Source organism: Microcebus murinus, chromosome 27 (genome assembly GCF_040939455.1).
Source record: "Microcebus murinus isolate Inina chromosome 27, M.murinus_Inina_mat1.0, whole genome shotgun sequence".
Taxonomy (NCBI): domain Eukaryota; kingdom Metazoa; phylum Chordata; class Mammalia; order Primates; family Cheirogaleidae; genus Microcebus; species Microcebus murinus.
This window is the reverse complement of record NC_134130.1, coordinates 14,898,859-15,187,216: the sequence shown is the minus strand read 5'-3', so window position 1 is coordinate 15,187,216 and position 288,358 is coordinate 14,898,859. Positions and strand designations below refer to the sequence as shown.

General features: G+C 44.1%; 2 protein-coding genes, 1 long non-coding RNA gene, 1 other non-coding gene and 1 pseudogene across 6 annotated transcripts; 3 read left to right on the top strand and 2 right to left on the bottom strand.

Moving 5' to 3' along the window:
• Positions 1–8,447: 8,447 nt before the first annotated feature.
• On the top strand, positions 8,448–78,605 carry EGF (epidermal growth factor). The gene is made up of 23 exons (XM_012766193.3): positions 8,448–9,052; positions 18,853–19,052; positions 21,469–21,650; positions 22,071–22,298; positions 23,078–23,280; positions 30,172–30,294; positions 33,723–33,845; positions 34,756–34,881; positions 36,022–36,158; positions 38,939–39,087; positions 46,248–46,352; positions 48,236–48,459; positions 52,609–52,776; positions 53,413–53,562; positions 56,604–56,720; positions 58,978–59,094; positions 59,801–59,926; positions 63,582–63,704; positions 64,981–65,125; positions 69,380–69,541; positions 72,921–73,038; positions 75,814–75,919; positions 77,541–78,605. Exons 1-23 carry the CDS (start codon positions 8,926–8,928, stop codon positions 77,744–77,746), a joined length of 3,465 nt encoding a protein of 1,154 aa, XP_012621647.3. The 5' UTR covers positions 8,448–8,925; the 3' UTR covers positions 77,747–78,605.
• A 26,993-nt stretch (positions 78,606–105,598) lies between these two features.
• ELOVL6 (ELOVL fatty acid elongase 6) lies at positions 105,599–211,331 on the bottom strand. Of its 3 annotated transcripts, XM_012766192.3 has the most exons (5): positions 211,093–211,331; positions 210,824–210,944; positions 131,271–131,402; positions 114,682–114,833; positions 105,599–108,900 (listed from the first exon to the last, which is right to left on the bottom strand). In XM_012766192.3, exons 2-5 carry the CDS (start codon positions 210,910–210,912, stop codon positions 108,476–108,478), a joined length of 798 nt encoding a protein of 265 aa, XP_012621646.1. In that variant the 5' UTR covers positions 210,913–210,944; positions 211,093–211,331; the 3' UTR covers positions 105,599–108,475. The 3 variants fall into 3 exon arrangements, with proteins under 3 accessions (XP_012621646.1, XP_075854459.1, XP_075854460.1); XM_075998344.1 differs by lacking the exon at positions 211,093–211,331 and having other exon boundaries at positions 210,824–211,086; XM_075998345.1 differs by lacking the exons at positions 210,824–210,944; positions 211,093–211,331 and adding an exon at positions 208,990–209,111.
• Positions 162,932–163,037, bottom strand: LOC142864958 (U6 spliceosomal RNA). Its single transcript, XR_012915251.1, has one exon. It is a non-coding gene; the product is annotated as a U6 spliceosomal RNA (small nuclear RNA).
• Positions 209,650–210,973, top strand: LOC142864866 (uncharacterized). Its single transcript, XR_012915179.1, has 2 exons — positions 209,650–209,983; positions 210,633–210,973. It is a non-coding gene; the product is annotated as an uncharacterized LOC142864866 (long non-coding RNA).
• A 70,711-nt stretch (positions 211,332–282,042) lies between the features above and the next one.
• Positions 282,043–283,873, top strand: LOC142864842 (metallothionein-1G pseudogene; annotated as a pseudogene).
• The last annotated feature ends 4,485 nt before the right edge of the window (positions 283,874–288,358 follow it).

The window sequence follows — 288,358 nt, the reverse complement described above, 5'->3', positions numbered from 1 at the left end:
GAGTGAGATTACATGGGCAACGCCTATGAATATTTTTATGGCTCTACAGTGTGTTGCCAAATTGCTTGCTGAGCGAGCTATACCAAACACAAGTCAGATTTTAAAGGTCAGATTTATTTTGATACAAGATGAACATATATGTTCTATTAAACTTACCACTTATCAACTTACTTCGTGATCTCCTGCATTTGAGGAGATTAAGAATGAAGATTACAACTGGTTCTCAAACTTCCTGGGAACAATATAATTTTCCTCTTAATAAATCAAGCAGTCAGATTCTGATATATAGTTTAAAAAATACTGTACACAAAAGGTTTCATCTGCACAATGCCAGAGTTGCATGATTTTGTTATTCTTGGTTTAGCAGCTGTATCTCATGAAAGGGCTAAAATGAATGCCTGAACACACTCAAGGAAATTGGAGCCCTGGTGATCTAAGAGCAAATGGATCCCTTCCATGACATGGATTTAAATCAGGTGAGCTATGGCAGGATCTGAGATCCACTGTTTTTAAAATGACCCCAGGATGTGTTTTAGTCTCAGTGAAAGTGGCTAAATCCCTTACTTTTTCTCTCTTAATGTCTTTGTGTAGAATTTGGAATAACACCATTTATTGGTTTTTTTTTTTTTGAGACAGAGTCTCACTCTGTTGCCCAGGCTAGAGTGAGTGCCGTGGCGTCAGCCTACCTCACAGCAACCTCAAACTCCTGGGCTCAGGCGATCCTCCTGTCTCAGCCTCCTGAGTAGCTGGGACTACAGGCATGTGCCACTATGCCCGGCTAATTTTTTTTAGTATATATATTTTTAGTTGTCCAATTAATTTCTTTCTATTTTTTAGTAGAGACAGGGTCTTGCTCAGGCTGGTTTTGAACTCCCGACCTTGAGCAATCCACCCGCCTCGGCCTCCCAGAGTGCTAGGATTACAGGCGTGAGCCACCTCGCCCGGCCCATTTATTGGTTTTTAATAATGTCTTTGTGTAGAATTTGGAATAACACCATTTATTGGTTATTCCACAAAAAAGACACTCACCAGCATTCATTCTTGGGGTTGTTTTCTCACATTCATATTTGCTTTCCTTGTCTCGAGCACCGATTTAAACTTCCTTGACTATCAGGACATCTATTTATTTAATTTAGTAGCTGCCTCTTTTTCATATTATCTCCAGGCACATCTCTACGGATCACTGAAGGAGAGGACTTCATTTCTCAAGGAGCACAAACTATGGCATTCGCCAGCAGCCAGAGAGACCTTGCAGGTGGAATTTTAATTGTAGTGGAGACATCAAAGAAGTTGGCAAAAAACATGGAAGAACAGATGGGAACATCCACATTTTCCTGGTGGTTTCAGGACAGGTATGGGGGACGGGCACTCTCCTTAGCATTGTTAGTGAAATAAAAGTAGCCCTGGAGAGTGTGGCCTAGGCTTGTCCTCTAGCGACAGCTGTGAGGCTTCAGGCAGGATCTTTAACTTTCCTAAACTCACATTTACCTTCTGAAAATGAGGTTAATGCCTATGTTCGTCAAGGCTGGAGTGACCCTTTTCTTCCTGAATCTTCTTCCTGGTGGTGGGCCCTGAAGGATGGTAAATGAAGGTGGCCTATGTTTGAAAGAACATATGCTTTTCATCCATATGAAAACCAGATATGCTTTTCACCCTGTCATTTTTTATTTTACCTCTGGTATTGTGGGGGAAATATTAGACTTTGGACTCAACTAAGCAAACTTCAGATATAATAAAGTATTTAACAAGGTAGAAAGACAAAAGGCCCGTATACAAAATTCAATTTTATTTCTATAAAGGATCAGTAAAAACTTGGAAAATAAACTTAATTGAAGTAATTTGTAAGAGCATTCAAAAAACATTAAAAAATAAATTTAACAAAAGATGTTCCAAGCTTTAGATTAACATTCAACAACATTGATAAGAGAAGTTAAAAAAGACCTATATAAGTGGGGAAATATAATATGTCCATAGATTGGGAGACCCAATATTCTTAAGATGTCAGGTCTTCCCAAATTGAACTATAATTTCAGTGACATCCCAATCAAGACCCAAAAAGAAATTTTTGGTAAAAATTGCCAAGCTAATTCTAAAATGTATATAGAAACCAAAGAACCAAGAATAGCCAAAAATGTCTTGAAAAAGATAACAAAGTTGGAGGATATACCCTCACAGATTTTAAGACTTACCATAAAGCAACAGTCATCAAGACAATGTGGGATTGGAATAAGGACAAAAAAATAAAATAAAATAAAAAAGAATCAAGTCAACAAACAGATCCAAACATAGATGATCAAATGATTTTTATTTATTTATTTATTTATTTATTTATTTTTTTTTTTGGTTTTTTTTTTGAGACAGAGTCTCACTTTGTTGCCCAGGCTAGAGTGAGTGCCGTGGCGTCAGCCTGGCTCACAGCAACCTCAATCTCCGGGGCTCAGCGATCCTACTGCCTCAGTCTCCCGAGTAGCTGGGACTACAGGCATGCGCCACCATGCCCGGCTAATTTTTTCTATATATATTTTTAGTTGGTCAATTAATTTATTTCTATTTTTGGTAGAGACGGGGTCTCGCTCAGGCTGGTTTCGAACTCCTGACCTTGAGCAATCCTCCCGCCTAGGCCTCCCAAAGTGCTAGGATTACAGGCATGAGCCACCACGCCCGGCCAAATGATTTTTAAATAAGCTTCAATAAGGTTATCTATCTGGAGAAAAATAAACTTATATTCCAATTTCATATAACATGTGACACAAAAATTAATTAAAATGAATCACAAACCCAAACATAAAAGTTAAAACTCTAAAAGTACCTAGAAAAAAAATACATTATCTTTGAGATCTTATGGTAGGAAATGATTTATTAGAAAGAATACACAAAAATATGCTAACCACAAAAGAAAAAACTTGATAAATTGGACTTCATCAAAATTAAAATCTTCTAGTTGCCAAGAGACACTATTAAGAAAATGAACAGACAAGACACAGACTGGGAAAAAATACTTATAATACATAGATTTGATAAAGAATTGGAATCTAGACTATAAGGAAATTTTCCAAATCAATAAAAAGTCAATCCAGGCCGGGCGTGGTGGCTCACGCCTGTAATCCTAGCACTTTGGGAGGCCGAGGCGGGAGGATTGCTCAAGGTCAGGAGTTTGAAACCAGCCTGAGCGAGACCCCGTCTCTACCAAAAATAGAAATAAATTAATTGACCAACTAAAAATATATATACAAAAAATTAGCCGGGCATGGTGGCGCATGCCTGTAGCCCCAGCTACTCGGGAGGCTGAGGCAGTAGGATCGCTGAGCCCCGGAGATTGAGGTTGCTGTGAGCCAGGCTGACGCCACGGCACTCACTCTAGCCTGGGCAACAAAGTGAGACTCTGTCTCCAAAAAATAAATAAATAAATAAATAAATAAATAAATAAATAAAAAGTCAATCCAATAAAAAAATGGGTACAAGATTTGAACAGATGTCTCATAAAAGAGGATGCATGAATGATCCATTAACATATGAAAAGATGGTCAACACCATTAGCCATTAAGAAAAGGCAAATTGAAATTCCAGTTTGATATGTCATACATACAAAAATGATTAGAATTAGAAAGTCTGACAACAGCAGGCCGGGCGCAGTGGCTCACGCCTGTAATCCTAGCACTCTGGGAGGCCGAGGTGGGAGGATCACTCAAGGTCAGAAGTTCAAAACCAGCCTGAGTGAGACCCTGTCTCTACTAAAAATACAAATAAATTAATTGGCCAACTAAAAATATATAGAAAAAATTATCTGGGCATGGTGGCACATGCCTATAGTCCCAGCTTCTCGGGAGGCTGAGGCAGGAGGATCGCTGGAGCCCAGGAGTTTGAGGTTGCTGTGAGCTAGGCTGACGCCATGGCACTCCAGCCCCAGCAACAGAGAGAGACTCTGTCTCCAAAAAAAAAAAAAAAGAAAGTCTGACAACACCAAATGTGGGTGAGGATGTGCAACAACTGGAACTCACATATATTGCTAGTGAGAGTATAAAATGAAGCAGCCACTGTGGAAAAAATGTTTGGCAGTTTCTTATCAAGTTAAACATACACCTACCCTATGAACTAGCAATTAGGTATTAACTGAAGAGAAATGAAAACATTCATTGAGCCAAACCTGGAAATGATCCAAAAGTCCATCAAAAAGAGAATGGATAAACAAATTGTGTTATTATATTCATTTAAAAGAATACTTCCCAGCAGTGAAAAAGAATGAAGTACTGATATGTACAACCTAGATGAATCTCAAAAACTTTACATTAAACAGCAGAAGCTAGATACAAGATTGAACGTACTGCATGATTGCATTTATATAAAGTTCAAGAACAGACAAAACTAATCTATGATGAAAGAAATAGGAACGATGGTCGCCTATGAGTGAGTTTCACTGGAAAGAATACAAAGGAAAATTTGAAGACAAAGGAGATGTTCTGTATCTTGGTCAAGGTGTTGGTTACGTGTGTGTATATATAATACATTATCAGAACTCATCTGATTGTACACTTAAGATCTATTCACTTTATGTAAATGTTACTTTAATAAAAATGAAAAATGAATGCATGTCAATAAGAAGTCAGGCTGGGGAAACCACATGAAAGCAACTTAATTTATTTTGTTTCTCTGGTATTTGACATTTTAAAAATATGTATGTTACTTGCTCAAATATTTTCTCTTCACCATCTATTTTATACATCTTTCCAGATTTGAGTGGCAAACCATGATTATCTTCACCTAAATAATTTCTGGGTTTGGAGGTAGAAAAGGGGAACGAGGATACCGATTTGCAGTTTTATAGATATAATCAGAGCAAACGAAGAGCTGCGAATAATGGTTTGCATTTTCATTAGTTCTAGCAAGTAGTGTTTAATTACATGCAGTTCACAGCACATTTAGTTGTCTTGTCAATCCTTCACATGTTTCACCTTTGATAGTACTGCACTTCCTATAGATACAGCAGAATTGAAGGTGAAGGGAAAGATTGTATTGGGAATGATAGAAAAGTCAGAGTTCTTTCCCTAAACCTTGACATTTTTAGAAATTAAAATACCTGGGAGAATGGTGAGGAGGCATGCTGAGATTATGTAAATAAATGCAATGCAGTTTAAAATGACATATTTCTTTTTTAGACTTAAATCTTAGTGCTCCTTTATAGAGTTATAAATTATATATTGTGGATTGTTATACCCTTCCTTTTTATCCACTCAGTTTCTGGAAGTTCGTTTCTTCTTCTGGGTCTGAGAAACCTTTGTAGGTAACTGGGGTGGACTTAGCCGAAAAATGAAACACGGGCAGGATTTTTTTTTTACTTATTGTTTACCAAGTGCCTTAAAAAATCTGTTATCATTAGGTAGCAACATGGCATTATTTAATCTGTGGTTTTTTTGGTGGACATAAGTTTCCAGTGCATTTAGGTAAATGCCAGGGAACATAATTACCCTTCTTTTCAATAAAACTTTTATATCTGGTGTCCATATCTTGATAAATTGTCATTTGTCCCTCATAGCTAACCCCTGTGCCTGTGCCCCTCCCAATTTCTTTCCCTTAATGCAATTTAAGTATCTGCCACATATGAGTCACACAGAATGCCAGACACGTGTCAACCACTGTCCGCAAAACGAGAAAGGGTTTTCAATTCTTGTAGGAGCTTCCCTGATATACGGAGGCTCTTTGACAGAGGCGGTCCATGAAACACCTGTGCACCAAGTCTACAGGTGAACGTTCGGTGCTACTAGTGACTGCTACCCGAACGTAAGGCCTTGTCACTGGAGCCTGCTATCACATCCACATGTGTAGCACCAGTTTTGCTTTTCCTTTGACGATGCCCCAATCTGTTTATTCCAGAAAGAGACACCGTCTAAGGGGGAGAGAACGATGACTTCAGACTTCATAGCCTCCTTAAATGAGTGTGATCTTTGGAAAATTACTCAGCCCTTTTGATCTTCAGGGTCCTCATTGGTAATAATATCCACCTTGCTGGGTAGCGTTGAGGACTAGGGGCGGGTCAGTAGAGCCTACGTGCCTGGCTCGCAGGAGGCATCTGTCCCTGGCGTGGTCGTAGTCGTGGTTCCTAAGAGCTGTTCAGAACGGCCAGTATGTAACCCAGAGGAATAAGGTTTTTGTGTTTCAATGGGGACATTTTATCTGAAAAGTTCGAATGGTGACCAGCACACACCAGTGTGTGTCCCTGCAGCCGCCCTTCTCCTGCCACTGCCGTCCACTCGCACTCAAAAGCACCCAGAGCTTTCTCCACTGATGTCTGAGCCATTTGGGGCCCCTAGCGATGTGAGAAACGAATAAGCAGTAGTTTGTCCATTCCTGTAGCACATCCCATTGTCATCACGGTCCGTGCCCATCTCAGGCTCCCTAATTGCTCCGCAAAGCTTCGTTCAGGGCCGCGCCAGTCCGCAGAGCTCGTTACAACCCCTCTTCCCTGACACCCAGGACACTTGGCAGCCGGCCATGCATTAGCTCATGCTCACATACTCTTCTTTGTCGTTGCTCTTAATCAACCTCGGCAAGCTCTCGAAGGGAAGGACCACGACTTCGGTCTCTTGTACTCCGTGCAGTGCCCTATAGCTGCTTAATTAATTGATGAATTAGTTCGTTTTGACTCGATTCCAGAAACTAGGACATATTTGGCAGCCCAAACCCATAAAGGTATAATGGATTTCTTGTCTACTTTGAAATAAAGAGGATGCTCATTTGCCCAGGAAAGGTTCAGTGTTATGCAGAAGTAAGAATATGGATTATTAAATATCTCTGGAAACCCTTTCTGGTTGGGTAGCTGTGTGCTAGGGTTTTGCTCCCTGGGCAACCGGAGCTGCGTGGGGTGGGCCGGGATTGCCGCTCAGCGTGGGCCATCGGTTGCGGCACCCGCTACGCCTCTGTTGACTCCATCGTCTCCTGGGGCCCAAGCTGACCCAATGACAGCAGTAGCTCAGGGGACACATAATTAGGAGAAAAATCCTTTTTACAACCAAAAGTAACATAAGGGGTTCCGGATTCAAACAGAACAGAATTGCGGATGATTCCGTCTCTGTGTCCCTCCCGTCGTCTCCTCTCTCTCCACTAGCACGCTCGCGGCTCCGTGTCCCCTGCCCCTCCCTGCCGCCGCCCGTGTTTTGCTGGAGGAGAAGCTGGGTCACAAAGGCAGTAACCGAATAGCGCAGGTTATCTGCAGGGCACTCATGAGCCCTGCGTGTCAGCGGGCCTAGAAAGCCAAGGAATATTCCCTGCATCCGCCCACCTGACTCCCCTCGCCTCCCCGCCGCCCAGCTGTGTTTCCCCTGGGAGGGTGGGCGCTGCCCGGCAGAGGCTGGCTGAAGTCAGGGAAGTCCTGGCTTAGCTGTTCTAGAAGAGTGACCTCGTCTTTGAAGAATAATCCAGGACATAACTAAATACGAGTAAAAGGCCTACAGTTGCTCTGTTCTCCTCTGTAATGGGTATTCGCTGGCATGGTGGTTATTTTTGTGACTATTGCTTTATCTGCATTTTGACGAGCACTTGAAACACTACCTCAGGGCAACTTAAATGAAAGTCTGTTTTCCAGGATGGAGTAAACTGGCAGAAATTTCCGTTGTTCATCAAATCTGGTGTAAATCGTTTTGCCTGAGCTGGACATTTCTGGGCCCTGGGTGTGCTCTTGGAGAAATAACCGCCGTTGCCCCAGGGAGAAAGTGGTCAAGACAGCGAGCCGAGATGTCAGGCTCTCATTGTGACAGCCTGGACTGTCCGAGAAGGAACAGCATTCAGCTGTGCTGCTTCCCAGCTTTTTTGCACTATTCGCTTATTTTTTCCAGCACGGCTCTATAACAACAACCCGCTCCTTTCCCCGCACCCCTGGCCCCTCGTGCCGTTTTATCATGCTCATGCTGAAAGAAAAGTGTCTGTGCAGACTGTATCTCTTCATTTGGCTTCAGGGATTTCCCTTTGATTTGGAAAGAATTTTTCAAATTCCGCTATAAAATATACAGGAGAGAGAGAGAAAAAAAAGGTGAAGCTCCAGGAATGTGCACTGGCGTTGACATTTCTGTCAAATAATGAGCCGAAGGTGAATTATCTTTAGTATCGCTTATGTGAGTGATCAATGATTATAAATCCAAATTACCAGCAGTGATGTTCACCATGGATTTGGACCACCTGGTGCACTTTTGTCTCTCCATCCTCCGAGATGGCAAAGCATGGCTAGTGTCCAGCAGGTTCCTCCAAGACACCCCCAGCCCCTCCGCGGCGTCCTAACTGCGCTGTCCGTTCTGCTGGAATATTTATGGTGCCTAGCGGGTTATCTCCTCTTTGGCAGCCGGCCCTGCCTTCCTGTCCAGAGGAATGGCCCACACTCGCCTCTGCAGACAGAGGCTCACTCGAGTGTCACTAACGGAGAGGAGGTGGAGCCCACAGAGCTTTAAAAAGGAAAGGGAGTCATTCCACTTTTCAAAAAGAGAAACTGTGTTTGGGGAGGAATCATTCGTATCTGCATATTTCTTCCTTCAGCCTCATCCAAAGGTTGTGGCTGGAACTTTCCACCAGTTCTTTCCCTTCCTTTCTTTTTCTCTCTAAGCCTTTGCCTGGCTGTGCCTGTCACAGTGAAGTCGCCTGCAGGCCTCCAGAGCCAGAGCGGGGCTGCTAAACCCTGTGAAATTTGTCATAAGGGTGTCAGGTATTTCTTAACTGGCTTCCAGAAACAACCGAGATAAAGAAATCTATCCTGCAGGTCCCTTGTAGGCTGCACTCAGAAGCCCTGGGAGTGCCAGGAGGAGCTGGAGGCGGCCGCACAGCCCGGAGGCAGAGACGCCCCAGGGCCGGGGCCAGCCTAGCGGCTGCGGCCCAGACGCGCCTTGCCTGGGCGCTGCCAGAGCAGGACCAGGTCAGTTTCCAGTGAAAGCTCAGCCCGGCTCGGTCATGCTGCTCTTACTGACCCTTCTGCTGCCGGTGGTCTGTGAATTCAGTTTTGTTAGCCTGTCAGCACTGCAGCCCTGGAACTGTCTGGAAGCTCCCCCGGCTGGCGAGGCGAATTCCACCTGCCTGGGTGAGTAACCGGTGAAAGGTGTCCACAGCCCCCGGGGACTGCCTCAGACACCTGTTCCTGCCGCCTTGTATACTCCAACATTTTTTTTTCTGATGTGACTTGGGGTGTGTATATTTGCTTAATTTTTGTTTTCTGATGCATGTGTATGTTCTTACTGGCCATTAGAGCTCATCTGCTACCAGCCGTGAAAATCCTCTCAAACTGCTCTGTGTGTGAGTGACCATGTCTCATTTTAAACTAGCTGAGTATTGCTTTTCCCGGAAGCCTCAGTTTTTATTCTGACATGAGGAGTAACTAACACTTAGTTGAACAGCTTTATATTGGAAATTAGGGAAACAGATAGTTTTTTGTTTGTTTATTGGAAACTGTCTCTAAGCCATAAAGAAAAAAAAAATCTTTGCTTCAGAGAACTTCATGTAAGAATTCAGAAGTTGCTAACAATAAGTGAAAAAGGGAAAGGGACTTGTGAACAAAGGTAATTATGAAAATTAACCTAAGTTTCAAGACCTCCTTTCCTTTCTTCCCACGCTGGCTGTCTCTCAAGCTCTGACACAACTCCAGTTCTTCAGTAACAGGTGCGTGGTAACTGAGAGCAGCTGAGAAATGACAACGGATAAATAAGCCACATCCCTCTCATATTAAATGGGGTTTTAACCAAGGGGAAATGGGAATTTCACTGAATGCAAACTACAATCCTGCCAAAGGATCTTGCCTGAAAAACATTCTCTCTCTCCCTGTGAACTCGTGTCTTTAATCCCTGGGTGGGTCTGCAAACTGCTGCTCAGACCAGGCAGCCATTTCCATCTGCCTGAGGGTTTGAGCAGCCCTGACCTTCCCTTCCTACCACCTTGCCCTTTTGAGATAGGGTCTGGCTCCCCAAAAGAGGTAGATCAGGGGAACACAGTAAAGTCTCCGGAAGAGAAACCTCTGGAAGACAGTACAGGACAGTTTGAATAAAGAGAACAGAACTGAGCCCAGCTGCCAATGCTGGGTTGCCGTCTTGGCTCTCCCATTAAGGAAGTTCTGAACAAGGAAATCGGGTGTTCTTGCTCAGAATCTAGGACGCTGTTACCAGGCGCTGCTCATTGTAACAGGTGAGCGGAACCCTAGGGCATTTGCCAGAAGGACTGAATTCTAATTATCTGTTTCCAGCACCTAGTACGTTTTCACTTTCATAGTATGTACTCAGTAAATTCTTGCTGAATGAATGAGTCTTTCCCTGACGTGCTAAGCACATAGTCCTAGAGAATAGCAAAAAAAGAGAAAAAAGGGATGACAAAGAGGACCCGTGAACCTCTTGCTGAGCTGTTGGAGACAGAAGTAAAAGCTTGTGAACATAGTGAAATCAAGTGGACTGGAGCCTCTCCGGGTGGGAGAATTTTCCCTGGAGTAGGTGGCCAGCGTGTAGGGCTGGGCACCGCTATCAGCTTGGCGGGTGAGGGGGAGGGTGAGGGCCAGTCAGGCAGCCAGTGGCTTGGAAAGAGGAGCCCAGGTTGCTGAAGCACAACCCCAGAGAGGAAAGAGATTACAGAAATGAACGTTCAGGAGTGCCTTTGGGGCCCGGAACAGCCTCGTTCCTGCCAGACAGCAAGCCTAGGCCTCGCGTTCCTGGCCACTCTTGCTGGGGCTCAGAAGGGCCTTCGCAGAGGCAGGCTGCAGCCAGCAGCGTGCGGCCCAGGACAGAGCCAGCGAGCAGGGAGGCTGTGTCACAGAGTGGAAGGGACACAGGTTTTAGAAGCAACGAACCTCATCTCAAACCCACACTACCTATCTGTTGGGTTATCTCAGGATGTCGCTGGGAAATAACACCCCTCCTGTTAGGGTTGCTATGGAGATCACATGATGACACCCGAAATGCAGCAAGCACAGCGGTTAGCAGAGTGTGCTTAACACGGGTCCTCTTGGGCTCTGCATCTTGGCTACAGCTCTTTGATCAAGTCATGCCACGAGACGCCTTATTTGCGACATGTCACAGACCCCGTGGGGTGTGGAATGTCTGGATGCCACTCTGTGCCTCTTTGCCTCTTTGCTCCCTGTTTCTTGCAAGTCACTGGTTTAAATTCCGAACTTTACACTCCTTGTCTCATGTTAGCTGATAACCGCCGGGGTCACCCTCTGCGAGCCTCCGCGTTTCAGAGGATAGCATTTCTTTCTCCTCTTTAAATAGATATGGTGCCATCATCTATTTCCCCCCTATTTAAATTCCACTTGCCTTATTTCCTGCCCGTGGCATCGAGGCAGACCACCTTCTGGCCCAGCAGGAAGAATGCTTTGTGGCCTAACAAGATTCAGGCACCCCGGTGCAAGGCTGTCACTCGTGTGACTGCTAGCCACATGAACCAAGTGACAGCAACACAGAATGTGGTTTTCTTTCCATTCCCCTCTGCCTCCCTTTCTAAATTGCCTGTATTTTCTTAGCGTCTTTCTGAGCTAGCAGGTGAGGACAGCAGAAAGAAAACTGCTGGCAAGTGGCTTCTGAACTTTCCAGCCTGTTTACCCTGGAGGACAAATATCAGGTGAAAAAGGAACTGTTCCTGTTTGACGTCTGTGCCTGCGTTACGCACAAGAACTTTCTCGGTAAATAAAGGGCGAGGAAGAAGGCTAGCCTCAGAGAGGCGGCTGCAGGAGCGATCCCGGGCAGCACTAAGTTAGTCAACAGGGTAGAGCGCTTTGAACAGAAACAGCGAAATCACTGATTTCAGCACCGGCTAAGGCTTGGTCAGCTTCCCAGTCATGTGCGAACCAGAGTAATTCCCAGATCAGAATCTTGTTTGTTTTTGCAGCTAGAGTTATGCTAAAGTTTTTTAAAAATCAAACTGCACAGAAATTACAGAAATGATCTTTTATATACAACACGTAAACGGAAACCATCCCCTAAATATCCAGTGGTTTTGGTCTTCGAGCGGTGGTGGAGCTTAGTGGTCAAGAACATGAATCTTGGAGACCCATGCCCCGCCTGGGTTCAAATTCCACTTCTGCTGCTTGTGAGCCATGTGTCTCATTTTCCTGACTGTAAAATAAGGACAATACGCCCTCTTCCTAGATTGGTGTCAGAACTGTGTCGAATTCATTTTCAGGCCGGCTGCAGGACAGAATCACCAATGGTGCCCAGGTTACCGCCCCAGGCAATCCGGCTCCGGCTCCTCTGCTCGTGGACTCCAGCCCTCATTTTTAAAAATGCTTTCTTGGTTCTAACTGGCAGCCTGGGTTTCGAACTACTAAGTTAATGTGTAAACCACACAAACAGGGCCTGGTATATCATAAGCACTCGACGAGCCTCAGCTTCTATTAATATTTTTATTGTTAAAATTATTTTTATTGGTGATAATATTTAACAGTATTTTCTAAATGTGGCATCGTTTCTCCTATAATCATCGAACATTTTTTTTCACATGGAAAAATACCATATTAAAAAGCCCAGTGATAGTTTTACAGTATTGAAAACTGTACTCAAAATAATTATATAACTCTTATTTTTGTAATCAAGAGAAATATTTATTAAAATTCAAGAACACATCAACTTGATTTGAGCGAGTGTCCTTGGAGAACTGTGGCTCTGCTGTCTGTCTTTCTATTATACCAACCGATTTTTAAAAATTCCATTCAGTGCAAATTAAACCTGTTAGATTTCTTATCAGTAGTAAAGGCACAATATTTAAGACTATGTTTACAAAACGTAATAATAAAAAGTCAGAAGCCTCTCTTGAGGTTTCTTACAATATAGCAAAAGAGAAAAAGCCTCCGACTGTTGACAAAGCAATTGTTCCTCCTACTTCCTGTGATAGTAAAATATTGCTAAAATAATCCATGGGAAACCACAAACAACAAATTAAAATGTGTTCCCTTGTCAGCAAATATTGTGGAGAACTGCCCAGAAAGCAGTGCTGGAAATTTGGTGAAATAAGCACTAAAAAATTGCACAGTTGAGTGAAAGTAAAGGTGTTTCTGGCCAGGCGTGGTGGCTCACGCCTGTAATCCTAGCACTCTGGGAGGCCGAGGTGGGAGGATCGCTCAAGGTCAGGAGTTCGAAACCAGCCTGAGCAAGAGCAAGACCCTGTCTTTACTAAAAATAGAAAGAAATTAACTGGACAACTAAAATACATAGAAAAAATTATCCAGGCATGGTGGCACATGCCTGTAGTCTCAGCTACTCGGGAGGCTGAGGCAGGAGGATTGCTTGAGCCTAGGAGTTTGAGGTTGCTGTGAGCCAGGCTGAGGCCACGGCACTCTAGCCAGGGCAACAGAGTGAGACTCTGTCTCAAAAACAAAACAAAACAAAAAACAAATTTAAAAAAAGGTGTTTCTAATATATCTTAGCTTATAGTATTTTCTAGAAACTAATAGCCAACATTTGCTGAGAACTCACTGTGTCAGGCAAGATTCTAAGCACTTCATGTGAATTAATTTATTTATTCTTTATAATAATCCCATAAGAGACTAGCATCTGCATTTTATTTATTTATTTAGAGACAGAGTCTCACTCTGTCACCGGGGCTAGAGTACAGTGGTGTCATTATAGCTCATTGCAACCTCAAACTCCTGGGCGCAAGTCATCCTCCTGACTCAGCTTCCCAAGTAGCTAGGACTACAGGCGTGTGCTACCACACCCAGCTAATTTTTCTATGTTTTGTAGAGATGGGGGTCTCACTCTTGCTCAGGCTGGTCTCAAACACCTGGCCTCAAGCGATCCTCCTGCCTCAGACTCCCCAAATGCTAGGATTATAGGCATGAGCCACCGTGCCCAGCACCCATTTTATTTTTTGAAGATAAAGAAACCAAGGCACAGAGAGGCTAACTAATGAGCTGAAGGTCACATAGCTTATAGCGTTGTTGCCAATAAGCAGCCAATATAAGTATACTTTTTCCAGGGCCAGTAATCTTAGCCACTCTCGTATACACTTCTGTTTCATGAATGAAATGCCCAGAGAACTAGAATTCTTTTTCAAGAGCCAATACAAGAAAAATGCAGCAGAGAAGAAATTTTCTCCATGAAAAACTCTCAGAAGTCAAAAATCACTTCTTTACATACTTTATGAAAAAAATGGCATAGTGTACTGAGCGACGGCAGCACATTTACCGGGACAGCGACGAGAAAGGACTCTGGGCTGAGGTCACGGAGGGCTGCAGCGCGGCTCTCCACTGCTTCCCGGAGGCGTCCGGCCCGGGCGCTGGCGCTGGGCCTGCTCACGCTGGGACGTCACTGGCGTGGTCCCTCCCCGCGGCTGGGCTAGTCTCTTAATAATGGCACGGGACGGGGAGTGACCACGGGAATGTTTGTCCTGCGGGCTTTCCACAAAGTATCTTGAAAGAAAGCTCTTAAGAGAACAATCAAATGTTACGTGTTATTCTTTTTTAAAAAGGACGTTTTAAGATTTCCGTTTTCTGTGTGATTACAGATAGATGAGTAAAGGCCCGGCAGTGAGCCCTGCAGCTCAAGTGTGGGTGCAGCTGGGGGGCTGGGAGCTGTTCTCTGCTCTAGACGACACATTTCTACCGCTCCTTAGGGTCTGGGGTGGCAATCTTCATTCACGTTTTTCAGGAAGCAAAATGAGCCTTGGAACATTCTTTACAGAATTAAGACCTAAATCCAAATCTCCTGGCTCCCCTTTCTGGGTGTATTATTTCTGAAGCGCCTGGCTTCTCTCTCTCCCCTGGCCTGAATTTTTACATTAGTGAATCAGTTGAGAAGAAAGCTGTGATTGCCCCAAAGGTAAATCTGTCCTTGTGAGTGGCATGGTCTTTTGGAGTGAAATGAAACCCTCTGCACGTCATTAAACCCAAGATACCAATGAAGTCAGCGCCCCGAGACGAGAGTTTACAGGGGAGCCGCGTGAGGAGGCGTCAGGCCCCGTCACTCTGGGGCTCGTTCTCTGCCCATGGTGCCTTTGAATCTTGAGGGTCCGGCAGCTCTTTCCGCTGTCTCAGACTCAGAGCAAGGAAGCCGTGGCGGGGAGGGCAGGTGGCAGGTTGGCCTGTGAGGAGACCAGGATTTCTTGTCGATCTGGTTGTGGTTATCATGTATGTGGCTGAGTAGCTCTCAGGAGCTTTTGTCCCCAAGGCCTGAGAAGAAGACAATTTGTCTCCTTACTTAGCAAGCCACTCCCACGGACGCCCTGCCGTGAAGAACTTCTTGTGTTGTGAAATGTTCTGTTTCTGCCGCCCACTGTCAATCAAAGCCTGGTTTTTCTGACTGACTTCCTGGGCCTTGGAGGCCCAGTTCTTTGTAGTCACCAACCAAAGCCTTTACATGCCCCCGACATTCTGGACTCCTTTCTAATTCCCGAAGAGCCCCTATTAATCCCTAGGTTGAAAAGGCGGAGGTGCCCATTGATTTGCTGTGACCTCTTTGCTGTCTCTGGGTTTGTGTTGCTCAGAGATGATGTTCCATTTTCCACGTGCTTCCCTCTTACTGAACCGCACTCCAAACAAACGCGGTAGGTTTTGACATGGGAAAGCTTTAGCTGTTCAAACACGCACACCTGCTGCTGACATTGAAACCCACAGCTTGTGCCACACACCGATGCTGGCAGAGTCCTTGACAGGTCTGAGAAAACACCGCCTTATTTATCATTTTCAGTGGCAGAACAGAATAATGACTGTTTCACCAAGCCTAATTCTCGGAGTGTTTCATTTTCTTTTAAATTGTATTCTATTTCATTTCTACAAATACAGCGTTGGCCCTGGCTTGCATGAGATGATGCTGACGGTGCAGGAAAGTGAACAGTGTTTGGAGAGAAGCAGAATTAGAAAGGGTCACACAATGAAGATCGTAATGTCTTGACATCCGACAACCCAGGCCAGGGCAGGGAAGAGCTGGAGGGCACTGGACTGGGAGGACAGTACCTGGGTTCCAATTCCAACTCCACCTCCAGCTAGTGGTGGGACTTTGGGAAACATCATTGAATTTCCTCTTTCTAACTAGATCCATGTTTTCCAGGTTCACCGAGATAAGAGAACCACCCAGAGTGTCTTCAGAAACCAGATTTGTAGCCCTCAGCCCAGACATACTGAATTATGGGACTCTAAAGGGCAGGGATATGCAACACACACACACACACACACACTACCCTGTGTGATTCTTTTGAACAAACAATTTGGGGAAACACTGAATTAGGAAATGTCCAGAGTCTTCCAGTTCTAACATGCTATGATTTGCCCATGAATGGGCAAAATCTGAACATCAAATATATAATTATTCATATTTTGACTTAGTATTTTTATAATTATTCTATATTTGTTTTTTGAGAAGTTAATGCTATGATTTGGTTGTGTTTTTTTTTTTTTTTTTTTTTTTTGAGACAGAGTCTCACTTTGTTGTCCAGGCTAGAGTGAGTGCCGTGGCGTCAGCCTAGCTCACAGCAACCTCAAACTCCTGGGCTTGAGTTATCCTTCTGCCTCAGCCCCCCGAGTAGCTGGGACTACAGGCATGCGCCACCATGCCCGGCTCATTTTTTATATATATATCAGTTGGCCAATTAATTTCTTTTCTATTTATAGTAGAGACGGGGTCTCACTCTTGCTCAGGCTGGTTTTGAACTCCTGACCTCGAGCAATCCGCCCGCCTCGGCCTCCCAAGAGCTAGGATTACAGGCGTGAGCCACAGCGCCCGGCCTGGTTGTGTTTTTTTTTGAGACAGAGTCTCACTCTGTTGCCTGGGTTTGGGTGCCGTGGCATCAGCCTAGCTCATAGAATAAGCTCTTCTTTTATGAATATGATAGATCTATTAGTCTCTATGGATTTGTTCATACTGGTAAAAGCCAAGACAAATAAACAAAACACAATTATTTCTTCATTAATGTGTTGACTTATTCAAAATTTTTGACTACCTATTATGCACAAAGAATTGCACTATGTTCTCGGATAAGGAATATTAAAATGTTTAGAGTGCCTTTCCTTTTTCCTTTTTTAAAGGTGGAAACCTATTTAGTAATACTTTGAAATAGATAAAATGTTCTATTGATCTCCCCACATGTATCAATATATTAGAAAATTAATAATATGTGCTAGACACATTTATTCAGTTTATAGGGCGTGCGCCATACGCATATCAAAGAGGACTCCTGGCAAAATCCACAGGCCTGTAGCAATCTGTGGCGCATGAATTAGTAGCTACGGGTTTGGTGCCTTTTCCGAGTGTCTTCCTTTTCTCCACGGTTCACTGCTCTGTCAGAGGCGAGTTATACCCGCGTTCCAGCCCTGGGGTTCAAGTCCAAACAGTCGTACAACCTGTGTGTGAGATCTGGACCGTGGGAACAAGCAATGGCCAGTGATATATGTGCATCCTCCACAATTAATCAAATACTTTCACATTTATAATTTCCTTTCCTTTCCTCCGTAACCCTCTGATGAAGGCAGAGGGGCCTGGAGACGTCCGGAGAGGCTGGCGCCGGGCTGGAGCACGGGCCCTGCGGCTGCAGCTGGCGCAGCGGGCCGGGGGCAGAGGGCGGCGCCCTCACGGAGGTGAGGGAAGAGTGAGGCGAGCTAACTCCCCTAGCCGTCCATGCCGGCACCGCCTCAAACTCATGATCTCACAGTTCTCCCTGCCGCTCGTATGGTTATTCCAGCATATTCTCTAACGTGGAGCTAATGTTTTCTGAGTCTAGAATATAATCTCTGAGTAAGAGGATGCTAACCCATCATTTTGTTTACTCCCTAAAAACAATAAACACCTCTGTTAAGTCCCACTGAGGTCGTCAGGGTCAATGTCAGAGCAGAATCCAGCATGCCCAGCAGGGAAGCGAGAATGCGTTAGAATTCCCTTCGGGTTCCCTTCTCATCCAGGGATTCCATCGTCTTCTACAGGCAGGGTGGCCAGAGCCTCCTCGCCCTTGGTCAGCAGAGAGCAAGGAAACCAATTTGACTGCAGGGAGTGAAACCCTGTCCTGGAGTCCCCTGGCACCAAAGGCAGGCTCTGAATGGTGGCTGCCAGTCATTAGGACTGAGGTTTCCCAAGAAGGGATCAGGTTCCCAAGCAGATGTGGAGTACTGGGGTGTCAGAGTGGGCAGGTGGCCATCTGCGGAACAGGAATCAGCTCCAGCTACAGGGTTAGGGTTCCACACAAAGCCCTACGGGAACTAGGAAATCCAGTGAGGCCCACTGCCCAGATTTAGCAAATAAAAATGCAGAGCTCGCAGTTTCATTTGAATTTCAGGTATATGGAGAATAACTTTTTAGTGGGAGTGTGGCCCACGCAATACATATGGAATTCAAATTTAGCCGGGAATCCTGCATTTTATGTGGCAAAGCCAACAGGGTCTAAATATTTCAGAGCTTTCGGCATTTTAATTTTTCCTGCTTTCACATAAGACCTCCCTTTAGCTTTCAGCATCTTTGACGTCATCCCCCTGAAGGCTCCGGTCATAGGTAAGGCTACAGAGGGAGAAGTCCATTTCCAAGACGATAATATCCGTAATTTCAGTTCCAATTTATATAATTAAAATTTACATCCACATACATCCTTTCCATAATATGGGAGTGAGGGGTTTCTTTTTGAACATTAAAAGGTATTTTATAGGTAAGAGTAAAAAGCACCTTTCTCTTTAAATAGTTCACATTTCATAATTTGGCAATGCTCGTTTCTTATAATCAGTTTGTGGAGAAGATAATTTATAAAATTGATTGTGAACCTCTCCAGAAACTCTTTATTGTCTATACAATTGACTTGATTTCAAACATAAAACCAGGAATTAAATATTATTTCTGCTTATATTAGCTGTCATGGAGAAGTTTTTTTTTTTCTTTTCCTTTATTAGAAAAAGGATTGAAAAATATACAGTTTGTTTTCTTTCTTTCTGCTCAGGTCCTGTACCCTTCTTAATTTTCTCCCATGGAAACAGCATCTTTAGGATTAACTTGGAAGGAACAAATCATGAGCAATTGGTGGTGGATGCTGGTGCCTCAGTGATCATGGACTTTCATTACAACGAGGAAAGAATCTATTGGGTGGATTTAGAAAAACAACTTTTGCAAAGAGTTTTTCTGAATGGGTCAAGGCAAGAGGTAAAGTACCATTAGCCCTGGTATTCAAGGGATTTTTGTACAGGCTGACAAATGTAATATATTGAATTCTTTTTTTTGAGACAGGGTCTCACTTTGTTGCCCAGGCTAGAGTGAGTGCCATGGCATCAGCCTAGCTCACAGCAACCTCAAACTCCTGGGCTCAAGCAATCTTTCTGCCTGAGACGACAGGCATGCGCCAACATGCCTGGCTAATTTTTTCTATATATATTAATTGGCCAATTAATATCTTTCTATTTATAGTAGAGACAGGGTCTCGCTCTTGCTCAGGCTGGTTTTGAACTCCTGACCTCAAGCAATCCGCCCGCCTCGGCCTCCCAGAGTGCTAGGATTACAGGCGGGAGCCACCGCCCGACCTATTGAATTCTTATCACATAGATACATGAAAGTTACATTATGGTTCAAATGTAAGTCTTCATTTATCTGCACTTGTGGTAATATATTATGGAATAGGCCCATAATATATTGTTATATTAGAAGTCCCCAAGGGAGAGAGTGCAGATATAAATGTATTATAATTTTGAAGATATGTAAGTTTATTAGGTCAGATCACTATTTTATGCTTAAGACAGATTATTTGCATGATTAGTTTTTGATATTTGCCTGATACCCCAGTAGTTCTCAGCTGGGGGAGGGGGGAGTGATTTTTGTCCCCTCAGGGGACATGTGGCAATTTCTAGAAAGAGTTTTGGTTGTCACAGTGGGCAGAGTACGAGGGTGGAGATACCACTGGCATCTGGTGGGCAGAGGCCAGGGACGCTGCTAAACACCTTTCCATAGGCAGGGCAGCACCATAATAAAGAATGATCCAGCCCCAAATGCCTATCGTGCTGAGACTGAGAAACCCTTTTTTATCCATATAAAATCTCTGTTATGGGTTTTGTCACCTGACATGTAGGAAGAAGAATGTTTTTCTTTTTATTCTCAAGGTGTTTGCTCTCTAGAAAAAAAAAAAAACAAAGCAGACGACAGATGTAAAGTATTTTACGTCAAGTTGATACAAAAGATTCTTAATCTCTCTTTTTAGCTGGTAGAATGCCTAAATGAGTCCCAGGAGGAATGTTCTTTCAAATCTTTGGAGATGGATTACAAAGAGCACGTGACTAGAAAAACTTCAAGCATTTATTCCCAACACAAAGTACCCACTGTATTTTTTTTTTATTCAAAACTTTCTCCTTCCAATTATTCTTAAAAGCTTCAATTAGGTGCTAATCTGTTTTATCAGGTCTCTAATACTTGCTAATCTCACTTTTAACAAGGATGGCTACTCATTCCTCTCCAGCCTCCTGGTAAATTGCAAAATCTTGAGTCTAAGAATCTGGAGAGTTTCTTGTCACGAAACAAGAAAAACTGCAAATAGTTATGAATTTATGTCAAGTCATTAGGAAAGGATTGGCCTAATGCCCCAAATTTCACCATTAATATTCTTTTGGGTTAAACATTGTTTGTAAAGGACAACTGTTAAAACACAAACAATTTACCTGGGTGAGCTACTTTATGAATCTATTAGCGGTTGATGAAACAGGTTGGCTAGATTTCTTTGCGTGAGATGCAGGAATAGCACAGACTCATGAGATTTGCCATCTCAGCCCAACCCCAAGGTCAGGAGTGACACGTGGGCAGCTGGAAATCTGCCACAGCGGGAATGTTTACACCGTGGAAATCTGCAACTGTACAAACCAACACTTCTGCCCGCCTTGCAACCTCCATCCCCTAAGAAGACCAGTTTACCTGCCCAGAGCTGGAGTTGGGAGATAAGGAAGGTTTTTGTTTGGTGGCTTTTATCATAAGAGAGCAGGGAACACAGTTGTAGGTGCATACAGAGAAGCCCTGCTACTCTGGCCAGGGCACGAGGGTACAAATGACTGCAGAGAGGATGGAGGAGAAGGGGCCAGAAGAAGGGAGGCCCTACCGAGAAACTCACCACCTTCGTGGCTTTATGCTCAAACTCTAAGGGAATCTTGCCCGAATTTGGCAAAGCTTGGAATTGAGATGAGTTGAGGATCTGGAAAATTCCATTCCCAAATGGAATTGAATAAACTATCTTTAAGGCAGCATCGAAATTCCACTCTTGCTACAGTTGAAATTATTAATATATTATTATTTTAATTAATAAGAATGTGTGAGGCATTAATACGTTATGCCTAATTTCAATAGCGTATAGGATAATTTTCATTTTCAAAGCTGTGAGATAAATACTATGGCCAGAAATATTTACTCGTGGGGTGGGGTTGGGGGTGAGGGTTAATATTTCTGTATCAAAACAAAGGCACTGTATCTGTGACTATTTTAGCAATTAAATAATTTTGGGAATGTGTAAAAATGACATATAACAATAAAAATAATTTTGCTGCGAATGAGGAAATATTAATAACAATTTTGAAATTTGATTTTGCAGAGAGTGTGCCATATAGAGAAAAATGTTTCTGGAATGGCAATAAATTGGATAAATGAAGAAGTTATTTGGTCACATCAACAGGAAGGAATCATTACAGTAACAGATATGAAAGGAAATAATTCCCATGTTCTTTTAAGTGCCTTAAAATATCCTGCAAATATAGCAGTTGATCCAGTAGCAAGGTAAATTCCACTGTATTCAGACATCGAAATGCATTTCAAAATCTAAAGCAGACGCATAGAATCCTTACATTTTGAACTCAAAGGGACCTTCTCCTTAAGACAAAGGCCCTCTTTTACAGCACCCAAATCCCATTTTCAATAGGACAGTTGCCTGGATTCGAACTGAGCCAGGCTGCCCCCACAAACACTCCTAACTGCCACGGGTTTTCTGCTATAGAAGCACAATTCTCCTAACTTGACATCACATGTGATTTCCACAATGGGGCAATGCATACTGGTTGAATCGAATTTTCTTTCAAAATAGTCCAACTCGTCCCGCGCAGGCGTGCGGGGCTGCTGGCACACCGGGAGAGTGGCCATCCAAAGTGCGTGACTACACGCACGTTCCGTCACGGATCTGCGTGACGTGTTTGCCCTCAGGTTGATATTCTGGTCGTCGGGGCGGGCCGGCAGCCTTCACAGAGCAGACCTCGGCGGGGTGGAAGTGAAGACCCTGCTGGAGACGTCACAGCCCGTGACAGCCATGGCGCTGGATGTGCCCGCCAAGCGGCTCTTTTGGATCCAGCAGGGCAGAGAAGGCAGCGGTTCGCGTATCTGTTCCTGCGATTACGACGGAGGTTCTGTCCAGCTTAGCAAATATCAAACACAGTAAGTTTTGCTTTTGGCATAAGATGAAACAATTATCGTTTGAAGTTTGTGAGATAAATTAACTTTCCCTTTGTCACCTGAACTCGTGCGGTGGGTCAGCAACTAGATTGTGGAGTCCGAAAGACTTTGAGTTCAAGTTGCCAGATTTACTATTTATTGGTGGAATGACTGTGGGGAGGTTACATAACTTCTTTCATCCTCAGTTTCCTTTAACGTGAAGATGATCATAGTAGCCGCGTATTGGGACCGTTGTGCAAAGTACATAAATGCAAATAAAAATAATCAACAGGCTATTTGGCATATAATAAGTTCTCACATGTTGGCCAGAGTTATCCTTTTTGGAGTTACTGTGTCAGATGTTTTGTGAAGCACCTGTCTTTTGTTAGATTTGCTAACAAATCTAACACCAGCAACTTGATCTTGCCAGCTTGTGGCAAGAGCAGAAATGAGTCAAGTGTGAAATTGATATACCTGGAAACCCATTCTTATCCTGTTTTTATTTCCTCCTCCATCTTCATCACCCTTATATGATGAGTAAGAGAATAATGAGACAATAGGTCTGGAGGTAGAAATTATATGCTATTAGTTCAGATTCTGATGACAACAAATAAAACTGTAAACTTAATATGCTTTTCTAGCCCTAAATGAGAAACAAGGGGAAAGATAAGGGATTAAAATTCGAACAATACATTGAAATGAAGTGACATTTTAATAAGCCAAGGAACAAATGTCCTGCCATTTCTTGCCCTCCACCCCGCCCCCATCGGTTGCTTTTTTAGGCACAATGTGTTTGCAATGTCCCTTTTTGGTGACCGTATCTTCTATTCAACACGGAAAACGAAGATAATTTGGACAGCCAACAAACACACTGGGAAAGACGTGGTTCGAATTAGCCTCGATCCATCATCGGTACCACCTGGTGAGCTTAAAGTCGTGCATCCGCTGGTACAGCCCACGGCCAAGGACGAAGCTCAGGAGTCCGGTGAGTCACCTCTGACCTCCCGCGGGGCCTGGCACAGGGTCCCCAGCCATATACTTGCTCCAGTCAGACACTAACAGTCTGTGGGGGGAAAAATAATTTTTTCTTCAGTCCTCATAAGTTCTTATTTGGAATGAACCCCGGTAACAAAAGACAGATAAACAAGAGAAAAACAGCTAGAAATTTATTCCCATGCACATTTCATAGATACCTGGGAGACACCTAGGAAATGAGTAGCTCTCAAAGAGGTGGCCTTCAATTCCAGCCTATATGGCATGCTCAACAAAGAACAGTAGAGTCTTAGAGAAGGGACAAGACAAAGGAAAAGGACTTGGAGTTTTTACTGGCAGCAACTTGGGGGAAGGCAGATCAATGGCCGATACAGGCCAATGAATAAAGCTGGTTAGTGTGGAGACTTTGGTGCCCTGGCCAGGCCAGAAGGGTCTAAAATTGTCTTCAGAACTTTTGTTCTCCCTGGTAGAGGGGGGAGGCTGGATACCTTTGGTCTTTGTAAATTTATGTCCTGCTTTTAGGCAATTAGAGGAAGGGCAGAGAGCTTTCCTGCCTCTGCTGCTTCTGAACCATTCAGCTCGACAACCCTTCATATTTAGAGGGGCACATTCTGGTCTCCTACAAGGTCATCCTTAATTTCTCTCCAGAGAATTTCCCCAATCACATGGCACCTGCCATGCTTTGCCATAATTGTGTTTTCTTAAATCCCTTGGTCCTGGCAGGACAGGGAGTACCCCCTTCTATTGTCTTCCTAATGCCCAGAGGACTTTTATGAACAGGAATTGAAAGAACAAAAGAAAAAAAAAATCCTTTTGCACTCTCTCCCCTAAATAATATCACAAGGAACAAGTTTTAAAGATATACACGATCTAAGTGCCTATTGCCTTTCTGACTCATACAAGTCCCATATTTATTGAGTGTGTACAAAATTGTATGCTCTTGGCTTTCCTTCCATTATCTCACTTCATCTTCACAACAACTGTATGAATTAGGTGTGATAATGAGTATCATTTTATAGATTAAAAATCTGAGGTTTGGAGATGTCACAATAGCTTGTCCAAGATCTGTGGTGGAACTGGGATTTGAACCCCAGTAGACTGATAGCACACTGCCTCCTCAACTAGACTCTCCCCCGCGGTTAGCTGTCATTTCATACTTTAGATGTGCCTGGTTTGTGTTGGGAAAACCTGTTTAAGTCAGCATGTCATTGTCTATCTATGGCCCCCTGGTGGGTAAATGCTTCCTTCTTCAGAGATCATGGGACCAAACCTTCTTTCTTTCTCTCTCTCTTTTTTTATTTTTCCAATTTCAGAAACTCAGAAAATCTTTTTCTCTCACTTCTCCCTGGCCGTCTGAAAACAGACTCCCGTTTTTGTTGGCACGATTAAACATATTAGCTAGCTCCCCTGGCTGTCTTGATGCCTGTACTATTATACGAATCTCAGAGCCAGTGTGGGAACTTCTTTGTACACAATGTTAATGAGAATATTTCAAGCTCCACTTCTGGAGGTTTTGCAACTAGTTTATGGCTCACAGACATTACTTTGTAAAAAGTCCAAATATTTTTGCTTTTTTCCCTGTATTCTTTAAATGTAGATTGCAGTTTTAAGCTCATAAGAGAGTTTCAAAAGCATATTCTTTGGGAAATAAAGGGTATCTCTGACCAACACTGTGTAAGATGTGTTCATTTTATGCACAAAAAATATTATTGAATTTAATTCTCTGAGTTCATGAAGGGTAATTGCCTCCACCTGGAAATATACTTGTTTCTGGAAGTAATTAGTATAGCTAAAACTGCCAAGGTGGGGTTCTGATTCATTTTGATTATTTCATTGCTGGAGTGTCTGCTGTAAATCCTTGGTTATTTGGAAACCTCTGGAAAAGAATCATCCTAGAGAGATCAATATTTTTTCGTATAATTTTGGATTGTCGGTTTAAACACACAAAGCTCTGTTATTTTTCATAGAAATCTTAGCAAGATAGATATTTCTCCAACATCATTCATAGTTATTGATGTTTTCTTAGCGACCAGAGTCACATTTACAGAGATGCGTGCCACTGGAGCAAGCGTAGGATTGATCTGGGGCAAAGCTGGTTTTATGACATAGGTTTGCCCTGCCACCAAATGGCTTCCATTTGCAATGCCTTCTAAACACGTGGGACTGCTCTCTTTCATTCTTGCGTCTTCTTTCTTGCTATGGCTCTCACATCCTGCTGATCTCCATGTGCATGGCTGTGGCCTCTGTTTATTTTCTAAGCTGAGGCTTTTTCTTGCCATCTGTTTGTTCAGGAAACCAGATCATCAGTCCTGTAAAATTTCCTGCTTTCTGGATTCCCATGGTGTCATTTAACATGTTTCTCTACCCTCTGTATTTCCTACAAACTGGTGGTTTAGGCCTAGAAGACTGATCAGAGTCAGATTTTTTATAAGAATGCTGCATTAGCCTGTTGAATAATAATTTTAGAAGCTATTGATTGTCATTGCCCAGAGCCATATTTTTATTAGAGGTTCAGAGTGATGACATTTTAATTCTATCATTGCTTTTGCATTTGTTAGCTGGAATTCTTACATAAATAATGTTTTCCACATCAGATATATGATTTCCCTGAGGAGGAACTTTTATAGAAAAGGTAAATCCAATGTTTGATCCTATTCCTTAATTTACCTGTTTTCAGAATAAATAGTGTCTTAGTATCCTGTTGTTGATAGTGATAGTCCGAAATGTGAATTTGAGGCTCTGTCTGGGCTCAGCAAAAAGGAACACTGGAATCGTTTAGTCACTCCTGCCACTAGGGAATGCAGGTGGGGGCAGTGGTGATGGTGGGAGTGGAGAATGTACATCCGGTATTTTCCATCTTTGTGCCACGGGCCAGCCAAACTGTCAGAGCAGGAATAAATGAAGCAAGACTGAGTCGACTGAGGGGCTCTTCCGAGAGTAAAAAGCATTTATTTTTTAACTTCTTAGAGGCTGTTGGTTTGTTTACTTTCTGATTTTTAAAAGAGTTCAGATGGATAAGGATGCCGAGTAGCTGAGTTCTGCCCAGGTGATTTCTCATTATGATGATTAGCAATTCCAAGAGCACAAAATGCCCATTACTGCATGTTCTTCCTTGTACGGCCATTAACGGATGAGGATACATTTCTGTACTGTGCAGTTTGAGAAGTTGTTTGAGCAAGTTGAAGCAGTCATTTTTTGAGAGCTTACTAATGGGAAAGACGATAAACAAAGGAAACAAAAATATAACTGTGAGTCTTTATAGAATTTTCACAAAACCCACTATTATATTTTATACATTTATATATGTACACACACAAGTACTTATACTTGCACACACATAAGTGTACAAACACACAGAGTTTTATGTACATGGTAAAGAGAGAGGGTCTACAATCAGAAGGCTTGGGGCGGAGTGGTAGTTCTATGCGCAGTTCTATTATTCCCTATGCGATCCTTGACAAGGCAGTATTTCCTAATCTGTAAAAGTAGAAGATGACACTTGCTTTGCATAGCTCAGGGCTTGCTGTGAAAATTAAATATGATAATATGTATGCTTTATAAAGTGCTATTCCAGTCTTTTATTATGCGTGAGATATTGGGGATTGCTGAATAGTTACAAGTGAATGGGTTTGAATAGAAGAGACCAGAAAGGCTTTGCTGACAAGGTGAGTCTACACAGAACTTGAGTTAGAAAAAGAAGATGTGTTCAGGGGAGAAAAGCAGGGTAGGGAATCCCATGTGCATTGTTTCAGAACTGGGCCAGGGTAAAGCTATAGATTCACACGGCCGTAGCAAAGCTCACGAGTGCCTGTGTGTTGTTCAGGCAGTTACTGAAGGCGCAGTTGGTGGATATTTAAACTCCACGATTAGGAGCTTTAATTGATCTTAGAGGTAATTAAGCCCCACTGCTCAGCTCTGAGGTCAGCAGCAGCAGTCTGAGTGTGAGCTTTGGCCTATTCGAAGCCAAAGAACAGCAGAAGATTAAGGAGATTAAACAAAAATATAACCCTCAATCCTCTGTGTTTTGCCACTTCCTAAAATGACCTTTTAAAGTGTTTAGTGTCTGGATTCAGGTCACATCATCAGCACCACCAAGCAGAGAATCATGATTACTTTCCTGTCCATGTTCATTATTGAAGAGTAATGTATATTATTAGTAAGTACCATGAAAGCCATCAACAGCATGGTATAGTGGAAACAGTACTAGGCTGGCATGTGACAATCTGAGTTCTAACGCCAAGGTCGACTGGAAATTCAAGGAAAAAACAAGGAAGTTAGGTTGCAGGTGACCTAAGTTAGGTTGCAGGTTGCAAGTTTTTGCGTGTGTATTGCAGGCGTTTGCTTTTCTATGATTGTAAAAGCACCACAGCAGGTGCTATTGGGATTATAAATGTGCACATGCCTTATCCTCAGCTCATTAATTAATGGAAAAATTAATGGAAAAAAAGATGCAGGTACACAACTGACGGTGACAATGGTGACGATAATGATAAGAACACACGTAAGTCCAGGTGATAGGCAGTAGAAAAGTATGGGGAAGGAAAGAGAGATAGCAGTGGATCTCGCTTTCTCCATTAGTTTGATTCTGTTAGCAAATTATAAGCGGTGATGAAGCTTGGAGCTTTTTTATGTCTTCAACGGATATTTCACTCTCAGAATTTATGTGCTGCTCTTGCTGACAGTCACAGTGAAAAAGCTCCTAAGCAGGTCCAGTCTTTGCAGCCTAAGGAAGGGCATCCCCAGCTAATTAGGGCCTGTCCCGAGAGCTAGTGCAGAAGCAAGGCCTTAGAGAAGCTAAGGGCCGGAGGGCGGGAGGGTGTGGGGCGACAGCCCAGGCCTGCCGGCGTCTTGCGGGGAGATACAACTTCTGAGGGCGCCGCACGCCCTCCGCCAAAGCACGTCCCCGCCGCAAACAACCACCCCCTTCTCTTCAGAGCAGAAACCTGCCCAGCTCAAGGAAGGATGCGGCCCGGGCCGGCGAGGCCCCCGGGCTGGGCAGTGCGCGTGCGCGGACGGGTTCGCCGCGAGCCCCGACGGTCTGTCGTGCGAAGGTGAGAGGGCGGCGGCTGTGGCGGCCGGGCGCGCTGGGGCTGGGTAGTGCGCGTGCGCGGATGGGTTCGCCGCGAGCCCCGACGGGCTGTAGTGCGAAGGTGAGAGGGCGGCGGCTGTGGCGGCCGGGCGCGCTGGGGCTGGGTAGTGCGCGTGCGCGGACGGGTTCGCCGCGAGCCCCGACGGTCTGTCGTGCGAAGGTGAGAGGGAGGCGGCTGTGGCGGCCGGGCGCGCTGGGGCTGGGCAGTGCGCGTGCGCGGACGGGTTCGCCGCGAGCCCCGACGGGCTGTCGTGCGAAGGTGAGAGGGAGGCGGCGGCGGCGCGCTGGGGCTGGGCAGTGCGCGTGCGCGGACGGGTTCGCCGCGAGCCCCGACGGGCTGTCGTGCGAAGGTGAGAGGGAGGCGGCGGCGGCGCGCTGGGGCTGGGCAGTGCGCGTGCGCGGACGGGTTCGCCGCGAGCCCCGACGGGCTGTCGTGCGAAGGTGAGAGGGCGGCGACGGCGGCGCGCTGGGGCTGGGCAGTGCGCGTGCGCGGACGGGTTCGCCGCGAGCCCCGACGGGCTGTCGTGCGAAGGTGAGAGGGCGGCGGCGGCGGCGGCGCGCTGGGGCCGCGGGCTCGGCTTCACAGACCACCCTGGGCCCGAGCGGGAAACCAGCTTCGAGGCCACCCGCTCCTTTCCCCCAGAAAAGCATTTTAACTTTTTTCTTGTGTTTTTATGGCCTTTATGGACACTTTCCGGTCTTTCTGTCTTGTGTTTCCAGATCAAACACCGCAGAGGCGGCTCGGGCATTGCTCTAGGGCCGGGATTCCCTGAATGGGCTATACCCGCGCCTGGGTGCATTTGCATCTGCGAGCAAAATTTCAGTGCATGCAATTTTTTTAAAGGCGGTGGTTCCAGAGCTAGCATAAGATTCTCAGGCGGGCGCGGTGGCTCACGCCTGTTATCCTAGCTCTCTGGGAGGCCGAGGCGGGAGGATCGCTCAAGGTCAGGAGTTCGAAACCAGCCTGAGCAAGAGCGAGACCCCGTCTCTACTAAAAATAGAAAGAAATTAATTGGCCAACTAAAAAATACATAGAAAACATTAGCCGGGCATGGTGGCGCATGCCTGTAGTCCCAGCTACTCGGGAGGCTGAGGCAGGAGGATCGCTTGAGCCCAAGAGTTTGAGGTTGCTGTGAGCTAGGCTGACGCCACGGCACTCACCCTAGCCTGGGCAACAGAGTGAGACTCTGTCTCAAAAAAAAAAAAAAAAAGATTCTCAAAGAGTGTGTGACTCTAACATCTCATCTCATAAAAGTCTGGTAGGACCCTTGGGAAACTGTGAACCAGGCTGGTTATCTAGGGCTCCTCCTGTTTTGAGGTTCTAGGCCCAGTTTGATGAACCCAGGAGGAACACTGTGTCCTTGCTGCTGGGAGGCGCAGAGCAGCGATTTAGTGACGCAGAGTCCGATGGGCACGGCACAGTCTGTGCCAGGAGTCGGGGTGAGACGTCAGGTCACTCTCAAAGGGCGAGAAGCAGAGTAGGACATGTCCTCAGCCTTTGGAGTCCCTGACTCAAACGGCATGTTACAGCCTTTCAAGGGAAGCAGCCCCACTTGTTCTCCAAGGCAATTCTTATACCTGTATTTGAAAGTATGAGCTGTGACAGAGTGGAAGTCATGATCATTGAAGTGGCTTCTTTCATCCTTGCTAGAACTGGAAGGCCAGTCTCCCCATGGTCGGTCACAGCATGTGGAAGTGTGAGACACCCTGCTTTGTGTGGACGCATCAGCGACATCCCAGTTTATTAATGCTTTCAAAGACAACCGTGTGTGTTTTTCTGTTGTCATGGTGCAGATGTCAACGAATGCGCCTTTTGGAACCACGGCTGCACTCTGGGGTGTGAGAACACCGCCGGCTCCTATTACTGCACGTGCCCTGTGGGATTCGTTCTGCTTCCCGACGGGAAACGGTGCCATCGTAAGTCACAGGAACAGGATTCGTTGTATTATTTTTCTTCATTTTCAATAATGTCTCCAAGGTGGCTGCGATCTGGGTTCATGGTCCTCAATCAGCAGTGCACACCAGATTAACCTCGGAGTTTTGGTTTGCTTTTTAAAACATGGATGACTGGACTCTGCTCCAGACCTATTAAATCAAACCTCCAGGATCGGGAAATAAATCTATTTATTTTCCTGTTTCTTTATCTATACTATTATATATATCTTATATTATGCCTAATTATCATCTATATTGTATTCTATTGTATATCTCTAAGGGATAAACATGTAAAAACATAATCATATCTAAAAAAGTTAACTATAATTCCTTACTATCATTTAATAGCCTGCCAGTTTTCAGGTATAACCACAATACCTTTATCATAGGTTAAAAAATTAACAATAATTCCTTAATAACATTAAAAATCTAGTTAGTTTTAGGTGGGCAGGGAGGTGGAAAAAAAATTTAAAAAAAAATCTAGTTAGTTTTCAAATTTATCCTATTATCCTCAGAAGTTCTTTTAAACAGTTGGTTTAAGTATCCAGACAAGCCCCATGTGTTGTATTAACTTGATACACCTATTTTATTTTATTTTATTTTTTTTGAGACAGAGTCTCACTCTGTTGCCCTGGCTAGAGTGAGTGCCATGGCGTCAGCCTAGCTCACAGCAACCTCAAACTCTTGGGCTCAAGCAATCCTCCTGCCTCAGCCTCCCGAGTAGCTGGGACTACAGGCATGTGCCACCATGCCCGGCTAATTTTTTCTGTATGTATTACTTGGCCAATTAATTTCTTCCTATTTATAGTAGAGACAGGGTCTCACTCTTGCTCAGGCTGGTTTCGAACTCCTGACCTCGAGCAATCCACCTGCCTCCGCCTCCCAGAGTGCTAGGATTACAGGCGTGAGCCACCGCGCCTGGCCTGATACACCTATTTTATATTCTATAGATTCCCCCTTTTTTCCTCTTGAGAATATTTGTTGAAGAAACTATGGGGTTTTTTTCCTGAAGAGTTTCTCACTTCCTGGATTTTGCTAACCACACTTCTGTCATGTTCCTGCCATTTTTGCAAACTTAGAACTACAGGCTTAATCAGATTCAGCTCTGACATTTTTGGCAAGAACACTTCATAGATGTGTTTGTACTTCCGTCAGGAGTCACAAAACGGTTGTTCCTTTCTGTGGTGTTAGAATTGATCAGCGTGTTCACTTACTTATAAAGTTCCCCAGTAGTCTTTCAGGCTGGTGGTAGCAGCCATGAGTCATCCATCTCCTAGATCCATTATTTCATCAAGAATTTCAAATGGTGATATTCTAGTTCTGATATTTCTTTTTAATTATTAAGTGGAATGCCTATATAAAGAGAACTTTCTCTCATTAACTATTTAGTTACCTCAAGATACAATTCTTGCAGTTAAGGCAAGGTAAATGCTGGGTTTTTGTTTTTATTTACTTATATTTAGAATAAAGGGTTGGTTCCTTGATGCCTCTCAAAGGTGGCCAATGAGTGCTTTTTTTAAAAATATTAAATGTTATGAACCCATGGATTTTAAACTTTTCTTAATGTTTCAACCCATCACAGTTGTTATCCTTACTGATGAGCAAATCATCTCTTTGGCCAGTGAGAGTCTCTTCAGTTAGGTTTCTGACCCCAGAAGTCTTTGATAGTTTCCCTGTTATTATACTTGATAGGAGATATTTGTACTTTTCATATTCTTGTATATTTTGTATTCTAGACCTGGAATCAACAGTTTCTCAAGGAGCACTGCTTCCTTTTAATGAGAAATTGTATTTAGAAAACACAATCTGCTACTGTGTTAGTCATTGCTTTAAGGCCTTTTTAAGTATTAAAGCTGGGAATACGCATTTATTAAAAAGAGAAAATATATTATGAATTTGTGTGTATATTGCCGATTCAAATTTAGGATCACATATTAAGATCTCTTCTGGTAGATTTCTTATTGAAGCTACCGTGTTTCCCCAAAAATAAGACAGGATCTTATATTTATTTTTCCTCAAGAAGACACCCTAGGGCTTCTTTTCAGGGGATGTGTTATTTTTTTTAAGTACAGTATAACAATCTACATTGATTCAAATATAGTGAAGTCGTCTTCTTCTGGAACATCATCATAACTTTCCAAACCCCAAATTCCATCCTGAATTTCTTGCGACTCTATTTCCTTTAGAACCACTGGCCCCAATCTCTCATGTCGAGCAATAGAACTCTCACAGGGCAGATGAGAAGGGCTGCTCGTCTTCTTTACTGCTCCGTAACGAATTGCATGGGTTGTGCAGATAAGCTGTGTAGCCATGCCCATCACTTATTTTCAGGGTAGGGCTTATATTGTGCAAATGCTTAGAAATCCTGCTAGGGCTTGTTTTATGGGTAGGTCTTATTTTCGGGGAAAAACGGTACTAGTGTAGCTAAGTACAAATGGATGTTTAAAATCCTGTGTATTATCTGGTCCTGTTTCAAAGATGACGGGGAATGGTCTACTCTGTGCTTATGAAACAGGCATATGAAATGGATGAATGACAATTAATTTCTTGGAAATTATCTGCTATCTTTTTGCCTGTCTATGAAACTTGCCCTTTTCCTAGTATCACAAGGTTTGCCTGTTGGCAAATACACAAAAGTGAATGATGTTAATGACAGGGGCCACTGTGTGCCAAGGCATAACACATATAATCTCATCTGACTTTCACAACTTCTGGAACGTTTATGGTACATGTTTCACCTTTAAATCTTTACTTTAGTTGGAATTTATTTTGATGTATGGGGTAGGGATTTAACTTTTCCCCCAAATCATTACTTTGTTATTTCTCTTCCATTTATTGACTGATCTTTCACATGCTCACTGACTTAAAATAACATCCAACACAGTACAATTCTTACGTGTACTCAAGTCTTCCAAAATAAGCTTTCTATCCTGTTCTATTACCCTCTGTCTATTCCTGCACCTGTTCCCCACTATTTTAATGATTGCACCTTTATCATACATTTTTGTATTTGTTCAGAGCCTCTCATTCTCTTCCTATACCTAACCACGCTCACGAAACGTCCTTAGTTTTTCTCACACATGTAATTTGTTTTCCAGATGAACTTGAGAATCACGGGTCAAGTTTCATTGAAAATATTTTGGAATTTTGGTGACTAATAACTTTAAAACTCTTATTTGATATAAAAGAAACTCAGAGGGAACTAGAGTCATTTTCCAAAATCGAAGGTCTGTCTTTAAGTTTCCTAGATCTGAATTTTTTTCTTTATTTGTATATCTCAAGCATTTCGTAAATGTTTGATCTTTATTTAACCTAGTATTTTTAGGATAGCATTTTTTATTAGCAACTGATTGTAATAAATGTTCCCAGACTTGATTTAACACTAATTTTTTACATTGTTCTTCATTAAGAATATGTTTCCTGTCCGGGCAATGTATCTGAATGTAGCCACGGTTGTGTTATGACATCAGATGGTCCCATGTGTTTCTGTCCTGAAGGCTCAGTGCTTGAGACAGATGGAAAAACGTGTAGTGGTAAGTTTGCTTACCTTTTGTTTCTTTGAAAAGATACATTTTCTAAGTGACACATAAAAATCGATCTTATTGCCAAAGGAAAATAGATTTTCCAATATTATACCTTGAAAGATACTTATCTTTCAGAAAAGTATATTTGAGGAAAAGAAACAAAAAAGATACTTGTCCAACAGATTGGCATAGAGCTTTAGATTGAGTTTTTTGGTTTTGTTTTGTTTTGAAGACAGCATAGTGCAGTGGTTATGGGCAAGGACTTTGAAGTTATGCAGCCCTGAGGTGGCATCGCCAGTTACTGGCAGCTTGGACTTGGGTCTAGTTACTTCCCCTCTCTTAGTTTCCATTTCTGCGTCTGCAGAGGGACTGATGCTTGCCCCCTGGATTACATGAGACGGCAGAAACAGAATGCTTTGCTTGTTCCTTGCACCTAATGAACACCTCTCTACTTTTATCTGCAGAGACTTAAGCATATAACTGGATATCACTCAAGATTAGCAAAAGAGTTTTATGTGGCTTTTTGATCTTTTAATAAAGAAAGCAAAAGAAGTCAAAAATGTAAGAGAGGAAAAAAATGTATTACTCTCTAGGAAGAGTTAGACCAGCTGCCAAACTCACCAAATGTATCTTTTATTCCACCCAGCTGCCAGTGTGCTTGTTCTTGAACTCACTGGCAGAACAAGAGGACAGGGACCACTGGAATGTGAAGGATTAACATCCAAGATGTTGGGTTAGAAGGAGGAGGGTGCCGTGACATTTTGCCTTTAATTTCTGAAAAATAACCTTGATTATAGCAGTAGAGATGATTGTATATGGTTTTGAAAATCAACATGTGGTTGGCTTATTCCAACACTTTGACGAGGAATTGTTATATTTTGAATGACAGAGCATCTTTACCAAGCAAATGTTTTTGTAGGCTGTTCATCACCTGATAATGGCGGGTGTGGCCAGCTCTGCATCCCTCTCAGCCCGGTGTCCTGGGAATGTGGTTGCCTTCCTGGGTATGGTCTACAACTGGATAAAAAAAGCTGTGAAGCTTCAGGTGAGTGCTGCTGTTGTCTGAAAGTGTGTCCCTTGCAAAAAGATTGCATGAAAACAACATTTCATTTAGAAAGATGGAAACTTGAATTGCTTTTGGCCTCTGGATAGAAAATCTGATTTTGTATTTTGAGAAATGCAAAACAAATCACATTGCAAATATGAATGATATAAATAACAACAACATTAATGATCATGTTTTTGAGAAATATTTCTAGGGTATTAATAATTAGCATGCACCAAAGATTTGCCATAATGTCAAGTATGGTATTGTCAGCATTTGAGAAAGTCATGACCAGAATGGTCTCAGAACACTTTATTGTTAAGAGATGCTTAATAAATAATTGTTGATTGATTTGATCTTCATCTCTCTGTTGAATATAAGAATCATAATACTTTTATAAATTTTGTCCTTTTCATATCCAAATTTAACATGAAGTTTGTATGCTTCGGCTGTTTTTTCATCTTCTGATATCACAGCTCTTTTTCCTTCAACCTTGTAAATCCAGCCTTGTAAATCTGGATTTATACCAAATTGATTTAGTCTTTTTTAAAAGTTCCTTTTGCTTAGCCTTATGCTGGGATAGCATGATGATGATTGCATGAGCTTGCCCTACAGAGACTTCAAGGCTGTTAATTTCTCAGGGCCTTAGTTAATAGAGCATAATCTTAGTCCTGAAAATTGTCAGGGGTCTTGTTATTAACTCAAATAATAAAAATTCCTCCCTTTCAGAAGTGCCCAGGCCAGGGAAGTTTTTTATCAGACGTGAATGTATACAATCTGTATAATCTGCTAATATTAATATTTTAGTACGTGTGAATCGGGGAGATGTACCGCCCTAAGACTTGCAGCGCTTAGCTGTGGTGTTGGTCATCTAATGCTAGCTCTTTCTATAAGAAATTTGCTTTTACAAGCAGCCATCTAGAGAGGGAAGATTCCAGTGATGAAATTCTGGCAATACGTCACTTTATGGAAGAGGAAGTCTTCCTGCCTGTCTTTTCCTGTGATGCAGTGGTGGGAAATTAAGAAAACAAGTACTGCAGAAATCGCAGAAGAGGGTGCAATGACAGGGAAGCGTCGGAAGTGCCTCTTGGGTTCTAAGGCAGATTTTAAATGTAGTCTTATTTGAAATTTGGTTGACAGGACCTCAACCATTTTTGCTGTTTGCCAATTCGCAAGACATTCGACACATGCATTTTGATGGAACAGATTATAGAACCCTGCTCGGCCAGCAGATGGGAATGGTCTTTGCCCTGGATCATGACCCTGTGGAGAATAAGGTATAGTTTTGCTACTCGAACAGATGTGGATGTGCTTTAAGGACAGAGTAGAGGATTTTATCCTAACAGATGACCTGGCCTACCTGAAAATCCTCTGCTAAGCTCCAAACGATTAGGCACAGAACAAGTTAAATATACACATAGGAGCCTCATCCAAGAAATTTTAAGGACTTTCCTGCCACCATAACCCGACCCTGGTCCTTGCTGTGATTCAGCCATTTTATCGGGATGATGGTGCCAGATCTTCAGTTTAGCTTCCTCTGTGGCAATGAGAGTGGGCGACTAGCACAGTGACGTGTGTGCAGGAGCTCCGAGACAGATTTTTGATGATTTGCTGGTAATAGTTGGAGAGTTTGGGGTTGGGACGTAGGAAGTAAGGGTTAGTCATCTGCATTTAATATGTGTCATTGAGGAAGGGATTCAGTGACCTCTTAACCATGACAATCAGGGCACGTAAGTGTTAAGGCTCCAAGTGGGAATGGCAGTCTACCTCGTAACAGTATTTACATAATAGTTTTACATAAGATTTTTTTGTATGTAATTTATAATTTCTAAATTATCAGCCCAATCAGCTGGCCATTGGTCTTTAATTTCTTAGCAGTATTTGTGCTAGGTTGGAATGTGCTGGAATATGCTTGAAATGATGGTGCAGTGTCCTTTGGAGACTAGTCACCCACTGATGATAAAGTTATATAGCTGTTAATCTCCTTCCATAATTATTTAACTATTACCACATGGTGCATTATGCCTAGAATTTTAAACTTTGTGCTTTTGTTTTTCACTGATTTGAAGCAGTCTGGGAATGGCCAAAAGAGACAGAGTGAAGCAAATTGATTCTGGGCTTAATAGGTGTGCATTGATAGCCAAATACAATTACTTTTGCAAGCTAATGTTTTGCAATTAAACACTAGCAAACAATTTTTCTTTCTTTTCCCTGAACTGAATCTATATGGCTCCATAGAACAATTACATTAGCAGAATAAAATAATGAATAGAAAACAATCAGTCCAAGATTAATTTATTACCAAACTAGTTTTTTTCCTGCACAGTCCATATTTTCACAGTGAGGTGTATAAGGAGATTTAGAATGAATTTAAGTTAGGTGGCTATTTTTCATTTCTCTGATCAGTATTCTCATTTTCTTGCTATTCAAACTGTGGTCTTTGAACCAGCAGCAAAACCTCACCTGGAGCTTGTTGGAGCCGCAGGCTCTCGGGCTGCACCCCTGACCACCGCCCCCGAGTCTGTAGCTTCACAAGATTCAGGTGGTTCACATGCACATTAGAGCTTGAGAAGCACAGCCACAGTGGAGCATTTTTAAATATAAGTACCAATATCTGTATTTATGAAAGATAATCTTTTCTGTTCTATCTAGAAAGAGGAATAACCCATTATTTAATGACTTACCACTTTTTGAATACTGATTGATTCTAGGTGTAGGTACATATATGTACTCAGAGTTGAAATTCAGCAATGCTATCATTAAATTGTCAGCTGAACCATAGCATTTTTCAACTCTCATGAAATTCTTGTACCTCTTTGATAGGCTGCATACTAGACTGAAAAAGAACTTTATGCCTGCAAGGTATGCTCTGTTAAACAACATGGATGCATTAAAGTGAAATTGTAGTCATGCATTGATAGTAGTGTATTGGGCAATTTCATCATTATGTGAACATCATAGAGTGCACTTACTCAAGCCTAGGTGGTCTAGCCTACTACACACCTAGGCTATAAGGTGTAGCCTGTTGCTCCTAGGCTACAAACCTGTACAGCACGTTACTGTATCGAGTATTATTGGCAGTTGTAACACAATGTTGAGTATTTGTGTAGCTAAACAGAGAAAAGCAATAGTAAAAATACAGTATAAAAGATTTTTTAAAAAATGTATACCTGTTTATGGCACTTACCATGAATGGAGCTTGCAGGACTGGAAGTTGGTCTGGGTGGGCGAGTGAGTGGTGAGTGAGTGTGACGTCCTCGCACCTTACTATACACTGCTGGAGGCTTTATAAACACTGTACACTTAGACGACACTAAATTCATTTTTTAAAAAAGTTATAGTGCTATGATGTTATGAAGACTGTGGTGTCACTAGGCAATAGGGGTTTTTCAGCTGTTACAGTTTTCTGGGACCGGTATTGAATATGCACTCCATCAACTGAAGGTCAGGAAGCCTCATACGGCACGTGACTATATAAGGTTAGAGATGAAAGGAACCTTAGCAAATATCTAGTATAACTTCCTCATGTTTACAGTTGAGAGAACTGAGGTTAAACAATTCAGTCAAGGCAATTTAGCAAATAAGTGGCAAAACTGGGAGAGGGACCCATGCCTCCCGACTTGTAGTGAAATGGAGTGCTTTGGACCGAGCAGTAGAAGATGCAGCCCAGCTTGTCGCCTTCATTAAACTGCAAATCATTGCTCCCTTTCAGAAGCCACTAAGGTTCATGCACAATGGCACACTGACCAATGATCAGAGATTGATAAATTAACAGACAGGGCTAAAGATTTATGTATGCATATCATGTAACCGACTGAGCTTGTCTTTTTATCTCCATTTACCACTGAGGAAACATATTCTAAGACATTAAGTAACTTGTTTAAGGTTCCACATATGTGGGAAGCAACATAGTTGGAGAGTAGTTGTAGGTGTCGTTATCTCCAAAGCCAGACTCTACGATGACACTTTGCAGCCTAAAGGTTTGCTAGCCCCATTTGTGAATATTCCACATTAGTCTTTTGAAACAAGTCAGAAATGCCTGTGTTCTCTTCTGTAGATGTACTTTGCCCATACAGCCCTGAAGTGGATAGAGAGGGCTAATCTGGATGGTTCCCAGCGAGAGAGGCTCATTGAGGAAGCGGTAGGTGTTCCAGAAGGTCTTGCCGTGGACTGGATCGGCCGCAGGCTCTACTGGACAGACAGAGGGTATGTTTCCTGCTTTAGTGCGGAGCTGCGTGGGATGGGAGTGAGGGGATAGGTAATAGTGCCGGCTTCATCCTCCACTTTGAACACAGATAAATATTGCTGGCACTTGGCTGGGATTGGGGGAAAGAGGCCCCCACTGCTGTCCCTATGTCCCCTCTCCCCTATGCCCTCCCCGCCCCAAGCAGGGCACTGCTCCTTTCATCACGGTTGGATGTATATCCACGGGAGGGCTTTGAGAATGAAGAAAGTAGCATGTGTTTTTGTAGTTGAGGTTGCTGTTAACAGAGAACCCCAAGCCTGCCTGAAGAGCACCTGCCATGGATATGAGGCCCTCGCCCAGGTCACGTGGGAGATGGGCTTGCCTTAGCTGGGGAGATGAGGCCCATTTCTCCAGCAAAAACTTAATACCTATGCTTGGTGTAAATATCAGTACAAAAAATATTATAAGGCCACACATAAATGCTACATGGAGGGTATATACTCCCCAAGGGGCAAGGATCAGCTAGCCCAGCCCCAAACCCTCCCCTTATGAGTGAGAAATGTAAGGCGCAGAGAGGTTAGGTGTGTTATTCAAGATTACACAGCATGCGAGGGACATGTCTGGGACTAGAATCCCGGCACTAGCTCTCTGTTAAGCAAGCGCGAGGGAGACAGGAGAGTGTGTGCGGTGGAAGAACTTTCCAGTTGGTGGGAAGCTGCAGAGCCAGAGTGGGTTCCACCTGCCCTTAGGGCTGAACCCCAGAACAGAAGGGGGTGGGGGTCGGGTGGCGGATAGGGCAAGAGGGAGGAGGACAGACGAGGTGGATCCCTAATGTGTGCCCGGGAGAGCCGGCCTTCTGCCCCAGCACTGCCGGAGGCGACACTGCCCATGGTCCCTCTCGGGACAGCACCAGGGGTGCGGGGCCTTGTCTCAGAGCAGCTGAAAGCCCGAAAGGGGAATGGTGGCCGTCCTGGACATCCAGTCCCCGCGAGCCGGCTCAGCGAGAGGGGGGAATGACTGCCTCCGGAGAGCAGCTCCTGCACAGAGGGAGAAGTGCCGGGACTGGGTTTGCGAGCTGGGGGCTTTTACACCCCAAGATCTCTTTGAATCTGCAAAACCCGTGGGAAACAAGCAGGTTTTCCACAGTGAGCCCGGCGAGCATTAGGATGTGCACTTATCAGTAAGATGGCCCTCTGTATCCACGGTGAGCGTATTGTCTCGAGTTCACTCTTTCATTCATTGATTTGTTCGTCTAACCCTACCGTCACCTCTTTATTATTTGGGTGTGTGTTTACGGAATGACTGCAGGGCCCAGGCACTGTGCTAAGGGCTTTAGACTCATGACACCATTAAATCCCCAAACAGTAAGTTTTCCTATCTCTGGTGTAAAGATTTACAAAATGATCATCACAGAGGTGATATAACTCTCCTAAGGTCTGGAATTGGAACTGGGGCGCGACCTTTCCAAAGCTTCTGTCCCTGAGATTCTCGGGCAGACTCTGCCTCCCGGCCAGAGTGGATTTAGCTCCTGCTTGCCCCAGACGTGGGACAAATGAAAACCGACTTCAGTGGTAGCGCTTATAAAACTCATAACAACGGCCTCCTCTGTTTGAGCTGACGTGAAAGAGTATTTTAAACATCAGCTGAGCGTAACAGCAGAGCCGTCCTCGGCTGCTCTCGAGAGTGAAAGCATTGCGGGCGCAGCAGGTGTCGGCCGCTCTGCGCTCTCCGGCCCTCAGCCGTCGGTCGCCGGGTCTTGTCATGTTCCCACGTTCACACGACACGGCTGACGGTGACACAGCTTGCTTAAGAGCACGCGGCACCTGCCACGGAGGTGACACCTTCAGGAGAGTAAGGACCCGCCTCCCCGCAGAGTCAGAGCCCAGAGCCTCTAGTTCCTTGACTTGAGCGATGACAAGCCCTTCCTAAGTCTTCTCCCCTCTAGGGTGGCTGCTAAAAGGAAAACCCTTCATTTGTCTGGAAATGAGAGGTTTGGAGTTTTAAAACCTCAGTATTACCTAGAAATTGGACTTAAACAACGGGAGATTCTAATCTCTTGATATTAGGCTGCGAAGTGACGCTTCGCTAATTCAAAGAGCCAAAATGGGGTGGATGCTTAACAGTCCACACTGGCCTGGGAAAGGCAGGTTCGAGTTAACATCTAACTGTTCGAAGGAAGCTAATTGATAATTCCACAGCTATTAGTTAGTGTTACAGAATCCTGATTGCTAAAGTCAATTGCCTAGCCAAAAAAAAAAAAAATCAAGAGAGTAAAAGTATATTATAAGATATCTGCTTACTGTGGGGCACGGTGACAACGCCATTACAAGATGGCGCCGATTTCCGGTGGCCCGCCTGTAGTAAACAAGTTCAGCGCATGCGCAGAGTAAGTCCTGGCCTGTTCTATAAGTATGCATATGAAGGATCTTAGCTTGGCCTATCAGTAATAACCCTCGCGCGCTTTTAACCTATCCCCATCACTTCCCCCCTTCCTTAGAGTATATAAGTGTGTGAGAGCTTGTGCTCAGGGTCTTCCGCATCATGTAAGTCTAAAGGGAACCCCATTAAAGCACTGTCAGAAGAACTCCAGTTGCCGCGTCTTCCTTGCTGGCGAGGCGGGCGCGACAAGTGGTGCCGAAACCCGGGACTTGAAACAACTTTGAGGCACCAGCGGGAGACGACCTCGATAGAGGTAGAGTTCAGAACTGACGCGTGGGACGGAACCGAATTCGGACCTTTGCTGACCAAGGCAGGCGTGAGAGCGGGAGCGGGAGCGGGAGCGGGAGCGGGAGCGGGAGCGGGAGCGGGAGCGGGAGCGGGAGCGGGAGCGGGAGCGGGAGCGGGAGTCAGAGCGCCGGAGCGAGAGTCAGAGCAAAGAAGAAAAGGGAGAGAAAGAAGAAAAGGGAGAGAAAGAAGAAAAGGGAGAGAAAGAAGAAAAGGGAGAGAAAGAAATGTAAAATCTGAAGAAATTAAAGATACTGCTATTCAAACAATAGATTTAGTTTCTCAAGAGACTGGAGAAAATGAGGCAGATATTCAGGCAGTTGATAGTGAAGTTGGACTTAAAAAGGAAGACAGCCAAGAGAAATTGGGAAAAGATGACAAAATTCAAAAAGATGTGATTAGCGATACAAGTAATGTGGTAGGAATAAATGAAGCGGTAGATGTTGTTCAGCTGAGGATACTCAGAGTAATGATAGGGAGGAGCCAGACCAAAACAAGTCAGCGGGAGCTCGTTTATCAGGCCCCACGTTGGACACGCAGAGTAGTAAACTGGAGGGAAATAGATCCTTCTCCTTGAAGGGGACTTTGTGTTTTGTGTGGGGTTAACGGAAGCTGCACGGACTTGGCCCCCCTGTCCATTGGTGGCTGGGGGTATGGCAGGGAATGCTAGTTTCGCATGGAATCTTAGCGACTCTTTTGAAGGTTCTGTGAGGGTGATTGCGGGAGGGCGAAACTCGACCTTTGCCCCTACACCTGTCTGTGTTTGGCCCCCGTTTATCTGGGTGGTATCCGCGGAAAAACCCTCTGGTACACATGTGAACTGTTCCTCTAATACGTGCCATTATACATTGTGTTAGAATGCCACGTCTCACCCCTCTGCCATTGTTACCCGCTTGCCTAGATACATTCCTGTTTCTGTTAAAGCTCCTAGCTCTATGACTCTGTTTCGGTCTTGCAGCCACGGCTGTCTTGCTGCTTGCTGCGGCTGGCGGCGGGCTGTGGGCCATCTGTAGGCTGCAGGCCTAGAGACAGAGGGACCATGTGGTATTGGCACAGGCATTTGCTGCGCTTGAACTGGGACAGCCTACACAGGTGTGGTTGACCATGCTAAAAGGTTAGCCTAGTTTTGGGTTGCACCCGCTCCTACCCCCGGGTATTTTGGCAGACATGGCCTTTGCACTCTGAGGGATTTCTCCCATTGCACCAGATAAGGCATGTCTCCTATCCCACAGCCAGCCTTTGCACACCTCCGAGTTTTGCTCATTGCACGAGGTAAGGTGGTTGCTGGTGAAAGTGAGGCTCTGCAACCTTGATCGCACGGTCGAAGGACGGTGCTGAACGGTTGCTCAGCTCTCATTAAATTAATAAAACAGGGGGAGATGTGGGGCGCGGTGACAACGCCATTACAAGATGGCGCCGATTTCCGGTGGCCCGCCTGTAGTAAACAAGTTCAGCGCATGCGCAGAGTAAGTCCTGGCCTGTTCTATAAGTATGCATATGAAGGATCTTAGCTTGGCCTATCAGTAATAACCCTCGCGCGCTTTTAACCTATCCCCATCACTTCCCTCCTTCCTTAGAGTATATAAGTGTGTGAGAGCTTGTGCTCAGGGTCTTCCGCATCATGTAAGTCTAAAGGGAACCCCATTAAAGCACTGTCAGAAGAACTCCAGTTGCCGCGTCTTCCTTGCTGGCGAGGCGGGCGCGACAGCTTACTTATTCTTTTGAGGTAACAAAAACTACTATAAGGTAAAAATAACTCTTCTAGGGTCTTGGTGGATAAGTCTGATGCCGGTAGTGGCGTGGGTTTTCCTTTTGGAGGAGCCCGCAAACGCAGCCATCCCTGCGATCTCACTGCGGCACTGGGGTTTGAGAGTCGCTTTCTGGCTGACTCAGAGGAGCAGAGTTAATTAGGTGGACACCTTGGGCAGCTTTGAAAGTGAATCCCAGCCATCCTGCCTGGAGACCGCTCTGCAGTCGGGAGCTGACGTGGGTCTCCCTTCTCACCACCCAACTCCTGCTCCAAACAGTCAGAATTTAGAGTTGATGCAACAATGAGATTGGAAGTGACAGTTCTCTCTCCCCTGGTCACAAGCAAGTGGCCTCAGAGTTCCTTCCCTCCCACCAAGAGGCTCGGTGGCAGTTGTGTCTGGGTGGGGACAGAATTTGGCACATTGAGTTCAAAAACATCTCCCACCCAGCAGCACGCTTCCTACCACCACTGCAGCTGCCGGCAAGACCATCGTTTAGAAGCGGCGCTGCAGTAGAAAAGGTTTCAGCTTATCCACGGCCTCATTCGCACCACGGCCCTGCCCCAGCACAGGCTCCGAGCTGCCTCTGCCTTTGCGCTTGTCCTGCGTGTAGCCCGAGGGTGCGTGTGAAAGCCCCGTCCCCACCTGGTGGCTGCAAAGTAGACTTGAGGAGGCCCCTGGAGGTCTCCTTAGCACTCTGCCTGATGGGAGCCGAGGATGGTCCTGCTCTGTTCCTGGGCAGGCCGGTTCAGATAGACATTGCCCACCAGAGCAAGGCGGGCCCTTAGCAGATGTTTGTTGAATGAATTAAAGATGGTTATATTTTCTAGTTTGCACTTGGGCGCTGTGTGGGGGAAGGGAGGATCTCAGCCCTACTGGTGCCCGAGTCCTGCCTGCCCAGGAAGCTGCTCTGAAGCCCAGTGGTGTCACAGAGCCACATTTAGTGTTTGAATCCATCAGTTTTCTCGATGCCCACTGCTACCCTCCCTCTCAGCACTGTCATCTCTTGCCCGCCTGCCCTCTCCACATGTGAGCCACAGCAAACTTTCCCAAGTGAGATGACGGCTGTCCCATATTCTTTAGGTCTCGGGACATTAGGATTTTGTACACGCGCTTTCCTCTGCTTGGGGTGCTCCTGCCCCTGCCCCCCACCTGGCCTGGCCACCACCTTCTCATCTGGGTTCATATTATTGTCCCAGGAACCCTTCTCTGACCCCTGCTGGGTGGGGCTGCCACCCGCTCCCCTCCCCCCAGTTATTCTTTGCAGCCTTGTCCTTAGCACTTCCCTTCCCTGCTGTGTTGCGATCCCCTCCCTCCCTCCCCTCCTCCCCACCCTCCCCCTGTTCCCACCTGCCTCCCTTCTCCCCTCCCTCTTCCCCCTCCTTCCAGTTGAACTTTGAGCTCTATGATGACGGGGAGGAGAGCGTTTTTGTTTCCTGTTGTGTTCCATTGCTTACATCAATCTCCAGCAGCAGTAGGTAAATATTTGACAAACAAATAGAAAAATTAGGAAATAAGAATTTTCTTATTTTTATAAGAATTTTGGCCAGATTTCAAAGGGATATTTTTTTAAATGTAAAGATTAGGCCATTCTCAGGCTAGTGTTGCTGGGGATAAAAAAAAAAGAGAGAGAGATTAGGCTGTACATGGTGGTTCACGCCTGTAATCTTAGCACTCTGGGAGGCCAAGGTGGGAGGATCCCTTGAGGCCAGAGCTTTGAGACCAGCCTAGGCAACCTAATGAGACCAGGTCTCTAAAAAAAAAATTAAAAAAATTAGCCAGGCACGATGGCACACCTGTAGTCCCTGCTACTTGGGAGGCAAGGCAGGAGGATCACTTGAGCCCAGGAGTTCAAGGTTGCAGTGAGCTATGATGGCACCACTGCACTCTAGCCTGGGCAACCGAGCAAGACCCTATCTCAGAAAAAAAAAAGTAAAGATTAGCAAATAATATTTCAGTACAATCAGCCCTCTGTATCTGCAAGTTCTGCATCCTTGGATTCAACCAACCTCAAATTGAAAATATTAAAAAAATTAAAAATAAGATAAATAAGAAATAATGCAGTAAAACCACTATCTGCATGGCATTTACATTGTATTAGGTATTATAAGTAATCTACAGATGATCTAAAGTATATGGGGGGACATGCACCAGTCATATGCAAATGCTACAGTGTTTTACATGAGGGACTTGGGCCTCGGCAGATTTTGGTGTCATAGGGTGTTCTGGAACGAGTTTTCCACAGATACCCAGGGCAACTGTACTCTCTTGCCGGAGAATCATATGGAAGAAACTTGAAGCTAGCATACATTTCTACGTGCTGTCCTTGTGCGAGTGTGTCTCCCTCCTCCCCATGATCCGAGCCCAAAGCTGATACCTCCCCTGCCTCCAGCTTCAAGCAGGAGGTGGGAGGTTGTGAAGAGAATGTACCTGCCTGGCTCCTGACACTGTCTCTTCTTACCTTATCCTGTCGCTGTGTATTTTAATTGCCTGGGATAAATATTGGGATGCTAATTAAAAGATTGCATTTTAAAAAATTAAATGTGTGTGCTTGTTGGTGCTGTAATACTGTATCTGCGTGCGTGTGAACGCACAGGGGAGGTGGTTTGGAAAGCCTGTCTTTGTATTCCAGGAACAGGGAAAAGGAATATTTTTGCTTAAAAAGTAAAGTTGCTATGACAAACCTCTTTATATTACATACATTTTAGGAAATCTCTCATTGAAGGGAGTGATTTAAATGGAAAACATCGAGAAATAATCATTAAGGAGAACATCTCTCAGCCTCGAGGAGTTGCTGTTCATCCGGTGGTCAAGTAGGTATTTGTGAAGATAAGGCACCTTTTGGCAGAGGCCACGTGACAGTTCCTGCCCGATGTGCTAGTGTCCAAATCTGTCTTAAGACTTCAGGTGTTCAGTGGAATCAGAAACCAAGAGAATCCATGAGATTTGTTCAAATCTTCAGAAACGACATGGCTAGCATGAATTCCTCTTCTTTTTAATGTCCTTTGATTTTCTTTTATTGTTAATATGTCCTTTTATTTTAAGCAAATTAAATTTTTTTGAAAAAAGTAATGGGCTGTAATTCATTAACTGATTAGAATTAAATCCATAAATCTACTTTCTTTAAAAATCTTCATTGTTGTTTTTTGAGGAGGAAAGGATATTTGGATTGTATGACTTATGAATTCTATTTAGAAAAATCCTAAGATGACTTTAAGTGACAGGTTATTCCTAGATTTTGGACAAGAGAAAATAGAAACTATGAAAGATTAAAAGTCTGTCCCATTAATTGTGAATTAATGACCTGGGTTAAAGGTTATAATTAAGGAAAATAAAGGATTCTTCCTACTTGTTAGAAAGCCAAGACAAAAACCAAGACTATTTTATTCACAATGGAAATTTCACGCTGGCCTGTGGGAGATAATATATTGGCAGTGACTGATAATTGGTTTGGAGCCACCCAAGTGACGTAACTATCTCTAAACAGACCAGTAAAAAATATTGAGACATATTGACTTCAAAAAAAATATGCCCAAGCACCTGATTTTAAGGGACTTAAAATTAACTGAATTAATGGAGTATATTGTATAAAACCGGATAAGAGAAAACTATCTTCTTCCCTTTACATTGTAGTTTTACACATGTAGTTTTACGTATGCTAACAAGAATGGGCTAGGATTCTATTGCATTTTGAAGCACAAACACTAATTTAAGAATATTCAGCTTTCTCTTTGGCCAGGTGAGATGGCTTACTCCTACAGTCCTAGCACTTTGGGAGGCTGAAGTGGGAGGACTGCTTGAGGCCAGGAGTCCAAGACCAACCTGGGCACCATATACAAACTCCACTTCTATTAAAAAAATAAGCTGGGCATAGTGTCACACGCCTGTAGTCTGAGCTACTGGGGAGGCTGAGGCAGAAGGATTGCTTGAGCCCAGGACTTTAAGGTTGCTGTGAGCTACAATGATGCCGCTGTACTCTCACCTGGGCAATAGAGTTAGACCCTGTCTCAAAAAATCAAAACGAAACAAAACAATGTTCATGTATCACACTTTCAATTAGTCATATTCTGCAATATTGATTGATTGATTGATTGAGACAGAGTCTCACTCTGTTGCCGAGGCTAGAGTGCTGTGGCGTCAGCTTAGCTCACAGCAACCTCAGACTCCTGGGCTCAAGCAATCCTCCTGCCTCAGCCTCCTGAGTAGCTGGGACTACAGGCATGCGCCACCATGCCTGGCTAATTCTTTATATATATATTTTTTAGTTGGCCAATTAATTTATTTCTATTTTTAGTAGAGATGGGGTCTTGCTCTTGCTCAGGCTGGTTTCGAACTCCTGACCTTGAGTGATCCTCCTGCCTCGGCCTCCCAGAGTGCTAGGATTACAGGTATGAGCCACTGCACCTGGCTCCAGCCCAATTTTTAAAACTAATTTCTTTTTTATCTAATGATCTGAGCCTTAATTCAGCATTTATTGTCCAAGCTGCTTTACATATAGACAAGATGATTGTTCTGCTTTTGAAAATTATTTGTCCAATATACAGTGCTCTATTTTCTCCTTCTGTATTCCTTAGGGTATACTTTAGTATACACTTTAGTATATCCTGCAGTGGTTTATATTGATGTTTTCAATGATGAAAGGATGGAAGAATCTTTTCATGCAGGTATTATTTGTTGTGTGCTTTCTTGATTAAAGGAGATTATTCTGGACTGATATGGGGATTAATCCACGAATTGAAAGTTCTTCCCTTCAAGGCTTTGGCCGAGTGATCATAGCCAGCTCTGATCTGCTGGAGCCCAGTGGAATAACGATCGACTTCTTAACTGACAAGTTGTACTGGTGCGATGCCAAGCAGTCTGTGATTGAAATGGCCAATCTGGATGGTTCAGAACGCCACAAACTTGCCCAGAACGATGTAGGTGAGGCTTTGGGCAGGGCGATTTCTTCATTTTGACTGAGCACTGATGAATGTTAAATACTAATTGTATTTAAACACACAACACACACACACACACCCTTAACCATATAGTGAAAAAGGAATAGAGACAGACAGACTTCTCCATGGAATCATGAGCAAAAAGGATTACTATTGGAATATTGGGTAAAAAACTGTTGTATAATCATTTCTCTTTTTCAAGATTTTCTAAAATGAGAATGAAAATATTAAAATTTTCTAAATTTCTTTAGGAATAAGAACTTGGTTAGCTATTCTCATTTCTTATGTTCTAGAAAATGTCTTTCACAGCAGTGAGAACATCACTTTTAGGCATTAAGGAATCTCAATTGATAACATGTGAAAAGATTAATAAATGTTATTTATTAATTGTTTTTAACAATTAAAACAATTGTTTTATAATTGTTTTTCCCTATTGTATTTTCAGATTTTGCATGGGTTGTTATGTGTTTTCATAACTATCTTTAAAACATTGTAGCCTATGCTGTTAGAAGTACATATGACTATAATAAGCATTGCGTAATTCATTTTGACTCAGGAAATCTGCAAAGACAGTATTTGAACTGGGCCATGTGATAAATAGGTGGTGATGAAAAGTTATAAGGCTACAAAAATTGGTCTTTACATGTTAGTACTGCCAGGGTATGTTGTCTGGACTTAATTCTGAATTTAGCAGGGAGCCATTGAATGTTCTTGAGCTTCAAACATGTTTGATAAGATTGGTATCTCAGGAAAGCCAGTTAGGCAAACTGTAAAGGTTGGCTTGGAATTTGGAGAGAAGGAAATCTGTTAGGAAGCTATACGGTGGTTGTCCAAGCAACAGTTAATGAAGGCTTGAGATAGAACATTGTCATTTAAAAGTGGAATGGAGGATTAGGGTATTGAAAATCATTGTGGATGATAAATTGAGAGGATTTAGGCCGGGCGAGGTGGCTCACGCCTGTAATCCTAGCTGTCTGGGAGGCCGAGGCGGGCGGATTGCTCCAGGTCAGGAGTTCAAAACCAGCCTGAGCAAGAGCAAGACCCCATCTCTACTATAAATAGAAAGAAATTAATTGGCCAACTGATATATATATAAAATTAGCCGGGCATGGTGGCACATGCCTGTAGTCCCAGCTACTCGGGAGGCTGAGGCAGTAGGATCGCTTGAGCCCAGGAGTTTGAGGTTGCTGTGAGCTAGACTGACGCCACGGCACTCACTCTAGCCTGGACAACAAAGCAAGACTCTGTCTCAAAAAAAAAAAAAAAAAAAAAAAATTGAGAGGATTTGGTAACAGATTGGACATAGAAATGAGAACTAAGGAAGTGTTGAAGATGGACTGGAGATTTAGAAACTGGTTAGGAAGATGAAAAATGTGGTCTCTCTTGCTTAGGAAGAAGCTACCAAACGAATGGTCTGTATAAGACATTTGTTTTGCCTTTTCTGTTTGGTTTTAGAGGTAATGAATCTCTAAATTTCTATTGTACATAGAATAGATTAAGATAAGTATAATTTTAAAATTTATATATTTCTATGATTCTGTAAAAATGAAAGATACACTTCACAATAAATGATAAGCATATCCATTCATGCACTAAATGGAAATGCAGTATAGAGTAAACAAATGTGATTTCTGTGAAGTTAGAGAGTCCAGTGGGGGAGTCACACATTATGAAAAAAAATACATCACCCAAATAAATGTAAAATTGTAGCTTTGACATAAGAGGGTAGAAAGGGATTGGGAAAGTCTTAACCAGAATGGAAAATACCATATTCTAAACCAAAAAGCATAGCAGATATTTTGTGAATAATTTGTATTGCTACTATAATCTATGACTAATGCAACTTCCTATTGAAGGCCATGATCAAATCATTTTATAGTAAATTATCTAAATAACCATTCCCATCATTACAGTGCCACCTGCTGGTATATCTGTGGTGGCTTCTCTGCCAGTTCAGGATTTTTAAGGTAAAGAGAGAGTGGATGCTATGTGCTGTCACCCAGAAATGATAAGTGTGAGGTAATGCATTTGTTGATTGACTAGATTTAACCATTCCACAATGTATGTATACTTCAAAACATCATGTTGTATATGACAAAGACACATAATGTTATCTGTCAGTTTAAATATATATATTAAAAAGACTGAAGGAATTCTTAATTCAAGATGCAATTAATTGTGGCTCTTCTATAAACAAGAAATAAGGAAGATTATGTCTAGTGTCAGACATTTGTGTGCTAAAACACTGTAGCTAATTCTCACATGTGCTCCAACATGGATGAACCCTTTAGAACATTATGCCAAGCGAAACAAGCCTGTCAAAAAAGACAAGTCCTGTACAATTCCACTTACTTGAGGTATCTAAAATAGTCAGAGTCATAGGAAAAGAAAGCAGAATGGTAGTTGCCAGAGGTTGAGGGGAGGAGGAAATGGGAAATTGTTTAATGAGTTCAGAGTTTCAATTTTGCAAGACGAAATGTTCTGGAGGTTGGTTGCATGACACTGGATAAATGTATTTACCACTACTTAACCATACACTTAGAAATGGTTAAGATGATAAATTTCGTGTTATGCTTTTTTTCCCACCACAATAAAAAGAACTTTAGCTATGCAAAAAATTCCGTTGCTGTATTTATGCCTTTAATTTTGGACAGAAGGCTAGAGACTGAAATGAATCTTAATAACCCTGGTCAGTAATGATGTGTGGAGATTTGTCACCAGGACAGGTCATTTGAGTGTGTGCCAGTAGGGGGCGATACTCATTCTAATCCATCACATCCATTGCTCATTTTTTTTTTGAGACAGAGTCTGGCTTTGTTGCTCAGGCTAGAGTGAGTGTCATGCCGTCAGCCTAGCTCACAGCAACCTCAAACTCCTGGACTCAAGTGATCCTTCTGCCTCAGCCTCCCGAGTAGCTGGGACTACAGGCATGCGCCACCATGCCCGGCTAATTTTTTCTATATATATTAGTTGGCCAATTAATTTCTTTCTATTTATAGTAGAGACGGGGTCTCACTCTTGCTCAGGCTGGTTTCGAACTCCTGACCTTGAGCAATCTGCCCGCCTCGGCCTCCCAGAGTGCTAGGATTACAGGCATGAGCCACCACGCCCGGCCACATCCATTGCTCATTTGCAAACAGATTGGCTTGTGGGAGCATGAGCAGACATGGTGGAAGCTTCCAAACTTGGGCCTCCTTAGCTTTAGTCTTGAACCTCTTGAGAATATAGCATATTAAGACATTTCCTTGTTTATTATCATAAATATTTAATACCTCATCAGAGCAGTTCAAGTGGCGTGAAGAGGTGGGTTTGGTTGAGGTGGGCTCAGTAGGAGCCATGAAAATGGAGGCAGCAGATAATAAATGACTCTTTTTCAAAAAACTTCGCTAAAAAGGGAAGGAAAGAGACACAGAGAAGCTAGAGTGTTAAGGTAGTGAAGAAATGGAGATGGGAGAGAGGATGGGGACAGCCTGGGGGCAGAATGCAGAGGGAAGGAGTGGGAGAAGTGGGTGACTGTTTCCGGTCCAGGTCCTGGAGAAGAAGAGAAAGGTGCCACCAGGGACACAGGTCCATGGACGAATATTAAATAAGCAGAGAGAGAGGAAAGGAGGTAGGGACTAATGCAGAGACATGAGCTGGTGATGATCGGAATTTGGGAGACTTATTCAATGACCCCAAATTTAAAAAAAAAAAAAAAAATCCTACAACAGCCTGTGCATTTGGTCTACTGTTGATTACTGCCATTCCAAAGACAAGGAGCCTAAGTCTAAGAGCAGTAAAATAACTTACTCAGTTTTAGTCTATAAATAGTGACAGATGTAGTGAGCCCAGAAATCTCCCACCTTGTCCTCTTCTAGTGCCACCGTCTGCTCACATTCTCCTACTCTCCACATGCTGGGTGATGATGGGCTTTGCCCTGACCTCATACCACCAGGCCCCCATTCCAGAACTCGGTTCCCTCATCACGTGGGCTCTCCTTGAGGCGAGCGTAGGTCAATGGCGTGTACCCTGCTGAGCCGCTGTAGTAAAGAATTGACGTAGTGTAGTGCAGCGTGTAAGTTTCAAGCCTTGTTCTTTTGTGAATAGTCACAAAGACCATGAAGGTGTATTAATGGCTTTGAGTTGTTTTCAGGTCACCCATTTGCCATAGCTGTGTTCGGAGATCATGTGTGGTTCTCGGATTGGGCCATGCCATCGGTAATAAGGTTGAACAAGAGGACTGGCCAAAACAGGGTACGTCTCCGCGGCAGCATGCTGAAGCCCTCATCACTGGTTGTGGTTCATCCACTGGCAAAACCAGGTACGCTGGAGGTGTTACACAGTCTTTCCTTGGCTGGGATCTGTGACCTTTTTAATTTTTTTACTGGCAGGCTGGGGGGGGGGGCGCAGGGGGAATTTGCTGTTTTCCCTAATCTGTGTAGATGTTAAGCTTTTGTAAGATAAGGACTTTGTTTAAACTAAGACAATCTGGTAGTTTGGTAACTTAGGCTCTATGCCAATTTGGTAATTTGGGTTTTCTCCCACCAATTTCATCTCTTCTTTTCCTGAACAGTTTTTACTTACCTGCCACATTTCAAAGACATTTAGGTTACAGGCACTAAGGGCAGGCAATTTAGATACGCCATCCCCAAGAGTGCCAGCGAGTGAGTCTCAGCCAGGTGTACGCAGATTGTCCTGTGGCAGTCTGATTAGATTGTGAGTCAGGCAATAGGAATTGCAGCTGAGCAAAAGTACTGCCCAGACTCAATAAGTGCTTGTAAGGTAATAACAGTCTGGGTTTGTCTTAGAACCAGGGGCTCTTCTGAAATAGCTCTTGATACACCCTCTGTTAAGATACGGTGAGTTTCCCTCCCCAGAAGTTGTGGGCTGTGATTTGCATTGGTGGCTTCCTTTTCATCTGCAACCTATCTGTGAATCTGCCTTTTTTCTCTGCTAGGAGCAGATCCCTGCTTGCATCAGAACGGAGGCTGCGAACAGATTTGCGAAGCGAGGTTTGGAACTGCTTGGTGTTCATGCCGTGAAGGTTTTATGAAGGCCCCAGATGGGAAAATGTGTCTGGCTCTGAACGGCCATCAGATACCAGCAGGTAATATGATAAGTTATGTAGCAAATTATCTGACCTTGGCTCAGGAATAGCTTTATATCCATCCCTGTGCTTTTGCTGATTTTTAATATTTTATATTATTCAAAGCTTCTCTGTTTTTAGGAATGCTGAGAGTTTGTTTTCCTCTGATGAGTTTATTACAGATTACCTTTAGTTGGGTGGGGTGGGGCCAGGCTTAGAAATAAATGCCAGAAGTTTATCACGTCACAAAAATATTTGGAGATAATTTTTTTAGAAGTGATATGTTCTCAATTTTAGAGGTAGTTATATACAATCTCATCCCTTACAACATGAAAAGTCTTAATTTGGAAAGTAAAGTCCTTTGTAAAAAATAACTTTTGGATGTCAAACAACTCTGAAAAATCCAACTTGGGGAAGGCTTGTGATCCACTTTTTTACAAACTAAATATGACTTTGAGGAAGAGAAAAGAAGAGTGAGCCAAGGGTCATGTGTAATCAGTGGGCCTGATTTGCTCCCTTGAATGCGTACCCAAATAATTGAGGCATGTGTGGATTTATCTCCTGATTTCTTTCTACCAAAAGTATACCACAGATGAGTTAAATTTTATTAAAATGTTTTATTTTATAGTTTATACTTATCTGGTAGGCATGCTATAATATGTTAGGTGACAGACAACAAATAAATGGATCGATCTATGCATGGACAGAATTGGATATTTTGAATTTTCAGAATTAATTGTTACCTTAGGTCAATAGTTTCCCAAGCATGTTAGTCTCAGGACCCCTATATAGTCTTATAAGTTATTGAGAACTCTAAAGAGTTTTCATGTGGTTTATACCTATTAATATTTGTGATATTAAAACTTAAAAACAAAATATTTGTTTATTTAGAGACAGAGTTTCACTCTGTTGCCCAGCTAGAGTGAGTGCCGTGGTGTCAGCCTAGCTCACAGCAACCTCAAACTCCTGAGCTCAAGCAATCCTCCTGCCTCAGCCTCCCAAGTAGCTGGGACTATAAGCATGCGCCACCATGCCTGGCTAATTTTTTATATATATATATTTTTAGTTGGCCAATAAATTTCTTTTTATTTTTTTTAGTAGAGACGGGATCTCGCTCTTGCTCAGGCTGGTCTCGAACTCCTGAGCTCAAATGATCCAACCACCTTGGCCTTGGCCTCCCAGAGTGCTAAGATTACAGGCGTGAGCCACCACGCTGGGCCAAAACAAAACTTTTAAAATGTCTGTTAAAATTATAGTAATATCTGGGTGCAGTGACTCATGCAGGAGGATTGCTTGAAGCCAGGAGTTCAAGACCAGCATGGGTAACATAGTAAAACCTCAACTCTACAAAAAATTAAAAAATTAGCCAGGCATAGTGGCCTAAACCTATAGTCCCAGCTACTTAGAAGGCTGAACTGGGAAGATCACTTGGACCCAGGAGTTGGAGGTTACAGTGAGCTGTGATCATGCCACTGCACTCCAGCCTGGGTGACAGAGTGAGACCTTGTCTCAAAAATAAACAAATAAAAATAAACAACAATTATGACAAATCCATTATCTATTAACATAACACAATTTTTAATAAAAATAACTGAAATAAGTAGTTTTCCAAAGCAAAGAATAGGTAGTGGGCAGAGTCGCATTGTTTTACATTTATATCTTTAATGTCTGGCTTAGTAGAGGGAAGCTGGGTTGTCATATCTACTTGCATCTTAAATCTGTCATGTGTTGTTTTGGTCAAAGTCTATAAAGAGAATCTATTTTTCTGCAAGAAAAAAACCAAACAACCCAGGAACTCTGGCCTCACACATACATAGGGATGGAAAAGGGAGAATTATTTAATAGCCTTTGAGTTGTCTTTTTTGGGTATTGCTTTTTGGATACTATGCCAGAAACTCCTAGACAGACAGTAGTTTCCTAAAGCTTACTTGCTTGTGGAATCTGACCTTGGCAACAGATACTGCCAGTTGTTCTCCTTGAAGTAATAGGCTCACTTCATTTTTGAGAAAATATCTGCCAAATACCCCATCTCCATAGCACAGTTCTTCAGTCATTTTTTCAAGTAAAAATCATGTTCCATGAAAGAAGAGGCAAGTTTCAACTCGCAATTCAAAAATCACTGAAGTGCTTCTCCCGCAGATAACCACGATACCTTCAATGTGCACTGACCGTGTTTCTGTGTATTTTCCATTTCATTAAACTACCTATTAAAAAACCATGTAGTCAATGCGAGAAGTTTAAAAATTATTAATTCTTATTGCTTTATCATGATCTTCTTGTGAAACTGATTTTTTGTTGTTGTTGTTGAAGAGCATAGTTGCTGGTAGAGTTTGCTGTCACTGCCTTGGTGACAGCAAGCTGCTATGGCACCAGCAGTGGTACCCACCTTTGCTTTTGCCGTCAGGCTATGAATGTGAACACAGTGAAAAGAGGCAAATAACATCACAGTATTATTTCAAAAAGAATTTCAACCTATAGTGCTGGGGAGTGGGAGCCCAGGGCTCTGTGGAATACAGTTTAGAGCACTGCTCTCTTCGAGAACCCATGTCTCCCATGTTCTGGGAGTGGAAGGGGGAGGGTGCCTGGATCTTACACCTGTATTAAATCATGGTCTGTTTATGCCCTTTCATACCTTAAAATGCAGGTGGAGTCAGGCTTTCCCACAATAAGTGGGAAAGCAGCCTAAAGGAGGAGGGTGTATGGGAGACAAGTTGGGGAGAGCATCTCACTCTTTTGTCCTTGCCTAATGCTGGGCTATGATTATGAGCTGATTATGTTTATAAGGATTTTGGTATTTTACTCTTGATTTTTGCCAATCCTAAAAGAGTCCTTTCTTCCCCTCCGGCTCCCTGCCCCTGAGGCCGTCAAGTGCACTGGGTGAAAATGAGCAGTTGTGGGATATTGGGGTGAGGTTTTCTAAGTCATCAAAACCAGTTTCCCTAAATCCTCTTACTGTAAGAATGAGTGAACTCACAACCAATGAACAGCCATAAATATAAATTAAATCAAACTTTCCTGGAAACAGAAAAGCTAAATTAATTGCATCTGTTGACCTTCACCAGGTGGCGTAGCTGATATACGCAACCAAGTAACACCACCGGACACCTCCAAGACTAGAGTGTCGGAAGACGACATTACGGAAGTTCAGGACACGCTGGTTGTGGAGATCATGGTGTCAGGTACGAATGACTGGTTCTCCGATACAGCTTTGCTTCCAACAATTTCCATTCTACCAATGAGAAAGTTCTGGATTCTCTCTCTGACTTAATGTTGGCTAAATCTACAGAAGGCTAATGAAGCCAACCCTGGACAGGCCCTTCTTCTCTCCCGAATGGCGAGCCTGAGACGGAGGGCTCTGTATTAGACTGGACACGAGCTGCACATGTTGACTCTTTGGACTCAGTATTCTTTTAAGAACTATAAATTGGAAACAAAGGTGAAAAACAGGGCAGAACAGATTCGTGTGCCTTCCTCCACACCTAGTATTCTCGGTATGTGGCCCATCTGGCTGGACTTCATTAGCATGAAAAGTTGATAGTAATTGATAAGCAAATATAGGTCGGTTGCTTTGACGGCAGCAGACAGTCCATGAACAACAAATATTAGAATTCTTTTCTTCTGTTGTGCACATTTATCACCAAATACCAAATAAGTTTTTCAGTGTGTAACCACTTTAGGGAACCTAAGTCTTTTATGTTATATTCACTCCTGAGGCCAGGGGGTTTCAAACTGGGCTTAGCTCAGCTCTGCAAACCCCACCCCTGTACTCAAGGTCACTGCCTTTAATTTTGAAACATTTTATTTATTTATATTACTGAGTAACATTTTATTTTAACAAAACATCTGTGGCTAAAAAAAATAAAATAAAATAAAAGCTCAAAAAAAAAAAGCCCAAAACTTGAAAACTTCATTTTACTGACAAGGCCTGCTGCTGGGATCTCTTCTAGTGTGATAAGGTAGCTCTTACTCAGATTGTCATGGTATCTTTCTTCTTTATCCCCTTATTTAAATATGTGTAATATTTTAAAATTCTTGATCAAAGGATTTTTTTAAAATCACCTTTTCTTCTAGTCCTTACAACCATTGTGGGGAGTTGTCACCCACGTTTTAGAGAGGAGGAATGTGAGCACGGGCACTCCCTCCAGAGCTGGTCTGTAACAGGAAGAACCTTGGCTCCAGCCCATCCCTCCTACAACTGCATAACCATTGTTCTACCGTATGCACAGCTCCCTGGGGGTTTGCAAATTACCAGATAAACCCTGAATCCAATTCTAATTTAAGATAATTCTGCAAATGATTTTAAATGTCTTGGGTCATTGGAGACTGTCCACTCTACACGCTGAGCAGATTTTTCATTTGAGAGCTAGTCTTCCACATAAGTCCTGAACCAGATGAATAATTGACTTAGTCTGAACTTATCTGGGAGTCCTGAGTGATGGGAGGTGACCAAGCAAACGTGAAAGGTATGTGTTCCCACAAGAGGAATCTTCTCGCTCAAATAGCTGAGCAAGTCAAATGCAATGACCCAATGTCTGAGTTCACATGGCACCTGAATCCTGCTTAGATCATTTAACCTTCTTTAATTTATGGACAAGTTTGGAAAACTTCTTTTATCTCTTCTTTACTCAGATGAGCAAACTTACCAGTGAATAGACAGATGAGGGTTTATATTTGACTGTGGTATGTCAGATCCCCTCAACTCCAAAAAAAATGTGTCGGGGCTGGCATTTAGAGAATGATGACATACATAAGTAGTTAAAGCAAGGGCTCAACATGAAACTCTGTTCCCTGGGGCATTTGCATTTCAATGGAGTATGAAATGAAATAATCCATTTACAGCATTAACTTGTACGGTTCATGACTTTGTAAAAAGTGCCCCGAGCTTTGCAAGTCACTGCATAAATCTTAATAATAAATACACATTGTGACAAACGTATGCTGTTATATATGATATTAGTAAATTGACAATAAATTTTGTTATGATTGAATCTCCTTGCCGTGTTGGTGCACAGATCTAGTAGGTACATATCAGTCTTTGGGGGATAAGACTAGGATTGGCTCCATTTGTATGTCAAATGGTTGGGAATTTTCAAATAGGCAATAAACCTTTTGAAATATGAATCTATTTGCTTCTAGTAACTTTATTGTTCAAATTTGCAAATGCTTTTAAAAAATTATATGTAAGTTCACACAGGGCTCTTTGAATACCAGGTAGTTCTTTAAAATTCATTAAGAGCATGTAAACAGAAACACACGGCATATGGATCTTCTCATGTAGATACAGCTGATAGTTCAGCAGAGTATTTCTGTTTGGAGGTTGACCTGTCTCAGAACTTGGGAAAGGGAGTGCGGGACTGTTCTGTGGAATCCAAAACGTTAGAATCCATTTTCTTCTCTAAGGCCTGGAAGTAATCGCGCGGTTCTCCCTGTTTGCAGATCGAGACGCGTGCGCGCCCGCGGGGTGCAGCGCGCATGCCTGGTGCGTCTCCGAGGGCGAGGGCGCCGAGTGTCGCTGTCTGGAAGGCTTTGCCGGGGATGGAGAGCTGTGCTCCGGTAAGACGAAGGCCAGTCCACACATTTAGACAGTAGCGAACCAGAAACATCTGGCTGCTCTTACGGACTCAAAACCTCTAGAAGGATTTATGTAATGATCAGCAGGTTTGAATAAGTTATTTCATGTTAGCTTAAAATACGGATGACTTGCATAGGAAATATGAGACATAAATATATTTACTTATAAACATAATACACTGAATTTATAGTAAGATTATACAATATATGCAGTTGACATTAAGGGGAAGAATTTATAATTAGCTTCAGAAGCATGCCTTTGAATTCAATTCAAATTTATGAATTCACTAATTCCAATAAAAACAAAACTCACCCCTGACTCCTCAAAGCTTAGGTCCTAAGTTTAGTCAAATAAATAGATTGTGATGGGTAGGTTCCTATTTTTTATCGATAGCCTCAAAATGATAAGTTATCGATTATTACTGGGAAGAAAGATCTCAGTCCTTATGGTCTTGCAGTCAGGCACAAAGTGGTTTATTTGCACACACTGAGCTAATCAGGTGCGAATGCTATAAAAGCTGATTCCAGAGTGAACTTTGCATCCGAGATGCAGGGTTTGCGTTTCGTTTGCAAACAGTGCCTGCACATTGCTGCATGATCGCACACAAGACGCTGCTGCTTCTGTCCTGCTGTTCCCGTTTATACCAGGATTGCCCAGATATTTCACCAGTCGTGATTTTGCCCACAGATATAGACGAGTGTGAGCTGGGTGTCCCGGTGTGCCCTCCCGCCGCCTCCAGGTGCATCAACACTAAAGGCAGCTACGTCTGCAGGTGTTTGGAAGGCTACCAAGGAGATGGGCTTCACTGTCTCGGTAAGAGTGCGCGCGCCCAGGAAGGAGGGTGTGGGCAGGCCTTGGAAGCCAGGAAGCACTGCGGGTGTGGTGGGCCGAGAGAAGACAGGGTGTGATTGGGGTGACACACGTGTGCGGCCTGTTCAAACCGGCCTATTTCTGTTCCTGGTGAAAGTCAAGTGTGTGCCCTTGCACTCTGACTGCGGTGGTCAGCTCCAAGCCCCTCCTCTGCTGCCCGCCTCATTCTGTCTCTGGGGTTTCAGGGACACCAGTGTCAATACTCCAGTCCTTGAGCTGTGGGGGGAGGGGGGGCAGACAGCGTTTCTTTGCTTCTGAATCTGGCAAGTGAATTGTGGCGAATGCTACAGCCAGTGCGGGTTTGCCGGCAGGGACTGCTGGGCGCGGTCTGCAGGAGGGCTCCTCAGCTGGTGGGTCTGGGTAAGTTCAGTCGCCGGAAAGTCAGGGCAGCGACATTTGGATACAAGCGAAGAATGCTGAGAACCTCCTGCAGGAACACCATCCTCTGCCCAGGGCTGGGTGTGGCGAGTTGGTTGGAGAGCTCCAGTCACGGGCGTCTCGTGTCCTCCCAGGTGTCAGTAGCGCCACCGTGCAAGTGAAGACCCGCCTGAAGCCACCCAACGCCTAGAGAAGTGGTTATCTGAAGTTGTACGTGGCTTTAAGAGCTCCCTTTCAGTATTTTCTTTTCCTTCTTCTGAAAGCATTAAAATCCTTTCCTAGTGAGGAAGAAACTCAAATGATCCTGCCATCGCCCACATTTAAGGTTAAAGATGAAATATCCATCATAACGATCAGTTTTCTGGATCTGGTTGATTTAAATCAGACCTTTATCAGATTAGTTTCGTGGAGGCCGCAGACACCCATCAACGCTCTTTTGAGCACATACTTGGCTGTCGGTCAGGAAAATGTCACTGCTCCAATTAAGCAGACTCATAGGTAATTTTGACAAACAGACTTCATATTTAATTTCCTTTGAAGAGACAGGAAGGTATCCTTTCTTGGGTGTTTAAACTCGTTAGACTCTGGATTCTCACTGTGTTAGTAAATCACCTTCTTCCAGTACCGAGCATGCCGCAGGGTGGCATGACCCTACCTGCCTGGTTGACGCGGAGTCCTCAGGCCTCGTGGAAGCTTGTTCCTGTCCTCTCTTAGTCTCTCTCCCTCTGCCTCTCTGCCTCCCTCTTCCCCTCTCTTCCTGCATGTATTTGTAGATATGATACTTCGAACCATGCCTGGCACATAAGTGCGATATAAAAGTGTCGTCGTTATTATTACTCAGAGTGGTTGTGTCGCTTGGTCAAGTGTACATCTTTTTTTTACTTCTTGGAAAAGCTCTCTTTCCCTTAAGGTGCTAGTTTATTGCAATTATAATGGGAAGTTTGTTAAAAAAAAAAAAAAAAAGAGAGAGAGAGAGTCAGTACACCTGCCTGGTTGGCACGGAGTCCGCAGGCGCCTGCGGTCGGGATGGTAACTCAGTGTGGTGCGTGTTTCATCGGCCCCTCTAGGGGTGCAGAGGCACGGCTCGGGGAACTGTGGGGGCCACGCCGGTCCTCGTTTGCAAGGAGAGGACCGCATGGCTGTGAAAAGTGGTGAAGAGAAGTTCTTTTTGCTCGTCTTATCTGGGGGTGGAGAGCAGCCTGGCTGAGCACCAAGTGCGGGCCGCATGTGGGGGAAGATCAGACACGGAGGCTGCTCAGGTGGTGTGTGCTGTCACAGAACACCGCAGGTGCTGGGTGGCTTGGACAACAGAGATTCATTTTCTCACAGCTCTGGGGGCCTGCGGCCCAGACTGAGGTGCTGGCTGGTTTGGTTTCTCTTCCTTGCAGATGGCCGCCTTGACCTTGTGTTTGCACCTAGCCTTTCCTCTGTGGGGACGGGGACGAGGGGACGGGGAGAGGAGGACAGGGAGAGGGCATAGCAAGGGTGTGCGCACTCTGGTGCCTCTTCCTCTTCTTTTAAGGACACAAACCCTATTGGATTAGGGCCTTACCCTTATGACTCCATTTAACCTTAGCTACCTCCTGATAGACCCTAACCCCAAGCACAGTGACGTTGTGAGTTAGGGCTTCAGCATGTGAATGTGAGAGGGTACGATTCAGTCTGCAACGGGTAGGTTGGGTCACATTTGTGGAAGACTAAAATCTGAGGATCAGGTTTTATTGGGGTTTTAACTTTTCTCTAAGACAGAGCTGTCCTAAATTTTCTAGTCACCACATTACAAAAAAAAAAAGGGCCGGGGTGGCTCACGCCTGTAATCCTAGCACTCTGGGAGGCCGAGGCGGGAGGATCGCTCAAGGTCAGGAGTTCAGGACCAGTTTGAGCAAGAGCGAGACCCCGTCTCTACTAAAAATAGAAAGAAATTAATTGGCCAACTAAAATATATAGAAAAAAATTAGCCAGGCATGGTGGCACATGCCTGTAGTCCCAGCTACGTGGGAGGCTGAGGCAGGAGGATCGCTTGAGCCCAGGCATTTGAGGTTGCTGTGAGCTAGGCAGACACCACGGCACTCACTCTAGCCCAGGCAATAGAGGGAGACTCTGTCACAAAAAAGAAAAAAAAAAAAGAGAGGTGAAATTAATTTAATAATATATTTTGATTTATTCTATATCCAAAATGTGAACATTTTAATATATAATCAATAGAAAAATAGAGATTTTTATATTCTTTTTCCAAGTAGCTGGGACTACAGGCATGCACTACTATGCCTGGCTAATCTTTTTCTATATATTTTAGCCAATTAATTTCTTTCTATTTTTTAGTAGAAATGGGGTCTCACTCTTGCTCAGGCTGGTTTCAAACTCCTGACCTTGAGTGATCCATCTGCCTCGACCTTCCAGAGTACTAGGATTATAGGTGTGAGCCACCATGCCTGGCCTTATATTCTTTTTTATTTTGGTATTAAGTCTTTAACATCTGGTGTGTGTTTTGTGCTTGTAGCACAGCTCAGTGTGGACTAGATTCGTTTCAGGTGCTCAAGACCCACTTGGCAACGGCTGCCATATTGGATGGCACAGCTCTGGGCAACAGAAGCCACAGATTTATCCTCATTGCAGGGCAGGGAGAATTCTCTGGCTGTGGTGTTTAGGTTTGGAGTGGAAGAAACATGAGATCCAGGAACGCAGTAAGGCTGTTCCTCTGGCAGTGATGTAAAATCAAGAGGAGGAAGGAACCCAAATGGTAGGGTGGTAGTAGCTGAGAAAGAAAAAGGTGGGTAGTTGGGAAAGAAAGGATGACTTATTTAGGTAGTTCATATTTATGTCCAAAAAGCAAGACCATTGTATTTGATATAACACATATGTCCATGCTGGGTGCCTATTCGAAAAAGATAAGTGTGAATCTTTAGGGTCTGAACTTCTGAATGTTTGCCTAAAGGTGATTAACTACTCTCCAACTGTGGGAAGTCTCCTTTCCTTCCAAGTAGGAGGAAACTTCCAGCTTAGAACACCCGCGTGGGCACGCAGCAAGGGACCCAGTGCATCTCTCTGTCCTGCGTTCATGATGGTCTCCTTAGACCTAAACGTGCGCCGGGCTCTGAGAACATGCCCCCGGCCAGAAGCTGAAGATGCTCCCCTTCCAGAGTGCTGGACCTTCCAATTGAATAACGCACTCTTCCTCTGCACCCCGCTTTTCTCTTCCCTACTCTGACTTTTCTCACAGACGTGGACGAGTGCCAGCTGGGGACGCACGGCTGCGGAGAAAATGCCACCTGCACAAACACAGAGGGAGGCCACACCTGCACGTGCGCCGGCCTCCCGTCCGCACCTGGACTGGCCTGTCCCGGTAGGTGGGTGGGCGGTCCTCGTCCAAGGGGAGGGTTCAGGGAAACTCTGCACCCCCATGTTTTTGTGTTAGAGATTCTAGAAAAAGTCACTCAGTTCTACCAGTCAGGAAAGCCAGCTCTCCAGCCGGGAATGATGCTGGCTTGAGAATTTGAAATGGTCCAAGTTTTCTTCATTCAACAGCATCTCGAACAAATCGCTTTTTATTACTCACAATTTAATAAAGGTGGGAACACAAGTGTTTAGTTGCTTTCTGGGGCTGCTGGATACATTTTGCAGGGCTAGGCAGGTCAGTGAGGATGTCTGGACTCAGCATTTTAAATCGCTCTCAAGGATTTTAAAACGTTAAAAAGTCAGTATTTCTTTATCTGAATTAGAACTTCGGCTCTCTTCTCTTTCTTTTGAAAAGTTCATAGTGGTTAACTCCTGTTTCCTGAGCCTTCTCGCCGTAATGGCAGTATTATCCCCCCGTCAGCCCCCAGAGGGGAGCTGGCCTCACCTGGAAACCAGGTCGGCCATTCCTGTCACCGTCAGCTGTTTGCCTCTTAGCTCTGCAGGCGGAAAACCTCCTAAGAGAGAAAAATTCTGTGCTTACCTAGTCTCTTTTTTTACACACATTATCTTTCTCCAATAATTTGCTCTTCTTAAAGATGTTGAAAAACTGTTCATATTTATATAGTCAGCTACACACCCTGATATTTTCCTTTTGAGGAGCAGTGAGCCTTTCAATAAAAGAGATGTCACTGCTTTGGGTCATATTTCCGTTAGGCTCATATTTCCTCCCTGTCACTGTCCCTACAATCTTGTCTTTGAGGGCTGCCTGAAAGTTAAATATTAACAGAGTTTAGAAGAAAGCATCCTGTGGGGGAAGTGTCTGAGACTCCCAGGATATTGCAGGCGTCGGACTGCATACTGGTGGGGAGTTTTTAAGCCACGAAGAGATAGATACCAGTTGCTCTACGAGACCTAAAGCTAGCTGTCATGTCACGTGGTTAGCCAGCGATGACAGATTTGTTTTTGTAGTGAGGTCAGAGACTCTGAATTCACGTGGTGGTTTAGGGTCGGCCCGTCTCTTCCCTGCCTCCAGCACGCTTTCCATCAGACAACACTGAGCCTAAGGTACGTTCACCTTGGAAAGTGAAGCTGTTGTCGCTGCTGGTCGTTCGACTGTCACTAGAAGACATTACAAACTGTTCACAGAAACTAGTTCCTGATATTCATACCTGAAAGACCCTAACCACTTCAGAAAATAAAAGGAATGTCTTGGATTCTTCTAGACTCTACTCCACCCTCTGACCTCAGGGAAGATGGCCACCCTCCCGTCAGAAATAGCTACCCAGGGTGTCCCGCGTCCCACGACGGGTACTGCCTGCACGGTGGCGTGTGCATGTACGTTGAGGCGGTGGACAGCTACGCGTGCAAGTGAGTCGCCTGTCTCTCGGTGGCGCGGGGCTGTGCTAGCGCAGTGCAGAACTTCCAGCTCATGTGCCACATTGACACTGAGGATGCTGTTCTGCCATTAGTTGTTTTCTAGGAAAATATAAATATGTACATATAAACTGTGTGTGTGCACGTACTGCACCCCCTTTGTGTATCGCGCCTGCCCCACCCCCACCCCCAGTGGCAACTGTAAATCTAAGGAATTGGTGGTTTTCCCTTTGACTTCAATAATTTGATGTTACTACTAGTCTAGTCTAGGAATTAAATTTCTCATCCTGGGAGAATAAAATTTAGATTTGTGAGAGACGTCCTTAAAATGTTGGTTTATTTTCTGCCAGATATGCTGTAGGTTATGTGTGGGCATCCGTGATGCGTTTCTGGGTCCACCAAAGTGATGTCTGTGTTCACAGGATTTCTTGCCAGTGTCCAAAAATATTTTTTTCAAAACTTTTTTTGATTTTTTTCAAAATATATATTTTTCTTCACTTTTCTAATATAAAAATAGTTGATTTTTATATTTTTGTCATTTGGGGATGGTTGCTGAATGCTTGAGCTGCTGGTCTGTGCTCCTTCTTGTCCCCATGAGTGTTTGACAGTGGTGAAGTGTCAATGTGGAAAGGAGATTTGAGGAAGTCCCAAAGCTGTGCTGTTCCCACTTGTGCCCACTCGGAAAGCCCTTCCCAGGAGCCTTCCACAAAACACAAACTCACAAAAGCTGATTCTGCATCAGCTTTTACTTTCAATTAATTTCATATTTGCAAGGCAATAGGAGGAAACTGATAGCAAAAAATAAATAGGTCTTCCAGGGTTAGACTCCTAACTCGATAATGTTTTCTATACCTGAGGGAGATATTCTGATCCTCACAAATTGGTACTGTGTGCTTAAAGGCTTTTATGATTTTAGCAGTAATAATGAGCAGAAATAGAGGCTACATTACTAGAAGAATAGGCTACCTTCCCTGGCAAAGTATCAATATGTCATAACAAAAATAGTGGAAAGTGCTCATGAATACTAGTAAAAATGACTTAGTTCTAGTAGAATTCTGTTTTCATGTTCATATTTACATGTTATAATTTTATAACTTAAAATAAATCCAGTACTTACAATAGTTATCCTTGATTTTAATATTAAAAATCAAATTGTTTTTGCCTGTTTGTTGTTTCTAACCACCCCAAATAATGAAATTGCAAAAACAAATGTCCTAGTTTATTAGGTCATGGTTGATTTCCTCCATGATACTTTAACTTTAGATTATAAAAATCATCATAATAATATAAAGGGCAGTACAGGGTTACTTATTGCATTTAGTACAATATTTTCATTTGGATCTGATAGCACCAATTCATTAAATGATTGATGAACTCTTTAGCACACTGCTTTTCTTTCTCTCATTAAATCCTGATGAAAATATCGTATTTCCCTGATAATGTTTTAAACATGAGTTGCTACAAAATAACAAACCAAAGAATAACACTCAAATGTAAGGACCTTTAATCTAAAGCAATATTTAAAATATCATCACAGTTCTTAGTCATCTGGATCATAAACTTTGTTTTTGAATTGCATATTTAATAAAAATGTGATTTAATCAAGCATTCAACCCTTTCCTCCTCCTGCCCTGATGACCTCACTTTATGTTTTATTAATTCCATAATGACAAGTCTGTAGGGAGCGATTACCCGTGCAGCTTTTATTAGCAACACTTCATGGCAGGCGCCATTCTGTGCAGAGTGTTCTCCATACTGCAAGCAGACTTCTAAAGGGCCAGCTCTTCCTTCTTTGCTTGGAGGCAGTGGAAGCTCCCTCAGGTCCATGGAACCCCAGGCTGTCACCAGGGATGCAGAGGAAGTGAGAACTGGAAGTCCCCATGCCCAAGGTAGTCCTCCAGGGTTTCCTGGTTTGGAGCCAGAAGTGGAGGCTCACGCCTGTAATCCTAGCACTTTTGGAGGAGTGCTTGAGGCCAAGAGTTTAAGACCAGCCTGAGCAACACAGTGAGACTATCTCTACAAATAATTTAAAAAATTATCCATTAATAAAAAAATTATTCGGGCATGGTGGTGCACCACTGTAGTCCCAGCTACTCAGGAGCCTGAGCAGGATGATACCTGAGTTTCAGACTTCAAGGTTGCAGTGAGCTATGATGATGCCACTGCACTCCAACCTAGGTGACAGGGTGAAAAACCTCTCTGAAAATAAAAATAAAGAAAATAATAGAATACATATGTAGAAAAACTTAGCTGGGCATGGTGGCACATGCCTGTAGTCCCAGCTACTTGGGAGGCTGAGGCAGCAGGATTGCTTGAGCCCAGGAGTTTGAGGTTGCTGTAAGCTAGGCTAATGCCATGGCACTCACTCTAGCCTGGGCAACAAAGCGAGACTCTCTCTCAAAAAAAAAAAAAAAAACGTTTAGGATTTTATGAAAGGTAATACAAACTAAGGTAATATGATTTACATGTACCCAACAATCAAACACATGTTCCATGGTGAAATAGTTACACTGGTGGGATAAATAAAAACTCATATAAAAAAAAAAAAGAAAATAATAATAATAAAAAGTTTTCCTGGTTTGGAGATTCTCAGGAGGTCTTCATTTTGTCCTGGCTTCGAGCCAGACATCCTTTTGGGCAAGTCTTTAGCCCAAGACCCCCAGTATCAGTGCTGTGAATCATTTCTGAAAAACAGGTTGTGTAGTCAAAGCACTTTGAGAAATGTGTCGTGCTCAATTCTTAATTCATGGTCTACCACAACACATTAAAAAGGCTTATTTGCCTTTATTTAGTCCAGGATGTCTTGAAATTATTTGACTATGGAAACTCAAACTTTGAGTGGGGAATCTTTTGTTTAGTTTAACAGAAGAACTAATTATTAACAATAACCCAAAGAACTAGTGTTTTGGGTTTTGTAAAATGCTGACTGTTCTGGGTCTCCCAAGGCTCAGAGAGGCTCTGCTATGACAACCTGACTTGGCCAGTTACGGGACTCTTGGCCATGTGACCGACATATTCCTCAAGGCCCCCAAATCTCTGATCAGATCAGAGTTGCGGCCCATCAACATCCAACAGGTGAAAAGTGGCTGCTAGGTATTGACAGTAAATGGCTGTTACCAAAGATAGCTAGAATTCAAACAGTATGCAGGGAATCCTGGAATAGTGGTGGTCCTTTATGCTTCTGTACTTAGATCCTGCTGTCTCTTACATGGTCAGTTCTAGAAAAATAGCCTTTCAGAGTTAAATAGAGCATAAAACCCCTTTTGGAAGCAGCACAGTATAGTAGAAAGAAGATAGGCTTTGAAATCAGAGAATCATTTGAATCAAACCTGTCATTCATTAGCTGTGTCACCTTCTACTAACTCCTTGAGCCTCTCAGTTCCCTCATCTGAAAAATGAGAATATGCTGTCAAAAATAAAATAGATGAAAGGATGTTTTTCAAGTTGATGCTTTTGCAAAGAAGAATATTATAAAATAAAACCTGAAATTTCCATAGTTTCTGGAAACTCATATTCCCAGCAGATGGCAGCATTGTTTCACTTACATTAAAAAGGTTTCATTGTTTCATTTACTTTAAAAAGCAAATTGGTCACTGATAATTCCAGTGACAATTTCAGTCGTGAGACAGCAGGGTGTTCGTGGTGAATGTCCCTTTTTCCTCCATATGGTCCCCCCCTTGAAGAAAATAGGCAAAATTTGTATGTGTGTCACCAGTGAGACCTTTTCCCTGGGGCCAGAAGTGATGAAAAAACTTTTTTAGAAAGGGAAGTAGTTTCCCCCGCAGACCAGGCGTGTCCCGTGCGGGGACTGTGTGGACACCCTCTTTCACGGCCGGTGTCCGCGGGCTCTGCCTTGGGGTTCCTGTCCCGTCGGCCGTGCTCGCCGCAGGCCGCCAGACGGCGGCGTCCGAGATCCCCTGGCTGCTCAGGCCACAACTGCTCGGTGCTGGCTTTAGAGGGGCTCCCGGGCTTTTACCCCGCAGAGGCTGATGTCTGTCGGCGTTGTGCGGCGCCCGGCAGAGGCAGCGAGCGACGCCCCAGTCCCGGCCCGCGGACCGGGCACCGGAGGACGCCCACCCGCCTGCCCACCCGCCCGCCGCCCCGGGCTCCCAGCCGCCCGCCCGCCCCGGGCTCCCAGCCGCCCCGGGCTCCCGCCGCGACCCCGGCTGAGCCCAGCTCCGCGGGCAGAGGCGGCTCAGCCGTCGCGTCCCGGCGGGCGTCTCCGCTGACCTCTGTTTGTTGTCGCAGCTGCGTGGTGGGCTTCGTCGGGGAGCGATGCCAGCACCGGGACCTGAAGTGGGAGCTGCGCCACGCCGGCCTGGGGCAGCGGAGCGTCGCCGCGGTGGCCGCCTGTGCGGGCGCGCTCGTCCTGCTGCTCCTCCTGGGGCTCTGGGGGGCTCGTTGCTACAGGTGACCTCCCCTTCCGTGGGACTTCAGACCTCTTTCTAAGCCCTCCCGGGACACCTGCCCCCGGAGATGAACTTCTACACACTTACTACATTTGAAAAATGGGATAAAAGTTAAAACAAAAAAGGGCCCAGGATGTCACTGCCCTAAAGCATCAGTGTTTCTCCTTGTTCCCTTGCAGTCTTTGTCCACACACCTGCACGAAGTGTGTGTGGTCGTGAGCTCACAGGTGCATGTTTCGCATTTTCCACTTTCTTCTTTCAGCATCACAGTCCCCGCCCCCCCCCCATAGCCTGCGTAACAATAATTTTTCATGGCTGTCTTCCATTGAGTTGATTTCCCATAAAATATTAGCTAGTGTTTTTTTTAAAATCAGTATCTTCCTAGAAGGAAGTTTCTTTTCTTTGGATTTTGTGTTTTCAATAATTTCAGGTTAACAGTTGGAAGCTGTAGAGCAATCACATTTATATGTTTAATTTTTAAAAAATACTACAACATTAGGGTGAAGGTACAGGCAACACAGTGTTTGCTCATTTTCCAGTTTCTTAAAAAGTAGGACAGCATCCTTCACTATCACCAATATTGAAAAATACTCTATGTACTGTTACGGTTTATGCCGTACAAAATCAGTGAGTCATGAGATTTTGGGGGCTGAAGAGGACTTTGTGGAATTATCTAGTTCACTCTTATCATTTCATGGCTGAAGAATCTAAGACCCACTTCACTGGTCCCAATTCTCTAGGAATGTACAAAATACTTGCCACCGTCTGTAGATAAAAATTTAACCACATTTACTGGTACTGCACAACCACTCAAGTGACAACTGTCTTGTATTCTGGAAAATTCAACATATCAGCCAAGATGCACTTGTCTGAGATCCTGCTATATCCTAGTGTAGTGGCTAAGAGCATGGGTTCTGGAATTAGATTGCACAGGTTCAGGTCGCAGTTAGTGTCTGAATAACATCAGCCATGTCTCCTAGCCTCAGCAGTCATTAATTTCCTTTGCTGTAAATAGGGACAAAATAGTATGTATCTCAAGGGTTATTGTGAAATTGACTGTGTTAATCTAAGAATAAGCTGTGTGAGTGGCTACATTTGTACCATAGGCAGATTGGTTCTGCCAAGATCAAATTAAAATTGCTAGTCTAACTATTTGCCATGCAGACAAATATAGCCCTGGCATTGAGTTTCTAAGTCAGATGTATGAAACATTTTTTCTTAAAGAGTTAAAATCAGGCCGGGCGCGGTGGCTCACGCCTATAATCCTAGCTCTCTGGGAGGCCGAGGCGGGTGGATTGCTCCAGGTCAGGAGTTCGAAACCAGCCTGAGCAAGAGCGAGACCCCGTCTCTACTATAAATAGAAAGAAATTAATTGGCCAACTAATATATATATACAAAAAATTAGGCAGGCATGGTGGCGCATGCCTGTAGTCCCAGCTACTTGGGAGGCTGAGGCAGGAGGATTGCTTGAGCCAGGAGTTTGAGGTTGCTGTGAGCTAGACTGACGCCACGGCACTCACTCTGGCCTGGGCAATAAAGTGAGACTCTGTCTCAAAAAAAAAAAAAAAAAAAAAAAGAGTTAAAATCAGTTATTTCCTCCCTCTATATCATTCCTTGCCTGTCTGGTCTAGAGATTGAGTGTTTGACACCATTTGTCTTCTGCATCTCTCAAAAGATGATTGTTTGTAAAACTAAATAAATTTTAAAAGTATCCTAACATTATTACTTCATAAAACTTGAATTCTTGCAAGGATCCCCACCCCTTGTAAGAAAATCAGCAGCAAGTAGTCCATCACAGACTGTAACTGTGTAACTCTGCAACCTTGGAACTGTTTCTGTTAGCCACTTGCTACAATTTGTTGTTGTTGTTGAAGCCTTTGATTGAAACTGATAATAGGCCAGGCGCGGTGGCTCACGTCTGTAATCCTAGCACTCTGGGAGGCCGAGGCGGGAGGATTGCTCAAGGTCAGGCGTTCGAAAGCAGCCTGAGCAAGAGCAAGACCCCGTCTCTACTATAAATAGAAAGAAATTAATTGGCCAACTAATATGTATAGAAAAAAATAGCCGGGCATAGTGGCGCATGCCTGTAGTCCCAGCTCCTCGGGAGGCTGAGGCAGGAGGATCGCTTGAGCCCAGGAGTTTGAGGTTGCTGTGAGCCAGGCTGACGCCACGGCACTCACTCTAGCCTGGGCAACAAAGTGAGACTCTGTCTCAAAAAAAAAAAAAAAACCTGTAATAACCCACATGGCCTGTGTCGTGGGCATAGCACATGGCGTGCAGCTTTCCCCGCACCTGCCCGTTCCTTATCGCTCTTTCCGAATGTCCGGGCAGGGCGTTTGGCAGATGGTTGCATGACCAGAGGCGGTTAAGCTGCCCACCTGCCCCACGGCGGCAGCGCTGCTTTGGAATCTTGAGGCTGGCTGGGGTCCTCGCTGCCACATGGTCCTCATGCCTTCATTGCTTTCCCTCCGCTGGCTGCTGTGCATGAGTTATGTGCCTGTCTCTCCCTCCAGAGCACTGCTTTAGGACAGAGATCCTACCTTAATGCTAAATCTACAACCCCTCCCTCCGGTGCATGGCACAGTCCGTTGCATAGAGTTAATGTTGAGTGTTTGTCAAACGAAACAGTATATTCTATGTAAAAGACTGGATTTGGAAGCAAGAGACCTAGTCTATTTCCTGGCTTAGTAGGTGTGAGAACATGTTATCTCGGGTCTTCCACTCCTTCTGTTTCTGCCTCTACTTCCTTGGGGGTGGGAGATTGCAGTGGGTAGTGGGGGAGCCCAGGCTTTGCGTCATGATGCCCCTGTCCCTGCGCTGCCCTCAGTGGCTGTGCCTTGGGGACATCACTGCCTGCCCGAGCCCCACTGCTGCGCTTGCAAACAGCTGATAAAGTCGGCCACACAGAGTTGCTGGAGTGTTATTTCCGCAGACAGCCCCTCCACTCCCCTCTAAATTTGTATGTCTATTAAGGTAGGAAGTTTGTTGTTGTTTTCCCATTGCTATGTCCCCAGTACCCGGATGGTGCCTGGGATATAGTTAGTACCCAGTAGGTACCTGTGAGTGCATGAATGCAGGGCTCCCCCCGCAACACACACACACACACACACACACGCGCGCGCGCGCGCACACACACACCCATACCCCACCACACAGAACCAGAAATAGTGAAACATCATCTGGCAAGTATTCTGAGTTCTGCAGAAAAGAATGCCTTAAACACCTCCAGGTATGGTCCTAGTGGTCTTCATATTTCTTCTCTCCCGCACATTTTAAGTACCTAAATTTCAGGAGCAAAAATAGTTGTTCCTACCCATTACTGAGTGGGCCAAGAGTTTTGATTTGTTTTGAGATTGTCTCACATTTTGCCTTTATCACAGGACTCAGAAGCTGCTCTTGAAAAACCCGAAGAACCCATATGATGAGCCAAGCAGAGATGTGAGTGGCAGCTGGCCTGCCACCAGCGCGGCTGGAATGTCTTCTTGCTCCCAACCTTGGGTAATACGACCACGGCAGATGTAGCAGGAAATTGGCTTAATATTAACCCCAGTTCATTTGTTCTCATTTGTACAGAGTTCAGAACAACTGGCTTGTTATAGCTTCCAGCTGGTGCTGCGAGGGAGGTCGTGGGTGGGAGGGCAGGGAATTGTGTTCTTAACTAAGGGACTCAGACAATTAAAATAATGCTATAAAGTAATGGTGCAAGAAACTTTGGAATTTTTTTCTATCATGTCAATTCTTTCTATAACTTAGATTTTTTAATGTGTTATGTGAAAAGCATTTCCCAATTTTTAGTTGGTACCTTTCAGATGAATGTCTTAAAAACCCACGATTATGCTTCTAATGTTCTTACTATTTCTTCTCTCGTGCACATTTTAAGTCTCTGCACTTCAATAGCAAAATAGATTTAGCGAATAAAAAGACAAGACACCTAGTTAAATTCATACTTATACTAAAAGTTCAAGTTGAAATTCAAATGTACCTGGCTGTCTAGTGTTTTATCTGACAAACCTAGATGTTTTCCAGAAAGCATAGTGTATTGGGAAGTTCAAGATGCTTCAAAGATGCCCTACTTCAGTGACTGATCTCGGAACGCTAGGGGGCAGATTTGGGACAGGCCCCGCTAAGCTCCCTAGAATCTGCTGAGGGAATTTCCACTTCCAGAAACTGTCGGGGTCCACGTGGCTCATTTAGCATGTGCTCTTGGTGTGATCTGTGGTATACATTGTGGAAGAGGCTGGGATATCTGGCGGGTCCACAGAGGACTGAAACCTTAAGAAAGAGCTACCAGGGAGGGGACGTGGAGGGGACAAAGGCAATGTTAGGGTCCTTCTCACATCATTTCACCTGTCCCCAGCCCCACCTCACTGTGCATTCCCAGAGAATAGCTTCCCTATAGCTGTTGCTTCTGACTAACAGGTGATTATCTGTCCCTGCCTGTAATAGACATTCAGTATTTCTTTATTTTTTGGTTGAACTTGAGTATGGAATTAAAATAAGAAATATGAGTTCTAGCCTTCCCTTCCCACTCATTGGCTATCTAATCTTCAGCAAGTCCTTTAACTTCCGCAGGGCTCTGCTTCCTCTTCAGCACAGCGAGGAGTTTGGATTAGACGATCTTGAATACCGCTTCTGTCTCTGTCAGTTCCGCAGGCGTGGGACTCTAGGGGGACTTGGCCAGGGTGTGCTCGGTTGTTGAGGACTCGTGGTGTTGTGGGCATCTGTATCACCCAGGTGGCACTTGTCAGGCTACACGGTGTTTCATTCAGATTTGGGGTAACAAGTTTGATTCATCTCATTTAAATCATAGGAAAGAAGGAGAAACACAATCTGTGTGTGTCTGTTTTGGTTTTTTTTAACAATAAAAATAATTTGCTGCTGCCGTCATGAGCTGCTTATTGGCTCAGAGCTGAGCTGGGGGCTGGGGCTGCGGGGCTCAGTCCCCTAGCCGTCTGGCTGTCCTCAACGCCAGCTGTGGTGCAGATACCAGAGGGAGCGGGACAGAGCCGAGCACCCAGACTAGGAGACGCAGCAACAGAAACAAATCTGGTCCCATCAGCTGCCGCCCCGTCTCAGCCCAGAATGTTCTTCTGGCAGAGAGGCACGGGGATGGAAAATTTGCAGGGCAAAGGGGTGGCTTTTGACTTGAGCCACAGATCATGAGCCGGTGCCCTTACCCAGCAGGTCCTGTACTCGTTCTGCAGGGCGTTGCTGCAGGGAGACCGTTAATGAGGAGGAGATGAAGGGTGATCAGTGTTGTGGAAAATAACAAAATGAAAACACATGTGCGTGGACTTCGCCCTTCCCTTCGCGACATCCCTCCGTCCTCCCTTAGTTGACTCTGCTCATTATCCCTTCCTACACGTTTCTCAAAGAAAAGCTGGGGCAAAGAGAGTCTTTTCTGTTCCCTTTTCCTCCTGTCGCTTCTGAGCCGGGCTCCCTCCCTTTCTGACCGATGGAGCAGGTTCCCGAAACCCTGGGCGGCACTTCCCCTGGGTTACTGATTGACGGGAAGGACTGCACCACACGGCATCCTTTGTCCTGGAGCGTAGGGTCATTCTTTTCCTCCCTTTTATCATTGATCTACTTTAATATCTAATCCACCTAGAGTGGCCTCTGGTCAGCCTGCATGGCAAGTGCTCGGTCCCATTTTGGACAACACAAATAATGACCAAGGTGATCATTTTGTAAACTGAAATGCAGTTTTCTGGGCCTCCCTTTTAAAACTCTGGTTCCTAAGCTGTCCAACTCTGAGAAAGCATTTGGTAGGCCCTTGCAAAATAGTTGTTGCACTATTAGTTATTGGTACCTACTAATGACTCAAAATTACTCAGAACTTGGTAGCATGTTTAGATGAATTTTATTCACATACACATGTATATACTGGGAAAGTTGTGGCACCTCCATATATGAGGTATTACTTGTCTGCTGTATGGGCAACGCCTAGAATACTTATGGATTCTTGTGTTGCTCATAATTAAACAGCGGCCCCCAGGGATCCATGACCCAAAAGCTGGGATTCCAGAATTAGAAGAGATTCTTCAGTAAAGCTATGGATAGTGCCTAGTTGTTTTAGTAAAAGGTAACCATAAAGTTCCTAATGGAAAATGGAATCTTTCTTTAGCCAGAGGGATAAACTTGACAGGGCTGTTCTTCCAACTTTTACCTTCCATAGGTTGAACATGATGAAGCCATAGACTTTGATTTAATGTGTGTTGAGATAATTTGTGAATTATATAATAATATCCTCTCTCCCCCTTTTGTCTTCTGCAGTTTGTGGTTATAAAGGAGCACCAAGACCTCAGGAATGGCCGTCAGCCTGTGGCTGGCAATGACGGCCAGGCGGCAGAGGCTGGCCAGTTGTCCTCCCTGCAGCCTGGTGAGTGGTTCTCTTACCTGAGAGCCGAGTGTGTTCAGTGGAGTCTCCTCTAACCACACGAATGATGACCTTGTATACGCTGTGTGAGCGTCTGGGAAATGGGTCTGGGATTGTCCTAGGGATTTCAGAGTCTTATCAGGGGCTAGTCTGGCCAAACCACATGCGGAGGGACCATAAAATCAACCCAGGTCCTTAGGAATTCAGTCTACTTTGTAGAAATGGAGTTAGATACCCTTTGACACATTACTCTTGCCAAGAGTTGTATCATGATCAACCTTTTGGGCTTTGGTCTCAGTTATCATAGTTCTATTTCCCAAACCAGAGGTTATTGTTGGACACACTTTTATGTCATAAGCCTCTGGAAAGGTTTAGAGAAACTTTGAGCCAACAAAAACAGTTCCTCTGCTGATGAAAGGAGCTAATGAAATACCAACTCCGTCGGCATTTTCTATATTTGCCCCTCACCAACGTGTTTATTGCCAGACCTTCCTGCTCAGGTTTCTTTGTAGCGAGAACATGGGCTTCTTGCTTTGGAAAACTCACTCTAAGCTCCCTTCCTGTATATGTATGTTGCCATGTAAACCAAAATACTGAATTCAGTCATTCATTGCCTAATTTGAAGAAGGTCTGGATATTAAGGTGCACTTAAGAATTGAATATAAAAACTATAATAAATAATATAGTTTTCTATGTGCATGGTTACTGCTGCCTGGATAATGAAAACAATCAGCATTTTCAGAAGTTGTTTGGGTTTCTATTTTTATTGGTAGCACTATTAGAAAGTAATGGAATGCCTTTGAGTTACATACTACTTTTCCTTGAGCAGCTAAAAACACATAATTCTTTCTTACAAAGGTAATCCATTTTAGAGGTACATATAATTTTGCAAGTGAATCAATAGCACAATGATTTGACAAGAATGTGGTTAAACACAGAAAAGAACTAAGGACTCATTATGGTTAGCCAAGTACTCAGGAGTAGATTAGAATGTTTCCTTTTTTTTTTTTTTTTGTGAACCCTACTGCAAACAATTTGACCCATTCTCTCTGGGCCATTTGTACAACTGTCTCCCGGTGTGAGTGATCATGTCCCCAATCCTGTCAAGCTGTCTCGTAAATGCCTGGGGTGGGAGCGCACAGGGAGATTGGGCAGAGATGTGGTGTGCGGAATGATGGAAGATCTAGTTTGGCTCTGGGCTGGGCTCCTAGAAAATCCATTAAAACACAGTACCACAGTGCCAGTGGTCAATCCCACAACCATCTTCATTGACTTCGGCCAGCATTAGTTGGTGCATGTTAAGTGCGGAGGACCAAGCCAGAGAAAAGGAATACAAGTATATTCAAAACCTGAGCTCTATTCCCAAGTAATTCATGGTCCAGACGGGGAGATAGAAGGTACAGAGGGAAAGCTAATAAGCCATGTCAGGTAGCACAGTTCTTTGAATCATCTCAGCCAACCAAGACTATTTTAGCTTTTAAAAATTGGGTCCAGAGTGGTTTGAGAATGAATTGTTTTTGTGCCTCATATTTCAGGCCAATTCTCCAACTACTACTATTAGGGTCTCTCTTGTCAGGCATTTTGAAGGATGGGAATACTGAAATTTCTTTTTTCCTTTGTATAGGGTCAGTGCAACTGACTTTGTGGGGGGAGGGACCCCAGACGTCTGGAATGGGCACAGAGGAAGGCTGCTGGATCCCACCAGGCAGCGATAAAGGCTCCTGTCCCCAGGTAATGGAGCGAAGCTGTCATCTGCCCTTCTATGGGGCACAGCCCCTTGCGGAGGGAGTTAAGAAGCCCCATTCTCTCCTGTCATCGAACCCATTATGACAGCAAAGAGCCCTGGATCCACTGTGCCAAATGGAGCTGACTCAATGAAAACTGGAATTTAAAAGATCAAGAACAAACCATGTTGGTGGACAATGTATTACCTTTCAAAAAGTAGAGGAAAACTATGGATTTTGGTTCCATAATCTCTACACTAATCACACACTCAGCATCCTGGAGACAGATACCTAGTTGCGCTTTTGTTTCTTCCTTCAAGCAGTCCCATGGCAGATTTTCAAATAGCATAATGGGGAGAATCACTAGGTAACTCATTAGAGACCAGAATTGGGATAATAGTGCTTTGTAAACTGTGTTGTTTTTGTCAGTAGTCAATTTCCCCTGCAGCCCCAGAAGAACTCGAGTGTTAAAGCAGGCAATCACACAGGCTTGGTCAGTTACAAAGTAATTTCTTTGATCTAGACAGAACATTTGACTCAATCTTATGATATGGTTAGAATATTACAATTACTGTTTAGATACATTGTAGGCATTTAACTTATCATTGCTGTGGTCCATGCTGGTAATTTAGCAGAATGACTTGTGATAAATTAATGAAAAGTATAGTAACTTAAAACTTAAAACTTGATTTCTTCACAGTTAGATGGCTTATGTTTTCTATTTTAAAATCTCTGAATGTAAACATTTAATTTTTAAAACATTACCCGAGACATCAATGTTTCTCAGTCATTCCTGTCCTTTTCCCCGCAAAAATTTTTCTCAGTGGTAAATTCTCCTTTTGTGTTTTGCACAGAATATTTTTGTTTTTGCCAATACAAGATTGTAAGCAAAATGCCTGATTTATTTTCATATGGATAACAATCAATTTCTTCTATTTAAATAAAATCACCATAAAACAGAAACACTTTATTGTACACCTGATTAAATAAGTAATTATTGTCTAAGGGGTATTAAAACTGAGCCAAGGTGATTTGCCACGCTTCCTATTATAACTCTTTTAAAATTTTTTTTCAAATTTGTAACTCTAACTTTAAAATTGCATATAGTTTTTTTTTTTTTTTTGCCCAGGCTAGAGTGAGTGCCGTGGCGTCAGCCTAGCTCACAGCAACCTCAAACTCCTGGGCTCAAGCAATCCTCCTGCCTCAGCCTCCTGAGTAGCTGGGACTACAGGCATGCGCCACCAGCTAATTTTTTTCATATATATTAGTTGGCCAATTAATTTCTTTCTATTTATAGCAGAGACGGGATCTGGCTCTTGCTCAGGCTGGTTTCAAACTCCTGACCTCGAGTGATCCGCCTGCCTCGGCTTCCCAGAGTGCTAGGATTACAGGCGTGAGCCACCGTGCCTGGCCGCATATAGTTCTAATTAAATATTTTTCTGGCATCCAAGGCATAACTCAAGTTGATACAGTAACTTTGAATTGTTGGGGGCTTTGGGTCATTCAGTTTATGCATTAACTAGTCCCTTTGCTTATATTTATTTTTCATTTCTCCCCAACACTTTGGATTTTGGTGATACCAGAAGTCAGAATAAAAAAGAATTATGTTGCTCATGAGTCACCCTTAAAAAAAAAAAAAAAATAAAAAAATAAAAAAATAAAAAAAAAAAAAAGAATTAAAGTGCATTTTCAAGTGGATACTTTATAGAAATTTTGGTAAAGATTTGGTGATAGAAAAAAAAAAAGATTTGGTGATAGGAAGGATGACTTGAGGTTTATGGGTATTAGTTAATTATTCAGTATGACACCTTTCCCCCGATAATTTAGATGTTTCTGTATTCAGTTTTGCTGTAATTGGCAATTGATAACCTAGGGGATCAGAAGACCTGTCTTTTATTTCCGATCAGTAACTCACCTCAAAAAAATAATAGCCATAATTTCCCCAAATTTTTCTTTCCCTAAGTATGAATATTTTTTTCTTCCTTCAAAAGTGAGCATTTTTGGCTGGGCGTGGTGGCTCAGGCCTGTAATCCTAGCACTCTTGGAGGCCGAGGCGGGAGGATTGCTCAAGGTCAGGAGTTCAAAACCAGCCTGAGCAAGAGCGAGACCCCGTCTCTACTATAAATAGAAAGAAATTAATTGGCCAACTAAAAATATATAGAAAAAATTAGCCGGGCATGGTGGCACATGCCTGTAGTCCCAGCTACTTGGGAGGCTGAGGCAGGAGGATCGCTTGAGCCCAGGAATTTGAAGTTGCTGCGAGCTAGGCTGATGCCACGGCATCCTGGCCTGGGCAACAGAGTGAGACTCTGTCTCAGAAAAAAAAAAGTGAGCATTTTTGAAGCTTTAAGTGTTTAGATTACATTTTTGTGTTTTAACACCTTTTTCTCTTCAGGTTTTAACAATAACCAAAGCAATGACATGAGACCACAATAACCCATAACATATCATGACCTTTGAAGCAGAAAATCCCTGTTTCCCTTGAGCTTTTCAATGACCCTGACACCTTAGAAACTGGGACCATACTAAGTCCTTCAGCAACATGTCCTGCCAGCTCCCTGGTCAGATTCAAGACCAAATAATTCATTTATATGAAGTTTATAAGCAGAGAAAATTAAACAGATGCCAGCTTAAGTGGTAAAATTCTATAGAAAAGTAAGAAACTCATTGCGAAAACATTCCGAAGATAATTGTCTTTGGTGTTGAGAAAGGATGCCTTCGGTGAGGGTTCCCCTGGGCTTCTGAGGCACCTCTGTCTCAGTGGTGGGCAGGTGGGAATTTTTATCATTTCTCTGTGAACTGCCCATATACACTTTTTCACTTTTTTGTTGATTTATTTCATGGTTCACAAAAAGAACACAAAATAAATTATCCCTGAATTCTGTTGAGCCTTCATGGATTCCAAAGCAGAATGATTCGCATTCCTTGCATTCATGCCGCTGGGTTTGCTGAACTCTGCAGCCCTGCAGCCATGGAGCATGCGCCCCGCGAATGCGTTTCGAGCTGGGAATTTTCCCTTGCGGTTAGAAGAGCCTGTAGAGAGGCAGAAAACGGTGTTTCCCATACACCTTGAACACTTTGGGCAAATAGAGATAAAAAAGAAGTTAATGAAAGATCCGAGGAAAGAAGAGTTGTGTATTGTCCAAGAGACATCTACAGTGAAACATTGTAGAAGTTCAGAATGAAAACCTCCACCCTCCACCCCACCCTCACCCCAGACAGGATGCTGATGTACCCACTGCACTGGGGTGCTGGAGGTGATGGCGACATTTTACTTCTCCCCACCTAGATGTTTACTCCAGGGGGCGTTGCTATCGTGCTTTCCCCGTCCAACTCCAATTTGCTCCAATATGTTTTAAGTTTCACGTACAGAAGTAATTTCTAAGGCTTGAAGTACTGGGGCAGGGGTGTGTGCAACGGGGAGGGATGACAGGGATGGATGAGACAGGATAATAAGAAAGTTTTCTGGCATGAGTCTGGGGAAGGCAAGGAAGTGCTTCCAGCTTCGGGAGCTTAGGAAGAAATCCTATAGCCATTCATTTCAGCCCTGGATTGTCAGAGCTGGTCCTATTGTTTATTCACTTTTTCTTAAACCAGTCCTGGAAAAAAATCATATGATCCATTTGGGGTTTGGAAGAGGTCTTCCATAATTCAGAGAACTGGCACCTTAATTTAATCAGAAACTTGGCTTCTTTTCCATTGCTTCATCTTGTCAATTAAGAGGCATAGCCACAATAGATAGATTCATTCTGGATGCAAAGAAAATCAAAGGACTCTCAGAGATTTGTTGGGCCAAGGAGACACTCACATGGGACTACTTTAGAGATCAATTTTCAAAGCCCATGAAAAATAAATGGAAGCGTTCTTGTGTGAGCCTGTTAGCATCTGTACCACTGCATTATACATGAGCCTCAGCACGCCAGGGCCGCATCTACCCATCACACTGCTTCAGCAAGAATTTTCTATTTTTGCCAAATGGTAGATGTCAAGACCAAATGCATAGTTTCCTCATTCTGGTTTTCTTGGCAAGAATCTCATTTTAAAAAAATCTATCTATAATTTATCTTTGTTTGGTAGAGCCACAGAGGTTTGGCCTCTTCCTTTAGGGGGTCGTTTCAAAGGCTTATAGACTTTTCCCTAGTCTTAGTATTTGCTTGATAATTTTCATTTGATATTGTCATTTTTAAAAAATTTTCTAATAAGCATTATCACTAGTCTGTCTAAAAGTAGATAACATCTAGGTAGTTAATAAATATGACTCTCACGTAGACTTTTTTTTGAGACAGAGTCTCACTTTGTTGTCCAGGCTAGAGTGAGTGCCATGGCATCAGCCTAGCTCACAGCAACCTCAAACTCCTCGGCTCAAGCAATCCTCCTGCCTCACTCAGCCTCCCAAGTAGCTGGGACTACAGGTATGCGCCACCATGCCCGGCTAATTTTTTGTATATATATTTTTTAGTTGGTCAATTAATTTCTTTCTATTTTTAGTAGAGACGGGGGTCTCGCTCTTGCTCAGGCTGGTTTTGAACTCCTGTTTTTTTGAACTCCTGACCTCGAGCAATCCGCCCGCCTCGGCCTCCCAGAGTGCTAGGATTACAGGCGTGAGCCACCGCGCCCGGTCTCAGGTCGATTTTATAAGGAAAAAAAAAACACGAAAAATCTGATTCCTGTGCTCTGTTAGCTTACATACATGTACACAGATAAAAAGCAAACAGCCTTGTGTGATATTTTTTCTAGCTGAGATTAATTTATTCACTTGAATGCTATGATGTGTATGGTATGGTTATGGTATGGAAGCTGGCATTTGAATTACAGTTCCAATAAGCATAATCATTATATTTGCCTAATTAGAATGATTTCTCCATTTTATAGGCATTGAATTTTTGGATACTATAGCAAGTAGAAAACCCATGTGCCATTTTCCTTTCCTTCCACAGATTTAATCTATGCTAATAGCTATTCAAACTCTTTCAGACTGTAGAATATTTGTCTTTAGTGCATTTTCTTCCATATTGGCCAAACTAGTAATTGCCACTTGCTAGAAAACCTTTTTTTTCATTTTGTTTGTTCTGTCTGTGCTCCAAATCTCCTATGCTAATTTGTTTTATATTGCTTGCTCTGCTGTTCCTAGATTTCTCAATTTCTTCTGATTAAGGACTATTGTTTAAATCTTGTGAATGGCAATCACTAATTCATCAGAAAAAAATAGTCCAAATCACTATTGATTTGGGTTGTCATTAGATTCAAATATTTGAATAAGTGACAATTATGTACTATAATTGAACCTTTCCTGCTGAACTGTAATAGAATCCTAGGCAATGGTTTAAGTGGTAGCACCTATGAAACTTACAAAATTCCGTCGTTGTCAGCTTTGATACTTTTTTCCACTGTGCCCTCAAATTAGAACCCTATTTGTTCAGTGACCAAGACTTCCCTAAGCCAAATCTCTCTCTTTTCCTAAAGAATGACTTTCCTGAAGGGGAAATAAAGCTCATTGACACATTTTGGACAGTTATTCCTTTGTTTCAGAAAAGTTTGAACTTGAGACAAATTGGAAGAGATGAATAATTTTTGACATGACGTGAGAAGTAGAGGATGGATATGAGCCCAAACCATACATTTTTCACTCAGCTTTATAGGTTTAAGCAGAGCCAGAATAATGTTCTTCTGCAACCCCAGCTGCCCGGCCGGCAAGTCACCCCGCAGCATGTTTGCCGCCCGCGCCCGTGGCCGACTGCGGGGAGGCGGAGCGTTTGTAATCAGTACCCGTAGAACGGATTTTCGTTTTAATGGCGAGGTGTCTACCTTTTAGTCCAACATTTTATTGTGAAAATTTCCAAAATACAGCCAAGTGGAAAGAATTTTATCATAAGCGCTCATAAAACCAGTTAGATTCTACCATAGCATTTCACTGCCCTTGCTCTGTCACGTCTAACCTCCTCTCTGTCCCTTGAGCCAGTCATCAATCCATCGTATTTTTACTGCATTTCATTATAAGCTGCAGGTGACAGTACATTTCCTCCAAAATACTTCAGCATGCAGATCATGGAGGAGAGTTTAATATTCATTTGTAGTTTTTCTTTCAGAGTAAAATTTACTGAGTTTGACAAAATGCATACGTAAAACTATGTAGCCCAAACCCCTATGGAAATGTAAAACGTAACCTGGCTTCCGCTGCAGTACCTGTCCCTGCCTATATGTATCCCCGGCTAACCACTGTTAGGACTTTTTTTTTTTTTTTTTTTACCATAAATAAGTTTAGGCAAACTTAGTAAAAGGCGAAAGACTTATTTGTTTTGAAGAGAAACCAGAGCTTAGGCAAACTTTAAAAACAAGTTCTAGGCCGGGCGTGGTGGCTCACGCCTGTCATCCTAGCACTTTGGGAGGCTGAGGCGGGCGGATTGCTCAAGGTCAGGAGTTCGAAACCAGCCTGAGCGAGACCCCGTCTCTACCAAAAATAGAAATAAATTAATTGACCAACTAAAAATATATATACAAAAAATTAGCCGGGCATGGTGGCGCATGCCTGTAGTCCCAGCTACTCAGGAGGCTGAGGCAGGAGGATCGCTTGAGCCCCGGAGATTGAGGTTGCTGTGAGCCAGGCTGACGCCACGGCACTCACTCTAGCCTGGGCAACAGAGTGAGACTCTGTCTCAAAAAAAATAAATAAATAAATAAAAAATAAAAACAAGTTCTAGATGAGTTCTAGAACTTGAAGTAAATGGGATCATAGGGTATATACATACTCTTATAAGAGTATAAGTTTCCTTGTTTGTGTACATTTTCTTTCACTCAATCTCATTTATTTATTTATTCCTGTTGCATCAATACTTCATTCTTTTTTATTGCTGAATAATATTCCATTATATGAATATATCACGGTTTATCCATTCTCTGGTCTGTTTCTAGTTCTTAGCTATTATGAATAAAGCTGCTATGAACATTCTTATACAAGTCTTTTTGTGTAAATACATTTCATTCCTCCTGGGTAGGATTGTAATTGTAGGGTCAGAGGTTAGGTGTATTTTTTAATTTCATAAGAAACATGTAGAATTTTTCCTAAAATGATTATATTATTTTATATTCCCACCAATAATGCATGAGAAGTTCAAATGTCCTATAGTCTTTTAAATTTTACTCATTCTGGGGATGTGAGTGGTATCTCATTGTGGTTTTAATTTACATTTCTCAGATTCTTATTTTTAATATCTTTCAGAAAACATATAATTAGAACAGCAAGTCCATGATTGCAGGACAAGGTAGAAATGAGTCAATAGAAGATAAAGTTAAATAAAAATATCAGATAAATAACAATGGAGGTAGTGTATGGATATAGCAAAACTTGTGAAAGTGGTCTGCGAATATGTGAAGTTTGGGAAGTGCTTTTACAGAGGAGGTCATTTCTCAGACTTCCTCTAGTTTCATGGCTTTGTTGGATGAAGCAAAAAAAAATCAACATGTAAAAATATTTAAGAAATTCCAATTGCCATCCTCCACCACAGAGTCCCTGAGCTCTAAGATTAGGGTTTGATATTATCCTGGTGAGAAAAAGGTTTCAGGCAGCACTACTGTTTTTGAGGCCCTGCTTTAAACAATCTAATTGTAAGAACCCAAATGAAAGAAGACGGCGCTGCAAAGGCGAGTGGCAACGTGGATGTCGGCACACACGCTGGAGTCAGCCTGCCGGGCTTGCTTTGGGTTCCACTACTTACTAGCGCTGTGGCGTTGGAGAATCACCTTCTCTCTCTGTGCTTCAGCTTCCTCACCTATAAAATGAGGGTAATAACAGTACCAACTGCATGTGGAACCGTGCGGAATATATGTGTGAAAATATGTACATAGCACATAGTAACCGCCGTGTAAGGGGTGAGCTGTTACTGTAGTGTGACCAATGTGTGCCGACATACTCCACTGGCAAAGGAGGCAGTGGCGTGAATGCCTCTAGAGAGCAGAGAGACTCGTGCCTCCTGGAACAGCGAAACTGATGGTCAGCCTGGCTTTTGTTTCCACTTCTTCTAGGAGAGCAACTGTCCCTTCCTTTGGGCAACAGCCCTCCCTAATTCTCAGTGTGAGGCCGACCCTATTTCTTGGCTGTGGGATCCAGGCTTGGCCAAGCCACGCTTCCCATCACTCTGTCCAGAGGTGGACACTTGATCTCAGTCAGAATAACACGCTCAGTCATGGGTTTCTGCCAGTGCTGTTGAGAAGTCACTCCCTTTCTTTCTGCTGGAGCTTCTGAGCTGATGACATAATGATGGTGCTCCCATGAACCCTTTTTTTGTCCTCTGGGGAGAGCCTGCCTGAGACCGAATCTCACAGAGAATGCAGAGCTGGAGAAAGAGAGAGAGGAGGAGAGAGAGGAGGAGAGAGAGAGGGAGAGAGAGGGGGGGAAGAGAGAGAGAGGGAGAGAGAGAGAGAGAGGAGGAGAGAGAGAGGGAGAGACGGGGGGGGAAGAGAGAGAGAGGGGGAGAGAGAGAGAGGAGGAGGGGAGAGAGACAGAGAGGGAGAGAGAGCGAGCTAACTACTGACATCACTTGCCAGCTGGCTCCCGCTGCGCCAATTTGGCCTTACCGGCTGAGGACTCACACATTACCTTTTTCACCTGAGCTACTTGGAGTTGGTTTCTGCCATTTGTAACTGAGAATCCTGATGAATTTGGCTTTTACTTTTTCCTGGACACATTTTCGCAAGAGAATTTCCTTGAGTTGAGCAAGGGGGACTTGCTGTAAATGGTTTTACGTGGGTGGCTGGTGGAGGTTACTGGAGACACTGGCAGAGCCGGGTTTGTGGGATGCCCAGCAGATCGGGAGGCAGGTCGGGGAGAAACGGTGCAATCAGCGTGGCGCGCAGCCGTGGGCACTGGACGGAGGCGCTCTGGCTCTCGGGCATCTGGATTCCACGGGCCGAGTGAGGTCGCGGAGGCAGGGGATCCGCCGCTTTGCTTTCCTTCTCTTTCTCTTAGTCTGCCCCTCCGCTGCTGCTGCTGGGACTTCCAGAACCTGCGCCTCCTGCTCTCAATACTCTTTGATAATCCGCCTGCTAATAATCCTGCCTTATACCCCTGGCCTAAGACTCACAGAAGCATGATGTAATCATCTGATTTCCATTGGCTTAGCCATCTGGAGAAGGTGCCTTTCAATCATTTGGTTGCACAGGAACTAAGCCTGCGATTACCACATCTATAGTTAGTGACTTCATAATCACAGTATCAATAAATATGGCTTCTTAGTGCAAAGCCGGATAATTGTACTTACTGTTGTTAACATCTCATGTGCGTCAAAGAGTAATTGCCGATAATGAGAAAGTTTAGGTTCAAAGGGTCGTGCATATTATTGAGTAATGAGTGGAGAGTGCTTGAGCAGTGTCATAGGGTTAATCACCCAGGGCTCAAACTGCCTGTTCCTGCACAGCTAGGGAGACAGTGGGCTCTTCCGTGCTGTGCAGCCCATGCAACTCCAGCCGGCCTGAACCGCAAACCCTAAGCGAGGAAGACAAGAGCAGCGCCGCTACAAAATCAGTGGTTCGGTGGGGCGGGGGCGTGCGTGTGTATGTGGGTTCAGTGGGGCAGGGCTGTGTGTGTGTATGTGGGTTTGGTAGGGCAGGGGTGTGCATATGTATGTGGGTTCGGTGGGGCAGGGGCGTGTAAATGTGTATGTGGGTTCGGTGGGGCAGGGGCGTGTAAATGTGTATGTGGGTTCAGTGGGGCTGGGGCGTGTGCGTGTGTATGTAGGTTCAGTGGGGCAGGGGTATGCGTGTGTATGTGGGTTCAGTGGGGCAGGGGTGTGCGTGTGTATGTGGGTTAGTGGGGCAGGGGCGTGCACGTGTATGTGGGTTCGGTGGGGCGGGGGCGTGTGCACAGGTGTGTGTGTGTCAAAGCTGGTCCCACTGACCTGCGACGATTAGCGAAGCTTTCTGGCCTTTGTCCATTCTGTCTCATCTCCTGTAGTTATGAATGTTTATGTTCGATTCGCTCGCCCATTGGGACCTCACTGCGACTCCGCTTACATGCGGTGACCACGCAAGTGCTGGGTGCAAAGCAAGACGCCCCACGGAACACAGGCCGCCCCACGGAACACAGGCCGCCCCACGGAACACAGGCCCCCCCACGGAGCACAGGCCCCCCCACGGAACACAGGCCCCCCCACGGAACACAGGCCCCCCCACGGAACACAGGCCCCCCCACGGAGCACAGGCCGCCCCACGGAACACAGGCCCCCCCACGGAACACAGGCCCCCCCACGGAACACAGGCCCCCCCACGGAACACCACAGGCCGCCGCGCGGAACACAGGCCGCCCCATGGAACACAGGCCCCCCGACGGAACACAGGCCCCCCCACGGAACACAGGCCCCCCCACGGAACACAGGCCCCCCCACGGAGCACAGGCCGCCCCACGGAGCACAGGCCCCCCCACGGAACACAGGCCGCCCCACGGAACACAGGCCGCCCCACGGAGCACAGGCCCCCCCACGGAGCACAGGCCCCCCCACGGAGCACAGGCCCCCCCACGGAACACAGGCCCCCCCACGGAACACAGGCCGCCCCACGGAGCACAGGCCCCCCCACGGAACACAGGCCCCCCCACGGAACACAGGCCGCCCCACGGAACACCACAGGCCGCCGCACGGAACACAGGCCGCCCCACGGAACACAGGCCGCCCCACGGAACACAGGCCGCCGCACGGAACACAGGCCGCCCCACGGAGCACAGGCCCCCCCCACGGAACACAGGCCGCCCCACGGAACACAGGCCGCCCCACGGAACACAGGCCCCCCCACGGAGCACAGGCCCCCCCACGGAACACAGGCCGCCCCACGGAGCACAGGCCCCCCCACGGAACACAGGCCCCCCCACGGAGCACAGGCCCCCCCACGGAACACAGGCCCCCCCACGGAACACAGGCCCCCCCACGGAACACAGGCCCCCCCCACGGAGCACAGGCCGCCCCACGGAACACAGGCCCCCCCACGGAGCACAGGCCGCCCCACGGAACACAGGCCGCCCCACGGAACACAGGCCGCCCCACGGAACACAGGCCCCCCCACGGAACACAGGCCCCCCCACGGAACACAGGCCCCCCCACGGAACACAGGCCCCCCCACGGAGCACAGGCCGCCCCACGGAACACAGGCCCCCCCACGGAGCACAGGCCGCCCCACGGAACACAGGCCCCCCCACGGAACACAGGCCCCCCCACGGAACACAGGCCCCCCCACGGAACACAGGCCCCCCCACGGAACACAGGCCGCCTGGAGCGGCGGACGCTCCTCTGCAAGGCGACCGGAATACAGAGCAGAGGCGCAGTGCGAGATGCTGGTCCCCGACCCAGTCTCCAGGGCCGCGACAGACTGCCCAGGACCTGACATGGAAGCTGAGGCCGGAGGAGGAGAAGGAGGAGTCAGATGAGCAGAAGGAAGAGCTGGGAGGTGTGCAGGCGCCAGACGGGAGCAGCGGCCCTGGAGAGCGGGGGACATGAGGGAGGCCGGGGAGGGGAGCGAGTGGCCGAGGCCAGCCCGGGCACGGCCGTGGCCCGCAGGGAGGCTGGACTTCATCTCGAAGCTGCCAGGCCTGGAACGCTGGCGGCCTTCACAGCAGACCCTGCATTTTCTTGTTGTCGGCACTTACGTGGCTTGAGATATACATGCGGTCTTTTCCTCTCGTGTATAGTTTTATTCAGTATTTTAAAAAGTGAGGCAGAGGAATTTAGAGTTTAAAGAATTAATAAGTAGGTCTATAGGGACAGAGAATTTAAAAGAAAGGGGTCGAGGGTCTTCTCTGTTTCTTTATGCCATTTTAGAACATGGGGGGCAGGTTTCCTCCCCTTTTATTAGCGTGTTTTGGAAAATAGCAAAGAAAAGCTGTCAGACTACTTTGTGAAAAAATTTCTTTCCAAACTTTGTTAAATTTTTGAGGCCATACCTGACTGTGATATTAAAGACTCTATTCCAGACGAAGCCGATGTTTGTACAGCCGGAATGTCAGAATAACGTGGTGGTTAAGAGCATCAACTCTCCACTCAGGTCAATCAAGTTCAAGTCCAGCTTAGTCAATCACTAGATGTATGACATTGAACATGTTGTTTAACTTCTCTTCATTTTCCCTCCGTATAAAATAAAGACAATAATATTACCTACTCTAGCGTGCTGTAATGAGGATTCTGAAATGATGCATTTAAGTAAGGTTCCTGGTAAACAAAATGGTACGTATCAATCAACAACTAATTAATTAGTATTACATAAAAATTTTGGTGGAAAATTATCTTTTCCCATTAAAAAAGATGGTAGAAAATTCCACGTTTTATCATAATATGTACCATTTTGTAAATATGTATGTGATAACTGATCACTAAGCTCACACACACAAACGGTAGCTCATATATAAAAGTTTTGGAAGGCAATCTGAAGAATTAGAAGTTTGGATTAGAATAAATACATAAGAAGTTAATTAAAGTTAAACAGAAGTTACATACAAAAACACAAACAGCCAAGTTTAAATGGGTACATGAACAGGGATGTTAAAAAGAAAAGGCAGAGGCCGAGGCGGGCGGATTGCTCGAGGTCAGGAGTTCAAAACTAGCCTGAGCAAGAGCGAGACCCCGTCTCTACTATAAATAGAAAGAAATTAATTGGCCAACTAATATATATAGAAAAAAAATTAGCCGAGCACAGTGGTGCATGCCTGTAGTCCCAGCTACTCGGCAGGCTGAGGCAGGAGGATTGCTTGAGCCCAGGAGTTTTTTAAACTGATGTTTGAAAGCAAAGGGCCGGGGAGAAGAGCCGAAGAGCTAGCAGATATTTTCAGCGCCAGGAGGGAATGTGAACATGTAAAGCCACTGTGAAGAGCAGAGTGGGAGTCGTGGGGTCTACAGAAAAACATTCAAATTAAAAACTATGTCTATGTGGCCTGGCCGGGCACGGTGGCTCATGCCTGTAATCCTAGCATTCTCGGAGGCCGAGGCGGGCAGATTGCTCGAGGTCAGGAGTTTGAAACCAGCCTGAGCAAGAGCGAGACCCTGTCTCTACTATAAATAGAAAGAAATTAATTGGCCGATTAATATATATAGAAAAAATTAGCCGGGCATGGTGCCGCATGCCTGTAGTCCCAGCTACTTGGGAGGCTGAGGCAGGAGGATCGCTTGAGCCCAGGAGTTTGAGGTTGCTGTGAGCGAGGCTGATGCCATGGCACTCACTCTAGCCTGGGCAACAAAGCAAGACTCTGTCTCAAAAAAAAAAAACACACCAAAAAAACTATGTCTAAGTTTTTAACCTCATGCTGACCAAACAATTGGCAACCCCGGGAATGAAGGATGAATGCCAGAAATGGACAGCAAATGGCAGCGGCAATCCCGACCAGTCCTTTCTGCAGCACGGGTCGTGCTCTGCGATCCCTCTCTTTCTCCTGCTCTGCTCCCGGCGTCCGCCCCGCGGCCCGCGCTCCAGGCGAGCCGCGTGGGGCCGTGCGGGAGGCTCTCTCCTCCAGGCCGGGCCTGGTCTGCACTGCCGACCGAGGCAGGTCAGGGAATCCGGGGCATCGACCCAGACGCCCCATCCCCATTCTCGCGTCTCGCTGCTTCCCCGTCAGGGCCCTGACTCGGGTCTGGGTCTGGGAGATTGGCCTTTGCTGGGACTGCAGGCTCCTCTCAAGGAATGCCACTGTCACCGTTAAGTCTTCAAGCTGTGGCAGATGGGGGCACCGTAAAATCCCAGAGTTTTCTTCTTTTGCTTGACGTCACTTCCTCTCTCTAGCAAATCAGTTCCTCAGTCCTTATATGCGTTTCCTCCAAAATAAGACAGGGTCGTATATTTATTTTTCTTCAAGAAGACACCCTAGGGCTTATTTTCAGGAGATGTGTTATTTTTTTTAAGTACGGTACAACAATCTACATTTACTCAAATACAGTTAAGTCGTCTTCTTCTGGAACATCATCATCACTCTCCAAACCCCGAATTCCATCCTGCATTTCTTGCGACTCTATTTCCTTTAGAGCCATCGGCCCCGATCTCTCGTGTGGAGCCACAGAGCTGTCACGGGGCGGGTGTGAAGGGCTGCTCGTCGTCTTTCCCGCTCCGCGACGACACGCACGGGCTGTGCAGACGCGCTGCGCAGCCACGCCCGTCACTAGGGCTTATTTTCGGGGTGGGGCTTCTATCGCGCAAATGCTTAGACATCCTGCTAGGGCTTATTTTATGGGTAGGTCTTATTTTCTGGGAAACACGGCAGTTGCCGTTTCCTCCATACCTTCTGAATGCCTTCCTTAGTGCACTGGTGAATGCATCCTTCCCCACTCGCACCCCACCCGGTTCTCTACAGATGAAGGTTTGAGCAGAGAGCAGCGGAGGGACCGGAGCAGCCCATCGCCCACCGGCGTCCCGGTTCTCGGCTCCATGGGGGCTAGCCATGCAGCCAGAGGATCCCGCCCTTCGCAGGGCTTCCTGGGGCCACGAGCCACGCCAGCCCGCAGGCTGGGTTCCCTGGGAGCAGGGCGGTGTGGGATTGCTGGTGCAGGTCGTTATTGGGAGCGTGCTCTCTGCAGTAGAGGTGTGGGAGGAGCGGGCACAGGGCAGGGGCGAAAGCTAAGCGGGGACGAGGCTCCCCTGGAGGCGAGCTTCCCCCCGTGGAAGATGTGGAGCAGGAACCGCAGCGCAGAGTTGGTCCCGCCCGGGGTAAGGCCTGTCCCCAATACCAACATCAGGCAGTAATCGACCAAGGTCTGCACTGTCTGCCCGCCACCCCCCAATGCACGGGCGCACACACACGCATGCACGCGCACGCACACGCACACACACACACACAAACACGCGCGGTGACTGTCCACTGCTATTATCAGCCAATACACGCACAGGAGGGCGCGGGGGCTCCAGAGGGAAGGCAGCAGACAGCTTCCCTTGCAACGCCATTGCCATCGTCATGACAGATGTTATCAAAGGCACTTTGTACTTTTGCAACTGGAAAACTTTCCTTTTAGTGGTGGCTGTGAAACTGATGCGTTTTTTCCCTTCTACAAAAGGTTATGTTTCTCTTAGTGTTAAACTGTGTTTAAGCTGAAAACCTGTTAATGTTCAGGGAAAATGAAAGTGAATTTATTAGAGTGTTAACAAAAAGGTTTATTGTAGCAACGTTCTCTTCTCATCCCCTACAAGCCCCCTAACACACATCTGCACCCACTGCTGGCCTAAGAACGTACACCATTTTTTTTTTTTTTTTTTTTTTGGTCTGCTGTAATTAAGGCCAGGATTTCCAAGTTGGTGAATTAATCCTCTGTGTCCTGCTTACAACTAGCTAAGAAGGATACAATATCACATGATGCGTGCATAAACATAGCTGCTTTAATAATGTGAACCAGAATTCAGTAAAGCTTTGTGTAGAAAAATCTATTTTGCCTCAATCATTTCATGTAAGCACCTAAGAAATTGTTTTGTCTAAAAGCTGATGGGAAACTTCCAGAGTGATCTTTTGAACTATAAATGTGAATCTACTTATAATTTACAAGCAAACAATCCTCAAGCATGAGGCTTGACACTGCAAAAGTTTCGGGCTTCCCTGGGTAGTTCTCACAACAGGAAAGAAAAAAAAAGTACTGTTTGAAGGTAACTCTAGTTTTCTTCCCACATTCGGCATACGTGAAGGAATTTGGAGAGATTTTGTGAAACCCATTTATAATTTTTTCTTATGAAAATATTAGAACCCTTGCAGCAGTCCTAGGGCAGGAAGTGCTCAAGCCGAGGGTCGTGGCCGGGGAGGGGAAGCTGCCGGCTGCGGTGAGAGGGAGACGGCTGAGGCATCTTGTTAAAAGCAAAGGACTTGCGCACTGCACCGTTCACCTGTATCTCTAAGACCGCAAGTAGCTGTGGCCTTTCAGGAGGAAAATGCAGAAAAGGCGGATTGCTTCCCTGCCGGGAGGCGGAATTTTCGAGCAGTTCTCTGGAGAGCAATAATGACCCCGAATGGGTTTGATTGATTGGCAACTGGATAGGTATTAACTTGAAGAAAGTATGTGAGAACTATTTGGAAGGTATGGTTTCTCTATTGCACTGCCTTGACGACTGAACTGTGCCCTGAAATGCTATGTGATCGGTAAAAAATGTAGTGACTCCTGAGCTTTTGGAGGTGGGTGATGAAGGGTGATGTGTGGAAGGAAATCAAATTTTCTCTCTCTTTTTGGGCAGGAGTTGTGGCTTGGTATGATGCAGACTAGCTAACATTTATTGAGGACTGAAAATGTACCAGGCATTTTCTAAGAACTTTCCTTATTTAGGAGGCAGATATTATTAGCACCCATATTCAACAGAAAAGAAAATTGAGGAAAAGAGAGGTTACGTAACTTGCCCACAGTCACACAGCTAGTTAGTGACAGAGCAAGATTTAAACCTAGATAGTTGACACCACAGCATACGCCCAGGACTATTCTGCGTCACAGCTTCCGAAGGCACAAGTGTGACTTGTGACAAGAAGGAACTTGTAGGCTCATGTCACTCAACTTACTCTGCAGCAAGGTAGTGACCCTGAACGGTTAAATGAGGAGTTGGATTATCTTCTGATGAATTCCATCAATTCTATTTTGTAGCCCATTTATTTCGAAAAAGTCGAATTGGTGGTGGTGTGTTTCCGAGTCCTCGGTTGTTGTCTTTTCAGCCTATGTTTGTAAATTCTCCACTTAGTTTTATTTGAGTCTGTACCCGCTGGAAAGAACCCAAGTGCGGTGACACACATAAAGGAAGTAGCCCGGGCCTGGCTTCAAGCGTGTCTCCCTTGCCAACGAGGATGTATGGAAGGATTTGGGGGAGACACAGGCCACTTTCATTGGGAAAAAGAGTTGGAATCACATGACTCAAAGATTGCCTGGAGACGAGAAAACTGAGGGTGACTGAAAGCCGGTGACATAGCGCAGGTCACACAGAATGGCTTGGAGAGGGGCTCGCAGGGAGCCCCAGTGTTGGCCTCCTGGAACAGAGCTCCCTCCACAATGTGCCCTGAAACTGAAGACTTGAGCTCTCAGGCAACACTTGAAAAGGAACAGTGAGAAGTGACAGGTCTGGTGACAAGGTGTTTACTGACAAAGAGGCAAACTCAAATGGAAAAATGTCCCTATTCAAAATCTCTCGGGCCCTCGGGCCGTAGAGCATCCTCTGGGGAGGAGTACATTCGGTTCAAGTTCACTCTGGTACAAAAGATGCCAGACAGGGACGGAGGGTGGGGTGGGCTCTGATGGGGGGCAGTGGGTCGTGATGACAAGGTAGCAACAGAAAAGAGAATAAAGCAGATTTATGGCTTGAAAACCTAACTCCAACCACAGTGAAACACAAGGGCCTATCAATTGTGAAGTGCCAGATATCTCAGGGGACTGGATATCTGGGGAAATTAGGCCAATTTCTTCTTTATATGTCTAGGTCTTTGGAATATATCATGATACTGTTATCCTACCTTTGACAGCTGTGGAAACAGTTCATTTGCACTGATTTACATTCTCCTCAAAAAGTTTCCTACCCTAGAAATTAATTTAAAACATCACAGTTCTAAGGACTAAATATTGATGCCTCCAATTTCCAGGCACATAGACATTTGCTGACTAAATAAATGAATGTTTGCTCTAGCCAGAACATTATGTCTTTGGTCAATCCCCACCTATTGTTACAAGGAATAAAATATTAAAGTTATGATCAAAACACTTCTTTTTAATTATTTAACCAAAATTTAATTACATAACTGTCAATATAGTTTGCAGAATACTTTTGGGACTGCTTTGTATTAATACAATTGCTTTAAAGCCTTTACTAACTTTTGTTAATAGTGAATGAACATGAGGACGCTGTGAGGCTTACGTGCCTCTAACATTCTGTACAGTCAAGTTCCTGCTTCTTTCTCCAGCTTTACCTTGTTAAATGAGGATAAAACAGTCTTGTACAGACTTAATAGGAATATTGCAGAGCCAGTGAGGAAATGCCCAAAGCTCTTTCATAATCTTACCTGTGTATGCCTGGTGATTATAGTAATTGAAATGTCTTTAGTCAGCAGCACAGAAGTGGGTTTTTTGTCTTTGAAATAAGTTGATTTTCAACCTGACAATGTAGTTAAACTCAGATGCATTTTGAAATACAAGTATTTTAGAGTAGGAAAAGAATTGGTCATTTTCCCACTAAAAGAAACTCCTTGGATAAATGATTGGTTCTACATGGATCTGGGTCTCAAAGGCACAAGGCGAGCCTGGGACATCCTGTTGTGCCCAGAAGACAGGAAGAATACCTTCCAAGACTCCTGAGGACATGCCACGAAAATGGGGAAGCTGTGGCACAAAACCCCCACTGCCCAAAGACGGGAGAATTTGAGCAGCCAAAAAAGAATACTGACTACAATTGGTTGAAATATGGTGAATATATAAGAATTCATGGGCTCATAAAGATGATGGAAAAAGTAGAACGTGAAAGAAAAAATTCTCAAGACTTGTCATCCTTAGGGGTGGCAGGTGCATCCAGCTAATGCTCTGAATATTAGCGATTTAAGCAAAGAATGAAGGATTTATCTATCCCGCCTATATAAATCATATTTTGGGATGCCCAAATTGCCTTAGTTGTCGAAAATTGATTTCTTAAGCAAAATAATTTTAGTTATTACATGTGGAAGAATTGACAGAATTATAAAATCTCAGTTTTTCCCCCAATGAAATAAATAATTCACACAGCTATTATCACAATGGATGCCAAAGAGAATAGGTAAAAGTTTTATAGGGAAGTGGATTTTTGAAAGGTATCAAGGTAACTGCCCATAGTAGGAAAGTCAACATTGGGCACCTCCAGTGAGAATATGAAGTTCACAAAATACCCCTAAAAATCTTAAGCTAGAATCTCATCTTAAGCTCTATAGGCAATGCCAAAGACAGAGGCATTAGCTAAATGATGCAACAAGCAAAAAATCAGAAAAAAATCCAGGATGTGGGAGATTTCATAGAACTATTGACTTTGTTTCTTTAATAAATCTCTTGGCATGGAAAAAAAAAAAGCAGGGAGGATCTCTCTGTAAAAAGGTGTTTTGGAGATAAACAGGGAAATTGAAAACGTGAACAGGCTATTAGATGACAGCAAGAAGTATTGTTAATTTTGCTAGGAGTCATCAATATTGTGGTTATGTAGAAAATGTCTCTCTCTCTCTCTCTCTTTTTTTTTTTTTTGGAAATGCTGATTGAAGTATTCAAGAGTGAAATGTCACAATGCCTGGGATTTGCTTTAAAACAAATAGGTAGATATACAAGATATTAATACGTGTTAAATCTAGGTGCTGGAAATATGGGGGCTCATTTCATTATTTTACTTTTATATATGTTTAAAACTTCTCATAGTAAGCAGCTTAATCAGTGGTTAGGCACAGTAAAATTACTTATGAATTAAGCTCTCAAGAACAGTCCAAAATATAGTGAAAATTTCAAATTGCTTTTTAAAATGTACATATACGTGTAAATATGAGACATTTTGATACGGATTAAAATAGTTTTTCTTGATAAACAACTTCTACATGATAAAAGGGGAAAAGGAGCGGTAAACAGGCCGTGGAATATTGTACTGGTTGGGGATACTCGGCTCTGTTCGAGTTTCAGAGCTAGATGAAGGCTGAAATCCATCAACTAGGATTGCAATTTTGAGAGAAATATGCCATTATAATTAAAATGCAGTTACTGTAATATAATTGCAAAGTAATCCAGAAGTGTAAAGTGCACCAAAATCCTAGATAAGGAGAGCCCTTTTTAGTGGCATTATACCTAAATTAAATGAGGTTTATATAATTCCCATAGTTAAGGCAAAATGCATAGCCTGAAAGCTCAAAATGCAGTTAATCTAGTTTGAATGAACAAACAAGCAAATTACTTTCTCAGCCCAGATGCAGCTTCTGACAATTGATACAGTTTCCTACCCATGATCTCTTTACAGACATTTTTAAATTAAAGGTTTATTTGTGGGTTTAAAGGTAAGTGGATAGATCTACATTTGATGATGCTTCTGGGGAGTCGTATTCCACGCACTACTTTTGAGTGACAAGTGTGTATTTAATAGAATTTCATATGTAAACTCCAGAGTTTTAGGGCTTTGGGGATATAATAATCATTTGGTCATTGTCTATGTTTCTAGAGTCAAGTTTCTTTTACTAGAAAACCTCACAGCAAGACTCACATGTTCTTGAAAGACCCATCAAAAGCATGAGAGAGAAAGGCCGTTCTATTTCAAATTTAGTTGTTTCTGTTTGTAGTAATAGTCCCGGCAATTCAAAATTACCTTAGGCAGAAAAGCTGATATTTAAGCTATAAAGTGTAGGACTTGGCCAGGAATAATGGCTCATGTCTGTAATTCTAGCACTTTGGGAGGCTGAAGGGGTAGGATCATGTGAGCGAGGAGTTTGAGGTTACAGTGAACTATGATTGCCTCCACTGCTCACCAGCCTGGGCAATAGAGCGAGACCCTGTCTCAGAAAGAAAGAAAGAGAGAGAGAGGGAAGGAAGGACAGACAAGGAAGGAAGGAAGGGGGAAAAAGACATAGGAATTCACTTCTATCTCCTTAAAAATAGTCTTATTACAATATTCATGTTAGAAGTAATACTGTAGTGAAAAATGATCTCTTAGGACAAGCGAAAAATAATATCTGAGCCCAAACAGTGAACACCAGGTGAAAGGTTTATTTTTTCTCTCAAAGGTCTTGGCTTATTCATTGATAAATAAGTATCAAAAACAGCAAACAACAAACAAATTACAGCACGTATGTCAAAGTGACCTACGTTGTTATGGCTTTGTACCTAGCATCTGATTTTCTATTAGCCTGGAAAAGCTGTTTGTTTATAGTTTTGTGTATAGATTGTGTTATACTGATAAGACAGAGAAGTTCTACAGGCAAACTCGTGGAGTATTATGGTGAAGAGGCAGGAGGCTCATGTGTGGACTACCCGGAAAAGAGAAAGTAAGAAACAGCCGGCGCCGCGGTAGCAGGATTAGCTGCCACTGACTGAGCAAGTACCGTGGGCCAAGCTCTGTGCTGCTGATGTGGGCATGTGTCCCCCCCAGTTTGATGTGTTGGAAACGTAACTGCAATGCAACCGTGCTGAGAACGGGGAACTTTGATTAGCTGATCAGGTGATGAGCACTCTGCCCTCATAGAGGGATGGATTCCACTATCAAGGGTGTGTTCATTCCCGAGGGAGTGGGTTCCTGATAAAAGGGCGAGTTCTGGCTCCTTGTTTCCCTCTCCCCCTCCTCTCTCGTGTTCTGCCACTTCCTGCGTGGGATGGCTGGCGTAGCAAGAAGGCCCTTGCTGGATATGAGCCCCTCGACTTCCCAGCCTCCAGAACCGTGAGAAGTAAATCTCCGTTCATTATAAATTGCCCAGTTAGGTATTCTGTTACAGCAATACAAAACAAAGACATATGCTAAGGGCTTTATAAGTAGCACCTAAGTTAATCCTCATAATAACTCTACACAGTAAGTACCATTATTAGCATAGGTGAGGAAACTGAGGCACAGAGTGGTCAAATAACTACCCCCTGGCAGATCGCAATTAAATTCCAGAGCCTATGTTAATTACAATCACAATATTACAGAAGATTGCAAAGTTTCCAGTGGAAAAAGCAAATACCTCAAAACATCGTTCCGCCTGTTTAAAAGCAGACAATGGAATAGCGCAAAGACTTTCCCAGCACTCGCACGCATGCGCACAGTAAACACACAGACAGAAGAAGGCGAAGAAAGAGATCTATGGCTGTACAGGTGGCACTGGCAACCACATACTAACATTTATTTGTTCTTCCAATAAATATGTAGCCCTCAAGCAGGTCCTGGAGTTCGGGGGAGAACAGACAAACTTATTCCTGCTCTAGAGAGCCTGTCACCTATTGAAGAAGACAGCGCTAACTAGCGCACAGAGACCTGTGTGTTAACATTCACTGGGTGGTAAGTTCCGCGGAGCGAAGGCACGGTGCTGTGAGAACATGCCCTGCCTGCACTTTCCGGGCAGAGGAAGCAGGTGCGCGGGCCGTGAGTCTGGAATAGAGAAAATCTAAGTCATTATTATGACTTTCTGCAGTTTGCTCTTTTAATTCAAAAAGCCGACTTTCACTTCAAAGGCAAGGGCCTGTTTTAAGCATGTGTGCAGTTTGTTATTTCGTTACCTATGTAGCATGTGCCTGGGTTGAATGTGAGTCTCAGAGATGTCTGAGCCTATGGTAGGGGCAGGTAACGAGAGCCCTCAGGAGAGCTGAAGCTTCTAGAAAAAGCGAATCACTTCTGCTGGGCTCACACGTGTCCGGGCCAGTCCCGGGAACTGGTGCTGCTCGTGGGTCTGTTTACAATGGGCCGGGCGTTCCAGGGAGGGCACCCATCCGCGGGAGGAGGGTACTAGGCCTGGGGAGCTCAACCCAGGGACGGGAGCAGGGGCTCTGCTGCAGTGCAGTGGCCGTTTTCCTAACTGTCCCCTGGTCCCCTGATGCATGTCTGGCTCCCGGGCAGACAGGGGGCCAGCTTTCTCACGCAGAACATCTAGCCTAGGGGAAAGAGGCATGTTGCCCCACAAGAGAGAGAAGAAGGGAGGCTGCAGAGACTGGCTGACCCAGGCCGGCCGTGCATAAAGAGAGATTTCAGGGCCCAGTGGGGAGAGGCAAAGGCAGCTGGGCCTGGCGACCACATAGCAGAAATGCCTGGTAGAGGCTACGAGACTCCCCCTGGCAATTTCCAGGATTAGATGCAAGGGACTTGGCAGGAAGTCAGGGGTCCTGCATCAGTGGGTGCTACAAACCAGCAAAAACCAAAACAACAAAGAAAAAAAAATCGCCTCTGTAGGCTGGTGTGTTCTGGGGAAATTCAGATTACATATAAATGGAGAAATGAGCTGGCATGGTGGCCTAAGTCAATTCGAAAGCTCAGTAGGCTTATTTATGTTCCATTGATTTTACTATTCTAAAACTAAGTTGAAATTAGAACTGCTTCGGATTCAGAGGCCAAGCGCTTGTTTTGCAAAAATGCTCTGGTATTTTATAGTAACTCACATATAACTGTGAGCAGTACAGGATGCAGGAATAGCGAACACTGTTTTCCTTCTCTTCATAGACGATATTAGCTGCCTTAAGAAACAGCCACTGGAGTTTTCATAAATAAAACATAGCAGAGAAACTCCCCGGGGGACAGATTTTCCCTCTAGCATGAAAGGGATTAGTGTAGTCAATAGAAAAGGAAGCTGTGTGTGAACCCCTGGAGTGGAGTATAGGGTTTTCACCCTGGGGGGCTGAAAATACCAAGGATTACAGAATTCAGTAGTGAGATGGCAAAGTGGTATGCCAGGAGGGGGCTGTCACACATGTTGAACCCTTAGGCTGCCATGTTGCTTTCATAGTCTGTAAGTGCATATCTGTCCCTTATAAATACATACTCTGTAAAGCGTAAGTAACCCCATAGGTTCTCCTTTCAACTATTATTAATATATAGATGAAAACAATGAAAAGTAGAAAATATAAAAAGGACATAAAATATATAAAAGAGATAAAAGATGGGATAATTAACTAGATAAGTGTCTTTTAGATCAGTAGGATCCAATTCTTTTCTGAACCAGAGCTTCTCTTGCCTTGGCTGGAATTCTTTGATTAGTGATATGACATTACAGGACATCACAGGTTGAGAGGTAGAGGGCACATATGTAATTCTGCATGTGTGCGTCCAGCTTTGTGGGGTTGGGAGGACATAGTGGATTCTCCCCCTCTACAACTGAGCCCCTGGTCCATACCTATCAAGCCTAGAGATTAATCACCTACACACCAACCAGTGCGGTCTTTCAGTTGTTTTAACTGTCCTGACCATTGATTTAGGACACCCACTGTGACCATTGACTTAGGACACCCAACTAATTTCACTCATTCTGAACAACAACAAACAGCCAAGAGTGATCATGTTACCAAAATATTGGTATTCTGACCCCATTCTTGTTTTCTTTCGTAGGAAGCCTGCTATACTATATGTCTTGGAGTTACATAAGTACGTATTTTTGTTAGCCAGACAGTGACACAAATGTTGGTGTGGTTTAATGCTTGTTTTATTTATTTCCGAAGCTTCCATTTTTTGAGACATGTAGCAGAAGCTACACAATGGTGCAGTCATTTGTACAGGTTTCTGGGACTTTGCTATCAAAATTCCCAAAAGTTTTATTTTCCTACATGCCCCTCTTTTGAAGTTAATAAATATACTTTGTATGCAATATAGATTCTCCCCCCTTTTACCCTAAGCTAAGAAAATATGTTAAATAGATTGCAAAAGGAATAAAAATTTCCATCTTAACAATATATTCTGAGACAGAAAAAGAGGCGCATTTTGGTGGAAAACCTCAAGTAATAGGCTCTTGGGTTTTAAATGTAAATGCTACAGGGACATCACTGCTGTACACATTGTATCAGTGATCCAAAAAGCCACTAAGTGGCCGGGCGCGGTGGCTCACGCCTGTAATCCTAGCTCTTGGGAGGCCGAGGCGGGCGGATTGCTCAAGGTCAGGAGTTCAAAACCAGCCTGAGCAAGAGCGAGACCCCGTCTCTACTATAAATAGAAAGAAATCAATTGGCCAACTGATATATATATTAAAAAAAATTAGCCGGGCATGGTGGCTCATGCCTGTAGTCCCAGCTACTCGGGAGGCTGAGGCAGAAGGATCGCTCAAGCCTAGGAGTTTGAGGTTGCTGTGAGCTAGGCTGACGCCACGGCACTCACTCTAGCCTGGACAAAAAAGTGAGACTCTGTCTCAAAAAAAAAAAAAAAAAAAAAAACTTAAAAAAAAAATAGAATTAAAAGATAAAAATAAAATATATAAACTTAAAAAAAAAAAAAAAAGCCACTAAGTGTGAAATAAACAATTTTGTCTAAAAAATATGAAATAGAACACACCAGAATGTTGGCATTTGAAGGTCAAATTACTTTAAGACCAGGGAGTGGATGACTGGGACTATCTCCGATAAGCTGGCAGGTGTGTAAGTAATGCACTGAGCCACTTCTAAGGAGGTGTTGTGCTTGCCAAATATTGTCCCCAACATATATCTTGCCCTCAAACACTTTGTCCAGATGCCTTCCATGTATTGATTTATGACTTTACCTGTATGTAATTCCTGTCTCCCTGAAAGACCACACTGTAACCCAACCACAGCGAGTCGGCTTGCTCAAGGCTTCTTGGGCATAGCTCCAGGTCATGGTCCTCAAATTTGGCTCAGAATAAACCTCTTTGAATTATAAAAATAAAAACAAAAACAAAAAACACTTTGCCCAGTGACATGGCAAAGTTCAGTGTAGAGTATTGGAATTTTACTCATTTATGCTCTAGTTCTTTTCAAAAGATTGAATAGCTACAATAAAATTGACGATTACGTTCTAATCTTACTCCTTCTGCTTCTGTGACACTGGATCTAATGAGCACGTTTTCCTTACCTGTAAGAGGGTGGTGCAGTGTAGACCGCCTGGCCCATTCAGACTGCTCTGGCCAGCCGACAGACATGGACAACATGTGAATTGTAAAATGTTCAACCCACGAGAGGGATGACTGAGGGCCTAGATATCTTGTGGGATTTTACTCAGTAGTATCTGAGGACTGTGTCATTGTTGGGCTCTACTAGAAGACTGAGGAGTTGTAGTGACTTGTCCTTCCCGAGCCGACCAGCATCCAGCGTGGGAAACGGTGCTTCTGAGAGTCCAGCGCAGCCCGCAGTGTCTTCAACGTCCAACTCAAACTGCCCCGGACAAGACGGAAAAGAAACCAGAAGCATAGTTTGATTTTAAATCAAAAGTTATGACTTTATTTTTAATTTTTATACACCAGGAAAAAAAAATATTTCCTTTAATGTGTGAAATAAGCATTTAAAAATAACAATTCCTCAGATTTCTCATTCAGAAAAAAAAAAAAATAATAACAATTCCAACACTGCTGTGATTTGCTCTGAGGCGGGTATGTGTGGGCTGCCAGTGAATTTAGGCTCATGGGTCCCTAAGCTGAATCTTCCAGTGGGTTTCAAGGTAGCCGCAAGCGACGCCCTGCCTGAACACCCCTAGACAGGCAGGCCTGCTGGAAACGGACGCGTCTGGGGTACACCCTTAGGCTACTTCTGTAGCCTTACTGCTTTTCTGTCCACTGGGAGAAGAAGCCTCTAGTGCCACCGAGCATTGGGAAAATAACAGCATTTAAATATGTCACGAGTCAGGCCTTTCAATTATGGCCCAAATGGGTTGCAAATGGGGCTTGACCCTGACTAACGGGGGTCCCTTTCTTTCACGTGACCGGTCACTTCCGGAGGAGTTTCCCATAGTGCACTCGTGGGTTAGGACTTCCGGCGGAAGCCCCGCCTCAAGTCACAGTGCCACGGTCAGGACGTCCCGAACCCGCTCACGGGTGTGTTCCCGCCATCTGTCTCGCGGCTGGCACAACTTCTGTCACCGACGTGTCATTCAGGAGGGAGGGAAGCCCGGGGACGCCCCGCCTTTTCTGCGAGCCCCGAATGGGCAGAGTATCTGAGGACGAGGACAGGACCTTGGTGGTTCGGAAGGCTCGGGGGTATTCTTCGACACCTCAGCTATGGGTCCTGCCGTATGGGGCCCAGATTAAAGTGGGAGACTGACGCGACAACATTCGAGAACATTTGCTGCGACTGCGCCGAGGCTCGTTGTCCCACTGGCACGCTGAGACCCGCCACTTCATACTGATTGTCAGAGCAAAATAGGGCACAGTGGCTTCATCAGCTCCCACTTGGGTGGGTACACACGACAGGCCAGATGCTGGGCTGCGTTCTCACCCGGTCTCTCCCTGACGGCACTGGGCCTGAGGCACAAAGAATCGAGTGCACCTCACAGGGACACAAGAGCAGCTTCAAAGCGCTGCGGGAGACGGAGACTCCCAGCACGAGCACAGGGCTCTACTATCACCCCAAACTGACAGCAAAATATTCATTATTGAAAACAAAGAAAGACACTTCATTTGACTACTGGAAAGCTCTGGGCTTTCATCATGAAATTCTGACACAATGTTACTTTTCTGGATAGAAATGTTTTCAGGGAAATTGAGAGATGGGCATGGGCCACACACATAACTCAAAGCTCAGAACTGAGGGAAGCAAAGTCTATTTGTTCTTTTCCACTCGCCTAACTGCTCTCTTGAGTCAGCACTTGGCGAATCCAACAACTCTGTTAGAGAATTATTACCCAAACTGGGAAAAAAAAGCCCTCAGGTGTGTAACTGGCTGTTGTGTGACACATACAGTCTGAGGGACGCTGTTCTTTTCAGAGTAAAGAACAGATAGTAACCTGAGCATGTTGCTTCTCCCAGGTAATTAAACAGTCTGGGAATATGGCTAGACTTCTGGAACATTCTACTCCAGTGTGGCAGACTCCAGGGGCTGTGGTACTATGATGTGACAGGCTTTACCTTACAAAGATACTCATCTGATTTTTTTCTTCATTCTGTTTTAAATTCTGTTGGTCTCTTTTCTAGAAGTGTTCTCCTAAGTCCCTACTGCCTTTCCATTAGATTCTACAAAAACCTACTTGGTCCAGATCCGTTAGTCTCTGCAGAAAAATAAAAAAGGTGTGGAGAAGTCAGGGGACGTATCAAGCCTTTCCTCCCACTCTAAGCAATACGTATGTAATATATTCTCATCCCCACCCTTATTTTTGTAGAGCAGTATGATTAGAAGGACGGGAGTAAATTACATGGAATAATAACCTAGTTGATGATTAATTTGGTACTTTGACCTGGCATTGGATATGAATATAGTAGCTACTCCTTTCTCATAAGGAAAAATAGAAGGTCCAGATAAGCCCCCGTGCTGTATGAATATAGCATTTCTCCCTGGAATTTCATTGCAAACTCCTGGACTTGGGTTGATGCTCAGACCTAGTGTATGAACTTATGTGTATGTAAGTGTATATAAACATTCTTATATATGTAGAGAGACAGACAGACAGACAGAGACATATGTATAAAATCAAGAATTTGGGTTTTTTTCTTTTAATCAATCCAAGAGTGATGTTTTCACCATAATGGGATTGGAACGCAGTGGAAAATCTTCAATAGAAAGACAATCTGTTGCAGCATAGTGGGACAGCTATAAAAAACTTGCCTGCCCAAGTTTCTCTGGAATGTTAGTTGACAGCAAGAGTGTTTTTGTGGCAGTCAGTTCTCTGGTAGGCTTCAGATTCGTCATGGGCTAGTGAGTCAGCCTCCTATCTTGATATAATTAAAGCAGCTCAGCTGTGATATTAAAAACAGTGTATTGAACCTGTAATACCAGAATTTTTTAAATATGTGGCTTGCCTGTAGATATATTTGCTAATTTAAAAACTATTTATTAGACATCCAACCTGTAAACAAAAATTTTAAATTATTTTACAAGTGAACACAAACATGAACCTAATACCAAGATGAAAGTGCTTTGGAAGCATCATTTAGAGTCTTTTTAAGGTTTATGCTCATTTTTTTATGCTAACCTGCATTAAAGGATCTATGATAAATTACGGAATTAAATAATTAAAGCAACCAGATGAGTCTCTAATGGGTCCTTCAATTAAACTCAAGTTAACTGTTATGTGGCCTTTTCCTCATTTTAATGACTTATTTTCTGTTATGAGGGGGAAAAGACTTATTGCACAGTATCACTTATTTGCAAAGCTCAAAATAACATTATTCGTATCCTAAAAATCTATTAGTTGTAATAGCAAGACCTATCTTTCCAGCTCACATCAGTTTTTGCCCAAATAATAATACATTCCTCCATCAGTTGTGTCTCATCTATGAAGTGAGGTCAAGACATCATAGACTATACACAATAATTTAACACAAATGTTAACAGCTCCCCTCCCCAGTTATTCCAGCCATGACGTGGTTTCCACAAGATTCTTCGTTCATTTTCCAACCATTCACACAGAATGGAATAAAACTTTATTCTTTTTAAATTCGACACATAAACGAGATGCTGGAAAAGCCCTTGCCATCTCTGACAGAAAAGCAGAGCAGCTCTGTTTCATGAATGACAGCACAATTAAAGCTAAAACAATATAAAAATAATTTGAAAAATCCCTTTTACTGTACACTCTCAAATAAAGCAAGAAAGATAAACAAGTTTCTTTTTCTGCTAGCCAGAAAAATGTTTCTATTCATTTGGGATCTGAAGTTCAGTGTTTCCCACATCTGTGTGTGCATTTGTGTGTGGCTATGTGTGCACGTCTATGCTGTGGAACAGCCCTAATCTCTCATCTAGTTTGCCTAATCATTAAGCTACTTAACCAATTATAATATTAATACTATTATGTCACATTGAACAACTTTACAGAGTTGTGTCTTTGAAATACTAGGAACATTGACACATGTATTTGGCTTGTAAAGGACTGAAATATTACAGATAATATGACCTAGCTTTTTGTTTTTTTAAAAGAATATGGCTCTTAATAAATTGGTATTTGAGTTCCAGAGCGAAAGTCCCTTTTAAAAAATTTCTGAAGCTGACTTGAAGCAGGATGGATATCTTCTGATTTGGCTAAAGTAAGTATGACAAGTATGTTATGTCATTTAAAATTTGGGGTGGGGGTAAGTCTATAGGGGGCCTTTTGTTGTCAACTGTTTTCAGCCAAACTTGCCATGAGTGTTGGATGAAGTATCTCCACTCAGCCAGCAGAGGGCACTTCAAACACCTCCGCATTGCTCGGCAGCACATGCAGACGATGCGGAAACACAGTGTTCACCCAGTGTCAGGAGTCCTGCAGTTTCTTTTTGAAATTCACAAAAATATAGAAAATATACTATCCTACAGGGTTTCATTTGGAAAGTTAGGAGTATGTGTGAAGTTGATAGGGAGGGGTGTACGTCTCGTCTACGGACGTGATGGGCGGCTCACCTGTCTTCCCAGTTTCCCTGTCCCAGCTCAGTGGTTGGTATTGGGCTGGGCCTCTTTCAGGTCGTACAGAATCCATTTCCAAATCATTTGGTTGCGTTTTTTTATCTTTTTGATTCTGTATTTACTCTTCTGTTCAAAAGCCTGCGGCAACTGAACAAAAGGATAATTCTTCCTATCTCGTTGCAAGCTAGAAATCACAGTCGCACTGTCGGCAGTGCTCTGGGACCTGGGCCGCACTGTTCCCATCCTCCCAGGAAGACCCTTGGGAGACGACTGTGCCCCGTTTGGTTTGGCAAACTCACCAGCCTGAAGCTATGCAGTGAATATTCATCTCTTTTTTTAGTTGAAATATAATTGTTTACATCTGTTTTCATAAGGGATGATTAAGACATCTATTCTCATGGGGCTACAACAACTAACCTTTCTTAAAAAGGCCTTAATTTCTGCAAAAGCGTTATTGTTTTAGACACACCCCCTGTATCTCTTTCATTTTTATCTTTTCTGTTGGCTGCAGTTTGGTGTCAGTGAAGATCAGAAAGGACTGTGTGTGTATGTGCTCCCATTTTTTAAAAAATAAAATTCGTTCATCCTTAGAGAAATATAACACTCAGTAGAGACATCCTTTGCTATCGTTAACAGCCTTCGCTTGCCTGCCATTCTCTCTCTGCCTCTGGCTCCTGCTTGTTCTCCTCCGTCCTAGAGTTGACAGGTAAAGAGGATGTGGTCTCCCAGCAGCAGTGCTTTGAGATGGAGGTGCACTCAGTGAGTCCTCACCCGAAAAGGATCATAAACTTACTGGGTTAAGTCAACCTAATTATCCCTAAGCTGCCTTGGGTTTGTGTCTGCTCCTGTGTTTTGTTTTGTTTTGTTTTAGCTGCACCATATGTGATTCCTTGTGCCATTTTCTTTTGTCTATTGTTTTTCTTGATGACCCTGAGCTATGGCTTTCCTCCTCAGTTCCAACACTATTCAGCCTTCGCTGTCTTCCTCATCTTGCCGATGTAGGCCTCAAAGAAGAAATGGCAGAAGAGCACAAGGTAGCTGAGGTACATGAGTGAGGACCAGAAGATGTTCTGAAAGTGAGAGTGACACTGGTCATGCTGCATCCAGTAGAAGACCAGGTAGTTAATGACACAGCCCATCAGCATTTGGGTGATCTGGGACAAGGTGATGAACATGGCGAACTTCCGGGAGACGCGGAAACCCGCCGCCCGCAAGGCGTAGTACGAGTACATCACGGCGTGCACGCCGTAGTTCATGGTCATGAACCAGCCTCCCCCGGCGACCATGTCTTTGTAGGAGTACCAGGAGTACAGGAGCACAGTGATGTGGTGGTACCAGTGCAGGAAGATCAGCTTCTGCTTCCTCAGAATGATGAATATCGTATCTCCTGCAAGACAAAGAAGGGAAAGAACATTCATGAGCCCTTGACCGCAACAGAACGCCAATCTATCATTTTGCAGGAGGGCAGGCATCTTGAGCTCGCGCCGGAGAGTCAGACGGACTGGATCAGGATCCAAAACTGGCAGTTACTAGCTCTGTGACCTTGGCCAAGTTATTTAACCTCAGTATTTTCTAGTTTCCTCATCTACAAGATGGGGATAATTAATAATAGTAACTTGGAATTCTCTGAGGATTAAGCAGGACAATCAACATGCCCTCTTCACATGTGGTAGGCAAGCAACAAATGTTTCGGACTTTACACAAAATCCTACTAATTAATTACAGATCTGGAAGGGAGATTGTCCGAGATTGTCCGGACAACAAGATTGTCCAATCCCCAAGGTGACTTGTCTCAGGTCATTTATGAATCAAAAGAAACAGACTGGAACTCAGGTCCCTGGCAGGGGCTCTCGGGCCTCTCTCGAATAGTAAAACCATAATTTTTCTTTGGCATACGATGAAAGGTACCACACTCCTTGAATATATACCTTTGTGAGCTCCCTTAAAATGACGAAACCTTGCCAGATGGCAGTGAGAAAAGTAAAATTTGAACAAAAGGCGAAGACAGAAGAAAGGGGAACAAAAGCCATCTCCCATACACATCTGCAGACGAGGGTACTAGGCGTATCTTATGCCAATGAAATAAATGAGGAAAGAGAAAACACTGAAAATATTAGTTTTCATTTTATGGAACTGTGAGAAAGCTTTCCAGGCTGTATTGAGCATTTTTCTAGCAAAAACCCTTTGAAGAAAAAGTCCTGTGTCTGAGGCAGGGAGTCTGCATCATAGAAGCTGGACTTACGCCCTGGTAGCTGGTGCTGGGTAACGGTTCTCTGAGAAGTCTAGGGACTCTGAAAAATACACTGTAGAACATGCATATAGAAATGGACAGGCTGGGCGCGGTGGCTCACGCCTGTAACCCTAGCTCTCTGGGAGGACGAGGCAGGAGGATCACTCAAGGTCAGGAGTTCAAAACCAGCCTGAGCAAGAGTGAGACCCCATCTCTACTAAAAACAGAAAGAAATTTTAATTGGCCAACTAATATATATAGAAAAAATTAGCCGGGCATGGTGGCACATGCCTGTAGCTACTTGGGAGGCTGAGGCAGGAGGATCACTTGAGCCCAGGAGATTAAGGTTGCTGTGAGCTAGGCTGATGCCACGGCACTCACTCTAGCCTGGGCAACAGAGTGAGACTCTGTCTCAAAAAAAAAAAAAAAAAAAAATAGAAATGGATAAAGAACAAACCCAATGAAAAAGCCCCTTGGCTGGGCGCGGTGGCTCACACCTGTAATCCTAGCACTCTGGGAGGCCGAGGCGGGAGGATTGTTCAAGGTCAGGAGTTTGAAACCAGACTGAGCAAGAGCGAGGCCCCGTCTCTACTAAAAATAGAAAGAAATTAATTGGCCAACTAAATATATATAGAGAAAAAATTAGCTGGGCATGGTGGCACGTGCCTGTAGTCCCAGCTACTTGGGAGGCTGAAGCAGGAGGATCTTTTTAGCCCAGGAGTTGGAGGCTGCAGTGAGCTGTGATGACCTCACAACACTCCACCCAGGGGACAGAGGAGACTCTTCTCAAAAAAATAAAATAAAATAAAATAATAATAATAAAATGATTTGAATTCACTTAAGGATGTTTTTCAGAACAAATATGCAGGATGATAGGTGAAGTAATGAAGAGATGAGTATCTCTCAATAATGGCGTGGAGCTGGTCAGAGGCATCATTCCACTCCTAAAGCCCTATCAAGGTTACCGACCACAGACTACTGACCCAAAGAATGGTGGTCCCACTCGGGCGAGGGGCCAGTGGTGGGGCGCCAGAAGAGCTAACCGAGGCCTCGTGTGGCCTCCATACTGCAGCTGAGACCCATGAGCTGCACCACGTTGCCAGGTATAAATTACTTTTTCTCTGGGGAAACCACAGATCACGTTTAATTTGCCATGAGCAAGAGTCCTGCTGAGTCATGGTACTTACAGGTTTCCAGAAGCTACCGAGTGATCCAGAAACGTACGCTACCCTAGAGACTGTGTGTTTGTGTCGGGCAACCAAGCTTTCTCGGTCAATGTCCTCCTGGTATTATGGAAATGAATCTCCCCAATTATAAGCAATGGGTCTTTTGACTCTTGAACGTTTCCTCCATGTCACCTATTTTAGCTACTTTCTGGTTCATGTTCTCTTTACCTTGGCCTTTCTAAACTTTGGTTCAGCTGTGATCAGTCAGGAGACAGCTTGCAGCAGGGCACGGTGTAGATTGTACCTAACTGTCCCTCCTGAGCTATCCTTTCCACCCCTGCACCTGGAAAGCACAGGCTGCTTTCCAGCGACGGGGAAATTGCTCAGCATCTGCAAATCCCCAGGGGACTCTCGGCCACCAAGAGGAACGGAAAGCCTACTCTGTGTGTGCGGTCTGTCACAGAAGGCCGAGTTCCTCTTGGCAGAGCTAGCTGGAGTGCTGCTGAGTCAGAGTTTCAAACACAATGACATGCTCAACTGAGCAAGGACCTAGGCTCAGAACAGATGTTTCCAAGTTTTAACAAAACCAAATCTCAGCAGGTTTTAATAAAATGCAAACAGAAGGTGCTCAAAGATTTGGCACGCACAGCAGGTGGGTGGATCTCTTCCTCTCAGTTGTTCTAATAAATTGTAACCCTATAATTCACTGAAATGAGCTCAGTTTTCTGCTGAAGCAGCAAGCTCTTCTTGCTAAATAGAGTTTAGTGAAGAAGCTAGTGTTGAATGGAGACAGGGTTTCAATTGGGGAAGATGCAAAAGTTCTGGAAATCGATGATGTGATAGTTGCACAAGAATGTGAATATTACGTATATTCTACTACAATTTAAAAACAAAATTTAATGAAAACTGTATGCATGTAGGTTTTGGGGAGAAAATACATTTTCAGTACTGAATGTGGAAGAACCATTCTTTTTTCTCATGAGATCTTTTCCCTTTGATGTTCATAAGGCAGAACTTGTGACCTAAAAGTAAGAAAAGTTCTAAATAATCCCCATGGATAAATCTTTCTTAATTACATGGTAGCCACAAGGTTTGCTAACTGCAAAACACTGGGAAGGGATTTAAACCTCCAAAATGCATGAAAAAATGCATCCAAGCAAACATGTTCAATAATTAAGCGCCAGGGGCTGGCTGTCGTAGACTCTTGTGCTGAGTTTTGGATGTTTTGACTCAGCAGTTTAGCCCTGAAAGGCCATTGTCCAGGGAGCTCCAAGATAGTCAAAGGATGGTATTTCATATTTTAAAATTTAAAAAAAGATTCTCGAACATAAATGACCTCTATCAAGGACCTGAGGCCGGATGTGGTATCTCACGCCTATAATCCTAGCACTCTGGGAGGCTGAGGCGGGTGGATCGTTTGAGCTCAGGAGTTCGAGACCAGCCTGAGCAAGAAGCAAGACCCCATCTCTACTAAAAAATAAAAAGAAATTAGCTGGACAACTAAAAATATATAGAAAAAATAAACCGGGCATGGTGGTACATGCCTATAGTCACAGCTACCCAGGAGGCTGAGGCAGGAGGATCACTTGAGCCTAGGAGTTTGAGGTTGTCATGAGCGAGGCTGACGCCTTGGCACTCTACCCCGGGCAACAGAGTGAGACTCTGTCTCAAAAAATAAATAAATAAATAATTAAAAAATATATATATTTTCATAGAATTTTACAATTCCTGAAAATACCTCTTCAGATTTCCAGGCATTGTCTGTAGATCCAAGAGGGAAAAATATTTCTCTAGCCTATGACTTTGTACCTAGAGATCCCAATATGAGTATTAATAAAAATAGCCTTTGCAGGTCTGGTTCATAAAATGTATATTATTATTATTATTATTTTAGAAAAAGTAGCCATTCTATTCCAACTCCCATTAAATGTCTTGTCCACAGTGGGTACTTAATGTAAATTTATTGAATGAATGAATGAATCCACACTAATGCATTGCATTCTAAGACTATTTTCGTAGGTTCTGTGTATGCCCGCAATAGTTATCTAGTTATTGTGAATTACGTAGAGGACCTATCTTTGTACCTCTGCCCCTCTTTCTGAAAAGTTTTCAAAAATTTTTTCTCCTACTGCTCTTCCCTTGTCTTTGACCTGGTAATGGTAAGACAATAGTCAAGCGCATAGATCAAACCAATTGCCAGCTACTATTAGCATCAAGTGGAAGGCGGCTCGGTTGCTGACCCACACACCGAGACCCCTTGTCCTATATGCGTAGACACGGGGCACGGACTAGGGGCACCTTACAAAGACTGCTCATAGCTTATATTGTAGGAGGCTTGTAATGAAATTACAGCCTCTAACCCCTTTTTAGGGAAACAGGAGAAAAAATAATAAATATCTTTTGAGCTAAATACATATTAATACAATTCTTAATTACAGGTAAAAAAAAAAAAATTAAGAAACCCAGTGGGTAGTCAGGTTTTACCTAAGAATACATACCAGTCTGTGAGGTGGTAGCTACCATTACTCATGGATGCACTCAGAGATTAGTCATCAGCAGCTACCTTTCTTTTTTTTTTTGAGACAGAGTGTCGCTTTGTTGCCCAGGCTAGAGTGAGTGCTGTGGCGTCAGCCTAGCTCACAGCAACCTCAAACTCCTGGGCTCAAGCGATCCTCCTGCCTCAGCCTCCCGAGTAGCTGGGACTACAGGCATGCACCACCATGCCCAGCTAATTTTATATATATATTAGTTGGCCAATTAATTTCTTTCTATTTATAGTAGAGACGGGGTCTTGCTCTTGCTCAGGCTGGTTTCAAACTCCTGACCTCGAGCAATCCGCCTGCCTCAGTCTCCCAGAGTGCTAGGAAGCAGCTACCTTTCTTTGGCAATAAAGACATTTTCTTGGAGAATTGTGCCCATATCAAATCCTTGCCAGCTAATTTTTCACTGTTTCTGCTAACCTACACCACATTTACATTCAAGACCATTAAAGAGTTGAAAGAAAAAGCACAGACATCTACAAATATAGCCAGTATTTTCTATTAATTTCTAGAAGGTGAACTATTAATACCTTCCCCTTCCAAAACCAGTCTCATTGATTTTGAAAATCAAACAACCCCAGAAATCAGCCCTTAGCATTTGTTGATGTGGACATGACTATACCCAAATGAAAAGCTTCATTTCCTAATCTGATTGCTAACTCGAGATGAAAGTATGCTTCCATAAGGGACTTGGAAATAGCTATGTTGCTCCCCTGCCCCATAATTTAGTATTAGCTCTGTTGTTAATGGGCCTTAGAGAGGGAACTATATTTCATAGGCCCCTGGAAGTGTATTTTTAGGAGTGCTTAAAAGTCAGCATGTTCTAGTCTTTGGTCCCCAACCCCAGCCCGTGGACCAGTGACCTGCTGGAGACAGAGTCGCACAGCGGGAGGCAAGCTGCAGCAAGTGGGCGAAGACAGCCACTCCCCATCGCTCGCATGGCCGCCTGAGCTCCAGGAAACTGGTCCCTGGCACCAAAACGGTTGGGGACTGCTGTCTATGTGGACTATTTTGCCCTTAATATGTACAATTATTTAAAAGAAGGGAGACAGAGGAAATCAAAAAAGAAAGTGGAAGTCAGTTTAGAACTCAAACTCATTCATTGTTAAGTTTCCTGCAACAAACAAAATAGGATCTTCAGATTATTTGTTTCTTTGTTCACTCTTAATAAATATTATGGACATGTTGCTACAAAGAGAGGGGGAGGAAATGGAAGGAGAGAAGACACTCACCTAGTTCGGGTGCTTTGCTTAGCACAAATGCGTAAGCCCAGAATTTGCTGACAGGTCCAATGTAAAAACTCTGGTCGCAAACTGACTGCTTCAGGCCTTTGGTCATCAAAATGTACACCATATAAGCACCAGTTCGAAGAGCACCGAATATACTTTATAACAAAAAGAGAAAAGAAACAATATTTGAGAAAACAATTTCATTTCTGACATTAACCATACTTAGAAGACTGGTTGGCCGTTGGCAGGAAATAGGCATAGAAGAAGAAAAATTTTCCTGAAGATTGAAGATTGAAAAAAATAAAAAAAAAAAAAAAAAAAAAAAAAAAAAAAGAAGAAAAATTTGCATTTAGTTAGAAGCATCTTAAAATGTTCTGTAAACAAGAGCTAATCAAACTTCCCAAGCACTTTATCCTGAACCCAGACATGATGCCACTTACTCTTCACCAATGTTCCCAAGGAGGGGAATAGATCCAGAGCAGCCTCACGAAGAACTCTGCTATCCTTTGTGTTTCAGCTTGAAGCAACTATTCCTTAGGGGAGAGATGGGTGTGGCTGCAAACTCTAGGAAATATCTCAGTCCTGTGCTATGTCTAGTTAGTCTCCAAGTCCCACTGGCTCTATTCCTTGAAAATCCCTGTATTGCTTTACCCTAACTCTTCCTTTACCTCTGGACTGGCCTTATCAGCCTCCTTGGGGACAAAGCCAACTCAGAGGATGGCAAAATATTTCTTCAAAATGTGACTGAGCTGCTGAATTAACCAATCTTTCAGTGACCCTATCTCAAGACTTCTTGTTCTTGAAATTAAAAAAACATTTCTTATTGCATAAGCCATTTGGAGTTTTGCTTTCTATGACTTGCTGCCCAACAAGACACAACACACAAGATCTGATTTTCAGTAGATTTTTAAACACTAGTTAACATTTTGTGCAGAAGTTCCCTCTGTGGCTATACAATGAATCCATCGTCATGGATACTGCTGGTGAGTTACTTACTGCAGTGGTTATCTGCTTTGCATAATGGTGGGGGAGATGGCAGTGACTGTTGTACAAGCCAAAAGCAAGGAAACATACACACACTCTCTGCTCATTAGCCCCAGATCTATGATTTTTCTGAACAACTGAGCATATTTTCTAAAGCATCCCCTTCCCTGCTGAGTCCAGCCCACCATATCCAGAAATCACACAGCCGAGAACCTTCCTTTGCTGCCAGACTGTGTGCTCCCATCGTGATCAGAGTAGACACAAAGAAAATCCTTTTGAAATAAATGACTTGCCTTTCATCCTCCTAGATCTCAAAATCATTATAGTTTATTCCCAATTTCTAGAGTATTAACACAATTTAATTTATTATTTCAAGTGGTAAAAATTTACCTGCCTTGTTTTAGATACTGGGGTGGAAAAAGCCAATAAGCTAATTCTGGCTCATCGGAGGGGGGTGGTCCTGGAAGGTTTCAGAGGAAGTAGCAATAGAATTAGGGGCAAACAGCCACTCCCAGATTGGAAGGTGAGGGTGTGGGGAGGTCACTTGAGAGCACTGAAGGTTTTGGTATCATGATGACCTACAGTATTGCTGACAACAAGCGTGTAGCACATATTATTGTCCCATATCTGGACATAAGCCTCATTCCCTAAGCTCCGAACAATAAAGCTGACTCAGAACAGAGGACAGTGGCCCTTTTCAGGGACACCGTCAGTGCCAGCCATTGGGTCCATGCGTCTGTGGGCAAAGGCACATTGTTGGGCTCTGACAATGCTGCTGGGGAGAGCAGTGGGGGGGGGGCTGCTCGGTCAGTGGGGTGATTTGTCATTTGTGGGAAGCCACCAGCTCTGCCCCAGGCACATTCCAGCCACAGAGCACTTTGAAATCAGGTGGCTTTTATTCTAATAGTGTCACACTGTGACACTTTTCCAAAATATCCTTTAAGGTGAGGAGGCATCTTCTCCTCCCTAAGTTACATCACCCTGAGAGGCAGCATGACACAGCAGGCCACCATGCGCCTTGCAGCGCTAGCCCAGCGCACGGCAGACATGCCTAATCAATCCCTGTACTCCTCCCGGCCAGGCCTGGACATTTCTTCATCCGAAATGAGGACAATAATATCTAATGTGCAAATCAGTTCTATGAATTTTATAAAGCAATATAAGTAAGGTATTTAGATAGCACCAAGCCTCTGATATACATGCAGGTGCTCAATAAAACCATTTTTATTATATTCTTAATCTGTTACAATGTGTTATTTTTATTGCTGCTTTACTTTTTCTATTTCTAAGTGGGTTTTTTTTTTGTTGTTTGTTTTGTTTTGAGAAAGAATCTCACTTTGTTGCCTGGGCTAGAGTGCTATGGCATCAGCCTAGCTCACAGCAAACCCAAACTTCTGGGCTCAAGTGATCCTCCTGTCTCAGCCTCCCAAGTAGCTGGGACTACAGGCATGTGCCAGCATGCCCAGCTAATTTTTTCTATATTTTTAGTTGGCAAATTAATTTCTTTCTATTTTTAGTAGAGACAGGGTCTTGCTCTTGCTCAGGCTGGTCTCAAACTCCTGACCTTGAATGATCTGCCCACCTTGGCCTCCCAGAGTGCTAGGATTATAGGCGTGAGGCACCACGCTTGGCCTACTAAGTGTTGAAAATCATTTTTTTCTCTCTCATCTTATTTTGTCAGGTAAGAAAGGTTATGATTCATTATCCCTACTTGGGAAGTTGATTTACAGGGTTTTTAGTCTGATGATTGATTATTCATATTATTTCTATTGCTATGACAACTTGCACTTACATATATTTTCTTCAGAGCAATCCTGAGATTGTTCTCGGTGGGTTGACAGGGCTGAGGTTCCATGTGACGTGCTGGCCTGAGCACAGGGTCAGGGAGCCCTTCAGTGCCGTAGCATGCTGGCGAGGACCCAGTTCTTATATCCTATCTCAACTCCCACCGCCACGAAAGTTGGTCATGCGCCAACTTTTCACAATGTCAGTGACAATGTAAGCTAGCAAATTCACAAGAGGATATGAAATAAGGACTTTCCATAGACTGTCTTGACGGAGAGGCTGTCCATTTCAGAAAACATCTGGTTCATGTGAAATGTATCTTTTGATCAGATGATAAGAGTATTCTAAATCTAGAGCCTCAAACAGGCTGAGAATCTGGGCCACGGTGTTTGATGAAGATAGATGATTACCAAACCACATGCCTTTCCCTCCTATAAGGTTACGCCTGTATAAATTTTTTTTTATGTCATTTTTCTTGGCCGGGCACGGTGGCTGACACCTGTAATCCTAGCACTTTGGGAGGCTGAGGCAGGAGGATCGCTTGAGCTCAGGAGTTCAAGACCAGCCTGAGCAAGGGTGAGACCCCTGTCTCTACTAAAAATAGAGAAAAAAAATTAGTAATAGCTGGGTGTGGTGGCATGCACCTGTAGTCCCAGCTACTCGGGAGGCTGAGGCAGGAGGATGCTTGAGCCCAGGAGTTTGAGGTTGCTGTGAGCTAGGCTGAGGCCACGGCACTCTAGTCTAGGCAACAGAGTGAGACTCTGTCTCAAAAACAAAACAAAACAAAACAAAAACCATTACAAACAAATTTTAAAAAATCAGATTTTTCTTATCAAAGCCTAGTGGTTGTTTTCTTGTTTTTGTTTTTTGTGTATTTCTGCATTGTCTGACTATTTTAAAACAAGCACTTATAAATGGCTTTAAAATTTTTTTTAAAAGCCTACTTTAAATAGGTGCCGGCCACAACTGACACACTGAATAAATGATCAATGATACAAGCTTGCAAAGCTTTACTAGTGAATTTTTCGTATAAAGTCCAGATGTAACACTCATCCCTGATCAGCCCTTGGATGACAAACTGGCACAGGACAGTTTTCCTGTTTTAATGGAGTATCTCAGTAACAACTTCAGACTTGCGCCCTGGGATGAAAGAGTCTTGGGTATAAATCATCAGTACTTTCAATTATTCCCGTATAAACATCAAGACTTGATAATCACTTTTACACTGTCCCTTTTTGGCTTCCAACTTAAATGCAAGATATTTTTAAATCAAAACACGGCTTCTCAAGAACTTTTTACTCTGAAGTGCCAACCACCACTAATCTCCACCTTGCTAACTTAATAACCAAAGGTACGATTACTTCCAGAATTGGGCAATAAACATGTTTTATCTCATGTCTATCCTACAATTGGAAAAAGAAAAAAAAAGGCGTGAGATTTTGTTAGTTGTCAGAACACGGCAACATCTGAGCCAGCAGTAGCAACTCTTTGTAAGCACGGAAGACATCAGTGATTCTCCTGATCACAAAACCTGAACTGCTGACAGTTTCCAGAGTAGGAAGAACATCCAATGATCCCGGAACAGGTTAAAACAAACTCACGACCCCCTATTTGAGAAATGATTACAGTGCCTGAGACATAGGATCATGGCATCTCCATGTCAATATCATGTCTCTACTGACACCATAAGTTCATTCCTTTAACTTGTAAACCTAAGCAATTTTTAAAATAAAAAAAGCTTTAAGGGTCTGAATGTAACTTAGATAATAACTCCTTTGCTTTTCAGAGATACGACATGTTAGATACTGTGAGTCCTGTCCTCGTATCTGGAGTGTGTAACTTGGAAATGACACACTTGCTCCAGGGCAAAGCAAAGGAATGCTAGGGCCAAGTTTTCAAAAGCCAACCTAATATGCCGGGCGTGGTGGCTCACGTCTGTAATCCTAGCACTCTGGGAGGCTGAGGCAGGACCGAGGCGGGAGAATCACTTAAGGTCAGGAGTTTGAAACCAGCCTGAGCAAGAGCAAGACCCCATCTCTACTAAAAATAGAAAGAAACTATCTGGATAGCTAAAAATATATAGAAAAAATTAGCCGGCCATGGTGGCGCGTGCCTGTAGTCCCAGCTACTCGGGAGGCTGAGGTAGGAGGATCGCTTGAGCCCAGGAGTTTGAGGTCGCTGTGAGCTAGGCTGATGCCACGGCACTCTAGCCCGGGCAACAGGGTGAGACTCTGTCTCATAAATAAATAAATAAAAACCAACTTAATAAAAACTGGCCTGGCAGAGTTGGGAGTGAGGAGGAGTGGAGATGGAGAGGCTAAAAATATAAATAATGAGGGCAATTAGTACCCATAATGGAGCTCAGCTAGCATTTTCCTAAAGAAAGTAACACTTGGCTATAGAATTTATAACATTTTAGTTTGACATTCTGGTTAAGATCGCACGCGGTTTCATAAAACAAGCAGGATTTAATGTTACTTGGCTACTATTAAGTTTTATTTTGAGATATGGGGACCTCATCTCCTTCACACTGCGGGCACCCTGCACCCCATCGGGGCCTGCTTCCCCCCCTCTCAGAGCGAGCGTGCCAGCTCGAGCCGGCCGCAGGTAACTGACTGCGCATGCGCTGCGCTAGATGCTGGCCTAGTCTCCCACCTAAAGGAGTTTACTGAGCTGCTAGATTATGACACTTGATTCTCAGCCCAGCTGCATGGCGCAGCATTATCCCTGTTTCATCCACGATGACACAGGTACAGAGAGGAGAGGGACACCTCCCGGGTCTCACGGTTGCTAAGCAGCAGAATCTTCTGTCCGCAGCTCAGTGCTTTGCCTTTCACCTGAGAGCTGGTCCTGAAAACTTCTCACCGAGCTGTCCTTTGGGACTGTGGTTCTCAGCCCGGCCGGAAATAACAATCGCCCGGAGGCACTAAAACAATTCCAGTGTCTAGGACCCATCTCATGACAACTGGCTCAGAATCTTGGACTTGGGACACCTGTAGGTCCCAGCTCTGGTTTATGGACACTCTGGAGACTTCTCCCTGCAAGATGCCTTCCTGCCTGTGCTCCCCCTGGTACCCCCGCCATGAACCTGGCAAGGGAGCTGCCCAGGAGGCTGATGGAGTTGCCTCTCTATGCATCACTGGTGTCCCAGATGAGGACCCTTCTCCCTGAATTTTAAGCCCAAGAGTTCTGCTACATTTTACAAAATTAATGTCTTCTGGCGGGTGTGCTTTCTTCCATTGCCTTATGTTCGTCACTCAGCTACTAATGAGATGCCACCGAATGCGGTCCTCTGGAGGCTTGCCCAAGCACAAGAATATCGACTTTCAACTCCCTATGGGAAGAACAATGTGCTGGTTTCTAGACTTTTCTAATGGAAACAAAGAGATAAAGTACCACCATTAGTGACGCCAATTAAGTATGACAAGAAAATTAAAATGAGAGTTATATGAACTAAAAAGAACCTGAAATAAATGTGGACACGGTAAAGATTAATGTTAATGACAAAAATTCACTCGGATCACAAAATGGTTAGTCATTTTCTTTCTACAGAAAACTTTTGTTCCTTTGAGAAAATTGCTAATCTCTTTTGTAATACTATCAGATTATTAGATGGTGATCATTTCAGTGCCAAGATTAATAATAACATTGCTCCATAGCCTGTCTCATAGTCTCAACTAGGTTTTACAGCCTCACGGGGAAACCAAACTTCTTTTCCCTGAAGGATGATGAATGAAAATTGCATCAGAGAGTAGCTGAATCAGGATATATAACATTATCCGTACCGTGTCTTCCCTCTACCCAGGAAGGGGGGAAGGAAAGAAAAGGAGGAAAAACAGAAGGAAAAAAAAAGTCATTCTGACCCTCAGTTTTCCACATTCTTTTTTCTTTTTTTTTTTTGGGACAGAGTCTCACTTTGTTGCCCAGGCTAGAGTGAGTGCCATGGTGTCATCAGCCTCGTTCACAGCAACCTCAAACTCCTGGGCTCAAGCAATCCTCCTGCCCCAGCCTCCCTAGTAGCTGGGACTACAGGCATGTGCCACCATGCCCGGCTCATTTTTTCTATATATATTAGTTGACCAATTAATTTCTTTCTATTTATAGTAGAGACAGGGTCTCGCTCTTGCTCAGGCTGGTTTTGAACTCCTGACCTCAAGTAATCCACCTGCCTCGGCCTCCCAGCCACCACATTCTTAAATTGAGGGGACTGGGACTGCCCTTTACAATGCCAGCTGGAAACTTCTGTGAATTTATGTTGTGACTACAAGGAAAGGAAGGAAACAATTGCAAAGGAAAAAAAGAAATCTCGGATTCCCCAACTCCTGCAAAAGGGAAGGCCAAGCCTGGAGGCTGAGTCACGTGAACAGCTGTTCCTAACATTGCTGTTAGCCAGAGCCCCGGGGAACCTCCAGGACTGCTGGCTCCCACAGATCCTTCACGAGGCAATTCCCTGCTGGCCTCCCCCAGGCAAAGCCATGCATATTATAGCTTTAGGTCTGCAGGCTAAGCCCAGCTCCTAAAAGGAAAGTCTCTTCCGTACCACATGGATAATTTCTGATTACAAGTTCATCTTCCCAGGTGAGTAACAGACACAAGGTCAATCATTCCTCCACCTGCCAAGAGACTCCGTAATCCATTCTTCCTCTACCCCTTTTCCTCTCCAAACATCCATCACCTCATCTTACGGGAAATGCAGCCAAGCATCGATGGGCGGTGCCCAGATGGGTCCCCCTTCCGACTTGCCACGCTGACAGCAGCTGGCGGTCACTACACTGCACAGCTCATCTGCTCCTGCCAGACAAATCCCAGGAGAAAACCTAGTGGCCGATTCAGAAACTCCTACCTTAAAATCTAGAGGCTGGCCTGGCCACTTGGATAGTTAAGGATCTCCAAACGGCCTTCTCTGGGGCCCTCTGAACTCCATTTCAGGGACTTCCTTTTGCTCGAAGGAAGCCTGAAATTTTTCATTCTGCTGCACTTCAAAGCCCAGATCAAAGCCTTCTATAGTCCTGTAGAATGAGGCAACAAGAACTCAAGGCCCCAGTGTTATCGCAAAATGATTCTAGGTTTAATACGAGAAGAAAAATTCCCTCTGTGGTCTGAATTTGCAAGAGTTAGGGACACACTTAAACTCTCCAACTTATTCTGCTTATTTCTGTGCTTTTTTTTCTTCCTCACAATTTGCTTTTAAGGTCAGCCTGTTATATTGCAATGACACAAATCTGGTAACTGTCAAGATGAGACATGCATGTACACCTTTATCTCTTGGTAAGAAAACATCCCTCTCTCCGTACTCTGGACTGCTGCCTGGCTTGGCCACCTCCCAGATCCTTCCTTCCAACAGAGGCAATTTTTTCTTAACCCTCAAGGTAAAAAAAGCTTAAAATGCCACTAAATGCCCTTTCATGAGTCTTGGGGGGAAGAGTCTGAAAACAGCCCTGGGCCCTTGAGTTCTGGTGACTTCTAGGAACTCGCTGAGTATTTGTGAGCTTCCACGGCTGTGATCATGAGTAGGGTTTGGAAATGAAAACAAAGGTTTCCAAAAGTCTGGGACCTTGCTGTTTCTTACATCACAGCTTCCCTCGGGCCACTGAATTCTCCAAAGGCCTCGTCATGCATAGCTGAGCTCTCCAGGCTTAGGTGAAGTTCCTAGAGGAGAAGGCCTTTTTCTCACTTCATTATTAAGTGTGAGCATTGAGGACCAGGGGCATTCCCTCTGCCTCTGCCTCCCGCTTCACCCTCTGCTGCATGAAGCTAGTTTGCATCTGAAGTTTGAGAGGGGAAATAAAAAGATACAGCCTAGACCACCACTAGCGTTTTTGTCTACACTTTCTGGCCTTCTCCTTTATTCTCGCTGTGTCCTTTCCCCATAATCCACGGTCCTGCGACAGTTTAGGTCACGCAGTAAGATTCTCCTCCTCCATTCCCGCAGAAAATCCCGTAATCTCTCACTTGCATGTCAGAGGGCAAATGTGATTGCAGGATGGAATGGCTGAAGCTCCCTCATTGCCCTGCAGCAGAACTGCAGGCAGATACTTCAGATTCTAAATTCAGTCATCCCTTGGTACCTTTGACGGAGCATTTCCAGGATCCCCGAGAATATCCCAATCCAAGGACGCTCAAGTCCCTGATATAAAACGATGCAGCATCAGCTCTCAGGCCTCTGGCTAAGATCAAGTGTAATATCCGTTCTTACCCGTTAGAAACGCTGGGTGCTCGCTCATAACCCACGCACGTCCTCCCGCATGCTTACACCACCTGTGGGTGGCTTATGATACGATACAATGTAAATGCTATGTAAGTAGCTGTTATGCAGTACTTTACATTTATAGTATTTTTTATTGTTATATTGCTATTTTTTATTGAGTTTTCCCCCCTAAATATTTTTGACCTGTGGTTGGCTGAATCCACAGATATGAAACCCACAGATAAGGATGGCTGACAGTCATCGCAGTCTGAGGAGGGTCAGGAGTTTGTAATTATGCATTTATTGAACCGATACTTCCTGAAGGTTTTGTATGTGCCAGGCACTGTTACAGGTGCAGAAGGAGAGACCTGAAGTCTTGGGACCTGGGGGGGGTTAGAAAGGAGGTGGAGGCCTAGGTGGTGGCTCACGCCTGTGATCCTAGCACTCTGGGAGGCTGAGGTGGGATCATTTAAGCTCAGAAGTTCTAGACCAGCCTGAGCAAGAGTGAGACCCCGTCTCTACTAAAAACAGAGAAAGAAATTAGCTGGACGAGTAAAAATATATAGAAAATATGAGCCGGGCATGGTGGCGCATGCCTGTAGTCCCAGCTACTTGGGAGGCTGAGGCAGGAGGATCGCTTGAGCCCAGGAGTCTGAGATTGCTGTGAGCGAGGCTGACGCCACGGCACTCTAGCCCAGGTGACAGAGTGAGACTCCGTATCCAATAAAAAAAAAAAACAACAACACAAAGGACGTGGATAAGAAGTCAGGTACTGGGCTACCGCAGCAGACACCAACTCCTAGGAATCACTTGCGACTCACACCTCAGAGGCGGAGACGGGCAGCACGCCGGGAGACGCACGCTGTGCTGGGTGGCGACAGGAGGACCAGGAGTGCTGGGGACGGTGTCGCACGCTGTTTTATTATATAATAAATATATTAATGTATAACATTTACTTTTTTTTGAGACAGAGTCTCACTTTGTTGCCCCAGCTAGAGTGCCGTGGCGTCAGCCTAGCACACAGCAACCTCAAACTCCTGGGCTCAGGCAATCCTCCTGCCTCAGCCTCCCCAGTAGCTGGGACTACAGGCATGTGCCACCATGCCCGGCTAATTTTTTCTATATATATTAGTTGGCCAATTAATTTCTTTCTATTTGTAGTAGATATGGGGTCTTGGCTCTTGTTCAGGCTGATTTCAAACTCCTGACCTTGAGCAATCAGCCCACCTCGGCCTCCCAGAGTGCTAGGATTACACGGGAACATTTACTTTTTACATATAAAGGCAAGAAGAGCTCGGTAATACAGTGACACTTGGGCAGAGGCCTGTGGCTGCCCTCCTGCCCACGGCTGGCCTCGGCTCCCCTTTGTGTCCCTACGTCAAGCTGTGGCCTGTCTCTGTCTCCCAGAGCTGAGGCTGCGCTGACCCACTAGGACACTTGGATCCCTGATTTCGTCAAAAGCGTCACATCTGTGGGTTCGGTGCATCAAAGGACACGATCAACAGAGTGCAAAGGCAGGATAGAGTCGAAGAAATCGCCTGACAATGACTAGCACTTGAGTCTATAAACTGAATCTATTTACAAGTAAAAATTAAATAAAGGATCGATGAGTGCTGATGAAAGGAGAGACAAGAATCAGTGCAAATGTTTTTGGACAAGAATTGTATGAAGTACAAGAGAGGATGTGGCTGAGACCAGAACTGTTCTCTGTCATTTGCCATATGAAACTACACAGTCACGCAGTGGGCCCAAAAGGTTATAACGGAGCAAATATAGACCCCTGGTATATGGTGCTTGATACTAGCATTGCAGATCAAGTAGGGGAAATGACTGACATTCAGTAATGGTGACTATGAAAAAATATATATTATATACACATACATGTGCCATTTAGGTTTGTGTAAGTACCCTCTGAAGTTAGCACAAGAATAACATGACCAAATGATGCTTCTCAGGATGCATTCCTTAGTACGTTCCCCTGTTGTTAATCAAGGAACTGTTACATATAAATATCACAACTATTAAACATTCCATGAATATTGAGGCAAGAACACAATGCCCAACATGAGCAAAACGAGGGAGCACAGATATCCCCTTAGAAAATTCTGATTTAATCAGATTGTTTCTATCTGGGTTTATTCACTAAAACAAACAACCAAAAAAACAGAAAAAAGTATTCTACAGTACTACCTACTAGGTTCTTTTTAATATCAAGGGATTAAGAAAGGAGAAAAAAATACAAAAAATCTGTTTTCACCAAGCCCATATTCTAGCGCAAGAGACTAACAAATACATTAAAAAAAAAGAGTTTAATAATTTCAGGTAGTGGCTGAGAGACAAAAGGCTAAAGTGATAATGACTAGGTGCAGGGGACAGAAAGATCTTCTACAGAGATGAGAGCAGGCCTCTCCGAGGAAGCAACATTCGAGCTGATAACTGATAAATGAAAGGAGGCCAGTACTCCAAGCCCTAGAGAAGAACACACCAGGTAAGCGGACACGTTGCAAAGCACAAATGACCGGGGCTTGCTCCAGACCTAAGGGCAGGAGGCGTGCGGTGACAGGGGCTGGCGTGAGATGCAGTTCAACAGGTGGGCATGGACCAGAGCTTGTAGGGCCTTTGAAGATCTTATATGGCACAGAGATGCTAATAGTAATAATTAATGATAATAAGATTCCTTTTATTCTAGATGTACTGTATAGGCACTGCTGAGTTTCAAGCAGTTAATGACATGATGTGATTTACATTTTTAATTATAATACAGGCTGGAAAATGGATTGTAATATAATAAGATATAATAATTACTATAACATAACTATAAATATTTATCCATATTTATTTTATTATTATAAAATAAGTCAATCAGAGAGAACACTTAGAAGGATATTTTATGTCTTATTTCCAAAGGAGGTGGGGGTGGTAGTGACACACTGGTAACAGCGGACATGGAAGGAGTTGACAAATATGACATATATTTTGAGAGTGTAGCTGCTCAGACTTCCTGAGACACTAGTAGGGGCGACAGGACACAGCAAGGCAGAAGAAAGATCAAGGTTATTGGCCTGAGCAGTAAGGTGGATAATGGCGCCCAGAGACTGAGGTGGACAAAAACCGACTTAATTATTAACTTCTCTGTGTATTGATTAGTTAAGCTGTAGTGGGGACTTGGTGGGTCTGGCTAAGAACATTTCTATAAAATTCCATTTCAGACCAGTTGAGTTTGAGGTAAGACGGGACACCTAAGGGTGACAATGCAGGCTGACAGGACATGGACCCGAGAGATTTAACACATCTCGTGCCTGTGTTCTGAGGAACGTGGGGGTGGGACACGCCAGGATCAGAGACATCCCCCTCACGGGAAGTCACAGCAGAGGCGTGAGAATGCTTTGTGTCTGGTGGCTCTGCAAAGATGGCGTTAGGCCAGACAGCAGCTTCCTCAAGTGAAAGGCTTCCAGAACCCTGACACAGCTACCTCAGGTTGGTAGACTATGGTACTGGAAAAGATGGCTGTAGAAATGTCAGAGGTACAGTAATAAGAAAGGCATGAGCAGGGACCACGTATGCCACAGGTGGCCAGAGTCACAGTCGGATTCCTGTCCAGAGAAGCACACCATGCATTGGACCTTCCTGCCTACGGAACTTCTCCCCAAAACCCTTAGTTCTTCAATAGGGACACAGTTAGTGCAGGTGTCCTTGACCCCTGGTATGTGTGGGCGGGTCGTGTCTAAGGGCATGGAAGCCCCTAACACTATAAGGAAATTTTAATTATAGCAAAACATGGAGGTTGTTAAAAACTCAGATCTCCATGCCCCACCCCCGGAGGCTCCGATTTAATAGCTTTGGGGAAATACTTAGAAGTGGGAACTTTATATAAACATTCTAGACGTCCGAGGCACAGCTGAAAAAGCTCGTAGCAAAGCTCTCTAACTGGAGCCACTCATGAAGTCTGTCTGGATTTAGTGCTCTGTTACTCTGGCCGCCCCAGTTGTGTCACTGGCAGGTGTTTTAAGTCAGACCAACTAATCCTGATCCTGTCACCAGTCATGTGTCCATGAGTAAACTTCTTAATCACTCTAAGCATCAGTTCTTTCATCTGCAAAATAGGGATACGGCTGCATTTTGTATGAATTAGAATCATGACATTTTGAAATATGACTATATATAATATTAATAAGGATGTACTTTATAAGCAGAATTTGAAGGGCTATGAAGCCCCTACATCTAAACCATACTCAAGAATCTTACAATTTCGTTCGCAGGGCTGTAATACTAGCACTCTGGGAGGCCAAGGTGGGAGGATCACTTGAGTTCAGGAGTTCGAGACCAGCCTGAGCAAAAGCAAGACTCTGTCTCTACTAAAAATAGAAAAATTAGCCAGACATCGTGGTGTGCGCCTGTAGTCCCAGCTACTTGGGAGGCTGAAGCAGGAGGCTCGCTTGAGCCCAGGAATTTGAGGTTGCTGTGAGCCAGGCTGACACCACAGCACCCTAGCTTGGACAATAGAGGGAGACTCTGTCTCAAAAAAAAAAGAAAAGAGGGGAGGGGAGGGGAGGGGAGGGGAGGGGAGGGGAGGGGAGGGGAGGGGAGGGGAGGGGAGGGGAGGGGAGGGGAGGGGAGGGGAGGGGAGGGGAGGGGAGGGGAGGGGAGGGGAGGGGAGGGGAGGGGAGGGGAGGGGAGGGGAGGGGAGGGGAGGGGAGGGGAGGGGAGGGGAGAGGAGAGGAGAGGAGAGGAGAGGAGAGGAGAGGAGAGGAGAGGAGAGGAGAGGAGAGGAGAGGAGAGGAGAGGAGAGGAGAGGAGAGGAGAGGAGAGGAGAGGAGAGGAGAGAGTCATACAATTTCAAAGCTAGTGTCCCAACTGCTGTAAAAGCACATTTACGGTATTGCCACATGAGAGCAGTGGCGTTAGTGAGAAACAGAAATAGCCACCATTTCTGACCTTATCTTCTGAACCACTCTGTTATTTAGGGGCCTCAGAAGTCCTAAGTGTGCTTGTGGTGACTGCTACGCTATTTTAACGACCACTGTTGGTGAATTATAACAGTGCTATCCACGTGTTCATAGAATAGCAGTGCTCAGGGCAAAACTGAAGAACAACTGTCAGAACCAAGAACTTCTGAGTAACAAAAAGTTAATCATTAATGTGTATTTATTAATATTTACTGTGTTTAGAATTGTTTTAAAACATAAAATTACATAGATATAGATTTATAGGTTCTTAAAATACATCCCCACTTGACATTTATTCCTATGGGAAAACTGATCTTAAATTGTAAAAGTTCTGAAATATTTGATTACTTGGAAATATTCAAGGAACTTACTCATCTCATAAAATGGGACCTATAATAGTATTTTCTTTGTAGATCAGCTGTGAGGCTGAGTAAGGCGACAGAAGTTAAGCACCTGGCACAAACCACCTAAACTGGTTATCAGGTTTGGGGGTTTAGAGGAAACCCTATAAAACTGTTCCTCTTTTCTCAGCAGAGGGAGTCTGTTTATTCTAAACCAGGGTATGTTTACAAATTTGGGGGAGATCGAGTTTTTAGAACAATAAAAATATCCCATTCCCTACTGAGGGCCTCTTCCTGTCTGTCTCACCCGCACTCATACCCGGCCCCAAGGCTTTGGCGGATTAGCTGAGGGTCACCAGGAAGCCCGAGGGCAGTCCTGGCCTGCACTGGCCGCACTCCAGGTGTGGCGCCTCTGGGCTTCCTCTCTCATTTCTTTTCTGTAAGTCTGTCAGCCTGGTTTTGATCAGATGCTTCTCTACTTTGCATTCTATTAGTCAAAGCACATAAATTGCTTCCAAGGAAATTACTCCTTTAGAAATCATTTTTATAAAAATCAGTTACTATTCTTGCACCATGTTTTTTCCCTACGACAAGATCAGAGTCATCCGAACAGCCCCAGAACTTGGCAGCTTTAATGGGTAATTATTCTCGCTTTTGGACTCGAGCCACTACAGGATACAAAATCCAGAAAATGTCCAAGCCCAGCCATCTCCGACACCTGCCCTCGTTCTGCAAAAATACTTGAATGAATTTCTTAGTGCGAACCTGACATTAATGTCACCGCGGACACACTGGATTTCACCTTGTTCATAGTTACTTAAACCACATCTACCTTTTTAGATCAAAGGTGACTTTGACTCTCAGTTTGGAAACTTCCAGGCCCTTCAGTCATTCCCACTCAAAGAGGTTGGTGGAGGTGTGTGTGGAGTCTGTTTTCACCAGAGCCGAGCACAAACCACTCACTGGGGTGCTGTTGCTTGTACGTTCTATGGGATCCAAAATACGAATGAACACCGATTCTGTCACAGAGCTGGATGCAGGAGCCAGAGAGAGCACGAGGGGTTACTCAGCACACGGTGGCAGCCCCTTATCTAACGGGGACATGCTCCGAGACCCCCGAGGGACCCTGACGCTGAAGATAGTCCAAACCTGACTGCTCCCAGTGGGAGCACATTTCTGTTCATGGCTTCCACCCACAAATTTAATGTCTTTTTCATCTTAACTAAGCACTTATTCCGCACTGTGGCTGTAACTTCTGCAGTTTGAGCAAAACTAGCATGAATTTATTTTCTTCTTTACAATTCCACTGATAGAAGATACATTCTCACCGTAGATCTTAACAAACTCAGTATGTGATTTTTTTCTCTTTCCTTATTATGTTAAGAACTTTCACTTTTTCACAGTATGGCCTCTCTTTGATGTATCCAAACTGCCGGCATCACTACACTTGCACTTTGGGGCATTATTAAGTACAGTAAAGGTGACTTGAACTCGAGCATGGCGAGATGGAGACAGGCTATTGCCCGACTAACCGGCGTGGGTCTGCTGAACAAAGCAGTATTCCCGCCCCTAGCAGGATGGAGCAGGAGACTGCAGCAGGCTACTCAGAATGGCTTGCAATTTAAAACTTACACATTGATCATTTCTGGAATTTTCCATTTAATATTTTTGGGCTGCAGGTGATCGTGGGTAACTGAAACCCTCAATTTCAGCTGAGAGGTAGAACAGTTAATATATAACATGAAAAACACACACAAATAATCATTCATAAATACAAAAATAGTTTTGTGTTTTCTGGTGTATCTACATCTGCTTCTCCTACCCTCAACGCCGACTCGTAAACTTGCTGGTTGGCAAGAAAAACACAACAGCACAGGTGCCGCTGTTAGGGCTCTAGGTAAATCCTGGCACCTGCATGGGCACCAGCTGCGTGCTAATTCGTCTTGAGATTGCCCAGATCACCCGACAGTCAAGACTGGGAAAGCTCCTGAAGCTTCTGGAGGACTGTCTGCCTGCTGGCCGTCAGCTGCCACGGGGCAGCCCTGGCTTTGTCCTGGCAGCCGGCGTGCCGAGTTCTGCTGGACGCAAGCTGGCGACATCAACAGACGCCCGTTTCTAGGCAGTGGGGCGGCTCTGGGGACGCTGAGCAGAAACATTCCCTGCCTAGAGCACCTCAAGCGTGGCTGCACGAGGGCTTTCTCTCTAAGCTCGGCTCCACCTATGTCTTCAACATAGTCGACAATCAGACGTTACCAGCTAGAAAACGAAATGTTCAAGTATTGTCTCCTTTCAGCAAGCCTGGGGAAATGGATGCAGTTTACTAGGAAAATGAAGACAAAAAAAACCTACCTGAAGACTGCAAGTGTCAGAGACCAGAGCACTAATGGCTTCCTCAGCTCGAACTTCGCCCGTTTGTTCATTAGGTGTCGACCACCGAATATAAAGGCAGCATACAGAGCAGAAAACAGGAAAGATTTTTTCCTACAAACAAACAAACAAAATTTGGTGAAATAAAAAATTCGTAAGCAATTTGTTCTGATTCACTAAGAAACATCACTTCTGTACTGGTTTCCCTCTTTGTGAGCCCTGAAAACATTGTTCCAGGGAGCGCGCCCCGTCCCCGAGAGGGAGGCGGCGCCTGCAACCGCGCGGCCTCCACCCGCCGTGACCCCGTGACCCCGTGACCGCGTGACCCCGTGACGCGCGGCAGCCGGCATTTAACCCACTTACTAAGGACCACGTCAGGGTAGGAGTATTTCATTTCCGAGCTCTATGACTAAAAACTTCAACAACATAAGCATTGAGGTGGAAAAGTGATCTTTTCACTGAGAGAATTAATTTTATTCTTTCAAGTTTGTTGAAACTTTATTAGTCAGGAACATATAAAGTAGAACATCTATAAAGTAGAATTTCCAGGTCCCTATAAGCCTGCTGGCTTACCAAGTATTAATATTACATAGAAGTAAACTGATAATACCCATTCCTCCCACCCAAAAAACAATTAGCAAGCTTCAGTAGACAGCAATAGAGGCCTTGTAAATAATTTAAACATGTGAGCATGCTTCCTGAGAAAGCAATGTTTCCCTTAAAATGAGCATTAGCCACTCATAGATCAATAGGGAGAGGGTTGAAAAGAAGTTACAAGATGTAATACCAAAAGCAGAGCGTGTTAACCTAAAGAGTACTGTTTGAAAATGCTTCCTATTTTTCCCCCAACTGCTGACATGTATTGCTGACTCACGAGGGATCTTATTATCTACACGAGCAACATTCTTGCTTAGATGAATGCAAGCGACCTACTTGGAGAATATCACCAAATAGACCAAAAATTCCAGAAATCAACCTATGAATAAATGTTGAATAAATCACTTCCACCGAGGTTTGCAAACTCCTCTCTTGGGCACACAACACCTGGCGCACAGTAGGTGCTTAATATTTGTTGAATGAACATGGTCTTGTCCTCTTAAATTTTCTGATGGGGGAAATATAATTACACACCTGTGCACAGTAGGTGTTCACCAAACACCAACAGTGAACGAACAGTTAGTGAACATTGAAAGAAAGTTGTACTTTCTACTGGTATTATAGACATATTATTTAAAAAAAAAAAAAAGAAAGAAAGTTGTACTTTCCCAGTGATAAATACATTAATAATAACTACAGAATAAAATATTTTAAAAATTATAATTTCTTCCTTTAGAAGGACAAAGTATTTCTACACTTCAAAGAGAAGTGGAGAAGTGAAACAACTTTATGGAAACTTTAACTACTGAACATTTCAGAAAGAAAGTACTTGGCTCAGCCTGTAATCCTAGTACTCTGGGAGGCCGAGGCGGGAGGATTGCTTGAGATGAGGAGTTCGATACCAGCCTGAGCAAGAGTGAGACCCCGTCTCTAGTATAAATAGAAAGAAATTAATTGGCCAACTAATATATATAGAAAAAATGAGCCGGGCATGGTGGCGCATGCCTGTAGTCCCAGCTACTTGAGAGGCTGAGGCAGGAGGATCGCTTGAGCCCAGGAGTTTGAGGTTGCTGTGAACTAGGCTGACTCCACGGCACTCACTCTACCCTGGGCAACAAAGTGACACTCTTGTCTCAAAAAAAAAAAAGAAAGAAAGAAAGAAAGAAAGAAAGTATTTTGGATATATATATATTAATTTATTTAAATCATTTTATTTCTCCTCTGAATTTTGCAAGGGCATGGAATTAAATTACTTAAGAATCAGAATTACTCTTTCTATTTATGTACAGGTAAGCAATGACTTGCTAAAAAAAATTCTATCAAGTTAATGCAGTCAATAGTAATAGGAAATAGTATATATTCTTTTTCTACATTTTAAAGGTAATAAGTGACTATATTCACAGCATTATAATTTATAGTGATTTCTATGGGTTGACATCATGCTAAAAGATTTTCCATTTAATCTTCCTAATCCCCTAGGTACAGGTAAAGTATTATCTTTCTTTTATAGATAAAAAAACAGCCTTAGAGATTAAGTAGTCCCAGGTCTCCCTGCTCTCTTGTGGTAAACTTTCAGGAGAAAAAGAGGTGCACTTGATGTGTTATCTTATAGGCATTTAAGAATTCCTTAAGGCCTGACATGGTGGCTCATTCAATGGACTCTGTCTCTACACACAAAGAATAGAAAAATGAGCGGGGTGTGGTGGCCCATGCCTGTAGTCCCAGCTATTTGGCAGGCTGAGTCAGGAGGATCGCTTGACCCCAGGAGTTTGAGGTTGCAGTGAGCTAAGATGATGCCACAGTACTCTAGCCAGAGAGACAGAGCAAGACCCTGTCTTTAATAAAAAAAGAAATATGGCTGGGCATGGTGGCTCATGCCTGTAATCCTAGCACTCTGGGAAGCCAAGGCAGGAGGATTGCCTGAGCTCAGGAGTTAGAGACCAGCCTGAGCAAGAGTGAGACCCCATCTCTACTGTAAATAGAAATAAATTAGCCAAACAACTAAAGATAGAAAAAATTAGCCGGGCATGGTGGCACATGCCTGTAGTCCCAGCTACCCGGGAGGCTGAGGCAAGAGGATCGCTTCAGCCCAGGAGTTTAAGGTTGTGAGCTAGGCTGGTGCCACGGTACTCTAGCCCAGGCAACAGAGTGAGATTCTGACCCCCCCCCAAAAAAGGAAATATTTAAGCCCTCCTATGGTACATGATCATTGTGTAATGTGTTTAAAAGTGAAAAAATGAATCTCTCCACTTTCATGTTTCAACTCTCTTATTTCCTGGGCCTGGAATGCTTTCGTCCAAACCCTCTTTGCCTCCTTAAGAACACAAATTAACTATCAATGCCACTGAAAACACATCCTTATCTTTATTTATCCTTATTTCTCTTAATCAACATAATTCAGATTTTGGTGACAGCTGGATTAACTTTATTACTTGCAATCATGAACCAACCAAGTTAAGGCCTTCATACAATTCTATCATTCCAGCCATTAAGAGAAAAGCAATGTGCCTCAAGAACCAAGAGAAGAATAAAAATCTTCCCTGTGTATTTTTAAAGCTCCATTTACAAGCCATCCATGCAACAGCCAGGGCAAACAAGTCGATCAGTGTGAAGGCACAGAATTTGATCATTGCAAGGAACTTCAGAGGTGGAGATCAATTTCTTCATTCTACAGAAGAGAGGGAGGGGGATGACACCGGTTGCTCTGAATCACACACCTGCATGTTGTGTGTTGGTCATAACTACCCTAATTGTCATGGCCGAGACCAAGCAGACAGGTAAACATAAGTTAATTGTATAGGCTATATCTGGGTCACAGGCAGTTAATGATGGGAATTGGTATTTGTTTAAATGTTATTATAAAAATAAGTTGCTTACTGTAGACCATATAAATCTTCCACGGTTGAGGCCGGGCGTGGTGGCTCACGCCTGTAATCCTAGCACTCTGGGAGGCCCAGGCAGGAGGATTGCTCAAGGTCAGGAGTTCGAAACCAGCCTGAGCAAGAGTGAGACCCCTTCTCTACTATAAATAGAAAGAAATTAATTGGCCAACTAATATATATAGAAAAAAATTAGCTGGGCATGGTGGCGCATGCCTGTAGTCTCAGCTACTCGGGAGGCTGAGGCAGGAGGATCACTTGAGCCCAGGAGATTGAGGTTGCTGTGAGCTAGGCTGATGCCATGGCACTCTAGCCTGGGCAACAAAGAAAGACTCTGTCTCAAAAAAAAAAATCTTCCATGGTGGTGAAATTCAACTAATGCTTTGGTTAGTTTAGAATTAAACTTGGGTGTCTTCTACAAGACAGAGTTGCCAAGGAAGCATTGATGCTCACCTCTTCAATTAAGTAATTCAAATATATTATTTATGGTTCAATGTATTGTTATTTTTCCATTTTGTTTAGAAGATAAGATGTTCTTTGATGAATTGGGCAACTTACGTGAATTAAAATTGACCTTCCTTTCTGGCATCTCTGATAAATGTACAGTTATTGTCAAGATGAATAATGACCTGCCACTTGCTCACTTAGTATTTAATGTGGATAGATTATTTCCCTAATGGGTCAATAGTAATCCAATAATACTTCATACTGTGGCAGGCCTCCATAGCTGGGTATAATGCTAACACTACACTGTTTTATCATCAGATAATTGATAATTTCGAGATGGCATAGACTCTTCTTGTTTAATAAATTTTAAATGTACATTATAAAGCACAGCCCTTAATTATAGGTACTTAATAAGTACTTTTCAGGATGTGATTCTGGAATTATGAGTACTAGTTAATCTACCAAATAAAGACAACCCAAATGAAATATGAGGTGCTTGAGTTTGTCATGCTTGTATTTACCCTTTTTTCCCCTTCCATTTCTGTCATCAAGGTAAATAAAGGAAATTAGTTTGTAATTCATAAAAATGAACAGTGGCCTTATCCTTTATCCTTAGAGATCTGGATTTGTCTCTCATACCGCCTTGTTGCAAAACATGCCTAAAAGATGCTTTTCCTATTCTTAGAGTAGCTGAGTGAGTCCCTGCTTACGGTTTGTACTTATTGTTCTACCCACTAACACTTTTAAAAGAGTGAATATAAATTCAAACGCATGTTGTTAGCTTGTGGGATTTCACTGAAACCAGTACTTAGCTTGAGCCTCTTTAGCACTGACGCCAAGATCTCTGTACTCCTCCAAGGGTCAACAAGTTAATCTGCTAATGAGGAAACTTTTATGTGGGTGGTATTTTGACACAGAGTAATTGCTAGTGAACGCCTTGGGAAGGCGGCCTGAACTCCCTACATGACCTGGTTTGTGGCTACCGTACATGTGTAAGATGGAAGTGAAAATCAAGCTTCAGGGGAAAAAAGAAGACGGGACCTTGAAGCACCTCCTGCTTTGGCGGATACCCATCTACCTGGGGCATGGAAGAACATCCTCACATTCCAGGGCAAAGTGTCTGAAGCTGAAACAGAATGTTACCTGGCCAGGCCACTCCTCTTTCTTAAGATTTCTCCTCTAGTTCACTTGCTGATTCAACTCAGGAAACAATTCATGGTTCTAAAAGTGATTTTAAAGGCATACACAAGGTGGGGACTCAGAGACTAAAGGAAATCAACACGCCACATTTTGCCAATGTGACATTCAATGTAAGTCTGTGGCGGTTAAAACTGGCTAAGAATATATACAGAAGGATTTTCTGGAGAAGGGTGCTGAGGTTGTGCTCTTGGAGTCTGAGCCTGGGTGGGATATTCTGTCACATTCTTGAGGGTTCCCCAAGACTTTTTTTTTTTTTTTTTTTTTTGAGACAGAGTCTTGCTGTCACCTGGGCTAGAGTGTTGTGGCGTCAGCCTAGCTCACAGCAACCTCAAACTCCTGGACCCAAGTGATCCTCCTTCCTCAGCCTCCCAAGTAGCTGGGACTAGCAGCACACACCACTACACTCAGCTAATTTCTTGTTTCTATTTTTAGCTGCCTGGCTAATTTTTTTCTATTTTTAGTAGAAATGGGGTCTTGCTCAGGCTGGTCTCAAACTCCTGAGCTCAAGGGATCCACCTGCCTTGGCCTCCCAGAGTGCTAGGATTACAGGCGTGAGCCATCGTGCCCGGCCCTCCCCAAGACTTCATGCAATCATTTGCTTTTAAATATTAAAGATAATGAGTAGGCCAGGTGTGGTGGCTCACACCTTTAATCCTAGCACTCTGGGAGGCTGAGGCGGGAGGATTGCTTGAGGTAGGAGTTCGAAACCAGCCTGAACTAGACCCTGTCTCTACTAAAAATAGAAAGAAATTAATTGGCCAACTAATATATAGAGAAAAATTTAGCCGGGCATGGTGGCGCATGTCTGTAGTCCCAGCTACTCGGGAGGCTGAGGCAGGAGGATCGCTTGAGCCCAGGAGTTTGAGGTTGCTATTAGCTAGGCTGACGCCACGGCACTCACTCTAGCCTGGGCAACAAAGTGAGACTCTGTCTCAAAAAAAAAAAAAAAAAAAAAAAAAAAAGATAATGAGTAATCTTCAGTAGATTTTATATAAGTAAACTACATGTGGAAATTAACTATATGCCCAGAAATTCTAACAAAGAATAATAATGAAAATATGTCCATAATTAATACAAATGAAAAGTGGCTTTATAACTGAAAGAGAAGGCCACAAGGGTGTTATCTGTTTTGTTTGACCTGGGGCACTAAATAATGTGTGATTTCTGAGCTGTTTTTAGTTGCAAACACCTTTTTCTCTCTTTGTATCTCTCTCAGATGCTAATTTAGAGATCACAGGTTCTCCTTATTTATTTTGAGTTTTTCTATCCTTGAAGTAGGCCATAATCAAAGTAGAAGTACATTTAGTACAATGAATTTAATCACATGGCTATATATACCTTTCCAGGAAAGTATACTCTCAGAAAAAGATCTGGAACAAAAAGTGATTTGTATAATTAATTTATCTGCAAACATATCTTTTTCCCTTTTGCATCTTTTGAAAAATCTTGGTGAATTCTGTTCCTTATTACAACTAGAAATAGAATCTCTGGGGAGAACATACTCTCAAAATGTAAAATGTTTCTGCTTGGAATGGATGAAATCAAAAAAAGAAAAAAGAGGAAAAAAAAAGAAAAAGAAAATATAAAATGTAACAAAACAAAAAAACAACAACAACAAAACAAACCTTACATCTAAAAACTGCCGTTTCCTTAATACTTAAATTGGTAGGACATCAATTAATTCCCCTTGTTTTCTTAGATATTGCTTTTCAGTAGCTGATAACAAAATGTTGACATTCATCCACCCATTCAAAATTTAATGCATCAATGAACTTTTATCACATTATTTTCCAGCGTGGGTTAGCACACCATTCAATGAAAATAGAATCCCTTATGAGAGTAAATTCTGCCCCAGCTAAGCTAGTTGGAAAGATAAAAAATTTACATACTACATAGTTATCTGCATAGCGTCAGCGGCAAATGTATGTGTTGCAGATAACAATGTTCTATAGAAATTCTAAGGAAGGCGATACCAACATGAGAAAATGTTCTGGATAGAAGGCTCGGCGGTGGACCTGAAGGCTTTGGACAAATGGACAAAGATGAGTGGCGATGAGCAGTGGAGGGGAAGCAGAGCAGGGTGGAGAGGAATCTGCCAGACAAGTGCTCGGGTGGGGTGTGCGGGGAGCCCGCTGGGAGGTGTAGGTGACAGCCAGATCGTGTGGCACCTGGAACACCGTGCAGGAGAGTTGGGGCCATACTGAAATGCATGGTTTAATTTGCTCCACTTTAAATAAGTAAGACTAGACTGAATCATGTGTATACGTTATGTCCCTTGTGTGTGTTGGGGGGGTTAGTGACTGCTAGTGCCCTAGAAAAATAGCTGGAGAGCTGCTGGTTGAAGTCAGGGAGGGCGCTGCAAGTCTTTGAGCTGATGATGGTGCGGAGGGGTGGAGGGGGAGATAGAATAAAAAAAGATCCGTTGACAGAGAACATGATATGCGTGATTTCTATTCCAGAGATGCCAAAAGTTGGATTCTAGATCTCCAATGTGACACACTCTGGCCTAGTCCCCACGGCCAGCATCTGCAGCTGCGGGAGTGAGTGCTTAAGGGGGTGTGTGCAAAGTGCGGCTCTTCACAACAGCCAGGGCAAGGACCACCTTTACATGCTCCTGTGCTGAGAAAAAAAGGATAGCAAATCGACAGGCTAATCGTGGCATTGTGGTTCAGTGTCCTGAATTGTCTTGTCACATAATCCTAAAGCATTGCATTGTAGGGGCAAGAACATTCTTTCTTTGTTCTAGTAGATACGGTTTAATAAAATGATCAGAAAGAATCAATTTCACAGTTAGAACTAAAGACTGTACAGGCGACTAAATCAAAGAATTAAAATCCATCCTTTCTTTCACGAAGCTGACAGTTTCTTATCTTCTTAGAATCAATGAAACTGGCCACCGCCCCTGATTAAAAATTTGGCAAAAAACGTATCAGTCATCCTACTTAGACAAACCTCTCATCTGAAAGCAAACTAGCAATGAGTTCTGCATTGGAAAACTAATTTACAGCTTCTGTTTTCTTTGAGAGAATTGCTCCCAATATGCTCATCTTGATTCTTCAGTTCAGTCCTGATCATCATTCCAAGTTGGAACTTCCAGGTAACTGTCTTATATAAGACAGCAACTACTGTATTATATTTTGTCATAGCAAAATATTAAAACTCTAGTGGCCATTTTAAACAGTGAGTCCTGAATAAAAGAGGCAGCATGTAGAAATAGGATCCAGAAAGTAGTTCCAGCAGGAATTCAACTTCATCTCACTACTTTCCATACATAAAGAAACACCTTGTGCTCTAAGAAATAGAAAACTATCATCTGAATTTCCAGTGAGGCAATGCTCACTTATTAAGATTATTATAAAAGATAATAATGACAATGAAAGCGTACTGTAATTTTGAAATGCCTATTAGAGTAGTTGAGTGACTCTCCTATCATCAGGCTAAACTTTACCTCTTATAGTCTCAAAATCTATTGCATAATATAAACGACGCATTAGTAATTTATTTTCCTGAATATGAAATTTTCTTGGGCCTGCAGTACAATTATGGGCTTGTGTCTAAGTTGACACCATTTTAAAAAATCTTCTCATACAATCCCATGGCTTGCTGACCATAGAAATATTAATGTAAAATCTCAGAATTGGGAAAAGACCTTAAGGGATTTTCTATTTTAAACTTCTTTTCAACTTAGGAATTCCTTGTTAAAAAAAATTTCCTTCTCAGAGTCATCCTGTTTCTGCTGAATGTAAAACTAATATTAATAAATGGAATCTGGGGCTGGGCGAGGTGGCTCACGCCTGTAATCCTAGCACTCTGGGAGGCTGAGGCGGGAGGATCACTCAAGGTCTAGGAGTTCGAAACCAGCCTGAGCAAGAGCAAGACCCCATCTCTACTATAAATAGAAAGAAATTAATTGGCCAACTAAAAATATATAGAGAAAAAATTAGCTGGACATGGTGGTGCATGCCTGCAGTCCCAGCTACTCAGGAGGCTGGGGCAGGAGGATCCCTTTAGCCCAGGAGTTTGAGGTTGCTGTGAGCTAGGCTGATGCCACGGCATTCTAGCCCGGGCAACACAGGGAGACTCTGACTCAAAATAAATAAATAAATAAATGGAATCTAGGGTGCATCAGTTCCTGGTCACGCGGTATAGTTCGGTTTCCTCAAAAAATGACCCAAATGCCAAAGCCACGCATCCTTCCCCTATGGATTAACAGCAACCCTTTCATAAGTCACACTCTAGGGATTATCAAAATCTGTATCTGTCTGCCGCTTCTTTTCAGCCTAAAGAAGCCCCAAATGGCTTATATATAATAGATTTATCTGAGAGCTGGAGACTAAAACCAGAAGTGAAAAAGTACTATAAAAGGGATCTGATTATTCACAATGGAATGAAAACCAGATTTCAGGTTTACAAGATTAAGTCCAATTCAGACAGAAAATTTTCCTAGATTTAAATCAAAACCGAGAAAAATAACAGCTGCACAGAAAACTATATAAACAAGCATAAACATATCTGCGTTTGTCAGCACTTTCTCTGTGCTCAAGAGCTGAATGTTTAAATTGGAAGATGATCCATTTCTGTTGCAGATTACTACCACCTTATATTTACATAGGGTTTTTGTCTACACTTATTGCTTCATACACAACTGTAAAAGAGCTAGAAAATAAAATCAAGAGGAAAGAATGACATGTTTTCATGTTAACTATTGGTTAAGTAAATACACTAACTTTTCCCTCAATATAAATTTTGAAAGAGAACTGGGAAACATACCCCAAATACTATTTCTGGAAAGAGAAAACAGCTAGCTCAGCACTGATGAAGATCATCTCATGGTTAGCTCACAAATGATTTTTGCCAGCAAAATCAAATGTATAAAGAAATTAAGATTGAGTAAAACCCGACAATGACAAGAAATACATAATCAGGGACAAGTGAAAATGATTTAAATATTTGTTTTCACCTGTGAGATGATTACCCAATTGACCAAGAAATTGGGCAAGAAATTGCCCAAGAAATACAGGTACAAGAAAGGACTATGAATTGCATTTTGCTTTTGAAAATAATCATATGGCAAAATTTTGATTCAAGTCTTCACATTGCTCCTTCAAAATCTGAATGCTCATGCAGTGACATGAGAAGGTAAAGTTGTAGACACAGCTTTGAGAACTCTGATAATGAAGGCAGCTTGCTTTACGAAGTGGGATAAATCATAATAATTTCCTAGGAATGCTGCAACTAAGTCCCACAAACTCAGTGGCTTCTAACAACATGCATTTGTTATCTTACAGTTCTGGAGATCAGAAGTCTGAAATGAATCTTATGAGGCTAAATTCCAAGTGCCAGTGGGGCTGCACTCGTTCTAGAGGCTCTAGAGCAGAGTCTGTTTCCTTGCCTTTTCCAACATCTAGACGCCACTTGACATTCCTTGGCTCACAGCCCTCTCCATCTTCAAAATGCACTGCTCAAACTGTTTCCATGCTCACGTCACCTCCCCTGACTCTGATCCTCCTGCCTCCCTCTTAAGGACCCTGGAATTACACTGGGCCCATCAGATCACCCAGGACCATAGCCCAGATAGGTTCTCTACGTTAAGGACCCAAGTGATTAGATTGGGCCCCTCCAGATATTCCAGAATAATCTCATCATCTCAAATTCCTTAACTTAAGACATCTGCAAAGTCTCCTTTGCTAGGTAAAGTAGCATATTACAGGTACTAGGGATTAAGCAGTTGTCATCTTTAAAAGACATTATTCAGTTTTCCATCTGAATTAACCTGAATAGCAAGGTCTAAAGCCACTAATCCCCTATAGATTCAAATATTTCACGTCTGTTCCTGGTTTGCTGTATTCAAAGCCAAGAAGGTTTTAGAATACAAAAGGTTAAGAGTCACGTTGTTACGAAAAATTGTCTTCAAGCAACTCAAAAATATATGAATCTCAAATATGAGAACTTCAACTACTAGTAACATGTAACTTATACACATTATAATGAAGTAGGCACTAAAGTTTGGAGTTTCTGATAGAATATACAGTTCACTAAAATTACTAACATGTATTCCATTTATCCCAACTGTCAACAGCTCTAAATTGCCATCTCTTACACTCCTTTGCAACAACAAAGATTATTTGGTTTGTGATCATTCTCTGAAATTCAACCTTAACACACTGACTGCCACACTAGAAAAAATAAATTTTTTTTCCTTAGGGCCACAGTGTTTTATTAATTACGAAAATAGAATAAAAACTTCAAAAACCAAACAATCCTTTCTAATTTAATGAAAAATTTATTTTTTATTGTTTTATGTCCCTGAGTTATGCAACTTTAAAAATAGTTCACGCAGCTCCCAAGGTGAAGAGACATGTGAGTTACATATGCTTCACCAAGGCCTTGGGCTCAAAACTAGCGTGAGTTAAATACAACTCACATGGAAGTTGCGTGAAACTACATACTACAAGCTGTATCGCCATGTACTCTTTTCCATTCTCCTTTGCTAGTTCCCCTTCACCTCCCCAACCTTTAAACGTGAGGATCCCCAGAACTCACTCTGGGGGCCTCTTCTCTTTTTACCTACACCCCTTGTTCTCACTGGGGTTGATGGTTTGGAAATGTCTAGAGACATTTTGGGTCTTTACAACTGGACAGCCCTCCACTACAAAAAATTACCCAGCCTAAAAATGTCAATAGTGCCAAAGTTGAAAAACCCTGGACAAGAGAACTATATAGAGAGAAAATAAGAAAACAGAAACCGGAAAACTCAAGAGAGTGTGTCTTGAAATTTGACACAGCTTCAAAAATACATTGACTGGTTGGGGTGATGCCACTTGAATCTCAGACACACTCAGGCTGAATTGCTTCGAAGCAATTCCAAGCACAGAGTAAATAAAGGAAGCTTCTCACTTCAAATCAGTGAGCAGTTCAATTTAAAATGGAAAACAAAATAAAACAACCAATTGGGATCAAGATATTACTCCCTTCACTATTCTAGAATTAGGTTCACTTCTGACTGCCATGGACCATGGTTTGCAGCCCCATGAGGGCTGGTGGATTCAGTCCTTACAAATTATTCATTTGCTGCAATGCTTTCCTTGCATGAAGGTCACTTAGAACTGTATTTTCAAATATATCTCCTGACAAGAGACAAGGCAATAATCTGAAATGAAAAGAACCAGCCTTGGCCAGGCATGGTGGCTCACACCTGTAATCCTAGCACTTTAGGAGGCTGAGGCGGGAAGACTGCTTGACCTCAGGAGTTCGAAACTAGCCTGAGCAAGAGCGAGATCCCATCTCTACTAAAAACAGAAAAAATTATCCAGGCATGGTGGCGCATGCCTGTTATCCCAGCTACTTGGGAGGCTGAGGCAGGAGGATTGCTTGAGCCTAGGATTTTAAGGTTGCTGTGAACTAGGCTGATGCTATGGCACTGTAGCCCAAGCAACAGAGTGAGACTCTGTCTCAAAACAAAAACAAAAAAAAGAACCAGCCTCCATAGCCATTGCCAAGAAACCCATGCACCGAGTTCAAATTCTTCGAGTAGAATTTCCGTTATTCCAGCCATGTCTTTATTAGCCAGCCCTCTAGTACAAGGTCACTCCGTGATGGCCAGTTCCAACTTAGCCCAGGACAGGTGATGCTACCACCATTCTATTCTCTGTTTCAATGTATTCAACTTTATTTCTTAGATTCTACATCTAAGTAAAATCGTGCAGTACTTTTCTTTTTATGCCTGGCTTATTTCACTTAGGATAATGTCTTCCACTTCCATCTGTATTGCTGCAAATGACAGGATTTCATTCTTTTTATATGGCTAAATAATATTCTGTCATGTATATGTACCACACTGTCTTTATCCATTCATCCTTTTTTTTTTTTTTTTTTTTTGGAGACAGAGTCTTGCTTTGTTGCCCAAGCTAGAGTGAGTGCCATGGTGTCAGCCCAGCTCACAGCAACCTCAAACTCCTGGCAAGCAATCCTCCTGCCTCAGCCTCCCAAGTAGCTGGGACTACAGGTACACGCCACCGTGCCCGGCTAATTTTATATATATATTAGTTGGCCAATTCATTTCTTTCTATTAATAGGAGAGACAGGGTCTCACTCTTTATTGCTCAGGCTGGTTTTGAACTTCTGACCTTGAGCAATCCGCCTTTCTCAGCCTCCCAGAGCGCTAGGATTAGAGGCCTGAGCCACCAGGCCCGGGCTATCCATTCATCCTTGATGGGCACTTGGGTTGACTCCACATCTCGGCTATTGTGAATAGTGCTGCAACTCACATGGGCGCGTTCTCGGGAGTCAAAGTACGCCCATCTCATAGCAATGAAAGTTGCTATAACATAAACTTTTTAAAATTAAGAGTGGGAGTAGCTCTACTTTCAGACTTGTAAAGAAAATAGGTTCTATCATCTGATAAAGTATGCCCACAGCATGAACAGAATCAATTGCACTGTTTTCTAAGTCACTGAATAAATTATTAATCACGTTTATTAGCTACTCTCAGGCCTTTGCTCCCCCATCTGTTACCACGTTGGGGGCACTGGTTCTCCCCTGTCGATTGTGCCCGATGCTACACTAGTTCGACACGAAGCTGCTGTCCTGTACGTGCCTGTCACTGGTTTCTACAGAGGGAATCGGAGTAAAACTGGTCAGGTAAGTGTCCAGAGCTGGTTTCGGAGACTATTGTCTCTGTATCTGTTTACATCATTTCCCACAAGACTTTCGCTTTTTCTTCTTTCCTCCTTTATTCACATGTTCAAACCACCCTCCCCCCCCCCAAAAAAAAGATAGACCTTTTGGGGGAAAATTCTTAAAGGAAAAAAATCTCAAGATTCCTCATAAAGTAAGGAATTTAAGAGCACAGCTCCCATTCCTTCAGATAGTGAAAGAGGACTTCGTTTTATTTTTAAAAGCTTCTTTGTATTACTAGGTCGTGAGACAGAAGAACGACGTCTTCTTTCACCGCGCGTCAGGTGACTCCTAGAACGAGACTCGGGTATCAAGCATGGCTTCTGAGAAGAGGGATTCTCAAAATCGCCATGCCCAGGGCCCCTATTCTTCAGAGTTTCAGAAGGAAGAAAAACCGCTTCGAGAGAAGAGCGAACGTCCGACTCAACATTCCTGCGAAAGCCGGAAGGTTAATGTGTCTTTCACATTCCCAAGAGCACTTCCGGGACGTGCACTTCCGGGGACGTGTCTGTGACGTGGCCGTGCTGGCGCGCATGCGCGTCGCCACAGGACAGAAACCTCTCTGCACCGCCAAGCTGAGCTGTCCCTTTTCTGCCTACTTGTCAGGACTGACTGATTAAGCACTAAGATTTGACACTAACAATATTCTTGACTTAGCTACGGTCACACAGAAAGGTTTCCTGCTAAACGGGGCGGGGCGGGGGTGCTAAATAAAAATAAAGGATTTGACAAGTATTTATGCAAGATACTGTCTTGAGTCTAAGGCACTTCTTAACCAATTTGAGGAATTCTAGACACCTGAGTGGTAAAAGTTAAAAAGTGTTTGCTGAACATCCACAGGTTGCAACTCTTCACGCAGGTCTCCTATGGGAGCTCACTGCTCCACTATAGACAAAGTCGAGGCCTGACGTAGAAGGCACAACTGGGCATGGCTTCGGGCATTAAAATAGTATGTGGTTTAATTTGGTCGAAATGAGAGTAACTTTTTATTAAATTGAGTACTTGCTATATTCCAGGCACTGTTCCAAGAACTTAATACATATACACACAGAAACACACACAATATCTTGTTACACTTTTTCAAAAAGCCACCATCATCCCCGTTTTGCAAAGAAACTAAGGAACAAGATTAAGTGTGTTGTACAAGACTCCATAGCTTGTAAGAGAGAGTGCTGGGGCCGGAGGATCGCTCAAGGTCAGGAGTTCGCAAACCAGCCTGAGCTTGAGCAAGAGCAAGACCCCGTCTCTACCAAAAATAGAAATTACTTAGACAGCTAAAAATATATAGAAAAAATTAGCTGGGCATGGTGGCACATGCCTGTAGTCCCAGCTACTGGGGAGGCTGAGGCAGGAGGATCGCTTGAGCCCAGGAGTTTGAGGTTGCTGTGAGCTAGGCTGACGCCACGGCACTCACTCTAGCCTGCGCAACAGACTGAGACTGTCTCAGAAAAAAAAAAACACACACACACAAAAAAGAGAGAGTGCTGGGATTTAAACTTAGGCTGTAGGGCGTCGGAGCTTGTGCTCTCAACCACCACACTGCATTCTTACCTAGAATGTCATACTACTTCTCAGTTGCTCCTTTTAATAGAAGTAGTTTTCTGTCACCACTTTTTCTAACTGCTCTCACACCCCATCATTATTTCTGACATTCAGAAATGTAAATCGCTTACACTTGCAACCCACCTTTTCTCCAAGAGAGTATTCCTTTTTTAAGTCATATTCACAAGGCTTGATTATTTTATAGAGAGAAAAGATCGTGAGAAGATAAACTAAAAAAATAGTGCCTCTGCTTTACAGGTTGAAACATGCAGAGTACTTCCCCCAGAAGTCCTGCAGGCTGGAAGCTGACTACGCCTTTCCCATCGAAAGCCTACTTTGTTGTATGCTAGCAGCTGTAGTCCCTTGACTGCTTGAAGACAGGCTGTGCTGTAAGATCTCTGGCATATTACAGGGTTATTCTTTGTCTTCCCACTTTGACTGACTTATTCTGTAGTTCTAGCTGCCCAAAAGGACATACAATCTTCCGGTGCTTTAGAATCCTAAAATCTAATATAGAAAAGTTGTTGAGGACACAAACGTATGGGACTATATATGAGGAAATATAAGCATTGGATCATACAAAGATAAGAGCTTTCGTTGTTGTTTTTGGAGATAGAGTCTTGCTCTGTCACTTGGGCTAGAGTTCAGTGGTGTGATCATAGCTCACTGTAACCTCAAACTCTTGGACTCAAGGGATCTTCCTACCTCAGGCTCCCAAGTAGCTGGGATTACAGGCATACACCACCATGCCTGGCTAAATTTTTCCATTTTTTGTAGGGATGGTCTTGAATTCCTGGCCTCAAGCAATCTTCTGGCTTCAGCCTCTCAGAGTTCCAGGATTACAAGCATGAGCCACCTAGCCCAGACCAAAGACAAGACCTTTATACTTCTGTACATAGTATATAATCTTCATTACCAGCCAACTACCTTGTTTATTTAAATATGAATATCATTAACGTTACAAAGTGGATTATAGGCTCTATAGACTATAGAAATATTAACAGATTTGACATTGTCTCTAAAATGTTCAAAATGCTTTTACATGGTTTTACTTTTGTCTACTTCTCTGAAATCATGCCATAACTTCTCTGGCACAGCCTATGCCCCAGCCATACTGTCATTCCCCAAAGACATACCACTCCTTTGTCCCACCCTCCTTGCCACATGCTGTTCAGACTAACCTCAATGCGCTTCCCATCCCACCTTGGCATTTTATTCATATCTGTGACCTGTGACGATATTCCATGACTGCTTCTAAGGTCAAGTTGCTTACTCTTTCCTTCATCACCACTGTGCTTTCTGTATACCTTTCACATACCTATTATAGTACTTATCTCTTCGTATTTCACATAAGGTAATATGTATGTTTCTCCTTTGAAATCCTGAAGGGCAGGAAGATAGAATTCCCTCAGGGTGATACCAGGTTCTATTTGAAATTCATTTACAACCTGCTTGGGTGGAGAAGCCATTGTCTTCAGAAATCTTGGTGTAGCTGAACTGACGGTTACTGGTTACTGTTGTGACCTGAAACTCACCATTAAAAGGGGCCATCCAAGCAAAATCATGGAATTATTGGTTATAAAGATGATTGTTGGCATATCTTATGCAATGTATCTAAATCGAATAATGGTAATAGATAAAATTATAGATGGGAATGAAGCTTGTGTATCAGTCGTTATCATGTATAATCAATAAATGATTTAATTCTCTTGGAAAAAAACCACAAATGTTTATTGTAGGTCAGTTTCTGCCTTAGTGTGAGTGGAGAGTAGGTTAGGGAAGGCAATAGTTCTGTATTGCAAAGTCATTGTTCTGCCTTGGAGGTGAGAGAGAAAAAGGGCACAAGGTTATGGTCTGACTTAACCCAGATTTGTAACACTGGCAACATTTCTGTGATGTCAGCAGCCTTTCAAAGGGTATCAATCTACAGAATAAAGACATGTCATTATCATCAGATATTCCAAGCCAGCTGCAGGCCAAGAATCTGGCCTCAGGCAAACCTGCCAGATCATGATCCACTGTTTGACCTGAAGCACACCTTCCACTTTAAGCCAACACTAGCTGATGATCCTAACTTCTCATGCTTTGCCCATGACCTCCCATAGATTGCTAATAAAAAAAAAAAAAAGTTTTCAAGGGAATCTATGCACACAAGTCAAAAGTGAAATTATGAAAAGGGCCTCAGGAGGTTTCTCATCTCATCAATATCCTCGTCTGGCTGTTTGGGGCAGAGACCTGAGCGAGAGCTAACCAGGCGTTCAGCCGGACCAGAACTCCCTCCACTCACCCCAAAGGTCGAGGGCTCTCCTCCGTGTGCACCAGCTACAATGAGTAAATATCAAGAGTGGCACAAACTATTTTTCGAGTTAAACCTTTTCCCTTGTTACAAACTCTTTGGCTAGATCCACTCTAAGATGAATCAGTCTCTACAATTCTCTGTAAAGAGTCAGCATGGATGAAAGAATATGGACAAAGGCAGCTTTGCGTGACATGAGTGGGCTTTGTGGTCAAGAATTCTTATCCATAACTGTGTATGATAATAAAACCAAAGCAGAGATTTTACCTAAATGACACCAAAATAGCTTGATAATCTTTTTTTTTCTTATTAAGTTGATGAGTTCTCTTGGGTAAATTAACTGAATCTAATATAAGTATTCATCACTGAAATTTATGTGGCATATATTCACAGAAAACCTGTATTTCATGTCTGGTCTCCAAAGCTACCCCAAAGAAGAAAAGTTGTGCATTTTGGTGAAACAGACATACAGAAAAACACATTTTTCTATATTCTTTTCCAACTACAGCAATCCATTTCCAGTCCCCGACAAATGTGTTTTATTTTCAAAGACTAAGGAAGGAGAGGAACTGTAGAAATATCATTTTAGTTTTTATTACTCTTGGGTTTCTAGTTTTGAAATGATGTGAATTATTCATGTGGCAAGTATTAAGTGAGCACTCAATGTGTGCAGAGGACTGTTCTAGGGTCTGGGAGTACATCAATAAGCAAAACAGACACGAAAGCCTGCCCTCATGGAGGTAACAAGCCTGGAGACAGACCACAGATAAGAAAGTAAATATGTAGTATGTTAGAAGATTATAAATAAATACTATGGAAAGAAAAAAAAAGTAAAGCAGTGCAAGGGAGAAATGGGCTGGAGAGTGAGGGACATATCACAGTTTTAAATAGGGTGGCACACTGAGGAGGTGAATTTGAGCAAAGACTTGCCGGAAGAGAAGGAATGAGCCACTTTGGGAGGAAATGTGTAAGACAGAAATAGCCAGGGCAAGAACTATCACAAAGTTAAATTTTACTAGACTCTGCCAACTTTGTCTTTGGAAAATTCAATATACTGAGATATCATTGGAGCATGAATCTATAAATGCATATCTGGGCAATAATTCTGCTTCTTGCAGTAACTTTTCAGGTAAATACAGCAAAGTTTGCATAGTCATAAATATCACTTAGAAGAATGAGCATGAAAAGCATCCAGAATTGGTAAAGAACATTTATTAATTTTTAGGAGTAACCAAAATCTTATTCAGAGGGTAGCTATCAATCCTAGTTACTAAGAAATCGCAGAATTTTTGAGTTTTGTGCACTGATACTACCTCTTGAGAATTAAGTTAGACAGTCTGCAGACAGAAGATTAGAAGATACCATGGCAGAGTATTAAATTAAAGCAGATTTAAAGTAGTTCGACACTAGAGATGAATTTATTTAATCTTTCTGCATAAAGAATGTGTTTATTGTTCTTTCAAGATTTCCTCATGCAAACCCAAACCTGAAAACACAAAAGCCTTTGCTGGTTCTTCAAGAAATGGCTGGGATTACTTCTCAACTAGAGGGAATGAGATTTTCTACAAGCACATTCATTCTGCTTCACTGGCGGACTGCTTTAGGTTCAAGTTGCAGAGAAGTATAATGATTTCTGACAAGGACAAGAGAATATGTTTTCCATTTTCTCCATGAGTCAGCAGGGGCGTCCAGGACAGAAGTGACTTTTTATGTACACTTCTCCGCACGCGCAGACTCGGAAGCAAAGCCTCGTGGTCGGTACTGTGGAAGTCAGAACTTTTTTTTGGGGGGGGGGGAAGGCAAATGAGATGAATAAAACATGACTTTCAGAGTAAAAAAAAAAGGGAATTAAGTGATTTTCTTTCAAAAACATACTCTAGCAACTACCTATTTCTCTTTTAAAAATTAAGCCTGTCACTGTAGAGCTTAATTGATTTTCAATCAAGTAACAACAACACTACATACATTATAGGTCAATCCCAACTTTAGGAAGCCCTCATTAAGTGGAAACATAAACATTTCCAAGATAAGATATGGTTGTTGCTGTATCTTCATATCCTTGTAGAGCTCAACGGGGCCTCTCTGTGAATGAAAGGCAAAGACTCTATCAATGCATATAAAGAAAGAGATGAATAAAAATCAATTTTCTCTACTCTATTAAAAAGATACATTGAGGTAGCTGGGTTTTGCATGATTCTTAATTTTTACTTATGTTTGTGTGAATCATAAGTTTTAAAAGAGGATGTGTTTATTACTTTTGTAATTTAAAGAAACGTGCACTGAAATGGGAGTCTTAGGAGATTTTTAGACTTGAGTTTGAACCCCTGCTTCAAGATTAATATGATTATTTGCTTCCTATCTTCAGCCACAACCGTCCTGGACTCCTCCGGACTCTGATTTCCCAGCTCAAAGATGACACAACTGTGATACAGATCAAAGTCAATTATATCCTACAAAAAATAAAAGACTTCTGGCTCATATGATATTTACAAAACACCAAAATTAGTGCATTAAAATTAGCAAAGACTTTAGAAAAAGAGTAAAAATAAAAGGAAAGAAAAACCCGAAACCTAGGAATAACGTATTTGTTTTTCTAAATAAGTAATGAGCTATAGCTGGTGAAAGATATAGTTTTCCAGGGATTACTTTGAGGATAATAGTTTATACGGTTTAATCACAGAGACCAGAAATATTTCTTCAATGAAATTTTGCAAAGCCTTTTGGTTTATGGTACAAAATTTTGCTGAATTATTATTACTAAGAAGAGTTTATCTGGGCTGAGAGTAAGGAGATGTTTGATTCATTCATTCTTTCATTCAGCTATTCAACAAATATTAAGGGAAAAGCGTGGGCAAATAAACAGAGGCATGAGTGAGAAGGCACATTCCAACAACTAGGAGAAATTTAGAGAGCCTGACCTTCCATTACCAAGGGTGAAGGGGAGAATGTCGGGATGAAGGCCCCAGAAGGAAGTGGAAGCAAGAAGCTGAAGACCTCACACACCAGGGTAAGATGTTTCTTGTTAATCCTAAGAGCAATGGGAAGGCACTGAAGGTTTTAAATGAATGAAGGCAACGAGCTTGATTTGCAATTATATAAAGATCACTCACAGGTGAAATGAAAGCTAGAGCTTGAGGAAGTCTCATGGGGTGGCACATGTTTTAGAGAACAGCAGGGCATAGAGCTGAGGACAAGGTAGGCGTCCTGGGCAGAGTGGCTGCAGGAAGTTCCCGAGGCCACACGATCCCCACTACAGAGCAGCCAGTCAGTGTTCTGCAGTTAGGGGTGTGCAGGGTCGCTCAGCTGCCTTCTGCAAACGCTTATCTGTGCGTGTAGGCCAATAGCAAAGTCTGATATTTCCTCATTTGTTTTGGTGCTTATCATGTTTTAGATATAAAATTATGCTCCTCCCAACATGTGTCAACTACCAGCATGCAATCATGTTTCAGGACTAAGAACACAGTCATCCATGTTCCCAAGAACAAGACAGAACTTGCGAAGGAAGGTTCTCAGCTCACTTGGAACATGTTCTGGAAGATACAAGAAAGGCTGGATTGATGAGGATAGATTGTGCACACCGCTGAATTATCAAGGTTTTATAAAATCAAGTTTTTTAAAGTATAGGTTTATTTTGCTTTATGCAACAAATGTCACCCAGGAAAATTAGGCAGAAATCTTTTTTCTTAAAACTAAATTGCATTTTGAAAATATCTGGGGAGCTTTCCTATTTTAGAGAAACTTAATGATCAGTATTTGTAAAGATCAGATCCTGATACTGTGTTATATCTTTCTCAGGTGAGACGCATCTCTACTGAATTGCTCCCAATCATCGCCAGCGGAGGACAGAATCTTCCCCAGTGTTATCTCCTAGAAAATCCCTGAGTCTCAAGAGATGCTGCAATACCAGGGCAGACATTATAGTAAGTGATGTACCCCACAGGTGTCCTTTGAGTGTAACCCTAATGCCATTAAACTGGATCAAATGTGAGGCTATCTAAGTATGGCAGTGTGGCTCACCTCCCATTCTCAATACCCTTAGTCTCTCTCTCCCTTCCAGAGGCTGGTCTAGCAACAGCCATGGGATGAAGTTATGGCAGTGAGTGTGAAAGTAGAAGTGACCAGGTAGGCTTTTCACACCTATCGAAGTGGCTGCGTGTCCCTTTGGGGCTTCAGTCCATCGCTCCTTTCTCTCTTCCTGGTCACAGACCTGATTGTGACTGCCCCATCCTAGAGCCACGAGGCGACGCACGAGAAAGGCAGACAACAGAGTGAATTATGAAAAGAGCTCAGTCTCCTGATGGCGTCACTTAGCTGCCTTGTCAGCTCTAGATTGTGCACTCGGGTCTTCTGTTAAGTGAAATAAGGAAATCTCCATACATAATTAAGATTCTATTTATTGATTTTTTCCATTATTTCCAGCCCAACGCAATCTTAATCAAAACCCTGAATTTCTATTGAAACTTCTTTGAATATAACCAAGTTCTGTTGCCACTGACGGTACGTGGAAACGCGTGGTGGCTTAACAACATGGGTAGAACTAGCAAGCCAAATCCTTCAAATGGAGACATACACATAGTGACATCTGCATATCCTATAAAGACACTGAGCTGCTTGATCTATAACCGTGTCATTACCATAACACAGCAGGAAAACAAAAACAAAAAACCCTCCATACACTTCCTGGGAGTTTTGGCCATACCTATTCTCATTTACTTAAGCTTGATTGGTCAAGTATTAAAAATGACTGAGCCCAGTTTGCAAAAGCAGTACCAACACAGTAGCCCAAGGCAAAGTAACTTCCCCCAAAAATAGAAGGACAAAATGTTCTGTGAATGTGTAGTGTATGTTTCTTCAGTTTCTTGTTCAGCCAATGAGGAAAGGGCATTGCCTTTACCATTAATCACTTCTCAATAAACGTGAGATCCTGTTGAGCATCCCCCAAAAAATGTTCTATGAACAATTTTAGGCAAATTGAAGTAAAGAAATTTTGAGTCTGCCACCGTCCGTGTGGCCAGGGGTTGGATGGTTCACTTAAGCAAGCACATCATGTAGGTCAAAGGCTGCAATGGCTACATGCCGATTCTGGAGCTCTCCCTGTCGGGCAGGCTCTGAGATTTTCAGACTAGTTTATATGCGTGTGACCATTAATCATTTTGGGATATCAAAGGCAGCAAATTTATATCTCTGCATGGGTGTGTATTTAGGCATTTAAAAGTATATAAATATAGGTAAGTACACATTTCTGTTCAAGGAGACAGTATGCAAATTTAGCACATATAAAGATTATTAGAGACTTCTCTCTTACTCCTATGTACAAGCTCTGGCTGTACTGTTTTGTTTTGGGGGGGTTCTGTTTGACTATAACAGAATTATTTTATAGTTAAAGAAGCCTCCTAAATCACTAATGCTTGTCTACACCTTGCGCATTGAGTTGAAAATACTGAAGCACTTGTGAAATATCTGCCACAATGCTCCGATCCCTGCAACCCACCCATTGCTTCAAACTATGATTCTAATTTACATTGAGGGAAACTGAGTTCTGAAGAGACGACACACCATTTTCAATGGCAGGAGTCACGGAAAGAGCTAGAAGAATTTGGGATGCTTAAATCTAGAGTTGTGGGGATTATTTTTTTAATCTGAACTATTCAAATTGTTTGTTTAATATTGATCAAAATTGCCTACAAAAATTCACCCCAGTTCACTTTACGAGAAGCAATCTTTTTCTCTTGAAAACTAAAGTGACTTGTTTTTTTAATAAATGAGTTATCAGCAACAAATCCAAGTTCATACAGTGTATGTGAATTAAAAATATCATCAAGGGCTTCAGCTGATTTACTTATTTATTCACATTTATTGAATATCTATAATAACCATAAAAAGTACTGGTTTAAAAAAAAAAACACAGAAATTGGGATTCTTTAGGTCCTATGGGGGAGAGAAGAGCCCAAGAGTATGCATATCAAGAGCCAAATGGTTCTGCCGCCCCAAGAGGACCTGGGCACCCCACTTTGAGAAGCGCTGCTCTATCCCCTTCCAGAAGCTGGCGGCCACACATCTCCAACTGTGTACAGTCCAGCGAGGGAAACAAGTGCACTGACGTGCACAGTGCACTCTGAAAACTCAGAGAGGTATAAACAGGACAGGAGAAGAACATACAGAAAGAGAAGGGTGAAAATTATGCAGAAATGACCGCTTTTAAAGAAATAGCCAGGCCGGGCGCTGTGGCTCACGCCTGTAATCCTAGCTCTTGGGAGGCCGAGGCGGGCGGATTGCTCGAGGTCAGGAGTTCAAAACCAGCCTGAGCAAGAGCGAGACCCCGTCTCTACTATAAATAGGAAGAAATTAATTGGCCAACTGATATATATATATAAAAATTAGCCGGGCATGGTGGTGCATGCCTGTAGTCCCAGCTACTCGGGAGGCTGAGGCAGGAGGATCGCTTGAGCCCAGGAGTTTGAGGTTGCTGTGAGCTAGGCTGACGCCATGGCACTCACTCTAGCCTGGGCAACAAAGCGAGACTCTGTCTCAAAAAAAAAAAAAAAAAAAAGAAAAGAAAAGAAAAGAAACAGCCAGAGAAGAGCAGGTGAAGAGCGCTTCCGCGGGAGGGAGCGTGGGCGCAGCCCCTCAGGGGTGTGGCTCAGTTTGAACGACCTGAACACCTGCTTCTTTCTAGGAGGTTGGAGAATGAAGATGAGTATCTTGAATGGCTTTTATGCCCAAATGGGCCTAGTTTTAACTAGGCACAGGAGGGTTTCAAGTGAAGGAGGAGGGGCACAGTTAGATTAAATGGTAGACTAGGCAGCAGCAAGGCGGAGGGAGCCAGCTTACCGCCACTCTCCTGGAGAGAAGACACCGGTGACGGTGGAGGCAGAGAGGAGAGTGGCTCTGCAAGATGGTAACCCCAAACACAGCAATCATTTCCTGTGTCTATTGCAATAAATTCAACAGAGAGGTCTTGGCAACTGATTTAACGTGGGGAGAGAGGAAAAAGATGAGTGGTGATTCTTGGAGAGTTGGTGTTAGTTTGGTGGGTGGAGTGTAAAAGAGTGTCGCGTTAGTATTTACGAGTAGAAACAGTTAATAGGGCTGTAGGACTTAGAGATATCAGGGCTAAAGATATCCGTTTGGATGTCATCATCCGAGGGGGGCCGTTGGCAGCTGACGCCATGGACGGGAATGAGGTCATCCAAGGGGAGGACTCAGCAGATCGCGGTGGAGCCTAATCTGGGCCGAGGGGTAGGGGCGAGCATCACCGTTTAAGGGGAAGGTGGGAAAGAAACAAGCAGAGAAGATTGAACAGACACAGCCAAAAGGTAAGAAGAAAACCAAGGAGTATTACGACCAAGGTTATGGACCAAAGAGGAGGTCAAGTGTCACAGAGCAAATCAAGGTAGATAAGAACTGATGAGGGGAGTGTTCTGTGGTGACCCACCGGGCCTAAAGAGGGCCTAATCAGTCTGTGAATGGCTCATTCATTTCTTTGACAAATATTTACTGACATCCCTGGGCGCCAGGTGTCGTGCAAATAGACCTCAGTCAGCAGGGACAGCCTTGTCCTATTTTGCAAGGCGAACGCTATGTGAAAAATGCAAACTACAGCTTATTTACAAAGTGGCATTGCACTTGGGCACCAGGGCAAGAGGTGGTGTGACATGCTCTGGGAAGATGAGGCTACCCAAAGGGCAGGGAAGAAAAGGCACGGGCCTCCCACCCTGCCTAACAGTTAACTCCCAGGGCCGTTTAGAGTGAAGTTCTAGGCTCCACAAGTCTTCGTTTCCCAGTACACTCCCTTTCAGTATTAAAAGAAGAAAATTAAGATAGGAAAGGAAAAGTTAAATTCGACAAATTGAACTATTAATAGTTCAATTTGGAACTATTGGAAAAGTTCATCTCATAGTTACTTAGCCAAGCATTGATTCAATGTCTATTTCCTAAAACTACCCTAAAAATGTAACCTCTAAATATCCAAAATGACAATTTCTAGAAGGCCTGTTTGTCTACCCTTAGAAAAACAAAATTAATAATAATATCCATAGCACTTTCACAGTCTAGGCCCTGTGATGATTTTCATTTATCCATTTATTTATTCAACAAAGATTTACAGAGTTCTTGCTAAGCCTTCAGCTCATGAAGCCTACATTCTAACAGGAGACAGAAATAGACATAATACCCTGAGGATCTATAACAATGTGATAATGATATAGGTTGTGCACAAAAGAAAACAGAGCAAGTAGACCAGGAAGGAAAAGGCTTTGTTAGGTATGGTTGCCTCATATATGGAGTAAAAATATGTGAACATGGAAGAATAAGATTGGTCATAAGAAATTATTATTATTATTGTTATTGAGATGGGGTATCACTCTGTTGCCTGGGCTGGATTGAGGTGGCATCACCACAGCTCACTGCAGCCTCAAACTCCTGGGCCAAGGCCATTTTCCTGCCTGCGCCTCCCACCGCGTGCTAAGATTACAGGCGTGAGCCTCCATGTCCAGTCAAGAAATTATTATTATTCTTTAATTACGCTAAGTCAGCGTGGCGGGCTATTTCAGGCTGGAAGGAATCAAGGCCTCTGCGGGCCCGTGTCTCGAGGCTGGACAGAGAAGGGTGGAGACTGGGGCACAGACATTCCAAAATGAAGGAACCACATGGAGCAAGGGCTGGAGAACGCCCGGAGAAGGAAGGCTGTTCCAGTTTGGCAGACGTGTTCCACGTTTGGAAGTGCTGATGAGGGAAATAAGGTGGAAGACATGATTTGAGCCAGAACAGCGAAGAGCCGTCACTAATCGAGCTGGAAGACAGAACCTAGGCTATTCCTTTATCCTGTGGATGAACGACTGGCTGAAGATGAGAGCAGCACCCCACGGCTAGCAAGGACGTCATTAACAATAATCTGAGGATGCCTAATGATGAGGTTTCTTAAACTAGCACCAGCGCCGGCGTTGCTTGGGACTGTTCAGGCACTGCATTGAGCACTCGACACTGATTCCTCCTTTCATCTTCACACAGCTCCACTAGGTGTGCGCGCCATCCGCATTTACGCATGAGGACACGCAGCACACAGAGGGTTAAATAACTTGTGACATTTATGCAACTGGTAGGTAGTGGAGTTCTGGGTTCAAACTGGCCTCTGTATGACTCCTAAGCCAAGGCCAGCAACTTGGAGGGCAGAAATTATGATTTAATTGGCAAATGTGAGAAGGGGTCAGAAATGAAGTTCAATAATGACACACATAGGTGGCAGGGCAGTCGCCTAGGGAAGAAAGGCAGACACCAAAACTGATACAATGGGTAAGCTCAAGGGGCAGGTAAAGGGCTTGGTGGGGAAGAAGCCGACCAGCAGAGGGACTGCATGTTCATAAGCTGCAATGAACCTGTCCAGAAAACGTAGTTCTACACATTCTCGTTTCTCTGTTATGGTGTTTCTTAGGTTTCTAGACATTTAAAATTCTCTAAGTGTTATTTTGGTCTCAGTTTTCAAGAAAACTTTCTCAAGTTCCCGTTTCACTGATAGTTCTGAGTAAAATCCTTACAACTATAGGCTTGTCTTTAATAAAATGTTCATAATATTGACTTATTTAAAACTTCAGAAATGTATAAGTAGTAACACAGGATGATAAAGAAAGCATGTTCCCTCTCACCAAAGCTGGGGTTGATCATGGATTCAACTGACTGACAGATACGGGCATGTAAATTAGGAGCGATCAGCACCTCCTGATAAACTGAATTAAAGACTAGAGACTAGTGTCCCCATCAGTGTATGAATATTCTCCTTACCCAGAATAACGAGTTTTGTGGGATCTGCCAGCTGTCCCTAACTATACCAGTGACCGCACTGAACACTGTTTTACCCTCTGAAGAGCCGGCTCTCCTTGTTTCGCATTGGTGTTGGGTTTCTTTTTTTTTTTTTTAAACAGAGCCCCGCTTCATTGCCCAGGCTAGAGTGAGCGCCGTGGCGTCAGCCTAGCTCACAGCAACCTCAAACTCCTGGGCTCAAGCAATCCTCCTGCCTCAGCCTCCCGGGTAGCTGGGACTACAGGCATGCACCACCATGCCCGGCTAATTTTTTCTATATATATTAGTTGGCCAATTAATTTCTTTCTATTTATAGTAGAGATGGGGTGTCACTCTTGCTCAGGCTGGTTTCGAACTCCTGACCTTGAGCAATCCACCTTCCTCGGCCTCCCAGAGTGCTAGGATTGCAGGCGTGAGCCACCGCGCCCAGCCAGTGTTGGGTTTCTGATGCTCCAGTGTTAAGCTGTGAAGTTGCCGCTCGAGCAGCTAAGGGACAGCCACGCCGTGTCCACGCACATGCTAATAGAAAGCACACCGGGAAGTGAGGAAAGGGTGAGAAAGGTGGAACAGGGAACAACTAGAGATAGGAAGAGAAAACCCCATCACAGCAATATCCAGGTGTCTTCTGGGACTGTCTATAAGGAGCTGGGGGACCCGCATAATCACCCCGCCTTCCCCGGTGACGAGAGGGCCGCGGGTGCCGTGGGCCGCGCCCCGCACACCCCAGCTCGTGCGGACTTGGCAGGGAGGCCGGCAGCTTTGGAGATTTCATGGTCTAGTATCCTATATAGGTCAAGAAATAATAAAAATTTCTTTGGTTTCCTTAGAAGACCTGGGGGGGGGATCAAAAGAACTCTAGATTAGACTTTGGGGTTAATGAGATTAAATGGTAGTTCCTTCCAGTGTTAGAATTCGGGATTCTCTGAGCTGAGCCTGGATTAAGTCCGCCCTGGCTGAGCAGAACCAGCTACCGGCGGGTTCCCTTAGCGACCTTCCACGCCGTGGCTGCGTCCTCGTAAGAAGTCCACCGCGGTGACTAACTTTCCTTGGGGCAAGCTGGAAAGCAGAGGTCAGAGCGGAACAGAAACGGAGCAAACTCCTACAGCCATGGCACCCCGACACACCGGGTCCCGTCTGATCTCGGAAGCCAGGCAGGGCCGGGCCGGGTCAGTACTTGGGAGAAATGGAGCAAACTCATCTCCTACCTGGGAAAAGGCACCATGTCCCCTGTGAAGCATTAGCCCTACCCAAGACTTTATAGGCTATTTTGACTTTACTGCAGACCTCGTTATATCCATGTCAGTTAATTACGCTTCTGGCAGAGCGCGGTGGCCCAAGCCTGCAATCCTAGCACTCTGGGAGGCCGAGGTGGGAGGATCGCTCAAGGTCGGGAGTTTGAAACCAGCCTGAGCAAGAGCGAGACCCTGTCTACTAAAATAGAAAGAAATTAGCCAGACAACTAAAATACAGAAAAAATTAGCCGGGCATGGTGGCACATGCTTGTAGTCCCAGCTACTCGGGAGGCTGAGGCAGGAGGATCGCTTGAGCCCAGGAGTTTAAGGTTGCTGTGAGCGAGGCTGACGCCTTGGCACTCTAGCCCAGGCAACAGAGTGAGACTCTGTCTCAAAAAAAAAAAAAAAAAAAGGTTTACACTTCTATGAAGTCTATGTAAATGAAAAAGATAAAAAAACGAATGGATTTAATAAATTTCTCATATTTATTAATAAAATCTATTGATTTTTTCAACCATATAACAATAACAGTAATGATAGGACCATAAATTTGTCTGGCCCTTTACAAGTCACAAAACATTTTCACTAACATTACATAAATTCCTCGATAACCCACTCTGAGACAGCAACAAATTTTTGGAAAAAACACAATTGGCAATGGGCTTACAGATGCCCCCAAATCCCAGCCAGCTAAGCTTCACGGGCTCCCTCTTTCATCAATTTCAATATAACAAGACTGTGCACATTCATCTGTATTATGCAGGGTTTAATTATAGGTCCTGTATCACCTACATCATTCTTATGAGACACACTTACTGGCTTCTACAGACAAGAAAACTGAGGCTCAAAAAGAGACTTCCTAATAAATGGCTAATAAATAGCAGATCTGGGTTCAAAGGGAGTCCAAGTCCTTCCTCCACCCCACAGCTTCTGCTAAAGTCGTTACAGAAATGCATGGAGCAAATCTCCCACCTGATTGCTTAGGATTCTATCATGAAGAGCAGTGACTCATTTTTGGAATACAACATGCTCTGCAATTTACTACTGACTTAACTACTTCACTAAAGATTTACATGGAACTCTTAATTGGGTAAACCATTGTCTAATAAACACCACACAAATGGCAACCTCTTTCTGTACAGCCTTGTGGTTGTAAAGCCAGCCAGTAATGTTTTGTGGATTGGTGCTAAGAAAGTTCTATATACCTCATAAATTCCACAAATCCTACTGGGTATTTTGTATCTATCTGCCAGACCCTGTGCTGGCCATTGGATACATCGTATCTGACCAGTACAAGATTTACAGACCTTGTTCTACTGAATAAGGGTAGCTATGATCTGAATAATTGTGCTGCAATTAAAAAAACCATTGCAGATTCAACATCTAAAACTAAAAACATCACTACATCCATAGTACCTAAGCCGAGGACAGTGTTCCATCTTTAATGAAGGTTTGCATTAAGTTAAATTATTACACACAATTATACGTGTTTGTATAGATACATCCATGGACACATCAATATGGATAGGTATCTCTATTATCATAGAAAACAGTTTTGAAAGGATATTAAAATTATAATGTCTTAAGGTTGGAGAGTAAGGCAACTTTCACTTCTTTTTAAATTTAAGGGAAAAGGTGAGATTATGGGTGATTGATATTTTCGTGGCTGTGTATTTCTTAAAGAAAAGAATAAATAACAAAATGAAGAAAATACTTTTCTTCTACAAAAGGCTGGTTTAAAATAAAATTTTAGCTGTTTAAATTTAGGGATTTAAAAAAAAATCAAATCCAAGAATGTTCTCTGAAACTGAGTCCAATACATTTTTATTTGAGTGAGAATTAGATACATTTCTATCTTCTTGGGTCTCTGGTCTGTCAATATTTTTAGTTTTCAAAGATGAAGAGATACATATGCATGTACATAATCATGATGACCTAAGTAACACTCTTCTTATTTAAATTTATTTCCACAGTTTTTGCCTAGTTAAAGAGACAATTTTTTAAAGATCAAGCCTACGAGTTCCCTACAAAATTTTAAAGAAAGGAAAAAAAATAGATTAATATAAATGAAAAAATTTAAAAAATTAATAAAAAAAAGATAATTTTTTTGTTTATACATACATTTTTAGAGAATAAACAAGCACACAAAAAGATTTCCCCTTGCTCTGCTGGACCCGGATTTTTTCTCTCATATTTCCATTCTTTGTGTTTTTTGGGAAGTGGTCTGGAAGCAAAGAAGGGAATTGCTGTATGGCTGACCCTACTCTTCCTAGCCACACTGTTTTGGCTTACAGTTTTTAAGCAGAAATGAGCTTTGTTTGCTTACGGTTCTTTTTAGGAAGTCTACCTGCCTCTGCCCGCCTTTCTCAAAGTCAACTTCAGCTAATCTTTCACTCATCGGGGACCGATCTCTAACACAACTGAAACCATCGCTGAATCTTCCCAGCAAAGAATCTCAAATTTTCCCACGGTTATAAATTGCTTTGTGATCTCTGGTATTTAATGAGCAAACTTTGCCTTTTCCTTTCCCTTCCCTTCCCTTCCCTGCCAGAACACTTTACCTAACCATCCCTCCAACTAGTCACTAAGCACCTTTAGGGACGGCTGCGTCACCTGTTCCCTGGCATTCCCCACTACCTATTCCGCTACCAGGCGGTGACTATCTGCGACCTCATCCCTGATCCCTGCCTCAGTGACTCGGGGGCTTCGTGGGCCGCTGGCTTTCCAGCCCTTTATTGCCCGTGTCAGAGCAGAGATGGAGCTAGGCCTTTTGGTCCTTTTTCTTTACACAAGAAGGTAAAGCCAGGGGCGACTATACTCAGCGTTTACTTCTGCAACTGCAATGACAGGCTGCTTCTTCCTCCTCACTTCCTAAGTTTTTGTGCACTCAAGTACCGGTATCAAACCCTACCAGACTCTACCACTCGTCCTGCTAAAAAATAACAAACGTTGACTCTGAGACCCTGATGCTATAGTTCTTTTTTTTTTTAACGCTTCACGAATTTGCGTGTCATCCTTGTGCCGAGGCTGTGCTAACCTTCTCTGTACCGTTCCCATTTCAGTATCTGTGCTACAAAGCAAGCACTGAGGCCCTAGTTCTTTTCAAGTGTTTGAATGGTTTCCCATCTTCGATTCCAAGTACTTCATCATTGTTAAGTAACCAAGAGATAATATTTTTTATGAATTCTTAAAGTTAGCAGCAGATACCCAAGTTTTAGCAAAATCTGAGTCATATTAAACTTGTCTTTATTGCCCAAGTCACTTCAACAACTATTTGTTAATTGCAACTAAGGGTAAGTTGTTTTTAATGAATACATTAAAATCCTGAGGAAATACTTAAAGATTAACAAAATCTGAATAATATTATATATATATATATATATATTTATTACCCACAAAGATCACCTCTTGGGCACCACAAAAATACTAGTAACCATAGAAACCCCTTCCAGAATGACCATCAGGTATTATATTTGAATGCTTCTTAGGTAAGCTCTTTTATTACTATGTAAATAGATGATATGTGAAGGGCCATTTAACAGCTACTTTCTGAGACTGTGCAACAGTAATATTCCCCTCTGGGCCCCTTGAAGAATGCAAAGCCTTAGGCAAGTACAGCTAGGCAAGTGTTTTGCAGCCTAGCTGCACTGCAGAGCTTACAATTTAGTCTGAATAAACTATTAACCTGAACTATGTTCTGTTATTCCCAATTTATAGGCTATTAAAATACTTATTTTTATGCCCCAGAACTGGTATTAAAATTTCTCATTTACTTATTCGTTTAACTCTTGGTTTTGCAAAAACTTGGTCCATAAGAATTGATTTACCCTAGGCATGAATGACTGTCAGGTCTCATAGCCAGTGCCCTTGTAAGGCATGATTGTCACCTATCCTTGTCCAGTTCCTTATTGTTGGTGCACTATGGTCTCTCTGCAGCTTATCAAATGCCAGTGCCCTTTGTGCTCCATCGCCCAGTGGACTGGCACTCTGACACCAAAAAGGAAACGTGATAAGATTAGAGAAGCACTTGGCTTCTTACTGAATTCCCTCCTCGTGGGTGGGATGGTTCCTTTTTCAATTAAATACCATAAAATTATTGTTTCTGAAATGAGTAGCCGTTCTGTCCAGTAGAAATAGAAATTGGATATTTCTATTTGAAAATTTGATATTCAGAGGTATTTCCTGATTGAATTCCCCAAATCAGTATTACCATTCCAATACTAAGAGTTTTTTTCCTTCTTCATAAAAAAAGTTATCATTTAGTCAAACCAGAAGTAAAAAAGAAGAAAAAAAAAGTTATCACATCCCCAGCGTTACTATTTGTGCTAGGCAAGTGGAGAATGCATTCCTCAAGGGTCTCATGAGAAATGGTGTCACTGTCCCAGGAATTAGCCTCCTCTTGGCAGATGGTCTCACCTCTGGAGAATTTCAGCCCCAGGGAGAAACAGCAAGTTCTTGTATGCAAATAATTTAAACTGCAAATGTTAGATCCATAAATTTCTTGCACATGTATTATGTTTTTTAGAAACTCATCACATTCAAGGTGCTGCCACTTAATTTATCATATTGTAAAACCACTAACCACCCAGATGTACAGCCTAGAAAACAGCCTCGGAGCTGACGTGAACTGGGTGGAGTATAAATGATAAACGATGGTCTGGAACTGGCAGCTCACTCCACTGTTGTTGACGCGCTGATCTTCTGGGCCTGAGTTTAATAGCATGGAACTGGGCTTCAGAAGTATGTACTTTTTGAAATTTTCATTTTTTTAAAAAAATAAAGTCCTCTGTCATGCAGATTTCTTAGTAAAAGTCTACTGCTGACTCTCACTGAGAGAATAACTGATTGACATCCCCATTTCTCTCAATAACTGGAACTTGAAAATGCAGAGACATACCAGTGGACATACCAGTGGACGGCCGATGGCCACACCCACTTCTACCTGCAGCTTGGCCAAATGTCATTTGTTCCCAGGATCTTTGCAGCCCAGCGAACTTCACCCCAGACATCCCGTCCTTCACTAACTCATTAACATCCCAGGGTCAAAGGAAGAAAATTTGCCTCTCCTGTTTAACAAGAACTAACAGGGTTAGTCTTACTCTTACTCCCATTCTAAACAATTTGCAAACATTGCTTGCATTCCCATCTACGCCTGTCTAAACTGTAGAATTACTGCCATTTGATGTAATCAGTCTACCCATTTAGTCTGCCTCAGGAATTTTGGGGAAAACAGTTAAATGAATTAATGTACTAATTAATGTTCATTAATGTACTAATGAACTAGGAAGTTCAGGAAGTTTAAACCTCCAATAGTAAACTCTAACTCTTGCTCTCTTGATAATCAAATCAAGATCTTCCTCCTTTGGGCAGATCATGGCATTTGCTCACTCATACTGGATAAACAAATTAATTACTGACTTCCAGTTAATTCCTTCTGTTACCATTTGGTATCCCTTGGCTGGGAGATTTATTGGCTATGCTACCATTTTTTCCAGTTACCGCCAATCCTATGACATACTTAGCCTTCAATATAACTCATCGTTAAATTGTGGTTTTACCTTTTCAAGAAGTTATTCATTATACCAATGCCAAATCTCCTGAAACTATTGTGACGACTCGTTGATTTTACCCGGCGCAGACACAGACTGGCTCATCCCTTTGCCAAGTTCCAGAGAGCCTTAAATCTACCAAGTACCACGCCGCTCTACCATGTAAGAACTGCAGGCTGGAACACAGCATGCGGTTACATATAATTTCTTAGAAAACCGTGTGAGGAACATCAAACCCCCAATTCCAGGATTTGACGAGGACATATTAAAAAACAAAAACGACCTCATGTGACAGACACTGCCAGCTGTGGCATATCTCATCAATGTCAGCACAAATAAGTAGAAGTGAGATTTCCACACAAACTAGACTCCAGTGCTGTTTTCACACTTATCTTTACCATAAATTTTTTTGTGCATCACTTTGAGATTTTTGTTGCATAATCCAGATCTTTAGGTCAGATTTGTATGTAACTTGGATCCCTGATGAACAGCACACAATAATAACAACAATTCTATAATGGCTTATATATGGCAGTAATAATACACTGTAGTACTACAAGAATAATAATACCACTATACTATAATAAGTTACAGAAACTATTGTGCTCTTTCTTTTAATTCAAACAAACAGGACATAAAAACAAACTCATACAAAAAGTTTAGTTAGGAGAAATTTCAAACGAATATTAAAGCCCGGGCACGGAGGCTCACGCCTGTAATCCTAACACTCTGGGAGGCCGAGGCTGGAGGATCGCTCAAGGTCAGGAGTTCAAAACCAGCCTGAGCAAGAGGGAGATCCCATCTCTACTAAAAATAGAAAGAAATTAATTGGCAAACTCAAAATATATAGAAAAAATTAGCCGGGCATGGTGGTGCATGCCTGTAGTCCCAGCTACTCGGGAGGCTGAGGCAGGAAGATCGCTTGAGCCCAGGAGTTTGAGGTTGCTGTGAGCGAGGCTGACGCCACGGCACTCTAGCCCAGGCAATAGAGTGAGACTCTGTCTCAAAAAAAAAAAAAGAATATTAAAGATTACCACTCACCTAATGTTGCACCAACACTAGACTAATAGGAATGTTATGCTTATTTTGATCTTCTAACCAAATCTATAAGCCTTTTCATTTCAATAATTAATCCGCTACGCCGCTTAGTAATAACTGATGCTGTCATTTGAGCACTGCCTTTCCCATGTTCCATCAGTCCGCTAGCGAGTGACCGCGGCCCGATGCTTTCCCCATACGAAGGCTTTAATTATTTCTACTTCCGTCTCCACCGTAGTCACCTTCCTCTTAGCTGCAGGCTCACCTGGACTTTCCCTTTGGAAACATGGTCACGAGGGGAAACGGAAACACAGACTCCCAAAATCAAACAAAAAAGTTAAGAAGAAAACTTTGACTAGCTGCTAGCTTCAAGATGCTCTTCCAATGAACCGCTTACGCCACGCAGGTGTGTTTACATGCTTGGAAGAAACTAGCTCTCAAATGATTAATTTAATTATTTTATTATACATTGTCCTTATGGGGAGCGTTGAGAGCCCGTCTGTAAGGACAGGATGCCATAAATTGGGTCGCCTGTAAGCTGGGGACTGCCTGTGCTTCTCTAGTTCCATTATTTTTATACCGGCACCCTGGCATCTGAGGATAAGGCAGAAACATGTCATGCTCTGATTTCATATTTTGTATTTATAGAGTAAATGCAAAATAGATTCCAAAGAAAAAAGGTAATTTGCATAGAAATAACCCATCCTAAGAAATACATTCCTTAGGATGGTGACAGCCGGCACTATCCACCAGTGTTACCCAAATAAGAATCCGCATTTCTACATACAGCCTCTTGGGAAAGCATCTACATTTAACAGGATTCCCCAGGCAATCTGGATGCACATGAAAGCTTGAGCTACACTGCATTAGATTTTCCATCAAGAAAATGGTAACAACAGGTACAAAAAATAAATAACTCTCATAAGCAGGGTGGGTGGTCTTGAGAAAAACTTAAGCCAAAGAACTGACATAGCAATTTCAAGGCAAAAATACAAAAATCTGTTGTGGAGAGGCGTTCTCTCTGTCCACAAGTTAGGTGCTAGTGATGCTCGGTCTCTCAGTTTCTCCTGCAGCCGAAATAACCCACAAAACTACGTGGTTCCGGCCGGGCGCGGTGGCTCACGCCTGTAATCCTAGCACTCTGGGAGGCCGAGGCGGGAGGATCGCTCAAGGTCAGGAGTTCAAAACCAGCCTGAGAAAGAGCGAGACCTTGTCTCTACTAAAAATAGAAGGAAATTAATTATAGAAAAAATTAGCCGGGCACGGTGGCGCGTGCCTGCAGAGCGCCACGGCACTCTACCTGGGCAAGAGAACGAGACTCTGCCTCCAAAAAGAACTGTGTAGTTCCCTGCATTTTGATTCCAGTCCGATCAACAATCCTTATGTAGGTATTTTTTACAAGAAATGGAGAGCCACAGGGGCAGTGGATGTTTTGGAGACTGGAAGGCTATCTTCCACTGTAAATCAATACACTCGGCCCAGTGCTTACGGTATATTCACATAATATAGTCCTATGCTGTCACTAAAGTCATATTTGCTTACTTCCATTTCCAGTTTGTGGGTGATGAATATGAACATTTTATACAAATATAATTTTTCCCTAACAGCGTGAGCAGCCACTCGCGAGCTGACGAGCCCCTCAGGGCACGGGTGACCCATGGGGTCCTACCCCCGGAGTCAGCTTGAGCGCTCTTCTCCCCAACTCCGCGCCAGTGCCGATCTGCACAAAGGACCCCACGCGACATAAACCAGGATGGACGCAGTCAGCGTCTTCTGCCTGGGTGTCACACAGGAGCCACCATCACCCATAAAAACACAATTTATAACCAACTCTTTAAACACACTCCCCTTGCTTTGAAGAGTTGAACTCATTCCAAATGGAACAACTGTAATCACTACGGAGAGGGTGTCTGCCAAGAAATACATTGTTAAAGATGGAAATTCCAGCACTTGAAAAGATCTCATCTCAGATGCCAGAATCATCGTGACTGTCGAAACCTTTCTTGTCTTGTCATCAAGCAGCCACCGCTCCCCTGGTCTGGTGCGCGTTCGGGCATAAGCTCCCAGCGGCGTGCCATGCGGGCGTCCTCAGCAGAGGCCGGGCAGGCCGGCGCGCTGAGCCAGCCGGGGGCGCTGCAGGTTGGCACCAGGTGGGCAGGGAGGTCCGGGCAGCCCAGGCAGGCAGAAGCAGGGCAGAGAGAGAGAAACCGTGCAAGGTGATGGAACCAGAGGGCGCGCACAGCCCCTCGCTCACAGGGCTGGCAGGGATAGAGGAGGAAAACCAACCCCAGCCAGTCTCCTGGAGCCAAGGCAAGGACTCGCTCCCAACCCCAACTCCACAAGGTGATACCCCAATACACGGGATGTCCAGGCAGAAGGGACCCTGGCCAGCAGCCCCCTACACAGGGAACTAACAGGAAGGCACATCGAGACCAAGGCCATTCCCAAGCTGAGCAGTACACCATGCAAAGGGCTTTAGATTTAATTCTACAAATGAGGTGAACCAGTCTACTCACATCTAGGTGATTATAAATCAGCACAAGATGAGACAGAAACATACACTCATTGAGAGACAGAATGAAGTATTAGGAATAAAATCGATGTGGATTTGAATTCTATCTGAACCACTTTCTGGCTCTATAATCTTACAAGATTTGTCTGTTTTCCTCATCTGTAAAGTGAGGATAATACTTCACTCCTTGAAACGTTGTGATATTATGAAATAATGAAGGAAAATGTGCTCAACAAAATGCGTAGCATATACATCAAATTCTCTTGCACAGGATGCTAAAACATTTTGAAGTAGCTCCATTTTCCTGTTAAAGAATCTCCCTAAGATTGATATTTACTTGCCTATGTAAAAAAACTCCACTTAGAAATGACTTGTACAGAAAAATGTATATTGTAAGCACCCCAAAATAATAAAGGAATGAATTTATTCTTTTTCAAAGACCGCATCCTATAGATCTTAGAGAGCTTAAATGCCTTCTTAATCAAATCTTAGTTTTAATTTTTTCTTTAAAACATGCACATCATGCATGTAGCCAGAATGAGCAATTAAGTGTTAAAAATGAAAACTGTTTCTTCTTTTCTGCATTATAGACAAGCGTTTTCAAAATAACCTTGAAAATCCATGCAATAAAGCTTGCCCCACAAATCCGTTACACTCAAGTTCGTTCAACATTCTCATGGCTTGAACTGCCAATCTTGAATAGGTAGCAGCGAGAATTAAACTTGTTTTGGATTCTTTGCTTATAGATGGATCTAGATTTGTTTGAGATGGTTCTCAATACAATAAATACTCAAACGTACTGTTAAGTTCCATTTTATTGTTTGTTACTACAATTTTGTCTGGCAAAAGGGAGTCTCAAACTCTATCACACTCTGTCAAAAGCCAAAGATATTTAGAAACATCTGTTTCTAAAACAGATGTTTCTCAAGAATTAAGGATAGTTAAGTAAAATATTTTCAAAAATCTTCCAATTTGTATTTTTAAAACTAAAAATGCTTAAAAATTTAAAAAACAGGATACTTAAAACAATTCTTGACTTATTTAAAACCTCGAACTCCTGGGCTCAAAGGATCCTCCTGCCTCAGCCTCCCAGGTAGCTGGGACTACAGTCATATACCACCATGCCTCGCTAATTTTTAAAATTAAACTTTATTTTAACTTTTAACTTATTAACTGTATTTTTATACCTTTAACTGCATAAATCCAAATAATTAGTAATTTTGAGGTCTTCTAATATAGGTTGATACAGGTTGAGTATCTTCTATCTAAGTGCTTGGGAAGTGTTTTGGATGTCAGACTTTTTCAGATTTTGGAATATGTGCTATACATAATGAGATATCTTATGGATAGGACCCAAGTTTAAACATGAAATTTGGCCAGCTGCGGTGGCTCATGCCTGTAACCCTAGCACTTTGGGAGCAAGGCAGGAGGATCACTAGAGGCCAGGAGTTTGAGACCAGCCTGGGCAACATAGCAACAACCCACCTGTACAAAAAAAAATTAGCCAGATGTGGTGGTGTGCACCTGTATTCCCAGCTACCATGGAAACTGAGGCAACAGAATCTCTTGAGCCTAGGAGTTTGAGATTCGTAGTGAGCTATGATGGGGCCACTGCTGTCCAGCCTAGGTAACAAGAGACCCTATCTCAAAAATTAAATAAATAGGGAGCCAGGGCTCACACTTGTAATCCTAGCACTTCAGGAGGCCAAGGTGGGAGGATTGCTTGAGGTCAGGAGTTTGAGACCGGCCTGAGTAAGAGTGAGACTCTGTCTCTGTAAAAATTAGAAAGACTGGCTGGGGGGGGGGGGTGGCACATGCCTGTGGTCCCAGCTACTCTGAGGGCTGAGGCAGGAGGATGGCTTAAGCCTAGGAGTTCAAGGTTGCAGTGAGCTATGATGATGCCACTGTACTCTAGCCTGGATGACAGAGTGAGACCCTGACTCTAAATAAATAAATAAATAAACAAACAAACATGAAATTCATTATGTTTCATATACGCCTTATACACATAACCCAAAAGCAATTTTTAATAATTTTATACATGAAACAATCTTGACTGCATTGTGACTTTGGCTCATCAGGAGGTCAGGCGTGGGATTTTCCACTTGTGACATCATGTCAGTGCTCAAAACGTTTCAGATTTTGGAGCATTTGTGGGTTTTTTTGTTTTTTCTGGGTTGTTTTTGAGACAGAGTCTCGCTTTGTTGCCCAGGCTAGATAGAGTGAGTGCCGTGGCGTCAGCCTAGCTCACAGCAACCTCAAACTCCTGGGCTCAAGCAATCCTCCTGCCTCAGCCTCCCGAGTAGCTGGGACTACAGGCATGCGCCACCATGCCCGGCTAATTTTTTCTATATATATTAGTTGGCCAATTAATTTCTTTCTATTTATAGTAGAGACAGGGTCTCGCTCTCGCTCAGGCTGGTTTCGAACTCCTGACCTCGAGCAATCCGCCCGCCTCAGCCTCCCAGAGAGCTAGGATTACAGGCGTGAGCCACCGCGCCCGGCCAGATTTTGGAGCATTTCTGATTTCAGATTTTCAGATTAGGGATGTTCAACCTGTACTATTATTATTAATTAGTAGTCAATAAGATCAGTATTTGGGTGTGACCAATAGGATAGGTGCTTAAGTGTGTCAGAAGACTTACGGGTAATTATTTACCAAGAGGCGTCTAACTAATTACAATTAGAGCAATAATAATGTTGAGACTGGAAGTTTTTATCCATTAAGAGACAGCACTCCTGGGCCATAAAGATGTCTAGGAATCAATCTAGTGTCATAAATAAAAGAATGGACTGTGGAATGAGAGATCCTAGATTTAATACCTGCCTCTCACGCTTATTGGCTATACAGTTTTTGGCAAATTACTTAATCTCTTAATTTCTCAGTTTCCTCATCAGTAAAAGGGAGATCATAAAAGTGCCTTGCTGCCTACGAATATCATGAAGATCGGCAAGATACATTTAGTAATCAGTCTATGAATATTAATCTTATTATAGAAGTTGTATTGGTCAACTATAAGTCTTACATGTTATGAGTTAGTCTTAAGGAAGAAAAAAAAGTCATTACCTGAAAATATTAGTATCTTTCAAGTTCTAAACTGGGTGGAAAGCTTAGATGTAAAAGGGAGGTTTATCAAATAACAGTAAGATGAATATTCACATGATAAGTATTTAATTCTAAATAGCTCACTGCTATTGGCTTAGCTCTTGACTGTCCCCCCGAAATATTTTTAAAGCTTAATATTGGTTGGGTTACCCTATAATATTAATAAAAGACATTTATTTTCCTTAAAGACTACCAAGAAGATCGCACCTTCTGTCATCCTAGTCCCTATCATGGACGCTTCCCTTTGCAGAGGACAAACTAAATATACCATCAGACAGCAAGTCGTTGGGAAAACCCCATCTGTCACGCTGGGTCCTCACGAGTTACCAACATTTTCCTGGCGTCATATTTACAGCCGCGATTGTCGCACCATTACTCGCCCAAACATCACCCCTCTAACACTCACTCCGGGGTCTGGGGAAGGACTGTGGAGCCGCGCGTGGGAACGCACGCAGTGCACATGCGGAGGGCCAGCCCGGCCTCCCGGGCAAGGACTCCTGACGCCAGCGCTTCGCACACTGGGATCTGTGAAGCCCACGGAACACCTCGCTGAAAGCACGTTCTGAGTCAGCGCGTCTGGGATGGGCCTGCCCGAGACTCTGCGCTTCCAGCAGGCGCCCCCGGGACTGCTTCACACGCACACACACACACATGCACACACACGCACACACACACGCACGCACGCACACACACGCACACACGTGCATGCACACACACGCACACATGCACACACGCACACACACGCGCACACATGCACACACGCACGCATGCACATGCATGCACACACGCGCACACACGCATGCACACACACACGGACCGCATGCATGAGCAGTGCGGACCGGGACAACTGGGTCACTACACACAGCTGGGAGCGCCGGCGCGCATGGATGTTCCAAGGCTAAAAATACTAAAATGTAAAAGGGAAAGCACCTCACTGCACCGTCCTAGAAACCTTATTCCAAAACGCACATTTGATTTATTTTCAAGCTTGGCTTTTCCAAATTGGCCAAGGCAACGTTTTGTGTCTCAAGATCGGGATGTCACACCTATGTGACCCCGGCCGCGAGGAAACGCCCAGGTCTGCTGGAGAGCAGGAATGAAAAGCCATGGACGAAACACTACTTTCTGATGTCTCTTTGGAATTGGCTCTAAAAATAAACGCTCACACTCGAATGTCACGAGCAGGCGCGCAGCCCGCGCTGCCTGCCAGCAGGTGCCCAGACACCGCAGACAGGGAGAGGCGCTTACAGCCAAGACGCATTCCATGAAAATGTCCTGGGTCATGGGTGAGACTTCTCACATTCAATACCACCAAGAATGAAGAAGGCATTAGGATAAAACTGTGGAGAGCACACCGTTCTGTAGGAAGCGCCACTCCTGAGACCTTACGTATCACTTACTCTCTTGCTCAAAATATTTCTCCAAAATACGATGACGGCACTTCCTACCTACCCACCTCTTTTGAGAGCTTCGAACTTTAACAGATGGCGGGATAATTTAATAGACAGCTGCAGACTGTGGGCTCACACTTAGCTGATAGAGGACCAGCTCAAGAATTGTCTCGGGCTGGGTGGGGAGCTCACAGCTGCAATCCCAGCATTTAGGGAGGCCGAGGCAGGAGGCAGGAGGCGGGAGGATCGCTTGAGCCCAGCAGTTGAGGCTGCAGTGAGCAATGATGGCACCACTGCACTTCAACCTAGGCGACAGAGTGAGAACCCATCTCTTAAAAGAAAAGAATCATAAATGCTCCTTTTAAATTCATAAACTGTTGACACATTTTACCCTCCACGTAAATCTTACTCTTAAAATAGACGATTTTCTTCCTGGCATCCTGATAATTAAAACTTTTAAACCTTATGCTCCAATATAAATAAGGAAGTAGAAAAATATTGTAATCTTAAAAATACTAAGAGTGGTTTTACAGATTTAAACAAAGCTAACAGATCTTTGTTTAAAGTAGGGTCCACTGAGCTTTCCAATGTCATTCTTGAATAACTCTGGCGCTGGGTAAAGGCTGCTTCCTGCTTGGCGGCTTCTTAATGCAAAGGAAGCGGCTTCCAGCTCGGCTGTCCCCGCTGACCCGGCAGCACTCTTCACCTCATTCGCAAGGAAACAGCAATCGTTTTCTCTCCACAATTTTATGCCAAGGCATAGACTTTGACTATTAAGAATAAAAATTCCCCTTTTATTTGGTAAAGTGAAGAAATTGTGTAAGTGCCAGGCTATGTCCTCAGTATTTGCTTCTTAATGTAAAGATTAATGTGTGATTTATCTCCCTCCAAAGTTATTTATATATATATTTTTTGGAGACAGAGTCTCACTGTGTTGCCCAGGCTAGAGTGAGTGCCGTGGCGTCAGCCTAGCTCACAGCAACCTCAATGTCCTGGGCTCAAGCGATCCTCCTGCCTCAGCCTCCCGAGTAGCTGGGACTACAGGCATGCGCCACCACGCCCGGCTCATTTTTTATATATATATTTTTTTACTTGGTCTATTAATTTCTTTCTATTTTTAGTAGAGATGGGGTCTCACTCAGGCTGGTTTCGAACTCCCGACCTTGAGCAAACCACCCACCTCAGCCTCCCAGAGTGCTAGGATTACAGGGTGAGCCACCGCGCCTGGCCTCCAAAGTTATTTTTTCAGCAACCTCTGTCATCAAACCCAAACTCTGCATGAATTTCTTATCAGCTGCCAACTTCTCTCCTATCCCAGCCCCTCTGTGGCTCGGGGCTACAGGAAAGGGAAGTGGCGGTGTTCTGATCACAGGAGAGTCGCTGGCCACAACGTCCCTCTCTAATTAGGGAGCCCATCTCTTTATTTGCGATATACTTGAGGATGAAATGCTATCTGGCTGCTGTAATGGCCAAAAATGTGGCAGAGGTGGACACAACAAGGGCTTTCCAGAGAGATCTGAGTCAAAATCTCTGATTCTGTGACTTAGCCTCAGCTTTCTCATCTGTAAAATGGACATAATGCCTTCTTTGTAGCAGTATTGAGAATTAAATGAGTAACTATTTTAAGCATATGTTGGGCACTTAGTATTGCTGCTATACAATATATACAGTATATATTGCTATTATACACTAATATATACTTTCCCAACAAATATTTAGCAAATTTTAGGCATGGCTGGTAATAATATATTTCAAAACTTCCATGAACATATAATTTTTAAGTACATACTGACCGTGTTTACATAGATAAAATACTTTTGCTTCTTTTCAAATTATAAATTATTATGACTGCTTTTTTAGAACCAAATCAAAATGACCATGGTTTTAGAAATCCTAACATTTGGTTACACAGTATTTATTGGTGTGTTACTAGTTATAGACACAGAGTGTAGGAAACTTTCCTAACTATAGCAAAAGTCTTTATTATTTATAATGTCAAGAAAAAAATGATGGGCCGGGCGCTGTGGCTCACGCCTGTAATCCTAGCTCTTGGGAGGCCGAGGCGGGCGGATTGCTCAAGGTCAGGAGTTCAAAACCAGCCTGAGCAAGAGCGAGACCCCGTCTCTACTATAAAGAGAAAGAAATTAATTGGCCAACTGATATATATATATATAAAAAATTAGCCGGGCATGGTGGCGCATGCCTGTAGTCCCAGCTACCTGGGAGGCTGAGGCAGGAGGATCACTCGAGCCCAGGAGTTTGAGGTTGCTGTGAGCTAGGCTGACGCCACGGCACTCACTCTAGCCTGGACAACAAAGCAAGACTCTGTCTCAAAAAAAAAAAAAAAAAAAGAAAAAAATGATGTTTAAATCTATCAAAAATACTTACATAGATTTTATTACAAAACGCATATTTTTCAAAATCAAAGTTTAAAAACTTGTGCCACAAATATTAGGATTTAGCTATGCTGTTGACCTTTGTTGGAACGCTTATTTCACTCTAACACAATTCCATTCCTTGCAGACAGAGGGAAAGACCCACATTATCCTGCTCCATACACCCGTGTCTAGACCCAGCGACGGCTCACGCTGCCAGGACAGAGTGGCTGCATATTCCGGGCAGCCTGAAAACACTCAGCCTCGCGGGAGGGGTTAGGCAGATAAACACACACCTCCTTTCTGGCATCTTCCTGCACACTGGCTCTTATTGCATCTCCTGGGGAGATTTTAAAACCTCCCGATCCCCACTTCAGGGATGCCAAGGTCTCAGCACTCGTGACCATAAAAGCTTCCCAGAGAATGACAGAATGGGAACCACAACTCATGTTAAGAACCACTCCCCTGGCAGGCGCGGTGGCTCATGCCTATCATCCCAGCACTTTGGGAGGACAAGGCAGGAGGATTGGTTGAGGCCAGGAGTTCAAGACCGACCTGGGCAACATAAGGAGACTTTGTCTCTACAAAAATATTTTAAAAATTAACTAGGCGCAGTGGTGTGTGGCTGTAGTCCTAGCTACTCGGGAGACAAAGGATCAGTTGAGCCCAGGAGTTGGGGCTACAGTGAGCTGTGATTGCACCACTGCACTCCGACCTGGGTGACAGAGCGAGAACTTGTCTCAAAAACAACAAGGAGAAAGCCAAGAACCACTTGCATGAATAATGAGAGTTGTTATAATGCAGTGTAGGAATAATAAAGAGTACAAGCATTTAAAAAAGACATTTTAGGATGGGTGCGGTGCCTCACACCTGTAATCCTAGCACTCTGGGAGGCCAAAGCAAGAGGATTGGTTGAGCTCAGGAGTTTGAGACAAGAGTGAGACTCCGACTCTACTAAAAATAGAAAGAAATTAGCTGGACAACTAAAAAAAAAAAAAAATATATATATATATATAATTAGCCGGGCATGGTGGTGCATGCCTGTAGTCACAGCTACTTGGGAGGCTGAGGCAGGAGGATGGCTTGAGCACAGGAGTTGGAGGTTGCTGTGAGCGAGGCTGACGCCACAGCACTCACTCTAGCCCGGGCAACAGAGTGAGACTCTATCTCAAAAAAAAAAAAAAATAAAAGACATTTACATTCTTTTAGGAACAGTGTCTTAGTGGGCATATCTCCAAAAATGCCCATTTTCCTTTTTTTGAATACCCATTCAAGAGACAAACAAAAAAATAAAAAGGGGAAGACAGAAGAAAACCAGAAGCTGCTAGAAAAATCAGATCCTATCAGGGCCACCTTGAAAATGCAAAGGACTAGTAGAAGTGACAGAACCTGCCCCAGTTGATAAAGTCTAAATAAATATTTCAAGAAGTTAGGGTGCTTTGTGGAGTGGGATGCGGCGTCAGGAAAGAGCATTTGGTAAGAAGGGACCTAGAACGAGGGTGTGACTTTCCCTGAAGGACGTTTGCGGAGCGGACGATAATGGAAGGTAGGAAGGGTTTTGCAAGACATCTCCACCACGTGACCGAGCTCCGCCTAGAATCTTACAAACGTTCATCAACAGACAAAAAAGTGCTGCGTGTGTAATAAAACACATACTTCTTTTTCAGGAAAGAAAGGACAGGAAGATTGAATTTGTTTCTTTAAGCAGTTGGTTTTGTACTTCCTCAGTTAATAAAATAAAATTGCGTTAATGAATGTCTGCCTTGGAATAAAATATATCAGGAGACTAAAAACAGCATCCACACGGAAAGCACAAAATTAGTCTATAGCCACGCCACCCTGAACGTGGCCGATCTCGCCTGAAAGCACAAAAAATTATTCGTAAAAGGAGAATCTTTCACGTGGTTACCCATGGCTGGGCAGAGGTGGCTAAAAGAAGCCATGGCAAGACTGAAAAAGACAAAAGCCCTTTTCACAGTCACTTAATTGATTTGTAACAACTGATACAAACTGGCTAATCATTATTTCGATCAGTCATTTTTGGCAGATTTGACGGTCCAAGAACAAAAGGTCACCTGGGTCACTGCCTCTTTGGTATCTTTGTCACAAGGCCCAGGAGAAGGAAGAGGGAGAGAAAGGCTCAGACTTCTTATTCAGACATAGTGGCAAATAACCACAAACTCCACTTGTTAATTCATTGCTAAAAGTCGGAGAAATTGAAGCACAGTAAAAAATCAATCTGACATATGCAATGTGAAGCAAGAATATCTAGTTGTTCTACTTTGAGCAGGTCTGATGCTAATTTATTATTCACACAGTAATTGGAGGGCAGGGAAGAAGTGACTGAATATTCTGTAAAACAGTTCTTAGATATTTTTCTTTCCTCAAGAAGAAAACCATAAGCAATTCAATTAAACATCTCATTAAATTGCAGAGTGTCCGCTATGGAAAAACCACCTGCCCTCAAATGTATTGAAATAGTCTAAATGACACGTTGTTTCATTATATCGCTAAGCAAATTATTGAAAGAAAAGTAGGAAATACATATTCGTGATAGTAAGAAACAGACTAGAAAGCAGCGCTTACTATGCGGCATTGCAAATCCTTTTCTAGAAACAAAAAGGATAAACCAAGCACATAAAAATAGTAACTAAATATTCAGTTACTTCATGTATGAACACGAATGTAAACCAAAGGTCATGGGCGTAGCACACTCAATACTATATTTATCAGGTGAGTTCATTAAGCTTTAACGTGCGGTTTAAGAAAATCGCTATCTTCTTGCCCTGAGACAGAGTGTGCACCCCTATTCCACTTCATGGCATGAAAGGGCCCCTCCTTCCCTGCCAGCACATGTTCACTCGCCTCCACAGAAACAGATCGGTGCAGCCTGGGGCTCTGGGGGACCACGGCATGCATGGCCCAGAATTCAATAAATCCCATTTGAATATCACAAACATGTTTAACTCAACATGATATACTTTACTTTGCAGCACCTATGAGATCAACCGACGCATTTCTTCTAGTCCTATTAGGTTTACCAAGACAGGAACACAGCTCTTACGAAGAAAAACTCCACACTCATTAACATTTTTCCATATCCCAGGAGCACTATCAGCCAAGAACCAGGACAAAAATCTCACAACCATTCTCCAATCAAGAGCCAAGAAGGTGGATTATCTACTAAGCTAAACAAACAGTCATGACTCAACAAAATCTGAGTCTCAGGCCCTCACACTAATTTTTGCACAACTGCTTTCTTTTCATCTATTTAAATCATTTCTAGACTGACTTTGTGGTATGTGCAGATCTCTCTCCTTTACCTGTAAAACCAAGATAATAATTATGTACCTGACAGCATGAAGGGAGTCTTGGAATACTGGACACTTTATTTAAAAAGGCTTTTCTTTTATGCATTTAGTTAATAAAACTTTCATGAAAGTGCCTATCGTGTGCTTAGACACCAGGGCATTCCCAGGGGAACAGAATCTGTCATGGGATTTATAATACATATTTCAGTCAACTAGACTAATATGTTAGTCAATTACCTATGTAACTAAAGTTACTTTGCTTGATAATATGAAGTAGTGAAGAATTTTTTTTTCCAATTTAAATTAGTGAGGTTTTAATCTTTTTATTTTTTTTTTTATTTTTTGAGACACAGTCTCACTTTAATACCCTGGCTAGAGTGCCGTGGCGTCAGCCTAGCTCACAGCAACCTCAAACTCCTGGGCTTAGGCAATCCTCCTGCCTCAGCCTCCCGAGAAATTAATTGGCCAACTAATATAGATAGAAAAACTTAGCCGGGCATGGTGGCGTATGCCTGTAGTCCCAGCTACTCGGGAGGCTGAGGCAGGAGGATCACTTGAGCCCAGGAGTTTGAGGTTGCTGTGAGCTAGGCTGACGCCACGGCACTCACTCTGGCCTGGGAAACAAAGCGACACACTGTCACACACACACACACACACACACACACAAATATATATATATATATAGGAAAGTTTAAAATGATAGCCAAGTCTCCTTCCCTTTCCTAATTGACTCTCAATTCTGCTCCTCAGACTTTTACATATATTCATGTGTGCTAATAGATACACATACTTTTTAAAAATGATCATGCATCTTGCTGTTGTTCACTTAGAAAGATGTGTCTTTGGGATCTTTCCACATGAACACATGAGACACTGGTGTTTTTAACAGTTATAGAGAATGCAAAATCACCCTCCAAAACAACTCCAAAAAGTACAGAAAATCACACTTCCAACAGCATATTTCACTCTAAGACTGAGATTGCTCAAAAATTTAAACTTACATAATCTAAAGATGAAAGTGGTAATTCACTGCTGTTTTATTTCTTCAGTTACGAGTATATTTGATCATTTTGTCATATGTCTACTGAAAGAAATTGCTAGGAAACATTTCCTTTGCTGTGAACTCCCTATTCATGCTTTTATTATTATTTATTTATTTTTTTTTTTTGAGACAGAGTCTCATTCTGTTGCCCGTGCTAGAGTGCCGTGGCATCAGCCTGGCTCACAGCAACCTCAAACTCCTGGGCTCAAGCAATCCTCCTGCCTCAGCCTCCCAAGTAGCTGGGACTACAGGCATGTGCCATCATGCCCAGTTGATTTTTTCTATATATTTTTAGTTGGCCAATTAATTTCCTTCTATTTTTAGTAGAGACGGGGTCTTGCTCTTGCTCAGGCTGGTTTGGAACTCCTGACCTTGAGCGATCCTCCTGCCTCGGCCTCCCAGTGTGCTAGGATACAGGTGTGAGCTACCATGCCCAGCCCCATTTTTTTCATTTTTAAAAACCAAATTTAAAAAAAAAAAAAAGTCAAGTTAAAAAATAAACTAAAAGAATGCTTGTAGTACAATACTTAAATGATTGAGACACTATCTATGGAAGAATTATAAAGGTAACAGACAACCAAATACCACAATTCTCTCTTAATTTTAGTCAGACTCAGTGAAGCTTTAATGCGGCTATTTCAAGGGGCTGTAACAAACCATTTTGCTGAATAGAGATATTTTGGATGACTTTTTTCCCCAGAAAATTAAAGTTGCCATTTCCTTCTTTTCTCCCCGCTGCCAATATAACATAGGAGATCCTGAAAGGCTTCTATCTGGACTGAAGACAAATTGAGTCACATTTTGGTTAAGAAAACATCTACTGGCAGTTTCTCCAGCCCATTTAGCACGGTATCATTTCTGTCACTTTACTTGCCTCATCAAGGCAGCTCCTTGGACAGGGCTGGGGGGGGGAGGGGGCAGGGGGAGGTGCCGGCTTCTGCTTCTAGCTGGGATGTATCCGCTTCGTAAGATGAAAGCTCCACAACAACAATAAAAGTTTAACCACTGGGAAGAAACTGTGGTCCTATAGAAACACAATCTCAGAACCTAGATTTGTAGTACCACATTAATAACATTTTTTAAGGTCACATATTTTAAGGTCCCCAAAACATGGTACATGATATCAGTGGCTCCACTGTTTCCTGAGCTGATACTACCTGCCAGGCACCGGACAGACATGATTGCATTCGATCCTCAGAACTCTGCAAAGCAGTTACTGGGATGTTCATTCAAGACAAGAAACCTGAGTCTTCGCGCAATGAATAATTGACTCAAGGTCACCCAGGTAGTGAGTTGGGTAGCTGGGATTTGAACTAAATGTTCTGTGTCCCAGACTGTGCAGGGAAATACTGGTTTCCTGTGAACAAGTAAGAATCAGTCGTTTAGGATAAAAATAGTACAGAACCAGACCAAGAATATACTAACTCCAAAATATCAGATCTGACTCAAATCAATAGCAGGTATTGTGCAGCCAGTCCCCGAGCTGTTCAGAAACAAAACCAAGAGCAGAAGGCTACTCCGGCGCACAACGCAGTTCGTCTGATGAGGGCTTTGTCTTTGCTGTGTTCTGTCTGGCTCTAGTCTCCCAGATTTTCCCAGGGCTAGCACAGGTCTTCTCTCTGACTGTCATGTCACATGCCGAACCTGCAGAGAGGCCTTCCCTGACACGCTGGCAAAAACAGCTCCTTCTGGCCCCAAGGAACCCTCCTCTCACATTGCTATTTCATTTTCATGATAGAGGTCATCAACACCTAACTTTGTTTTGCCTATGTACTTGTTTACATGCTTAATGTCTCTTGTCCCAGTGGCATGCATGGTCCCTGAGAACAGGGACTTGTACCTAAAACAGTGTCTGGCAAACACTAGGCCCCCAACAAACATTTATCAAATTGAGCAAATAAAATATTCTGCAAAGTTACTGAACTGACTGCATATTGTAGCAAGCTTGGATGAAGGCCCAGTCTTAGCCATCAATGAGTATAAAGTGCTAGAAGGGTAATAAAACAAGTCACAACCGACTTTATTATGAGAAAACCGACCAGTGCCAAACCAGCAGCATAAATTGAAGAGTTAAAGGATTTCAAAGGCAAAGATCAAAATCATTTTTGATCAAAACCATTTAAGATCAAAAGATCAAAAAAAAGATCAAAATCTTAAAAGGCTTTATGAAGGTGGTAGCATGGAGTTGGGCTTTCTGAGTTTCAAAAACAGGGAAAGGAGACAGATATTCCAGTAGTTCAATCTGTCAGGGTCATAAGTTATCCATAGGAAAAGCGATAACTAGCCATAAGATCAGAATGGTGAGTAGAGGTCATACCACAAAGAATCTTCCATGTCAGGCTGGGAAATTTGAGTCAATGTGATAGGTAATTTGGGAGCAATAAAAAATTTTTACGCAGGGCTGTTTCCTAATGCTTAATGGAAGCTCAACAATATTGTTTACTAGAACTATGCTGTTAGGTTGAAAGCAAGCAATACTGACAGTCATACCTGTAAAAGTCACCCCTTATGAAGGGCTTATAAAGTGCTAGACATTTGGTCAGCTATTGATACACCTTAACTAGTTTAATTCTTACCACAAGCCAATGGGATTCCCAATTTCACACTTAGAAATGGAGGCCCAGGGAGGTTAATATCATATCATAAATGTGCTCAAGTTCACCAAGCCATTAAGTGGCAAAGGTGGAACTGGCACTTGGACTGAATCCACAGGTCCTAGACTTTAATACTCTGCTTCCCTGAAGACAAGTTCAGGGTAAGGAAAGAGGAAGCCACAGCTATCTTAGAAAAGGAAAAAGGAAAATTGCATTTACGGCACAAGTGTTGCAAGCCAAGCACTAAGTAAACACTTTCACATAACTCAGCCTTTGCAGGTCTGCCGTGAGCTACCGTGAACACTAGTCAGAAGACAGCAGGATGGGAGGCAGGCGGGTTGGTAGGCTGCTCATTTCGCATAAAAGGATTCCTTTAATGTAATGCGGTATGTGGCCTTTCTGTGCATTTAATCTTGATAATGCCCACCCAAATTGTGACAAACATACAAGCTTGTGGAGCAGGTTTGACCTCTATTCTGCAAAAGAGAACTGGCTGCTGTTTGAACAAGCAAAACATTTGTTTGTCCACAAAAAACAAAACGCTCAGAATGGCAACCCTCTCCACTCTCCTCTCATTTAAAAGTAGATGGGCAGAGTGTGATTAAAACAGCAGGAAATCTGTTTTAGTGGAACCAGAGGATATTATCATTTCTTAGGCCAAAATAGTCAAGTATTGACAATTCCATACAGCCTCTGGGTTTATGAACAAAGGCCCTTGCACCATTATATTCCCAGCTGATTTCGTGGTTCCCTGCTGTCCAGTAGACCTACTCCAACTCCTCAGTCTGGCTTCCTAGCTGCCCTCACCTACCCGACTTTATTCCCCAAATCCCAACCTAAAGCTTAGTCGGGCCAGGCTGATTCTCCCTTCAGCTGCTAACGCTCACCAAATCCTGCATGTTAGCAGCACTACAAGAAACGGTGCGGGCGGGATCGGGCTCAGCTCGCCCAGCTCGGGTCTCCGGAGCACACCCGCGCTGGGGTGCGCAGGGAGGCGCTCGGACTCTGGTCCCCAAAGCCGCGCGGTTCTGCGCTCACATCTACTGCTTATCACACTCCCTGTGGGGCAGAGGTGAGTTAGTCACCTCCTTGTGACTCAGCTTTCTCAACTATAAAATAACAATTACAATGCATTCTGGCCAGGATTTCCAGGAGGATTGATGAAATAAGGTGAATGGAGATTGCCAGGTAACACCTGCTTTGAAAACCCAACCCTTTGGCCATGCATTCGTTGCCAAGAGTCCAACACTAATTCCCAAGGACAATCGTTCTTCCTCTGCCCCCACCCTTTGGCCCACCAGGAATGGTGGGAAGGAGAAACGGTCTTCTCCAAGCAAGATGGCCCATTAGGCTTCTCCACACTCACAATAAATGATGAACCCATGACCTGCTTTTCAACGCTCCTGGCCGCCTCCGGTCAGCGACAGAGCCCCAGCACTGCTGGGACAGCTTAGCACAAAGGCCCAGCTCAAAGCTGATCTTGAGGGCAGATACTGTCAGCATCATCTAACCCCCTGGGTACTGTCAACTCCAGCCTGCTATCAATGGGATCACGGCCCCATTATCTTACTCCTGGACTGCCTCCCTCACCTTCCCCGCAATGGTGTTGCAATGGTGTTGCCTTTGGCCTAGGACCTTCGTTTGTCCTCACTGCCAGAAAAAGCATCTGGCTCTCTTGAACATTAGTTATTCGCCACCTTTCTGTTCAGAACTCTCTTGCCTCCAGAAATCAACCGAACAGCACCACCTCTTAACGTCAGCGAGGTTAGCCCTACCCTAAACACGCAGGACAAGGCAGGATTCTATTGCTCCCACCATGAAAGGAAACTGCTCATATTCTCTTTCTGTCAATCCAACGACATGGTCTCAAAGTCCCTGCCTTTTAATGGAGTCTTTCTAAATATGTCACTCACAGTGATTTCCCTTCCTTTGTGACGATAACTGCTGTATTCCAGCACGTACTTGCTCTGCTGTGTGGCATCCTGCCTGGGTTTTGCAAGAACGTTTGCCTTCCTGAATGGGCCGTGATTCCAACAGGTTGAAGTATAATAGTTACAGAGAGTCTCTCTACAACGGCAGGACGTTGCCTTCTATTTCTTTGCCTTTTCACCTGCCTCTTGGATAGTGGCAGGCATGCTCTCGTTATGAAGTAATCTCCTGCTGGCTCTGAGGTAGGGTCAGATGCCCCACAAGCAGTTAGGAGTCAGAAGAAGACCAACAGGATAAGAAAGTCACGAGGATGTAAAATGCTTATTAGCTCTTCATTTTACTTTAGCCACAACATCTTTATCTAACTAAAAGGGGGAATTCCTTTAACTGGGACACGTGCACAGCTGAGGTGACAGCGTCCCTAAATGAATTACCCTCGTTAACATAGTAAAAAAATCACACCCACCAGTGCCGTGACAGTTTACAAATGCCGTGGCCACCCCCAAGTGTTACCCTATACGGACATGAAAGGGTTTAGCCTTCAGATATTGGTGGGGCACAGGGAGGGTTCTCAGTTGTAGGAGCGCTCTACCCTTTTCCCAGAAAACCCATGATTATTCTGCCCCAGTTTAGCAGAGCATTAAGATTTAATATAAAAGAACAGACTCTAACCCTGAGGTGACACTGTTCCTTTGAGATCAGTCTGCTCTTTGCTTCTGTCTTAAGGAGTGTACTTTGCTTTCAATATACCTCTCTGCTTTTGCTCCTATCTCGAGTCTGAACGCTTCTCTCGCACTCGCACCCGTGCACCTGAATTCCTTCCTGCGCAGAGGAAAGGAACCCTCTCCGCCCGTGTGGGCGGTGGTCCCCGTGGTATATTTCTGTGGCTTCCTGAAGGGACCACATGAGTGGCTTCCCCAGACCCCAAATTGAAGAGCAATCAGCATAATTCGTACTCCATGGACAGGGGAGCCTCTTTGAGACCTTTCATTTGCACTTTCACCTTCTTCTTGGGGTTGATTGTCTCTCCTTTCACTTTTCCTGTTTGGACTAAAGGGCATAATCTCGCTCCATCCACCAAACATCGGCTCCCCCAACTCAGGGTGGCAGAGGCAAGTCCTCATGCTGGGAGGATCCAAGGGCTGAGCCGACACCAGGTGACACTGGCCTTGGGCGTGGGTGGCAGTGTAAGATACCGGGCTATAAAGACAATAGACACCTTCCAGCTTCTGTTTACTGCTTGTTTGCTAACCTCAAGGAATTATGAGTACATTATAGGATGCAGAGGAAAAAGACAAAGAACGAGGAAACCGGAGTCTCTCAGCTAGGACCCGGAGCAGGTCAGAGCCTATGAGGGGCAGGATGAAGTAAGAATCACTGTGGGGGCGGATGCATGACCAGTGTGTAAACAACTGAGTTATAAAAGGGGACTAACACACAAAGGAGGGTCCCTGCCCGGAGAAGAGGCCACTGCGCTGGCACTCTGGGGGCTCAGGCCTAGCTCGAGCTAGACAATAAAACTCCTTTTGATAATTACAGCCTCGGTGACTCTGTCTCTCTGTCCTGCAGCCTTGTGAATCTCGAATATAACAGGAGTTCTTTCCTACACCGAGCAGGAGCCCACAGGTGTTCTTTTCCTGTTTGTCACATATCCTGTTTGGTAGTCCTGGGACACTAGGGCTGCACGGGTTGGAGTCTCCTGTGAACTTGAGGGGTTAGAGTCCCAACACCACACCTAGCAGGTTAGACCTCTTGTCATTACCAGGTAGTTGGGACACTGCCCTCGAGGTTTTCAGTTTATCAGTTTGGACTTTGTGAAATATTTATTTTAAGTTTCTCCCCCTTGTCATGCTTCTACATAGGGGTATTGCTGTCTTTGTCCCCACTACATCTGCCACCATCGAGTTAAAATGTAGAGGCTGTTAAGCTCTGTTAATTTTCTTTTCTTCCTGCTTTGAAACTGTACATGCTAAGTTACTAGTGTTGAGATAAAACTCACTGTCTATAGTATCACTAAATCAAGGTTACTTGGTGCAGCCAGTTCCAGTAACAATGTAAACATTAAAAACTCATTTCAAACTGATGGAAAAAGGGTAAAAGAGGCTTCTTAAAAATCAAACTGCCACGGAGGCTGCTTTACCAAAACTTTAGTCTATAGCTTTCATCACATTACCCATTGGGACAACTAAAATTTGGCAACGTGAACAATTTCTAACTTTGTCAGAATAATTTGGATCCAATAATCTTTTGCAAACTGGTGGGTTTATATTGTTATCTCGTGGCTGGAATTCAGAGGTAAAAACTATTAAGATCTTTGTGTGCATGTATGTATGCATGTTCAAATGTGTGTGTATACATGTATTGTTATAAATCAAGACGTGCTCATAAATTAAGTAAATAAGTCTAAATGTTTTTAAAGTTCATGTGAATTTAGTAAACTTTTGGCAAATAAGCTAGGTTATTAAAAGAAAAAGTATTATTGGTAAAGTAAAAATAAAAATGTCTTCAAATTGTCAACATGGGTTTTTGCCTGGGTTTACTAGTCATTTTTATGTTTTTAAGATGTTGGGGTTGGCCGGTCATGGGGTCTCACCCTGTAATCCCAGCACTCTGGGAGGCCAAGGTGGGAGGATCGCTCAAAGTCAGGAGTTGGAAACCAGCCTGAGCAGGAGTGAGACCTCGTCTCTACTAAAAGTAGAAAGAAATTAGCCAAACAACTAAAAAAGAAAAGAAAAGAAATAATTAGCTGGGCATGGTGGCGCATGCCTGTAGTCCCAGCCACTCGGGGGGCTGAGGCAGGAGGATTGCTTGAGCCCAGGAGTCTAAGGTTGCTGTGAGCTAGGCTGACACGACGGCGGGCGACAGAGTGAGACTCTGCCTTCAAAAAAATAGATGTTGGGGTTTCTAGCCTTCTCTTCCCAGTGGGAAAAGCTGGGTTGAGAGGGCAGGAAAAAAAAAAAAAAAAAAAAAGATGTCAGGGTTTGCCACAAAGTTTGTAAAACTAAACCAGCCAAAAGCCAAGTGATTTGTATATATAATTTTTTTTTTTTTTTTTTTTTGAGACAGAGTCTCGCTTTGTTGCCCAGGCTAGAGTGAGTGCCATGGCGCCAGCCTAGCTCACAGCAACCTCAAACTCCTGGCTCAAGCAATCCTGCTGCCTCAGCCTCCCAAATAGCTGGGACTACAGGCATTCGCCACCATGCCCGGCTAATTTTTTGTATATATATTAGTTGGCCAATTAATTTCTTTCTATTTATAGTAGAGACGGGGTCTCACTCTTGCTCAGGCTGGTTTCGAACTCCTGACCTTGAGCAATCCGCCCGCCTCAGCCTCCCAGAGAGCTAGGATTACAGGTGTGAGCCACCGCGCCCGGCTGTATATATAATTTTTAATAAGTAAGACTAATTTAATATTATTGGTTTAATAAAAACAGCTAAGTCTTCTGCATTATCCACAAAAATATTATGTTTAAGATTCTAACTAAGATGAATATCTAATATTCACAGGCTATAAAATGGTTAACAGAAAAATAACTTAATGATAACTAAGTTCTAAATAAACTGCTAAAATAAATAAATTAGGTAAATATAGCCTGGGTATAGTGGCTCACACCTGTAATCCTAGCACTTTGGAAGGCCATGGTGGGAGAATCGCTTGAGGCCAGGAGTTTGAGACCAGCCTAGGCAATAGCAAGACCTTGTCTCTACAAAAATTAAAAAATTAGCCACGTGTGGTGGTGTACATCTGTAATCCCAGCTACTTGGGAGGCTGAGGCAAGAGGATTGCGTGAGCACAGGAGTTCGAGGTTGCAGCAAGCTATGATGACTCCATTGTACCCTAGCGGGGACAACAGAGTGAGACCCTGTCTCAAAAAAATCATTGTGATATGCCTTATGGAGAAATACATGGGTTGGATAAGCTTTGTTAAGGCCAGAGCTTGAGTGCTGTTGATTGTTGAGTTCAATGTTAATGAAATCAGTATGTGTCAAATACGATGTGTGAAATGCTACACATATATACACACAGGTTTTCATCCATGGTTCCTGCCTCAGAACTCCTATTCCCCTTGTTACTTTTTTGTTATAATGTTTGGGCACTTTAGGCCTCGGAAAACACAATCTCTCTCTGTCTCTCTCTCGCTGACCTTCCCTCTTCTCCTTTCACCAGTCCAAGGCAGGACTTTAAACCTCCACTTCCCCCCAACGCCCTTCTTTTTTTTTTTTTTTTGAGACAGAGTCTCACTCTGTGGCCGGGGCTAGAGTGCCGTGGCGTCAGCCTAGCTCACAGCAACCTCAAACTCCTGGGCTCAAGCAATCCTCCTGCCTCAGCCTCCCGAGTAGCTGGGACTACAGGCATGCGCCACCATGCCTAGCTAATTTTTTCTATATATTTTTTAGTTGGCCAATTAATTTCCTTCTATTTTTAGTAGAGATGGGATCTCGCTCTTGCTCAGGCTGGTCTCGAACTCCTGACCTTGAGCGATCCTCCAGCCTCGGCCTCCCAGAGTGCTAGGATTACAGGCGTGAGCCACCACACCCGGCAACCCAACACCCTTCTGATTGTGGGTCACCTCAATTGAGAAGAGGCCATGCCCCATACTCTGGAGGAAGGAATGCTGCACAGAGAGACCAAGAACCTGAGCAGACAGGCTTGCCGTATCGCCCCACTCAGCCTGTGTTAGATCAGACCTTTTTGTCCAGTCACATTTCTGCACAGTTGACAATCACGCCTACCGGGTGAAAGGCACAAGACTGGGCGTGGAGAGCTTGCTGGTGGCTGCACATGCAGACAGGGCTTCCAGGAGGGCGGCAGCCCGAGGAGGGCATGGAAGCCCCGCACCCCTTCCCCTGTGTCCCTTCCCCAGTGCCCCCGTCCCCTGTGCCCCCGTGCCTTTTCATCTGCATTCTTCGTGGCATCCTACAATAAACCAGTAGAGTTCAGTGTTTCCTTCAGCTCTGGGAGCCGCTCTCACAAATTAATCAAACCCAAAGAGGGGGTGTCATGGAGCCCCAGCTTGAAGCCTGTCACTCAGAAGTTTTCAAGCCCAGATTTGTGACTAGTGTCAAGAGCGGGCACTCTCGGCGGCGAAAGGCTCAACCTGTGGGATCCGACGCCGTCTCCAGTTAGACAGAACTGAACTGGGGGACACTCCGCGTCTGCTGTAGAAGGGACAGCTTGCTTACGTGGCACGCTGGGTCACAGAAGTCTTCTGTGTTGATTGTTGGGGGTGTAAAAGCAGAGTTAAAATTTCAGTTTTTCTATGTACACACGAAAGGTCCCTTCAGCAGAAGCACACATAAAAGAAGGTGATGTACTGAGCAGCTGTCAAAAACGTTGTGACCAGAGACTTGCAGGAACCTAACCTTGCATGTCCCCTGGCAGCAATGGCTCAGTAGACGCTAATTCAGGGTTCTCAGCAACTTTTCAAAAATAACCACTGCAAGTAATGAGACTCGCCTGTACCTCCAAGGTGTGTGGGGCAGGGGTAGGCGGTGCTGACCCATGCAGGGGAGAGACCCTGAGCGGGAAGAGCCTTCTAGGACATAATCCATAATCGATATTGGTTACCTAGTTGAGCAAACACCTTTCTTCTTGAGATCTGAGTTGGATCAGTTTAAAATAAATGCTTGCAAAAATAAATACCTGCATTAGTCTAAACTACTTAAAATTCTTACTGATTTCCTTTTTTTCTGCAGACTCCGCAAAGAGCCTTGGCGCCTTGTAACAATGAAATGATGGACACATATCTGCTGGAATATGGGGACTTCTCATTTGAGTCTTACGCAGGGGAAACATACGAAAGGCAACAACACTCCCCAGACCTCCCAAACCTGCCTTTCTTGAAGTCCCAAGAACAGGAGGCAAAACAGAACTGAAAGCCACACTGGCTTCCCACATACACACGCGTGGCTTCTCACATGCTCACGCTCCAGTGGCATCTTCCAGTCTGTCCTGTATGGAGTGAACCTTCAGGTTTGTGTAAGAAAGACAAAAAGCCCATCATGTATTGTAGACTATTTTATCCGTCAAGAATTTTATCTGCTTATCTGTGTATTCAAATAGCACCCCTGACCTGCTTCTCCGCCCAGACAGAACAAATTGCTGGGTGTGACTTGGTCAAGCGTGAGAATGAGCAGAGAAATGCGAACTCAGGCTATCACAGCACAGGAGCAGATGGGACAGGAAGCGGGCTGGATGTGATCCTGTGCCAGTGTGTCCTCTGCTCCCCCCAGGGCGGCAGGACCTGTTTCCTATTCTGTCTGTGCCCCTGGTGTCACCCTCAACCAGCTATTTCCTTGTCAGAAGCAGGTCCGATAATATTTCAAACCACTCCATACCATCATCTAAAACTTCATCCAACCTGATGAGAATGGTCACTTTGCCTGATTTCTAGATCTGCAGAAAGCCATCTTAATGTCATCTACCCTGTTATCCAACAGTCCGTGTCACTCAGCCTATGGCTGCATTCTGCCAAAACCTCCTCACCTGTAAAAAACTCCTTGATCAACTGGTTGGTCCTTTTGTTAGATGCTCCAGCAAAAAATAAGGTAAAATAGGATTACCTTCAATGTAAATTTTTTAAACAGTTTAAAATATCAGGAGGTAGAGCCATTCAGCCACTTTAAACATAAATACGTTCATAATAATGAATGCTTTTACTTTTGAACATGAATTTGTAAAAGGATCAGATGATATCTGCTTTTACATGTGGCCCTCCTGAATCATGTTGGACTTACAAATTTCATATCGACCTTAACCTGAAGCACCAAGCTTGAAATTCCTACAGTAGCAACACATATCCACCAGAACGAATTTGCTTTTCCTGTAGTAGACCTATCAGTCACAGAAGCAAAATCCACAGGTAGACTATATTTAAAGCATAGAAAACTGTCACACAATACACCATAATCTTTACCTACAATTTTACTCTTGCTCCGAAGTTGGCCTAGCTGGATTTACATGCGTCTAAACTCACCCAGAGAATTTAATGTAGTGAATGAACAATCTAGCTATTCTGAGTGCTATTAACTCCTAGGATACTTGTTACATATTAACCAGTCAGTCCTTTCTCTTCTTCTTAAGGTGATTTATGGACTACATAATCTAAGAATGTATAAATCCATGTGTATTATAATTTCTGCTTACTCTAGAAATAAAATTTATAATTAAAAAAATGAAAAAAGACAAAGCAAATTAACGTGTGACTCACACACAATCCAGGTATGAAAGCATAATGTTCTAACCTACGAAATCGGGATGAAAATCCCTCCTTCACACGGCTGCGAAGAGGAGACCGTGAGATATTGTGAAGGTACAGCACAGAATCTCAAATAGAATAACACACTTAACATCGGTGATTAGCAAATGGTTCACATATATTAACTCATTTAATCAACGCAACAACTCTATCAGGTTAATATCATTATTCTCATCTTATAGATGAGGAAACTAGGGCTCACAGAAGACATGTAACCTCCCCAAGGTTACAGAGGCGAGCAAGGGTTACGGAGTCACCCTACAACCAGCATCCGTCTGCACCACGTCACACACACATGGTAGTGCCCACGACCCGACAGAGGCACTACCGGCAAACCGTCTTAACCGTGCCTGGCTTCGCAAGGTCAAGTGAGATCTGCAGCGGGTCAGGTGCTGAAGAGCTGAAGACGGATGGCACCTGTCGCACCAGAGGCCGCAGTGCTTTGTCACTGCCAGCTCAAGTCTTAGGGTATCACACCATGTCATGTGTACAATTATTCTTTCTTAATCACTTGTACTTTGTGCAGGCATTATTCTTTCTACTTCTGTTAGTAAATTAGTATTTAGAGCTTTATAAGAGTAAAGGGTGGGCAAAGCAATCCCAGCCGTTTGCCAGTGAACGGCCCAAGAGTGGGGCATGTAGCCCAGGCCTGACCAATGAGACCATGTCACAAATAAGAGCAAATCTAGCTGGGTGGGGGGGGCTCACTTCCACGATCCCAGCGACTCAGGAGGCTGAGGCAGGAGGATTGCTTGAGCCTGGTTATGATTGCACCGCTATACGGCACTGTGGCCTCAAAATGTCTCTTAAAAAGAAAGATAGCAAAAACAAAGAAGAAAAACAAACAGCAACAAAAATAATAATAAATTTAAAAAGAGCAAATACTTCTATAAACTTATGAAGACCAAGTTTGCTTGGAGGCTCCTCCTTGATAAGAGAACTTTAAAAAAGGCTCTTTAACCACCACTCCTTCCTTTCTGCTTGGGAAGTGGTATGGGAAGCTTGGTGATATGGCAGCCACCTTGTGACCGTGAAGAGAAAATGGTTAAAAGGAAGGATGGCAAAACAGAAACTCAGATAGAACCTAGATCATCATCAGTAAACCACTGAACAACCACAAAAGCTTCCACCTAGACCTACTATGCAAAAGCGTCTCAACAGAGTCCCTTGATCAGCACGTACATTCTGCACAGCAAACCGATGAACATTACCCAAACGTGACATGATCCACCAAGAAAATAATCTGAAATCTACTGGGTTTTTGTACACCACTAGTCAAACTTAGAGCCATTTTAATACTATCATTCAGTGTATTTTTGTGTTCTTCTAAAGCTACTAGTTTTCTTTTCCTTGTCTTCTAAGAATGATAGAAAATAGTAAGCAGCTTAGGAAGAGTGAGATGCACCTCCTCAAGCGTCCCATGTCAGCTAACAGCAGTCCCCAACCTGTCTGGCACTAGGGACCGGTTTCAAGGAAGACAACTTTCCCATGGACTGGGGGTGGGGGTGGGCGTCCAGGGTGGGGTGGGGTGCGGAGCTCAGGCGGGGAGGACAGGCCCGTTTCCTAACAGGCCACGCACCTGTAACGGCCGCAGCCCGGGGGTGGGGACCACAGAGCAGAACATTACATTAAAGAGATAATTTTCACACTTACAGTTTGGCGCGGGAGGTATTTAACAACATGGGAAAATGTCCACTCTATATTAAGAAAAAAAGCTAGGTCACTGAAAAATATGGCATAAACACTATGATAATATTTTTGCTAAAAAGAAAAACATAAAGAAGGATAGAAAGTTTTAAAAGATTGCTCCAAAATGTTAGTGTTTATCTCCGGGTGCCATTTGTTTTCTTTCTTTCGCTTACTTGTGTTTTCTAAATTTCCTACTATGTATTAAAATTATTTGTTCCAGGCCATCCATGAAAAGCAGAAGGGACTACAACTGATAGAAGTTTTTTCCTTTTAAAAATGTTTCTGCCAACAGTACATACTTTCACTCTATCAAAATGAATCCCAATGAATCCCAGTACTCTTCTACATCTTAAGAAAAATAAGATATACGTATAGCTCCATAGTTCTAGGCCTCCAGATACATGTAATTTAACTGATAAAACAAAACTATACATATATAGTTATATATTTATTTATCTTCAGAAAATAGGATAACAATATTAAATCATTAAACCCAGTGACAAAACATGAGTATTGCTTTTCATTTTCACATGAAAAAATACAATTTAAGCTAGCTATTGAAGACAGCTGACAAGCTACTAATGGTATAACCTAACAGCAAAGAAAACATACTTTATAGGGATACTTTGGAAAACTGCTACATTCCAAATGCCCTATATATGGCACAGAAGACATATGAAGCTATTATAACTACCTAAAGAAAATGGTTTAAATCTATTACAGTACATCTAGATATGGTTAAAAAATAAGGGGGGACTATATTCTTCCCACTGAGTAAAATTTAATTGTGAAGGGGGCATCCAGTTGTATCCAATTGTTTTTCTTTGTTTGTTTGTTTGTTTTGAGACAGAGTCTCACTCGGTTGCCTGGGCTAGAGTGCCGTGGCATCAGCCTAGCTCACAGCAACCTCCAACTCCTGGGCTCAAGCGATCCTCCTGCCTCAGCCTCCTACAGGCATGCACCACCATGCCCAGCTAATTTTTTTTCTATATATATATTTTAATTGGCCAATTCATTTCTTTCTATTTATAGTAGAGACGGGGTCTCGCTCTTGCTCAGGCTGGTTTTAAACTCCTGACCTTGAGCGATCCTCCCACCTCCGCCTCCCCGAGTGCTAGGATTACAGGCGCGAGCCACCGCGCCCGGCCTATTGTACCCAATTCTTGCTACTTTCTGCACCTCACTGTGACAGGGTGCATCGGACCTTGGTTTCATCAGTGTCAGAGTCCCTGTTGCTTGTCCCTCCAGCTTTGCTTGAAAGAAAGAAAGCCCTGGCCCCAAATGCTTCGTGTTAGTCAGATGACGGGCTCTGATCTCCATCACCGGCTTCCCACCCCTTAACACACAGCGCAGTTCTCTAAATCATGGCAGAGTCATGTGGTTTTCCACTGTGAGTTTATTTCATCCACGTAATGCAAATCAAAAAAAAAAGACTCTCAGGTTTGCCTGACTTGTCCAGATGAAATAATACCCACAATCTAAGTCCCAGACAGCACTTGCAATATGTTGATCTCTTCTCACTATACCAAGAGAACTAAAGGTTAGAATTAACATTTGCTGGATTTAAAAAGAACAAGCCCAATTGTTAAGACTGATTTTTAAATTAACAAATATTCACATTACATAGCATTAAAACAGAAGTTTATTTTCAAAATAAATTTAAATATTTATTAATGTGAAAATCCTTGTTTTAATGGTTTAAAAAGCCAAATATACAGCTTTATCAGCCATTGCTGTCCTCTTTATTGGAAGAAACTACATCTACATATTCACAGACCTGGCTCTGCTCAGATCATTTTAAGCTTAGTAAATTATAATTTTGCTATCAGACAGACATAAACATGTGGCTGTCAAACATGCTGTATTTTGGGGTGATTAATTTCAAAATTAAAAAAAAATAAATTTCTATAACACAAAGCTTTCTTTAAAAAAAATACCTGAAAGGAGACAAATGTGCCTTTTCTTCTGATGGTCTAGAAGAAAACCATATATGTTCAACAGATTGAGTAAATTTACTTCAAGAAAAATTATCTTGAAGAAACAGTATTTTAACAATAATACTTTTAGAAAAACCAAATTTAACACACCTAAAACATCAATTATGCTAATTTAGTTAGCTATCAATTATCAACATTTAACTATGCTAATATTAACATTCCTTAGTACTTATTATTTTCTTTTTTGGTGCTCTAGAATATTTCCACTTATTATTATTTTTTCTTTTTTTCGAGAGAGTCTCGTTCTCTCACCCAGGTGGGGTGCAGCGGCTCGATCACAGCTCACTGTAACCTCCAACTCCTGGGTTCAAGGGACCCCCCACCTCAGCCTCTCCAGCGTCCCAAGTAGCTAGGGCCACAGGCACATGGCACCACGCCTGGCTAAATTCTTCTATTTTGTAGAGGTGAGGTTTTGATACGTTGCCCAGGCTGTGGCCACCAACTCCTGGCCTCGAGCCGTCCTTCCACCTCAGCCTCCCAAAGCGCCAGGATCACAGGGGTGAGGCACCACACCCTGCCCTTCTCTAGGATATTTCTGATCTATGCTTTGTCTCCTTGCATCCAGAAATGATACTTATTTAACTTGTCTACAGCTTACGAATAGAATTTTATCTAAATTTAGAGAAAGGATAGAACCAAAAGACCATCACTGACTCGTTTACAGAGATTTTTCTTTTAAAATGGATACCATATTTTTTTTTTGAGACGGGGATGTCACTGTGTTGCTCAGGCTGGACTCGAACTCCTGGACTCAACGAATCCTCCCACCTCAGCCTCCAGAGTAGCTGGGGGCTACTTGAACCATTCTCCTCTGAGCTCTAATGACAGAGACAATGCGTAGCAAAAGACTGGTCTGAAGGGGCAGTCTTCCTGGACCGAGGCTAATAATTCCCTGGCTTCTGACTAACTTGGTCAACTACAGGGTAACTAAAATGTAAAAAAACAAAACAAAAAGCCTGTGTTCTGTGTACTCGAAGGCAATCTCTCTCCTCTCCAAGAGGATGCCCAGAAGCAGCAGAGTCGGAGGCAATGCCCAGGACCAGGAAGACCTGCCCCAGAGTGTCCCTGTGAAAAGCCGCTGTCACACTGCTCCCAGCCGGACCCTGGCGCCTCCTGCCAGATCAGACACACCAGAGTCTCAGGATGCTCAGAGCCTGGCCTCCGGCTAGACAGGCTGGCCCCTGTGACCTTCTAACCTTCATTTCAGAGTTACGAAACCCTTCTAGCTCCTCCAAACCACACAGTGTCCCGGGACTCTGCAGTACTAGCTGCACTTGTGAACAACCTGCTCCAGTGTGTGTGCGGCATCTGCTTCCAGGTGCCACAAGGTCCCTGAGCCAATTACTCTATTCATTTTTCCACTCTAGGGACAGGTTTATGTTCAATCTTTTATCTCTATTAGATTAGATGACTATTTCCCATAGGGAACTCTGCCCCATTAGATACATTCCTGAGCCTATACATAAAAGTTGTAATGCCAAAGTTAAATGAATGTCTTTTATCATCCTCCCTTTAAAAAGTATGACCTTTCATACTAAAAAAATAATAAAACTGTATAACTTATTATTGGAAAAAGAGAAAGAAGTTTACAATGACATCAACACTGTGGCTCTTTTCTACCTTGAGCTCAGAAAGCATATTCATTTGGAGTTGGAATGTGCAGCCCAATGTCCTCCCAAAATGCTTTTACATTTAACTATATTACTTCATGTTTATTTTAAAATGCATAAGTGTTTTTTAAAGTTACCTGACGCCAGATATTGCACATTCTTTATAAAGTGAGACTTATCTTTAAACAGTAAGTACACTATAGTTAATGCAAAAAACAAAAATGGAAAAATAAAACCACATGCATAATCACACCACCCACACATCCCCAGGATGTTACTATAAACAGATTATAGTAAACTGGAACAGCAGAAGGAAAAATAATAACCATCATTTTACTACCTTTAAACAACTACCATTTACCATTTTGATATTATTTTCCTCCAGTTTTTCCCCGAATAATTAGCATGAATTCACTAAGAATTAGTCATGTTAAAGTAATGCTTTTCCCTGTTAAAAATAAAGATTAAAGAGAATAAAATATTTTTTAAAGCACTGGCTCTTTAAATTGAGTGTCTCATGACTCATTTAAGGAAACAGACAGATGTACAGGATAATACACTGAGACACCTTTACAGGTAAACGAACAGCCTTAGGTATACACACACACATGCATTCATCTGTCCAACATACACCGAATGTCACCATATGCCAAATTCCACGGTAAGCACTGATTTCAGAGAAAATACTTATCCATTTAAGAACCGAGGGCCAGCAAACCACAAAAAAGGAACAATGGATTTTGATGGGTGGAGAGGAGAAAGGCTTTGGAATTCAAATTTGAATAAGTAGGTGAAGGATGAGGGCGGGTTCCAAAGGTAACACGAGGAAGGGAATCTGGAGCCAGACTGGGGATGGCCTTTCAAACCACTCAGAACAATTTGGAGTTGTCCACAGACCATGGGAAACCATTGAAGGTTTTTAACCAACCGCAGGAGTGACAAGATCAGAACATGTCATACTTAGAAAGACAACGGGAGGCAGGAAAGTAATCTAGGAGGCCGGGCGCGGTGGCTCACGCCTGTAATCCTAGCACTGTGGGAGGCTGAGGCGGGAGGATTGCTTGAGCTCAGGAGTTCAAGACCAGCCTGAGCAAGAGTGAGACCCCGTATCTACTATAAATAGAAAGAAATTAGCCAAACAACTAAAAATAGAAAAAATTAGCCATGCATGGTGGCACATGCCTGTAATCCTAGCTGCTTGGGAGGCTGAGGCAGGAGGATCTCTTGAGCCCAGGAGTTTGGGGTTGCTGTGAGCTGGGCTGACGCTACTGCACTCTAGCCTGGGCTACAGAGTGAGACTCTGTCTCAAAAGAACAGAATGCGAGAACTAAGAACCTTAAAGAAAAAACTGTGCTTAAAAGGTTCCTCTCCTTCAGGGTCACCACAGCTCAGCGGTGTTCACAGCCAGGCCTCCGTCACCAAAATAAAAGAATCTTTGAACAATGGTGAAGACTTCACCTTGAAGCCTAAACTTGCAAGTTCATAATTCCAGAGTTTTCAGCCATCATCATTTCACCGATGGATAGAGTCATTTTACTTGCAGTGTGTCTAGTGTGTCTAACATACAGAGCAGACACTCTTGTGGAAGAAGTATTAAAGGACATAACCTCAGGTGTTTTGCAGAAAATAAATGAGTCATCGGTGTCTACCGCCTGGCTGCCTGTACGTCACACTGTGTCACATGGGACCCAAGGCAAGGCAGAGCTTCTGAAATGTTCCCAATGTTCCCAACACAGCTGGGACCCCACAACTCCTACTAAACCGCCTTTCTGGCCCCGCGCGGTGGCTCACGCCTGTCATCCTAGCACTCTGGGAGGCCGAGGTGGGTGATTGCTCGCGGTCAGGAGTTCGAAACCAGCCTGAGCAAGAGCAAGACCCCGTCTCTACTATAAATAGAAAGAAATTAATTGGCCAACTAACATATATAGAAAAGATTAGCCGGGCATAGTGGCACATGCCTGTAGTCCCAGCTACTCGGGAGGCTGAGGCAGGAGGATCGCTTGAGCCCAGGAGTTTGAGGTTGCTGTGAGCTAGGCTGACGCCACGGCACTCACTCTAGCCTGGGCAACAAAGCGAGACTCTGTCTCAAAAAGTAAAATAATAATAATAAATAAACTGCCTTTCTATTACTGATGTTTTCTCCTGACGGGATCTTTCAAAGCACATGACAGGTCTGAGGGCGCGCTGACGTCACATTCTCTTTCTCTTAGCAGCTCCCCCGCCAGTGGTCCCCGCACGTGTGGCTCCTTCTGTCCTGCTCGAAGGCGAGACTGTGGCGGTCTGGGGTTGTTATTCAGGCAGCCTCCCCCTTCCCTCCCAGCCCGGGATCTGGCTATCTGTGGCACAGGCGATAAAGTGCTGATGCGACACCGCGTTTAGTCTCCATAACCTGCTCGAGGGCATGGGCAGAGCTCAGCATCGTTATCTTCATCAGCCCCATACTATTTTATCTTCTGCTCCCCATTCAGAGACGACGGAACTGCAGGAGAGAGAAGCTCACTGTCCTGCCCCAAGATCACAGGCCCCTGCTGGCGGAGCCTGGCCCTGAAACCCACGACAGGGTCACGGGCCTGCCACTACGCCTAGCGCCGCAGGGCCCGCCTGCCACCGCACCTGCGAGAAACCGACAACCAGTAAGTCCAAACAGTAACAGGAAATCCAAGAAACCAATCCTCCCTACCCATACTATTGGATGGATCCGACAGACAGAGCCCGTCTCATTTTCTCTTCTCCCTCCCTCCTCCTAAGGCTGTTGATCTATAGGTTATTTATAAAGAGATAAACAGTTGTTCCTATTAATCCAGATGGTGATGAAAAACACATTCCTATTTCATATGCTGAACTAGTTGCTAGATCTGCTCCCAACTACAGCAAGTACATTAGAGACCACAGAAGTCACCCTGGAGAAGTTATTTGCACTGTCATGCTGAACAAATGACTAATATTCTTAATATATCCCAAATGGAAGGAAATAAGCTAATTAGCAATGGACAAGTGCAGATAATTCAAAAGAGTAAATAAAAAACACAAGGAAAATGTTTGAATTTCTCTAGAATTCAAATAATAAATATAAATTAAGACAATAGGGATAGGTCCGATGACTCAATCCTGTAATCCTAACACTTTGGGAAGCTGTGGTAGGAAGACTGCTTCAGGCCAGGGGTTCAAGACCAGACTGAGCAAGAGCAAGACTGCCCCACCCCTTACAAAAAATACAAAAACTAGCCGGGCGTGGTGGTCCGTGCCTGTAATCCTGGCTACTTGGGAGGCTGAGGTGGGAGGATGGCTTGAGCCCAGGAGTTCCAGCCTCAGAGACAGAGCAAGAGATCCTGTCTCTATAAAATAAATAAATAAAATAAATAAATAAGCCTCGGGTGTCCAGTGCAGTCCCTGGCACATAACAGAGAACTCCGCTGTTGTTATGTACTGAATGATCTGAAACATATTTTAAAAACTTGGAAACAAAGATCAACATGGCAAGACATTAACAGTGGTTGCTTCTGGATACAAATTAGAGGTGTTTTTTCCCCCTGCATCTTTATGTTTTAATGTTTTCATTTCTTTTTCCTAGAATAAATACCTTACTTTAGAATCTAGAAAAGAATTTAAAACTAATAAAGCCAAACAAAAGGTACTCTTTAATTCTTAACATCATAGGATCCCTGACTTCCAAGAATAGAAATATCCCCAAGCCACGCATTTTTTTTTACTATCAGCAGTGGGTGCCTGTTCACAAGTAGCTACAAAACCCTGCCAGGGGAAAGCCTGCCTGCAGACAGCACCTGGTGGAAAGAAACTCCCAGAGTCTAGAACCAAACTGAGTGTAGGAGGTTAATATCACAGAGAAGCAGGCAGAAACAATTTCATAGGCTAAAGCTTTAATAAGAAATGTTCCAGGCCGGGCACAGTGTGGCTCACGCCAGTAATCCTAGCACTCTGGGAGGCCGAGGCGGGAGGATCACTCAAGGTCAGGAGTTCGAAACCAGCCTGAGCAAGATTGAGACCCTGTCTCTACTGAAAATAGAAAGAAATTAATTGGCCAACTAAAAGTATATAGAAAAAATTAGCTGGGCATTGTGGCGCATGCCTGTAGTCCCAGCTACTTGGGAGGCTGAGGCAGCAGGATTGCTTGAGCCCAGGAGTTTGAGGTTGCTGTGAGGTAGGCTGACGCCACGGCACTCACTCTAGCCTGGGCAACAAGTGAGACTCTGTCTCAAAAAAAAAAAAAAAAAAAAGAAAGAAAGAAAAGAAAAAGAGAAATATTCCAAATCTGTGTGTCACAGTTTGTTTTCGATGAGACTGTGAATATTTTACAATAGCAATATCATTAAAAGTGTCATGGCTTACTGCAATCATAAAAATGTGGCTAGATACTGAACAAGTGGTATTCAGAAAACAATAATTCTTAATGATTGAAGTATTTATACAGTTTAATGTTCGTTATATCCAGTAAAGCTAATGGAGCTTTCTGTAGTTAGCCTGGCCTTAGGTGCTCAGGATCCAATTAGTGAAAATTGTAAGACAAGAGATACTTGCAAGATCGTTGACTAGAACCACAGATACCTTACATGTTTTCAGCACAGCCAAGTTTTCAAGTGCATTGTTTTACTGGCAGAGTATTTATTAATATTCAAATAAGGGCAGGTGTTGGCTTACGCCTATAATCCCAGGACTTTGGGAGGCCCAGGAAGGAGGACTACTTGAAGCCAGGACTTGGAATTTGAGACCAGCCTGGGCAACATAGAGGCCCTGTCTCTACAAAAAGTAAAAAAATTAGCCAGACACGGTGGAACCTGCCCAAGTCCCACTACTATGGAGACTGAAGCAGAAGGATCTCTTGAGCCCAGGAGCTTGAGGCTATAATGAGCTATGATCCCATTGCCACTGTACTCCCACCTGGGTGACAGAGCAAGACCAAATTCACACAAGGGGATGACTGGGGCCTGAGTGACACGCCCCCCATCCAAGGCTTACTCAAGCCTGGAGCCCAGTTCTCCTCTTGTCCCTGCATGCCAGTCCCAACCGGTTAGCCACAATGTGCTGGAGTCTTCCATTGCTCAAAAGAGGGCGCGAGGGGAGGTTATGAGGATTTAACAGTTGCATGTGTGTAGAACATTTTAAAAGAATAACTGGATTCAGTAACTGTGTAAGTATCAACTAGTAATATCATTGCTCCAGAATGAAGAAAATCTACCCTACCTTCTAAGATCTTCAAGTCTGTATCAAAAAATTATATAATTGAAAGGGAACTGTAGAACTTGATGTTTAGGATACTGTTTTCCTCTAAAATACTTTTTTTTTTTTGAGACAGAGTCTCACTCTGTTGCCTGGGCTAGAGTGCTGTGGCATCAGCCTAGCTCACAGCAGCCTCAAACTCCTGGGCTCAAGCGATCCTCCTGCCTCAGCCTCCTGAGTAGCTGGGACTACAGGCATGCTCCACCATGCCCAGCTCATTTTTTATATATATATTTTTAGTTGTCCAGTAATTTCTTTCTATTTTTAGTAGAGACGGGGGTCTCACTCTTGCTCAGGCTGGTCTCAAACTCCTGATCTTGAGGGATCCTCCTGCCTCAGCCTTCCAGACTGCTAGGATTATAGGCATAGCCACCACGCCCAGTGTAAAATACCTTTTATTGACCTTCTTACCCTCTTATTATGAGGCTAACCACTGCTAGTCCAGCTCTTAAATGTTTAAGGCACCCACAGACTTCAACAGAAGTCTCAGATTTGTTTTTTAAAGTTTCAGGAGTAAACCTTTTCATGAGGCCTTTTTTTCCAGTAAGCTGCCAAAAACAAGACCATGAAATTCTCAACTTCAAAGCATTCAACTGCACTGAACTCATTTCACCTGTAATAGTCAAGTACTCCAGTTGGGGTGGGCCTAGCAGCTTAAAACCTTTTACATTGTATTGCACATTACCCTCATGAATAGATGGAACTAAACAACTGGGCCTAAAACACAGCAAAACATGACGATTTCAGCTATTACTAACCGTACTGAAGCATTTTTGTTTGTCTGTTTGTGTTGAGACAGGGTTTTGTTTTGTCACCCAGACTGGAGGGCAGTGGCACCATCACATTTCACTGCAAAAACTGCTGGGCGCAAACCATCCTCCCACCTCAGCCTCCCAAAGTGCTGGGACTACATGCATGAGCCAGCCCACCTGGCCAAAGTCACTTTTAATATGTTTATCTATATGTACATATATACACACTACATGTACATATACTCTTCTAGGTAAATGCGTGTACTCTCCTCACAAAGATAAATGGTAAACACTCATCTCATTGATCTTTTGAGTCTTCAGAAAATGATCTCGTGCTGTCCACTAAAAGGTAACAAATAGTCAATTCAGAAATTCAGCACCAAAACTTAAAAGGGGCCAGGGGCAGTGGCTCACACCTGTAAACCTAGCAACCTGTAATCCATAATTCTGGTATATGCTTGGGGAAGGGTCTCTGTCCTCAAAATATTTTTTTTTATTATTTTCTTCTTTTTCTTTTTTTAGGATGACTGTCAGCAACAGCCTCAAAATATTTTACATCATTCTCTTTATCATGTTGCAATTAGGAACTCTTCTATAAAAACTTTTGAAAGGAAAAAAAAAAAACTAAAACCCTGAAGGTAATGGAAGTATTAATATTAGCAAACTATAAGTGACTGTCTATGCAGAAAAATTCCTTCCAATCAGCATGCTTAATTTATCTCAGCAAATTTTATCTAATTTTTTTTCAGCAAAATAATTGTAAATATTTTTCTCTTGTACAAAGCAAAGGCTTAAAGTTAAATTTCGAAAAATTCAGACTGGGTGACTGACCAAAAAAAGTCAGTTTCCTAAAAGTACTTGTCATTTGGCCTGGCATGGTGGCTCACACCTGTAATCCTAGCACCATGGGAGGCCAAGGCCAGAGAATCACTTGAAGTCAGGAGTTAGGGACCAGCCTGAGCAAGAGCAAGACCGGGTCTCTACTAAAAATAGAGAAATTAGCCAGGCGTGGTGGTGTGAGCCTGTAGTCCCAGCTACTCAGGAGACTGAGGCAGGAGGATCACTTGTGCCCAGGGGTTTGAGGCTGCTGTGAGCTAGGCTGACAACATGGCACTCTAGCCTGGGCAATGAAGTGAGACTCTGTCTCACACACACAAAAAGAAAGCACATGTTATTCCAGCAGACTAGGAATAAAGAACCTTGAAACTAAAAACCATGACTGCTCAGTGTAGAAATGAGTCATGATAAATACACAAGCTTAAACTTAGATGACTTACACGGTCTCGTGCTCTGGGATGACTCTTGCACAACCGATTTAAAATTACAAATTCTTTACTCTCAGGCAATACTTTTAAAGAAAGGACTCATCTATTTCTAAAATAAATTATTGGAGGTGAAATATAATTAGAGATGCTGTTTTTCAAACATTCTCTGAAACCTGAATAACTGTGCCAGCATTTGTAGCTGCCTGTATACACATACGAACAACCAGAATAAAGGAATGACGTCATGAGCCTTAACATTACATTAAAGCCATGTTATATTTTAACTCAGATCTCCTATGATTATCAATGAAATAATATATGCAGCATAGGCAACTTTTCGTTTCTTTTTTGAGACAGAGTCTCACTCTGTTGCCTGGGCTAGAGTTCAGTGGCATCAGCCTAGCTCACAGCAACCTCCAACTCCTGGGCTCAAGCGATCCTCCTGCCTCAGCCCAACCCTCCCCCCCAGCCCCAGTAGCTGGGACTACAGGCATGCGCCACCATGCCCGGCTAATTTTTGTATATATATTAGTTGGCCAATTAATTTCTTTCTATTTTTAGTAGAGACGGGGGTCTCACTGTTCCTCAGACTGGTTTCGAACTCCTGACCTCCAGCAATTCGCCCCCCTTGGCCTCACAGAGTGCTAGGATTACAGGCATGAGCCACCGCTGTGCCCGGCCCATAGGTAACTTCTCTGCATAAATACCTGAGCTCTTCTAACAAAAGTAAATGGAAAGGAAACAATGGGAGCAGGTGGGTTTGAATATAGGGACTAGTATAGGTAGGAAGCAACTGTAGAGCTGAGGCAAGTTTGGTGGGCTGATGCCTGGTTCCTATCACCAGAGGAAAGTTCAGCTCACCTGTGTCCATGCGTGAACAACTGAGTCAAGACAATGTTTGGATAACTCATTTCAGAAAATACTTGGACCTGAAATATTCCAGATCGCTGAAGCAAAGATAAATTCTTGAACTGCCAGAATCTTGCCACACTTCATTCTCCTTTGTTGGCTAAAAACTAACTAGTTATTTTATACCCTCTTAAGTATTTCTAAGTCTCCATTCACCTTATAGCTTCTCCATTATCTAAGCTGATTGACTCTTCTTTCAAGAAAATATGTAAAGCTATGGAGTGGGTTGACTTTGTAGTTAAATTCCAATGCTGTATCTTGACACTTTTAGAATCATTATTATCAAACATGAAAGCAACAGGTAATCTTCTGGAGACCACAAAATTTAGCTTCCAATTTAACAAAAGCACTTTTGAAAAATTTTATGGCCTATACTATTTATAATTAACACAAAATTTATAGATGGATAATACAATCATAAAGCAATTTGCATTAAGTTGGCTTTCATCCTTGGGAATCCTAAACAAACAAGGATTGCATGAATATTTATCATTTCTTAAAAGATACATGAGAGTTCAGATCAAAGTTCTAGCACAACTTTTCATTATTTTCTAGGACCAAAACAGACCACATTTTTCTTCTATATACATTTTCTCACCCTTCTCACTCTTAACCTAATGCATAATACAGCTATATCCTAGCGCTTTCTGAGGTTATTGGATGACATGTTTAGTTTCTCACATTTAGGATTTTTCAGTCCTAAAGTTAATATGAACTGTGATTCTCCAAAATAAATAGCAAACAACATGAGTAAAATACAGACACAGCAGGCCAGGCGCAGTGGCTCCCGTCTGTAATCCTAGCACTCTGGGAGGCTGAGGTGGGTGGATCGCTCAAGGTCAGGAGTTCGAAACAAGCCTGAACAAGAGCGAGAGCCTGTCTCTACTAAAAATAGAAATTAATTGGCCAACTAAAAATATAGGAAAAAAATATGATCCAGGAATGGTGGCGCACGCCTGTAGTCCCAGCTACTCAGGAGGCTGAGGCAGGAGGATCCCTTGAGCCCAGAAGTCTGAGGTTGCTGTGAGGTAGGCTGATGCCACGGCTAGTGGGGGGGGGGGGCAACAGAGTGAGACTCTGTCTAAAAAAAAAAAAAAAATACAGACACAGTGTTTTCCTAAAGAGCTGACCAAATTTGTATGTATAGTAATATTAATGATCAAATGAAACTGCCTGCTGTGTTCCACGGCCACAGACCGTACTGTCTTCCAGCCATTTTTCTTACAAATGCACCCAGAAGGTCACAAGGAAGATTTCAGGGAGTAATTCAAAGCAATCTTCACTAGGGGGGAAACAACAGCTGACTACTATGTCTGCATTTGAAAAGTTCCATTAACATTATGCTGCTATATTTTAAGTAAAATACTAATAGGGGTTTGCAACGCTCTTTTGTGTTCTGTAATCCTGAAATTGTACACTGTTACTTTCCAAACCTCACATATAGGAAACAACATACAGCGGGACAATTTTCTTTTAAAGTCTTTCATTCCATTTTTTCCTCCTTCGGTAAAAAACAAATTTGTGACTAAAAAGATTTCTTCAGCTGGACAGCATATAATTCTAAAGATTCCTAACCTATCCTATAGACTCTAATACACAGAATGCAAAACACATAAAAACAATGAAATCCTTTTATAACCACCACCGCGGGGAGAGGGGATAAAGTTAGCAAAACGCGCCAAGCGCCGGGAGGCCGGCCGCCGCGCCGGGAGGGGCTCCGCGAGGGCCCGGGCGAGCCCTGCTGACGTCACCCGGCGGGCGGCGGCGGCCGCGGTCAGCACAGGCCTGCCGCGCTCCCATTGGCGCGGCCCGCGTCAGCCGACATCAGAAGACAGCCGCCATTGGCCAGACGCGGCGAGCAGAGCGCGGCGCCGCCGCCGCGGCCCGAGCCGGCGGCCGCTGAGGGGACGGCGGCGGAGCTGGCTTCCCTCCGCTCGGGGGCTTTATGTCGCCTGTCCCAGCACTAGGTGATTCTGCTCCTCACTAGAAAAGCGCTTCCAAATGAAGCCAGCTGCTGCTAGGAATAGCAGGTAAAGGCCAGACAGCTCATAAAAGAACAAAATGTCTCTATTTTCAGTGTTGTCGAATCACAAGAGCTTTTCAGTGTCAAACTGGGACTTAAAAACGCTATTTGGAGGCAAAAGCAGACATTTTCCTCCACCTCACGGAATAAACTCTCATCTACCAGATAACATTACTCAGGAGATGTTTAACTGGACGCGTAGTTTCAAGATGAGGCTCAGGATGCCTCTCCAGAGGAAGATACTTATTACTTTGTACTTCAGTTGTTATTCTAACCTATAATACACGGAACCATGCCAGAAAGGGGAAAGTCTACAGTATTTCACGTCTAGATCAATGAGTAGCAGGTTCCTCATTCACTAAAGCAGCGATAAACTTGATAAATTAGCCTCAGTTGAACCCTTCAGTGTTTACACAAACTCCAGTCCAAAAGTGGGGCCCCAACCCATTAGTTTGTGCTATGGTTAACTATGGAATGTGGGGTACATTTAATAAACTCTCCTTATTTGGGGTCCTCTTAAATGATGCTAGTCAGTGCAGACAGCACACTGGCCAAACACCACTCCTGGCCCTCTCCTCACAATTCTTCCAAAGCCAGCACAGCTCATTTTTTTATAAAAAGCACCCCTAAATTCTTAAGTTTTGCTTGATACTAAGACCTTTTTTAAGACAACTACAAATAAATTCTTGAAAGAGAAGAATCTTCACTACATTGTGTTTTTCCGCCACAAGCTACTTCAAACCATTTTATGTTAATGAGTCTGGAAAAGGCTTAAGATTTTCGTCCTCTCCTCAAGAGGGTCCAAGCCTTGGGTTATGGAGTTAACAAATAAGTGAATGAAATGAAAATCTTGTTCAAGACTCTGGCTGTAGGGTCTTTTTTGGGGGGGGGGGCAATATATGAAATTGGGCCCTCGGAGAGTGGAAGAAATGCACAGTCTGGGATGAAAGCAAGGCGATTAGGGTCTCAAGGAGGGAATAACCAACCGCCTGCGGCGCCATCTGACCACTGCATGCGATCCAAGCACAGAAGGTCAACGGAGAGCAGAAGCCAGGGAAAAAAATCTCAAGATGTGACACACGGTATTCAAAACGCAGGGGGTAGGCCAAGCATGTTGAACCTGACATTAATCAGTAGTGCTGGCGATAAAATGGGCACCGATCAACCTTTTTACTGACTGGACACGCGGTTTCCCAAGTACCTGCCAGGTATAAAGCACTCGGCCAGGCGCTTTGCAAAATCCAGAGTGGAGTAAGACAAGAACCGTGCCCCAAAGAGCTGTGGTCTATGTGTAAATGCCCAAATAGAAGCCAGGAGAAAATATTGCTGGAAGAATGGTCAGATAAAGAGCTAAGAGGAAAGTGGTCAGCGCTCAGTGGAAGATAAGTTGGCGCATTTTGGCCATTTTCGGTCCCCTGCGAGCTAGAAGCGCCTGGCTCAGTGAGTACTCACTGAATGGAGAGAAGAGGCGGGACATGGCACCTGGAGCAGGCACAGGAGCCGCCCCCGAGGAAAGGCACCGAGTAAACAGGCGGCAGCGGCAGCCGCGGCGGCGCAGGCAGTGAATGGGGTCAGCGCGGAGCCGGCGGGCGGGCCCCGGCGAGGCAGGTTGGGCCGGGCGCAGCCGGCTGGGGCGGCGCGGGCGCGAGGACGGGGAGAGCCGGCCGGCGGGGAGGCGGGGCGGGCCGGCGGGGCGAGGATGTGACAGGCAGCTGCAGGGCACCCCGAGCCCGCGCCGGCCAGCTGTGCGGCTCCGGCGCCGGCCGGCTCGGGCCACCGCCCCCTGCCCGCCCCTGCGCCACCGCTCGCGGGGGAGGAAGTGCGCCTGGAGGACCGGGCAGCGGCGCGGGGCTCGGCTCCCCCGAAACGCCGAGGCCTCTCCAAGCCTAGTCTCCCGGGACCGGGACCCTCCCCTCGCGCTCGCGGCCCCGGCGGGCACCAGCCCCGCGCGCCACGTGCCCGCCGCACTTCCCGTCCTCCCCAGCCGCCCCGCCGCCGCCACCCGCCACGCCGCCGCCGGCCGCTAGCAGGCCCGGCCCCTCCGGCGCGGCCCAGGCCCCGGCGGCCGCCGCAGACGGTCGGGGCCCTGGCGGGCGGGACGCCGGGCGAGCACGCGCCGGCCGCGCGGGAGGAGGCGGGGGCCGCAGAGGAAGCTGCCCCTCCGCCCGGCGCCGGCCCGCGGCGTCCCCTCCCACTGCGCCAACCCTCCGGTCCCCGACTCCCAAGGATGCGAGCGAGGGCGGGCAGGGCGCGGGCGCGCGCCAGGAGCCCCTCCGGCCGGACCCGCCCCGCGCGAGCCGCCGGCCACCGCCCGCTCCGGGTGGCGCTGGGCTTGCCCTCCGCCGGTCGCCAGGCCGCGGCTAGGAGGGGATGGATGTCTCTGCCACCGCTCCGTCTACGAGGAAGAGGCGAGACGAGCACCCCCGGCCCTGTTAAATGCCGCAAGGTGACACCGGATCGCCCCTCACACGGGGGTTTTCTGAAGGGCTGGCGGAGGGGCGCAGTAAACGAGAAAGGCATCGCCGACCGCGAGCCACCGGCGGGAGCCCCGGAGGGTGTGCCGAGCTCGGCGGCAGCCGCGCGCCGCCTGCAAGAGTGCGGCCAAAAGGCGTTTCCGTAAAACAGAAACTTAATAATGGCGTGGCTCCACTCGCCCGGGTTCATTCATTTATTGCAGTTCTCATTGTCCCTCCTCTCCGCCCTCCCACTCCGTCTCTTTATGAAACCGGAAAGGGATCCGCGTGGGGACCGGGGTCCCGGAAAGGGGGCGCCCGGCCGGGGAGCGGCGCACAGAGGAGGACAGCGAGGCGGGGGAGCTGCAAGGAGAAAGGAAGGACACGAGGGATGGGGAGAGGGCGAGGACCAGCGCCGGGCGACGGGCGGGAGAGGGTTAAAGGGAGCAGGAGCCGGGGTCCCCCCTCCTCTGCCCTCCACACTCCGGTTGTGGGAGGCCACGCAAGAAAACCCCAATCTAGATGAAAAGCCGGGAGGTAGCAAAGGTAGGGTGTCCGGACGGGGGCATCCCTCCCGCCTTCCCGGCGCGCAGACACCCCTCCGTGCACACATATATGTTCTGTGTTATATAATCTACATAGGAGACGCCTGTGCAGCCGCGGTTCACGCGGAGCACCCACCGACCGCGAGCGTCCATGCAGCCCCGGTGCCTCCGCCCCGGAGAGCCGGGAAGCCGGCGGGCCCGCGCCCCGCGCACGGGCACCACCGACATGGGGGCGCCCCGGGGACGCGCAGGGCTCGGGGGAGCAGGCTCGGCGAAAGCATCACTTACCAGTTTTCCTGCATCCACTGGATGGCTTCATTCTCGTTGAACTGCTTCTCGAATTCGTATTCTTGTAAAGTCAACACTGACATGTTCATTGGGGCTGATCTTCGGAGTCGCTGCGTGTTCTCTACACAAAATAAAATAATCTGTAAAGCGCTTGATTTCGAGGGCTCTCCTGTCCGCGTCCCCGCCCGCCCCCCGGTCTTCCCCTGGCCGCTCGGGCTCGGCGGTCGGTCTGTCCCAGCCTCTCAGCTACATGCAGGGCCGAGCATTGCCTGCGCCGCGGCTCCCAGCTCCTCGCTCCGGGCTCCGCTCCTCCCGGCGTCCGCATCCACCGTGGGAGGGAATGAATGCCTTGCGGTCTTAGTGCCTGCACGTTTGTCCATCACCCTTTTTACTCGTCTACAGGGAAATCTCCTCCCCCTCGTGCGATTGCAAAATTAACCCTTTGCGAGAGAGTGCGCGCCGGAGCGAGACCTCTCCCCGCCCTGGGGACAGTTTTGTTTAGGCGAAGGTGGCTGGAGGAGTGGAGGAAGGGCGCGGAGGAGGAGGAAGTGGCCCGGAGGTCACCCACATCCCCCAATCCCAGCCTCGCTGGCCGCCTCGCCCGGCCTTTGAATGAAGTTGCAGCGTGCGGGGCGCAGCCCGGAGGCGCGTGGCCCCGGGAGCTGGCGAGCGAGCGATTGGGAAATAGGGAGACCTGCCAGCTCTCTCGCAAGAGAACTCTGGGCAAATTTGCATTGAGATCACAAGCGCAGGGAATGCGCTCCCCATCTCCGCGCCAGCCCTCCGGGACCACCCCTCCCCCGCCCCGGGGCTCTAGCTTGGATCCAAACCAACCCAGGCCCGGCCCCGCGGAGCTGCTCCATCTAGTGCGGACGGGGGACGCCGAGGATGAGGATGGTGGAGAGCCCAGAGAGGCTAGTAGCCGGAAGTGGCGGGGAGGGCAGGGAGAAGGGTTTGGGTACTGGGAAAAGGAGACTTCATGAACAGAGACAAAGGGGGTAAGGAAATGAACAGATAGGAGAACTGGACCAATTGGTCCAATGCACAGACTTTATTTGTATGCATGAGGAATTTTGCTTCATTGATTATACTTGCAGATTGAACAGTATCGTGGTTGAGGAGAGAGCCGAATGTAATGCTGACCCTACTGAGCCCTGGCCTCACAGCTACGTTGCTTTAACCTCAGCTTCCAAGCAGGCTCCCTATTAGGCTCCTAGCCTTTGCCAGAACCCTAGAGAGACGGAGAAAGGGAGTGCTGGAGGGAGGTAACACACCCCTCTTTCTTTTCCCAGGGGAAGAACCACTTCTACCCCTTCAGTTCCTTCACTCACTTCCTTCAAAAAGTAAGAAAAATGAAATATGAGTCATTGAGGTATCTAATGATGTCGTTGTAAACTTAAAATATAATAAGGAGCACATGCTTTTAAAATTGGTGGACATTAGGACCAGAAAGAAAATTCCCTTTCTGGGAGCTTCTCCCCCATAGTCTACAGAGAAGGTATTTTCATTGATGAGGTGCCTCTAACCCTTGAAAACTGGGAACTGGGAGAAACACCTCTGTAAAGAAGGAAGAAAGGGGAAAAGTTTTAAAAATCCAGTACAATATCACATAAATCTAAGGGCTAGACTGATTGACAATCAGCAAATTATATATAAGTTGATGCTCACAAAAAGTCTCCCTATGGACTGTCTCTCTCTGGCTAAAGGTTGCTGTTCCAGAAATGTCTGCAGGGCAAGTCTGAGGGAATCTGAAGGTAAGGGCCAGGCTAGAATACTTGGCAGCATTGTCCTGGAAGGTGGTGTGACCAAATGTGAGAGAAGGATTATTAGCAGAGCCGCTGGCAGTGTGAGTGATCAATATTTGGAAAGTGAATGGTTGATTAAATAAATGAGGAAAAAAAAAAAAACAGGGTCCAGGCATAGGGGCACACACCTGTAATCCTAGCACTCTGGGAGGCCAAGGCGGGAGGATCGCTCAAGGTCAGGAGTTCAAAACCAGCCTGAGCAAGAGTGAGACCCATCTCTACTAAAAATAGAAAGAAATTAATTGGCCAACTAAAAATATACAGAAAAAATTAAGCCAGGCATGGTGGCGCATGCCTGGAGTCCCAGCTACTCAGGTGGATAAGACAGAAGGATCGCTTGAGCCCAGGAGTCTGAGGTTGCTGTGAGCTAGGCTGACTCCATGGCACTCTAGCCCGGGTAGCGGAGTGAGACTCTGTCTCAAAAACAAACAACAAAAAAAAAACAGGGACGTGAGAAAGTAATGAAGAGTGAACAAAATCCAGGAAAGGTTGCAAGGATAAGTCTTATTTTTGTCTAAAAAGGCTTCAATTTCACCATGTGTTAAGAAAAATTACTCCAAAATGGGTGAAATATACTCCCTTTTTCTTGACCTTTAAAGAGGACAATTACGATCAAAATAAATGCTGGATGGTACTAAGTGCTAAGGAGGGTATTCAAAACAAGCACTGTCAGTGGCAGTGAAAACTGGTGACTATCTGAAAGCAATTTGGCAGCCTGTATGGTAATTTTATTTTTTTATTCAGTCATTCATTTATTCATTTACTTTTAGAGACAGGGTCTTGCTCTGTTGCCTAGACTAGGGTGCAACGGCATAATCCTAGCTCAGTTCAGCTCACTCCAACCCCTGGGTTCAAGCAATCCTCCCACCATAGCCTCCTGTGTAGCTGGGACTTCAGGTATGGGACACCAAGCCTGGCTAAGGTTTTTAGACATAGGGTCTCACTATGTTGCTCAGGCTAGTCTCGAACTCTTGGCCTAAAGTGATCCTCCCGCCTCGGCCTCCCAAAGTGCTGGGATTACAGGCCTAAACCATCACAGTCAGCCTATTTTTTTTTTTTATTATTTGTTTTTTTGAGAGATGAGTCTCCCTGTATGGCCCAGACTGGACTTGAACTCCTGGGCTCTTGGGATCCTCTCGCCTCAGCCTCCTGAGTAGCTGGGACTACACGGGGCTGGCATATTTGATAATTTTAAATCTACACCATTCATTCACCAGATATTCCTTGAGTACTTACTCATCGGAGCTCTTGGGACTCAGTGAGGAAGAAGACAAACAGGGCTCTTGCTCACTTGGAGCTCATATTTAGAAGGGCAGACAATATAATTTCTTAGGGGATGAAATGCCAGGTTTACAATAAAACAGCAAGACAAGAAGGGCTGGGAGTTCTCCTTTAAACCTGGAAGACTTTACAAAAAGTCTTCTGTAATCACTGCAATCTGAGTATTACAAAGAAGAAAGAGCAAGGACAAACGCCCCTAGGTAAAGAATGAGTTTGCAGGATTAAGGACAAAAGGGTGGTGTGGCTTGAGGCCAAAACGCAAGAGTAATAGATAGAAAATTAAGCTGGAGATGGGCAGGGGCCAGGTCTTGGCCTCTGGTAAACCAGCATATTGTGTATTTGGACTTTATTCTAACTGCAGTGGGGTGGGGGAAGATAAAAGGATGTTAAAATGGGGAGTAGCATGATAATTCCTAGTGATTCTCTGACTAGGTATTTACTCTATGGATATATTCACAAAAATATTCTAGATGTATGTTTAAGATACTCAGCACTGTGCTCACTTTGGCAGCACATATACTGAAATTGGAACAATACAGAGAAGATATTCAGTACTGTTTTTCATTAAAGAACTGGAAATAGGCGTGGTGGCTCATGCCTGTAATCCTAGCACTCTGGGAGGCTGAGGTGGGAGGATCATTTGAGCTCAGGAGATAGAGACCAGCCTGAGCAAGAAGGAGACCTCATCTCTACTAAAAATAGAAAGGAATTAATTGGCCAACTAAATTTATATAGAAAAATTAGCCAGGCAGGATGGCACATGCCTGTAGTCCCAGCTATTCGGGAGGCTGAGGCAGGAGGATCCCTTGAGCCCAGGAGTTGGAGGTTGCTGTGAGCTAGGCTGGCGCCATGGCACTCTAGCCCGGGAAACAGAGTGAGACTCTGTCTCATAAAAAAAAAAAAAAAAAAAGACAGGAATTCCTTGGTGATATATATAGTTTGGGAAAGACCTGAGCCAACTAAGGGGAGTTTCTACTTACTGTGTACACTGTTTAGTTTTCTGTAGTACTTGAATTTTCTAACCCTGTATTTTATTTCAAAAAAGAAAAAGTCAAAAAGAATTAGCTTTGAGAGCAGTGAGATAATGGGTCACTTTTCTATTTATAAGTTTCCATACTGAAACACTTAATATGTAACATAGTACTAGAAAGAAAACATTTAAAATGGTGATTTTTCCAGACTCGCAAGGCATACACTAAGGTTAGGAGAGACGGAAGGGAATGTTGGGAGGGTGTCCAGCAACACCACTAAGAATTTTTATGAAAAGATTTATTGTGTGTGTGTCTAAGCTATAACCAGATAGGTAGCTAATATTGAATACAAATAACTGGAGCTCAGAAAGTAACAGTTCATTTATATTTAGTAGTAAAATTTTTAAAATTTAGGCCAGAAGAGAAGGAGTATTTAAAAGACTAAAACATTTACTGCAAAGATGACTTGAGTAATAAACAAAAACATCCAGACTTTCATCCTGGCTTGTTTACAGACTTAGCTATCTGACTTTGGGGAAAGTAAATTGATCCTTTAATTTCCTTTTCTATATATAAAATAATGGCTGGGCGCAGTGGCTCACGCTTGTAATCCTAGCACTCTGGGAGCCAGGCAGATTGCTCGAGGTCAGGAGTTTGAAACCAGCCTGAGCAAGACCCTGTCTCTACTATAAATAGAAAGAAATTAATTGGCTAACTAATATATATAGAAAAAATTAGCCAGGCATGATGGTGGCATGCCTGTAGTCCCAGCTACTCAGGAGGCTGAGGCAGGAGGATTGCTTGAGCCCAGGAGTTGGAGGTTGCTGTGAGCTAGGCTGACGCCAGGGCACTCACTCTAGCCTGGGCAACAAAGTAAAACTCTGTCTCAAAAAAAAAAAAAAAAAAATATATATATATATATATAGTATATGTATGTAAATATATATATGTAAATAATGTATATATATATATATATATACATAAAATAACAATATGAAGCTGGAGGATCTTGATACCAGCCCAAAATTTCTGTTGCATACCAATATGTTAACATACACACACATTGTTTCTGGAACCTTCTAACAGCAACCTACTTCTCCAGACTGCTTTCCCTAGGCAGACTGCAGCTAAGCTGGGCCACTTGACGTTCTCTGAGCATCTTAAGCTTTGCTACCTCTGCTGCTTTTTTCCAGTAGTTCCTTCTGCCTGAAATTACCCTTCCCTCCAAGCCTCCTCGCCCCATCCCTGCCTGTCAGATTCAGTCTACTTAGGGTCCTTAGCCGCTCCCGACGGGAGGGCTTTCCTGTTCACAGAGATGATTTCTCTCTCTTGCCTCAACTCTCGAAGCCCTTGTTATCAAAGCTCTTATGAACCTTAGCTGAGCTGTGAAGGCCCTTAGCTCATCCTCGCCCATGCAGGAGACAGAGGCTTCTTAGTTTCTCAGGGCTGCCATCACAAATCACCACAAACTTGGTGGCTTAAGATAACAAATACCTATTCTCTCATTCTGGAAGCTAGAGGTCCAAAATCAAGGTGTCGTCATGGTTGCTTTTATCTGGAGGCTCTGAGGGAGAAATCACCCCGTACTTCTTTCCTAGCTTCTGGTGGTTGCTGGCAATCTTGGGCATTTCTAGACTTGCAGACAAATCCCACCAAACTCTGCCTCCGTCTTCACATTGCCTTCTCTGAGTCTGTGCGTCCTCAGTTTTCCTTCCTCTTCTAAACTCTCTCATGCTGGATTTAGAGCCACCCTAATCTAGCATCATCTCATCTGGATCCTTGCTTATTATTTCTGCAAAGACTCTTATTCCAAATAAGGTCTCATTCTAGGATTCCAGGTAGGCATTAATCTGGGGTGTGGAGTGAACTATTCAACCCACTACCCTGATCTGAGTCCCCAGTAGCCTTCCTTATATGACACCTACTTATGTATCACTCTGTTGCCATTCCGAGTCGCAGGTGAGAGGCTAAACACACTACTAGTTAGTAGTTTGCCCAACGTCTCTCAACTCATTAGTTGTAAAGTCAAAATTTAAACGCAGACACTTGGACCCATTTTTTTTTTTTTTACCACCACATTTGATTCTTCTCCTCTGACTCCCAGGCCAGAGAATATATCCATTTTAAGCCAAAAAGAGACATTCCTCTTAACTTTAGACTGTTGAACAGGGTGAGTCTAATTAACAGAGTCTACATTTTTTCCTCTTCGTTGCTTCTTCTTACTGTCGGGGAGCCCTGACCCACTGGATATTTATAAAGAGTTACTCTTTATTAATTTACATGCATTTCTTTTGCTCTGAACTACGGTAGTTTCTACATTTGATTCTATTTCTGGAAACAGGATATCCACAAAATAGGCTTCTTAGAGGCTAGGAGAGTTTTGCTAGAGAATAAGATATTTACAATCCACATGACAGAGTATGGATGTCTTGAATAAATGGAAAGCATCTGCAAATAGATAAGAAATTTGGGCTGGGCGAGGTGGCTCACACCTGTAATCCCAGCACTCTGGGAGGACGAGGTGGGAGGATCGCTCAAGGTCAGGAGTTCGAAACCAGCCTGAGCAAGAGTGAGACCCATCTCTACTAGAAATAGAAACAAATTAATTGGCCAACTAAAAATATATAGAGGACAGGTGTGGTGGCTCTCGCCTGTAATCCTAGCACTCTGGGAGGCTGAGGCGGGAGGATTGCTCAAGGTCAGGAGTTGGAAACCAGCCTGAGCAAGAGTGAGACCTCGTCTCTACTATAAATAGAAAGAAATTAATTGACCAACTAATATATATAGAAACAATTAGCCGAGCATGGTGGCACATGCCTGTAGTCCCAGCTACTCGGGAAGCTGAGGCAGGAGGATCGCTTGAGCCCAGGAGATTGAGGTTGCTGTGAGCTAGGCTGATGCCAGGGCACTCACTCTAGCCTGGGCAACAAAGCGACTCTGTCTCAAAATAAATAAATAAAAGAAAATAAAGTAAAAGAAAAAGAAAATAGAAAAAAAATTAATTAATTAAGCAGATGTAATCAATGTGGAGCCAGCCTTCACTAACTATCCATCCTATGGAGGGAGCTATCGGTCCAGATATATAAAGGACGCTTGCTTCATATCTCTTAAGAGACTAGAACTCAGGCACCTGCTCAGTTTGCACCGAGGAGTTCTGACCCAAACCACCACATCACCCCAGGGTTACAAAGCTGTTTCCACAGTTCAAGAGATTTATAAACTGAAAAACAAACATTAAGTGGATGAAAGCATTTTTCCCCTTTGATTCATTTATTTATTTATTTCACGTAGGACTTTGACTCAAAGTGAAACCATTTTTTTCTTGCATTCTAATTGAGTTGATCCACATTTACCTTGTGGGAAACGCAAGGATGGAAGCCACAATATCTACATGGATCTTCTTTGGTGCCACCAAGTGAACATCAGATCTGGACAAAGGCCACACCTGGAAAGGGAATGCTCTCTTTTTCTTGAGACAGAGTCTCACTCTGTCACCCTGGGTAGAGGGAGATGTCCTCATAGCTCACTGCAACCTCAAATTCCTGACCTTGAGTGATCCTCCTGCCTCGGCCTTCCGGAGTGCTAGAATTACAGGCGTGAGCCACCACGCCCGCCTAGTATTAATTTTAATAACCTGTTTAGGTTTCCAGAGAGCTTGAAACTAAGTTAAATAATTCTCACATTTCAAGTCAGGCTAAAGGCCTTCCAGTGTTTCTCTCAGGGATCATTTTAGGGTTTCTTAGACTTGGGAGAGCTTTGAGAATGGAGGAGGGATAAGGTGTAGGGATTAGAGAAAAAGTGAAGGTCAAAGAACTCTCATCTGTGAGACAGAGTGAAAGGGAAACATTGCTGCCAGATGCAAAAGAAACTCCCTTAAAATATTGGTAATCGAATTCTGAACTGCCAGTTAAGAGCTAGACCTTCAGCTGCTCCCAAGAGTCCCTCTGCAGGGCACCTAGATTTGAAGTTATTGTTGGAAATCTGTAGGTGGCTGGAGAAATTTCTCACTACCAATGGCAGAAAGAGTGAATGAAGGACTTGCAGAGTCAGTGAAGTAGCAGCCTGGATATACCTGGCCTGGGCTGCTAACAGGAGAATGGCCCCATGTTCCCAGGGGAGCTCTTTAGTTTGCGGGTCTTTCTCTCTCTCTTACTCTCTCTCCACATTACTGTTTCCTCCTTTGATTTAGCTACAATCATTTCCTAGATGACTCAAAGATCTCTCATGTTGAGAGAGGGGGAAAAATAGATTAATCACAAATACAGGAGTGTGATGTAAAAATGGCTAATAGAGTGAAATGACAAGTTACATTACATAAATGTCCCCTGTCTTATTATTTTAGTTTCAAAACGTGTGGTCTATTGGCCTGGCGTGGTGGCTCACGCCTGTCATCCTAGCACTCTGGGAGGACGAGGTGGGAGGATCGCTCAAGATCAGGAGTTTGAAACCAGCCTGAGCAAGAGCGAGACCCCGTCTCTACTAAAAATAGAAAGGAATTAATTGGCCAATTAAAAGTATGTAGAAAAAATTAGCCGGGCATGGTGGCGCATGCCTGTAGTCCCAGCTACTCGGGAGGCTGAGGCAGGAGGATCGCTAGAGCCCAGGAGTTTGAGGTTGCTGTGAGCTAGGCTGACGCCACGGCACTCTAGCCCAGGCGATAGAGTGAGACTCTGTCTCAAAAAAAAAAAAATGTGGTATATGGGAAACAAAAACATGACTTCGTTTCTTCAAGGAAGCTTTGCCTCCTGTGCCCATAGCTCCTAGGTTTAGGGACTTCATGGTTCTCCTTCGCACAACAACCTTTGTACAGACCACAAGTCCAAGTCTTGGAATGTCTTGGAATGCAGAATACAGGAGGATGAGTGAGTCTGCTTGTGTTACCAGAACTAGTCTTTTTTTTTTTTTTTTTTTTTGAGACAGAGTCTCGCTTTGTTGCCCAGCCCAGAGTGAGTGCTGTGGCATCAGCCTAACTCACAGCAACCTCAAACTCCTGGGCTCAAGTAATCCTCCTGCCTCAGCCTCCCAAGTAGCTGGGACTACAGGCATGCGCCACCATGCCCGACTAATTTTTTGTGTGTATATTTTTAGTTGGCCAATTAATTTCTTTCTATTTATAGTAGAGATGGGGTCTCGCTCTTGCTCAGGCTGGTTTTGAACTCCTGACCTCAAGCAATCTGCCCTCCTCAGCCTCCCAGAGTGCTAGAACTACAGGCGTGAGCCACCAGCCCAGAACTAGTCTTAAACAGAAAGAGCAAGGTGATTCTTTTGTTGTCTTCTCTCTTTTTTTCGAGACGGAGTCTCAGTCTGGTGCCCGGGCTGGAGTGCCGTCTTCTCTCTTAGCACCGCCATTTCATCCCCGCATGCCTAACCGTCTCTTCACGCACTTATGCTGGACACTGGGTGAAGTGCTGAAGATCCCAAAGACCCAGAGCCCAGTGGGAGACACAGGCAGCTGGTCCAGTGATTACGACACAGCTGAGCAAGGGCTCCCAAATGCGCGTCGTGCGTGGTGCTAGTTGGCAGCAGATTGTGAGTTTTTGCTAAGGCTCCCAGACGGAGTAACATGAGTTGAGACTTGAGAGACGAGTATGGCCTCTGGCTTAGACGTCGCTTGTCAGAGAGGCTTGTGGACAGAGCATGATCTTTGGCTTCAGACTTGATTCTGGTGGCTCTACTTCCTGCTCATGTTTTTCAGACAACCACAGGAACAATAGCTTTCCATTTCCCAGAGTTGCATTTGGTGTCTTACGTTCATTATCTTACTTAATCCTCACAACATTCCTGAAACATGGAAGACAAATCATCATCATCATCATCATCCTGTGATCTAGGTTCCATTATACTTCCGATTTACGCATAAGACACAGCAGGGGGACAAGACTCCTTCCTACGTCTGTAGAATTGTTGGGGGAGGATTGAGAAGAGGGGCACAGGGAATCTGCTCAAAAACATGATGCTTGCTCTGGGAAGCCGAGGCAGGCGGATTGCTCGGGGTCAGGAGTTTGAAACCAGCCTGAGCAAGAGTGAGACCCCGTCTCTACTGTAAATAGAAAGAAATCAATTGGCCAACTAATATATATAGAAAACATTAGCCGGGCATGGTGGCGCATGCCTGTAGTCCCAGTTAATTGGGAGGCTGAGGCAGCAGGATCGCTTGAGCCCAGGAGTTGGAGGTTGCTGTGAGCTAGGCTGACGCCACGGCACTCACTCTAGCCTGGGCAACAAAGCGAGACTCTGTCTCAAAAAAAAAAAAAAAATGATGCTTTTAAGCAATACACAGCTCTACCTCTCTTACCTAGGTTTCCTTCTCTGAAAATGAGGGTTAAAGACAGTTAGAAGGTTTAAATAGATAATCAACGTGGCGTGATGATCGCAGTGTGTGAGACAACAGACACACGGTTGATGTCTTGATCTTCCAGTTTCATATGGAGCAGTATGACTGAGAGAGGGTAAAATATAATCCAGGCCAGCTACCCCCCCTCTGGAAATGAGGAAATAGTAAGGCCTGGAGAGGTTGGGAGGCTTTTGCAAAGGGATTTTCTCTCAGAGTTTGTTCACCTAGTTTGGTTTTTGTTCGTTTTAGACAGAGGCACACTTTGTCTCCTGGGCTAGAGTGCCGTGGCGTCAGCGTGGCTCACAGCAACCTCCAACTCCTGGGCTCAAGCGATCCTCCTGCCTCAGCCTCCCAGGTAGCTGGGACTACAGGCATGCGCCACCATGCCCAGCTAAGTTTTCTATTTTCAGTAGAGATGGGGCCTCGCTCGCTCTTGTCAGGCTGGTCTCGAACTCTGGAGCTCGAGTGATCCTCCTGCCTCGGCCTCCCACAGTGCTGGGATTACAGGCGTGAGCCACCGCGCCCGGCCAAGTTTGTCCATTTGAAACACTGAAATTTCATCCCCTCATGTCTGAGTTGAAAAAAATAACTAACTAAATAAAAGAAACACTGAAAGCATCATACTGGAATTCCCCGGTGCTGGCTGCTCGGAGAAGCCGCACCTCAATCTTCCGCCAAGGGAACAGTGGGTCCAGCTTCAGCCTCGGTTCTGGACAACTGCCACGCTGTCCACTGTCATGGCCTCGAGGACTCTTGGGGCCCATTTGGCGTTAGATTAGATCCACGAACTCCACAAACATCACATTCTTAAGGAAAGAAAAACCCACAAAACCCACAGTTTTAGTGTAAAACAGTATAACGCTGTTAAAGAAAATGTCAAGGAAAAAGAAAAGAAGATGGAGGAGAGGATACCTTTGATAAAGCCTCCCTGTGCACAGACTACTGCACCTGCCACTTACTAGCGGGGTGATTTGAGCAAAATATTAGCTCTCGATTATCTATAAAAATAATAATAATACCTACCTCATAGGGTTATGAGAAATAAATAAGCTAATATTTGTGAAAGTACTTAGGCTGGCACCAGGAACATACTAAGCATCATATACATGTTTGCTAAATAAAGAAAAATAAAAAACACTAACTGATATAGGGTAGGTGACCTTAGAGCTGAGACTAGAAGAAGTTCACTTTGCAGAAAAGGTGGGAAGGCATTCCAATTTCTAACTGGAAAAAAAAATAGCCCCTGCGAAGACATGGAGGAATAATAACAGTAATAATTGAATATGGACAATGAACAAGATCCCCCGTCTACCCTGGAGCACTCAGGCTGTCCTGCACCCCTATCAACACGCTTGCCGAGTAGGTCTTCTTATCTCACGATATAGGTGAGGATGGTGAGGGTAAGGAAGCTAACGTGGGGATTATTATTTCGTAGTATGTTAGGAAAGCAAAGGTCAAATAAATAAAATGGTAAGAGGCAGAAGCAGGCATGCAGTTACAAGTCTGGCTAAAACTTTTGCCCATGCTTGCGACTGCAGTGTCTCTTGATCTTTGAGTGTGGGAGGCAGATTAATGGAAAATAAGGTAGAAAGTGGGCTAGAAGCCAAATATGTTTTGTTTTGTTTTTTGAGACAGAGTGTCCCTCTGTCACCTGTGTAGACGACCATGGCGTTAGCCCAGCTCACTGCAACCTCAAACTCCTGGGCTCAAGTGATCCTCCTGCCTCAGCCTCCTGAGTAGCTGGGACTACAGGTGTGTGCTAATTTTTCTGTTTTTAGTAGAGATAGGGTCTCACTCTTGCTGAAACTCCTGGCCTCAAGCGATCCTCCCGCCTCAGCCTCCCAGAATGCTAGGATTACCATGAGCCACTGTGCCCAGCCTAGAGACAGAAATTGGATTGGCAGCTGCCTAGGGAGCACAGAGTGTCCGGGTGATAGCTGAAAGGCATGGAGTTTCTTTTTGAGGTGATGAGTATTGATTGTGATGATAGCTACATAGCTCTGTGAATATATGAAAAAAGCCCATTGAATTGTACACTTCAAATGGGTAAGTTGCACGTGAATTATATCTCAATAAAACTATTACCAGTAAAATAGGGTAGTTATAGCATGTAGGAGAGAAGTGTCCAGGGGCAGGGAACTAATGTTTTGAATGAGCCTATCAAATGACAGGCAGAGAATAAGGCTTTTCACATAGATTATTTTATTTAGTTTAATTCCTACAACATTTCTCTGCAATGGGATTTTTAAAAATCCTTAATTCGCAAAAGTACAAAATGAAGTTAACTGTCATTTTCCAGAACATACTGCTTCCCCGTGACTCCCTCTTAAGACAGCTTCTTTATGTTGTCCTCCTTGGGTTCTTATTTATTGTTCTTTCCTTTTCCTATTCTGATCTTTTCTACCTTGTTTCCCCATTCAAAGAATTTCAATATTCATTCAGACTTTGGTTATTTCTAGATGAAACCCTCCCACAGTCTGCTAAGAGGAGTTTTGGTTTGTTTATTTCCTAACGGCTTGCGAAATTACTTTCTATTGTCCTGTGTCAAAGTTGCCAATACCAAAATGGAGTCACTATGTCAAACCCTAACAACTTGGAGCTGGGAGGCGATGAAGGAGGGGCCCTCAGGCGAGTATGTCTAGGAGAGAAACCATCCAAGGAATTCCTCAAAACCACAGCACTCTAGATAAGGGAGTGCACAAAGACATTTGACTAACAATGGCTGTCTCCACCAACTCCTGCAGCAAGCCTCTGTAGCTAGTGGTCTTTGTTTCAAAAGCAGCTTACAGGGACTTCTTTTCTTCCTCTTGCTCTCTCTGTCTCTTTTTTTTTCTTAGAGACGGGGTCCCACTCTGTTGCCCAGGCTGGAGTGCCGTGGCTTCAGTCATAGCTCACAGTAACCTTGAACTCGTGGGCTCAAGGGATCCTCCTGCCTCAGCCTCCTGAGTAGCTGGAACCACAGGCATGCGCCACCACGCCCGGCTAATTTTTCCTATGTATTTTTAGTTGGCCAGTTAATTTCTTTCTATTATTTTTTTTAGTAGAGACAGGGTCTTGCTCTTGCTCAGGCTGGTTTCGAACTCCTGACCTTGAGCTATCCTCCTGCCTAGACCTCCCAGAGTGCTAGGATTACAGGCTTGAGTCACCTCACCCGGCTGAGGCACCAGTTTTAAAATATTTTAAGATCAAATGAGCCCTACACGTCAGATTTCTTTTCTTCCTTCTTTATATTATCAGTTGGAAATTTGGCATTGTGTAGCCATAGCTCATGAATAAATGGAAACTGTATGCTTAATCATTTCATTGATATTCAAAGTTGCCAGGTAACACTATTTGCATTTCCCCTACTTTCAACAGAATAAGTTTGCTTAAAATAGTTTATTTCCCAAAGGGGGAAACTCTCATTATGTGTTTCTGGCACTGTGTAATTTCGGAATGTACAAATGTAATATATTAGGACTCTGACAGTATCTGAGATAGATCCTGAAGCTTGGTGGGCTCAGTGTCATTCCACTCTCCCTCTATTTTTTATTTTTAGGTGTTTTTTTTTGAGACAGAGTCTTGCCCTGTTGCCCGGGGCTAGAGTGCCGTGGTGTCAGCCTAGCTCACAGCAACCTCAAACTCCTGGGCTCAAGCGGTCCTCCTGCCTCAGCCTCCCGAGTAGGTGGGACGAGAGGCATGTGCCACCACGTCGGCTAATTTTTTCTATTTTTAGTAGAAATGGGCTTTCACTCTTGCTCAGGGTGGTCTTGAACTCCTGACCTCAAGCAATCCTCCTCCCTCAGCCTCCCAGAGTGCTAGGGTTCTAGGTGTGAGCCCCCATGCCCCACCAAGAGTGCCTTTTTGTAAACTTGTGGCTGGAAAGCTGAAAACGATGTTGACTTAGCTAGTTAGAATTCGGATGCCAACTAGGTTCCAGGTCTATCAGATGCAAGTGCAAGGCAGCTGGAAGGAGGAAGGTAGCTGCAGGCCATCTTCCTGCCCTTTTTGGCTTTTTTCTCATAGCTGGCAGCAGCTTTCTTCGGTTTCGTTCCCCTGCTTATTCTCCAGTGTAGACATGCAGGTGTGGCAGAAGCAGCAGCACAGTGGCAGCGGCTCGATCCCAGCATCCGAGTCCCTGGGTCGTCCCTGTAGTGGGTGCTTTCGACTCAGTCATTCCAGGGGTAGCCTCAGAGACAGTGCCTCCCTCAGATCCAGCCTGCGATGTTCTGGGAATCATTCTTAAAGACTCAACCTAGAGCTGTCTGCACCAGCCATTCCAAAATTTTTGTCAGGATCCAATTTCCTATATTCAATATATTTCTGCTTAAAGTTCCTACAGTGATCTGAGTTTATGCTTTATTGAATACTGACCAACACACTGTCCAGGCATGTGGAGATGGAAAGAGGTCAGTGCTATTTCAATATTCTGTAAACTGGCTGGGCGTGGTGGCTCACGCCTGTAATCCTGGCACTCCGGGGGGCCGAGGCAGGAGGATCCTTTGAGCTTAGGAGTTTGAGACCAGCCTGAGCAAGAGCGAGACCCCGTCTCTACTAAAAATAGAAAGAAATTAATTGGCCAACTAAAAAATATATAGAAAAAATTAGCTGAGCATGCTAGCGCATGGCTGTAGTCCCAGCTACTCGGGAGGCTGAGGCAGGAGGATCACTTGGGCCCAGGAGTTTGAGGTTGCTGTGAGCTAGGCTGATGCCACGGCACTCTAGCCAGGGCAACAAAGTGAGACTCTGTTTCCAAAAAAAAAATTCTGTCATCTTAGCTCCTTGTTTTTAGGAAACTTATGTCATTCCCCTCCATAATCATGCCCCCATTTTCTTGTCATTTACAAAGCTTTAATTAAAATATAATATGTTAAGTATGTGATATATAATTTTTAATTATCTCAAAAATAAAAACTTTGTTTTTTTTCCTCCAAAATATATAGTAAAAGAATTCTCAAGAGAAAAGAAAACACAGAAGACACCTAACAAAGATGATATGTATTATGGTTCTTATATGTTATATGTGTTATTACGTATTAATTAAGCTAGGCCAATGTTAAGTTTATCAAAGCTGAGATGGCTTGTTTGTTAATTTGATTTCGAGTTGTGTCAGCCAATGCTTGAAACAGAAATTGTTAGTTTTAATTGTATGCATTTACTGATAAAAATGTTGCAGTTTGGGGGTTGTTCTAGGATACAGAAGACCAGTTAGCTAAATATTAAAAATATTCGATAGCAGTTTCAAATCTGGATTCAATCAGTGTTGGCCTTGGAATATGCCGAGCAACGTGGGAGTTTGTAGTAAGGCTCCTCTATCTAAATGATCTTCATTAAAATTGACCACAGCGTCACCATTCATAATGAATTGCTTTATGCTAAACTTTGCTCCTTGGGTATTATGCTGTAGTATGGAGCAAGTGCGGTGGTGGTGGACAATCCCATGTGAATTTTTTTTATTTTTAAGTTTTTTTCAAGACAGGGTCTTGCTATATTGCCCAGGCTGGTCTCAAACTCTTAGCCTCTAGTGATCCTCCCACCTCGAGCGTCCCAAGTAGCTGGGATTACAGACTCATACCACCACATCTGGCCCTATGTAGATTTATGCTAGTAATTGTTTAGTTTAGGTAAGACAGGGCTCTGAACTAATAACTACTAGGGAATTGATATCTGGTTGAACCTAAAGTTAAATGTAAAATCTAACCATCACACAGAGAAGGAGTTCTAGGGGCAAGTGAGCATCTTAAGTAGCTGTGTGTTCTAAAACTAAAGTTTAATTTTAGTCTAAATTTAAACTAAATTTAGACTAATTTAAACTAAAATTTAAATTTAGTGAATTTCTAAACCATTGAGTGCTTGACAGATTTAGTGTTGAAAGCAATAATTCCTGTATAATATGAGACATTCTGGGCCAATAAATGAAAAACCTCCCACCATTTTTTTTCCCATATGCACGACAGACATTGCACGGTAATCAGAGTCCTCACTTCTAAACTGAGTCTTCAGTTTTTCTAAGTATAGTGCTCTTAGTAGCCACTGCCAATAAGTAGCAGCAAGCAGGTGTGGCAGGCTCTTTACTTTAGAAAGGAGGAAAGGAAGGGGGCATGACAGCCATTCCTCTTGCTTTCCTCCTTTCTAAAGTAAAGAGCCCACCTCCCATGCAACAGGATGAACATGCTCGTGATCACAGACGACCTTATTCAAAGGCACGGGCATGAGACCCATGAGGTACTTCTTGGAAAGTATGGATTGAAACACCTCGACACTGTTATATCTGCCCACGGTACTCCTAGAACGGGACAGCCGTGACGTGTGTAGGGAGGGACAAGCCTGCGGTCTAAACCATTCGATGTCCTTGGCAGAAGACAAAGATAAAAAGACTCGCTGGTCTTTGATGACTTTGTTGAGCCGTTGCATCAGCTGTGGGACTGCTTTTCTTTATTATTTTTTCTGTTGTTCTGTGTGAAAATGAATAAATCATAATTATCTGAGTAAACATAAAATATTTTTCTGTCAATTTCTTAAAATATATATTACTGCTTAAACAAAACCGTAACATTGTTCTATGGGGTTTATAATGAATGCAGAAGTAATGCATTTGGCAAAAAAAATAGAATGGAAGATGGGGGAAGTAAATATGGTTGTAAGGTTTCTATATTTTATAGGAAGTGGCACAATATTAACACCAGGTAAAATGCAAAAAATTAAGAGTGTGTATTGTAATCTTTACCATAGCCACTAAAAATTAATACACAGATATATAGTTTATGAACCCATAGATTAAAATTAAATTCTATAACATATTCAAATAATCCAAAAGAAGGCAGGAAATATGAAACACGAAAACAAGCAAATGAAAAACGGGACAAACAGAAAACAATACAATGGGCTCCCTAAACCTAACCATGTTGATAATTACATTAGATGTTATTAGTCTAACAAACATGCCACTTAGAAATCAGTGATTATTAGAAGGATTAAAAAGCAATAGTCAACTTTTTTTTTTTGAGTCAGAGTCTCACTCTGTTGCCCCAGGCTAGAGTGGCATCAGCCTAGCTCACAGCAACCTCAAACTCCTGGGCTCAAGTGATCCTCCTGCCTCAGCCTCCTGAGTAGCTGGGATTACAGGCATGCGCCACCATGCCCAGCTAATTTTTTCTATATATATTAGTTGGCCAATTAATTTCTTTCTATTTATAGTAGAGACGGGGTCTCGCTCTTGCTCAGGCTGGTTTTGAACTCCTGACCTTGAGCAATCCTCCCGTCTTGGCCTCCCAGAGTGCTAGGATTACAGGTGTGAGCCACCGCGCCTGGCCCAATAGTCAACTACAGATGCACTATAAATATAAAAACATGGATAGATTGAACATAAATGCAAGACAAAGGTAGGTATGCACATGGTAAGCATACAAAGGATGGAGTGGCGTATTACTATCAACTATGATAGACTTCAAGACAAAGTATTATTAGAAATGAAGAAGAAAATTCATAACAATAAAAGAGTCAATAACTTAGAAAGACATAAGATTCATACATTTATAGCACCTAATAATGGATTTTATCACAAAATCAAACCTAGCTGAATGCTCTATGTAATAAATGCTCATACAACAGAGTAATTTAGAAAGATTAAAAGTAAATCTTTAATTTATTTTTAATAAATTAAATGTGTAAAATCATGAGACAAAGTGAATAAACAGAGAGTAGGGGTTGTGAGCTTAATATTAGACAAGATATAATTTGGATTAAGAGACAAGTAGTGTACTTTGTAATGCTAAAGAGTTCAATGACGATATGGAAGTTATGAATATGTATGCATACCACACACTAGCCACAACATTCACTACGCCAGCGTTATGGAGAAAAAAGGAGAACTGGACAGAGATATGTTAATGATGATAGACTTTAGTTAATCTCTCTCAGCTCAAAATATAATAATTGGACAAAAAATAAGTACCAATATAAAATACCAAAATACCATACCAGGCCGGGCGTGGTGGCTCATGCCTGTAATCCTAGCTCTCTGGGAGGCCGAGGCGGGCGGATTGCTTGAGGTCAGGAGTTCGAAACCAGCCTGAGCAAGAGCGAGACCCCGTCTCTATAAAAAAAAAAAAAAAAAAAAAAAGAACAAAATACCATACCAATAAAGTCAACTTGATTGATACATGTTGAAGTCGGTGCCTTGAAAATAGACAATACATGCCCATGATGAAATCACAAAATATGATGATGTATCAGACTCCAAGGAATCTTCCATAAGTACAAGAAGAGGAATATGCCCATGGAAAGAGGAAAACTGTGGCATAATAGTTTCTTTTTTAAAAATAGATATGGAAAACAAATCCAAAAGAAATAAAAAGATAAATTTTATAGGAAAGTGTGCCATTCAGTGTGCAGTAAACCCTAGGTAAGTGAGATTCTTGTTCTCAAGAAGTTTGCAATTGAACATGCAACAGAGATGGGAACATTTGAAGCACAAGTCCACAAACGAGACCTTCTGTGAGAGCAGTGTGAGTTACACAAGCACTCTGAGAGCGCAGAGGGGCGAGAGAGAGAGCCCTCGTCCACACAGGACAGGTTTTGACCTTTTCTTCAGCGCCACTGGGCTCTCCCAGGAGCCGTCCCGTGGCCAAGGATTTGAGAAGAAGTTTTAGGAAGCAGTGACAGAGGCAGGCGACCCAGTGTGTATAAGGAGCAATTGGGGTTCAGTTCCACAGGGGACCACTGAGAGACAGGACCAAGTACCTGGGCATGCTTTTGTGGTTCAGGGGACATGAGTGCTGAGGGGTGTAGACGAGCAACAGCAGCATCTCCTGCCATAGCGAAGGTTGAGTAGGATTCTACAGGCGGAGACTACTTGTAGAATGGTGGATGGGTGGATGGATGGGTGGATGGAAAGGAACACTTGTGGCGTAATAAAATCGCAATGGGGCCAGGTGTGGTAGCTCAGGCCTGTAATCCTAGCACTCTGGGAGGCCGAGGCAGGAGGATCGCTCAGGTCAGGAGTTCGAAACCAGCCTGAGCAAGAATGAGATCCTGCCTCAACTAAAAATAGAAATTAATAATATATAATATACTAATATGTATTATATATGTTAATATAATATATATTAATATAATATATTAATATACTATAATAACATACTAAAAATGTATAGAAAAAATTAGCCGGTCATGGTGGCTCATGCCTGTAGTCGCAGCTACTCGGGAGGCTGAGGCAGGAGGATTGCTTGAGCCCAGGAGTTTGAGGTTGCTGTGAGCTAGGCTGACACCACGGCACTCTAGCCCAGGCAACAGTGAGACTGTGTCTCAAAAAACAAAAAACAAAAAATTGCAATGGAATTGAAATGAAAACAGTTCTGGGGGCTTTTGAGTTTATACCTTTGTCTTTTCTTTTCTTTTCTTTTTTCTTTTGTTTTCTGACAGAGTCTCACTCTGTTGACTGGGCTACCTCAAACAGCAACCTCAAACTCCTGGGCTCAAGCCATCCTCCTGCCTCAGCCTCCCGAGTAGCTGGGACTACAGGCATGTGCCACCAAGCTCAGTTAATTTTATATATATATATATTGTTGTTGTTGTTGTCCACCTAATTTTTTTCTATTTTTTTTAGTAGAGATGGGTTCTTGCTCTTATTCAGGCTGGTCTCGAACGCCTGAGCTCAAATGATCCTCCCACCTTGGTCTCTCAGAATGCTAAGATTACAGGTGTGAGCCCCCATACCTGGCCACCTTTTTCTTATTTACAGAGGAAATCTTTATGGGCTCAGTATTAGCTACTTCTTTTTGACATATATACTACAAACATCCTCCCTAGTTATTAAGTTTTACTAAGTTGCTTTTAGATGCCATTGGTTATTTTAAATTAAACACACACACAAAAAATGCCATCCATAGAGAAGAAAGAAAAGCGAAAGCAATGGAAAAATAAAAAAATCTTTTTTATGTTTGGGGCTTACATAAAAGATCTATCTCTATGAATATACTTAATTTGGTAGTATACTTTTTATCAATTCAGACTGTATACAATGCTATATGTATGATTTGGAAGGATTTTTGTACCTGGAGAACTGATGCCACATAAAATGTATACTATTCTGCTTTTTTTTTAAATCTCCCAGTGTAAATTGAGCTTTTATTTCATAAAATCCAATGCTCAAAGTTTCTTCTCTAATTACTTTCTATCTGTATGCCATTTTTGCACTATGCGTATATGTATGACGGTATGCCTTTCTGCATGATTTAAAAGTATGATACTTGGTTTCACACTTGTTTTGTTTATAGTCTTGAATTCAGGAGAATTCCAAGCAGAAATTCTATACTATAAACACATTGTTCTAGCACGTAATAGCAGTGGAGCAGAAATAGATATCTTCTTATAGCTCACAGCTGCTCATCTGGAAAATCTTTTTAGTAGTGGTGATACAATGAGACTAACGAAGCCTTTTCTAATCTAAGCATTCTAGATTTCCCACGGAAACTATGAACTAATCACCTCACCCAAGTTTACAGTAATTTTATTATTTATTTTTCTTTATGGTCATTTTGTCCTTTCCCTAGAGGTTACATTTTGGTCACTAAATATGAATTCACAAATCTATTTCCTCTTTTTTTTTTTTTGAGACAGAGTCTCGCTTTGTTGCCCAGGCTAGAGTGAGTGCCGTGGCGTCAGCCTAGCTCACAGCAACCTCAAACTCCTGGGCTCAAGCAATCCTCCTGCCTCAGCCTCCCAAGTAGCTGGGACTACAGGCATGCGCCACCATGCCCGGCTAATCTTTTCTATATATATTAGTTGGCCAATTAATTTCTTTCTATTTATAGTAGAGACGGGGTCTCGCTCTTGCTCAGGCTGGTTTTGAACTCCTGACCTCGAGCAATCCGCCGGCCTCGGCCTCACAGAGTGCGAGGATTACAGGCGTGAGCCACCGCGCCGGCCTATTTCCTCTTTTGTATACAGAAATAATACCTCTTCTACAGATTTGATGAGAAAAAAAAATCTGTAAAAGTTACATTGCTGAATATTTTTGAACGTCGAGGTGGCTGTTGTCTTCGCGCGCCCGTCCCGGCCTGCAGTGGCGCGGGCGGCGCGGTCTGGGGCGGGCAGGGCGGGACGCCGGGCGTGCTGGAGAACTCGTGCGCCTCTTCCGCACCTGGACTCCTCCAGACGTGGGGTTCCGCACTCGGGGCTGAGGCTAGCGGGCGAGGCGACTTCGGGCAGCCTTGGGGAGGCGCGAGTGTGTGCCGCGTTTTAGGAGGAATGTTCTGGATACTGCGAGTGGTGAGAAGATGGCATTCTGTGGTGGCTTTTAATCATGTCTGCAAAGTTTCAGCTACTCCTCCCCCCACCTAATCCCCCTTCTTCAGCGCGGACTGGACGTCACTGGCTGTCGTCCACCGAACGTGGCAGAGCAGAAGTCGGGCGCGTGGTGTGGGGGTCAGGGCCTGAAGGCCTCGCGGCCTCCTGTGCGCTTTCTCCCTCAGGGAGGGACGCTGCCAGGCCGGCCGCGGCGCAGAGCGCCACAGGGCGGGTCGCGAGGCGTTCTGCCAGCCGGGCGCCCGGAAGTCAGCGCCCCTGCCTGTGGCCTGGCCGGAGAGCCATCCCGGACGCAGGCCGCCCGGCCGGCCAAGCCCTTAGATCACCGGCGCCCGGCCAGCACCTCCCTGCCACCACCTGAGACACCGGGAGCCAGAAGCATCCAGCTGAGACGCCTCCCAGTTCCTGACCCACAGAAATGACGAGATAATAAATGTTCGCCATTTTCAACCGGGACGTTTGGGATAATTTGTTACATAGCAATAGGTAGCTAATACAGTGGTATGGGTGACATATCAGTTAATTATGGCCATAATAATGCTGTGCAAAAAAAAAAAAATTCCCAATTTCACACTTAAAAATGGTTTTTACTTTATTTATTTATTTGCTTATTTATTTTTTGAGACAGAGTCTCACTGTGTTGCCCGGGGTTGATAGAGTGCTGTGGCATCAGCCTAGCTCACAGCAACCTCCAACTCCTGGGCTCAAGCGATCCTCCTGCCTCAGCCTCCCGAGTAGCTGCGACTATAGGTGTGTGCTACCATGCCCGGCTAATTAATTTTAATAATATATTTTATTTACAATATATAATACTAAATTAATTACCATTTCAAAATGTAATCAATTTTCAATTATTAATGAGATATTTTACATTTATTTTCATATTAAGTCTTGGGATAAGTATGTATTTTACATTTACAGCACATCTCAATTTGGAAATGCCTCATTTCAAGTGTTCAGTGGCTACATATGGCTAGTGGCTACCATATATATAGGACAGCATCTCTTTGGATAATTGGGATTGATATGAAAATAAAATATGTAAACATTTTTATTATAACAACCTAATTCACAATTTTGCTGAAATGAAGGCACAGAAATAAAAATTTATAAAATAAGTATACTGTATAATGATTTATAAAGTATATGTGTCCTTATTTTACTATTCATCCAAACATCAACAGAATATACAGATATACACAAGTATAAATATACTAGCTGATATTTTTCAAGCATATAAAACCATAGGTTTACACATGTTTTATTTTTATTTTTCTTAATTTATTTTTTATTTTTTTGGTGCTGTTGTTAGGGACCGACCTTCCACAGCCCCACCGGACAGAAAAGCAGAGACATTGAGGATGCAATCACACAAGAGGAGGTTTATTTTCTGGCTAGCCAGGGTCCGAGCCTTCGAGCCCCAACGCAGTGGTCGCTCTCCTTAGGCAAGGACCCCGACCTGAATTGCGGGGTGCCTTTTATCCCCCCCCCCAAAGGGCCCTAGCAAGGCACAAACTAATTATGCGCTGGCCATGAGCTGACCTTTGAAGTGATTAATTTTCTTTGAATTCTGCGCGATCCCTGTGCATCCCACCTCCCTTTTGCCTTTCTTCACAACCCAAGAGATAACCGGAGGTATGAGTATAAACAGATGTGTGCTGTTCGCTAATTGCCTCACCCTGCTTCACACGAAGGGGGGCGGAAAACTCTTTTCTTGTTGTGCCACTGAGACGCTGCCGAAGGGCCATCGAGGCGCCCCCACATTTCCCCCTTTCCTTTACATAGCTGACGAGCACTCTTGCTCGTCTTCTGGGTAATTTATAAGTTCTGGGTCTGCATTATTTGTCCCGATACTTTGATATTGCTGTTGCAGCACCAGAAGCTGAACAGCACTGACCCTGTCTCTTACAAATCTTATGAGTTTGTTTACTATGCAGGGCCCAAATGTCAGGGCTAAGAGTAAGATCACCAGTGGTCCTACAAGCGCGGAAATCAGGGTAGTCAGCCAGGGGGAACTATTGAACCAGGACTCAAACCAACCTGTTTGTTTTTCGTACTCTCGTTTGCGCCGAGCAAGCCCTTCTCTTACTTTGGCCATGGACTCTCTTACCACCCCTGTGTGGTCGGCATAGAAACAGCATTCCTCCCGGAGGGCCGCACATAGCCCTCCCTGTTGCAGGAACACCAAGTCTAACCCTCTCCAGTTTTGCAAAACTACTTCGAGAGGGAGGTTAAAGACTTTTCTAAGTGGGAGATGGACTCTTCAATCCTGGCGATATCCTCATCGATAGCCGCCCTGAGGGAGTTAAGTCCCCTATGCTGCATGGCTAGGGAGGAGATGCCAGTTCCCGCCCCTATTGCCCCTAGACCAAATAGGGTAGCCAGAGTGATGGCAGTAATGGGCTCTCTTTTTCTATGGAAAATTAGGTTAGCAGCTCTTTGCCCTATCACACCCTCATACATTTTTGTAGTGAGGTCCAATCTCCAGGTGCCACAGCCCCGAGTCTGAGTCTAGACAGTATAACTAGTAGTCCAAGAGGAATAGGACTCAGCTGGCTTCTCGTGGCGCTGCTGCTACTTGAGTCAGCCTGACTTTCAGTGGGTTCTCTGGGTCCACCGTCGCTCTCCACTGGCTCTGGCACCGTTCTAGGTCGTTCTCGTTGGCTGGCCTCACGTGGGAGTGGTGTATCCAAGTTGATATGCCGTCTACCTTGAGAGCAGTGGGGGTAACAAGAATAATTTGAAAGGGCCCCTTCCACCTAGGTTCTAGGGTTTTACTGTTATGCCTCTTCACCCACACCCAGTCTCCAGGTTGGTGAGGATGATGCAAATGTCCGGCACTCTTCTCCTCGGGCTCTGCGGCGCGGTGTATGGCCTGAAGGGCAGGCCATACTTGGCTGTGAACGCGCTGCAGAGCTCGAACGGCTTGCAACACGTCTTTGGGGTGTCTTGGGAGGGCCTCAGGGCTTACCCTGGGGACCACGGGCGGAGGAGTGCCATACATGATTTCAAAGGGGGTTAAGCCTAAATGATAGGGGGTGTTCCGGGCTCGGAACAGGGCGAAGGGAAGGAGGGTCACCCAGTCCCCGCCAGTCTCCAGGGCCAATTTAGTCAGGGTCTCCTTTATTGTTCTGTTCATTCTCTCTACCTGCCCTGAACTCTGGGGGTTATAGGCACAATGTAGCTTCCAATTGGTCCCCAGAGCCTGGGCCAGTCCCTGACTGACTTGGCTGACAAAAGCAGGTCCATTGTCTGATCCTATTCCCTCTGGCAGTCCATATCTAGGGACTATTTCCTCCAATATTTTCTTGGCTACCGTCAGAGCAGTCTCTTTCTTAGTGGGGAAAGCCTCTACCCACCCGGAGAACGTATTCACCATAACTAGCAGATACCGGTACCCATACTTTCCAGGTTTGACTTCTGTAAAATCTATTTCCCAGAACAGTCCTGGCTGCCTCCCTCTTTCCCTCGTACCTGCATGGGTCCCTTTGACCCTCCCTGGCTGCATGACTTGGCAGGCTCGGCAGTCCCGGACGATGTCGTCTGCCACTCGTCCCTGCGACATGAACCTGAGCTGGGCGGTGTTTAACAGTTGTAACATTTTTCTCTTTCCTAAATGTGTGGTCTGGTGTAGGTGTGTCAACAGGTGACGTCCCAGAGTCTCTGGCACTATCAGGCGGCGTTCTTCGTCTCGCAGCCAGCCATCTTCACCTTTTTCCGCAGTTAGTCGTTTTGCAGCCCAGGCTTCGTCTGCACTGGAGTAGTCTGGCAGGGGAGGTATCTGTCCCATGCCCGGGGGCGGAAGGCTGATGTGTAGGATATTTGGTGGCGTAGCACCCCCCGCCGCTTTCTTAGCCTCGGCATCTGCCCGTCGGTTGCCCCTAGCCTCCACTGAGTCTCCACCCTGGTGTCCCGGGGTGTGGACTACCGCTACTGCCTTTGGCAGCAGGACAGCCTCTAGCAAGCGGAGGATTTCGGGCTTATGCTTGATCTCCTTCCCTTCTGCTGTGATGAACCCCCTCTCCCTGTAGAGAGCTCCGTGTATGTGCACAGTCCCAAAAGCATAACGGCTGTCAGTGTATACCGTCAGTCTCTTCCCTTGGCCCCGGCAAAGAGCCTCTGTCAGCGCTATCAACTCTGCCTTTTGAGCAGATGTCCCCTGTGGGAGGCGTGCCGCCCAGACTAGTTTGCCCTGGTCATCGACTATGGCCGCCCCTGCGTACCTGTGTCCGTCCCGGACGAAACTGCTCCCATCCGTGAACCAGATCAGGTCGCTGCTTGGAAGGGGGCGGTCTTTTAAGTCTTTTCGGGCCATTTGGGTTTCGGCCAGGATCTCAAGGCAGTCGTGCTCAGGTGCAGCTGAGTCAGGGATGGGCAGGAGCGTGGCTGGATTCAAGGCGGTGGGGGCCCGGAACTCGATGCGGGGAGCGTCCAGCAGGAGTCCTTGGTAGTGAGTCAGCCTCGCATTCGTAATCCATCGTCCCGGAGGCTGCTTCAAAACCCCTTCTATAGCGTGCGGGGTAGTGATGAGCAGCCGCTGCCCTAAAGTAAGCTTATCAGCGTCTTTGACTATCAGAGCTGTGGCTGCGATCATTCGCAAGCATGCTGGCCACCCTGCCGCCACTGGATCCAGTTTCTTTGATAGGTATGCCACAGGCCTTTTCCAGGGCCCTAGGGTTTGCATAAGCACCCCCTTAGCTATCCCCGATTTTTCATCTATATAAAGGTGGAATTGTTTGGTAGGATCTGGGAGCGTTAAGGCAGGGGCCTCTAGCATGGCTGCCTTCAGGGCCTGAAAAGCATCCGCCATCTGCTCAGTCCATTTCCATGCCAGCCCCGCCTTACACCCTTCATACAAAGGTCGGGCCTTCTCTGCGAATCCCGGAATCCAGAGGCGGCAGTAGCCTACCGACCCCAGGAATTCTCTTAGCTCCCGGCTAGAAGTTGGGGTAGGTATTCTTAACACGGTTTGCTTCATTGCCTCAGTTAGCCACCTTTGGCCCCCTTTTATCTTATAGCCCAAATAGGTGACTTCATCCTTACAAATCTGGGCCTTCTTTGCACTGGCCCGGTACCCCAGTTCGCCTAGTACCCTAAGCAAGTCCTTGGTGCTTTCCAGGCAAGTCCAGGGATCGGGGGCGGCTAACAACAAGTCATCCACGTATTGCAGCAGAGTTACCTTTGGATGGTTGGCTCGGTACTCACTCAGGTCATCTTGGAGGGCCTCGTTGAACAGAGTAGGCGAGTTCTTGAATCCCTGGGGCAGTCTCGTCCATGCCAACTGTCCGTGGATCCCTCTCTCTTCATCCTGCCACTCAAAGGCGAAGATCTCCTGGCAGCGTGTCACTATCGCCAGACTGAAGAAGGCATCTTTCAAGTCTAGGACAGTGTACCACGACAAAGTAGGGGAGAGAGAGCTCAACAGGGTGTAGGGGTTTGGAACAGTAGGGTGGATGTCCAAGGTCCTCACATTGACCTCCCTAAGATCCTGCACGGGCCTATAGTCCTGTCCCCCCGGTTTCTTTACCGGCAATAGGGGTGTATTCCACGCCGACTGGCATTTCCGGAGAACCCCACTGTCCAGAAGTCTCCGAATGTGGGGCGTTATCCCCATTCTGGCCTCCTGGGACATGGGATATTGCTTGACTCTGGCCGGCTTGGCTCCGGGCTTTAATTCAATGTAAAGAGGCGGCCTGTGCTTGGCCCACCCCGTTCCCCCTGTCTCGGCCCAGGCCATGGGAAACTCGAGGAGCCATTGATCTATCGCTTCTCCTCCATGTTCAGTGAGCTGGTATAGTCTGTATTCATCTGCCTGAGCTAGTGTCAGAACCTGGGTGACCCGGGGGCAGGAGAGGAGGTTACCTTCACTATCAGTTATTGTCACCCCTTCTTCTTCAAAATGGATTCGGGCCTTGAGCTTGGTAAGGATATCTCTGCCTAGCAGCGGAGTGGGACACTCAGGAATAACCATAAAGGCATGGCTCACCTGACCTGAGCCCAAGTCTAGCTTTCGTCGTGTAGTCCATCGATATGGTTTGGTTCCAGTCGCCCCCTGTACCCAGCTGGTTTTATTAGAAAGTTTTCCCCTGTCCTGGGTTAGCACGGAATGTTCTGCCCCTGTGTCTATGAGGAAATTAACTGGATTCCCCTCCACTTGCAAGGTTACCCTGGGTTCGGGGAGGGGAGCCGAACCCCGTCCCCCCTACTCATCTGCTTGGCCCGCCATCAGGATCCTTTCGGACCCTCCCAACTCTCGTCCCCCTTTCTTCCGGGGACATTCCCGTGCCCAGTGCCCATGCTCCTTGCAGTTGGCACACTGGTTCCTGTCAAGCCTTTCTCGCCGAGGTTTGTCCCTGTTTTCTGGTCTCACTTGTCGCCCTCCGCCAGCTGCAGCTAGCAAAATTTTTGCCATTTCTCTATTTGCCTTCCTCGCCTCCTCGGCCTGGAACTTCCTATCCTCCCTTCTCATCCTCTCTACCCTTTCTTCCGGTGTCTCCCTATTATTGTATACCTTCTCTGCCACCTCTAAAAGGTCCTGCAACGTCTTTTCCCCTAATCTATCAATCTTCTGTACCTTACGTCTAATGTCAGGGGCCGCCTGATTGACGAACGCCATCATAACTGCAGCCTTATTCTCTTCTAATGTGGGATCTATGGGGGTGTACTGTTGAAAAGCCTCCATAATCCTTTCTAAATATGCTGCCGGGCTCTCTTGGGGCCCCTGACGGATGTCTCCTACCTTAGCCAAATTGGTCGGCTTTCGTGCCGCCATGCGGAGACCGGCCATCAGAGTCTGGCGGTAGACTCGGAGACGCTCCCTACCTTCAGCCTCATCGTAGTCCCACAGTGGTCGTTCGAGGGGGAAGGTTCGATCAATGGTTCTCGGGTTTGTAGTAGGCCTGCCGTCCTCTCCCGGAACCAGTTTCCTTGCTTCCCCCTGAATTTTTTCCCTTTCTTCTGTGGTGAAAAGCACCTGGAGCAGCTGCTGGCAGTCATCCCAGGTAGGCTGGTGTGTAAAAAGAACAGAGTCTAAAAGGTTAATAAGGTCCCTGGGGTTATCAGAAAAATTTGAGTTTTGAGATTTCTAGTTGTACAGGTCACTGGTGGAGAAAGGCCAATATTGATAAGTCTGCGTCCCATCGTCTCCCCGGGGCCCTACTGCCCGTAGGGGAAATGCCTTCACGGGCTCCGGGTCTGGAGTCCGACCTGTGCGTTGCCTAGTGCCATAGGCCGGTCCTCCCTCCCCTCCAGTGGCATCCCGCTGGGGCGCAGGCACCTCGGGGGCTGCTGGGGCCGCGAGTGCTGCTCTGGGATTATAAGGGGGAGGGGCATTCCATTCAAGCCCGGTCAGGTCAGGGTAGAGGTTAGAGTCTGGGAGAACCTTGGCGGGTGACGAACCTGGCTTCCCCTTCTTCCCAGCCTCTTGTACTGTGAGGATCTCTGTACGTCCCCTAAGGGGGGGCACGAAAGCTCGCATCCAAGGCGGGGGGTTTCTGACCAGGTCCTGCCAGACTACGATATATGGGATCTGATCGGGGTGCCCAGGATGCCCAAAGATTTTCTCTTTTACCTTCTCAACCACGGTCCTGTCAAAGGACCCTTCCTTAGGCCACCCGACATTGAACATGGGCCATTCGGCTTCGCATAAGGTGACCAATTTACCCTTCTTAATCTCTAAGGACAGATTATGGGCCCTGTCCTTTACATCTCTAAAGTGGCCCAGTACAAGGGAAAGGGGCGTTGTCATGGCTTGTCCCATGGTGGCGTAAGACAAGCAACTATAAGGAAGTACCGGCTCCGGTTTTGATCTAGTCAATTCCAGTCCTCGGCACTCCGATGTCTCCTCACGGGTCTTAGCGTGGGCCTGTGGAATCAACAACCTCACTCACAAAACCCATTCATTCAGACAGAATACAAAAGCCGGCGACAAACGAGACAGATAACATACGGAAAACGAATTAACAATAAACCTAACCTGGTCCGGACCTGCTCCCCGGTATCCTCCTGACCGAGCCCTTGGCTACAAGGTCAGCTCCAGCTCCTCCTGACCGAGCCCTAGGCTACAAGGTCAGCTCCGGAGTCCCAACGGGGCCAGAGGACGTCTCCGCCTGGCTCCGACCGGCGACCCACCAGCGCGTCCGCCTAGGTCCTGTGCCGGCGTCCTGATCCGGGGTCCTGCAAGGGGATTCCGCGTCCCTTGCCCAACACCACACCCGGCTAGTCCGGGGTGGATTTTCACACTCCTCCCTCAGCCCTGAATTCTATCCGATAGTCTGTGGGGAAGGCAGATCCCGGACGAGCCCCCAAATGTTAGGGACCGACCTTCCACAGCCCCACCGGACAGAAAAGCAGAGACATTGAGGATGCAATCACACAAGAGGAGGTTTATTTTCTGGCTAGCCAGGGTCCGAGCCTTCGAGCCCCAACGCAGTGGTCGCTCTCCTTAGGCAAGGACCCCGACCTGAATTGCGGGGTGCCTTTTATCCCCCCCCCCAAAGGGCCCTAGCAAGGCACAAACTAATTATGCGCTGGCCATGAGCTGACCTTTGAAGTGATTAATTTTCTTTGAATTCTGCGCGATCCCTGTGCATCCCACCTCCCTTTTGCCTTTCTTCACAACCCAAGAGATAACCGGAGGTATGAGTATAAACAGATGTGTGCTGTTCGCTAATTGCCTCACCCTGCTTCACACGAAGGGGGGCGGAAAACTCTTTTCTTGTTGTGCCACTGAGACGCTGCCGAAGGGCCATCGAGGCGCCCCCACACTGTGACTCAGCTACACATTTTTTAACATAGACATTATGAGGTTATTATTTATCAAGGTAGATGCCTAAAACATTTTCTTTAAAAGTTTGCTGAGCCAGGTATGGTGGCTCATGCCTGTAATCCTAGCACTCTGGAAGGCCCAGGCGATTGGATTGCTCAAGGTCAGGAGTTCGAAACCAACCTGAGCAAGACCCATCTCTACTAAAAATAGAAAGAAATTAATTGGCCAACAAAAAATATATATACAAAAAATTAGCCAGGCATGGTGGCACATGCCTGTAGTCCCAGCTACTCGGGAGGCTAAGGCGGTAGGATCACTTGAGCCCAGGAGTTTGAGGTTGCTGTGAGCTAGGCTGACGCCACGGCACTCTAGTGTGGACAACAGAGAGAGACTCTGTCTCAAAAAAAAAGTTTGCTAACTTGATTTATAACTTCTAACTATTTAGACGTAGGATATGCTGAGCTCCATTTATACTCTTGCTCTAGGATCTGCAAATGTTGGGCGTGGACCTGGCTTGGACCCTCTGCTGTCAGATGTTGGCACGAGTCACTCCCTCATTCCTTTAGACATGAGCTCAAATTTTCCTTTCTCAGTGATAACCAAAACTACATACACCCACATAGCATACTGTATATATTTACGGGCTTTCATCATTCCTACGCTTCATCCACATAGCTTTCCTATTCTAAGAAACTCTTGCTGAGGAAGATAAAAATTGTAAATAACATTATTGATCATTCCAGGAATTTCCTGAAAGGCCATCAAATCTTCATGAAAAGCACTGAAGGAAATAAAAATATTTTACCCCGATATGTATTTCTTTGACGTATTTTGAGAAGGCTGTCAGAAAGCCAGCCAACAGAGATAGCCCCGCCAAGCTGTCTTTTGTAGGGCAAATCTGCATCTGTGGAGAATCTCCCTGATGTGGCAGGACTTCGCTTGTCCAGATCTGGGAAAGATGATCTGAGAGTCTCACACCTTTGAAAGTCTGAAAGAAATGTCTGCCTTCTGTTCTCTCCAAGGGCTGCTACCCACGAGTTTTCACCAACATACCAAGACCACCTTTGCTAGCCAAACCTCCTCTTCTCTCCCTCTCATAACCTGTTTTGCCACCAAAACCTGTTTGCCCAGATCCGAGCCCTCTTGGATATATGCTTGAAAAACATCGACTGATATATTCATACTTGTGTATATCTGGATATTCTGTTGATGTTTGGGTGAATAATAAAACAAGGACACACTTACCTTAGAAATCATTATACAGTAAACTTACTTCATAAAATTTTATTTCCATGCTTTCATTTCAGCAAAATCATCAATTCAGTTGTTATAATAAAGATTTTTACATATTTTATTTTTGCTGTAACCTCAAGATAGTACATTAGTTTCTGCACCCCACTAGGGGGTTAGGTGATCCCTCTGCAATGCCCTCCACATACCCATTAATCAATTTTCTAGGCCTTTTCTCCAAGTAGTCTGCTTTGAGCAAATTGAGTTTTCAGTGAACCTTCAGAAGGTGAAGGGGAGGTTTTTCTTTTGGCCCTCACAGCATCAAACTAGAGGTGAAACCCCAAGACTACTTGAACCCCAGGTTCTTTGAAAACCTTGCCTTCACATCTTCAATGTGCTGTAACTACAGATCTTAAGCTGTTAAGTCATGGTCCTTACACCGTCTAAACCAAGCGCAAGGATTGAAAACGATCGGCCTTAAACTGACCCGGGGTCCCAGTAAATATCCTGGCTTTGCCCTCCCCTTCTACCATGCTGCCTCCACCAAGGTAAATATACGCTCAGCGGTGCCTGATCAACAGGTTGTCGTAGAGATATTTGGGGAAGCAGCATTCAGCATCAGCAAGGCTTTCTCTGAACATTATTTAACATTCCCAGCCCACCTTCACCTCTGGCACTTTTTAACCTCCTTTGTTTTCAATATTCTCCATAGCACTTACTTTCCTCTGGTTCACGTGCTTATTGCGGTGTTCTGCCTTCACAATTTAAGGCCCGTAAAGGCAGAGGCATTTCCGTCTCAAAGCCTAAGAACAGTTGCTGGGACATAGCAGATCATCAGTCATTATTGTTGAATGAATGAGTATTATCTAATTACTGCGAACATGAAGAACTTAAATCCAAAATTACTATTTTGGGCAGACATCCTCAAACATTTAATTGGCTCACATCCTACAAACCTTGTGAGTTTTCTTCCCATTAAAGAAGGTCAAAGAGCTCATATGGAAACCATTTGATGATTCATTTATTGAGGATTTTGTTTTGTTTTATTTTTATGGCTTTGTAGGCCATGAGAAAAAACATCCTCTGGAAGTTTTCTAGGCTACCATAATCACAAGGAACTGGGTTCCCTGTTAATCCAGCTGTCCGTGGTTGTATAACCTTACAATCTTTTTCTAGAAGTAGTGGCCCTATCCACAGACACTCCTCAGCCCATCTCCACATCCATTCAGGCCTCCGGTTTAGTCAAATTGTTTTAAGTACGAGATTGTTAATCAAATTTTCGGATCAGGTGATTGTTCATACTCCAGTGTTTAATTCCAGAGAGGTTTCTCTGCAAAAGCTCTTATATGAAATGATATCCATGCCAAAAAGATATGCTTCTCTTTAACCCCTGTGAATTACCAATTTTGCTTCTCCAGGGTCAAGCCAGATCATCAGGAAGATTTACGCTTAGAATATCCTCCACATCCCTGGCTACTTTGACTACAGTACGCTCAGTGGCAGTGCTAGGCAGTTAGCGAGGGATCCCAGGTCTCCCAGGGATGAAAAGTTCGTGCCTTGCCGTGATGCAATTGCCCACCTGGGAAGAAGGACAAGGCTGGGCCCCAGGCCCCCAGCTTGGTCCTGCCCCACCTTAATCCTGCTAACCTGGGGAGGAGGGACCACCCTACAAATCTGTCAATCAGAACTTAGCGCCAGCTGCAGAAGAATGCAGAGGACTCTCTAGCCCACGGGCCAAGCAGCATAGGCACCATCGCGACTGGAAATTGACCCAGAACAACCCGCATGCGTAGTAAGACTCAGGTCACGCAGCTCCCAACTGTCCAAGTGGCTCCATGGTGACGTCTGAGCCACAGGGAGGTCCCGATCTGGGCACTATAAAACAAGACTGAGACCGTAACCAACCCTTTTTGCCCTCCCTTCGCTGCAGCACTGGGTCCATTGCAGCCATATTAGTAAGAGACGTTGGTCTGTAGTTTTCTTTTTCATGTGATATCTTTCTCTGGTTTTGGTATCAGGGTAATACTGGCCCATAAATTCAATGGTTCTCTCTGTCGCTTCCCGACTGCGCTCAGCTGTTAGCCTCCCTGAGCGATTGCTATACTGTTTTCAGTGCGGTCCTGGGGTATGAGTTGTTTCCTGGACAAATTCATTCAATTTGGGCTCCTTTGAAAGAGTAGTTTTGGAGGTCAGAGTTTGAAGCTTGTTTTGACCCCTAGAAGGGCTTTTCCCCGCAGTCTCTTTCCTTGATTCTCTCTGCTAAACTAACTGGCCTGCGATTTAGTGTATACCTTTAATGCATCTAATAGTCCCCTATTACTAATAATTGCTTCTGTTGTTTTTGAGAGAATCCTAAAGCTTACATTTCCTCACACCCTTTTGCAAATTAAGTCGATTTCTTTGGGAAGAGATTCAAAGCTCTCTGATCTGTGGCCTGCCTCTACCCTTTGGCAAAATCTCTGAGCTAAACTTGTAAAGTTGCAGATGGGAACAGTGCTGTACTTTTCTATGAGTGACACCTTTGCTTTGGGGCACTTGGTTCAGAGGGGAGTGGCTGTAGCCTTGGTCTTCTCAGCTTGGACAGGAATCTCTCTTTATGAACGGGCCAGGGAAAGGGTGATGGGGACCTCGTACCCTGAGAGACTGTGCCTGGGTACAGCCTCCGTCCCACCTAGGGTGAAAGGGCCAGAACCCGGCCAGAAAGGGTCTGGGATTAATTACCCACAGCACTGATGTGCGCCTTGTGTCATTAGCGCACGTGTTGAGCCTTTGTAAAACAATGAGTGTTTCTCTATCAATTAGTTTTGACTATATGTTAATATTTAACCTAATTACTGAGCAATAAATGTATGAAAGTATTCATTTCTTTTCTTTTTTTTTTTTTTGAGACAGAGTCTCGCTCTTTTGCCCAGGCTAGAGTGCCGTGGCGTCAGCCTAGCTCACAGCAACCTCACACTCCTGGGCTCAAGCGATCCTCCTGCCTCAGCCTCCTGAGTAGCTGGGACTACAGGCATGCGCCACCATGCCCGGCTAATTTTTTATATATATATATTTTTTAGTTGTCCAGCTAATTTCTTCTTTTCTTTTCTTTTCTTTTTTCTTTTCTTTCCTTTCCTTTTTCCTCTTTCTTTCTTTCTTTCTTTCTTTCTTTCTTTCTTTCTTTCTTTCTTTCTTTCTTTCTTTCTTTCTTTCTCTCTCTCTCTCTCTCCTTCCTTCCTTCCTTCCTTCCTTCCTTCCTTCCTTCCTTCCTTCCTTCCTTCCTTCCTTCCTTCCTTCCTTCCTTCCTTCCTTCCTTCCTTCCTTCCTTCTCTTTCTTTCTCTTTCTTTCTTTCGACAGAGTCTCGCTTTGTTGCCCAGGCTACAGTGAGTGCTGTGGCGTCAGCCTAGCTCACAGCAACCTCAGACACCTGGGCTTAAGCGATCCTGCTGCCTCAGCCTCCCAAGTAGCTGGGACTACAGGCATGCACCACCATGTATGCCCAGCTGATTTTTTCTATATATTTTTAGTTAGCCAATTAATTTCTTTCTATTTATAGTAGAGATGGGGTCTCGCTCTCGCTCAGGCTAGTTTCAAACTCCTGACCTTGAGTAATCCTTCCACCTCGGCCTCCCAGAGTGCTAGGACTATAGGCGTGAGCCACCGCGCCAGGCCTTCATTTCTTTTTTGAATTACCCTAAATTATGAATACTTAGGACATACTCATGATTCAATCAATGTACTATATGGAATTATTTTATTTCTTCTTTCTAATAAAGGTGAAGGGTTCATTAAAAAAACAAAAATAAAAAAAGAGTAAATAAAAGAGAAAAACATCACATGAAATATAAAAGAATTATTTCAATTTAAAAAGTATTTATATTTAAACTCAGTCTATCTGACACAATAGGAAATGGTATAAATAATTTTCCTACAGTGGAAGTACACCTTTTAAAAGAGAGGAGAAACCAAAACACCTTCTATATATTTCTAGTCAAATTGCTGGAAGTAGAGACACAATTTTGATCATTTTATTTTATTATTTATTTTTTGGTGGTGGTGCCAAGGATTGAACCCGGGACCTTGTGCATGCCAAGAATTTGGGTCATTTTAAACAGAGCCATTTAAAGTGATTTATATGGGGAACATTATGAATAATTCTGCTGACCATTTGAAATAGGCTGTCAACACAGAACTGAATAATATATTAATATTTCAATAGTTTGTTTTCTCTCTTTGTGACTTTTTTATGTGCTGCTAGCCAAAATGGGGAGATAAGACCGGCCCAACATTTACATTGAAATGAGTCCAATGAGGACTTTGGCAGCAGGACTCCAATCTTTCCTGCGCGGTTTGCGTTTCAGAGGGGCTTGCATGTGGCCAAGGCATGAACAGGGGCAGCCTCTGGCCATGGGTGGAGACCGTCCAGAGCAGAAGTTAACCTGTGTCCTTCGTTCTTTCTGGCTCACAGAGTGAAAATGTTTTTTGTCACTTGGGAGATTTGATCATGCTCACTGGAGAACTGATGATGTCAAAGTCATATCATGCTCTCTTCCATTTATGCAATGCCATGCTTTTATCCACGCCAATGCAAAAGCCCCTGGATTGTTAATCTTAAAAATAGAAAAAAAAAATCTTAGATCCTAACTTCTGGGGAATACATTCACTACTCTCTGTAGTGGTTTAGAGCTCCTGTTTTACATGCACGTAACTGAATTTTATTGATGGAATGTATAATAATAGTATATTATTATACATTGTTGGCTTTGTCAACAGTAGGTCCTGCCACTGGAATAACTCCTGAATAGGTAACACAGTTGTAGGCAAGTTATAACATTTGTTAACAGTTCATTGTTCTTTTCTTGTTCTATTTCCAGGTTGGTGACTTTTTATAAAGTTTTCCTAAGGTTGGCAAAGGAGAGTCATATTTTAGACTCATGCTAACAATATGACAGCCACTAGCCACATGTAACTATTAAGCATTGAAATGTGGCTAGTTTTTTTTGTTTTGTTTTGTTTTTTGAGACAGAGTCTCACTCTGTTGCCAAGAATAAAGTGTCCTGGCATCAGCCTAGCTCACAGCAACCTCAAACTCCTGGGCTCAAGCAATCCTTCTGCCTCAGCCTCCCGAGTAGCTGGGACTACAGGCATGAGCCATTATGCCCGGCTAATTTTTTCTATGTTTAGTAGAGACAAGATCTCACTCTTGCTCAGGCTGGTCTCAAACTCCTGAGCTCAGGTGACCCTCCTGCCTTGGCCTCCCAGAGTGCTAGGACTACAGGCGTGAACCACTACGTTGGGCCAAGAATGGTGGGTTTAGACCCTGTATTTCACAGTAATGAATTCAGGAGCTATGGACAATTTTATAAAAGAGAGAAATCTTCATTTTCCTAAAAAACCAAAACCAAAATAGCTATTTCTTCCATAAATGGAAGCTAAAGCTATGGGAATATGGATATAAGGTAATGCATTCTTCATTTATGCAAAAACTCAAGTTGAATAAGGATTTCTAATTAGATGCTGCAGGTGCTCCTGTATTTGTGAATGGAGACTTTCATTACCTTCTTCAATATACAGTGCACATCAAGAGTATGTGTCAGACAGCAGGAAAACCACTGTGTAGCAAAGGAAAATAATTTTAGAGAGCACAGTGTTCCAAAGCTGAGCTCCCTACTACTAAGCAGCAAAGAGAGGGGTACTAAAAAAATGCTCCAGCTGCATGGCTTGTACAAGCAGTGACCTGCCAACCTCTGCTTTCATTTATGTTTTCATGGTAGTTAAGACCATGGACTTGGTGCCAATCAATCTTGGGTTATTGTGTTCTGGCTTAGCTATTTACTAATTATGAACACTTGGAAAAGTCAATCAATTTCTTGAAACTTCAGTTTCTTCATATGAAAAATGAAAGTATTAATATTTCATAATTTCATCATAGTATTGTGAGGCTTAAGCAGGATAATTTTAGTAAAACTCTTAGCACAGAACTCAGAGTGTAGAATGTGTTTAATATGCGGTAGACATTATTATCACTACTTTGCTTTGTTGAGTTATGTTTTTAATCTTCACATTGGTTATTGATCTTCTGGCATTGTATCTGGGACTCCTCTTCCTCCGTGAGGCTAGAAGGTGATCAACCAAGGGGAGGATTTGTGGACAGCTGGCTTCCACCTTAATAGAAGCAACCACCTGTTTCTACTGCTTTCTTACCTAGAAAACCTACACTGAGGAGAAATGTTATGTGGTGGCTAGCACAGAAAGTTAACATTTAGGAGGGCAACGAATATTTTTTTGGGTACAGCTATGGACACAAAATTCTGTAGACCACATCATTGGCCGTCTCTGCTTCTCAGTGTCCTTATCTAGAAGGGGTTGGATTAAATAATATCCAGTTCTAATTCCAAATTGTATTAGTTAGAATTAGATGCAGCTATAGTTGAAAAGGGACAAGCCGTGAACAATAACCAAACTTTACTTCTCTCTCACGAGCAAGTCCAGGGCACTTCCACGAGGGAGCCAGGTCACTCTGCAGAAACCTCCAAGGCCTAAACGCCTCCCGGGATCCCCAGGGAGTGGTCCCGTCCTCCTCCCTCGAGATGGTGGCTGCACACCAGAGCCACAGCCACGTGTGGAATCTACACACCGGGCGTCAGGGACAACGACGGGAATAACGGGCAAATTGCACACCAGCCGTGTCATGGAGGGGGCTCCTCAGGACAGGTCTCTGTGCACGGACGGGCGCCGTCGCTCCCTGGCCACCCCGCGCCACGCGCAGCCGAGGACTGTCTATCCCGCGGGCTCACGCTCTGGCAGAAAACGTCACTGCGGCCAAAGTGGAGAAGCGTCTCTGGGAGACAATTAGCACCGTCTGTCACATAAGATCCGGTTATTGCGCCTGCTCTCATGAGACCGTCGCGTGTCACTGAAATCCGTACCGCTTTAGTGCCCTAGGCCAGTTGGAGGGGCAGGTGGGTCCCGCCTGTGCGGTTGGGGCCCCACTGCGACACAGTGGGTGAGGATCCTAAGCGGGAATCGCTTCGCATTCAGCACCAGCATCCTTTTGACTCAGAATTTTTTTGGCAAACCTGACTTGGTCCAAGTTGAGCTCCTGTCCTCACCTTCCGCCCACTGAACCTGTCCCTCCAGTGTCCTACGTACCCATCTTTCTCTGTCCCCCATCCATGTCTCCAGCCGGTCCTTCTCAGCCCTCACTGCCACCTTGTCCCTTCCCTCGGTGAGTGCGGCGGTCGCTAAGCCCCTCCTCTGCGTTTAGCTGCCCTCCCGCCTGTCAGTTCCAGCAGGTAGCCAGGGTGACACTGTCAACAGGTAGGCCAGAGACGCGCAAGAAAGTGCGGACAAATACAATGACAGGGCGCTTGGGATTTACCTTAAAACACCGGTGCAAAAACTGCTGGCTGGGGAGGAGGGGCTGGCACAGCACCGCTGAGTGCTGCGGCCAGGGGCGTCCGCACGCGGCTTCCTGCTCCATGCTTCATGTCGTGTGTCTCAAATGTCCACAGTGAACAGATGTTTTAAAAATTTCAGTTGCTCTTCAGCTCGCACTCTTCAGACCAAAAGGCACAGCCCTGTCTCATCTCCGTCCATGCAGGACGCATCCCCGAGCGCCTCCTGCCTGTACCCGAGCTCCCTGAAATGTCACCGCCTCAGAGAGGAGCTTCCTGGTCACTCTTCTTGAAATTCAGGCGATGTTCACCTCGCATAAAATGAACTGCTTTAAAGTCTGAAGTTGAGGGCTTCACAGGACACATGCAGTGTTGTGCTGCCACCTCTAACTAAGCCTGAAAGATTTTTGTCAGCCCAAAAGAAAAGCCCCGTCTCCACTGAGCAGTCACTCCCACCGGCACTCGATTTTAAATTGCAGCCGCCACGCTCTCTCCTCGTTCCCTGCTTTCATTTGTTTTCCTAGCCGGGCATGGTGGCGCATGCCTGTAGTCCCAGCTACTCGGGAGGCTGAGGCAGGAGGATCGCCTGGGCCCAGGAGATTGAGGTTGCTGTGAGCGAGGCTGACGCCACGGCACTCACTCTAGCCCGGGCAACAGAGTGAGACTCTGTCTCAAAAAAAAAAAAATTTTTTTTGTTTTCCTGTAGAACTCACCATCATTTTATCCTTTTCCTAGGGATGCGAGGAAAAGGACTAGGCGCTGGGTGGCCCAGAGCAGCAGACTGTGCTGCCCGTGGCTCCGGCGGCTGGAAGCCCGGCCGTGTGAGCAGGGCGGCTCCTCTCCAGCAGCTCCTGGGACACAATCTGTTCCACGCCCGTCTCCTAGTTCTGGCGGCTTGCTTTCTGTTTTTATTTTCTTTTTCTTAAAATTGTAAACATTTTATAAAAAATTAATTTTTCTTATTTTTCTTCCTTTTTTGCAGTTTATGATATAGAATGGCAGTTTGTTTGCAATGTTTGGTGCTCCCTGGCTTGCAGGCCCGTGATCCTGACTGTCTTCACAGTCACATGACATTCTCCCTGTGCACATGTGTCTGTGTCCAAGTTTTCCCTTTGTAGAAGGATATCAGTCATACTGGATTAGGGGCCTGCCCTGCCCCATATGGCCTCACCTTACCTTAACTAATTACATCTGCAGTGACCCCATTTCCAAATAAGGTCACTTTCTTAGATCCTTGGGGTTAGGACTTCTATATATGATTTTTTTTTTTTTTTTTTTTTTGAGACAGAGTCTCGCTTTGTAGCCCAGGCTAGAGTGAGTGCCGTGGCGTCAGCCTAGCTCACAGCAACCTCACACTCCTGGGCTCAAACAATCCTCCGGCCTCAGTCTCCCGAGTAGCTGGGACTACAGGCATGCGCCACCATGCCCGGCTAATCTTTTCTATATATATTAGTTGGCCAATTAATTTCTTTCTATTTATAGTAGAGACGCAGTCTTGCTCTTGCTCAGTGTGGTTTCGAACTCCTGACCTCGAGCGATCAGACCGCCTCAGCCTCCCAGAGAGCTAGGATTACAGGTGTGAGCCACCGCGCCCGGCCTTATATATGAATTTTTGAGGGGACACAATTCAACCTATAACACCATTCCACATACTACATATTTTACATTTTTTTAATTTAATTTAATTTTTATTATTTAACTTTCTTTTATTTTTTATTTTTTATTTTTTTTTTTGAGACAGAGTCTCGCTTTGTTGTCCAGGCTAGAGTGAGTGCCGTGGCGTCAGCCTAGCTCACAGCAACCTCACACTCCTGGGCTCCAGTGATCCTTCTGCCTCAGCCTCCCAAGTAGCTGGGACTACAGGCATGCGCCACCATGCCCGGCTAATTTTTTATATATATATCAGTTGGCCAATTAATTTCTTTCTATTTATAGTAGAGACGGGGTCTCGCTCTTGCTCAGGCTGGTTTTGAACTCCTGACCTTGAGCAATCCGCCCGCCTCGGCCTCCCAAGAGCTAGGATTACAGGCGTGAGCCACCGCGCCCGGCCTCTTTTATTTTTTACTTATTTCTTCACCAATGAAAGCTTTGGACAGCTACATTTTTAATTATCACGCTCATTGTTTGTTTCCCCAGGTTGAACAGCAGTTACCAGGAAGGCAGGGATCGCCAGTCTTCCCAACCTAGCTGAAAAAAAGGAATGAACGACCAACTACTGAAACATAAACTCCTTGAAGACAGGGAACTTGTCAGTTTGGATTCTGTTGAATCACCATCATCTGTGAGACTCAAGCACACAGTAGGCACTCAATAAATATCTGTTGGATGAACCAGTGACATTTAGAGTCCTCTAGACCAATTTTGGCTTTGTTTAGTAGACTCTACAATAAGCCATCAGCATAATAATCACTTAAGGAGAAAAAAGAGGGATATCTACATGTATGAAAATCAGGATATAAGAAGTGTATTTTTACTGGCAGGAAATATTCTACTATCTTTATTCATGACTGTTAATCATGATGTTAAATGAGTAATATACCAGAAAAACTAGAATTACTTCCTTAACTCTTTTTATAAGTTTCCAGAGATGAGATCTGAAATTTTCTACACTTCCATGGATGAATCATTTTCTGATTTGTACTATATTTAAGTTGTACAATATCTGTTAGACAAACTTTTTTTTGGTGGTAATTATAAAACAAACTTAACTTTTGTAGCATAAATGCAGGTAAGGTAGTTTAGTTCATGTGAAGGATAATCTCCTCTAGTACACAAAATTTTATCTGAATTCACAAGGACGGCATTTTCAGAGAAAAAGAAATCATTTGTGCTTGGCCTTTTTTTTTTTTTTTTTTTTTTGAGACAGTCTTACTCTGTTGCCAGGCTAGAGTGAGTGCCATGGTGTCAGCCTAGCTCACAGCAACCTCAAACTCCTGGGCTTAATCGAGCCTCCTGCCTCAGCCTCCCGAGTAGCTGGGACTACAGGCACGCGCCACCATGCCCGGCTAATTTATATATATATATATATATATATATATATATATATATTTTTTTTTTTTTTTTTTTTTTTTTTAGTTGTCCAGCTAATTTCTTTCTATTTATAGTAGAGACGGGGTCTCACTCTTGCTCAGGCTGGTCTCCAACTCCTGAGCTCAAACGATCCACCTACCTCAACCTCCCAGAGTGCTAGGATCACAGGTGTGAGCCACCATGCCCGGCCTGTGCTTGGTCTTTTGATCTAGTGTCCATCTGATTTCATCATTCATGACTTGAGTTATTTGCAAAAACTCTAGAGACTGACACGAACCTACCAGGAGGTGCATTTCAGGTCAGGGGATTGCAATTTGTGCCCAAGTTCCCTTCTCCAGAGCAGTTGCCAATAAGGGTAATTTAAATCGTATCTTGGAATCACTGTGAAAGTGAGTGTAATAACTTGCAAGGAGAGGGAGAAGAAGAAGCAGCTGTTGAAGAATTGAGATCGCTGGATAAAAAGATTTGTGTGGGCCGGGCAACAGAGCAGGACTCCATCTCAAAAAGAAAAAAAAAGATTTGAGTGATAACGTAGGAGATTTGACAAAGTTCAAGAAGCTAACTATTAAAATGTACTAGAGAATGAACAGCTTCCAGAAGGCCCACATAAGCCATTTCATTGAGACCAGCAGGCTGACAGCAGATGGTGCTATTCCATCTTGACTCAGGAACTACGCCAGTAACCACCTTGGCAATGACTGTGAGAGGCAACTGAGTCAGCCCCCTGTTTTAGCATTATCATTGGCGCAGGTGACCTAGAGTTAAGAAAAAAATTTTTAATGGAGATATGACTTTCTCCTAGTATTTTATTTTCATAAAAACTAAACATGGGGCCAGGCGCAGTGGATCGCACCTGTAATCCTAGCTCTCTGGGAGACCGAGGCGGGTGGATTGCTCAAGGTCAGGAGTTCGAGACCAGCCTGAGCAAGAGCGAGACCCCCATCTCTACTGAAAATAGAAAGAAATTAATTGGCCGACTAAAAATATACAGAAAAAATTAGCCAGGCATGGTGGCGCATGCCTGTAGTCCCAGCTACTCAGGAGGCTGAGGCAGGAGGATTGCTTGAGCCCAGGAGTTTGAGGTTGCTGTGAGCTAGGCTGACGCCAGGGCACTCACTCTAGCCTGGGCAACAAAGTGAGACTCTGTCTCAAAAAAAAAAAAACAAATAAATAAATAAATAGGAAAATTGTCCCAGAACAAAAGTTATCTGTCAAAAAAAAAAAGAAAAAAATAAAAATTGTGCAATATGTTAGAAAGTGGTGACACCATAAAAAAAATGAAGGCAAAGCCAGGTAAGTGGAGTAAAGCTTTGGAATGTTGGACTAAAATCCTAACTAATCTTTAGATATTTACTTATTTGGCAGAATAATTAGCTTAGAAGCAAACTCTGTTAAAAGCAACCTCTCTGTTTTTAGAATCCATCCTTATGATTTTAAATAAAATCAGACTAATTTAACCCCCCAGAGGTTCTATTGAACCTCTGTAGAGAGAGTTCTGAGAATTTACTATCTTAATAAGCTCTCAGGTGATTCTTATGAATATTAAAGTTTGAGAACTAGATTTCAAAACACACAACCAAAAAACCACAAACAAACAAACAAAAAAAACCAAAACACACAACCATACTTCGATGCAGAACTGCTCAGACGGACTGAAAATTGGGGGTTAAAAGGTGTGAGGTGACCTTATTCATGTGACTGAATGGCCTTTGTTTCCCCCAATTAAAAACTTGTGCTTAGCTAGTTGTAGGAGTCAGCAGGGAGGCTTGTTTTGTTCAGCAGCTGCCGGGAGCTGGCGCTCAGGGGCCTCTTCCCACCCACGAACTAATTAGACTGGCTGCTTAAAAAAATGTCAGTCGTGGTACACACTTAGACCAAAAAGGCTTAGGTGTACAAAAATCGAGTATGTGGGCCTGCCCAGCCATCCAAGACTGCTAACCTCAGACTCTTCTCTCTCACTTGAAAAATCTGTTTTGTTTTGCACTTTGACTTACTGTATAGAAACATGACAAATTAGTAGAATGAAAACTACATTTGAAAGGATGAGCTCTACATTGGGAAAATTATGTAGGAGCAGATTTGGAGATATAACCCACCAATTTGTCATTTTTTTTTTTAAATAGAGATAGGGTCTTGCTATGTTGCTCAGGCTGGCCTTGAACTCCTGGGCTCAAGAGATCTTCCTGCCTCAGCCTCCTGAGTAGCTGGGACTGCAGGTGTGTGCCACCGTGCCCGTCTCCCCATTTGTCATTAATGGAAATATGCAAGTGGGCAAGACAGCAAAATCTGCTTTAGCTATACAAATTTGAGAACAGCTTAAAAAGGGGTTAACTTTTTGTGTCAGATAAAGAAAAAAACCCCATATACATTAATAGTTGGCTTGTGAAATATGATATTTTCTGCCCAGCTCCTGGTAAAATTGTCTTTCCTAAACATGACTATTCTGTCGGTGAAGTTGGAGTTGTTAGTGCCAGATTAGAGGTCAGAGATAAGATACACTATTTATTCATTGGCCACTTGCATCAGAATTACCTAAGGTGCTTGTTTAAAATAACGCCGATTCCAAGTTTTTACCCTGGATATATTGAACCTCTGTAGAGAGAGTTCTGAGAATTTACTATTTTAATAAGCTCTCAGGTGATTCTTATGAATATTAAAGTTTGAGAACTAGATTTCAAAACACACAACCAAAAAACCACAAACAAACAAACAAAAAAAACAAAACACACAACCATACTTCGATGCAGAAGTGCTCAGACGGAGTGAAAATTGGCATATCCTTTCCAATGTGACATTTTTTAAAGCCTATTTACTGGAATTTATTTATTTAAAAAAAATTTTTTTTTTAAACTTTACCCCATGAATGAACTTGAGATATTTACTGGAATTTAAAATGTACACATCCTTTGAAACAGCAATCCCATTCCCGGTAATTTATCTGACATAATAATTGGACAAATGTGCAAGGATATATGGAAAACAACTATCCATTACAAAATTGGCTATTTTAGTAGAAAAGTGGTAATAACTTATTATATACTAGGCACTGTTCTTCAAAAGTTCTTCAAGAGTACTTCAAAAGTAGTCATTTAATTCTCATAGTATTATGTAGCAATAGAATATAAAAATATATATATACTTACATATTTAGAGACAGAGTCTCACTCTGTCATCCAGGCTAGGGTGCAGTAGTGTGATCATAGCTCACTGCAGCCTCAAACTCCTGGGCTCAAGTGATCCTCCTGCCTCAGCCTCCTGAGTAGTTGGGACTATAGTCATGTGCCACTACAAAGATTTTTTGTAGGGGCAGGGTCTTGCTATGTTGCCCAGGCTGGTCTTGAACTCCCAACCTCACATGATCCTCCTTCCTTAGCCTCTCAAAGTGCTGGGATTATAGGCATGAGCCACTGCTCCCGGGCTAATATATATATATATATATATATATATATATATATATTTTTTTTTTTTTTTTTTTTGAGACAGAGTCTCACTTTGTTGTCCAGGCTAGAGTGAGTGCCGTGGCATCAGCCTAGCTCACAGCAACCTCAATCTCCTGGGCTCAAGTGATCCCACTGCCTCAGCCTCCCAAGTAGCTGGGACTACAGGCATGCGCCACCATGCCCAGCTAATTTTTTCTATATATATTAGTTGGCCAATTAATTTCTTTCTATTTATAGTAGAGACGGGGTCTCGCTCTTGCTCAGCCTGGTTTCGAACTCCTGACCTCGAGCAATCTGCCCGCCTCGGCCTCCCAGAGAGCTAGGATTACAGGCGTGAGCCACCGCGCCCGGCCTAAAATATATATTAAATATAATAATAATATTATCTCCCATTTTGCAGATGACAAAGGTGAGGCACAGAGCAGTTACATACTCATCCAAGGTCACACTGACAGTCCATAGCAGAGCAGGAGGCAAAGAGAGATATTCTGGCCCTAGAGTCTGGGCTTAACCCTGCACCATCTGCCTCTCCCACTCTGCTGCCTTCACATAATCATTATAAAAAAATTTCCAAAATTTATGTTTGATATGATTATGTTCATGTTGAAATGTATGTTTATATCTGCATTTTAATATTAAAGGATTTTTAAGAAACAAATAGGCATGAGAAGTGGGAGCACTGAGTTGGAGATAGTGATCTTTGAGTGGAATCATGGGTATTATCTATTTTTCTCCTTTTGCTTGTCTGTGATTTCTTTTTTTTCCCTAGTCATCAGCATATATTGTTCTTGTAAAAAGAAAAACACAACATCATTACGTGCATGTGCCTAGCACCAAATATGTTGTGCAGTTAGTGCTTTTGTACAAGTGGCCTTTAAAGATAAACAGATTAAATTAAAAATAAAAAGGAGGGAAAATAAACTTCTGTATTCCAACATTCTCCTCCCTCTGCACTATCTTCCTGTTTGTAGCCTGCCAGTCTTCTCAGTAAGGCTCTTTTTCAGGAGCAAGCCAGTGGCTTTCTTTGTCTTAATCAGCAGTTTTATTTTCTATTCAATCTTTCTTTTTTTCCACCAGAAAGTGATACAATTTCTCTTTTGAAATAAATAATGTTCTTTGCCTCATCTGTATACTTGAATGTGATGCATTTATTTCAATAAGATATCTTGAGTCCTCTGTAGAAGCCAGCTTTATTCAGAACTGTCTGAATTATATGTATTGATAAGTCAATCAGTTATGATTCAGTCCAAGGTGACAACATTTACAAGGGCTCAAGTCTTCAATATTTACATAAGGTCAAGGAGAAGTAGTTACTGGACAAGCTCCAAGAAATGCTCAACTCTGAGATATCACTTATCTTCAGTAAGAATGGCCTTTATCACAAAGTCCCCAAACAATAAATGTTGGTGTGGATGTGGAGAGATAGGAACACTCCTACACTGCTGGTGGGACTGCAGACTAGTTCAAAATCTGTGGAAAGCAATATGGAGATACCTTAAAGCGATACAAGTAGATCTACCATTTCATCCAGTAATTCCACTACTGCGCATCTACCCCAAAGATCAAAAGTCACTTTATGAAAAAGACACCTGCACTCGAATGTTTATAGCAGCACAGTTCACAATCGCAAAGGTATGGAAGCAGCCCAGGTGCCCATCAATTCATGAGTGGATTAATAAAATGTGGTATATGTATACCATGGAGTACTGTTCAGCTCTAAGAAACAACGGTGACATAGCACCTCATGTGTTTTCCTGGATAGAGCTGGAACCCATTCTACTAAGTGAAGTATGTCAAGAATGGAAAAACAAGCACCACATGTACTCACCAGCAAATTGGTATTAACGGATCAACACCTCAGTGGACATATAGGAGTAACATTTGTCAGGTGTCGGTGGGTGGCGGGGGGAGGAGGGGATGGGTGTATACAAACACAACAAGTGAGATGTGTAATGTTTGGGGGATGGTCATGCTTGAAGCTCTGACTGGGGGGAGGGGGGATATGGGCAATATACATAACCTTAACATTTTCACCCCCATAATATGCTGAAATAAAAATAAATAAAAGAAAATTAAGGTCGAGGGGTAATGAATCTCCAAGAGAGTTCCTATCCAAAGAAAACTATTGCTATGAAAAAAAAAAAAAGAAATGTTCAACTCAATAGTAATTAAACTATAACTAATAAAGTATATAGCTTGGTCTTTTATTCTACAATGTCCTTTTTATTTTGAGTTTATAAACCCACCTCACCCCAAATTTCAGATACTTAAAAAATTTTTTTCTAGTCTTGCCATTTCACTCACCATAGAAAAGTTCTCATTCTTAGCAGTTTGCAAGTATATGATATCTAAATAGTTAACAAAAATTCACTTAAATATTTTAACCAAATCCAGTAGCCATAGGTAGCCCATTCAGTGGTATAATTGAGGGGAAACTCAGAATTTATTGTTCTGGGTAGGAAAAACTTCTCTGAAAAATTTGTTTGATATTGCATTGGAGTTCAAATAATTCTTAAAGTTACCTGTGGTTACCCACAATTTTTTTTCTATGTATATTAGTTGGCCAATTAATTTCTTTTTTATTTATAGTAGAGACGAGGTCTTGCTCTTGCTCAGGCTGGTTTCGAACTCCTGACCTTGAGCAATCCGCCCGCCTCGGCCTCCCAGAGTGAGCCACAGCGCCCGGCCTACCCACAATTTTTAATACAGGGAATTAGAGGCTTACACAATGGTTGGGGGACTCGGGAAACCAAAGTGGCAAAGGCTGTGAGACACTGTCAGCCCGTGGCGCCGCGAAGCTCTCAGAGCGCGGGGAGCGCTGCCCGCGTGTCAGGAGCCTGGGCTGGGCTCCCCTCGGACCTCGCGCTTTGCAGGACGGAGCTGCTGCTTGCTCACCTGCCTGCACCTGCCTCCAGAAAACAATGGCCCCTTCTCTTCCACATCCTTGCACAAGCGCCTCTCGCTGCAATAGGGTTCTGGGAAACGTAATTCTCAGCTTCCCTTGCAATGGAGAAATTCGAGGGGAGTGGCCGCCACGCCAGGATCGCCCTGGAGGATCCAGCACACCTACTCGGGCGCGACTCTGTCCTCAGAGCGGTGGGGAATACAAGGGTGACTCCTGTGTGGATCGCGGTAGAGTCAGGAAGGGACAGATTTAGGGACAATGCCGGGTCATTTGGGGAAGGAGAGATGGTTTCAGCTGGGGAGAGAGAATCAGGGCCGGCTTCATGCACTAGGTGGATTTTGGATTGAACTTTGAAGAACTAGTAAATTGAGGGTCTCGGTGAACATGGAAAAGCAGGGAATTCCAGAGACATTAGGACGGCAGGGAGAGAGGCGCGGAAATAGAAACAGCGTAGGGAGTACTGGGAACTCATTTTATTAAGCTGAAGAAAAGTGTTCTTTTTTTTTTTTTTTTTTTTTTTTTTTTAGACAGAGTCTCACTCTGTTGCCCTGGCTGGAGTGAGTGCCATGGCATCAGCCTAGCTCACAGCAACCTCAAACTCCTGGGCTCAAGCGATCCTCCTGCCTCAGCCTCCTGAGTAGCTGGGACTACAGGCATGCGCCACCATGCCCGGCTAATATTTTCTATACACTTTTAGTTGGCCAATTAATTTGTTTCTATTTTTAGTAGAGAGGGGGTCTCGCTCTTGCTCAGGCTGGTTTTGAACTCCTGACCTTGAGTGGTCCTCCCGCCTCGGCCTCCCAGAGTGCTAGGATTACAGGCCTGAGCCACCACGCCTGGCCGAAAAGTGTTCTTAAAAAGGAGCAAAATAGAGGGAAAGTCCCAGAAAGTAGTTTGTATTTAATTGTAGGGCGCCGTTGCCAAGGATGAGTTTGAAATCTCCTTAACTACTCGCACTCTACACCCGTTGGGCCAGAGAGGCGGTGCGCAGACCCGGTTCTGACAGCCCCGAGCTCCCCCGCTCGGCACCTTGTGGTTACCAGGTCAGAGCCGTGGTACGGGTAGAAATGAGGGACGTAGTATTCGGGGTTTACGGAGAAGAGTATGCAACAGAGTTCTGTGGAACAGAAATTGAGCACCATTTTTATTTTTCATAACTGAGGCCGAACTCTCTAGAGGAATCACCATGCATGTCTTGAAGTCCTCGATTTGCTGCCTGGGACTGTCATTGACATGGTTTCTACTTCTCTGTCGGCAGGAGGCCATGAGTTCTTGTAAAGAATAAAATTACACTTGCCTCTTTAACTCCATTCTATAACTGAGACTCTTTCTCTGTCCATCTGGACTTGCCTACATTAGAATGAATAAATTATAGAAACAGTGAGCACTCAATATAGCACCGAATCACGCACCACACTCTGATCTGAGCACTTTACTAAGGAATATATATTATTTATTTATTTTTCCTTTTTTTAAATTTCTTTCCCCAGTGCAGTGTTCGGAAGGGGAGGAATGCATTTAATACTCACAACAACCCTATGTGTAGGTGTATTATTATTGCCGTTTTACAAATGGGAATATGAGGCCCAGAGAAGTTAAATAACTTTCCTAATGTTATACAGTAAATGCCAGAATTGAAAGTCAGATAGTCTGAGCCCAAAGTTAGCTTTTCCAATCACATTGAAATGAAAGTCCTTCAGGAAACAAGATCAACTACAAATAAGAAATCAAATAATTCATACTTCTGCTGTAATCACAAATGCATGACATTTTTTGTCACATGAGGTTTCCTATTCATTGCTGCTTGATGAATTGAATCACTGCTTTGAGCCAAAGTACCTGCCACTATTTATTTTTTTTATTTTTTTTTTTTTTAGCTCAAACCCTTCCACAGTAAAAGTAAACTCAAATGTCAAGTTGAACAACGTGTTTTATTCTGATACGTGTCTGATAGCTACCATTTCATCATTTCACTAATCTGACTTCTGTAGATTCTTTTGCTTTAGGTCTGAGGTGATATCCAGGCATCTAGAATTTTAAATGTCAGCAAGGATGATTCTGACCCACAATTGGAATTCAGAACCACTGCATTCTGCGTAGTGTTTATAGAGATAGAGACATTTCTTTTTAATTACATACACATTACACGAAGTGTTCATTGAAAGACTCAAACAACATAGATATACACAAAGCCAACAAATAAGGACACATTTCCATTGCCTTCTATCCTTTGTATTCTGCTCAGGTGTTCCCATCACACATTCCTACATGCGCTGACTGTTGTTTTGTTTCACCCAGACACCCACTCACCCAGCCTCTACCCACCCGCTCTGTTGCCATCTCCATTGTTTAAAGCAAGTTATTGTGATGTAAGGATCCGACTGCATAAAAGATCGGATGGCAGTTCTGCCAAAACGTTTCGCAGACCTGGTGGATTTTGTGTCTTTGCGTAGCCTGTCGCCTCCACAAACCGGTGTCATCATCTCCACATCCGCAATCCCTGCCAACCTCGCAGGTGCTCAGGCTGCCGAGTCAGCCTGGGACTTGCGGCAGCTTCCTTCAGCATCTGCCCCTGCCTTGTCGTTCTCCGCAGGACCTGCCACTGTTTGCCGCTCTTCCTCCTCTTTTCTTTCTTTCTTCTTTTTTTTTTTTTTTTTGTTTTTGTTTTTGTTTTTGGCCTCAGCCTAGCTCACAGCAACCTCAAACTCCTGGGCTCAAGCGATCCTCCTGCCTCAGCCTCCCGAGTAGCTGGGACTACAGGCATGCGCCACCATGCCCAGCTGATTTTTTCTGTATATATTAGTTGGCCAATTAATTTCTTCCTATTTATAGTAGAGACGGGGTCTCACTCTTGCTCAGGCTGGTTTTGAACTCCTGACCTCGAGCAATCCACCCGCCTGGGCCTCTCAGAGAGCTAGGGTTACAGGCGCGAGCCACCGCGCCCGGCCTCTTCCTCCTTTCTTCATGGACTATCTGGCAGTTCGGCTTAAAGCGACTCACCTCTCCCCTGGCTGCTGTGAGACATATCGGTCATTCTGCCCAGAGGTCTCCCAACCTTTCATGCTGAGAAGCTCATTTTGGTTTTTCTGAGACTTATGTTCGCACCCTCCCTGGGACTGGGGAGGAGGAGAGCGGGGCATGTTGACAGAAAGGCACGGGAGCAGCCCCTGGCTGCACTGGAGGCTGATTTGGGCGCTGCCGGCCTGGCCGTGGTGCTCGCAGGATTCCCCAAGCGCCACGGGGAGGCCAGGAGGCTCCCGCGGCCAGCTGAGAGAACCGTCCCGTGAGGACCCAAGGACAGCCAGTTGATCACCAGGGACCTATTAGCTCATCTGAGTTCAGTGACTTTTGATCTCTATAATTCATTCTACTCTGAATAAGGTCCTTTGGTACAATTTTATAGCGCTTCTTTAACCAGTAATATCGGGTCAACAAAACAAACCAACCCTGCTAAAAGTCTTTCCAAGAAGTAATAAAGAGGCCAGGCGCGGTGGCTCACACCTGTAATCCTAGCACTCTGGGAGGCCGAGGCGGGAGGATCGCTCAAGGTCAGGAGTTTGAGACCAGCCTGAGCAAGAGCGAGACCCTTCCTCTACTAAAAATAGAAAAAATTAGCCGGGCATGGTGGCGCATGCCTGTAGTCCCAGCTACTCAGGAGGCTGAGGCAGGAGGATCCCCTGAGCCCAGGAGTTTGAGGTTGCTGTGAGCTAGGCCGATGCCACAGCACTCTAGCCGGGGCAACAGAGTGAGACTCTGTCAAAAATAAAAAATAAGAAGTAATAAAGATGCTGAAAAGGGCTATTATCTCCAAAACAAAGTAGAAAAAACAACAAGGGAGAGTTTCCATGCCCGATCCAGAGCCCTGCAGGGGACAGGAGACCCGCCCAGGGAGGCAGGGGCCTCCCCCCAGGGCCACTGGCAGGAGACTGGCCGGCAGGAGGGCCTTGGGGCCTTCCCTTCGGGGCGTAGGGACAAGCTGCTCCTATAACCAAAGACACAGTGCCAGGCGGCCCTGTCCACACAGCTTTGTTTGTTTTTGTTTTTTGAGACAGAGTCTTGCTCTGTCACCCAGGCTAGAACGCAGTGGTGTCCTTATAGCTCACAGCAACCTCAAGCTCCTGGGCTCAAGCCATCCTCCTGCTTCAGCCTCCCGAGTAGCTGGGACTACAGGAGTGAGCCATGGCACCTGGCTTTCTATTTTTGGTGGAGACAGGGTCTCGCTCTTGCTCAGAGCTGGTTTCAAACTGCTGACCTCAAGCGATCCTCCTGCCTCAGCCTCCCAGAGGCTAGGATCGAAACTGATTTTTCTTTGAATTTTCTCCAGCGGCTCCCTTCTCCCTCTCCTTCAGCCGTTGGCGATGGCAGAGCCCTACTGCTACGAGCATCGGTAATCTCCCTGCACACTGCCCATGCCTTTGTAAATCATCCTTCTATTAACCACTCTTCTTCAATTACTCTGTCTCAGTGTGACTTCTCGTTTTGCTGGGACACATAAAGCACATAGAGGATGTCTCTGTAATGCTCCAAAATGGCACAATGTCTAGAAGCAAACTAACATTTTAGAGTGCACAAAGTAGGCAGCCTGGAATGATGGTGCAGCCCGATTCTCTCGTATGATTCCCAGAAAGACGTGCTAATGGACTTTCACATGCCCCAAGCTTCCAACACCACCTAACGAAACCTTCTCCCTCGCAGATACCAACCCTCATGCAACTTAGCTGCATATTGTCCCGAAACCTAATTCCCAGATTTCAGTAACTATACTTTTGCCAGCTGTCAACATAAAAAATAGAGACAAATCTCTAAATAAAAAGCTGTTCATTGGGGAATAGTACACAAGAAGAACTGCAATCTGGGTCACATACACAAACTAGGGCAGCCTTTGGTATGTTTGGAGAACAAAGGAAGAGGTTAGGGTTTATGGGGGAAAGAGGAGGTTACATAAGTTGTTTTGAACGAGAGCTCATTGGCGCTGCCGGTGTCTTCCAACAGCTGGTGAGTTCTGACTGGCAAGTGTCAGCAGCAGAGAAGACTTACAGTCTTGGAGTGACAGTGACATTCTTGTCGTGTGGGATTGGGCTTGTAAAATGGGTTTTGAAACGGGCAAGTGTTCTTGTATAAGTGGCTAGCTGTCCTTGTGCTACTTCCTGACCCCATGTGACTTACGTAGTAAGCTGCCGTTTAGAGACATTGTTTTGGGTCGCTCAGCTTCATCTCTGAGATTGTGAGTGGGTGTGAGGCTGCTAGGAGTCGCCACGCCCTGTCTGACTGAGTTGGCGGGTGCTGCGATGAGCTATAGGGTTGTTCTCGCGGCCAGTGGTTGATACTTGCAGCAAAGAGCCAACTGCCTCCGTTCTTTCGTGCCCATGATAAGCCCGAGTCCGTTAGGTGGAGCTTGAGTGCCCCAAGCTTGAGGAGGGGCGTAGAAAGCTTCCCTCTTAAATCTAGCACACAATCAGAGTCTTTGCAATGCCCAATGAAAGCAACTCAAGGAAAACATAATGTATTGCACACGTGCAAATTTGTGAAGGGAGTGGATCGCATGTTAAATGTTCCTACCACACACACACTCTCACACACGCACTCACACACGCACACACACGCACACAAGTCACACACACTCACACACGCACTCACACACGCACACACATGCACACAAGTCACACACACTCACACACACACTCTCACACAGTCACACAGTCACACACACTCACACACGCACACACACGCACACACATACTCACACACACTCTCACACACTCACACACGCACACTCACACTCACACACATGCACACTCACACACACGCACTCGCACACACGCACACTCACATGCACAAATTCACACGCACACACTCACACGCACACTCACACACGCACACACACGCACGCACACTCACACACGCACACACACGCACGCATTCGCACACACGCACTCGCACACACTCACACACTCTCACACACGCACACTCACACACGCACTTGCACACACTCACACACACTCACACACGCACACTCACACACACACTCTCACACACACACTCACACTCACACACATGCACACTCGCACACACTCACACACACACGCACACACACACTCTCACACACACTCTCATACACACACGCACACTCACACACATGCACACTCACACACACGGACACTCACACACACTCACACACGCACACTCACACACACACACGCACACGCACACACAACCCCAGCCTTTTAAGCAAACCAGCTTCCGCAGAAGGAAGGGCCAGTGAGCACTGGAATCGCCTCTCTCCTTTCACACTGAGCCATAGCAATTCCCTAATGAGATGGGCTGTGACCCGGCTTCCTGGGCAGAGAGGACTCTTTCCCACCCTCCCCCACAACTACCGGGGGATCAGTGTCACTGCTGTGGGACCTCACGGCTGAGAACCCAGACTGTCCCCGTCTCGTCTCCGGCCTGTGCTCCGCTCCTCCTGCTGCCTGGCCCTTCGGGTCCTTTCAAAGTCCCCCAGTCGCAGCAGAAACCGCAGGTGTGGCCTCCGTGCTCGTGCTCAGAGTGCTCCCAGCTGCCAGGCTCGCCGCCAGCATCCTGTCCCGCTCAGGTTCCGCAAGTGCCCGGAGTCACCGCGCCACCCTGCCCGTCCCGCAGTGGCCCTCCGCGCTGCAGCCACCAGCCCGGCAGGTGCACAGCTGCCAGCGCCCGGAGCAGGAGCGCCGCCCGGGCTGCCTGGCCAGCTCTGGGCCCGGCTCAGCCAGCAGCGCAGGTGGCTCGGGCAGCAGTGCTCGGCTGGGGCAGCAGCGCAGGCGGCTCGGGCAGCAGCGCAGGCGGCTCAGGCAGCAGCGCAGGCGGCTGGGGCAGCAGCGCAGGCGGCTCAGGCAGCAGTGCTCGGCTGGGGCAGCAGCGCAGGCGGCTGGGGCAGCAGCGCAGGCGGCTCGGGCAGCAGCGCAGGCGGCTCTGGCAGCAGTGCAGGTGGCCAGCCGAGCTGGGGACAGACGCGGCCGTCCGCACAAGTCCTCTCCTGCCTCCTCCTGATGCCGAGCGCTGGTCCAAATCACACTGGAGGGCCTTACTCAATTTCCTTAGGATGAACCTTTCTTCAAGAGTCCATTCCACCCTGCTGTAAACGGACTCTCAGAGGGTCTGCGCCACCACTCCCCAGTCTAGACTCACCGAGCAAACGCAAGCGGTTCTATTAAGTTCTATTAAATTTAAGCTGAGATTCCCCATAATAATGTCATCTTCAGAACGTGCCAGTGCGTGGGACTGTTCGATAGACATGTCTATGCAGACTGGGCCGGAACGTTGGCACCAAATGCCCAGGTAACTGACATTAGTCTTCGCGTTATCTTCACGTTTCCGACAGATTGAAAAAGTACTTTTCTGGCGATTCTCACTCTGATAAGTGTTTTCATACACATAGAAAAGAATAGCTTCCATGAACAACATTAAACTGACTTTTACCTTGATATGCTAAAAAATGTTTTTTGGTATTGAAACTTGGAATAATTCATTTTGGGGAGCTACCTGTTTAATAGAATTTGCTGCGTCGGTGTGATTTTCGATACATTATTTTGCCTGGAATACTCTGTATACCACTGTAAAGGAAAGATGACTAACACGCATAATTATGTTTCCTAATTTTGTTTTCTTTTCTTGGTCACATTTCCATGAGCGAAGAAGTTATTTCTCTGGGCAAAGTTAGTTTTTAATTTTTCCTCAGGTTACCCGCACTTTCCAGAGAAAGAAAAATTCATTTGGAACATTAGGATTGAAGCTTAATATGTGACTTAAAGGAGTGAATATACTTCTGATTGTGAATTGTGTTTTGCCCATTAAGTAATTTATCTAACAGGGTCTGACTCTACTGAGGAACATAAGTATACAGGATTGAATATTTAGTTTTCCTTTAAATCTGATATACTGTAATGCCCAATTTTAAAAACATGACCTATGTATGTAGAAAGGTTAGCAATAGGTAAATCATGTAATTACCGGATAATTTTATTTTTTAAATGAAAATATTTTAAATGTTACTTCCAACTCTGAAGTATCTCATGATTATGAAACTCATTTGTTTTTTTTTGTTTTTTTTGAGACAGAGTTTCACTTTGTTGCCCAGGCTAGAGTGAGTGCCGTGGCGTCAGCCTGGCTCACAGCAACCTCAAACTCCTGGGCTCGAGTGATCCTCCTGCCTCAGCCTCCCGAGTAGCTGGGACTACAGGCATGCGCCACCATGCCCGGCTAATTTTTTTGTATATATATTTTTAGTTGGCCAATTAATTTATTTCTATTTTTGGTAGAGACAGGGTCTCGCTCAGGCTGGTTTCAAGCTCCTGACCTTGAGCAATCCGCCCGCCTCAGCCTCCCAAAGTGCTAGGATTACAGGCGTGAGCCACCACGCCCGGCCTCATTTGTTTTTTAAAGGATAATAATTCAAGAACGCTCACTGAAAAAGTATTTCTTTTAGAAACATATCTCAGAAATAACTAGAATCCACTAATTTCCAAACATCATTATATTTGCTAAGTTATTGTGTTTTTAGTTCTCATGCTCTGGAGAAACTGAGAATGATATTTTAAAAAACAGATAAAAGGAAAGTATAGTTGGCATTTTTGCTTTGGGACTATATATATATATACAGTGTAGTTACATAAATCATAATAAGGAAGTATGAGAATTGCTTTTTTTTTTTTTGAGAAAGAGTCTCACTTTGTTGCCCAGGCTAGAGTGAGTGTTTATGGCGTTAGCCTAGCTCACAGCAACCTCAGACTCCTGGGCTCAAGCAATTCTCCTGCCTCAGCCTCCCAAGTAGCTGGGACTACAGGCACACACCACCATGCCTGGCTAATATTTTCTATATATATTAGTTGGCCAATTAATTTCTTTCTATTTATAGTAGAGACGGGGTCTTGCTCTTGCTCAGGGGTTTCGAACTCCTGACCTCGAGCAATCCGCCCGCCTCAGCCTCCCAGAGTGTAAGGATTACAGGTGTGAGCCACCGCGCCCGGCTGAGAATCGCTTTTTAATTTACAAAATGGTTGGAAACAGTTTCTGTTGTAATGAGGCAGAAGGGACTACATGGCAGGAAGGAGATTTACTTGAAAATAACAAACTCTTGGAATTCTTCCTAAAATTTGCATGCACAGCGATTCTGTTGAAATCAGTGCAATTGCTCCTACCACTGCTCCTCCTCGTCTCATTTCTTGCAAGTGCACTTTGGAGGAAAACATTTTTATAGAACTAATCTTTTACATGGCTTTACATAGAGTTACAACTATCTTTGTGGAACACGCCCTAAATTGTCACATTCAAGTGTAAGCATGTCTGTGTGTGTTGGAATGATAAGGTTTTTGTGAAAGACACAACCCAAATAAAGTTTCGTCCTGTGAAACCTGCAAGTAAGTCATCTTAATTCCACATCAAGTTAAGTCTTGTATAAAGCAGAATTTATTTTTAACTACGCCCCCATGCTTTTCCCACAGGAAATGTTTCACATTCTAATGGTGTTTTTTTTTTGTTTGTTTGTTTGCTTTTAGTTTTTTATGGACAGGCAGGGCTAGATTTGAGACTGTTTAAGTGAGTAGTATTTAATGAGTTAAACCAGTGTGTAGAATAGTACTTGGCACATAATAGATTCATACTTGTTTTAGTTTTAAGCATTCCGAATAGTAAGAGTAGCAGGTAAAGAGCAGCTCTTGTAGATGAAGGGGTTGCAGAATGGCAAGCACTGGAGTGCTCCAGCTCCATCAATAACTCCTTCCTTTGTTCCAGCACAGCAAAATGTCAAGAAGTGAAGTTTAGTGAAATCTGAAGAAGTTTAAATTGGAAAGAATTTCCAAAACTCTCTATTCTATAACTACTTGTTCATCTTTTATATAGTTACTTACCTCTAGAAATATTTTAGCAGAAAGAAGTAAACACACTACAACTTCCCCATAAGCAACTAGCGTGTCCACGCCTCACTTTGGCGCACGATAACTGTCCCCTGGGAACAACCCAGGCACGACTGTGCCTGTAGTAGCAGGAAGATCAGATTCTCTTTCCTACCAGGTTTCCCCCCCTTGGTCCACCCCGGATCTCGCAGGATGCTTCCTGGTTAGGGAGGACGAGCCCTGTTAGCTTTTGGGCTGCTCCTGGGACCGGAACTCAGCGTGCTCCCCGCAGGAGTGGTAACCCGCAAACGCTGTGAGAAGCGTGTCGGGGCGCGCTCCCCGCTTCCGACTGTGGCTGCGGCTGAGACCTGGGCAGCGAAAGGACAGGCGCTGCATCCTGAATTAAAACAGCATCCACGGCGTTGCATCCTGAATTAAAACAGCATCCACGGCGCTGCATCCTGAATTAAAACGCTGCCCTTCCCTCTCAGCTCCTCAACCCATCCAAAGGAGAATGCATGGCAGCATTTTTTTTTTTTTTTTTTTTTTGTAATAGCATGTCTTTCTGCTCCGGAACTTTGCATGGTCTGGCTGCTTCCTTATGGATCTGGGATGGAGAACAAAAAGGAACACAGCCAGGGACAAGGCAGGATAAAGCCAACAATCATACCCCGACGACGGTACGTGGTTGCATTTGCAATATTTATTACACTATCCATATATTTAATATCAAGAGGCTAGAAAGCAGCCCAGCACGGGCCTGCATGAAGCCCGGGTGATTCTCCAGAGTAGGGCTGTTGGACCCGTAGGGAAAGCTATTCTCCCTTCCAGCCACGAGAATGGACGGATCTCAGCAATCTGCTCTCCGCCTGAGCTCTCACGGAGCATCCCCGAAGCAGAGACCAGACTTCTAAAGACCCTACGTTCATCCACAGGGAAATAAATTCATCCTTTAACTTGGGATCTAGTGGGGAAATCAGACCTGTGTTTCTTGCAAGTAATGCCAGGGAAGGGGAGAGGTAAATAACAATATAAAGTGGTGATAAAAGAAATGTCACAAGGGCTATCAAATAAATGGTAGAGAAAATCATAATTAAGTTTAGAGGGATCAGGGGAAAGTGGCTGGGATGGCTTTTGGGACTCGTGCTATGCTTGGTGGGAGTTCAATGAACAATTTTGCATTTTTTTCACCCCAAAGATTCATTTGACTTATTTCCATATAACTTTCTTTCTTTTTTCTTTTTTCTTTCTTTCTTTTTTTTTTCTGAGACAGACAGAGTCTCACTTTGTTGCCCAGGCTAGAGTGAGTGCCGTGGCGTCAGCCTAGCTCACAGCAACCTCAAACTCCTGGGCTCAAGCGATCCTCCTGCCTCAGCCTCCCGAGCAGCTGGGACTACAGGCATGCGCCACCATGCCCAGCTAATTTTTTTCTATATATTTATTAGTTGGCCAATTAATTTCTTTCTATTTATAGTAGAGACGGGGTCTCGCTCTTGCTCAGGCTGGTCTCGAACTCCTGACCTCGAGCAATCCTCCCGCCTCGGCCTCCCAGAGTGCTAGGACGACAGGCGTGAGCCCCCGCGCCCGGCCTCCACGTAACTTTCATTTCTCGGCAACACCTTTAGAGGAAAAAGAAAGTTTCAGGACAGGGAAGGCGGCAACAAGCATAAAATTCAACGTTCCCCAGGGCAGAAGCTCGCCGACTCGCCGTCCTAGAGCCCTCGCCGCTGTCCTGGGCACTCCGCTGAGGCTGTGCCGCCAGACAGCTTGCAGACTCCTCCCTGGCCGGGGCGGGGCGGGGCGGGGCGGCGCCCGCCAGGCCGCGCGGGTGCGCCGGTGCGAGCGGGGCGGGCCGCTCCCGACGCGGCTGACTCGGCGGCTCGGCTGGCGCCCCGCCCCCGACGGCCGGCCGGGCTCCCCGCCGCGCGCCCCGCCGGCTCGAGCACCGCCCTCCGCCGCCGAGAGGCCTCGCGGGCAGGTGCTGAGACCCGCTCGCGTCGCCGCGGGGAGTGCGCCAGGCCCAGCACGGGACAGCACGCGTGCGAGTAGCGGCGGCGGGCGCCAACGCTCGCGGAGCTGGGCATCAGGAAGATTAAGTCCGCGAAGAGGGACTGCGTCCTCCCTCAGAGCAACAGGTTGAGGGGAAGGTAGAGAGCGGTGCACACGCCCACCGAGGCGAGGGTGGGGGCGAGGGCACTGCCATCGGAATGTCCCAGGCCGCCCTCCGTTGCATGACTGATAAGCAAAAGTAAAATCTCCCGCGAGTGAGGAGACTGTTTCCTGGCTTGACTTGATTGTGCCCCTCAAAATAGGCAGCGTGAATTTCAAAACATCTCGGGTAAAGTTTGACGTTTCATTTTATAACATTATAGTCACCCTGGGAGGCCGAAGCAGGAGGATCGCTTGAAGTCAGGAGTTCGAGACCAGCCTGAGCAAGAGTGAGACCCCGTCTCTACTAAAAATAGAAGAAATTAGCCAGGCCCGATGGCACATGCCTGTAGTCCCAGCTACTCGGGAGGCCAAGGTAGGAGGATTGCTTGAGCCCAGGAATTTGAGGGTGCTGTGAGCTAGGCTGACACCATGACACTCTAGCTCAGGTGACAGAGCGAGACTTTGTCTCAAAAAACAAAAAAGTATAGTCACCATTATAATGACTCTTCAAACAATGAAATCTCAGGAAGTTATTTTGTTTTTTGTTTCCCACTTCTTATTACATCTGACTCTTTTTGAGACAGTCTCACTCTGTTGCCCAGGCTAGAGTGAGTGCTGTGGGGTCAGCCTAGCTCACAGCAACCTCGAACTCCTGGGCTCAAGCGATCTTCCTGCCTCAGCCTCCCAAGTAGCTGGGACTATAGCATGTGCCATCATACCCAGCTAATTTTTTCTATTTTTAGTAGAGACAGGGTCTTGCTCTTGCTCAGGCTGATCTCGAACTCCTGACTTCAAGCGATCTTCCCGCTTCAGCCTTCCAGAGTGCTAGGATTATAGGCATGAGCCACGGCGCCCTGCCACATATGACTCTTAATGTCAATTTAAACTTTTTCTTCATCATGCATGCTGTGAATTTACCATATCTATTTTCAAATACTGTGATGGTATGAAGAAAAGATTCAAAGGTATCTTTTAGATATAATGCCAAAGCTTTGTTTTTATTATTCCAGTGCTCATCAAAAATTCTCAAAGTATTTTTACCCAAGGACAAGGAATGATAATTAAATCCAGAAATTCTACCTTAATGTATTTTCCTTTAAAAAATAACTACCAGTAAATAAATAAGATGACATTGCTGTACTACTCACTTCAGCAGTAGGATTATGTGCCTCGCATGAATACCAGGACGAGCACACATCCCAGGGTGTGTGCGCCAAGCCGAGGGACTATGGAATGGAGCATGTCGAAGGCAGATAACTATATAAATTAGTACTGTCACTGTGTATGATAGTTGTGCTTGTGTTTTAGAGCCTCAAAAGACAGAGACAAGTGAAAAGCACCATGATACTATCTATAATACCATTTCCAACCGAAGCCAAATCCCTAAACTTAAAAATGTTTTTTAAAACTTAATATTAACTGTTGATTCGTTTATAGTCAATGTTATTGGTTGCCTTTTATGTTCCAGGCACTGTGACAGAGAAAAAAATATTAATATTGCAAAACAGTCAAGCCTATAACTAATAAACATTCAATGTTGTTAAACGTCGTGGAAAGAGCCCTGGACTGGGCGTGGAATGTGGCTCTGACTTTGCCTTCTCGGCGACCTTTGGAAGTTCCTCAGTCTCACCCTGGGGCTTATCTGTTAACTAGATGATATCTAAATTTTATCGCAGCCCTAAATTTCCATGTTCTTATGAAAGATAAATTTGCCTTTATTTTTAAGCCAGTGCAGGTGAAGGTAGTTATCATTGAATACATTTTTAGGATGAATTCGAAAAATCGGTTACGTCATGATGCTTCTGAAGCCATGCTCGTAATTTCCATTTTGATCCAAGTTCTAAAACAGGCACGACTGGGCCTGGCAGATGAACGCTCTGATTCCTGGTTAGGACACGGGTGTGGTAAGCAGGTGTGACAGGAACTTGGCCAGATAAGAGAGAATTCCACCAAAAGCACAGGACCTGCTGATACTGATGATAGCTCTACAGCTTTGCCTTTGTAGACCAAAGGACAGCACAGAGATTTATCAATAAAGCTGATTACTCTTGCAGAAACTGATAGGAATCTCTAGGAATGTGAATGTTGGAGGGTGGAATGGAATCACTCAGAGTATGACAGTGGCCACAGAGAAACTGGGAGAACTGGGAGGAAGGATTTTCTCTGCTCGAAGGAGGGTGTGCTAGTTAGTTCCCAAACAGCAGACCGAGTAGCCTTTTTAGGAACAAACCAGGCACAGGTATTGTGTACTACTCAAAGTTAATTTGTATTTAAATCACCAACGAAAGATATTTGTGTCTACTATATATTTGGCACACTCCTGGGCGCTCGGGGTATAAGAAGAAGTCTCTGGTTGGAGCTTACGTTGAAGCTGGGGAGACAGATAGTACACATTAACAAACAAGTACAATAACTGAGTGGATAAAACACTATGGAAAATAGAAATGGTTAAATGGGTCAGAGTGCGGAGGAAGAGGGAAAAGAGCTGTAAATAAGGAAGCTAAGAGAGTGAGCACAGTGGTCTCTGGGGAGGTGACGTTTTAGATGAAGCATGAATGGTGAGAAGGAGTTGGGCTTGTCAAGATGCTGGGAAATGTGTTTTAGGCAAGCAGAATAGCCCAGAGATGGGACTCCAGAGTGTTCAAGGAACAAGAAGAAAGCCCGAGAGAATGAAGACTAGTGGATGTAACCACACCAGACCAATCTGGCTCAACTTTTATGTAACAAACTTGTGAGTTGTTTTTCAGTTCCCATGGACCTCCTAGTTGAAGGTCATGTAACCTGAGCATGCCCAGATGAACTGAGTGTGCAACCATGGGTGGAACCTAAGTGCTGGGGCTGCTCCAAGGAGTGGGGGCTGAATTAAGAGGCTGAAACAGCATGGCAGGTTTAAGAGTCCCATCAGATCAAGCCCTGGCATCCTTCATGGCAGGACCAATCAGATCATGCCTCCCAGCATCACCTCATTGCAAGATCCAATCAGATCACACCTCATTACCCTATGTTTATAAAACCAGCTCAACCCCCTTATTCAGGGACACTCTGCTTTACTGCTTTGGGAAGTATCTCCAGTGTATGCCTTGCTTGTGCCAAGTAATAAAATTCCCCTTATAACCAATTTGGCTCTGTCCATTGACCTGATATCCATCCACCAAGTGAACAAACCCTTCCATTGAGGAAGTTGACAGGGATATGAAGAAAAGAGAGCCCGTAGGTATCTGCAGGCCACAGACAAGTGTTTCGCTGTTGTTCCAAGTGCACTGGGAAGCTCTTGAGAGTTTTAAGCAGGAAAGCATCATGATTTATGCTTTTGAATGATTACTATGGCTGCTGTGTATTTGGTGTTTTTCTCTTTTTGTTTTTTTGAGATTTTTTTTCTATTTTTTCTTTTTATTTTATTTATTTATTTAAGTTTTTGAGACAGAGTCTCACTTTGTTGTCCAGGCTACAGTGAGTGTCATGGCATCAGCCTAGCTCATAGCAACCTCAAACTCCTGGGCTCAAGCAATCTTCCTGCCTCAGCTTCCCGAGTAGCTGGGACTACCGGATTGCGCCGTGACACCTGGTTAATTTTTCTATTTTTGGTGGAGATGGGGTCTCTCTCTTGCTCAGAGATGGTCTCGAACTCCCAACCTCAAGTGATCCTCCTGCCTCAGCCTCCCGAGTAGCTGGGACTACAGGCATGCGCCACCATGCCCGGCTAAGTTTTTCTATATATTTTTAGCTGTACAAAGAATTTCTTTCTATTTTTAGTAGACACGGGGTCTTGCTCTTGCTCAGGCTGGTCTTCAGCTCCTGAGCTCAAACGATCCACCTACCTCAGCCTCCCAGAGTGTTAGGATTACAGGCGTGAGCCACCACGCCCGGCCTCTTTGTTTTTTTTAGTAGAGATGGGGTTTTGATCTTGCTCAGGCTGGTCTCGAACTCCTGAGCTCAAAGGATCTGCCCCGCCTCTGCCTTCCAGAATGCTTGTATTTTTCTATATAATGTTTACTTGTTCTTTTCTCATGAGAAAAAGTAAACTTTATATAGAAAAATTTCATAACACTTTTAATAAAAAATGAAATCAGATTAAAAATGTGAAAAATTTTTTGCATGTGTATCTATCTGAATGTCAGATGTCTTCAAGAAGGGCTTAATAGGGCATATTTGTTATTCTACCATCCTATAAACCATGTTGTAAACACAGTCTCCCAGGGAAGCAGTAATATGTTATAATGCCCTAAAGAGGGAGCTAGGATGGCAGGGTGGGAGGTGGGAATGATCACAAGAGGGGATTGTATAACACATGCAATGGAAATATAAGCACAGACAGGTCAACAATCAAAAACACAATTTATGGAAAATTGCAAAAAGGGGGAACTCAAATATGGAATTAAACTTACCCTAATAAACTAGAAGCATGGAATGGTGATAGGAATAGACTTACAAAATCCAAATCCAAAATGAATTTATGTTTTTTAGAGAGAGCATAAACATAAACCTCTCTTAGTTTATTTAATTTAATGGATCAAGATTTGGAGAAGGACTGTTATTACAATACAGGGAAGTAACAGATACTAATAAACATCTAAATATTTAGATGTTTAGAAGAACTTTGACCCAGTGTAATGATATGTATGTGTGTGTATGTGTCTCTGTGTATTTATGTTTTATAAAATACTCAAGAAACATATCTTCAGAAAAATACTCTAAACCAAAACAAAATAAAAACAACAGCATAAAACTGCAAGATAATTTCCCCATAATTATATATGTCACAAAAGGAAATCACTGTTTTTAACATTTTATGATTTCCTGTCTTTTTTCTATATACATATTTTTGTAGTAGCAGTTTCATATAGCTCTATACATATATTACATTATTTCTATTTTCTTCTTTTTCTACAATGAGCCTGTATTGTTTAGGGATTAAAACAGTTAAATACAGCATCATCATAAAAAAACAACAAATATATAATGGAGAAAAGCTGGTTAAATGCTGTTATATGCACATAGTTAAAATTTTAAATTTATAATTAAAAGAGGAAGTGAGTTTTTCTTTCAACTTAAATTTTATCTGGTAATGATTTTATCCACCCATCCCACCTGTGGAATGTCTTCAAGGAATTTGGTCTTGCAATGCAGTGTGGGGATACGAAGGGATCAGAAATACAATGAATGGCTCTAATCTCACAATATTGTAGGGAGAAGATACCTATTATCTCAAGAAAGTAGAAAATAATTTAAAGTAGCAAATATGTGTAAGCTAGTGGACAATGTAAGTTCCGCAGCACTTTAGAACAAAGTGAAATTAATTCCATGAAAGTGAGGTTAGTTTCTTTAGCCAAACACACTTGTATGCCAGACATCCTACCAAATACCATGAACACAAATGAGCATGGGATCCTCCCAAGGCTCTAGAGCTGTGCTGGCCACGAGGGTAGCCACTGGTGGGAGAATGGAGCACTTCAGATGTGGCTAGCCCAAATTGGGATGTGCTGTGAGCATAAAACACATTTTTTAATGTGGCTGCCAGAAAGTCTAAAGTCACATATATGGCTCACACTATGTTTCTTGTCATCAACGCTGCTCTGGATTTTTTAAATCCAGGTAATAAAATGGCAAATTAAAGCTGTACGAGATAACCTATCCAGAGTGCCAAGAGATGGGAAGGGGAAGCTATAACCTGACAAGCACCCACAATATACCTAGTAGTCTTTGAGGGAGAGGGAAGTCTTGGCTGATGTCAAGGAAGAATGACTGCAATGCTGAAAATAGAACATGGCAAGGAGTGGGGAGATATAATGTCTTTGTGGGGAGTGATAATATTTAGCTTTAGCCCAACTGAATTGCGAGTGATGATGGAATATGGAAGTGGACACAGGTAGGCATAGCTGGGAATCTCGGGAGAACATTTGGATTAGTGATGGAATTTGTGAATTCTTTGAAGACGTGCATTGGCTAAAGTCCTAAGATTAAGTTGTCCAAAGGAGGAAGAGAAAGAAAATGTCTGACTCATGGAGGAAGAACATTCAGGGGGCAGGAGGAGACGCTGGAGAAGACAGAGTGGGGAGAGAGGAATCAGAGCAATAGAATGTCATCGAAACTAACGGGCAGGGAATTGAGGGCAGAAACTGGTTCATTCGCTTGTTTTTCCTCTGTTCTTTTATTTACATTAGTGCAGGCTTTGGTCAGTGAACATTTATTACACAGCAACTCTATGCCAGGTATTGTGAGGATTTCTGGAGATCCGACAATAAACATGGTGCAGGGGATAGTATGGAGTAAGGGGAGGACTGAGTAAGGATGGCTATGGCAGGGAAAAGAAAAATCTAGAGACCATTAGCTTTGCACAAGTGACAACTGCTGACGAAAGCTATCAGTAGATCACACCATCAAAACACGAACCTACATTAATCAGACAGGATCAAAAGATTAATGAGGCACATCATGAAGTAACTGAATAAGGTACATCATGAAGTAACAAAATATTTCATTATTTTTACTTTTGCCAAGTAGACAGAGCCTATAGCAGAGTTGCTCAACCTTGCGCCGTTGACATTTGGACTAGGTACATGAGGTGGACACCTGTACATTGCTGGATGTTTAGCAAGGTCCAGGGCCTCATCCCCCTGGAAGCCAATAGCAAGGCACCTTTACCTCATTTGTGACGTCAAAACATCTGCAGATATTGCCAAATGTCCCCTGGAAGGATGGCAACATTACCCTTGCTTGACAACCACTGGCCTCAAGTGAAAATTCAGCAATTAAATAAAACTAATATGTAAGGTAAAGAATATTAGTTAAAGTCATGCTGGCAGCTATTTCCTTCAGTTCTTGGCAGCTTAATGCAATGGAGTTTTACTTATTGCTCCACTATGGATCCGCTAGTGGTGTGGAGTCGGGAAGGGGCACGTGCCCATTTGGAAGCTCAGATCCCTTCCTTCTTGTGACTCTCCCACCTTTAGTATGTGTCTGTTGAGATTTCCCTGGTTATCAACAGGTAGCTTGCAGGCAAGAGAGGGGAAAGCGCGGGATTCCACAGGCAGTTCTTACAGGCCAGCTCTAGAAGAAAACATAGCACTTTTCTGCATGTTGCATTGGTAAAAACAGAGTCGCATGCCAAGACTGGGACTGGAAACAAAACTAAACGACCAAGCGAGAAATAAAGTGAAGAAGGCTGAGAAATGCTGTTCAGCTATGAATGCAGGAAGAAGGGAAAGTTATCTCATGAATAATTAGCCAGTCCCTTCCAATAAACCCAAAGTGACCTTGGACCTCAAAGGTAATTTTCTCTTGGATTATCAAATGTGAATGTTTACATGAGTCAAATTAATACAATTCTTAGATAAATCTCCACGTATCTTATTGCCACATACAGACTGTTGCTTTAGAGTCAGCAGTATTGAGTTTCAGTTGCTAAGAAAAAGTAACAAGACAAATAAGGAATTCCATACTGGGTGACACATACTCATTATGCAAATTACTTTATAAGCAGTTGGAGGAAATTAGCAGGGCCAGTCTTCGGAGAGACGCAGAACGGAAGGATCAAGTGCTGTGATTGAAAGCACAAGACTGGTTCAGGATTTGAACTCATAGCTGGAGTCACCACGGGAAAGTGACGTGGCCACTTTCCTCAATGTGGATGTGGGTGAAGTTACTTCATGCCTGTAGTGCTGCATTTGAAACATATGGAAAATCAGTCGTCAAGAAAATGAAAGAGATTTAATTAAAATGGTCTAAATAATTCAGCTTCTCAAATCTATTACTTATTTGCAAAACAGTAACAATCGGTTTGCATTAAACAGCACTGACGCATCACATTTTGCAGTCTTGTTCCTTTGTTCTTTTACTATACTAACATTGGTCATAATTTAACTAATAAGCCCAGGCGTCCTCAAACTACGGCCCTCGGGCCACATGCGGCCCGCCAAGGACATTTATCGGGCCCCATTTATCGGGCATTTTTTGCCACCGCTGCCTGTCCTGCTTAGCAGCCAACTCATCCCGGGCCCACAGTGCGCATGCGTGGAATATGCACTGCTCTCTCCAATGGCCCTCCAACGGTCTGAGGGACAGTGAACTGCCCCCCACCCCGAACCCCCGACTTGGCAGTATTTACCTACATCACAAGACTACTCTCTCAATGGTCCCGAGCAGATAGGGACACCCCAGCACACTGGAGGGCACGAAGTCATGCAGTGTCCACCCAGCTCTGCCCCTGTTGGGGAGTGGCTTCTCCCAGTGCACTGTAGGCTTGATACCCAGGTGAATATGGCTTATAAGTTGGATCTTGTAGTACAGTTTTCTTTAGAAACAGTACAATAAATGTGATCTGTTTCCTAGGCTGCCTGTAAAAGTCTATATAGCCCATAAAGTAGCTGAAATACAAAATTATGCCTGGAGAGGTCTGGAGTACCAAATTCCTCCTATTAGATTTGGAGGCAGCCTGGTGTGGTGAGTGGCAGTGGGGTCTCATAATAACTAACCCACGGCTGGCTGGATGCACTAAAAAAGACAGTAAATAAAAGACATCTGGCCCCATGCGTGTGCCATGAAGGTTGGTTCCATTCCACTTAGTTTCCTTCCTGTTTTCTTCCACCTGAATGCAATTGTCTTTACTCCCATTTGTTCCTGTGACATTTCTAAGTGCAAATAAAATGATCTTTTGGAAAATAAAACAAGCAGTTGCTACGCCGAAGCCATTGCTGGAAGCAGTGTGGGATCTAGGGTCTAGATCACTCTGCGTGTCTCCCCTCACAGCAAACGAGTCTGCTCAGGAAAAAAAATCAAGTTAAAATAAACATTCAGGCCGGGCGAGGTGGCTCACGCCTGTAATCCTAGCACTCTGGGAGGCTGAGGCAGGCGGATTGAGGTCAGGAGTTCGAAACCAGCCTGAGCAAGAGCGAGACCCTGTCTCTACTATAAATAGAAAGAAATTAATTAACCAACTAATATATATAGAAAAAAAATCAGCCAGGCATAGTGGCTCATGCCTGTAGTCCCAGCTACTCGGGAGGCTGAGGCAGGAGGATCACTTGAGCCCAGGAGTTTGAGGTTGCTGTGAGCTAGGCTGAGGCCATGGCACTCACTCTAGCCTGGGCAACAAAGTGAGACTCTGTCTCAAAAAAATAAAAAAATAATAATAATAATAAAATAAAATAAACATTCAGAACAGCCATGAAGGGAAATAAGCATAAACTATGAGCATGTAGCCAAATAGTTTTTCTCTATCTGCAAGGAGAGAAAAGACTTTGCCTTGCATATAGCCTTAGGCTTCTGTACAACTTTTAGCAGCAACAGGTACATTTTTCTTCTTATGTCCTATCCACCTGTCACTGCATTATACCAGAAACATAAGCCCTAAAAGGAGGGGAGGCCAGTCCGAGGCAGAGAGGGTTTGAGGATCACCAAAGACACGCTCCTCTCTCACAAGGTGGAGTTGTGGGCGCCCGTGTCCCAGCCCCCTTGCTATGAAGAGCAGTCCCATCATCCGTTCTGGCCAATGGCTTGGAGAGAAGGTGACATGCATGATCAACAATCCAGCGTGAGTTCCCCGTGCTCTCCTCCGTGGCAAACTTGGAGGCCGTGTGTTGAAGAGACAAGCACCACAAGAGGAAAGGAGCCAAATCCCCGAGGCACTGCTTGGAAATGTGTCATCCAGGAGAGTTTTCTAACAAAGAATGCCCACTCTGGACGTGGTCTGAGTGAGACATATGGCAAATGAATGGTATCAAACACAAATGCTCATAGGAGTTGGGGAAGGATTGGCAATTGTGGTCTCTCTGGATCAGTGACCGTTTACTTGAGAAGAGAGAGAGGTAAGCTGGGTCTTGAGAATGTGCCAGAAAGAGAGGAAGAACAGAAAGCCAGGCGGGAGCACAGTGATAGCTATGCATCATGTATGTTTGCAAGACATTAAATAGACCAGTTGGCTTGAGGTAAATTTGTAAAGGGATTTTGAAAGATTAGGAACTTTCTGGAAAGGACATGGCTTTGACTGCCATACCAGGAACCTGGTCTTATTAACGAACGGGACTCGCTGAAGATGTCTGTGTCTGCAATGCTGGCAGCACAAAGGTGACTTCAGGGAGAAGAGAGGAGATTGGGGACAGGAGAGCAAGAAAAATTAAATAAATGAACAAAAAAGAAAAGAAAGAAAAAACAGCCAGTTAAGGTGCTGGGGAGGATGGGGCACAGTGAACGAGAGGAAGTACAAACTCCCTGCTAACCTCATGTCTGTCTTTCCATCTTCCACCAATATCATGTATGCAGGTCATGTTTGTGCTCCTTGAAATGTGGCAACAGTCGGCCAGGTGCGGTGGCTCACGCCTGGAATCCTAGCACTCTGGGAGGCCGAGGCGGGCGGATTGCTCGAGGTCAGGAGTTCAAAACCAGCCTGAGCAAGAGCGAGACCCCCGTCTCTACCATAAAATTAATTGGCCAACTAATATATACACATAGAAAAAATTAGCCGGGCATGGTGGTGCATGCCTGTAGTCCCAGCTACTCGGGAGGCTGAGGCAGGAGGATTGCTTGAGCCCAGGAGTCTGAGGTTGCTGTGAGCTAGGCTGACGCCACGGCACTCACTCTAGCCTGGGCAACAACGTGAGACTCTGTCTCAAAAAAAGAAAAAAGAAAGAAAAAAAAATGTGGCAACAGTCTTTTTTATTTTACTTTATTTTTTATTTGGCAACAGTCTTTATCAATTTTCCCTTCTTATCCGCCGACAAGCACTCTGTTGGTGGCAGCCATGTGCGCGGTTCCGGAGGTGAACTGGGGTCCTTGGAGCCAGTCATGTCCCTCACGTTCCTCTCCGCCAGCTGCAGCTGCAAGAGGAGCACACAGGTCAGGTCGTGCCAAGAGGTGCCGGGGAGCCTCCTGAGGACGTCTGGGAGACTTCTTCACTGCTAACAGGAAAGAGCTGCTCAAGGGGAAACCTTTTCCTCTTCCTCCCACCCTCCTCTTCCTGCTTTCGAATGTGACGGTGATATCTGGAGCTGTGGCAACCAGTTCGAGACCACACAGTAAAGATGGTGGAACGAACAGATAGGCGGAGCTTCGTTTCTTGGTGACATTACTGAGTTGTCAGACCATGTTGATACTTCCTACCTCCAGACTTACGGGAGATAATTTGATGTCTTTATAGATCACGCCACAGTTAGCTAAGTTTTCTGTTACTTGAAACTAATGGCATCTCTGATTTATAGACTCCAAAATAAATTCGTTCTCAAAAGGCATTTATTATAAAATGTCATATGCCCCAAGTCATGCTGACGCGTACCTGATGATTTCATGCTGGGAGATATGAGGGCTGTCCAGAAAGTATCCAGCCATGTAATATGAAAAACAGTATTAACAATGGCTGCACACTTTCCAGACAGCCCTCATTTATTTCAGTTGTGATTAAAGAAATTCTAAGCAGTCAAGCTAAGACCCTTGCAATACATGCATATAAATGTCTTAACCCCAAATACAAAAGATATCAGATAAACCGAGAATGAAAGAGTCATCTGACAATCCTTTAAAAGCTAAATGGAAAGCAAGACCTCAAAGTAAGATTTCTAAAATGACAGAAGTCAGGCTGGGCACAGTGGCTCATACCTGTAATCCTAGCACTCTGGGAGGCCAAGGTGGGAGGATCGCTCAAGGTCAGGAGTTCAAAACCAGCCTGAGCAAGAGTGAGATCCTGTCTCTACTAAAAATAGAAAGAAATTAATTGGCCAACTAAAAATATGTAGAAAAAATTAGCTGGGCATGGTGGTGCATGCCTGTAGTCCCAGCTACTCCGTAGGCTGAGGCAGAAAGATTGCTTGAGCCCAGGAATTCAAGGTTGCTGTGAGCTAGGCTGATGCCACAGGATTCTAGCCCGAACAACAGAGTGAGACTCTGTCTCAAAACAAATAAACAAATAAAATGCAGAAGTCAAATAAATTACCAGTTTAGCCACCAATAATAAGAGTATAAAAAATGGGGCAAAGCATTCAGAAGACAGGAGGAAATTACTATATCCAAAAGAAAGAGTGTTATTTTGCCATGGACTGTAATATCATCGCTCCCCCCGAAAAAAAGCATTTATAATTAAAGCTGAAAAGTGAATATAAATTTTTCCCCAGACATAAATTTAATAAAGGATTTCAATAAATATTAATAATATAAATTGTTTATATAGAACTATGTATATCCTGTTTACTGAACACATAATTTATCAACCCTGTTAACAAATATTCCACAGTAAAGGCATTTTAATAAATGCATTTATTAGAAAATAAATGCATAAAAATCCTTTAAAGCCTTGTGCAAAATCTATATATAGATCCCAAAGAACAAAAGCAGAGTTCTGAAATGTACCTCTAGAAAATCAGAAGCGACCACGCCTCCCCGAACTCCTAAATCCCCTGCGTGCTGCTGTGTCCGGCTCCAGCAACTGCAGCTGCAGCTCGCCAGGGATCCCAGGCTCCTGCACCACCGGAAGTCCTGCGCCTGCGCCGGCTCCTGCAAATGCAAAGAGTGCAAATGCACCTCCTGCAAGAAGAGCTGCTGCTCCTGCTGCCCCGCGGGCTGCGCCAAGTGCGCCCAGGGCTGCGTCTGCAAAGGGGCATGGGACAAGCGCAGCTGCTGCGCCTGATGCCGGGAGAGCCCAGCTCCCAGGAGTAAATAGAGCCACGTGCACAAACCTGGATTTTTGCTTTCACACAGCCCTGACCCATTTGCTACATTCATTTTTCTACGAAACATGTGAATGACAATAAAACATTTTTGACTTGAAAAAAAAGAAAATCAGAAGCGAACAGAGGAAGAGGATGTGCTATTGTGTGAAAAGCTAATATTCTCTTATTCTACCCTCTTTCTGCTTGAGAAGAACTCAATTGCTGAGACTATGTTTTCATTTAGTGCTTTTCCAACACTGGAAATGCCTGGCACATTGTGATTCTCAATAATGTTTGTTGAATGAATACCTAAAATCTGCTGTATTCGTTTTCTGTGGCTGCTATAACAATTTACTGCAAACGTGGTGGCTTAAAATAACAGAAATGTATTCTTTCTCATTTTGTTGGAGGCCAGGAGTCCAAGATGAATATCACTGAGCCAAATTCGAAGTCAGGAGGGCTGTAGGGGAGAATGGGTTTCTCATCTCTTCTGGTGACTGCCAGCATCTCTTGGCTTGTGGCTGCATCTCCTCTAATCCTTAAGACCAGCATCTTTAAACCTCTGCTCTGTTGTCACACCAGCTCCGCCTGCCTTCCCTGTCACACCTGCCTCCCTTCCATAAGGATGCATGAGATTGTATTCAGGACCCATCCCAGCAATCCAGGATCATAGCCCATGTCAAGATCCTAAACTTAATCACAATCGCAAAGATACATTTTTTAGCTTTATTTATTTTACTTTTTTATCCTCCCGTCACCTCCCCCCACCAAAGATACTTACAAAAAAATTAGGTAACATTCATAGATTCTGGGGATTATCATGTGGATATCTTTGGGAATATCATTTTTCAGCTTAAGACAAAAGCATTCTGAAAGAGCAATAAACTGAAAACAGAAGAGATGTCAAATAAAAAGAACACCAAAAGGAGAAATGCCGTGTTCCTGTTTGGCACATGGATAACTTTGATCATCTTAATTCGGGTCAAGTCTTTACATGCAAGGAAAACAAAAATTAAAGACAACTTTATTTGATTAAAATTAATGTGGCGATACGTAAAATTTCAAACCAAACAGCTAGTGCTAATAAATAAAAATGGGAAAATTACAGACCTTTCCTTGGAAATAAAGAATTAATATTACCTAAGGTAAAGAACAGGTCTTTTAGGACTTTGGTGGGGAACATGATTCCAAACCATCATTGCTAGTACAGTTCACTTGGGCTCTTTCTGGAGTAAAAGAACACTGGGTGAGATCGTTTTCCTCCCCCAACATTGTTTTGTAGACTTCTGAGGACAGAAAACATGAGAGGGAGGAACTATTGCCAAGAATTCTGATACTACAAAGGCGGGCAGGAAATGTTGAGTGAATTAAGCATTTCAGGAAGTTCTAAAACTCTTCAGAATACAGTGCTATGATTTAGTGCCCTGTGAAAATACAGAAAGATAATTCTGAAATTCTTAAAACAACAGAAATCTAGACTATCTCATCACCACGGCTTTTCTCCTGCTGTTCCTATATCCAGCCACTTTCTCCCAATATTTGTCGTTGCACATTAGGGAGCTCAGTATGAAGGCAGTTAAAAATTGTAAGCATAGTAAATCCTTTAGTTTTACTCTGTTTGCTTTTCTAACTGCTTTCGAAACGTCTACATGCTGAGAACAAAGCAGGGCGTTAGGCAGGGATCTGCAGTCTCCTCTCGCGTCCGCCCAGACGTGGCTTCCGTCCGTCCGTAAGTCCCACTCCCTCAGTAACCCCCTGGAATCCGGCTCACGGCCCAGGCCGCCTTCTAAGGAAGTGACCCAGCAGTCCCACTCCCTCAGTAACCCCCTGGAATCCGGCTCACGGCCCAGGCCGCCTTCTAAGGAAGTGACCCAGCAGTCGGGACGGCCATGATCCCAGGGAGCCGACCCCAGGGATAGTTGCTGGGTGGGGTTACTCACCCCAAGACGCAGAGCACCTCGCCACAGGTGGTGCGGGGCGCTGACAGTTGTGTCAGTGGGGGATCAGGGGATCGCTACCATTTCACCTGCAGGAAACTGGGCTGAGCTGCCGAAGACGCACTGCGGGTACATTGCTTCTGTTTGTGAAAATTATACGGGGAATGCTACAAAGTGGAGTGTGGGATCCGATGGCTGCTAACAAGTGCCACTGGTGCATTGAAGAGAAAAAAGGACAGAGACCTGTCACTCAGCAGTTTAAAATAAAGTGTGAGGCCAGGCGCGGTGGCTCACGCCTGTAATCCCAGCGCTCTGGGAGGCCGAGGCGGGAGGCTTGGTTGAGCTCAGGAGTTCGAGACCAGCCTGAGCAAGAGTGAGACCCCATCTCTACTAAAAATAGAAATAAAGTAGCCAAACAACTAAAAAAAAAATAGAAAAAATTAGCTGGGCATGGTGGTGCATGCCTGTAGTCCCAGCTACTCGGGAGGCTGAGGCAGGAGGATGGCTTGAGCCCAGGAGTTTGAGGTTGCTGTGAGCTAGGCTGACGCCACTGTACTCTAGCCCAGGCAACAGAGTTAGGCTGTCTCAAAAAAAAAAAAAAAAAAAAAAAAAAGACAGAAAAAAAATGGTTGAGTGATTGAATGAATGAAAGGATGAATAGTAGCCCACGGACACTTTTCAAGCAGGCGGATCAAGTGACCCAATTCTCTCCAAAGCAATCGGAAGGAATAAACAGGAACATAATTCTTGTTTGCGAATTGAGAAATCCTGCTGCCCATGGGGATGTGGGTAGAAGATGCCGTGAGACCAAGTCTGTGCATCCCAGAAAACTCTGCAGAGAATTCTCAAAACATCCTGGGAACAACAAGGAATAGAGAAGATAGAAACCTATTGTTCTATTGATTTTTTGTTTTTATTCAATCAGGTTTGGATGTGTTTTGGAGGTTTATTTTCCTTCTCATCCTCTTTGAAAATCCTCCTTTTTCCTTTTCTTCCTCTCCTTTGCCTCCTGCCCCCCCCATGCTCTTCTTCCTCATCTTCCCCACCGAGTATTTCCCATATTGCGCCAGACCCTGAGCAAATGCAGCACTTACAAACCAACGCAAATGAGATGGGGCTTGCTGAGCATAATCTGTCTTAAAACTATTTGTAGCAGTTTTCAGGTCTTGGAAAAAGTGAATCTAGTTCACTTGGTCTTAAAACCAATTGAACATTTTATTTTATTTTGTTATTGTTATTTTTTAGAGCCCAACTATAACATGGCACCAACTGAGCATTTTAAAACTGTTGCCAAGGCCAAATAAAAGCTCAAGAATTGAAAATACAAGCCAATTGGCCAGGATCACAAAGAACATTGCCCATATGGATTTTTTTTTTTAATTCAGGATTTATTTTTTCCTATTATGGGGGTACAAACATTTTGGTTATGTATAATGCATTTGCTTCCACCAAGCCAGCACGACAAGCATGTCCTTCCCCATACAGTGTGCTCCGCTTCCAGTACTTGCGGGTTTACCCCCCACCCCCACCTGACCCGCCCCGGCGAGTATTCCCACCGTGTGAGCACCTCAGTGCCGGCCAGTTAGTGCCGATTTGATGGGGAGTACACGGGGTGCTTGTTTTTCCATCCTTGTGATACCTCATTTAGAAGGATGGGCTCCGGCTCTATCCAGGATAATGTAAGAGGGGCTAGATCACTACTGCTTTTTGTAGTTGAGTAGAACTCCATGGTATACATATACCACGTCTTATTAATCCACTCGAGTATTAATGGGCACTTGGAATGTTTCTACATCTTTGCAATTGTGAACTGTGCTGCTATAAACATTTGAGGGCAGATGTCTTTATTATAGAATGCCTTTTTTTCCTTTGGATAGATGCCTAGTAGTGAAATTGCTAGATCAAATGGTAGTTCTATTTTTAGGTCTTTGAGTTATCTTCGTATTACTTTCCACAGGGGTTGTACTAATTTGCGGTCCCACCAGCAGTGTAGGAGTGTTCCTATCTCTCCGCATCCACGCCAGCATTTGTTGTTTGGGGACTTTTGATGAAGGCCACTCTCACTGGAATTAGGTGATATCTTATTATAGTGTTTTGGGTTTTTTTGAGACAGTCTTGCTTTGTTGCCCAGGCTAGAGTGAGTGCCCTGGCGTCAGCCTAGCTCACAGCAACCTCAAACTCCTGGGCTCAAGTGATCCTCCTGCCTCAGCCTCCCGAGTAGCTGGGACTACAGGCATGCGCCACCATGCCCGGCTAATTTTTTCTATATATATTAGCTGGCCAATTAATTTCTTTCTATTTATAGTAGAGACGGGCTCTCGCTCTTGCTCAGAGGCTGGTCTCGAACTCCTGACCTGAGCAATCCACCCGCCGAGGCCTCCCAGAGTGCTAGGGTTACAGGCGCGAGCCACCGCGCCCAGCCTCTCTTCTCCTCTGCGTTCGGGCTCCACTCCTGCTGTGGGTACCGTCTTCACGGCCCCTCTCCCTGTCGCCCGGCATCACCGACCTGATTTAGGGCCACTGGCC

Coding starts and splice junctions, on each gene's coding strand:
- EGF (XM_012766193.3), top strand. CDS start 8,926: ATGCTGCTCTTACTGACCCTTCTGCTGCCGGTGGTCTGTGAATTCAGT. Junction 39,088..46,247: donor CTCTACTGGACAGACAGAGG/GTATGTTTCCTG, acceptor CATACATTTTAG/GAAATCTCTCATTGAAGGGA. Junction 48,460..52,608: donor ACTTGCCCAGAACGATGTAG/GTGAGGCTTTGG, acceptor AGTTGTTTTCAG/GTCACCCATTTGCCATAGCT.
- ELOVL6 (XM_012766192.3), bottom strand. CDS start 210,912: ATGAACATGTCAGTGTTGACTTTACAAGAATACGAATTCGAGAAGCAG. Junction 114,834..131,270: donor CTGACACTTGCAGTCTTCAG/GTAGGTTTTTTT, acceptor TTTGTTATAAAG/TATATTCGGTGCTCTTCGAA. Junction 108,901..114,681: donor AAGCAAAGCACCCGAACTAG/GTGAGTGTCTTC, acceptor TTTGTCTTGCAG/GAGATACGATATTCATCATT.